The 233,416-nt window shown below is 38.8% G+C and overlaps 3 protein-coding genes across 3 annotated transcripts in view; 1 reads left to right on the plus strand and 2 right to left on the minus strand.

Moving 5' to 3' along the window:
- The window catches only part of Smim9 (small integral membrane protein 9), a 19,450-nt gene extending 15,461 nt beyond the window's left edge, over nucleotides 1–3,989 (minus strand). The window contains exon 1 of the mRNA XM_037199457.1: nucleotides 3,892–3,989. The gene's annotated coding sequence lies outside the window, so the exon portion shown is untranslated. The remainder of the gene's footprint in view (nucleotides 1–3,891) is intronic.
- Nucleotides 3,990–38,278: 34,289 nt separating this feature from the next.
- On the minus strand, nucleotides 38,279–196,486 carry F8 (coagulation factor VIII). The gene is given in 27 exon segments (XM_037199375.1): nucleotides 38,279–38,730; nucleotides 79,051–79,227; nucleotides 80,046–80,194; nucleotides 80,635–80,779; nucleotides 95,420–95,575; nucleotides 105,456–105,541; nucleotides 112,309–112,380; nucleotides 112,802–112,918; nucleotides 116,949–117,131; nucleotides 117,321–117,549; nucleotides 118,013–118,225; nucleotides 122,038–122,191; nucleotides 125,489–128,114; nucleotides 128,117–128,434; nucleotides 131,075–131,284; nucleotides 143,750–143,900; nucleotides 147,262–147,476; nucleotides 149,466–149,559; nucleotides 151,061–151,232; nucleotides 152,057–152,312; nucleotides 153,162–153,383; nucleotides 162,427–162,543; nucleotides 164,256–164,324; nucleotides 171,568–171,780; nucleotides 175,075–175,197; nucleotides 195,371–195,460; nucleotides 196,405–196,486. Coding segments are annotated over 26 exon segments (6,645 nt in total). The 5' UTR covers nucleotides 195,393–195,460; nucleotides 196,405–196,486; the 3' UTR covers nucleotides 38,279–38,574.
- Fundc2 (FUN14 domain containing 2) lies at nucleotides 196,310–218,289 on the plus strand. Its single transcript, XM_028888584.2, has 5 exons — nucleotides 196,310–196,509; nucleotides 200,179–200,329; nucleotides 211,174–211,249; nucleotides 213,370–213,501; nucleotides 217,837–218,289. Exons 1-5 carry the CDS (start codon nucleotides 196,425–196,427, stop codon nucleotides 217,912–217,914), a joined length of 522 nt encoding a protein of 173 aa, XP_028744417.1. The 5' UTR covers nucleotides 196,310–196,424; the 3' UTR covers nucleotides 217,915–218,289.
- Nucleotides 218,290–233,416: the final 15,127 nt, after the last annotated feature.

Genomic DNA, 233,416 nt, shown 5'->3' on the forward strand with positions numbered 1-233,416 from the left:
TAGCGCTATAGTAATAAAAACGGCTTGGTATTGACATAAAAACTGATGTGTGGACAAATGGAATGGAATTGAAGACCTTGATATTAATCCACACACCTATGAACACTTGATTTTTGACAAAGAAGTCAAAACTGCACAATGGAAAAAAGAAAGCATGTTCAACAAATGGTGCTGGCATAATAGGACATCAACATGTAGAAGACTGCAAATAGATCCATATCTATCACTATGCACAAAACTCAAGTCCAAGTGTATCAAAAACCTCAACATAAATCCAGCTACACTGAACCTGATAGAAGAGAAAGTAGGAAGAAGCCTTGAACACATTGACACAGGAGACCACTTCCTAAATATAACACCAGTAGCACAGACACTGAAAGCAACAATTAATCAGTGGGATATCCTGAAACTGAGAAGCTTCTGTAAGGCAAAGGACACACTGTAAATAAGATAAAACAATAGCCTACAGAATAGGAAAAGATCTTCACCAACCCCACATCTGACAGAGAGCTGATCTCCAATATATATATATATAAACTAGACAGCAAAATACCAAACAATCCAATTAAAAAGTGGGCTACAGAGCTAAACAGAGAATTCTCAACAGAAAAATCCCAAATGACTGAAAGACATTTAAGGAATTGCTCAACATCCTTAGTCATCAGGGAAATGCAAATCAAATCAACACTGAGATACCATCTTATACCTGTCAGAATGGCTAAGATAAAAAAAAAAAAACACCAAAGACAGCTTCAAACTGGGGGAGGGATGGTGTGGGAGAGCAGTGAACAAGATGTCTTGATAGAGGGAGACATTATGGGTTTAGGGAGAAACCTGGTGCTAGGGAAATTCCCAGGAATCCACAAGGAGATACTAGTGGAGAGGGTGCCTAAGCTAGCGTACCCTGGTAATCAGATTGGTGAACACCCTACTTGTCATCATAGAGCCTTCATCCAGTAACTGATGGAAGCAGATGCAGAGATCCACAGCCAAGAAACAGGTCGAGCTCCAGGTGTCCAGTTGAAGAGAGGGAAGAGGGATAATATGAGCTTAGCGGGGTCAAGATCATGATGGGGAAATCTACAGAGACAACTGAACCAAACTCATATGATCTCATGAACTTCAGATCAACAGCTATGGAACCTGCATGGGATTGGACTAGGTTCTCTGCATATGTGAGAAAGTTGTGTAGCTTCGTCTGTTTGAGGGGCCCCTGGCAGTGGGATCAGGATCTATCCCTGGGGTATGAGCTGGCTTTCTGGACCTCATTACCTATGGTGGGATGCCTTGCTCAGCCTTGATACAGGGAGGAGGGTTTTAGTCCTGCTTCAACTGAATGTATCAGGCTTTGCTGACTCTCCATGGGAGCCCCTACCATTTTGGATGAGGGTATAGGGAGTGGATAATAGGGGGAAGGTTGGGGGGAACAGGAGGAGGGATGAGAGGGGATCTGTGGTTGGTATGTAAAATGAATAAAAAAATTCTTAAATAAATAAAAAAAGAAGTTAAAAAGGTATACAGAATAGAGAAAATAAAAGCCCAGAGCCAAAAGTAGATGGTCTAATTTGAATTAAGAAAAGTTGGCTAGAAACAAGCCAAGCTAAGGCCGAGCATTCATCAGAAAGAATAAGCCTCCATGTGATCATTAGAGATGTGGTTGGTGGGTCCCCCAAAGAGGAAAGTGTTGTAGAATATTTTAAGGTGTGTAACTTTTGTTTATGTTGCATTTGTTTAACTCTGTGAAGCTGTGTTGCTGTGCCTGTCTAAAACACCTGATGATCTAATAAATAGCTGCATGGCCATTAGTGAGGCAGGAGAGAGAAATAGGTGGGGCTGGCAGGCAGAGAAAATATATAGAAGGAGAAATCTGGGAATGGGGAGGAAAGAGTGAGAGAACAAGGAGAGGAGGATGCCAGAGGCCAGCCACCCAGCTACACAACCAGCCATGATGGAGTAAGAAGGAAAGTAAAGGTATACAGGAATAGATAAAGGTAAAATCCCAGAGGCAAAAGGGTGGATGGGCTAATTTAAGAAAAGTTGGCTAGAAACAAGGCAAGCTAAGGCCAATCATTTATAATTAAGAATAAGTCTCCTTGTGTGATTTATTTGAGAGCTGGGTCACAAGCCTCCCCAAAAGAGCCTAAAGAGTAGAAAAAACAAACAACAGTAAAGAGTAAAAAAGAACAACCAACTACAAATTTTCTTCAACAACTTTATCAGATCTACTTAATCTAATTCACCATTCATTTTATTCTGTGTCCTTCTGAACTATGGCATAAACTCCATGAGTACAGAGGCTTTTTCCCTCTGTTTTGTTAGGCTTGTGAGGTAAGTGGTTTTATTTGTAGAGCCCCAGCCCAATAAATATTTTTGAGTAAATGAATGGCGTTTCTCATAATCATGAATGATTTAATAATCATTCACTTTTTACTTTTCATTTCTATATCCAACAGACAAAAGGCTGAAAAATCTTAATCCTTTCTTTCCCAACTAGTCAGCCTTGCTCTAGAAAACCTGTATTGGCCTTGGAAGGCAGCATTGCTGGCAAGAAAAGTCTTGATGAGGTCTAGATGACTTAACAGCTAATCTCACTCAAGATGTGAGGAAGAGCAGCTTCTCATTAACTCAGTAAGAAGTCAGTCATTGGGAGAACTGGAAGCTGTGCTGCTGTTTGTGCAAATATAACTCTTCATTTGCATGTTGTAACCATTTTGCAATCCTTTTTTTTTTTTTTTTTTTTTTTTTTTTTTTGCTATATAGCCAGGCTGTTCAAGTCATTTTTGAGTAAGCTGGGAGTAACCCATTTTTCATTCCCACTCCCCAGTGTTGCAACATTAGATCTATTCAATAAAAGGCTTCCCCAGAATGCAATTGTCTTGGCTACTCATTGCTGTGGATGTCTTTCTGTATGCTGTGAATGTGTTGCTCTGATTGATTGATAAATAAAATGCTGATTGGCCAGTAGCCAGGCAGGAAATATAGTATAGGCAGGATAAGCAGAGAGGAGAATTCTAGGAGGAGGAAGGCTGAGTTAGGAGATACTGTCAGCCACCACCACCATGAGAAGTAAGATGTAAAGTACCCATAAGCCATAAGCCACGTGGCAACTTATAGATTAATAGAAATGGGTTAATTTAAGACATACAAACTATATAGCAAGCAGCCTGCCCCAGCCATACAGCTTATAAGTAATATAAGTCTCTGTGTGTTTACTTGGGCCCTAGCAGGACTGGAGAAAACTCCAGCTTCAACTCTATTTTTTATTCTGAGTGAAGTGGAATGAGCTAGTAGTAGTGGAGTATAGAAAAGGTTGTGGGAACAACAGCACAGATGGTGGCAGTGGCAGCAGAGTAGTGACAGAAATTTAGAGAAGGAAGAGAATGACAGATGAATGATTAAAAGTCCTAATCATTGGAAAAGTTCCTGGGTGCTACCAAACCTTAAATGCGGAGAAGCTGGACACCCTAAGGCTGGGACTTGTAACATTAACTGCTTCTGTTGACTGCTATTGTCATCAGCTGCTTTTTAAAACTGAGAACTTATACTAGTTGCCAAGTTATGCAGAGCAGTAAAGCCTGAACACCTACAGCTGTAAGTTTCTGGTTTCTAAGACCAGGGGCCATAAGTCTGTGGTTCTCTTGACTTGGCAATACAATCCTCTGATGCGGGTACCTAGCCAATAGGGTTTTGACACTGAAGTGCTGAAGACTACTAACACTATAAAACTTTTTCCTCACATACCCACAATTTCTACCCAAGTAGAACAAAAGGACCCCAGTCACCTCATTGGTAACAAAATTTTGGACTTTCTTAAGATATTTATAACTGGTACATTTATTTACAGTTTTGATGAGGCTTAAAGAGAGGTAGGTCTGTTGTGAAGCCACTTACCTGAAAATTAACTAAGCACAAAGGTAGAAAATGAAGCAGTGGACTTGAACTTTGGTATTCAGAGGCTAAACACCTTCAGAAGAAGCTAAACAGTCATCCTCTTAAGACTCTGGAATTCCAACTAGAATCCCACCACTCTATGATATCATTAACCATCTTTAACATTCATGTAGGCTCTAGTTGGTAGTTAAATGCACAGACACCTTTTCCCCACCTATACATGAACATGTGTGTTGATACTTAAATGAATTCTCACAGTAACTATACTCATTTAGGTGTTAAAAAGTCCAAAATATTTTTTACTACATGGTATTTGCTAGACATTATAATAACGCACATAACAAACTTTAATGAATGAAGATTGTTTCATATTATTTAGAGAAATCATTTACTATTTCAGGATTAAGGATTAATAGCTGGGAAATACAGGAGACTTGGGAAAGGAAAGCGACTTTACCCTCATTTAGTTATGATTTACATCTCTTACTAGCTGATATCCAGGAATTTTTATATAACTGACCAGATCACCTGCAAGAATTATTGTAATCTCTTTTCTGAGATATATCACAAAGTTATTAAGCTGGTTAATAGACTATACCTTAAGTCCAATCTCCTTGTGAGCTGAGTAAATAATGATATTTATCTCAACTAGCACTCTTTTCACCAGCTGCTAATCTATATAATGTACCTCAAAGATTTCCTCTTTTAGGATATAATTCTTTGGAAAAGAAAAATAAATACACCAGCTGCTGTGGATATCGCTCTGTATAAATAAAACACTGATTGGCCAATAGCCAGGCAGGAAGTATAGGCAGGACAAAGAGAGAAGAGAATTTTGGGAACAGGAAGGCTGAGTCAGAAGATGCTGCCAGCCGCTGCCATGAGTTCCAACATGTAAGATACCGGTAAGCCACAAGCCATGTGGCAAGGTATAGATTTACAGAAATGGGTTAATTTAAGATAGAAGAACTAGATAACAAGAAGCCTGCCACGGCCATACAGTTTGTAAGCAATATAAGTAAGTCTCTGTGTGTTTACTTGGTTGGGTCTGGTGGGTGAGAGAGATTTGTCTTGACTGTGGACCAGGCAGCACTGGAGAAAACTTCAGCTACAAATGGTGCCCAACAGCTCGAGTTTCCACCTTAAAGCTGAGAATATTTAATAAACAGATCTAAACAGAGCCCAAACCAGGTTCCTGCTTCGTGTCTCATAAGGGCAGCTAGATGCTGCAACATGCAGATTTGAGCTACTATGGTGGGTTCCTGGCATGTGCGCTTGGCCTACAGTATGGAAGGAATGAGGTGTCTGCAAGCAGCATATTATGCTGCCTGGTGGATTAAGCCTTTGCTAATAAACCCCTCCCCCCAAAAAACAAAACAAAAAAAAACAACAAAAAGAAAGATGTTTCTGGGCTACACACTGCTTTGATAGAAGTGTAGACCCACTGTTTCTGAGACTTGATGGCTCCCAGAGCTGGCAGAAAATGTACCACCACCATGTTGGGAAGCTGAGGTGGGCAGAGTCAGCAGCCACAGTGCAGTTTCAGTCTTACAAATGCTTCAGTTTAAAGCAATAGGTTCACAATAAAACAGATTCAGTTGGAATAGTTTACAATGCATGTAAAAATGTACGTAGGCTTGAAAGAGAGAATATATATATATATATATTATATATATATATATATACAGTTATATAAAAAAGATAGTTTTAAAAAATAAAGTCTTAAGAGACAGTAAAATCAATATAAAAAATAAGCCACATAAAGATGGATATCACACAGAGAATCTGGATTATGCTGTCTTTGATATTCTTAACTGCAGAAAGACATTTGATTGTAAAGCTGTTGAGTTAAGCTAAAATGTATGTTTTAAAGGTACCTTGACTTCAAAATTTGGATCTAAGGATATGTTACTTTGGAAAGGAGGCTCTGCTTTTGTTTCCACAGAAAGTCAGAGGCTATGGATTTGTTCTAGATTAAGATACATCAGGTCTGGGGCCTGGAGAGATGGCTCAGAGGTTAAGAGTACCAACTGCTCTTCCAGAGGTCTTGAGTTCAGTTCCCAGCACCCACATGGTGGCTCACAACCATCTGTAATGAGATCTGGTGCCCTATTCTGTATACATAATAAATAAATAAATCTTTTTTTTTTTTTTTTTAAAAAAAAAGATACATCAGGTTTGACCAGCCAAGACCCCCTGAAAGGTCTCCGATGACACCATGGCACCGATGATCCAACATCCAGAACAGTTTCAAGGCAACTGGCTCAGACAACACAGCCTCACAGACTACTCCATAATCCTAAAATTTTCTTTGTGTCCCCATAAGATACAGCACCCCCTCTAGCAGGAAGTAGTAAGAGAAGCTACACTCAAATTCCCAAATATACCAAGCTGTCTTTAGAGATGGAATTGGCTCATTCCTTCTCTAAACTCAAACATATTGCTAAAAAAAAAAAAAAAGAAAAAAAAAATGTTGAGAGATCCTTTTGTCCTACATCAGAAGAGCCCTCTAGTGTGGGACAGAGAAAAACCAATATTTTTATTTAAATCAGGTTGACTATAAATGCGATCTCCTTCTAAAGAAGAAAAGGCGATATGATATAGATATGATAGGATGAAATGGTAGATTATTAAATCTATCTTTAAAGAGCAACTTGTTTAAAATGTTTTACATTGCTATCGATTTTAGTTTATTGATACAAATTTAAACTTAATTTTGTTATACTGTATATATATTTCTATTCTTGTTTGATGTATTATGTTTATGTAACTCATTTAGATTGTAATGGATAATTAAGAAATACAGATTAATAATTAGTCTTCTATGATAGTCAAACTTGTAGCATGTTAGTTAAGTTTTCTAGGTATATATAGATATATTTCAGAAAACTTCAAAGACCTACAGAATATGGCATTTAAAATGTTTTAAAAATTTAGACTTTCTGGACAGTGAGACATATCTGCTCCTGGCAGCACTGATTTACTTCAGAGAGGATGATGGGCATCAAAGACACTACATATGGAGTTTATCTTCGCCTGGGCAAAAATAGCCATTTGGTCAAGAAACTGTTCTTGCCTGGACTGCTTGATTGACTGGACATGCAAGACCCATAGAAAGGTGACCACTAAACTTTGCTTGACAAAATGGTCCTTCAGGTTCCTGCTTCACAGAGGAAACTGCCAGACATTCTACAGGACACAGAGAAAAGTGACTGAGAGACTCTAGGTCTGTGGGCTGAAGACTGGTGACCCAACTCTACAGAGGAACATTAGGTAACTGTCCAGGCTGCCAGCTGTCTCTGTCTACTCCTAAAAGTTGCTTGCATACTTTTCCCATTTCTCAGGTAATAGTATATCCTTCTGAGGTCTTTGGTGTAGTTGAAGACTAGATAATTATAATTTCCCTAGTTACGATAAAAGATAAGTTAGATATGAAACCTTAGACTCACAATATAGGATAGATAGGATATCTTCTTGAATTTTGCCAAATACAAATATACTAGATATTATAAATAGACTAGATATTGTAACTGTAATTCTTGCTTGATAATTGTTTTGTGATCTGTAATTTTACTATGTGAAAGTTAAAACCTTCCTTTTTGAAAAAAAAGAAAAGGGGAAGTGCTGTGGATATCACTCTGTATAAATAAAATACTGATTGGCCAGTAGCCAGGCAAGAAGTACAGGTGGGACAAGGAAAGTGGAGAATTCTGGGAAGTAGAAGGCTGAGTCAGAGAGATGCCGCCAGCCGCCACCATGAAAAGTGAGATGTAAGGTACTGGTAAGCCATGAGCCACGTGGCAACTTATAGACTAATAGATATGGGTTAATTTAAGATATAAGAACTAGATAGCAAGAAGCCTGAGCCATTAGGCCAAACAGTTTAAATAATATAAGAGTCTGTGTGTTTATTTTATAAGTGAGCTGTCAGACTGCCGGGGCTTGGTGGGAGCTGGAGAGAAGCTCTCCAACTACAATTGACTGTTCAGCTCTTTATTAGACCAATCAGGTGTCTTAGGCAGGCAAGGTGAAACAAGTGCAATACATCTTTATATAATTAAGTGAATACAGCAGAAACAAAAGTAACACACCTTTACACAGTTAAATATTCTGCAGCAAAAACAAATGCAACACATTTTTACATAGTTAAAATAAATTCTACAACAGGTGACCACTTAGCAGAGGTGACTTGTACTTATATTAATATTCTGATATCACTGTGTTGAAATTTCTAATGATTTTATCATTGACTGCAATTTTTAGGGAAATTTGATGGGGCAATGGAGCACAAACATGAACAGAGTAAATAAATGCAGTATACATGTTCTATTCCATTCTTTGTAACCATTTGTACATTGTGTTCAGAAAGCCCATGAATATAGGAGTTCAGAAAGATTCAAAGAAAGTATGGCACAAGAGACTACTTTGAACCAGGGCAATGGTATTCAGAGACAGTAAACAACTAAAGACACTGTGATTTCCTTTCTTATTTCTGCTACTTTCTTGTATTAACCAGCCATTCATCCTAAAACTAATGATGCAGAAGGAAAGAAAATATTGAGATAGTTAGTAGGTTTCATCACTAATCTAGTAAATACATTTTAACAATTTAATTTATTAGCAGAACTTTACTGTTCAAACTCATTGCAAAGTGTTACTTTCAAATGCAAATACAAGACCAATTAACTCATACATAAAACTACAGAACTATGCAAATTATGTTTTATACTTTGCACCTACAGGTCTTTCCTTTCATAACAGTGGAAAGGATGAATAAAGATAATTTAAAGTCTTTCAAGTCTTTATATTTCACTTGTTGACATGAGTATATTGCATCAATACTTTCTACCTTGTGTATGTGTGTGAATGTTCATGTTTGTGCAGTGCATGTGTGTGTGCTTGTGTATAGGTCATCGTGCAACCTTGAATGTCATTTCTCAGGGACCATCCACCTTAGTTTTTGAGACAGCATGTGCTGTTAGCCTGAAACTCACCAAATAGGGTAGGCTGGCTGGCCAGTAAGCTTCAGGGATCCTCCTATCCCTACCTCCCAAGCACAGGTTACAAGCCCTTGCCTCTATGTCCAACTTTTTGTTTTCAATGCAAATTCTGGGGATCAAACTCAGATGTTATGCTTGCAAGGCAAGTACTGTACCACTGAGCTATCCCTGCTACCCAATATTCTTGAACTTTTAGGTCAAAAGTTATTTCTTTACAGTACATTGAAGATATTTCACTGTAATCTGGCTTCCATTGTTGCCAATAAATTAGTCCGTTTTATCTTTTTTTTTTCAGAAGCTATCCTTCCTTCCTCTTTCTCTTTTCTTCTTTTCTAAATATCAACTTTGTAGTTGGTTGATTTACTCTTTTGGGTGTCTGCCACTCAGCTACCAAATAAATACACACATGGAGGCTTATTATTACTTATGACTTCCTGGCCTTAGTTTGGCTTTTTTTTGGTCAGCTTTTCTTAAATTATCCTGTCTATCTTTTGCCTGTGGACATTTATCTTTCTCTATTTTGTATATCTTTCTTTACTTCTTACTCTGTGGCTTGCTGTGTAGCTGGGTGGCCCCTGATATCCTCCTCCTTTTCTTGCTTCTTGATCTCTCTTGTTGCTTCTTCTATTTATTCTTTCTGCCTTCCAGCCCTGCCTATCCTTTCTCCTGCCTCACTACTGGCTGTTCAGCTCTTTATTAGGCCATCAGGTGTTTAGACAGGCACAGTAACACAGCTTCACAGAATTAAACAAATGCAGCATAAAAGAATGCAACACATCTTTTCATCATCAAAACAAATGTTCCATAGCATGAACAAATGTAACACATCTTAAATTAATATTCTACAACACAACTTCTCATGTCCCATCTCTCTATAGGCTCTTCTCACAGACACAAGCTCCACTTGTGATTTTATTTCCTCTAATAAATTATATCACACCTTGTTGCAGAATATTTGTTAATACTGCATGAAGGTGTGTCTATGTTTTGTCTCACCTGCCTAGGGGACCTGATTGGTTTAAAGAGCTGAATGACCAATAGCTAGGCAGGAGAGGATAGGCAGGATTTTCTGGGGGAGAGAGGAAGAGGAGATGAATCTGGGCACACAGGGGACACCAGAGAGACATGGAACAAGTCAGTTATACAGAATGGAAGAGAGGTAGAAAAAAACCACATGACAGAACATAGAAGCTATGAGAGCTAGTTGGGAATGAGCCTAAGCTAAGGCCAAGCTTTCATATTAATAAGAATTCTCTGTGTCATTATTGGGGAGCTGGAAGTCTGACAACAAAGACCAATTACATCGGTGCCCAACACACAGCATGTAAATCCACATAGGGCCTGAGAAAGCTGAAAAAAAAGTTCCGAACACAGTGTTGGATGCGGCTTACTGGTGACTGTAGTCTCTCGGGTAGGCTCTGCTGGCAGTGTACAGAGGCGTGCCTCTTTTAAGAGACCCCTTTAATATATATATAGCTGAGCTCTTCAGTAGCCTGTGCTACTGGGGTGGGAGACTAGATAGAAATGCCTGCCACCAGACACAACTGCTTCCCAGAGCTGGAACTGTTAGGTGCTGCTGGGATGGTTAGGTATGGCTTGGACAGTTAGGAGTGGCTCCTGCCATTACCTGAGGGCCCAAAGCAGGCAGAGCCAGCTGCCAGGGCCATGTGCTAAGCTGAGCCTTGCAGCATCTGGTGTGGCCATTTAATGTTTGTCTCCCATGGTCAGAGAACACTGCCAGGTCCAGATGGAGAAAACTTCTGAACAGGTATAGTATGCTTAAAAAGGTGCTTAAATGCTAAAGAAATAAAAGAAAATGGGCATTGACAGTCATAGAAAAATGGTTAAAAAATAAGTCTTTAGAAAAATGAATAAAGTAATATAAAAAGAATAATCCACATACAGGTGGGAAATACACAGTGCATCTGGATCCTATATTGTGTTTTGTTAACTTTGAAAATTTTAAATGCTAATGAGCAAAATACAACTGCTGAGATAGATTGAATTGTAGAAAAGGCTGCTGAATTGAACTAGCACATATATTTTAAGAATGTCTTAACTTCAGAATGGAAGTTAGGTAGTATGTTATGTTGGGGGGAGAGGTTATGCCTTTGTTTCCACAGGAAACAAAAACTATGGATTCCTTCAAAATGAATGATAATCAGATTTGCTTGGGGGGTGTGTTTAATATATTGTGCATTCTGGAGGCAGAGATCCGTCTGAGTCTCTGTGAGTTCAAAGCCATGCTGGAAACAGTCAGGCATGGTAACACATGCCTTTAATCCCAAGAAGTGATGGCAGGAAGCAGAAAGGTATGTAAAGTGTGAGGCCCAGGAACCACATGACTGCCTCGTCACTGCCTGGAAGTACCGCCCTCCAGGTCTTAAAGGCGTATGTCTCCAATACTGGCTGTATCCCTGAACACACAGAAATCTACCTAGCTCTTCTAACCACCACGCTCTTGCTATGGCTCTAATAGCTCTGACCCCAGGGCAACATTATTAACATAAAATTAAAATCACATTTCAGTACAAATAAAATATCACCAGCTCTCACTCAAGAAAATCCTGGGGAACTGTGGGATTGGTGGGTAGCTGCCCCACAGAATGGCGCCATGAACAGGGACTAAAGACGAGGGAAAATAATAATGGTGATATGAAGTTTTATGCAGAGTTTTTGGCAAAAGTGAGAGTATGGCTCTGCCAGTTGAAGTGTCCAGTCCAGTGTTGAAGTGAGTAAAGAAATTAATAAGGGCAGGGGGCTTTACCCTTGAGAGAAAAGGAAAAATGGACTGGAAGTGTATCTGATGTAGCAGTGCAAAAATCTCCTCTATCAAGATTTCTATCTTCTATCTCTTTCTCAGTTTCTATCTGTGAAAAAATGAACATAAGGTATAGTGTAGTAATATGGTGTAGAAAAAAATTTAAGATAAGTTAGGCAACTAGACAGTAAAACTCTTTAATTTTCTAACTTTGGGGGCTATGAATGCAAACTGGGAAAAATCTATCTTCTTTGAACTTTTAGGGCAGAAAAAAGCTCTTCTTTGAGCTTATTGGGCAGAAAAAAGATTCCTATGAAAGCTTTTTGGCCTAGGGACAGCTGAAATACTAAGTCCAAGCATCAGGAGAAAGTGATTTCTCCCTGAGGCAAAAATGTGGATATAAGAAGCCAAAAAGCTTCAGAAGTTTTAGGGAAAGTTGGTCTTTCTCTCTCGGGGGAAAAAAATCTTTCTCTTAAACTAAAATCTTTTCTTGGAAAATTTGGTAAAAAAAAATCTCTCTCTAAAAAGCTTTAATCTTTCTATCTTGGGAAAAACTTAATCGCTCTCTAAAAGGCCTTTTAGAGCTTTCTGGTTTCTTTCAGTAAAGTATGAAGGATAAGCATCACCTGAAGATGATGGGAATCACCTGTGATTAGCTCTAATGGAAAACAACAAACCTCTTAAGACAGCAAAACCTCTCTAAGTTCTTTCTTTCAAGCCAGAAAATTCCTCCCTTCAATGAGGGAGGCAGTGCTTAAGTTCCCAAAAACCTCTTCTAAGCTCTGTCTCTTCAAGCTAGTAAAAGACAGTGGTTCAGAGTCCCCTGAGGAAATGCTTGGGAGAGTAAAGGTGAAGAGCCACAAAGAGCCCAATAGGGCAGGAAACTGTTTATGGTGGGAAAAGCAAAAGGCCAAGCTTTTCAGTTGCAGCTGAGTTGAGGCATCAAGGGTTTTGTTTCTGAGTGAGCACTTGTTGGAATGAAATTGCCCTAATGCAAAGATCCCCTGAAGCAATGAGCTGAAACTCTCTCTGTTAAGTGTTATATCTTCACTTCCAACCAACAACTGAGAGGTGACTAGCCAGAATTCTCCTGCAGCTAGAACTTAGCCATAGACTCTGGAAAGTTGCAGGCACAGAGCTGCAAAGAGCCAAGGCAGATTCTTCCCTGTAGTGGGTAGCCATTCCAGCTTGGATCTGGAAGTTCCAACCCCCATTGAGACTCTGGCAACTGTCACGCCTACGAGGCGGGGCGAGGGGAGGTGCTGGAAACCTGAGAGCTGGATGGGCCAGCGCTCGCTCTGGGCATGCTCTCTGCGCCTGGACCCTGGACGATGGAGATTGACTGTGCAGAGTTCCAGAGAACACCGCTGGATTGCGATACACCTTCCCCAGACCCCCGCAACCTATCCATTCCTTCATTTGTAAGTCATCCACTAAATAAATCTTCCTTTTAACTACGTGGATTGGCCTTTATAATTTTATAATTTTCCCAAATACTTCCCTGACAGGAGGGGCTGCTGGGGAAAGCAATAAAGCTGAACTGTGTCTGAAGCAGTTGCACTTCAGAGTCAAGAATGCTGTCTGGGGATAGAGCCCAGCCAGGGCAGAACAGAACTATCCAGGAGTAAAGCTTTCTTTTCTGTCAGAGAAAGCATCTCTTTGAGAGAAGCTTTGTTTCAACTGACTCCCAGTGAGATGAGGGGGAGTGTAGCCCTAAGGGGTGATTGCCTCAGGCGATAAGCCCTGTCTGAGAATGCAGGGACAAAGGAACACAACTGACTGGGTGACTGGGCCAGGTGAAATGTAGGGAGATACACCTGTCCTAATGAGAGCTTAGAGATGGCAAAAACCTCCCTTGTTAAAAAAGCAGAAGCTTGATTTTCAGTCTGTATGCAAACAACACAGACCCTGAAAATAGACATGGACTAAAGCCCCTACCTTCAGAAACAGAAAAGCTGCCACTTGTGGCATTGGAAAATGATTCTGGGGCAGAGGGGATAAACTGAGACAAAACTGGGAACTGTCTGGGAGAAAGACTCTCTGAAGAAGACATGGAGAAGGGACAGATTCTTCCTTGGAAGGTACAAGGCCTGGGGAAAGCTGCTAGAGTTTGAGGCAGATTCAGGGGGAAAAAGAATATCTCCAAAGGCACTAGCAGAGGGATAGAGCCACAGCCTGAGATATCTGAAGCTCTGCATCTGGTGGGGAGGAAAAACCGAAATGACATAAATATCTATCAGTGGGAGAAAACATCTCTAAAGGAGCTATGGAAAAGCTCTGTTGTAAATGCTTTTCTTTTTCACTGAGTGGCTAAGGAAAAACACAAGCCCCAAGAAAAGTTGCTATCAGAAATGCCCACCTCAAATACATGCTAATGAGGCAGGTGTGGTTCTGATTCCGGGCTGGTGTGTTGGATGAAGGAGAGACACCTATTAAAGCTAGCTCAGAACAGAAATCTCCCAATCTCCTGTAATTGAAAACATAAAATGCTTGATTCAAACCTCCAGGGTGAAAACTCTGGTAAGAGGGCAGAAATCTCCCGATGTCCCGTAATTGAAAATGCAAAAAGTTTGGTTCAAACCTCCTGGGCAAAAACTTTGAAAGCAAGCCCTGTAAAAGAGTATGAGAAGTTGACTCCCAGACCCGAAAAGAACAATGGCAAATGAAGTCCATAAGCTAGCTAGTAACAGCGGACTGATATCAAGAAATGCATTCTGGGAAGGGTAGTTTTTCCACTAAAGATGGATATTTCAGACAGTGCCTGAAAAACTTTTCAGCTCCAAAAGATGTTCATAGTAAACTTAAAATACAGATTTTTAAGAGAATAAGACGAAGGAAAACTGTCTCAGAGTTGGTTGAATATTAGTTCCAAGGAAAAATTGTAAGAGTACAGAACTTGGAGCTTTGCTGTTTTTGGTTCCTTGAGGAAAATACCTTATTTTCCCTAATAGCTGTGCAAATAATTTTTGCTAAGAGCTTTATGATAGATAGTTCAAGGGGAATTTCACCCTTATCCTGAAGTGAAGTTTTTGTAGAGCAAACTGAAAGTTCCACTAAAACAGAAAAAATTGTCTGAATTATGACACAGAGAAGATGCTATGAATTTGAGTAAAGGGACAGCTTCTAACTAGAAGATTTGTCAACAATCCACTTGAAAACCATTTTAAAAAGCAAGGGAAAGCAGTGTGTATGCTGAACATTGTTGTTGTTAAAAAGAAATCTGGTAAATGGAGAATGGTGACAGACCTTAGAGCAATTAACAAAGTAATTCAGCCAATGGGCTCTCTACAATCTGGGATGCCTTTGCCTACTCTGTTACCAAAAGGATGGCCTCTCATAGTTATTGATTTAAAAGACTGTTTCTTTTCAATACCCTTACAAGAAAAAGACAGAGAAAGATTTGCTTTTACAGTACCTACTTATAATAATTCTCAACTGGTTAAAAGATTTCAATGGAGGGTCCTCCCACAGGGAATGTTGAATAGCCCAACTCTGTGCCAATATTTTGTACAACAGGCATTGGAAGTGATACGTAAAAAATTTCCTAAATCTATAATTTATCATTATATGGACGATATTTTACTAGCTGACTCAAATACAGATACTTTAGAAATAATATTTGAAGAAGTAAAGAAAATTTTGCCTTGCTGGGGATTACAAATTGCTCCTGAAAAGATACAAAGAGGAGATTCTATTAATTATTTAGGATATAAAATAGAGCTACAAAAAATTAGACCCCAAAAGGTGCAAATTCGGAGAGATAGACTACAGACTCTTAATGACTTTCAAAGATTATTTGGAGACATTTCTCATTTACAAACTATTGTTGGGGTAAAAAATGATGAACTGACTAATTTGTTCAAAACCTTAGAAGGTGACAAGGACTTTAATAGTCCAAGAGAATTATCACCTGAAGCTGAGAAAGAATTGGCCTTGGTAGAAAAGAAAGTGCATGAAGGACACATGGATCGTATTGATCCAAAGCTGGATTGCATTTTGGTTATTTTACCTTCTAGGCATTCTCCTACTGGAATATTAATGCAGAGGGAAGATATTATATTGGAATGGATATTTTTACCAAATAAACCAAATAAAAAATTAAAAACTTATGTGGAAAAAATCTCTGACTTGATTTACAAAGGAAAACTGAGACTTCGTCAATTAGCAGGCATAGACCCAGCAGAAATTGTCGTACCATTAACTAAGGAGGACATTGAAAAATTATGGTCAGAAAGTGAACCTTGGCAAAGAGCTTGCAGTAATTTTTTGGGAGAAATTAACAGCAAATATCCCAAAAGCAATAGAATTGATCTTATAAAGAGAGCTGATTGGATCTTGCCTCGAATTGTGCGGCAAAAACCCATATCTGGAGTTTGTACATTTTATACAGATGGCAACAAACTATATCCTTCATTATCCAGTCTGTGTATAATGCCAAAGTTCAGGGTTTATCTCAAGTCCTTATTCAAGTAGTCTTTGAGACTGGATCATCTCAGCTAGTCATCTCAAAATTGCTCTGAGCACCTTGTAGTTCAAAGCTGATCTGTGGATGATGTTTGTCAGCTTAATGATATTATTATTGTCCACGTGGAATTGTTGTTGTTGTGGGGCCCCATCTTCTTTCTGGAGACTTCAGTTGATGTTAGGCCTGGCCATGATTTCCTGCAGAAAACTGATAAGAGACTCGAACACAAAAACATATATATGCAGCTAGCCTTTTTTCTAGAATTAGTTAGTACACTATATGACCATTCATATCTTAACAAAGTTTAAAATGTATATATATCTATATATCTTTATATGTTAATCTTGTAAATTTTGATATAAAATTCATACTTTAAGAAAAGTTTAAAGAATCAGAATAGAATCAAAGAGTTGAGATTAGTAATAGAATAGTCCCTTAATTAATTTTGCTTTTATCCTGTACCATAGCAGAAGATGGCTCTTATTCTGGCATGATACAGGGAGTTTGCATTTTCCTTTTAACAACATGCTTGAGTTTAAAGAAGGAGAGAGCCATTCTCCAACTCCAAAGTCAGCTTTAAATTTTAATTGAACTGGGACTATTAGAAGACCAATAGTGTTAAATCTTTAGAGAAAAGCAGAAACAAACATTTAGGAAGACATAAAATTTTTTAGATAATATATACCCATACATCGTTTCATTCTGTTTCTTGGGATAGATGATTTGTCCCTTTTCTTCAGTTGTCTCATTTGTCCAGTGTTCTTCAAATTCCTTAACCTTCATTCTCCTAAAAGACAAAAACAAAAACCTTTCCCCAAGACTAATTTTGGGATGTTTCCTTTTGACAAGTTATTATCTGATTAAATGAAAAGGCATGTGTTATTGATACAAGTTAGTTTAAATTGGATGTTCATGCTGGTTGATGAACTATCACCTCTTCTAATTAAGAGGTCTCTCTTGTTCAAATCGAACCTTTATCAATTTTGATGGTACCCACAGCTTATCTTCTCCTGTAGAAACAAAAGCAAAACCTCGTCCCCAATGTAATACATACCCTGGTTTCCATTCTGAGGTCAGCACATCCTTAAAGTATATAGGCTGATTTAATTCTGTAGTTTTTTCTATTATCCAATGTCTCTCTGCAGCTGTTGTTCCTTTCTCATTGGCATTCAGAAAATTCAAAGTTAGAAGAGCATTATGCAGTCTATTTCTGGGGGTTTTTGTTACCCATTTCTGTTTATTTAGCATATCCTTTAGAGTTCTGTTTGATCTTTCTATAACTGCTTGACCTGTAGGATTATGTGGTATGCCTGTAATATGCTTTATATTGTAATAAGCAAAAAACTGTTTCATTTTAACAGAGACATATGATGGAGCATTGTCAGTTTTGATTTGTGCAGGTATACCCATGATGGCCATAACTTCTAGCAAATGAGTGATTACAGAATCAGCTTTTTCAGAACTCAAAGCAGTTGCCCATTGAAATCCTGAATAAGTATCGATAGTATGGTGTACATATTTCAATTTTCCAAATTCTGCAAAGTGAAACACGTCCATCTGTGAGATTTCATTTCTCTGAATACCCTTTGGGTTACATCCTGCTGGTAATGGCGTTTGGTTGTAGAAGGAACAAGTAGGACATTTCTTTACTATTTCTTTGGCTTGTTGCCAGGTTATGGAAAAATCCTTTTTTAAGCCTTTACTATTGACGTGATGTTTTTTATGAAATTCTGAGGCCTCCAGCACATTTCCTATCAATAATTTATCAATCTCATCATTGCCTTGTGCTAGAGGGCCTGGCAGACCAGTATGGGATCGAATGTGAGTTATATATAAAGGATGATTCCTTTTCCTGATTGTATCTTGTAATTGAATAAATAGTGAAGTTAATTCTGAAGCATCAGGGATAAATTCTGCAGTCTCAATATGTAACACCACTCTTTCAGCATACTGAGAGTCAGTTACTATGTTGAGAGGTTCTGAAAAATCCATTAATACCAACAAAATAGCATACAGTTCTGATTTTTGAACTGAATTATACCGACTTTGAACCACTTTACTTAAATTTTCTGATTTGTAACCTGCCTTTCCTTCTTTGTTGGCATCTGTATAAAATGTACGAACTCCAGATATGGGTTTTTGCCGCACAATTCGAGGCAAGATCCAATCAGCTCTCTTTATAAGATCAATTCTATTGCTTTTGGGATATTTGCTGTTAATTTCTCCCAAAAAATTACTGCAAGCTCTTTGCCAAGGTTCACTTTCTGTCCATAATTTTTCAATGTCCTTAGTTAATGGTACGACAATTTCTGCTGGGTCTATGCCTGCTAATTGACGAAGTCTCAATTTTCCTTTGTAAATCAAGTCAGAGATTGTTTCCACATAAGTTTTTAATTTTTTATTTGGTTTATTTGGTAAAAATATCCATTCCAATATAATATCTTCCCTCTGCATTAATATTCCAGTAGGAGAATGCCTAGAAGGTAAAATAACCAAAATGCAATCCAGCTTTGGATCAATACGATCCATGTGTCCTTCATGCACTTTCTTTTCTACCAAGGCCAATTCTTTCTCAGCTTCAGGTGATAATTCTCTTGGACTATTTAAGTCTTTGTCACCTTCTAAGGTTTTGAACAAATTAGTCAGTTCATCATTTTTTACCCCAACAATAGTTTGTAGATGAGAAATGTCTCCAAATAATCTTTGAAAGTCATTAAGAGTCTGTAGTCTATCTCTCCTAATTTGCACCTTTTGGGGTCTAATTTTTGTAGCTCTATTTTATATCCTAAATAATTAATAGAATCTCCTCTTTGTATCTTTTCAGGAGCAATTTGTAATCCCCAGCAAGGCAAAATTTTCTTTACTTCTTCAAACATTCTTTCTAAAGTATCTGCATTTGAGTCAGCTAGTAAAATATCATCCATATAATGATAAATTATAGATTTAGGAAATTTTTTACGTATCACTTCCAATGGCTGTTGTACAAAGTATTGCACAGAGTTGGGCTATTCATCATTCCCTGAGGGAGGACCCTCCATTGAAATCTTTTAACCGGTTGAGAATTATTATAAGTAGGTACTGTAAAAGCAAATCTTTCTCTGTCTTTTTCTTGTAAGGTATTGAAAAGAAACAGTCTTTTAAATCAATAACTATGAGAGGCCATCCTTTTGGTAACAGAGTAGGCAAAGGCATCCCAGATTGTAGAGAGCCCATTGGCTGAATTACTTTGTTAATTGCTCTTAGGTCTGTTACCATTCTCCATTTACCAGATTTCTTTTTAATAACAAATACAGGAGAATTCCAAGGGCTGGTTGATTCTTCAATATGCTGAGCATTTAACTGTTCTTCTACCAGCTCTTCTAAAGCCTGGAGTTTCTCTGTTGTTAAAGGCCATTGCTGGACCCATACAGGCTTGTCTGTGCCCTGTTCTTGTATAATATGGATGGCTGGTGACCACTCATTAGAACAATATCTTCTAATATTTCTCTCAGTAACATGTGCTAGTTTATGATATGTTTCTGAGATTGGAGGGATGTTAATCTGAGTATTCCATTGTTGCAACAAGTCTCGACCCCACAGGTTCATAGTTATGTTAGCCACATATGGTTTTAATTTTCCTCTCTGTCCTTCTGGACCTATACATTCGAGCCATCTTGCACTCTGTTTCACCTGAGATAATGTCCCAATTCCTAACAGTTGAACGTTTACCTCCTGAAGAGGCCAAGTTGGATGCCAAAATTCTGGTGCAATTATGGTAACGTCCGCACCTGTGTCTACCAGACCAGACAACAAAACACCATTTATTTTTATCGTTAATTTTGGTCTTTGTTCATTAATAGAAGTTTGCCAAAAATTTTTCTTTATGTTTTCTCCTGAATTTTCTATTCTCTCTGTTTCATCATCCTGACCTGCATGATTTATTCCAATAGGCATTTGGTTATTTAATCGCTCAGAGCAGGGATTTCCTCTATGGCTTCAGGAAAGGTTTGAACTGGATTTTCACTGGGGGCCTGTGAGAGGCCCCTCTGGGAGTTTCCCGAAGACTGAGGCAAAGGATTACCCTGTCTGTCCTTTGTTGATCTACATTCGTTGGTCCAGTGTTTTCCCTTACCACACCTTCTGCATACTCCAGAAGGAAGGGGCATTCTGTTGCCATTGTTCCTTGAAGAAACATTGTTTCTCGGAATGACCTGTCTACAGTCCCTTTTCAAATGTCCTTGCTTTCCACATCTAAAACATCTAACACTCCTCAAACCTTTTGAAATTACTTCTCCTACCCACGTATCATCATGCTCATCAGCCTCAACATTAATTGTTTCTCTAATCCAATCTTCCATAGATGCAGATCTTGCCCTTAATGGCCTGATTATTCTTTTGCATGCTGCATTTGCATTCTCAAAGCCCAAAGATTCAATTATTGCCTTACCAGCTTCTGAATCCGAGACCATTCTCTTTACTGCTGAAGCCAGTCTTTGTAAAAAATCTGTAAAAGACTCTTTTGGGCCTTGTATCACCTTTGTAAATGACTCAGATTTTTTTCCTGGTTCCTCAACTCTGTCCCATGCATTCAAGGCTGCTGTTCGACATAAAATTAGGGTTTGGACATCATATAAACATTGTGTTTTTACTGAAGCATATTGGCCTTCTCCAATAAGCTGATCCTGGCAAACTTGTATTCCTTTATCCCTCCATTGTTTTTCTATGTTTTTAGCCTCCTCCTTAAACCAGGTCAGAAATTGAAGTCTCTGGCTGGGTTCCAGAACACCTTGTGCAAGGTCCGCCAGTCCCGTGGTACAATCCTATTATATGTTGACCAAGAGTTTAACATTTGCTTTACATATGGGGAATGCATGCCATAAGATACTATTGCCTCCTTAAACCTTTTTAAATCCAACATTTCAATTGGAGCCCAAATATTTTGTGTAGCCATTTGATCAGGCATCTGCTGTACGGTTACAGGATAAATTAAGGGTGACTGTGTGAAAACAGGCTTTCTTTCTGCAACCTTATGATCCCGACTTGAAACAACTTCACTGTTAATTTCTTCTGTCTGAATTTTTACAGGGTTAACAAGTTCTTCTAAAGCTGTTATCCTGGCACTTAAATTGACTATCTTTTTAAATATTAAAATGTGGATTAGCATAGTGATAAGCTGCATAATTCCACCAATACTAATATTATATAGTTGTTCCATTGTCAGACTGCCTAAAATTTCGAACAAAAACCAATTTTCTTCCAATGTACACATAAAACCCATTTGTTTTTTAATGTGGAAAAAAATTCTCTTTTAGATAGTTTCCTTTAAAATATCTGATATGTTATGACTTACCAAATCTGCGTAGAACAGTAGAAATCCGAGGGGATTTTCAAAACAGCCACCTAGTGTCCCAGGTGTAAATCCAGAGAGAGAGAGAGAGAGAGAGAGAGAGAGAGAGAGAGAGAGAGAGAGAGAGAGGAAAGAGAGAGAGAGAGAAAACGCACAAGAAAGTGTAGCTGGCTAAAGCTTAAATCCAGCCACGTGTTCCCTCTTGTGCCGAGTCAAGGCTTGGGTCTGGCTTCCTTAAGCTCCAACCACGTGTGTTGGCTTTACAGGCAGGGCCCTGTTTGGCAGGGCAGGTCTGAGTTGTTTGTAGCACCGGCTTTAAGCAAGCTGCTCACAGACCTAGGCCCGGGCTAAGAAGCCGCAGCTCGGACTAGGTAGCCGACTGCCGCCTGCCGCCGCCTGCCGCCCTTGCGGGAAAGCGGACCTGCCGCCAAGCCAAGTGGTTTTTAATGGATTCTTGTCACGTTGGGCGCCAGATGTTGATGTAACCAACCATCTTATTAAATAAGAAACACAGAAACAATGTAAAAGAGAAAGCCGAGAGGTCAGAGCTCAGAGCTAAAATCTCACCCTTCCGCCTGTGGTGTCCCAGCTTCCCGAAAGAGAGCTATATCCTGTCTGTTCGTTTTTTTTTTTTTATAGTATGTTGTTCTGCCTTCTCATTGGTTGTAAACCCAAACACATGACTGCCTCGTCACTGTCTGAATGTACAGCCCCCTAGGTCTTAAAGGCATATGTCTCCAATGCTGGCTGTATCCCTGAACACACAGAGATCTATGGGATTAAAGGCGTGTGCCACCACCGCCACACTCTGTCTATGGCTCTAATAGCTCTGACCACCGGGCAACTTTATTTATTACCATACAATCAAAATCACATTTCAGTACAATTAGAATACCACCACAGGGAAGGGCTTTTGTTTTTGTCTTTCAGTAGAATAAAGGCTAAGGAATCTGAAGAACACTGGACAAATGAGACATCTGAAGAAAAAGGACAAATCATCTAGAAAAAATGCCCCAAGAAAAGGAGAAAATTGGCCTATTGGTATATCATCTATAAAATTTCATAAGTCTTCCTAAATGTTTGTTTCTGCTCTTCTCTACAGACACTTAACACAAATGGTCTTTTTGTAGTCCCAGTTCAATTAAAAATTAAAGCTGACTTTGAATTTGGAGAATGGCTCTCTCCTTCTCTAAACCCAAGCATGTTGTTAAAAGGAAAATGCAAAATCTCTGTATTATGCCAGAAGAAAGAGCCATCTTCTGATATGGGACAGAAGAAAACAAAAAAATTAAGGGACTATTCTATTGCTACTAATCTCAGTTGTTTGGTTCTATTTTGATTCTTTAAACTTTTCTTAAGTTATGAATGTTATATCAAAATTTATAAGATTAATATATATATTTTAAACTTTTGTTATTATATTAATGGTTATATAGAGTATGAACTCATTCTAGAAAAAAGGCTTCATTTAGCTGCCTATACATGTTTTTGTGTTTGAGTCTCCATCAATTTTCTGCAGGTAATCACAACTAGGCCTAACATTGAATTTGAAGTCTCCAGAAAGATGATGGGGCCCCACAACAATGATTCCACATGGACAATAATAATACCACTAAGCTGAAAAACATCACCCGCAGATCAGCTTTGGACTACAAACTGCTCAGAACAATTTTGATATGGCTAGCTGAGATGATCTAGTTTCACATACTACTTGAACAAGGACTTGAAATAAGCCCTGAACTTTGGTATTATGCAGAGACTGGACAACAAATGATATAGCTACCTTTCCTAGAACTTGACAATTAACACACAGTTTTTCTTTTCAGGATCCCCTAAAGATGCCCTTGCCCACAACTAGCAGGAAGCAATTTTAAGAACACGACACCTACATTCCCAAAGATGTGGTGTGAGGTGGGTGGTTTTTGGTCTTTCAAGGGGTTTCGGGTCTGGGATAATAATCATTGTTTAGGAGGGTTAGTTACAAGTTGTTGTTAATGGGTAGGAAAAGGGCTAAGCAAAGGAGATTAGATTTAAGGTTCTTGTTTGAAAAAAAGATATAGATAGAAATGATAAAATAGAGGGTAGATTATTGAATCTACTCTGAAAAGAAAAGAGAGAATATAGATGTGATCAAGATAAAAAGGTAGATTATTGAATCTACTTTTAAAAGACAACTACTAGTTTTAAATATTTTACATTGGATTGGATTTTTATTTATTGTATACAAATTATATATATTGAGATTGATATTGTTACAAAATGCTATATGTATATTTCTCATCTTGTTCAGGGTATTGTACTTATACAGTTCATTTAACAATGTAATGCAATTTGCTAATCCTTGAATGTTATTATTACCAACTATTAGGATATAAAGAAATGAAAGTTAGTAGTTAGACATTATAATAGAACTTGTAGTCATATTAGGTATTTTTTCAAGGTTGAGCCAAGATATTTTAGACAGGCAGATATTTTTCAAACCCTTTAGAGATCTACAGAATATGACATTTAAAATGCTTTAATAACTTAGAATTTTTTTCTTTTTTTATGACTATGAGACATGTTGGCTCCCTGCAAAAACAATCTACTTCAGAGAAGATATGGGCATTGAAGAAACTGCATATGGAGTTAACTTTCATTGTGGCAAAAGTTAGCCACTGGGCAACAAAGTGCCCTCACATCGACTGCTGACAAACAGGACAAAATGGACAGACAGGACACGAAACAAAGGACTACCGATTCTTGCCAAGACAAGTGTGGTTGTGGCTTTAGCAACAGATGTCCTCTGAGGCCAGACAATCTGGCACCATCGCTGAAGTGACCTTTGCAATCTGGAAAAGGTACAGTGCCCTTTTCTTCCAAGGCAGCTGAACAGGCAGTGGACCAATGGCTTCTGGTGTGCAGTGGAACAGTAGCTGAATCAGTTATTCTTGTAAGAGTAACTAGGTTAACAGAGTCAATCCTCTCAATGGTAGACTGGCATTTAATAAAAGAGATGAAGCCACCCACAAGCTGAGAAGAATGGGATGCAGAGAAGAATGGAATGGTGAGATGAAGCCTCCCACAAGCCAAGAAGAATGGACAGCCAAATTCCAAAAACATCAGCAATTTCCAGAATTTAAAATCCTGAATCATGACAGGACACTGGTGGAATTCAGGTGTATCTGGTACATTGACTACTCTCACCGAATGTGAGTTTGAACTGTTAACCTTGTGTACATCCTACTTTACAAATGAGTCTGTCAGATACACTAAACCTATAGGCTAAAGATGATGCCCCAACACTGCGGAGAAACCTCAGGTGACTGTCCAGGCAGCTGGCTGTTTCTGTCAACTCACATTATTTGGAAGCTGCTTGCTTGCACTTCCTGTTTTATTAGGTAATGTTATTCCTTCTTGGATCTCTGAGGGAGTTGAAGATTAGATAGTTACAGTTATAGTTAGTTGAAGATTACATAGTTATAGTTTTTCTTGTTAAGAAATTCAGAAAAGAGGCTCACTAAAGAGGTATAAAGTGTATACATTTGAAAGACATTATAAGATAGTTTTGGTAATACAAGTTACAATAAAAAGTGAATCAGCAGCCTGGGCTTCCAAGTGAGCTCCAGGAAAGGCGCAAAGCTACACAGAGAAACCCTGTCTCGAAAAACCAAAAAAAAAAAAGTGAATCAGATGCATTTTAGATTTTCCAAAATAGGATAAATAATGTAATATTTTCTCTGAGTTTGTCAAGTGCAAATGGACTAGACATTGTTGAGGTATTTATTGCTTGTATATATTGTATATAGTTATTGTACTTATTATATACAGTTTTTCTTATATTAGTTGTAACTTTTTTCTTTTTTCTTTTTATTAGAATAAAAAGGGGAAATGTGGTGGTATTTTATTTGTGTTGAAATGTGATTTTATTTGTATGTTAATAAATAAAGAATGCCTGGAGATCAGAGGCTATAGTGAGCCATAAACAGAAGTCAGGTGGTGGTAGCACATGCCCTTAATCTGATCATATGGCAGGCAGAGTATCTGTGTGATCAAGGACACAGCCAAGTGTGGTGATACATGCCTTTAATCCCAGTACCAACCATAGAGACCTGGGGGTCTGTATAGACAAATAGTGACAAAGAAGTGATGTGAGTGGGCTTAGAGCCAATGAAAAGGCAGAACAGGAAGGCAATAAAAGTCCTGGTTAGCCAGGAAGAAGCTCTCTGTAGGGAAGCTACTACATGGTGGTAAGCTAAGGCTAGTTGTGGCTATTCGCTATTTCTCTGATCTCTTCAGCTACTACCCCTATATTTGGCTCTGTGTTTCTTATTTAATACGACTATTTAGAAATTTGCCTACAACTATATATAACACCATTTATGTTAATTCAAATGGTTCTGTGAAGAGTTTGCTTTGAGATGTAAGATTGAGAGAATTGTAACTATGTATAGCAATATTAATGTTAACCTGTCAATGGTAATGATGAAGCTAAGGGATTCTTTAGGTTTGCAATTGCATTAAGACTTTTTCATTTAGAAAGGGCTTGATGCAGCTAAGGCTGCTGTAGTCACCTTGGACCCAATCCAAAAAAAGAAATGCCATCTTTATCATCCTCTACTCCCATATTGGAAGGTTTAACAGCTATGGAGATTGCTGTGAGCTCTTAATAAGGAGTTATTTTTATATATTAAGAAAGGGGAACCCATGGGAGCCCATTTTCAGGTTCCTCGTGGCTTTACCCAGCAGGTCTGCATAGAGAGGATGGGACTGTATCACGGGCCTGAGTGCAGGTGTCTGAGATGGTCTGCACTTGGCTGTGCTGGGGGGATGTCTTTTGCTCCACCCCTTGGCATTTCTATAAATACTTTAGGGCAGAGACAGTCAGGGCTCATTGGAATAAGTTCCAGGCCCTCTCAAGGCTATCCTGTATTTTCTATCTGTTTATCTCCACACTCTAAATCCTTCTATCTAATATTTCATGCTGCTCTCACTCAAGAAAACTCTGGGGAACTGTGGGGTTGGTGGGTAGATGCCCCACAGTGAGGACTCAGAAGCTTTCAGTCTGAATATTCATGAAAGCAGGATCGGCTGAGAAGTTAGCGGAGGTGAGGTTACCTGTAGCTTGTTTTGTTTCTCTCATCTTTCAGTGTTCACCCCAATATATGGCTCCAGGTTTGTTTTAATTAATAAGACCTTTTAAGATTGGTGTTATAGCAGAGACCTCCTGAGGATCTTGGCTACAGACATAAAGAAAAAAAAAGACTACAGGACAGGTGACATATATGGTGATTACTCTACTATAGGAACAGCTCTGAGACTGGATGAGACATGATAAATCTTGTTGGCTACAGAGCCCTCATGACTTCTTATAACATGCCATCATTTCATATGGCATAGATAGAAGTTTGGTTATGCAGTCCAAACAGACTTATAATGTTGACAGATGTCTTTTACCTGCTCAAACAGAACAAAGAAAAATCATCTTTAGCTGACTTGTGCACACTGCAAATTCCATACTTGTGCTAATATAGATATATGTTACCTTTAAAAGTTGATGTGTTTTCAGATAAATAGGACCAAACAACCATAAAGACAAGTTGTCCAGGTGATTTGGCCTCTCAGAACACCTCTGTTGCAGTTTCCTCAAAATTCTGCATCCAGAACAACTTCAAACATGCTACCTGAGATGGTCCAGCCTCACAGATTACTCCAGCCAAGGTTCCAGATAAGCTCTACACTTTCCCATCACACAGATACTATACAAAAGATAATACAGCTAGTTCTCCCAGGACTTGACCTTTATCTCATTTTTTTCAGGGTCCTCTAGAGATGCTGTCACCCCCAGACAACAGGAAGCAGTTTAGAGAACATGCTACCCACATTCCCAAGAGGTGGGGTGGGTGGTTTCTGGTCATTCAGTGGATGTTTGCCATTGGGGTTTTTTTTGGGGGGTGGTGGTTACAAATTGTTATTGGTAATGGTCAGGAAAAACACCTAAACAAATCAGGTTGGATTCAAGGAGCTCTTTCTGAAAAGAAAAAGGGGGATACATAAATGATAGAATTATTGAATCTACCTTTAATATTATTTTTGTTTTATCATACTGTATATATGTTTCTACTCTTGTTCAAGGTATTGTACCTACACAGCTCATTTTAAAATGTAGTGTAAAGTTCTAGTCCTTAAAGGCTATTATTACAAACTGTTTAGGAAAATAAAGAAATGTAAGTTAGTCATTAGTCATTTATAACAATCAAACTTATAGTCATCTTAGGTAAGTTTTCAAGGTCAGAGATATATTTTAAATAGATAGTCTTCAAACACTTCACAGACCTACAGAGTATGTCATTTATAATGTTTTAATAACAGAAGGCTTTTTATGACAGTGAGACACATCTGCTCCTGGTAAAAGAGGATGATGAACATTGAAGAACCTCCATATGGAGTTTGCTTTCATTGTGGCAAAGTTAACCACTGAACAAAGAAACTGCCCTTGCCTCAACTGCTGACAGTATGCTGTTCAAATTAGACAAGCAGGATGCAAAAGAAAATGACTGCCGAACCTTGCTAAGACAAGGTAGGAGAGTCCTTCAAAAATTCCCTGCCTCACAGAAAAGTCTATCAGACATTCTAGGCCTGCAGGCCAAAGATGTCCCAACATTGTAGAGGAACCTTGAATGACTGTCCAGGCAGCCAGTTGTCTCTGTCAATTCTATAGTTTTGGAAATTGTTTTCTCTGCATTTCCTGTTTACTCAGGTAATATTATATCCTTCTCGGGTCTTTGATGGGGTTGAAGACTAGATAATTATAGTTACAGATTTCATTGTGATCAAATTTGGAAAAGAGCCCATCTAGCCCAGCTCTCATCTGGCCCAGAGCTCCCATTCAGACCAGAGTTGAATGTCTGGGGTCATACCCAGGGAGGCCGGCCCCTAGGTCCCATCCCTGGGCACCAGCAGTTCCCAGGGAAGACCTGCCCAACTTGACCCCAGTTGCTGGTCATCAGGCGGGGGCCCCTCAGGAAGGTTCCCCTTCTCCAAGACCCCCCCCCCCCGCCAGACCCTGCCTGCCCCCACACACATCCACCCAAGACCCCCACCACTTCCTGAGACTTAGTGACCAGCCCCCAGCTCCCATCTGGCCCAGAGCTCCCATCTGACCCAGAGAGCTCCCATCCATCCCAAAGAGCTCCCACCAACCCAGAGAGCTCCCATCCAGTCCAGAGAGCTCTCATCAGGCCCAGAGAGCTCCCATCTAGCCCAGAGAGCTCCCACCTGGCCAAGAGAAAGAGAGAGCTCTCATTGGACAAAGAGCCATCATTGGACCAAGAGTAAACTCAGGAGACAGGGAATCTGCCAGCCCTGATTAGACCAGGAGTGGCTTTCTGAGAAGCAGAATCTGCCACCTCTCATTGGACCAAGAAAGGCTTCCTGAAACACCGAATCTGTAAGCTCTGACTGGACCAAGAGCGCTGATAAGACCAAGAATGAATCCACAAGGAGATGGGCAGACGTCAAGGCAGAAGTACATACAACAAAATAAAGAGCAATACAGCATCACCAGAACCTAGCCCGCCTCCAACAGCAAGACCTGAACATCACAAAGTGGAAGAAGCAGAAGAAAGCAACCTTAAGAATAACATCATGAAGATGCTAGAGGCTTTTAAAGAAGAAATAAAAAAATGAATTTGAGGAAAAGATAAACAAAAAAGCAGAGGAAATCAATAAAGAAAATGAAAAGTCAAACAAAAATGGGAAAAGTGCTATAAAAAACTAGAGGAAAGGACAAATAAAGTGGAAGAAAACAATAAATCCCTGAAAGAAAACCATGAAAAAACAATGAAACAGATGAGGGAAACAGTCCAAGACCTGAAAAGGGAAATAGAAACAATGAAGAAGACACAAACAGAGGGAATACTGGAAATAGAAAATCTGACAGAATGAACAAGAAACAGAGATGCAAGCATAACCAACAGAATACAAGAGATAGAGGAGAGGATCTCTGGTGTAGAGGATAAAATGGAGGAAATGGATTTGTCAGTCAAAGAAAATACCAACGCCAAAAAAATTATAACACAAAATGTCCAAGAAATCTGGGACACCATGAGAAGACCAAACCTAAGAATAATAGGGATAGAGGAAGGAGAAGAATACCAACTCAAAGGCACAGAAAATACATTCAATAAGATCACAGAAGAAAACTTTCCCAACCTAAAGAAGAAAATGCCTATGAAGATACAAGAAGCCTATAGAACACCAAAAAGAATAGATGCCCAAAAAAGTCCCCTCACCACATAATAATTAAACAACTAAACCTACAGAATAAAGAAAGAATGTTAACAGCAGCAAAGGAAAAAGGCCAAGTGATTATAAAGGCAGACCCATCAGAATAACACCCGATTTCTCAATGGAGACTTTGAAAGCCAGAAGGACCTGGACAGATGTAATGCAGACACTAAGAGACCATGGATGCCAGCCTAGACTAATACACTAGAATAATTTGAAAGCAAAACTTTCAATCATCATAGACAGAATGAACAAGACATTCCAAGACAAAGCCAGATTTAAACAATACTTATCCACAAACCTAGCCATACAGAAAGCACTAGGAGGAAAATTCCAACCTAAGGAAGTCAGATACACCCTTGAAAACACAGGCAATATATAACACCACAACAGTAAACCCCAAAGAAGAGAAGTACACATACACTACCACAAAAAAATAACAGGAATGAATAATCACTGGTCATTAATATCCCTTAATATCATTGGACTTAATTCATCTATAAAAAGACACAGGCTAACAGAATGGATACAAAAGCAGGACCCATCTTTCTGCTGCATACAAGAAACACATCTCAAATTCAAAGATAAACACTACCTAAGAATAAAAGGCTGGGAAAAATCTTTCCAATCAAATGGTCTTAAGAAGCAAGCGGGTGTAGCCATCCTAACTTCCAGCGAAATAGACTTTAAACTAAAATCAATCAAAAGACATCAAGAAGAGCATAGCATACTCATCATAGGAAAGATCCACCAAGATGAAGTTTCAATTCTGAACATTTATGCCCCAAACACAAGGGCACCCACATATGTAAAAGAAACATTACTAAAGCTTAAACCACATATAAAACCCCACACATTAATAGTGGGAGATTTCAACACTACACTTTCACCTCAGGGCAGATCTGCAAAATTGAAACTTAACAGAGAAATAAAGGATTTAACTGATGTCATGACCCAATTGGACTTAATCAACATCCACAGAACATTCCATCCTAACAAAAAAGAATATACCTTCTTCTCAGCACCCTATGGAACCTTCTCTAAAATCAACCACATACTTGGCCACAAAGCAAATCTCAACAGATACAAAACAATTGGAATAACCTCCTGCATTCTATCAGACTACCATGGTTTAAAGTTAGACTTCAACAACAACAAAAACTACAGAAAGCTTAATGCTCAACTGAATCACCAATGGGTTAAGGAAGAAATAAACAAAGAAATTAAAGACTTCCTAGAGATCAATGAAAATGAAGACACCACATACCCAAACTTATGGGATACTATGAAGGCAGTGTTAAGAGGGAAATTCATAGCACTAAATGCCCACATAAAGAAGTTGGAGAAATCTCACACTAGTGACTTAACAGCACACCCGAAAGCTCTAGAATAAGAAGAAGCAAAGTCACCTAGGAAAAATAGATGCCAGGAAATAATCAAATTGAGAGCTGAAATCAATAAAATAGAAACAAAGAGAACAATACAAAAAATTAATGAAACAAAGAGTTGGTTCTTTGAGAAAATCAACAAGATAGACAAGCCCTTATCCAAACTAACCAAAAGGCAGAGAGAGCATCCAAATTAACAAAATCAGAAATGAAAAGGTAGACATAACAACTAACACTGAGGAAATCCAGAAAATCATCAGGACATACTTCAAAAACATCTACTTCACAAAACCGGAAAATCTAAAAGAAATGGATAATTTTCTGAATGGGTACCTCATACCTAAGTTAAATCAAGACCAGATAAACCATATAAATTGTCCAATAACCCCTAAGGAAATAGAATCAGTCATTAAAAGTCTCCCAACCAAAATAAGCCCAGGGCCAGATGGTTTCAGCGCAGAATTCTACCAGATCTTCAAAGAAGAATTACTACCCATACTCTTTAAATTGTTCCACACAATAGAAACAGAAGGAACATTACCAAACTCCTTCTATGAAGCTACCATTACCCTGATTACTAAGCCAAACAAAGATGCAACAAAGAAAGAGAACTATAGACCGATCTCCCTCATTAACATTGATGTAAAAATACTCAATAAAATACCGGCAAACAGACACCAAGAACACATCAAAACAATTATCCACCATGATCAAGCAGGCTTCATCCCAGGGATGCAAGGGTGGTTCAACATACAAAATTCTGTCAATGTAATACACCATATAAACAAATTGAAAGAAAAAACAACATGATCATCTCACTAGACTCTGAAAAGGCATTTGACAAAATCCAACACCCCTTCATGATAAAGGTATTGGACAGATCAGGAATACAGGGAACATACCTAAACATAATAAAGGCAATTTACAGCAAGCCAACAGCCACAATCAAATTAAATGGAGAGAAAGTCAAAGTGATTCCACTGAAATCAGGAACAAGGCAAGGCTGTCTGCTCTCCCCATACTTATTCAATATAGTACTTGAAGTTCTAGCCAGAGCAATAAGACAACATAAGGAGATCAAAGGGATACAAATTGGAAAGGAAAAAGTCAAGCTTTCGCTATTTGCAGATGACATAATAGTATACATGAGTGACCCCAAAAATTCGACCAAAGAACTCATACAGCTTATAAACATCTTCAATAACATAGCAGGATACAAGATTAACTAAAAAAAAATCAGTAGCCCTCCTATATACAATTGACAAACAGGCTGAGAAGGAAATCAGAGATACATCACCCTTTACAATAGCCACAAATGATATAAAATACCTTGGGGTAACTCTAACTAAGCAAGTGAAGGACCTATATGACAAGAACTTTAAGTCCCTGAAAAAAGAAATTGAAGAAGTTGTCAGAAAATGGAAAGATCTCCCATGCTCATGGATAGGCAGGATTAACAGTAAAAATGGCGATCTTACCAAAAGCAATCTACAGATTCAATGCAATCCCCATCAAAATACCAACACAATTCTTCACAGACCTAAAAAGAACAATACTCAACTTCATATGGAAAAACAAAAAACCCAGGATAGCTAAAAGAAACCTGTACAATAAAACAACTTCTGGAGGCATCACAATCCCTGACTTCAAGCTCTACTATAGAGCTACAGTAATAAAAACAGCTTGGTATTGGCATAAAAACTGACATGTGGACCAATGGAATCGAATTGGAGAACCTGACATTAACCCACACACCTATGGACATATAATTTTTGACAAAGAAACAAAAAGTGTACAATGGAAAAAAGAAAGCATCTTCAACAAATGGTGCTGGCATAACTGGATATCAACGTGTAGAAGGCTGCAAATAGATCCATATCTGTCACCGGGCACAAAACTTAAGTCCAAGTGGATCAAAGACCTCAACATAAATCCAGCTACTCTGAACCTGCTAGAAGAGAAAGTAGGAAGTAGTCTTGAACGCATTGGCATAGGAGATAACTTCCTAAATATAACACCAGTAGCACAGACACTGAGCCAAACAAACAATCAATGGGACCTCTTGAAACTGAGAAGCATTTGTAGACCTAAGGACATGGTCAACAAGACAAAGTGACAGCCTACAGAATGGGAAAAGATCTTCACGAACCCCACATCTGACAGAGGGCTGATATCCAGAATATATAAAGAACTCAAGAAATTAGACATCAAAATGCCCAAGAGTCCAATTAAGAAATGGGCTATAGAGCTAAACAGAGAATTCTCAACAGAGGAAGCTCAAATGGCTGAAAGACACTTAAGGAATTGCTCAACATCCCTAATCATCAGGAAAATGCAAATCAAAATGACTCTGAGATACCGCCTTATACCTGTCAGAATGCCCAAGAACAAAACCACTGAAGACAGCTTATGCTGAAGAAGATGTGGAGCAAGGGGAACTCTCCTCCACTGTTGGGAATGCAACCTTGTACAGCCACTTTGGAAATCAATATGGAGCTTTCTTAGAAAATTGGGAATCAATCTCCCCCAAGACCCACCTATACCACTCTTGGGCATATACCCAAGGAATGCTCAATCATACCACAAGCGCACATGCTCAGTGATGTTCATAGCAGCATTATTTGTAATAGCCAGAATTTGGAAACAACCTAGATGCCCTTCAAGTGAAGAATGGATAAATAAAGTGTGGTACATATATACGATGGAGTACTACTCAGCAGAGAAAAACAATGACATCATGAGCTTTGTACGCAAATGGATGGATCTAGAAAGTGAGGTAACCCAGACTCAGAAAGATAAACATGGTAAGTACTCAATTATAGGTGGATACTAGATGTAAAACAAAGGATGACTAGACTGCTACTCACAACTCCAGGGAGGCTACCTGGAGGACCCTAAGAAAGACACAGATATCGCCCGACAGAGAAATGGATGAGATCTACATGAGCAAACTGGACGTGGGGGGGGTAATAAAGGTCAAGGGTCGAGGGAAAGAGAGCTTAGGGAAACGGGAGATCCCAGCTGGATCAAGAACAGAGAGGGAGAACAAGGAAAAAGAGACCATGATAAATGAAGACCATATGAGAATAGGAAGAAGCAGGGTGCTAGAGAGGTCCCCAGAAACCCACAAAGATACCTCCACAATAGACTACTGGCAATGTTTGAGAGACAGCCCAAACTGACCTACTCTGGTGATAGGATGGCCAAACACCCTAACTGTTGTGCTAGAAATCTCACCCAATGACTGATGGAAGCAGATGCCGAGAACCTTGGCCAGGCCCCAGGTGGAGCTCTGGCAGTCCAATCGGCAAGAAAGAGGAAGTATTATTGTATGAGCAAGAATTGCTGAGACCATGATTGGAAAAAGCACAGGGATAAATAGCCAAAATAGTGGAAACACATGAACTATGAACCAATAGCTGAGGAGCCCCCAACTGGATCAGGCCCTCTGGATAAGTGAGACAGTTGATTAGCTTGAACTGTTTGGGAGGCATCCAGACAGTGGGACTGGGTCCTGTCCTCAGTGCATGAGCTGGCTGTTTGGAACCTGGGGCCTATGCAGGGACACTTTGCTCAGCCTGGGTGAAGGGAGGAGGGGACTGGACCTGCCTTGACTGAAATCTACCAGGCTGAGCTGAATCCCCAGTGGAGTCCTTGCCCTGGATGAGATGGGAATGGGGGGTGGACTCGGGGAGGGTGGGGGGCGGGGGGGGAGGAGGAAGGACAGGGAATCTGTGGCTGATATGTAAAATTAAATTAAATTATAAAATAAAATAAAAAACAAATTTGGAAAAGAAACAAGAGATGTAAAGTGCATAAGGTTGAGAGAAATAAAAACTTAAGTTGTTTATCTATGAAAATATTTTTAGCTCTAAAAAGATTATATATATATATATTGGTTTTTCGAGACCAGGTTTCTCTGTGTATCTTTGTGCCTTTCCTGGAATTCACTCTGTAGCCTAGGCTGGCCTTGAACTCACAGAGATCTGTCTGGCTCTGCCTCCTGAGTGCTGGGATTAAAGGCATCCACCACCACCTTCCAGCTTAAAAAGATATTTTTTAGGATGGTAATACAAGTTATGATAGAAAGTGGTTTATGAATAAAACTTTGGACTCATCAAGATAGGATAGATAATAGAGTATTTTCTCCAAAGTTACCAAATACAAATGGACTGGACATTGTAAATGTAATTTTTACTTGATAATTGTTCTTATTATAGTTTTACTGTGCTAGTTAAACCCTTTCCTTTTTATTTAGACAAAAAGGGGGAACTGTTGAAGAATATTTGTGTACACTGTCAAGATGTGTCTTTGCCAAAGGCACCTTCTGATTGGTTTGTAAAAAGCTGAATGGCCAATATCTAGGCAGGGGACAATAGGTAAGATTTCTAGGGAGAGAAAGGAAGAAGAGGAGGAATCTAGGCATGCAGATTTCACCAGAGACTCTGAAGAAGTCAAGCATATGGTACAGAACAGAGGTAACCAAGCCATGTGGCAGAATTCAGATTAATAGAGACAGATAAATTTAAGTTATAAGAGCTAGTTGGAAGAAAGCCTAAGCTAAGGCCAAGCTTCCATAATTAATATTAATTCTCTGTGTTGTTATTAGGGAGCTGGCAGTCCCATAAAAGAAAGTCCGACAAGAAAGTTTTCTACAAACAAGTCTAAGATAAGTCCAAGCTTTCATATTAATAAGTCTCTGTGTCATTATTGGGCTGGTGGTTTGACAAAAAAGACTGATTATACCTTCTTATTCTGGGTTCAATTTAATTGGTGTTACAACAAACAAATTGGGTTGTCTAGTGTCCTCTCTACTATTGAATGTCTTTATTTGTTTTTACATATAATATTTTTACTAATTTTTGAGAATTTCACACATGCACCCAATGTCTTTTGATCATATTCATCCCACACTCCCCCAACTCCTCCCAGGGCCACCCTTACCCTCTTATCCCTTACAACTTCATGTCTTCTCTATTTTTAAAGTATCATTCATTGCTTGCATTTTTATTTCTAGTATAAAAACAATTCTCAAAGACATTCATTTGTATGCATCAATGTTTTATTTAACTCATGTCTGAAGACAAAACAATAGGTTTCAAGAGCATTTGAGAAATAGAGCTGCATCATCAATGGAAAAGACTGTCAAAATCAGATTATTAAGTTAGATATGAGTGGTTAGAATTTTATAGGAAATAAAACCATATCATCTGCATTTTGGTCAGTTGTGGATTATAACAAATGTGGCAACTGTGTTATAATTCCCAAAGAAGTCACAGAAGGGTCAAGCAGGATTACTAGAAAATGTACTAGGATGAAACAACCATATCCATTCTTTTGCCTTTTCTGTGACTGGGACACATTTTTTTCTCTCCAGTTTTCAAACCATCCTGGGCTGCAAACTTTAAATGCATCCTCTGACTGTTTGGTGGACTATAATTGCTACCATGATTTGTTTGTGCATAATAAAGTGTACAGGTAGAAGAACCAGTGAAACATTCCCAAGCTTCTGGAGAGAATGTGGCAATGCATACTGGAGTATTTACTAATTTTTAACAGTTGAGATTTCTCGTGATTCAATGACAAAGATATAGTATAAAAAGTTCTGTTATATTTTTGTTTTACCAGGAAATTAAGTGAAGGAAGGATTAAAACAAATGCATTAATAGAACTTTAAACTTTATAATTTTCCTATGGAAATATTAAAATATGTCTTTTAGAAGAGTATTATCATTAGAGCTGAGTAGCAGGCTATTATATATATGTATGTATATACTAAATTTTTATTATCCATTCATCTGTTGATTCTAATTCTTTGCTATAGTTAATAAGACAGGATAAACATAGAGATACATATATGTCTATGGTAGGGTATGGAGTTTTCTGGGCATATGTCCAGGAATGAAACAGCTGGGTCATATGGTAGCTCTGCTTTTATTTTTTTGAGAAATTTCCAAATTGATTTCCACAATGGTAATATTAATTACCACCAACAGCGAATAAAGTATGCCTTCTCTCCACATCCCCTCCAACATTTCTCATCAGATTTGTTGATAGCTATAATGACTAGGGTGAGGTGGTATCTCAAAATAGTTTGATTTGCATTTCCCTGATGGGTAGGGATATTGAACACTAAAAAATAGTTATTGACCAGTTGTGTTTCATTTTTTTTGAAAACTGTGCATTATGTTCATTTGCCTATTAGTTGATTAACAATTTTTATTGGTATTTAATTTCTGCAGTTCTTTGTAAATTCTGGATATTTATGTTTTCATGATGTGTAGCTGGTAAAGACTTTTCTCTTATTCTTTTGGCTGTATGTTAACTGCTGATTGTTTCTTTTTCTGTACAGAAACCTTTTATTTTCATGCAGTCCCATCTGTTGATACTTGGGGTTAGTTCTTATGCTGTTAGTGTTTGATTAAAAAGTTCTTGACTACTCTGATATGTTAATGGCTCTCCTCTGTGTTTTCTTCTAAAAGTTTCAGTGCTTCAGGTTCTAAATTAAGGTTTAAATGAAGGTAAAATTACAGGAACATGGATAGACTTCGAATGTATATTATTAAGTGAGGTCATACAATGTCAAAGAAAAAAATCTGCATATAGCTAATAATACATGTATATATGTAAACAAAATATACATTTGGGTACAATATAACATGAAGAAAAGAGAACAAGGAAGGCTAAATATAAGGGGGTCAAGAATGCAGCTAATGGGCATGAGTTATTTAAGAGGGTATAAGCTAATTGTTTTTCTAGTTCTGATTCTGTCACAAATTTTTTGTTTTGGTAGTGCATAAAATATATTTGATACTGAAATTATAAAACTTAGTGTGATTCTTCACAACTTCCATTATAAATGTTGACACTTAAGTTTTCGGAAAATGCAGAATTAATCATTTGGGAAGCATCAGAATAGAGTCATATATGACTGTATGGTTTTAAATAAAATGATGGTGGCATAATCAGTGTGGGGCAGTATGTATGTGGAAACCTGAGAGGGATGCTGGTCTTGAATTAGTGAGAGAACTTCCTTGTGGTTTGAAAAGAATAGCCCCCATAGGCTCATATGTTTGAATTCTTAGTCATCAGGGAGTGGAACTACAGAGGATTAGGAGGTGTGGCCTTGTTGGAGTATGTGTGGCCATGTTGGAGGAAGTGTGTCACTGAGGGTGGACGCTGAGGTTTAAAAAGCCCAGCCAGGGCCATTCTCTCTCTCTTCTTGCAGCCTGTGGATTCAGATGTAGAACTCTAAGCTGCTTCTCGAGTACCATATCTGCCTACATGCTACCATACTCTCTACCATGACAATAGACTAAACCTCTGAAATTATAAGCAAGCCCCAATTAAATGCTTTCTTTGATAAGAGTTGCCATGGTCATGGTGATTTTTCACAGCAACAACACACTGACTAAAGCAATCCTGGAGCTGAAGAAGGAGGCAAAGGGTAACAAGCAGAGGATGCAGAAGCCACCTCAGTACAGCTGCTGGGCCTCACATCCAAGAATCTCAAGCCTCAGGGCAATTTGGTGCTCCCAGACCTGGGGGTGAATTCGAAGGTATCGAGTGAGTAGTGGTGGGTCTAGAGAATTCACCGTTGGTGTGGATGAGTCCTGGTTCCCCTGAAAAACCTGAAAGAGGATAGACAGTATTTATTAACTGACTGACAAAAGTACCATTTATACCACCACATTCTTGCTAGAAGCCTCAACTTTAGTTTCTCCCTTTTCTGTCAGTCACTCATCCATGGCTCCTCTACCTAATGGCCCTTTCCCCTTTTTGCATCTGTCACAATGCTTATAACAACATATGAGTGACTTACTTCAATTTACTTTTAGCATTTTAAGATTGAACTCTGGGAGACTGTATGACTCCATGGGCCAAAAAGTTGTTTTGACTTGTAGAATTGAGATCAACCCACTTATCTGCTATGTAGGATTGCTCTAGCTATGCCTTACATCTGAAATATTCTCACCCATGTCAAAAAATCTCAATGAAACAAAATGCTTTTCCTAAGGTCATACACAATATCTGTGTGTCAGGTAATCTGGAGGTGGGAGTCAGGACTCAACTAGTTGACTCCAAAGTCACTGCATTTGTTATTGTAAGATGAATATATAGTAAACATTCAATAAATGGTAGGTACTGTTATTAGTCATATATACTGTTTTCATACTTTAGTAGCAATACAACAAAGTGTGTAATTTGACTAGAGAGTGTGCAGAACAGAGAAAGTTGGGAGTAGAGTCCAAGATTCAAGGTGTCTTGCCACATTGAGATTTTGGAGGTAGGTCCACTTGTAAGCCAGTCATTTGAGGAAACGAAACTGAATATTCAAAATGTGTGGTTCCAGGCAGCTATGAAACTCAGTAGGATTTGTGCAGTGTGTTTGTGTATTCCATGAACTTCATACAGTAGAGGACCAAATCAAAGTTTAAGAGTAATACAGAATCTTAGAGAAACATGAAGTGGTGACACTGTTGTAAGGAATACCTTTGCAAGCACAGACACAATGACATCTGTAAGATATACCCAGGTAGTTTGCATGGAGGGGAAGAGTAGGAACTAGGCCGTTGTCATGGGAAAACTGGTTAAACAACAAAGAAAGGACTCCTGTTTCCTGGGACTATTTAGATGACATTTACCTGCAATCATTCTGTGAACTATATCTTTGCAAATTTGGTGTGAGTTTCACTTCAGATTCCAAGTGGAAAGGGACTTTTCTCAGAAAACATGGTAGAAATAATTCTGGTTCTACAGAATTTAACTATAAGAACAAACAAAGTCTAAGGTATGTTCTTTACTTCATTTTCTTTTTAGGTTCCCATCCATGGTTTCCCATGGCTGCTTAATGGAATCACCTAGAGAGCTTCTTAAAACAATTGAGGCTTACTCTAGCTCTTACCCCAGAGATGCCAATTTAACTGATTCTCCTACTTTGGCACCCCTTTTGTGGTACCTAGAAAAATCTTCTCAATATGTAAGCCTAGAGGTACCACATTCCTGCTTAAAACCTATGATAGGGCTGGAGATGGCTTGGTGGTCGAGGGCACTAGCTGTTTTTCTAGAGGACCTGAGTTCAATTTCTATCACCTACATGACAGTACACAACTGTCTGTAACTCCAGTTCCAAAGAATCTGACACTCTCTTCTGGCCTCCTTGAGCACTGAATTTAAATGGTACAAAGACATACATGCAGGCCAAACACCCATACCTCCATCACCCTCCAAAACAAAACCTTCCATACCACTTAGAATAAGATCCAAACTCATTCTGATCTCCAAGCCTTGCAAGATATGGCCTGTGGCTACTGTTGGCTCTGATCTCACCTCCCACTGCTTTCCCCCCTGTTTTACATTGTAGACACATTTATCTTTTTTTAGTTACTGGACAGTGCCAACTCTTTTGTTGTTGTTAATATGAGAACCTTTGTATGTATGATTCTTTCTGCTCAGAAGAAGTCTTTTATCACACTGCTTCCTCATCTTTATCTATTGTTTTTATCCTTCATGTCTCAGTATAAATGCCATATCATTAGAAAACTTTGCCTCCTCTAAAATATGGCTCCTGTTTATTCTAAATCTGAAATTATTGTTTGTTTCATTTGTAATATGTGGAGGTTGTTGACAGAGACATCATCATCACATAGAATATGGAACCTAAAGCACATATAGAAAATTCATCTGAGACAAAACATCTCATCATTCATCATGGAGTGAAACTTGTTAAGACATAGGACCTTCTAAAGAGAGACAAAACAATCTATCCTGCAGGGAAACTTGTTAAGATCAGGAAGTAAACATCTCAATAGCATCAGGAAGTCACTGAAACTAACCAGATTTACTAGGCATCTGTTGGAGTATATAAGTAGAGACTGCTGAGAAGTCAATCTGTCTGGAAAATATTCAGGCCAAATGAACTACTTAGAAAGACTGCTTTCCAAACTGTTGAGCTGTCTACAAGCTGTGCAGTGTGCTCCTAGCTTCTAGCTTTCATGAGTTGTCATCCATGTTGGGGTGAGCTTTGATAATACAGCTGTCTTTTGGTCATTCCCGCTCTTGTAAGCTCTCACCCAGATTCCTGTGATTAATTCCAATAAAACTCACAGTTCATAAAGTTGGACTTCAGTGGTATCTTTGGTCTGTCATCAATTCACTATCTGGAATGAGTAGACATTGTTCATATCTCCTCAGGAATAGTGTCACACAACCATACAGCATGGCAAATATACTGTAAATATTTGTTGCATTAAAGTCTGTGTGCTTGATCAAACTTTTGAGAAACATTAAGGTTCCAGATTTGGGATTGTTTTTGGGTACAATTTTACAATATATTTGGAGGCGTTGTCTGTAACACAAACTGCTAAATAGTCTTATTAATTAAAAAAAAACACAGAGCCAGATACTGGGGTGAAAACTGAAAGATCAGAGAAAGAGAACAAATCACAGGCAACCTCACCTTGCCAACTACTCAGCCGATCCTATTTCCATGAATCCTCAGACTGAAAACCTCTGAGTCTTCACCCCTGAGGGTCTCAGTTGAACTGCTGTTTAGTTCCTGTCTCCTCACGCCTTATATACTATTCTCCACCCAGCCATGCCACTTCCTGGAACTAAAGGCATGTGTGCTTTCCAAGCAAAGGCATGAGATCTCAAGTGCTGGGATTAAACGTGTGTGCCACCACTGCCTCACTCTGTTCCCAGTGTGGCCTTGAACTCAGAGAGATCCAGATGGATCTCCGCCTCCCCAGTGATAGGATTAAGGGTGTGTGCCACCACTATCTGCTTTTTATGTCTAATCCAGTGGCTGGCTCTGTCCTGGGATCGCAAGATAAGTTTATTAGGGTACACAATATATCATCACCACATTAGTCATCTTTCATTAGATATAACTCTTATTATGTCCTCTTAAACTTTTATTTATAAAAATTACAAACCTAGAGGAATTAAAAGAATGACATAGTGAACATGCTTAAGACCTTCATCTAGAGTTACCAATTATTAGAATACAGATATTTATATTCTTTCTCCTGTTTATTTTTAAAATATTATTTTATTTAGTTATGTGCATGTGTGCATGTCTGTCTGTCTGTGCACTTAAGTGCAGATGTCCATAGAGGCCAGAGGCATTGGATTCCCTGGAAGTAGAATTATATGTGGTTGTGAACAGCCTGGAATTAGTTCTGGGAATTAAACTCAGATCCTCTGTAAGAGCAGTATGCACTCTTAACTGTTAATCCATCTTTCCAACTCCCTCCTTCTCTCTCTCTCTCTCTCTCTCTCTCTCTCTCTCTCTCTCTCTCTCTCTCTCTCCTCTCCCTCTCTCTATCCCCCTCTTTCTGTACGTACACATACACACACACACACACACACACACACACACACACACTTTTTTCTGCACAGTTTGGTAGACAATTATAAACATCATGGTATTTTTTCATACTAAACATTTCAGCCTGTAAAACCTAAGAAAGGGGTCATTTTTTGTACATATCATAGACTACCATTATTATGACCAACAAATGTAGCATTAATGTGATATTATCTGATATTTGAAAATTTCAGTTATCAAAATGGTATCCTACACAGTATTTATTTAGAATCTAATAAAAGATCATACATTGTATTTACTTGAATCATTTTAAATTTCCTTAAATATAAAGTAGGGAGATGAGAGGATGGCTCACTGGATAAAGCATCTGCTGCACAAATGTGAGGGCTGGAGTTCAGATCCCTTGCACTCAAGTAAATGTGAAATGGATATTTAACCCATCTATAATCCCAACTCCCAGGAGGCAGAGACAGGGTATCTCCAGAGCAAGTTGACTAGCTAGACTAGCCAGAATTGGTTAGGTTATCTCCAGGGAAAGCAAGAATCTCTTCCTCATAATAAAGTGGAGAACAATAAAGGAAGATATTTAATATAAATTTTGGTCTCTGTACACATACACTCCCACACATATGTTCACCCACACATGTGAGCATACACATATACACATAGGCAAAATTAAAAAGAAAATGCAAAATAAATTCATAGTCTTTGCTCTTTTTCATCCATTGTGACATTGACATCTTTAATAGCCCAGAATACTTGTGGTACAGCATGGTCTGAATTCTCATTAGATAAGTAGAACATGTGTCCTTTTTGCACTGCATCAAAGGACACTTAATGTGCCAGTCTGTCCCATTATTGATGACCCTAAGTTTGATCACTTTGTTAAGATTGAGTCCACTCAAACCTATTACAAAAGTTATTCTACTTTCTTAACAATCTGCTGGGTAAACTTTGAAACCATGTCAATGTTTTATTTCCCAACAAACCTTCACCCAGTGGTTTTTATTATCCATTCAATTTCTTTACAAGTATTAAATAGTATATGATGGTTCCAAATGAATTTATAATTTTGCTGAATCTTTTACACTTATTAACCAGTATTATTCTGTGTGGAACAGAAGCTCACTTTCTACTTTTATTTACTTTCTCCTTTTATTTATAGTAAAAAACTGTTACTATGGACTCATGTGTTCTTTCTTTATTATATGTATTACAATCTATTACCATCATTATTCTTTTTGGCTCCTTAGTTCTGGGATTATTGGCATGAGCCAATATACTCTGCCATTATCTTTTTGATGTTCAAATTTTCTCCAAGTTGGCTAACGGAAAGCTCTTCAAGTAAACTCCTATGTTCTTTTTTACATGGACCTCATTAGGCTTATATTCTGGCACATGGAGATGTTTCAAGATTTCCAGGCAGTTTCCTTGCTTCAGAAATTAGTCATTTCTCAAATAAGCCCAAACTCCCTTTACTGGGAAATGGTAGAAACCAACATCTGGACACGATGTGCTTACTGCTTTTATTGTATCAATGTTGCTAGGCTTTCTCAGTGGACAGTGCTATCATACATTTCTTTTAAAATTTTTGAGTTCTTATTGATACTAGAAGTTCACGTCTAGCATTTCTTATACTCATTATACTCACTCTAATGCTGTTAAAAGAAATTATCCCAAACCCGGTGCCTCAAAATGAATGTATTCTCTCAATGTTCTAGAGGCTCAAAGTCTGGATCCTGAAGGAGAGGCCTGAGAAACTGAATAAAACACAGTCACATTTAAAGCTTCTATCATATCTACTAACTTACCACTGGCCAAAAAGAGTTGTATGGCCATACCAACAGACAATGAGGTTTTCAGGGAAAGAAGGAATAAAAAGTTAAGAACAACACATGAATTCAATATACCTATGTGATATTTTCTGTGAAATTCATTACATTTTCTTCTTCTAACAATAAAGGATAATTTATGTTGGTAAGGGTGAACATTTGGGGTGGTTTACTAGATTTCTTAATCCAGGAGTACCCTCTACTAGTAACAAAATGAAGTGGAACTTCTTTAATAGCCAGGAAGAAAAGAGGTGTGTAGCTAGTGATTCAGTGTTTTTTGTTTCCACAGTTCACTTAATAATAATCTAAGCAGAATAATTTTGAATGAACAAGCCCCAGTTCCATTACCATGATTGAGGCTACAAATGCTACCAAGTTATGTCTTATCTTGAGCCTACAACCTGCCAAAGTATGTATAAAACAGAGGAGGGACTAAGGCTTGTACTATTACAGGATTCTTATTACTGATGTGTTCTCATGGCCTAGGGCCCACTGCAACCAGTCACAGCTGAGATAGGCATTTCATAGACCGAGACTATATGTCTTTTTGCATAGGAGTTATTTCAGAAGCTTCATTGAATATGAATTCCTGGGGATGGGTGGTAGTGGTGGTGGGGTCTTTAGAATCAGCCCAATCTTAGGTTTCACCAGCCTGTTCTAAGGCAAAGTACTGTTCTTATTACTCTGTCCTACCCACAGTGAATGATGTCATACTCTACAATGCTGCTCAACATTGGAGTACTATTGGTAAAGGTGGTCTTTTGGGCACAAAAGGGATGATAAGATGGGTGGCTCCTTAGAGTCTAACAGTGTCAATAACCTGTACAGTGTCACGGACAGTCTGAGCCTATATCACCTGCCTGCATCACATTCAGGCTGAAGCTCAAGTCCATTCTACTAATGTACATGTATCCTCTTGATACTAGACCCAGTCCATAAACTCCATCTGGAAATTCTGGCCTTCATGTAGGGTCTTCAGCATTGGGCTTCATCACAGTGGGTCTGAAAATAAGCTCCAATGTAAATGAATAAATCTTCCCCACCTACCTATTCCCAAATAACCAGTCAGAGGCTTAATATTAATTACAAACTGTTTGGTCTATGGCCCAGGCTTATTGCTAGCTAGCTCTGACATCCTAAATTAACCTATTTCTATTAATCTATATTTTGCCATGTGGCCATGGAATTAACAGTCTGCTGACATCTTGTTCCTTGGGTGGCTGGATGGCATCTGCCATGACTGCACCCTTCTGTAGATGTAACCAATCGTCTTATTAAAATAAGAAACACAGAGCCAACGTAAAAGAGAAAGCTGAGAGGTCAGAGCTCAGAGATAAAATCTTACCTCCTGCAGTGCTCCTAACTTCCCCGAGAGAGAGCTACTTCCTGTTTGTCTGTGTTTAAATAGTCTTTCTGTTCTGCCTTCTCATTGGTTGTAAACCCAACCACATGACTGCCTCATCACTGCCTGTAAGTACCGCCCTCCAGGTCTTAAAGGTGTATGTCTCCAATACTGGCTGTATCCCTGAACACACAGAAATCTACCTAGCTCTTCTAACCACCACGCTCTTGCTATGGCTCTAATAGCTCTGACCCCAGGGCAACTTTATTTATTAACATAAAATTAAAATCACATTTCAGTACAAATAAAATATCACCATACCCTTCTTCTCCCTGTCTCTCTCCTTGGATTTCCTGCCTAGCTCTATCTTGCCTTACCATAGGCCAAAACAGCTTTATTTATCAACCAATGGGAGCAACACATATTCACAGCATACAGAAAGACCATCCCACAGCACTCCAAGGCAAAGTTAAAAGCTGTGTTAGCTTTCATGCCCTTCTCCTCAGCAGGTGGAGTCTTGCTCCCTATTTGTTACCAGAGGTTGGGAAAGGGGGTTCAAAGAATGGTGGAATTGGTTTCTCTGATGCTGTCCTAACTCAGTTCTAGCATCTCAGAACATGGGTATTGGCCTGGTTGTAGGAGGTGTAAGGTGTTACTCAGCAGCAGATTTCACTCTCAGGCCAGGAATTAGATTGCAAGTTTAAGGCCTGAGCTTAAGTCTTCTCTCTTCCTCAACTCTCTCTAAGCTGTGCTGCTTAAAGTTAAGGGAGGCATGTCAGAGGCAACTCTTTCCTTCCTGCTTTCTTTAATATATCTTGATTTATTTTTTAATAGCAAAAGCAGACACTATAGTGTCTTTCATTTGCTTTCCTTATCTCATGTGAAAGTAATTTATATATGAATAACTATTCAACTTGGTGTGCCCAAGTGGAGATGGTTACTGAAACAGCTTACTCAGCCACCATCTTGCTTTGCCTTCCATTTTGATATGTAATGCTTTGTTATTATTCATTTAAAATATATATATATTGTTTTTCAAGACAAAGTTTCTCTGTGTATCTCTGACTGTCCTGGAGCTCTCTCTGTTGACCAGGCTGGCCTCAAATTCATTGAGATCCATCTGCCTTTGCTTCCTACATGCTGGGATTAGAGGCATGCACCACCACCCAGCTAAGTATTTTCTAATTTATGATTTTTGTGACATAAGAGTTATTAAAAGTTTCTTTATTGCTATGAAGATTTTACAGCTAACCTTATACTTCATATCTAACTTAATAATCAAATAATTAATATAGATGTAACCAACCGTCTTATTAAATAAGAAACACAGAAACAATGTAAAAGAGAAAGCCGAGAGGTCAGAGCTCAGAGCTAAAATCTCACCCTTCCTCCTGCTGTCCCAGCTTCGCGAAAGAGACCTACTTCCTGTCGGTTTGTTTTTTTATAGTATGTTGTTCTGCCTTCTCATTGGTTGTAAACCCAAACACATGACTGCCTCGTCACTGTCTGAATGTACAGCCCCCTAGGTCTTAAAGGCATATTTCTCCAATGCTGGCTATATCCCTGAACACACAGAGATCTTATGGGATTAAAGGCGTGTGCCACCACCGCCACACTCTGTCTATGGCTCTAATAGCTCTGACCACCGGGCAACTTTATTTATTAACATACAATCAAAATAATATTTCAGTATAATTAGATTACCACCACAAATTAACACACTTTAATTTTAAAATTCTCTGAAATTTGAGACTGCTTGGTGGGGAGGAGGAAGGAAGATCTTAAGTAACGTGGAATAGTGGAACACAGGTGATATGAATGAGAAAGTGGAATAATGGTGAGGGAGGTTTAAATGGGGAGAGGGATGGGAGAGTAGGTCACAGAAAGAGATAGGAGAGGGATAATTAACACTAAGGATGCTTTAAAAACTATATGAAAACCTACTATTTTACACATATTCATCTAAAAGAGTTATCTGGACTTATACTATAGAGAAGACAATGCTCCTACAGAAGCCATAGGTGGTGAAATAAAAATTTGAGTGCCAGGTTTGGGATACCTTCCTGTGATGGCTAATCTAGGTTGTCAACTTTACTACATACAGAACCAACTAAAATCCAAGTAGCTGGGCATACATGTGAATGAAATTTCTTTATTGGATCATTTGAGGTGGGAAGACTCACTCTAAATTTGGGGCACGCCTTCTGATGGCAACCTTTATAAAAGGACATGGAAGAAGGAATCTTTTGCTTTTTGCCTGCTTGCCTTCACTCTCACTAGAAAGTTCATCTGTTCTGCTGCTGAGGCATTTCTTCACTGATGTTAGAACCTACTTCTTCAGGATTCTAATGGAGACTAGAGACCAGGTGAGACACTCAGCCTCAGAGACCAAATGACTACTGGATTCTTGGACTTTGTGTCAGGAAATAGCCATTGTTGGACTAGTAAGACCACAATCTATAAGCCACTCTAATAAATCCACTTTTAATATATACACATTATATACATATATACATTCATTCTATCAGTTCTGTTCCTCTAGAGAATACTAATACAGCCACCTTGTTAATCAGGGATGTCTTGGAGACCCCCTAAACAATACAGTCTATTGTTATTGCTCTTGGTTGTCCACCAGAACTTGATGGTAAGTCCCTATTATTAAAGATACCACACATTTTGGTCATAAGCCTTGGAGAAATCAAGTAGGCACTGAACAGGAAGCTTCCTGCCTGCTGGTGTGCTTTCATAGTATCTGAAGTTGCTATGTATGCTACTGGGGAGAAAAAGTCTTACACAGCTATGAACCCCATGGGCTACAATAATGACTAGTATGATAAGATACACTCATGAGTGCAACAGTGGAATAAATGTCAGAAAGGTAACTTTCTGATTGGATTTAAGGCAGATTTAAGTAGGACTTATATGCCTGGAACTGTAAATCTGGCCAAGAATCCATTGTTGGAGTCACAGGCCCCAGGGGGTGAACCTACTACTATTATTTTGCTAAATAGACATAGTAGCAAACTACCTTCTAAATTCCAATCTCTGTGCCAATAGATTAGTGCAACATTGAGTGCACATCAGATAAACTTCTTTGTGCAGCAAATGGCAGTTAATGCAAAAACTCATAACTGATCAAACTGCAGGGAAGTATTTGTGGAGTGCTCAACCACATTAATATTACCCCATCCCCACCCTTGTCTAAGACTCAGGGACCATATTAGAAGAAGGGGCAGAAAGACTGTAGGGGAAGGTGGCTGAAACACTGTAACAGCCAGAGGTCATGGAAGACTGGAGCAAAATAGTGTTCTGGACATATCAGGACTGTTGCAGTCATGAACCTACAACAGCTGTAGTTGACTGGAAAAGATCTGTACAAGATCCAGCCAACACTTTAGATGGAGCAGGAGGGGATCACAAGCTCCCACCCAAAACTAAGTGTTAGTCCAAGGCAGCACCCTCGCCAGTGGCAGTGCTGGTGACAATGACAATGTCCTCAACAGAAGGACTTTGGCCGAATAAATGGAAGGATTATTATTGGGTATCAAGGCTAAAGGTGGAAAATCAGGTCTCCTAAGGCAGGTTTCTGTTTACCAGGAACCTCCCTTAATACTTCCCAAAGGTCAACTACCTCAGGAAAGGGTATCTAGTTTCTGACCAATCTCAACAGTTCAAAGATCCCCTACCCTGATAATGATCATATAAAATCTGCTTGCCTTTCTACTATTTTGCTTCTCTTTGTGCCCCACCCCCATGAAGTAGCCTTGGCAGTTTGATCCTTAACAACTTTTTTTTCTACCGATGGAGCCGTCTAGTTTGATGGTTTCACTGCACCCTCCCTTACATTTGGTGCTGAAATGCTGGAGAAGAACACTGAGTTCCTTTCAAAGGGCCTGGCCTCTTCTAACTGAACCAAATTGCTGATTTTGAACCTCCTGGGTGAAGATCACTTGCTTATGCTGGCTCCTGCAACTCACCATATTCAACTTCAAATTTTAAAGTTTACCTTTCCAGCTATTGTTCTCCTTCACCCACTCTACTCACTGATTTTTCCTTGACTCTCCTCAACACTCATGCCTCCTTGGAGTCGCCTTCTCTGTCTGTCTTTTTAATTGGCTTGTTAGAGCCTGCTGTCTTTCTGTCTCTCTGGAGCCCACTCAACTAAAGTATATTGGTGTCTCAAGCAGCTTCTCTTTTGTTCTACTGGGCACTCATCACATGGAAAGGGACTCCTTGTCCACTGCAATTCAGGACATCTTTTTGAAAAGTCTCTTCCCTTTGGGAATGCCCTTCCCTCCCCTTCCCTCCCCTCCCCTCCCTTCCCTTCCCTTCACTCTTTTTTGCCTTCACCTCTAGCAGCTTATACCTATTCCCATATCGATGGTCTTTATCTTCTCAGAAAAGTTGTAGGTCCAAATGGACTATTCCATGTACATATCCTTTTTCTATAGCTAATCTCTCCCACATAGAAAAGTACCTTGGTTCTTTCTCTGCTTATCTTTCTAACTTCAGCCAAGAGTTCAAGTGCCCTATCCAAATCTACAGCCTCACTTGGCATGACCTCTGTTATTTTTTTTCTCGACTCTTACCCATGAAGAAAATGAGAGGGACTGGACAGTTGCCCAAGCCCATATTCACCACATGTAAACTTCCTATCCCGTGGGAGCTGTGGCAGTTCCCTGGGCAGATCACCACTAGAATTATCGGGTAAATACTGAGAATCAGTGCATTGGCAGAATATCCCATAATAAAATGGTTATTTGCCTCTTAACTTGCTTCCAAAAGGACTCCCATAAGGTGGTTAATTTCAATAAACTGAGGTGGGTCACCCAGAGGACAGATGAAAATCCTGCTGAATTCTTCAACCAACTTACATGGACTCTTCTTCAATACACAAAACTAGATCCTAATTTGTGGTTGCATTCCTGCTGAACTCCTGATCTGGCTCCAAAGAGTAGCACCTAGCCCTAATGCTTCCTTTGTTTAGCCACACCTTTTGTTTCTCTTATGCCTTTTGTTTCTCTTATCACCCTATGTGAATCTTGTCTGAGAGTCAAGGATCAGAGAGGCTCCCAAGGATCAAAGAAAGGCCTATGCAAAACTTGGTTCAGGAAACTCAGAAAACTATGGTAACTGAGAAATCAAGTAATTTGCACTTGGCATTTTATCTCTGGGAGCTCCTTTCAGGTTGTTTTGAAGGTACAGAAAATAACTGGCTAAACTGTAAATAGAGAGTAAATAAAAATGCCCCAGGTGTAGGGAAAATGCTTCAGTCCTTCGAAGCTGGACCCCCCTGCAGCCACCAAAGGCTAAATTCATTCTTAAGTTGCCTCTGAGCCTTCTTTCCATGGATCTGCATGAACCCACATAACTGTGCCACGACTACAGCTATGTTTGGCACCAATGCGACAGAAGGACAAAGGATAGGCTGAAGGACAGAGGAGTCAACCACCTTAAGAACTGGAGGGAATTGCTCTCAGGGTAAGAGGACTCCAGGATTGGCAGGGCCATGGGAAACTTTCCATTTCAGGAGTAATGGTATATGCAGTTATTAAAATTCCTGTTACAAGGAACTAAAGTGAAAGTGAAGGAAAAACAGCTTACAGAGATATTGGTATTAATTTAATGGCATTGTCATTGGTTTCAGGCAACTCCTCACATTCAATTGAAACTGAAGGTATAGAAGCAAGTTATTAGAGCTCTGAGGAGAGCTCATCAGAAAAGAGAGCCTGTACCATTAAAAATTTGGTCCTTATGTAATTTAATATCAAGTGCTCTGGAGCCATTAAAGAGTGAGGAATCGCTGAAAGCTGTATTTGGAGTTGACCAGGAAAATAAAAGGAAAGACACTCAGGCTAGAAATTGTCAGTCAGAAGAGGAAAATGTTCCTCCACAGAGAGATAGAAATACTGTTTCAGAGGACAGTGAAAGTGAGGAAAGCCAGGACACTGGAGATGACTCTCCTTCTTCATCAGTTGAAACAGATTCAGAAATTTGAAAGGCTGAAAGGTTAACTGCATGTTTAAAAATACAAGAGCTCCTGAGACAAAAATTAAAAAAGGAAAAAGGAAAGTTCCCAGTAAAGGGAAAGTAAGAAAATCTTCCCAGTAGTAAAAGAGGAAGAAGAAAGAATTAAAAGAAAAAGTTTCACAATAGAAGAAAGGGAAATGTTCAATTATGGACCTATGGCTCCACCTTATGATGCATTCGAGGAATGGTTGCCTAGGGTCATAAGGACACCTCCACAGGTGTTCCCAGTTATTATGCACTGAATGTCTGCAAATAATCAACAGCTTCAAGGTTATATTCAGATTGATTGGAGACCTACAGAAATGAAAGATCTGAAAGGATTAAAAGAAACATGTAGCACATGGGATGCATTCACCCTACATAAGACAGATTTTAAATAACTGGGATACTCAGAATAGGATTATTCCACAAGATTGGAAGGACCTCATGGCAGCTATACTAGAGGCCAGTGCTCAATTACAATGGTTTACTTGGTGGACAGAGGAAGCAGCAGTCATGGAACAGACTAGAGGAATGAATATATTAGGAGAGTGTCCATATGCTAATTTACAAAGACAAATGAAGTTTGATGATGTTACTATAATGCAGTGTTGTCTAGAGGCTTTAAGGACCTGGGATAAGGTCAAGGAGCCAGGGAAAGATCCATATCCTTCAGAAAAATCACACAAAGTGCAGGAGAAGGCTACACTGATTTTTTTTTTTTTGCAAAGATTAACTTCAGCAGTGAATACAGCAATAGCTGATCCAGATGCTAGAAGGGTTCTAATTGAGTCTTTGGCTTTTGAGAACACTAATACTGAATGCCAAAAAGCCATAAGGCCCTTGAAGGCTCAGAGAGTGCCTTTAGAGGAATGGATTAAAGCTACTGCTGATATTGGATCCACAGAATATAATGCTAATATAGTTGGACAAGCTATAGCTAAAGGCTTTAAACCTCAGAATAGAAGATGTTTTACCTGTGGGAAACTGGGACATTTAAGGAAAGATTGTTATTGTTCTGTTACTTAAAAAGATACTTCTTTAGAGGATAATCATAAGAGAAAGCCTCAGTCCTCAGGAATTTGTAAGAGATGTGGTAAAGGTAAACATTGGACTAACGACTATAGATAAAAGAGAGATATGCATGGTAATCCTTTGCCTTTGGGAAACTGGCTGAAGGCATAGCTTGGGGCCAAGTAACAAACAACATGAGCTGCCAATTTTTTGTCAGCAATGGAATGGCTCATCAACAGAGCCATCAGGAGAACATAGGCTCAGCATTGGAGAGTTAATGCATGCTAAATTCAGGGAGCACTGCTTTAGAATTGGCAATGAGCAGACAACTAAGTTTGTCCCAAAAAAATCTTTGTTACAAGATAGCCACTGGGGTGTACAGTCCCCTTCCTCAAGGAATAGTAGAAATAATTTTTGGCACAAGCAGTCTAACATCTCAGGGACTTATTGTTCACACAGGAATTATAGATGAAGTCTTTAGGGAGAAATTAAAATCATGGCTTATATAAAAAGATGCAGATAAGGGCTGGAGATAGAATTGCTCAATTGTTGTTACTCCCATATTTAAAAGGCAAAGCAGCTCCAGTGAGCAGGACCGGAGGTTTTGGAAGTACTGGAAGAAAGGTAATTTTGCAAACAATCATTAATGATGAAAGACCGAAATTAAAAGTAAAACCAGATGGGATTGAGACGGAAGGATTACTGGATTCTGGTGATGTATCTATAATTTCACAAGAATTCTGGGATCCCAACTGGCCTCTACAAGAAGTACCCACTCAATTTGGTGGCATTGGAACCTTATCTCAGGTAAAACAGGGTATAGAGTGGATCAATTGTATAGGGCCTGAAGGACAGGTAGGAATGTTAAAGACTTATGTGGCTGATACAGCTGTGAATTTATGGGTAAGAGATTTGTTACAACAACGGGGAACTCAGATTAATATTCCTACAATTGCAGAAACAGCTCGGAAATTGGTATTTAAATTGATGTTTAAAGGGACCTCCGGAAAAACTATAAGGGAAGCTCACAGGCTATGCAGGTTGTACAAAGGCAAGATAGGACAGGAATTGGATATCCATATTTAGAATAGGGCCCCTGCGAATAGCCCAATTGCTCTGACTTTAAAATGGCTAACTAAGAAGCCTGTATGGGTAGAGCAGTGGCCCTTAACTAAAGAAAAATTGTAGGCACTTGAAGAACTTGTAAAAGAACAGTTAGATGCTAAGAACAATGAGGAAACTACTAGCCCTTGGAATTCTCCTGTATTTGTAATAAAAAAGAAGTCTAGAAAGTGGAGAATGTTAATTGACCTAAGAGCTATTAGTAAGATAATTCAACCCATGGGATCCTTACAGTCTGGGATTCTGTTACCTTCTTTATTACCTAAAAATTGGCCTATTATAGTTATTGATTTATGCGGTTGCTTCTTTACCATCCCTTTACAAGAATAGGATAGAGAAAAAATTGCTTTTACAATTCCTACTTATAATAATGCTCAACCAGTAAGGAGATATCATTGGAATGTCCTCCCATGGGGAATGCTAAATAGCCCAGTCTTATGTCAATATTTTGTAAATCAGCCACTGGAAGCAGTACATAAACAATTTCCTCAATCTATTATTTATCATTATATGGATGATATTTTATTGGCTGCTTCTGATACAGATACCTTAGGAAAAAATGTTTAATGTAGTACAGAAAAATTTACCCTGTTGGGAATTACAAATATTTCCTGAAAAAAATACAAAGAGGAGATTCTCTTAGCTATTTAGGCTATAAATTAAGCAAACTGACAATTCAGCCACAGAAGACACAGATGAGGAGAGATTGACTGCATACTCTCAATGATTTTCAAAAAGTATTGGGTGATAGTAACTGGTTATGGCCTACGATTGGATCCTCTACTCAAGAATTAACTAATTTGTTTCAAATTCTGCAAGGTGAATTAGATTTAAACAGTTAAAGACAGTTAACAGCTGAGGCCAAAAAAGAATTAGCCCTGGTATGCTGTGGGATGTTCTGTATGGCAAATGTGTTGCTCTGATTGGTTAGTAAATAAAACACTGATTGGCCAGTAGTCAGGCAGGAGGAAGTATAGGCGGGACAAGGAGGAGAAGAATTCTGGGAAGTAGAAGGCTGAGTCAGAGACACTGCCAGCCGCCACCATGACAAGACGCATGTGAAGATGCAGGTGGGCCACGAGCCATGTGGCAAGGTATAGATTTATAGAAATGGGTTAATTTAAGATATAAGAACAGTTAGCAAGAAGCCTGCCACGGCCATACAGTTTGTAAGCAATATAAGTCTCTGTTTACTTGGTTGGGTCTGAGTGGCTGTGGGACTGGCAGGTTAGAGAGATTTGTCATGACTGTGGGCCAGGCAGGAAAACTCTAGCTATACTGGTAGAACGAAAATTACAAAATGCCTGTGTGGATAGATTAGACCTTATAAAGAGGTGTATTTTAGTAATTTTACCTTCAAATCATTCCCCTACTGGACTCATTATGTAGAGAAAGGATTATATTTTGGAATGGATTTTCTTAGCTCACAGAGTAAAAAATTAAAAACCTATATAGAAATGGTTTCTGAATTAATCATAAAAGGAAGATTAAGACTTCATCAATTGTCAGGTAGGGATCCAGCTGAGATTGTGGTATCCTATACCAATACAGAAATTAGGCAATTGTGGGTGATTAATGATGATTGGTAAAGAGCTTGTAGTAATTTCCTACTATGGATATGTCCTATATGCTGTGAATGTGTTGCTCTGATTTGTTGATAAATACAATGCTAATTGGCCAGTAGCCAGGTAGGAAGTATAGGTGAAACAAACAAAAAAGAGAATTCTGGGAACAGGAAGGCTGAGTCAGGAGTCACCAGACAGATACAGAAGAAGTGAGATGTAAAAGTACTGGTAAGCCACTAGTCACGTAGCAACTTATAGACTAATAGAAATGGGTTAATTTAAGATATAAGAACAGATAGCAAGAAGCCTGCCACAGCCATACAGTTTATAAGCAATATAAGTCTCTGTGTGTTTACTTGGGTCCAATTGGCTGGCCACAGGGATGCAGGGGCTGAACAGAACAAGGAAAACTTTAGCTACAATTTCCTAGGAGAAATTAACAACCAATATTCAAAAAGTAAACGAATCCAGTTTATAAAAAGAACTGAATGGATTCTCCCCTGCATAATAAAAAGGGCACCTATTTCTGGGGCTCTTACATTCTATACTGATGCAAATAAACTAGGAACATCATCAGTAAGATTGTTCAAAGTCCATATGAATCAGTTCAGAAATTGGACCTGTATGCCATTCTGATGGTTTTATTAGACTTTAAGGAATCTTTCAACATAATTACTGATTCTCAAAATGCGGAAAGGGTTGTATTACATATAGAGACTGCTGAATTTATTCCTGATAATTCAGAACTAACTTTATAATTTGTACAACTACAACAGACAGTCCAAGGAAGTGATTGCCCACTTTACATTACCCATATTCGGTCTCATACTGGGTTGCCTGGGCCATGAGCAAAAGGAAATGTGGAAATTGATCAATTATTGATATGATCTGTGTTAGAAGCCTCAGAATTTCATAAGAAACATCATGGTATTAGTAGAGGCTTAAAGAAAAAAATTTCTATTACTTGACAACAAGCTAAGGAAATTATAAAAAACTGTCCTGCTTGTTCTTTTTATAATCAAGTCCCTTTACCTATAGGAACTAATCCTAAAGGTACAGAAAAGAATGAAATTTAAATGGATGTATTTCATTTAGTAGATTTTGGAAAATTAAAATATTTTTAATGATATCATTGACACTTATTCTGGATTCCAATTGGCATCTGCCTTAAGTTCTGCAAAGGCAGACTCTATAATTACACATTTATTAGAAGAAATGGCTATAATGGGCATACCAGCACAAATTAAGACTGATAATGCCCCAGCCTATGTTTCCAGTAAAATGAAACATTTTTTTTGTGCATGACAACATAAAACATGTTGCAGGGATACCATACAAACCTATAAGACAAGCAATTATTGAGAAATATAATAGCACCCTAAAAGAGATGCTTGCTAAATAGAAGGGGGACATGAGAACCCCCAGAGATAGACTGTATAATGCCTTATTAACTTTAAATTTTCTAAATGTTAATGATACAGAGACAACAGCATCAGAAAGACATTGGACAATAGTAAAATCTGCTGACTTAAATCAGTCTGTATACTACAAGGATGCCATGACTTCTGCTTGGCAAAAAGGGGAGGTGTTTCAATGGTGCTGGGGTTATGCTTATGTTTCCACCGGAGATAATACATTGTGGATTCTATCAAAATTGATAAAAATCTGTCATGAGCAAAAGACATCTCCAAGATGCTGCAGATGCAGGAATGCCTCTGCCAAAGTCAAGACACAGGAGACCTTTGCAATAAACAACTAATCCTCCCACCTGGTGACAGCTTAAGAGTTTGTATGACAAAGATTATATTTCACATGACTCACAAACCTCTAAATGCTACACTTATTTCTTGCCATGCTTTCCATGGTAATGATGCAGGTAAAAGGGATGAATCATAATTATTGGGCTTATATCCCTAATCCTCCAATTAACATAGTAGTAAGTTGGGGAGATAGGAATATTCCTGTAGTGGTTAATGAATCTTCTTGGCTACCTGGTCCTTATGACAACCGAAATTCTGGTCAGCCAATGGAGGAGGGTCAAGTGTTGACAATTACACCATTGGAGTACAAGGAATTCCTATTTGCAAATGGGAAATAGAATTCAATGCCAAAAATAACCTCTCAAGTATGGCTATCCATAGTCAATACTATCATAATAGGTTTTATATGCTTCATGCATCTGGTTTTAAAGGACAAGAGATTAGTGCTACTAGTTCCATAAATCTACTGTTCTGCAAGATGAGGGTTACCAACAAGGAATCTGACTGGGTACATTGGTAACAGTGTAAGAGTGAGAAACCTTGAGTGTTAATTAATATCTCTCAAGGAGTTGTCACTGATTGGAGCCCTTACAGCACCCCTCAAGGGAAATATTCTTACTCAGAGTTAAGATGGAAATGGTATAATATAAATGGAACTGTGGAAATCAGTGCTTCTATTAATGAACCTATTCGGTGGCATGGAGTTGGAATGGCAAGTCCTCTCCTGCTATTTGGCAATTCAATTCAGACTAACTTGTGGAAATTGGTAAGTGCCTTCCACCCTCTTAAGGTGTGGGAAGGAAAATTAAACATTAAGGATAAGTACACTCTGTCTTGTAGACTAAATCAAAGCCATCCTATACAAAGGCATGTGTACCACTGCCTTATTTGCTATTAAAGGGGCCTGTACAATGGCACCCAAATATTACAGCATTACTTGTGAACAGTGTACCCTTCATACCTGTGTTAATTCTAGTATGTTTTTAAATTTGACCTTTGAAAGTTTATATATTCTTAGAGCAAGGCCAGCAATCTGGATACCAATAAAATTGTCGATGCCATGGCAAGACTCTCCTGTGATAATCCAGAAGCTTGCTGACAGAATATTAAAAAGAACATGTTGGATGGTTGGACCAGTGGTTGCAGTTATTATGGGAATCATTGCACTGACAGCTATTGAAGGGTTGACAACACGCCCCCACGGTCGCATATGCCAGGCGGACACTTCCGCCTAGCCAGTTCCAGGTCAAGATAGCCATTTCTGGGTCAAGGTGTCTCGCGTGACCAGGATCCGTGACGTTTCATGGTGATGTAAACGCACAATGTGGCCATGTGATCTACGCACATGCGTGGAGTAGTGACGTGACCTGGCCACGCCCAGTCTTTAAAAAATGAGCGTCATGTTCCCAGTTCCTTCTTCTTCTCCACACATGTGTCTCTCCCACAGGCCTGCACACTCTCTGTCCCTTTATCTCTAATAAAACTCTTATTAGCGGATTCTGTCATGTTTCGTGACATTTCCTTGCAGGGTAAGAACACAACGCGGCCATATAACTAAGAGCTATAGCAGCAACAGATGGAGTAGCCCTTCATAAAGAAATCCACACCGCTGAATTCATTAGAGACTGGCATAGGCATTTAGAAGAACTTTGGACTGAACAAAACAAGATTGATAATGACATAGTAAATGAATTAGCTGAATTAAGGTAAGCTGTTGTACTGTTAGGGGATCAGTTAGAAATTTTGAAGGAGCAGATAAAATTAAAATGTGATTGGAATGTTTCTTGCTATTGAATCACACCCTTAAGATTTAATGAAATCAAGTATGATTGGGAAAAGGTTAGGATGCATTTGTTGGGTCACCCTAATTCTTCTCAAATGGTTTTTGATTTACAGAAAGAAATCAAAGAAACTTTTGCAAAAAAATTACCTGATATGACAGGAATGGATATTATAGAAAATCTAGCAGATACCATAGTCTCATTCAATCCTACAAATTACTTTAGTAGATTTCTTATCCTAGCAGGTGTTGCTCTTGTTTTAGCAATAGTAACTTTATTGGCTTTGACACGTGTTTTGGTATATGTGCGTAAGATTATAAGACAAATAGAAAGAAGGTTATATTTGCTGTTAAGGCTGCATAACCTTCAAGATAATTTATTTTTTTTTATATAAGAAGGGGGATCTGTGGCTGCATTCCTGCTAAGTTCCTGACCTGGCTCCAAAGAGTAGCACCTAGCCCTAATGCTTCCTTTGTTTAGCCACACCTTTTGTTTCTCTTATGCCTTTTGTTTCTCTTATCACCCTATGTGAATCTTGTCTGAGAGTCAAGGATCAGAGAGGCTCCCAAGGATCAAAGAAAGGCCTATGCAAAACTTGGTTCAGGAAACTCAGAAAACTATGGTAACTGAGAAATCAAGTAATTTGCACTTGGCATTTTATCTCTGGGAGCTCCTTTCAGGTTGCTTTGAAGGTACAGAAAATAACTGGCTAAACTGTAAATAGAGAGTAAATAAAAATGCCCCAGGTGTAGGGAAAATGCTTCAGTCCTTCGAAGCTGGACCCCCCCTGCAGCCACCAAAGGCTAAATTTATTCTTAAGGTGCCTCTGAGTCTTCTTTCCATGGATAGTTGTGAACCCACATAACTGTGCCATGACTACAGCAATGCTAATTCTCAGGACATGCTTGTCCTCAACTCTCATTTCTTCTTATACCAGAAAAAAATTAAGAGCCTAGCTGATGGCCCTAAACTCACTCAGAGAAATCTGTTGAATATAACATTTTAAAGGTGTTTAATGGAGGGGAGGACAGGAAAATATGGAAAAGGCTTCCTATGATGGACAGATAATAGCTTTGGCAGCAGCCTTGAGGCCATCTCTAAAGATAGGGCACCAAAAGACTCTACCTGGAGCTTGCTTCAAGTATGGCAACAATGGTCACTTGGCGAAGAACTGCACTTAACCTCACTGTGGGGCATTTACCCACCAACCCCACAGCTCCCTGGAGTTTTCTTGAGTGTGAGCAGCAGGAAATATTAGATAGAAGGATTTATTGCAGAGAATCTTGTGGAGATAAACAGAAAATAAAGGATAGCCTCGAGAGAGCCTGGAACTTATTCCAACAGCCTCGACTGTCTCTGCCCCAGGGTTTTTATAGAGATGCCAAGGGGTGGAGCAAAAGACCTCCTCCCCCAGCACAGCCAAGTGCAGACCATCTCAGACACCTGCACTCAGGCTGGTGGTTCTGATCATCCTCTATGCAGACATGCTGGGTAAAGCCACGAGGAACCCGAAAACGGGCTCCCACACCTCACCTGCTGCCAGGACCATGCTCAAACAATGGAAAGGCAGGGTAGACTGCCCCACTCTCCCTCAACAAGGTTGGTCAATTCTTCTAATTCTTCCTCTACAGGAAAATCTCTCAGATCTTCAGGAACTGACAGCTAAAGACCAACACTGTCTTAGGACCTATTCCCCAAACAAAACCACTGAGATTACTGTGGAGGAGTCCAGGTGACTGTCCAGGTAGCAGGTATGTCTCTGTTTTTTTAATAGATTCTTGAGAGCTACTTGGTCTATATTTCTGGCTACTGGGAAAACTTACCCTTTTCAGATCTCTGTGATGGATGTTGACAGCTGTCCTCACCAGCCCAGAGATAGAGGTCCTCTCCTCTTGTTCCCTCTGAGACCACCTGATTACTCAGTCCTTCCTCATTATAACTGGTTTCCCAACTCTGTTATTGGGCAGGGATATGGCTAAATTACTCTTTTCCTTTTCTTTTCATCCAAATCTTTCTGGAATTTTCCCTGTCCTTTCAGACCTTGAAGAGTCTCCTTGTGTATTGGTTGACACTAATACTTCACCTTATCCTCTTCCAGACACCCATGTTGACACAAAAGTATGCTGTGGGATGTTCTGTATGTCCTGTGGGAGCCTGTTCTCGGGTTCCTTGTGGCTTTACCCAGCAGGTCCGCATAGAGGATGATTAGGACCACGGGCCTGAGTGCAGGTGTCTGAGATGGTCTGCACTTGGCTGTGCTGAGGGATGGTCTGTATGTCAAGTTGCTCTGATTGGTCAATAAAAAAAAAAAACACTGATTGGCCCGTGGCTAGGCAGGAAGTATAGGCGGGACTAACAGAGAGGAGAAATAAAAGAACAGGAAGGCAGAAGGAGTCACTGCCAACCGCCACCCTGACAAGCAGCATGTGAAGATGCTGGTAAGCCACGAGCCGTGTGGCAGGGTATAGATTTGTGGAAATGGATTAATTTAAGCTATAAGAACAGTTAGTTAGAAGCCTGCCACGGCCATACAGTTTGTAAGCAATATAAGTCTCTGTGTTTACTTGGTTGGGTCTGAGTGGCTATGGGACTGGCGGGTGACAAAGATTTGTCCTGACTGTGGGCAAGGCAGGAAAACTCTAGCTACAGTATTGGTTGACACTAATACTTCACCTTATCCTCTTCCAGACACCCGTGTTGACACAAAAGTATGGAGCACCTCCTTTCCTTCAGTGGCTTCCCATCATATCTCCTATTAATATACTTCTCTACTTATTACTTTACTGTTCTAGACCTTAAGGATGCTTTCTTTACCTTTCCTTTACACCCAGATTAACATTACCTCTTTTCCTTTACCTGGGAAAAATGTGGTGATATTTTATCTGTGTCCCCCAATAAAATTTATCTGAGGATCAGAGGAATAAGAAAAGCCACAAGCCATCCTCACCTTACTGACCTTCAGCTTCCAAAGAGACCTACTTCCTGTATACCCATGCCTATATTCCTTTCTGTTCTACTAAGTCATTTCCTCTCTCTGCCCAGCTATATACTTCCTCTTCCTGCACAGCTCTGTCACTTCCTGTCTGTCTGTACAGACCTCCAGACCTTTATGGTTAACTAGTGTTGGAATTTAAGGTGTGTGCCACCACACCTGGCTCTGTTCCCACTGTGGCCTTGAACTCACAGAAATCCAGATGAATCTCTGCCTCCCCAGTGATAGGATTAAAGGCATGTACTAACATTGCCTGACTTCTATGTTTAATATAGTGGCTGGCTTTTTCCACTGATCCTCAGATAAATTTTATTGGGGAACACAGATAAAATACCTTGTGGCCTTTCCTATTCCTCTGATCTCTCAGGTTTTAACCTCAATATCTGCCTCTGGGTTTTTTTTTTTAATTAATAAGACCTTTAGCAATTCATCTACAATTGGTACTCCAAGGATTGTGGCAAGAATTCACTAAGAAGCCACTTCTGGGCTTACAGTCTCCCTGGCTCAGGCCCAAGTTGCACAGATCAGGCTGGAGCTGCATGAGGCCAGATCTCCACACCACATGGGCTGAGTCTCTTTGGCTTTTTCTTTCCTGGTGGGTGGTGGGTTCTTTTTGGATTCCCATCTTGGACTGCTACTACACTAGGCAGCTGCTTTGAAATTCCTTTGGACTCTTACTGTTTACACAGTTGGCAGACTTGGTAAGTCAATTAAGATATCTTAAAGGGAAAAATTAATTAAAAGAGGATTTTTTCCACATTAAAAATGGGAAACATTTTTACAATGGAAAGAATTTGGGCTCTGTTTGATAACACATTAGGCAGTCTGAAAATGGAACAATTAAATGAGAGGATAATTAAGGTTGATGGGATGTACATAACATCAGTTATGAATATTATTTGATCATTTTTATTTTATCATCAAAAAGGTTGGTCCATTTGAGTGCCAAGACAAAAGCTTTAGAAAAACCTATTAAAAATGAATTATAGAGAAATTCAGACCCAGACAGAAGAATTTAAAGGTGAATTTATCTCTGCATTGAATTATATGGTTACAGAAAAACAGCCTCAGTTTATCAGACAGCAAACATTAGTCTACCTAGTAACCTTACAGGACGTGCCAAATGCTCAAGGGTGTGAATGAGCTAAGTGGATTCCAGTGGAAATGTTAGATTTGAGGAGATTTAAAGAAGCTATAGTATCATATGGAATGCATTCTCCATTTGTAAGGCAGATGCTAAACTCATGGTCAACTTGTAATAGAATTATCCCTCAGGACTGAAAAGAATTGATTATAGCTGTCCTAGAGGCCAGTCCATAGTTACAGTGGAGAACCTGGTGGAAAGAAGAGGTTGAAACTATAGAACAATGAAGTAGGGAGAGAGGTATGGAAATTTCCTAGGATCAGCTTCTTGGAGAAGGCAATTATGCTGATATACAAAGACAAAGTTTATATGATATCCAAACCCTAATTCTAGGCCACATGGCAGCCATGAATGCATAGGACAGAATTGAGGAAGTAGGGGAAAAATTGAGTCATTTACAAAAGTTATACAGAGCCTGAAAGATACTTTCACAGATTTCTTACAAAGGCTGTCTTCAGAAGTAAATAGAATTATACCAAATTTAGAAACTAGACAGATAATAATTGAATCTTTGGTTTTGAGAATGCTAATCCAGCATGCAAAAGGGTAATTAGGCCATTAAAGGCAAGATCAGCAACCTTAGAGGATTGGATCAGGGACACAATTAATATTGAGTCTCACGACCATGATGATATGTGGATAGGAGAGGTGATTTCAAGAGTTTTGAAGAAAAATAATAATGTCAGATGCTTTAATTGCAGTAAACAAGGTCACCTAAAAAGGGACTGTAAACAGGACATTTCTAGAAACAATGTTTCTTCACAGAATAATGGCAACAGAACACCCTTCCCTTCTGGATTATACAGGAGTGGTAAAGGTAAACATTGGACTAACAAATGTAGATCAACAAGGGACAGACAAGGTAATCCTTTGCCTTTGCCACCGGGAAACTCCCTGAGGGCCCTCTTGCAGGCCCCAATGGCAAATTCAGTTCAGTTCTTTCCTGTCATCCTAGAAGAAACCCCATCTCAGAGTAATTAAATAACCAAATGCCTATTGGAATAAACCAGACTGTTCGGGGTGATAGTAAATCTCTGACAGAGAGAATAGGATATTCAGGAGAAACCATAAAGCAAAATTTTCGGCAAACTTCTATAAATGAACAAAGACCAAAATTAAAAATCTGAATAGATGATGTTCTCTTGGAAGGTCTTGTAGCCACAGGTGCAAATATCACAATAATTGCACTAGAATGTTGGCATCCAAATTGACCTCTTCAGGAGGTAAATGCTTAGCTGTTAGGGATTGGAACATTATCTCAAGTGAAACAGAGCACAAGATGGCTTGAATGTATAGGAACAGAAGAACAGAAAGGAAAATTGAAGCCATATGTGTCTCATATAGCTATGAATTTATGGGGCTGTGATCTATTACAACAATGGAATACCCAGATTAACATTCCTCCAACTTAGAAACAAACCATAAACTAACTCATGTTTCTGAGAGAAATATTAGGAGGTATTATAAAGAGCAGTCACAGCTGGGCTGTGGTGGTACACACCTTTAATCCCAGCACTTGGGAGGCAGAGGCGGGCGGATCTCTGTGATTTCAAGGACAGCCTGGTCTACAGAGTGAGTTCCAGGAAAGGAGCAAAGCTACACAGAGAAACCCTGTCTTAAAAAAAAAAAAAGAGCAGTCATTGGCTAACCAGATCATAAAAGAACAGGGCACAACAACTGCTGATCTTTCAAAGATATCAACAGCTCTACCTTTAAAATGGTTAACAGACAAGCCTGTATGGGTTCAGCAATGGCCTTTAACAACAGAGAAACTGCAGGCTTTAAATAAGCTGATACAAGAGCAGTGAAATGCTCAGCATATTGAAGAATCAATCAGCCCTTGGAATTCTGTATTTGTTATTAAAAAGAAATCTGGTAAATGGAGAATGGTAACAGACCTAAGAGCAATTAACAAAGTAATGCAGCGAATGAGCTCTCTACAATCTGGAACTCCTTTGATTACTCTGTTACCTAAAGGATGGCCTCTTATAGTTATCAATTTAAAGGACTGTTTCTTCTCAATATCCTTACAAGAAAAAGACAGAGAAAGATTTGCATTCACGGTGCCTACTTGTAATAATTCTCAACCAGTTAAAAGATTTCAATGGAGGGTTCTCCAACAGGGAATGTTAAATAGCCCAACCCTGTGCCAATATTTTGTACAACAGTCATTGGAAGCAATATGTAAACAATTTCTTAAATCCATAATTTATCATTACATGGACAATATTTTACTAGCTGATTCAAATGCAGATACTTTAGAAAGAATGTTTGAAGTAGTAAAAAAAATGCCTTGTTGGGGATTACAAATTCCTCCTGAAAAGATAAAAAGAGGAGATTCTAGTAATTATTTAGGATATAAAATAGATCTACAAAGTATTAGACCCCAAAAGGTACAAATTAGGAGAGATCAATTATGGACTCTTAATGACTTTCAAAAATTATTCGGAGATATTTCCTACCTACAGACTGTTGTTGGAGTAAAGAATGATGAATTGAGTAATTTGTTCAAAACCTTAGAATGTGAAAAGGACTTAAATAGTCCAAGAGAATTATCAGCTGGAGCTGAGAGAGAATTGGCCTTGGTGGAAAAGAAAGTACAGGAAGGACATGGGGATCATGTGGATCCAAAGCTTGACTGCATTTTGGTTATTTTACCCTCTAAGCATTCTCCTACAGGAATTTTAATGCAGAGGAGAGATATTATATTGGAATGGATATTGTTACCAAATAAACAGAGTAAAAAATTAAAAACTTGTGTGGAAAAGATCTCTGACTTGATTTTAAAAGGAAAATTGAGACATTGTCAATTAGCAGGAATAGACCCAGCAGAAATTGTAGTACCTTTAACTAAGGATGACATTGACAAATTATAGGAAGAAAGTGAACCTTGGCAAAGAGCTTATAGTAATTTTTTGGAGAGATTAACAGAAAATATCCCAAAAGTGATAGAATTCAACTAATAAAGAGAGCTGATTGGATTCTGCCTCAAATTGTATGGGAACACCCATATCTGTACATTTTATACAGATGCAAACAAACAAGGAAATGCAGGTTACAAGTCAGAAAATTTAAGTAAAGTGGTTCAAAGTCCTTATAAGTCAGTTCAAAAATTGGAATTGTATGCTATTCTGTTGGTATTAATGGATTTTTCAGAATCTCTCAACATAGTTACTGATTCTCCATATGCTCAAAGTGTGGTCTTACATATTGATACTGCAGAATTTATCCCTGATGAGTCAGAATTAACTTCACTATTTATCCAGTTACAAGATATAATCAGGAATAGGAAGCACCCATATATATATAAATCACATCTGATCCCATACAGGACTGCCAGGCCCTCTAGTACAAAGTAATGATGAGATTGATAGACTATTTATAGGAAATGTGCTGGAGGCCTCAGAATTTCATAAAAAAATCATGTCAATAGTAAGGGTTTAAAAAAAGATTTTTCCATAACCTGTAAACAAACCAAGGAAATCGTAAGGAAAGGTCCTACTTGTTCTTTTTACAATCAGACTCCACTACCAGCAGGATGTAACCCAAGGGGTACTCAGAGGAATGAAATCTGGCAGATGGATGTGTTTCACTTTGCAGAATTTGGAAAACTGAAATATGTACACCATACCATTGATACTTATTCAGGATTTTTTTTTTTTTTTGGTTTTTCGAGACAGGGTTTCTCTGTGTAGCTTTGCGCCTTTCCTGGAACTCACTTGGTAGCCCAGGCTGGCCTCGAACTCACAGAGATCCACCTGCCTCTGCCTCCCGAGTGCTGGGATTAAAGGCGTGCGCCACCACCGCCCGGCCTTATTCAGGATTTTAATGGGCAACTGCTCTGAGTTCTGAAAAAGCTGATTCTATAATCATGCATTTGCTAGAAGTTATGGCCATCATGGGTATACCTGCACAAATTAAAACTGACAATACTCCAGCATATGTCTCTGGTAAAATGAAACAGGTTTTTGCTCATTACAATATAAAGCATATTACAGGTATACCACATAATCCTACAGGCCAAGCATCCATAGAAAGATCAAACAGAACTCTAGAAGATATGCTAAATAAACAGAAAGGAGTAACAAAACCTCCCAGAAATAGATTACATAATGCTCTATTAGCTTTGAATTTTCTCAGTGCTAATGAGAAAGGAACAACAGCTCCAGAGAGACATTGGATAATAGAAGAAACTACAGAAGAAAATCAATCTATATACTTTAAAGATGTGCTGACCTCAGAATGGAAACCAGGATATGTGTTATGTTGGGGATGAGGTTTGGCTTTTGTTTCTACAGGAGTAGAAAAGCTATGGATATCATCAAAATTGATAAAGGTTCGATTTGAACAAGAGAGACCTTTAAATTAGAGGAGGTGATAGTTCATCAACCAGCCTGACCATCCAATTGAAATTAACTTATACCACTAACAAATGCTTTTCATTTAATCAGATATAAACTTGCCAAAAGGGAAACTTCCCAAAGTTAGGCTTGGGGAAAGGTTTTTGTGTTTGTCTTTCAGGAGAATAAAGGCTAAGGAATCTGAAGAACAATGGACAACTGAGACATCTGAATAAAAGGGACAAATCATCCAGAAAAATATCCCAAGAAAAAGAGTAAATCGGCCTACTGGTATATCACATATAAAATTTTGTAAGTTTTCCTAAATGTTTGTTTCTGCTCTTATCTCTCTTATCTACAGACACTTAACATAAATGGTTTTTATGTAGTCCCAGTTCAATTAAAAATTAAAGTTGGCTTTGGATTTGGAGAATGGCTCTGTCCTTCTTTAAACCAAATCATACTTTTTAAAAGAAAATGCAGTATCATGTCAGAAGAAAACCAAAATTAAGGTTTTATTTTGATCCTTTAAATTTTTCTTAAGGTATGAATGTTTTATCAAAGTTTATAAGATTTATATATATATATATATATTATTTATATTTATATCTTAAATTTTTGTTATGATATTAATGGTCATATAGAGTACTAATTCTAGATAAAAAGGCTTTATCTAGCTTCCTGTACATGTTTTCGTGTTTTAGTCTCTATCAGTTTTCTGCAAGGAATCATGACCAAGCCTAACAGTGAGTTTGAAGTCTCCAATAGGATGTGGGGCCCTGTAATGACAATTCCACATGGACAATAATAATACCACTAATCTGACAAACATCACCCAAAGTCAGCTTTTGACTACAAACTGCTCAGGACAATTTTGAAATGGCTAGCTGAGATGATATAGCCTCACAGACTACTGGAACAAAGACTTGAGATAAGCCCTGCATTTTTCCATTCTGCAGAGACTGGACAACAAATGATACAGCTACCTCTCCCAGGACTTGAGAGTTAACTCAAATTTTTTCTTTTCAGGATCCCTAATGATGCCTTTGCCCCCAAACAGCAGGAAGTAATTTTAAAAACATGATACCCACATACTCAAGAGGTGGGGTGGGTGGTTTTTGATCTTTCAATGGGTTTTGGATAATTGTCATTGTTTAGGGTGGTTGGTTACAAGTTGTTATTGTCAATGGTCAGGAAAAATGCTTAACAAAGGAGATTAGATTTAAGGTTCTTGTTTGAAAAAAAGAAAAAGAAAAAAGAGGCTATAGATAAGAGGTAGATTATTGAATCTTCTCTGAAAAAAAGATACAGAAATGATATAATAAGGGGTAGATTATTGAACTTACTCTGAAAAGAAAAAGGAGAGGATATAGATATGATATAGACAAAAAGGTAGATTATTGAATCTACTTTTAAAAGACAACTACTAGTTTTAAATATTTTATATAGGATTGGATTTTTGTATATTATATACAAATTATGTATATTGCTACAAATTTGAGATTATTTATATAGATATGATAAGATAAAAAGGTAGATTATTGAATCTACTTTTAGAAAGCAACTACTAGTTTTAAATATTTTACATTGAATTTTTGTATATTGATACAAATTTGAGATTGATTTTGAAAGAAAGTACTGTACATATATTTCTAATCTTGTTCAAGGTATTGTACCTATACAGTTCATTTAACAATGTAACACAAACTGCTAATCCTTGAAAGTTATTATTAACAACTAATTAGGATATAAAGAAATTCAGGTTAGTAGTTAGTCATTACAATCAAACTTGTAGTCCTATTAGGTATGTTGTCAAGGTCAAGCAGAGATATATTTTAGATAGGTCATCTTCAAACACTTCAGAGATCTGCAGAATATGGCATTTAAGATGTTTTAATGTAGACTTTTTTTCTTTTTTTATGATTATGAGATATGTCTGCTACTGGCAGCACCAATCTACTTCAGAAAAAGTGATGGACTTAAAGAAACCTCATGTGATTGTCCAGGCAGTTGGCTGTTTCTGTCATAACTCAGATTTTTTTGGAAGTCGCTTGTTTGCACTTCCTGTTTTACTAGGTAATATTATTTCCTTCTTGGGTCTCTAAGGAAGCTGAAGATTAGGTAGTTATATTTACAGTTTTCCTTGTTAAGAATTTCAGAAAAGAAACTCAGTAAGAGGTGTAGAGTATATAAATTTGAAAGACATTATAAGATAGTTTTCTGTTTGTAATAAAAGATAAAATAGAAAGTGAATTAGGTACATTTTGGACTCACCAAAATAGGATACATAATGGAATATTTTTGCTGAATTTATCAAATGCAAATGGACTAGACATTGTTGATGTACTTATTGTTTGTATATATTGTATATAGTTATTGTACTTATTGTATATCATTTTTCTTATATTAGTTATAATTTTTATATCAGATAAAAAAGGGGAAATGTGACGATATTTTATCTGTGTCACCCAATAAAGTTTATCATAGGAAAAAGCCAGCCACTATAAGTAAACATAGAAGTCAGGCAATGGTAGCACACACCTTTTATCCTATCATTTGGGAGGCAGGGATGTGTCTGGATTTCTGTGAGTTCAAGGCCACAGTGGGAACAGAGCCAGGCATGGTGGCACACACCTTAAATTCCAACACTAGTTAACCATAAAGGTCTGGAGGTCTGTATAGACAGGAAGTGACAGAGTTGGGCAGGAAGAAGAAATGGTGTAGCTGGGCAGAGAGAGGAAATGAGGTAGCAGAACAGAAAGGCATATAGGTGTGGGTATACAGGAAGTAGGTCTCTTTGGAAGTTGAGGGTCGGTAAGGTGAGGATGACTTGTGGCTTTTCCTATTCCTCTGATCTCTCAGGTTTGTTTGTTTGTTTTGTGTTTTTTTTTTAAATAAGACCTTTAGCAATTTATCTACAGACATGAGAAAGTGTCTCAGCTTACTTGGACTGTCCTTCCCCAGAAGTTCTGAGATATCCCCCATTTCTTCAGCCACGCTCTGGCTACTAATTTCTTTTCCTAGCAACTTAATCCAATTATGTAGATGACCTTCTACTATGCAGCCCCTTGCTGGCACTGTCATGTCAACATACTGCTCAACTTCTTATGATTCTAGGGAAGCAAAGGATACAGATTCTCCCACTAAAGCTCAACTCTCTGTCCTTCATGTCAAGTATCTAGGGTTTCTATTATCACCCAAACAGCTACAAACTCACTCTTGATGGAGGACAGAACTTGAAGTCCCTCACACTTCCAATCACCAAATAGATTCTCTTCTTCCTTGGCCTGGTGGGGTACCTTAGAACCTTGATCCCCAACTTGGGTCTTCTTGTTCACCCCCTATGTGAAGCAGCTAAGGGTCCCTTAATTGAGCCTCTAGGTCCTACTAAACCAGTCATGCCTGTTTTCTCTTGCTTCCAAGAGGTACTACTACAGGTCTCTGCTCTGGCTCTCCCTAACCTTGACTACCCTTTATCCTGTATACTACTGAAAATGGGGAATGGCTCTGGGGGTTTGGGGACAGAGAGAGGACCCACTTTTGTCCCTATTGTCTATATTTCCAAATAGCTAGATACAAACAGTTAGGGGACGGCAACCTTGCCTACAGGCAGTAGCAGCAACCTACCTATTGGCACAGGAGGCCTCTAAGCTCATCTTTGGTCACTCTGTCCTTTCACCAGACCAGCTCAAGGGTTTCCTATCACACACAAGACTCCATCTACTTTGTCCCATTCTAAGCTATAACTTTTTCACATTACCCTCCTAGAAAATCCTTATATCTCACTTGATTCCTGCTCTCATCTCAACCTTGCTACCCTCATTTCCAAGACCACAACCCTCTCATTCTTGCCTAGAATGTGAAACCCTTACCTATAAAAACCCACAACTTTCTCTTTCTCCCTTGACATGTCCTGACTATACTTGGTTCATAGGTGGAAGCTCATCTCTTACCTCCACTGGCTCCAGTCAAATGGGCTATGCCATAGTCTTCTCTGACAAAGTTGTAGAGTCTGTCTCTTTACCACTAGGCACCGCTTATTAGAAGACAGAGCTCATAGCCCTAACTAGAGCCTTTACTTTAGCATAAGATAAAACCATCAACATATACACAGATTCTAAATATGTGATCTACATCCTACACTATCATGCCTCCATTTGGCAGGAGAAGAGATTCCTTACTACCAAGAGTATATCTATTACCAGTGGGCCTCTAATCCTAAAGCTGCTAGAAGCTTCTTATTTTCCCAAGCAGGTGGCTGTTATTCACTGTTGAGGTCATCAGGTCCCTTTGAAATAGAGCTTTGGGAAATGCTTCCACTGAGAAGCCTGCTAATGAGGTCAGGTAACATCTCTATCTTCCTTCCCATATTCTCCTCTTGGCTCCTCCAAGCTTAACTCCTATCTACTCTGAGTCTCAATGACAGCTCCTCCAGGATATGGGCACCTGTTATGGGTACTCAGGGCTGGCTCCATCTACAGGAAAGGTACTTTATCCCTGATGCTTATGCAAAGCTGTTCCTGACAGTTATTCACAAATCCTTTCACAATGGGTCTTGATATCTCTACCACTTTCTTCAATCGCTCTTCTTCCATCTCAGCCTTTCTCCCCTCCTTTAGACTATCACCCAGGATTCTATACCTGCACTCAAACATCTACACAGAGGGCCTTTCAACCCCCTCTTCCCTTCAATCCACATAAATTCTGGGGTAATCTTCCAGGGAAGGACTGACAGATGTCACACATATGCCTCCTAACAAGAAACATAGGTATCTTCTTACTACACTTCATCAGGATAGGTAGACGTTTTCTCTACTATAGCTGAGACTGTAGAAGGGTTTGTTTCCATCTCAAATTTAGACTTTCTAGACATATACAATTGAATAACGGCCTACCATTCATCTCTAAAGTTACTGAGTTAGCCTCAAGGGCCTTAGGGGTACAGTGGCTCTTGTGGGCTGCAAGAATATATCATAGAGATTCAGCTGTGTATTAAAGCTATACCTTGACCTGCTAAGGGTCTCTTAAGAGGCAAGCCATTTATTATGAATATTTGGTGCTATCCAGCCTTTAATATTCTAGCTGTCTTCTACTATGAAATTCTTGTGTGGCCAAATATTTTCAGACCTGCTGAACTAGGTAACTTCCCTGCTGGAGCCAGTACTTGGATAAGGTCATGAAAGCAAAGACAAGCTGGCCGGAGATGCATAGCTTTGCGTCTTGTACAAATGAAGCTCAGACCATCCCCTTGACCCGAGGCCTAACGGCTCTCCAGAGCAACTGACTGAGAACAAAAGAGGTTGTTTTCTTTTTTAAAAAAGATTTATTTATTTATTATGTATACAGTGTTCTGTCTGCGTGCCAAATCTCATTACAGATGGTTGTGAGTCACCATGTGGTTGCTGGGAATTGAACTCAGGACCTCTGGAGGAGCAGCCAGTGCTCTTAACCGCTGAGCCATCTCTTCAGCTCCAAAGCTTTTTATATATCAAGGTGAGAGGTGGAATAACATTCCTGAGGAGGCAGAGAACCACCCAGGGAAAGAAAGGGCAGGCATTTTCTGTAGAAACAGACAGAACAGCATGGGAGAGAGAAGAGAAGACGACAGAGGTTCCATAGAGGGTAAGCAGGTCTCAGGTAGAGTTTTCTGAGTAGAGGGTAGTGGACATGGAGAATGAGGAAATAGAGGATGAAGATGAGGCTGGTAGCATAGAAGTTTAGTCATGAGCAGGACAATGAGCTAGGGAGCTGGATGGAACTGAAGCTATGGAAACAGGATTTCATCCCAGAAAAATAAAGTAGATGAGTATAGAGCTTGTTGTATCTAGAGTTATTTCTGCTTTAAATGCCTGATGAAGCTATAGCTGTATTGATAGGATTTTGTCTTAGAGGAATAAAGTTAACAGACATAAGAGCATAGTGTATGTAGATTTTTTTCCTCAGATATCCTATGCTGGATGTAGCTAAACCCCCAGATTCCTGGGTACTCCATAAGTGGCACCTCTGCATTCCCTGCTGTCCCCAGTCCTTAGGAAAGGTAGAAAGGGCTAATGGACCTACTAAGACTCATCTATCAAAGCTGTTTTCTGAGCTTCATCTTTCGTGAACTCAACTCCTACCTCTAGTCCTCACTTGCATTCATGTCATGCCCTGAACCCCCTCCTTTCTCAATCCATTTGAGTTAATGTATGGCAGCTCTTTTCTTCTAGGAAATTTACCTCCTCTGAAACCAACCCAACTTTATGACCATGTACTTTCTCTCATTATCTTAAGACACCTTCTTCAGGAACATGTTGACCATGTGTGGTGGTATTGTGTTCCCCAAAATATTGTGTACTCTAATAAATTTATCTGGGGTCAGAGAACAGACAGCCACTAGATACAAAGGCTAGAAAATGGTGACACTCACACCTTTAATCCTAGCATTCCAGAGATAGAAATCCCTCTGGATCTCTGTGAGTTCAAGGCCACATTGGAAATAGCCAAGCATGGTGACACACACCTTTAATCCCAGAAAGCCAGCCTTTAATCCCAGGGAGTGGTGGTAGAAAGCAGAAAGATATATAAGGCATGAGGACCAGAAACTAGAAGATTTTGGCTGGTTAAGCATTCAGGCTTTTGAGCAGTAATTCAGCTGAGACCCATTCCGGATGAGGACTCAGAGGCCTCCAGTCTGAGGAGACAAGACCAGCTGAGGATCCGGCGAGGTGAGATAGCTGTGGCTTGTTCTGTCTCTCTGATCTACCAGCATGGACCCCAATAACTCTCCTCAGGTTTGATTTTATTAATAAGAACTTTTAAGATTCATGCTACAACCATGTCCTTTCTCCGCCTTCTACTGATCTTATCACCTAAACCATTTTACCAGGACACAAATTTATGAAAAAAAACTTTGCCCTCAGGTCCTCAAACCACACTGAATGGGTACATATCTGGTCATCCTCACCATACTAATTACTGCTAAGCTTCAAGGGGTTGCAACTTGGACCCATCTGTCACAGCTCAAATGGCTCTGGATCCCTTTTCTGATAAGTATTCCTGTCAATCAAAGGATGCCTAAAACTTAAATTCTCATCCATTTCTCCATGTCTTTCTTGGGGTCCCGTTTTCCAGGTAGCCTCACTGGTGATGTGAGTAGCAGTCCAGTCATCCTTGTTCCACATCTAGCATCCTCCTATGAGTGAGTACATACCATATTTGTCTTTCTGAGTCTGGGTTACCTCACTCAGAATGATTTTTTCTAGATCCATCCATTTGCCTGCAAACCTCATGATGTCATTGTTTTTCTCTGCTGAGTAGTAAACATGAACAGCCTGGACATGAGTGGAAGCAATGAAGGGCAAGGGTCGATGGAAAGAGAGCGGGAGATCCTAGCTGGATCAAGAAAAGAGAGGGAGAACAAGGAATAGGAGACCATGGTAAATGAAGACCACATGAGAAAAGGAAGAAACAAAGAGCTAAAGAGGCCCACAGAAATCCACAAAGATACCCCCACAAAAAGACTGCTGGCAATGGTCGAGAGACAGCCGGGACTGACCTACTCTGGTGATGGGATGGCCAAACATCCTAATAGTTGTGCCATAAACCCCATGCAAGGACTGAGGAATCTGGATGCAGACATCCACGGCTAGGCCCCGGGTGGAGCGCTGGGAGTCTAATTAGTGAGAAAGAGGAGGGTTTATACGAGCGAGAATTGTTGAAACCAAGGTTGGAAAAGCACAGGGACAAATAACCAAATGAATGGAAACACATGAACTATGAACCAAAGGCTGAGGGGCCCCCAACTGGATCAGGCCCTCTGAATAGGTGAGACAATTGATTGGCTTGATCTGTTTGGGAGGCATCTAGGCAGTGGTACCAGGTCCTGGGCTTGTTGCATGAGTTAGCTGTTTGAAACCTGGGACTTATACAGGGACGCTTGGCTCAATCTGGGAGGAGGGGACTGGACCTGCCTTGACTGAGTCTATCAGGTCGATCCCAGTCCTCGGGGGAGACCTTGATCTGGAGGAGGTGGGAATGGGGGGTGGGCTGGGGGGAAAGGGAGGGGGTCAGGAAGGGAGAGAACAAGGGAATCTGTGGCTGTTATGTAGAACTGAATAGTATTGTAAAATTAAAAAAAAAAAACACTTAAATTTTCTCTCTTGCCTTCTATGCTTGAGGATTCCTAATATGGGTTCTTCCTACTCTTGCTTGTGTGTGTGTGGATCCTTTCTTCCTGGCCTCCTAGGCAGAACAACAAATGTAGAAATGTCAGATATATGCTGTTCAAACTAATAAAATCCTTGGTTTCTTCCTCTACTTGACTTCCAGCTGCTGCTTGGAGTTTCCTCTGTCTTTCAATTCCAGGCAGTCTATTTCTGTAAACTTGGTAATGATAACTCTACCCTTAATTACCATAATAATGCCAAATATCTTTGTTTTCTCCAAGACCAAACAAATCCAGCCTTCATGGATGACCCTCCTGGGATGGGTATCCAAATTGGAGGTGTAAGTACCATTATTATTATAAGCCAGCATGGGGCATATGGCCTCAACAACTCTGTTGTGGGCTGGCACAATGTATGGTCACCTTCACCATCTAAGATCCTTGGGATAAAAATGGGCCTAGGGGGTTGTGAGACAGATCTACATCTATATGGTAGGGTTTAGACCCTCTCAAAGAGGAATGGTAATATTTAGATCCCTTGAGGAAGCACCAGCCACCCCTATAGACAGTATAGTTGAGGTTATTAGACAATTTAAATCCACACTGCAGTGCAAGTTGTGTGAGATCTCCTTTTAGACTATTCTAAATGAGTCCCCAAATCTTCTCTGTACCTATGGAAGTAACAATGGGTCACTTTGTGTAACTTCTTGCTTCCTTTGCATTCCTCTATAATATTCCCTCATGATGGCTATCATTCTTATACATGTAACTCTAAACTCCATGCTCTGCAACCCTAAACCCATTTACTCTTCCTCATCACCACCAATACCTCTTTACTCTTTTGAGACACCAGGTTACCGACGCTTCAACAGCCATTCCAATTCTTGCCGTACAAACATCTCAATTTTGGGAACCATACTTGCCCTAGAGATAAGGTCTTGCTCTGTAACTTGGCTGGCCTGGAACTCACTATGTGGACCAGGCTGGCCTAGAACTCATAGAAATTCATCTGCCTCTGTCTCCCAAGTACTGGGATTAAAGGTGTGTACTACTATGCCTGGCAAATCTGACATCTCATCATGCTATTTTTTCCTGCTTATTTTGACCTTTAATGTTTCTATCTGCTTGCTTTTGAGTTTATCCTTTTATATTTTTCTTATGCCATTTAGGGAGTCTTATAACCTTTCCTATAATTGACTGGTTATTCTAGAAAATACAATATACATTAAATTATCAACATTTAATATTAATCAATACTTTTATCTCCAAATAATACTAGAATTTTATAATTCCTTATTCTATTTCCCTCTACTATGATATTTATGCTGCTGTTGTCATATGTTCTAAATAAACTATCAATCTATCATAAGTTGGATATCTCAAGTGGTCGTTATAGTAATGGAAAGCTGACATACCACAGCATGGTTAATTCTTGATTTAAAATATATTACAAACTACTACAGATAACATAAATTTATGGCATAGTAAGTGTAAGTAAATTGATTGCAACTCTGTGGGTTTGGTCCCACGTTTCAGCACCAACAATGTAAGTAAACTGGTTGCAACAGCTCTGGGGAAAAATGTCCCGACTACCTGGGGAGTCAGGCAACACCTTGAGCTGCTTAGGACAGCTCTGATGGCTGAAACTGCAAGGAGACAGTTTAGCCCTAGAGGGCAAGGTATCCCAGACACCTTGAGCTGCTCAGAACAACAGCTCTGCCCTGAAGGTGTCCTGGACACCTGGAGCTATTTAGCCCAGCTCTGATGGCTGGAACTGCAAAGAAGCAGCCCAACCCTGGAAGGGAAATTTTTCTGACTTCTCGGGGGAGTCAGGCCTGGAACTGCTTCAGCAGGTAAGGGTATCCTGACTCTTTGGGAAAGTCAAGGTATACCTGGTGTGATGGGGGATGTTCTCTCTGCAGGATATAGCAATCCTGCTCCTCTCCTGGAGAGCCTTTACAGCTGAGCTTTGCTCAGCCCCCACTTAAAGGGACTTCTTAGCAGAGCTCTGCTTCTCCAGCCTAAGAGTGCTGTGGATATCGTTCTATATAAATAAAACACTGATGGCCAGTGACCAGACAGGAAGTATAGGTGGGACAAGGAGAGAGGAGAATTGGGGAAACAGGAAGAAGGAAGGAGAGACACTGCAGCCACCACCAGGACAAGCAGCATGTAAAGACGCTGGTAAGCCACCAGCCACATGGCACGTTATAGATTTATAGAAATGGGTTAATTTAAGATATAAAAACAGTTAGCAAGAAGCCTGCCATGGCCATATAGTTTATAAGTGATATAAGCGTCTGAGTGATTATTTTATACGTGGATTGTGGGACTGTGGGGCTTGATGGAACCTGGAGAGAAGCCCTTCAGCAACAATTGGCGCCCAACGTGGGGCACGAACCCACGACCCTGAGATTAAGAGTCTCATGCTCTATCGACTGAGCTAGCCGTTGCTTCTTTTGCTTTACTCTACCAAAGGGGAAACCCCTGAAGAAATGTAGCAATCTCCTCTGGCTCTGGAGAAAGGTGTTACTTTTCAGCTCTCTCTTGCTGTGTGTGTCCACTGAGAAGATCTCAGCAAAGATCTTCTGTTCAGCTGCTCCTTGCTCTGCTCTTTCAGCTCTCCCTTGTTTTGTTCACTGCGGGATATCTCAGCAAGGATCTTCTCTACACCAGTGAATGATCTTCACACCCAAAACTCTTTTGAGAAAGAGATTTATTTGGGATGGAGGAGTCCAGGAGAGTAGTTGCCTCTACCAGGGTGGAGAGAACAGCCTTTTTTTCTAACTGACCAGGCAGGACGGTTTACACATGATGTCTTGGGGGTGGAGTCAACCAGGGGTTGACTTGGGGCCCAGGGTTCTACTGTCCTGCTCTGTGATTGGTTGGTTTCACAAGTCAGTTGGCCAGGGGCAGAGATGGCTCTGATCTGACTGAACCAAACTGTGTTTCTTTCTGCCCTGATCTGAGCCATCTTTCCCTAGTTCTGGGCTCCAGGGTCAGGGTGGGTTTCTTTAGCCAGCCCCTTTCCCCTACAGTAAGACCTTGTGTTATGCTTGTAATTGGTATGCTTTGCTGAATTATCTAGAAAATCCAGATCAAGCTTGAATAATATATGGACCACTAGAGTTAATAAGGTTTAGGAGTCTAGCCTTGCTAGTGAGCATAAGAACATCATTAAGCATTTGTCAATAAGCAAAAACAAAAATAAAAACAAAACCCAAACCACAACTCTGTCTTTAGCTTTGATTCTTGCCATCATTCTGTATGAGTAGCATGATGATCTGTACTTTGTTTTTTTCTTTGGAATTTTACTTCCTTACTTGGAGTCGCTGTATTCTCTCAGAATATCATTTACAGTGTTCTGTTAATGTACGTACTTAGTAAATTTTGTCCTGAGAGGGTGGTTATAAATCAGTCTGGTTCTATCTCTAAATGTCAAAAACTAAGACAGGTATTATGTCTTTCATTAGGCCAGGTCTCACTCTGTAACCCAAACTGGCCTTGAACTGAGTGACAGGATTATAGGCTTGAGTCACTATACCCACTGTGCCTTTCTTATGATAACATACCTTTATTTTGCCATTGTGTAAAATGTGAGTCCAGTGATGGCCATCTTGACTGCTGGAGAGAAGGAACTCTTTCACAAACATGCTGGTAAAGAGAGATTTCACTCCCTGTGTTATTATTGCAGTGACTTTCATTGTCTTTTGTAAGTCCACTTGCAACCATTCTTTTGGATCATTCACCTGAGGAAAAGATATTGGAATAATATCTCCTTTGTCACTATTTGCTTCCAGAAATCCACAACTCTCTTTTTAACCATATTACAGTACTTATGACCCTACATAATGGTTTGTCTGCCTCCTTTATTTGACTAAGAATCCTGAGGTCCAAATTTTTCATAATTCTTTTCTTTTTTAATCTTCTCGGGTCACCCACTTAATAGGGGCCTAATAAGTGCTGAATGAATCTAGGAACCATATCTACTAGAATACAATGTCTGGCAATGTAGTAGCCAAACTATTTAATTCAAAATAGTAATACTCTGGACTTTAAATTTGTTATATTTATTTGTTCTGGTGTGTGTGTGTGTGTGTGTGTGTGTGTGTGTGTGTGTGTGTGTGTGTATGTGTGTGTACTCATGGGCCATAGAGCCTGTGTGGGGGTCTGAGGACAACTTGAAGGAGTTGGTTTCTCTCCTTCCTCTATGTCGATTCCAAGGACTGAACTCAGGTCATCAGGTTTGGTGGCAAGCACCTTTACCTGCTGAGCCATCTCACCAGCTCTGGATTGAACTTTAGTTACCATGACGATTTCACAGATATTAACCTAGTACCAGATACAGAGATTCTTATTCCAGGTAGTTCATTAATGATCATTTCTTTCTTCAGTGAATGCAAAATCACATGGTATATCATCTAAATGCCTGTGGAGCATTGTTAACCTCCCTAAACATTCTTAGGAACAGTGAACAGAAATACCTATGAAAAACAAGGGCTTCGCCTATTTTCCCAGGCTCTATTGTCTACTTTTATTAGTTAAGTGGTAAATACATTGCTCTTACCTGAGGTCGCCAGGCATTAGTCCTTCCCTGGAGGTGAAGTCGTGCTTGTGAAGGAGACCAACTGGCAAACATATTGGTGAAGTAGGATGAGGCAGTAATTTGTGTATCTGATATTACTTTATTCTCCATTCCCAATGGTATGCTACAACCTCAAAGAAACAAAATTGCAGTGTTGCCACATGGGTAGGCTGCAGCCTAGGTTTCACTGGGCTGCCTTCAATCGTTTAGAGATACTGTTATCATAATTTTCAGGCATCAACTTCTACACAATTTCTGTTATTGCTAAAATGCTCAGATTTTCTGGTCAGTTCTGCTTAGCTATGCTTGATTTTTAATTTCCTTGTTGATAAAAGTATAGGAGATGACTGCTTCTGGAGAACCCTATGGTTAGTATAACTACAGTAACATACTCCTATTTTTTGTTGCTGTTTCAGGACTGTGCTGGGGTTTTGTTTGGTTTTTTTTTTATCACTGATAGTTCTTTATTCTGTGATAGAAATCCCTCCTCACACTCAGGATAACTAAAACAGTTATTCTATTTATGGTTGAGAAAGAAAAAGAAAATAATATGGGATGACTTGGCACTTACTGTTTAAATCACAGCCAATCAACTCCATTCGAAGAGTACTGCGGATGCTAGAATGAGTGGGGTGCAAACGGATATACCGAGCAATAATTGGAGGATTAAAACTATTGTGCTTAATCCCAGATGAATCCACATTGCCAAAGAAGACCTATTAGAAGAGATGATCAATATGTGGAAAGTAAATACAAAGCATAAAGAAAGTTGTTCTATTACATTTTCTTTATAAATTTGCCTTTGGCATTTTTTTTTCAATATGCTGACTAGAAAGATGGTATACCTGAAGTTTTTTTAAAATGCCCCAAGAAGAAGAGTGGAACAAGATAGTTTAGTGTGGTCTTGGTCAAATGAAATGTTTTTCTACCTTAGGTACCTCACAAAAATTGAGGAGGTCATTAGCACTTTGTAACTCCAGCATAGAGCCATCAGAAAGGCAGTGTTTGAATAATTACACTAGTAAGCTGGTGAAATAAGGGATACCTAACTCTTATTTCATAGGAACAATAATTTGGCAGACATTATAGACATCTTGGGATGCGTATGGGAGTCTGAGAAACACTACAGAAGCACCAAACCAAGTATAGATGTTTGATATCAGCCTGCTGCCTGTAATCCTGGCTATACATTCAGAAGAAGACTACCTTTTGTGGACTCAGATCCAACCCCATTCATGTGTAGTCTTAACACTAGCTCTATCCACCCAAGTACCTTGGAAGGGCCATTTTTTTATCAGTACCTCTAGTAACAGGTTGCTATGGTTTAGATGAGTTTTTTCTTAATGTTTTGTGTGTTGGAGGACTGATACTGAGTGTGGTGGTATTGAAGTGTTATGGTAAAGAGGATAAGAAGCTAGTCTGCTTAGTCTTAAATTATTCAATTTGATAAAGCAACAGTTGTGGTGGTAATCTAATTGTACTGAAATGTGATTTTGATTGTATGTTAATAAATAAAGTTGCCCGGGGGTCAGAGCTATTAGAGCCATAGACAGAGTGTGGCGGTGGTGGCACACGCCTTTAATCCCATAGATCTCTGTGTGTTCAGGGATACAGCCAGCATTGGAGACATATGCCTTTAAGACCTAGGGGGCTGTACATTCAGACAGTGACGAGGCAGTCACGTGTTTGGGTTTACAACCAATGAGAAGGCAGAACAAAATACTATAAATAGACGAACAGACAGGAAATAGGTCTCTTTGGGGAAGCTGGGACACCGCAGGCAGAAGGGTGAGATTTTAGCTCTGAGCTCTGACCTCTCGGCTTTCTCTTTTACATTGTTTCTGTGTTTCTTATTTAATAAGACGGTTAGTTACATCTACATCAGGGGAAATGTGGTGGTATTGTGTTCCCCAAAATATTGTGTACTCTAATAAATGTATCTGGGGTCAGAGAACAGACAGCCACTAGATACAAAGGCTAGAAAATGGTGGCACTCACACCTTTAATCCTAGCATTCCAGAGATAGAAATCCCTCTGGATCTCTGTGAGTTCAAGGCCACATTGGAAATAGCCAAGCATGGTGACACACACCTTTAATCCCAGGGAGTGGTGGTAGAAAGCAGAAAGATATATAAGGTGTGAGGACCAGAAACTAGAAGCATTTGGCTGGTTCAGCATTTGGCTGGTTAAGCATTCAGGCTTTTAAGCAGCAGTTCAGCTGAGAGCCATTGGGATGAGGACACAGAAGCTTCCAGTCTGAGGAAACAGGACCAGCTGAGGAATTGGCAAGGTGAGATAGCTGTGGCTTGTTCTGTCTCTCTGATCTACCAGCATTGACCCCAATAACTGGCCTCGGGTTTGAATTTGTTAATAAGAACTTTTAAGATTCCTGCTACAAACAGTCTTTGCCTGAGCTACTCACTTTTGAGTGTAAGAACCAAGAGATAATGACTCTATATCTTGTTTACACAAGTGACAACCACTATTTGACAGAACATTGGGAGGCATAAAGTGACAAATAATTTATTTACACCAGTAAATAATATCCTCAAATGTATTGAGTAATATCAGAAACACCATATCAGACCCTATCTAAAAAAAGAAAAGAAATTATGAAAATTTCACAGATAAATGGATGGAGTTGGAAGCAATCATTCTGAGTTGGATAACCTAGATAAAGCATGACAACCATCATATTTTTAAATTTGTGTATTTTAGCTTCAAATCAGATATGTGTATTCTATATGGAATACCCATGGAGGTCAGGAAATTAGTAAGGGGCTATAGAGGGGCTTTCAAGAGAGGGGAAGTAAAACTCACTAGTATATGGGGTTAAAGGGGAATAATGGAACAGGAAGGGTTAAATTTGGGTGGGAGTGGGTAAGGCAGATTAGGAGGAGGGACTATGAAGAAGTATAAATAACACTAAAGACATTTTGAATAAATCATATGAAAACCTGATACTGTAAAAGGTACTAAAATATACTTATATGGAGAGAGTTAAAACAGAATTACCTTATAAAGAGACAGCAATATTCCCACTAGGCAGCAGAGGCTAACAAAACAAAAGCCCTCTGACAGGAATGGGTTACATCTTTTGGATTTGTTGGCCAGTGAGTTTACATAGGCTCCCAAACATTACAGGCTTTTTTCCAATGCTATAAGTTACCCTGCAGAACTTTATGGTAAGGCCCTACTGCTGAAGACACCACACACTTCAGTCATAGAACATAGAAAAACAATGCTGTCACTGACATAAAAGATTTATCCATATTGGCTAGTTTTTATAGTGATGGAATGTTCTATACACAATTCCAGGCCAGAAAGGTAATCAACAACCTTACCCAGCTATGAACCCTGTGAACTACTATAATGACTGGTTTGGTACGATTTTTTTCACTGGTTTAATAGTGGCATAAATCTTATGAAAGTAATCAACCACTTTCTGCTTTGATCTAAGGCCTGTTCCAGGTGATAAAACCCATGCCTAGTAACATTGTTGTCAGGACAAGAACCTGTTACTAGTGAGGTCATAGGCCCTAGAAGAGAACCCAAATAAATAGTATGCTAAATGAAAAGTATTAAACCAACTCCTCATTACTTATTACTATATCCATAGATATAGTAATTTGTCAACCCTCATCAGAGAAGCCTCTCTTTAAAGTAGATGGTGATTAACACAAAGACCCACAACTGGCCAAGGTACAGAGAATAAGAGACTGAAAAATGCTCAGCCCTAAATGGAATATACATACATACATACATACATACATACATATATATCTATATATCTATATTTATGTTTATATCTATATATTTATATCTATATCTATATCTATATCTATCTATCTATCTATCTATCTATCTATCTATCTATCATTTATCTATTGTGCCCCTCCTCCCAAGCTCAGGGTGGAAGAAGAGGTAGAACAAGTATAAAAGCTGTAGGTGGTGGATGACTGCAAAGAAACAGTATCTTCTGGACACAGCAGGATCAGTTACACATATGAACTCTCAGTGGTTGTGTTAATCTGCACAAGACCTACACAAGTTCAAGTCAGACCAAATTTCATCATGGAGAGGGGAGGTGGGCATGAAGTCTCACTCATAGGCAGGGGACTATTTGTAATTGATAGCTGCTGGGAAATAATAACCTAATTTTTTTTAAAGTGTAGCTTAATCCAAAAGACTACCAAAACAACCTATTGCTATTGCCCTCGGTTGTCCCCAGAAGTGGAAGGTAAGTTGCTATTGCTGAATACAACATGCACATTCAGAAACAGGGTCCAGAGACCCCTAAGCTGGAACTGACCTGAATGTGTCCTCCATGAGGACTAGCTTTCATGGTACCAGAAGACACCATGCAAGCTTCCAAAGAAGGGAGGCAACCAAAAGTGCTACCCAGCTATTATGCCCATGAACTATTTCAGTGACCAAAATGACACAATAACTCTAAGGGTGCAGTAGTGGTATGTATACCTTAATGGTAATTAACAGCTCTCTAATTGGATTTAAGACCTTCTCAGCAAGAGGGATACCATATCCATACTGGAAACTAGCTAACTACTCAGTGCTACTGAAGTATGGTTATTGGAGCAAGAGAATCTATAACCACTACTTATTAAACCAGCATAATACCTAACAATTTTCTTATACCTACAGATAAGTGTAGTCTTCACCCCTCATCAAGGAAATTTCTCTATGTAACAGAGAAAACCACAATCAATCAAAATGATATATTGTGTACCCTGATAACCTTGCCTGAGGATCAGAGGACAGAGCCAGCAACCAGATTAGACATAGAGGTTAGGCCGTGATGACACACACCCTTAATCCTATCACTAGGAAGGCAGAGATACATCTGGATCTCTGTGAGTTCAAGGCCACACTGGAAACAGAGCCAGGCAGCGGTGGCATACACCTTTAATCCCAGTACTGGGAAGCACACAGGCCTTTAATCCCAGCAAATGATGTCTAGGCAGAGAAAGATATATAAGGTGTGAGGAAACAGGAACTCACTCTCTTTAAGCTGAGGATTTCATAGAGGTAAGAACTAGTTGCTGGCTGCTCTGCTTCTGTGATCTTTCAGCTTTCACCCTGATATCTGGCTCTGGGTTTGAACAACAAATGAAGGCAGTTTTAAGAGGCAAATTCATAGCACTAAGTACCTCCATCAAAAAAAATGGAGTGATTTAATATTAGTAAGTTAACAACACACCTGAATGCTCTAGAAAAGCAAGAAGAAATAATAAAAAGAGTAGACAGGAAGAAATAACCAAATTCAGGGCTGAAATCAATGAAATAGAAACAGCATCAGGCTCAGTGCCCTGTGGCCTGGGTGGGCAGAAGCCAGTAGGGTGCGGCACTACTACAATGAACAGGTATGAAGCAGAGAAATGATAGAGAAGTAGAATGATTCATGCACTGTGGAGAGAAGTGGAAATAAAGATACAATGGCAGTGAGGAACAGGCTGATATGGGTGGTTTACCTTGCAAAAAGGGGCTATGTGATGTCCCTGTATGTGCTGCCACTGAAGGCCATGTCTGGATCTGTGGATCTACTGCAGCTGGGGTCTGTTAATGTCTGTGGCTAGTGATGATGGAGGCCCGTGGTCTGGGCTGTCACCTCAGGCCATGTTGGTGTCAGAGGGTCCTGCTGCCTCCAGGGCCATACTGATTTGAGTGGCCTGTGCTGCCATTCAGGGCCATGGTAATGTCTTGACCCAAACTGCAACAGAGGGCCATGTCTGGGTCCTTGTCCCTATCACAGCAGCTGGGGTCTGTGTTGATGTTTGTGGCCTGTGTTACCACTGGGGGCCATGGGAGAGCTGCCCCATTGGCCTGGGCACCAGAGAACTGGTCCTGACCCTCACTGGATGCCTCAGTGGGAGAGTTGCCCTGCCTCCTGGGAGAACTGTCCCTGCTCCCTGCCTGAGTCCTGGTGGAGACCCAGACTGACCAATTCACCTACCACTCAGGCCCACATCCAGGGCTTTGAATTGGCCCAGCCTAACATCTACCCCATCTATGACCTGTAGCAGCATATGAAGGGACTGGTCCTGCACAGCAATACCTGCAGGATCTCTATGATTCACGGTAACAGCAGGATATCTGAGAGGAGTTTTGGTGTCTAGTATTGATGGTGAAGCAGAAGCCAGTGGCCTTGAACCAGATGAACAACTCATTACAATGGACATTTGCAAGTAAAGCTGTTTGGGCAAAAGGGTATACTGCATAACATATTGTAGTTCCCAAAATCACTACGACAAATGAATATGTGATGGAGAGGTGGGAAAGACAGAGGAGTGAAATGGATTTTGGTTTTGTTTTTCTCACTGACATGTTCCATTCATGTTTTAGACAGGGTTTCTCTGTGTAGCCTTGGCTGTCCTGGAACTTGCTCTGTAGGACCAGGTTGGCCTCAAATTCAGATATTTGCCTGCCTCTGCCTCAAGTGCTGGGATTAAAGGTGTGCAACACCACCACCTGGCTTTTCTAAAATCTATTTATTTATTTATATTTTCTCTGGGGAGTTACAAGGATGGAGGGTGGACATGGAAGGACTGGGAAATGAGTGGGTTGTGGTGCTTGATGTGAAACTTCCAAAGAATCAATAAAATTATGTTAATAAAAAAGAAACAACAAAACAATAGAAAGAATCAATGAAGTGAAAAGTTGTTTCTTTGAGAAAAATCAACAAAATCGGCAAACCTTAAGTCAAATTAGCCAAAAGGAGAGGGAAGATACAAATTAATAAAATTAGAGATGAAAATGGATACATCGTATCATTCAACAGGAAAATTCAGGGAATCACAAGGACATGCTTTAGAAATTTTTATTTCATCAGACTTGAAAACCTAAAAGAAATGTATTAATTTCTCAGTATATATGACTTACCAAAGTTAAATCAAGATGAAATATGCAATTTATACAGATCTATAACCCTTAGTGAAACAGAAACAGTCACTAAAAATCTCCCAACCAAAAAAGCCTAGGGCCAGATGGAGTCAGTGTAGAATTCTACCAGATCTTGATTTTTTTTTTCACACCAATTTTTTATATTCAAAATTAAGTTGTTACTAACTTAAAATTTAACAAAATACAGTATGTTGGGGGGAGGGGAGAACAAGGGAATCCGTGGCTGATATGTAAAATTAAATTTAATAAATAAATTTAAAAAATGAAAAAAATACAGTATGTTGTAGGCCTTACATGTGGCTAATTTATAGAGAGGGGTTTTTACTTTAAGAAATAAGCTCTTACTTGCTCCAATCTAAGCTTATCAGCATGTGTAAGCGGGGATGTCTACCAGATCTTGAAAGATGAATTAACACTAATACTCCTCAAATTTATTCTACAATATAGAAACTGAAGGGACATTTCCAAATTCTTCTTATAAAGCCAGTATTGCCCTGATACCTAAATCACACAAAAACTTCCCTGCAAAGAACATTTTAGAACAATATCCCTTATGAACACAGATGCAGAAATTCTCACTAAAATAATTGAAAACAGAATTCAAGAATACAACAAGAAGATTATTCACCATGAAAAAATAGGTTTCACCTGCAGATGTAGGGATGGCTCAGCATATATAAATCAATAAACAATCTATGACATAAACAGACTGAAAGACAAAAACCATATGATCATCTCATTGTTTGCAGAAAAGGCCTTTGATGAAATACAGCATTTCTTCATGATAAAAATACTCAACACAATAAAGGCAATTCAGAGCAAGCCCACACTCACAGTCAACCTCAACCTAAATGGAAAGAAACTCAAAGGTCTGAGCGGCTGCAGGACTGCAAGGGCTGCGGGAGCCAGGAAGGACCAGGAAAACTTCAGCTACACATTTCCACTAAAGTCAGGAACAAGACAAGGTTGTCCATTTTCTCCATACCTATTCAATATAGTATTTGAAGTCTTAGCTTGAGCAATAAGACAACTGAAGGAGATCAAGAGAATACAAATAGGAAAGGAAGAAGTAAAAATATGGCAGATCATATGATTTTATACATAAAAGACCTTAATGATTCTACCAAGAAACTTCTATAGCTGATAAACACTCTCCATAAAAGTACAAATATAAAATTAACACACAAAAATCCATAGTCCTTTTGCTGAATCCCCATTACCCTTTTGGAGGAAGGGGTAGGGGGTGGGTTGGGACAGGAGGCTGGCGGGGAGTGGGAGGACGGATGAGAGGGGGAGCTGTAGTTGGTGTGTAAAATGAATAAACACATTTTTAAATATAAAAAATCTATAGCCTTCCTGTACACAAATGATAAATATAATGATAAAGAAATTATGGAAACTATTTTTCACAGTAGCCTCAAAAAATATCACAAGATAACTCTAACCAAGCAAGTAAAAGATTTGTACAATAATAACTTTAAGATACTGAAGAATGAAACTGAAGATATCTGAAGATCGGAAGATGACCCATGCTAGTGGATGACTATTATGAACATGGCCATTTTATCAAAAGCAATCTACATTAAATGCAATCCTCATCAAAATTCTAACACTTATTCACTGAGATTGAAAAAAAAATCTTCAACTTCATATATAAACAAACAAACACCCAAGGATAGATAAAACAATTCTAAATAATAAAACAACTGCTGGAGGAAACTTCATGCCAGATTTCAAGTTGTATTACAGAGCTATAATAATAACAAAGCATAGTATTGACATAAAAGCAGATATGTTGATCAATGAAATAAAATAGAAGACCCAGACATAATTCCACACAACTATGGACACCCAATTTTTGACAAAGAAGCCAAAAAGTACACACTGGAGAACAGACAGAATCTTCAACAAATAGTGTTGGTCAAACTGGATGGCTGCATGCAGAAGCATGAAAATAGAAGATTCATATCTATCACCCTGCACACAACTAAATTCTAAATGGATCACACAGACTTCAACATAAAGGCCAGATACCCTGAATATGATAGAAGAGAAAGTGGAGAATAAGCTTGACTCAATGGCACAGAAAAGAACTTTCTGAACAGGACACCAATAACACAGACATTAAAACCAACAGTTAATATATGGAACCTCATAAAGCAGAAAGATTCTGTGCAGCAAAAGACACCATCAGAGAAGGGGAGGAAGCAGAGAGCTAGGGAGGCCCACGGAGATCCACAAAGATACCCCCACAAAAGACTGCTGGCAATGGTCGAGAGACGGCAAGAACTGACCTACTCTGGTGATGGGATGGCCAGATACCCTGTTAGTTGTGCCATAAACCCCATCCAAGGAAGGTCTGAGGAATCTGGATGCAGACATCCACGGCTGGGCCCCTGGTGGAGCACTGGGATTCTAATTAGTGAGAAAGAAGAGGGTTTATATGAGCGAGAATTGTTGAAGCCAAGGTTGGATAAAGCACAGGGACAAATAACCAAATGAATGGAAGCACAGGATCTATGAACCAAAGGCTGAGGGGCCCCCAACTGGATCAGGCCCCCTGAACGGGTGAGACAGTCATTTGGCTTGATCTGTTTGGGAGGCAGCTGTGTGTTGGTGCCGGGTCCTGGGCTCGTTGCATGAGTTGGCTGTTTGAATCCTGGGACCTATGCAGGGACGCTTGGCTCGGTCTGGGTGGGGGGGACTGGACCTGCCTGGACTGAGTCTACCAGGTCGATCCCGGTCCTCGGGGAGACCTTGATCTGGAGGAGGTGGGAATGAGGGGTGGGGTGGGGGGAGGGGGAGGGGGGCGAGAGTGGGAGAACAGGGGAATCTGTGGCTATTATGTTGAACTAAATGATGTTGTAAAATAAATTTACTAAAAAAAAAAAAAAAAAAAAAAGACACCATCATTCAGGCAAAGCAGCAGACTACAGCAAATTTCCTACAGAATGGGAGAAGTCCTTTATCAATGATACATTTGATAGAGTGTTATTATCTAAACTATATGAAAAATCCTGAATGCCAAGAAAGCAAATAACCCATTAAAAATGGGGTATAGAACTAAGCAGATTTCTTGAAAGAGAAAACCCAAATGGCTGAGAAACACTTAAAGAAATGTTCAACATCTTTAGCCATCAAGGAAATGTAACATAAAACTACTTTGAGATTTCATCTTGCACCAGTCGGAATGGCCAAGATCAATAAAGAAAATGGCAGTACATGCTAGTGAGATGTGGGGAAAGGTGAACACTTATTCATTGCTGGTGGAAATGTAAACTGGTACATCCACTACAGAAATCAGTGTGTAGAGGTCCCTCAAAAAGCCAAAAAACAGTCTACCTCAAGATTCAGCTATACCACTCCTGGGAACATACCCAAAGGTTTCTAAATTTTACTACAGAGATAGTTGCACATCCTTATTTATTGCTGCTCTATTTATAATAGCCAGAAATTGGAAACAGCCTAGATGTCCACCAACTGATGAGTGAAAATGAAGTATGTTTACACAATGGAATATTATTCAGCTGATAACTGATATTAAAGGCATTTTGAAAAACTGTATGGAAATGCACTACTGTAGGATTTTCCCAAAATATATACATATATGAAAAGAATCTAAATGGAGTCACCATATAATGGGGGAGATAATGCACAGACTAGACTGTAGTGATATATTATGTACCCTAATAAAATTTGCCTGAAGATTAGAGAACAGAAATGTGGTGATATTTTATTTGTGCATCCTAATAAAGCTTATCTGAGGATCAGAGGAAAAAGCCATCCACTATATTAAACATAGAGGTCAGGCAGTGGTAGCACATGCATTTAATCCTACCATTCGGGAGGCAGAGATTCATCCAGATCTCTGTGAGTTCAAGGCCACATTGGGAACAGCCAGGCGTGGTGACACATGCCTTTAATCCAAGCACTAGTTAAACATAGAGGTCTGGAGGTCTGTACAGACAGAAAGTGATGGAGCTGGGTGGAGAGAGGAAGAAAGATGGCAGGGCACAGAAAGGTATATGAGGCGTGAGTACACAGGAAGTAGCTCTCTTTAGACTGAAGACTTCCTAGAGGTAAGAACTTGTAGCTGGCTTGTTCTGCTTCTCTAATCTTTCAGCTTTCACCCCAATATCTGGATCTAAGTTTTCAATTAATAAGGCCATTTAGCAATTTGTGTTACACAGAACAAGCCACTAGATTAAACATAGAGGTCAGACAGTGGTGGCACACACCTTTAATCCTAGCACTCAGGAGGCAGAGATCTGTCTGGATCTCTGTGAGTTCAAAGCCACCCTGGACTATATGAGATTTACTAGTCTATGAGAGAAACAGAGCCAGGCTGTGGTGGCACACACCTTTAATCCCAGCACTAAGAAGGAAGTGATATGGTGGGCAGAGAAAGGTATATAAGACCTGAGGAGACACGAAATAAAGTCTTTCAGCTAGAGGCCTTTTCAGGCTGAGGAGTCCTAGAGGTAAGATGTGGCAGTAGCTAGTTCCTTTATCTCTCAGCACTTACCCCAATATCTGGTTCTGTTTTTTTATTATTATTATAAGACCTTTAAAATTTGAGCTACACTAGACACCTTATGCTAACAAGCAAAACTTCCAATGCCTGGAATCATTGAGTCATTGACCAGAGGGGTCCCATGGATACCCACCACCAAGCATCACAGGCTATTGCCAAGGTTATTGTTTTTTTTTCCCTACAACCTTATGGTGAGGCCCTGTTGCTGAGACATTTACTTATGTCACTGAACATGGAGAAGTTGAGCTGGTGACCAAATAGAAGGTTCATTCCTACTGACTAGTGTTCATGATGCTGGAACATACTTTGCACTCTACTGAAGAAGGAAAGTAATCATCAATATCACCCAGCTACATACCCTGTGACCTATAAGTGAGACTGTAAGATATATTGGTGCAATAGTGGCACAAATGTCACATTATTTAAAAATTATATCCAAGGCCCACTCCATGAAATGAAATGGAACCCATACCTAACACGCTAAAGTGGCCAAGAATCCCAAGACTAGACAGGTCATGGGTCTATGGGGAAAATTGAAGTGTGATCCTAATTAGTCTTAACAATAAAAACCCAGAGTCAGATATCGAGGGTGAAAGCTGAAAGATCAGAAAAGCAGAGCAGCAGCCACTAGAAACTTCTTACCTCTACAAATCCTCAGACTGAATGGGGGACTAAGATCCTGTCTCCACCCACCTTATAAACCTGTCTCTACCTCCTGATTATACTTGGATTAAAGGCATGCACTACCACTGCCTGGCTCTGTATCTCTAAGACTGGTTCAATCTCATGTAGCCCAGGGTGGCCTTGAACTCCTGATTTTCCTGATTCCTCCACCCAAGTGCTAGGATTAAAGGTGTGTGCCACCAGGACCAGGCCTCTATGGTTAACTAGTAGGGCGCTCCAGTCTCTGATCTCTAGGTAAGCTTTATTTGTCAGAACACAAACAAAATATCATACAACAGAAAACCTAATATTACTATTCTGCTAAAGGAACATAGCAACAAAATGACTCCTAATGACACACTGCTATACTCATAGATCAGTGCCTTGCTCAAGTCTCATCAGAGAAGCCTCTTCTTGTAGCAGATGGGAACTAACACAAATACACAACTAGACAATGTGCAAAGAGTGAAAGACTTTGGAGCATTCCTAAATGGGATGTCTTTATCAAACCCCTACTCTCAAGGCTCCAGGATCTACATGGAAGAGGAAGGGGAAAGATTGTAAGAGCCAGAGGTGATGGATGACTCCAAGGAAACAGTGTCTTCTAGACACACAGGACTGATGAACATATGAGCTCAAAGAGACTGTTATTGTAGCATGCACAAGACCTTCACAAGTTCAAGCCAGATGTGGTTCCATCACTGATAGGGAGAAGTTGACACAGGGTCCCAACTCTAACCAAGAAGCTATTTGCAATTGATATCTGCTGGCAAATGAAAAGTCAGTTTTCTCCTATGGATTGTCACTGGGTATATCAACTATACTCCAGGGCAGAGCCCATACTCAGGATAAGTTGGCCAACACAAAATGACCTCTATGTTTTTCGTGTGTGTATGTGTGTAAGTGTGTGTACTTTTTTTCATTTTTTTTGTCTTATTGGTTTTACTTTGCTTTGATTTTTTAGAGATAAGGTTTCTCTATGTAGCCCTGGTTGTCCTGGAACTTGCTCTGTAGTCCAGGCTGGCCTCAAACTCACAAAGATCTGCCTGCCTTTGCCTCCCAAGTGCTGGGATTAAAGGCATGTGCCACCACCATCCAGCTTTGTTTTGATTTTCATTTTTTTTTGTGTTTCTTTTTCAAAGAGAGGGAGAGATAGAGAGGGAATATAAAGTTGGGTAGGTAGGGAGGTACAGAGGATCTAAGAAGAGTTGGGGGAGGGAAAACACATGTTCAAAATATGTTGTATGACCCACAACTTCAGAGAGGCTAGCTAACAGGAAAGACCCTAGGAGGGACACATGGATGATCCTGTGAAGGAGAAGAGAATGAAATCTACATGAGTGGACTTGGGGGGGGGTAATGGCAGAGGGCAAGGAGTGGGGGATGAGAACATAGGGAAATGGGAGAGTCAAGCTGGAACAGGGACAGAGTGGGAGGGAAGGGAGGAAGATCCCATGATAGATGAGGACATCATGGGAATAGGAAGGGGCATGGTGCTGGGCAGGCTCTCAGGAATCCACAAGGTTGACCCGACCTTGGTATGCTGGCAGTGGTTCAGAGGGTGCCTGGACTGGTCTACTCTGGTGACCAGCCTAGCAAATAACCTAACTGTCATCATAGAGCCTTTGTCCAGTGACAGATGGAGGCAGATACAGAGATCCATGGCTAGACACCAGGCTGAGCTCTGGGAATCCAATTGATGAGAGAGAGGAGAGATACTGCAGGCGAGGGACATTGAGCTCATGATGGGAGAACGTGCAGAGATGACTGGCCACACTAGTGGAAGTCCATGAACTGTGGACTGGTGGCTGTGGAGCCCCCATGGGACTGGACTAGGCCCTCTGGATACGGAAGACGGTTGTTTGGCTCAAACTGTTTGGGGGGCACCCAGGCAGGGGGATCGGGATCTGTCCCTGGTCTATGGGCAGGCTTCTGGAATCCAGTGCCTGTGGTGTGACACCTTGCACAGCTTTGGTGCAGTGGGAAGGGGCTTGGACCTGCCTAGGCTCAATGTGCTAGGCTCTGCTGACTCCCCATGGGATACCTCAGTTTGGGGGATGTGGGGATGCGGGGTGGCTTGGGAAAGAGGGCTGGGGGGTGGGAGGAGGGAGGAGGAGGGGTCTGTGGATAGCATGTGGAGTAGAAAATTTCTTAATAAAGAAAAATGAAAAAAAATATGTTGTATGAAAAAATAAGGAGGTAAGTGCTCATAAAGTATTTGATAAAATTCAATTGTAATTACAAACAATATAGAAATAGAAGAATTTTTTTTTGAGATGAAGTCTCACTATGTAGCTCTAGCTGCTCTAGGGCTAGTTATGTAGACCAGTCTGGCCTTGAACCCACAGAAATCCAACTGCCTTTGTCTTCCAAGTGCTAGAACTAAAGGTGTGCACTATTATGCATGGCTAGAAGGAAACTATTTATACATGATGAACAGTATTTGTTTAAAACCAATGGGAAACATATTAAACATTGGATAAAGTTGCATTTCAAGAACAAAGTAGGCTTATTTGTGTGTATCTCTGTGTGTGAATCACAATACATTAGAGCAATTAATGTTTTCTGTTTACCAGGTCCTGTCAGCATCATGCATATCATCAATATAATAGGTACCACTGGGGTGTTTTTGTAGCATATCAAGAGCTATTTTGCATTTGTCAGTAAAACTCTGTAACTCTTCTCCTTAGCTCCTGTGTCATATCTACCTATAGCCTCAGCATATGGATAATATTATACTGTGAATATGAGGGAATGGGGCTTTGCATTGAATTAATAGTCATATAAGTGAAAATGGACAAAATGGGAGGGACACAGAAAGAGAGAATTGGGATACATTTCTGGTGCAGCTAATCAGGGATGTAAAATTAGAGAAGTATAGCCAACAATGTTAAGGATTTATGTCTGTTTAATTTCCTCAAGCTTACCTCTAGAGAAGAAATTCCCAAGGTTTTCCCATTCTTTCATATAAATGATCTTAATCTCCATTCACGGTTTTGGCTAATAAACTAAAGTCTTTCATGTACAGACCCCTAAGAAAATTCACAATCTCATAAAACAACATGTCTGTATTTATACCATGTATGAAAGTATTAAAACTTTGACTTTTTTGTTTGTATGTCCATAAACATTCATATTACCCATAGGAAGAAAATTCATTTTTGGGAGCTTGTAGACTGTACCATCTGCCAAAAGCTCTTTAAAGTTTTCCTGCCCTCTCATGAAAGAACTAATTACATACCATTAAAGTTCCAGTGGAATTCCCTCGATAACTCAGCCACTTCTTGCCATCGAGACTATACATGATGATAAACTGAGAGATGTAGAGGCTGGAAAATTTCTGACGGGCACCCTGAGTCTTGATGCCATGAATAATCATTGGTGTCAACAGATCTACCTACCAATTAAAACAATTTATTTTAATCTATTTTTAAAGTACATATTACACTCTGAAAACAATTAGTTATTGTTATTAATTATCCACTTAGGAAGACTCTAATTCTACAAATTACCTGGCATGGTCAGGGGAAGCAGGCACCAATGTTGAAATATGAACATGTATGTATTTAAAGCCATGGAACATAGGTAGGAATGAGTAGGAAAGGTACTTATTGAATTATCTATTTCCTGGCAAACCAGATCACTTTCAAATCATTGAGTCATTTCCTCCTCACACATATCCATGGGGCTGCACATATGAACCAGAATGGCCCAATGCTTTACCCAATACTTCTGTACCAGCCAAAACTAATTTCCTCCCTTTCTTAGACCAGCACTATCTCTGTAATACTATGAGGAATAAGTCATTACACTTCTTTCAAATGTTAATTGTAAAAATATTTTTCCTTCTTAGTCTTCCCTGACTCAGAAAAATTTAGTACTGCTTTATCTGTGTTTCTACTTCATGTTATATATAATAACTTCATTCTAGCAAATTATTGCACTACATTATAAAGGTGCTTTGCTTGTCTTCTTCTCTTATTGGTCTGAAATCCTTCTTATGTCTCTGTTTATATGTAAAGTGAAGATAATTTTTATCTCAAAAGATTAAAGAGGTAATAGGTATAATATGATGAATCCAGTAACTAACACATACTAAGCAACAAACAAATGTTCCCTCTATCTCTGGTATCTAACATGGTAGTATGTAAATGAAGATGCTTAGAAAATGCTTTGGAATGAAAGAGTGAATAATGGCAGAGTGGTAAGAAATGAAAAGTTCCCAAAGAAAGAGAACTGAATGATCAACAGAACAATCAGCCATGTATGCATGGCAAGAGATATAGGTTAATGGCTTCATAAGCAAGTCAGAGTTAACATTTTCATAGATGCTGTGGTGGTTTGAATAAGAATGGCCCCAATAGGCTCATATAATAGAAAGCTTAGTCATCAAGGAGTGGCACTATTAGGAGGTGTGGCCTTGTTGATATAGGTATGGCTTTGTTGGAGGAAGTGTATCAATGGAGGTGAGCTTTGGGGTTTCAAAAGCTCAACCAAGCTCCAGTGCCTCTCTCTTCCTGCTGCCTGTGGATCCAGATGTAGAATTCTCAGCTCCTCCTCCACCAACATGCCTGCCTGCTGTCATGCTTCCCCTCATGATCATAAAATACACTAAACTTCTGAAACTGTAAGAAAGCCCCAATTAAATGCTTTCCTTTATGAGTTGCAGTGGTCATGTTGTCTCTTCATAGCAATAGAACACTGACTAAGACAAAAGACATGACCAAATTGCTATGATCACACAACTTTTTGTTTAATGACACTATCTTCTTGAGTTGAATGTAAATGACATTTATATATCCATTCATTAAAAGAATATTTCTAGTGCTTACTCTGCACAAAACATTGTTTTTGGTATGGTGATAATTAATGCAGGAAAACAATGAAGTAGAATAGTGAGTCATAGAGTGATCCTATCTTTAGATGAGACATCCTTGCCTTCTCCCAAATTAGTATTTCTGATTGAAGACAGTCTACTTTTCTTCTAAGTACTATGGTATAATCAATAAAAATACCATATTCAAGAATCAACTTTTTTCCAGAATTGGTTATACTATGTCTTTATGTAGAGTATAAAAAGCTTTTGTTTACCACTTGCTAATATATCTTCTAGTGAGTCTAATAAAGTTTTGCCAGTCTACCAACATTCTATGATTGATGGATGCTAGCTTATCTACTTCTACTTTTTTGCTGCATCTCTTTTAAGCTATAACTGGTACCTTTTATATTTTTAACAGTTTAACACATAAAATGTCAACAACTTCACCTATGTAGGGAGACAGATATTTCAGTTTGACTATAATAGATATGTCTCTACTAGGAAGTGAGCAAGGTGTTGCAGTGGGATGTCTTTCTGTATGCTGTGAATATGTGATGCTATGATTGGTTGATAAATAAAGCTGCATTGGCCTATGGCAGGGCAGGATAAGGTTAGGTGGTACATTCAAACTGAAGATGAGATGAAGGGTAGAGTCAGGGGAGATACCAGCTGCTGCCAAATGAGCAACAAGATGCCAGCAGACTGGTAATGCCATGGCCACATGGCAACATACAGATTAATAGAATGGATTAAGTTATAAGCTAGCAAGAAGCCTGACCCATAGGCCATACAGTTTGTCGGTAATATAAGCCTCTGTGTAATTACTTGGGAATGAGCAGCTGAAGGACCAGGCAGGATACAAAACACTTCTGCCTACAAATGGTGCCCATACATGATGGCAAGAGTTCCACCTAAAACCTGAGAAAACTTAAAAGGAGATTCTAAAACTAAGCTAAGAACAGCTTCCTAGTTCATGTATCTCATTCCCGGCCATGTCCCCTAGTCTTGGCAGGCTTCAGCAGCAATATGCCAGGCTCCTGTGGTCTCTCACAGGCTACAATACCAAGAGGCTTCTCCCAGCCACTGCATTCTGGCTTGGGAGCACAGCTGCAGGCTTAAAAACATAGGTATATTTAATACTACTTCCCAGAATTGGGGAGGTAAGTGTGACTCATTGGTACCTGTGCCATGTTGAAAAACTGAGTAGGGCGGGGCCAGCAGCCAGGGCTGCTGCTGCTTCAGTCCTAACCATGCTACAGTTTAAAGCAATGATCAGAAAATGATTATAGATACATAAAGAGACAGTAAAAATAATATAAAAATTAAGCCACATAAAGATGAAAGTTACACAAAGAATCTGGATACTGCATATTATTATATTGTCTTTGGGATTTTTAACTGCAAAGAGACATTTGATTGTAGGGGCTACTCAGTTAAACCAATATGTATATTTTGAAGGTATCTTGACTCAAAATTTGTGTCTAAGGATATGTTGCTTTGGAAAAGATGTTCTGCTTTGGTTTCCACAGAAGTTACCTGCTGCCTCACTAGGGGCAGTGCTTCAAGGTCAAAGCTGGAACAGCTACCCACTACAGATGAGAACCTGTGGATTTCTTCCAGGCTAATATGGTTTGATCAACCAAGACCCTCTGAAAGGTCGATACAGCCTCACAGACTATTACAGCCAAGATTTAACTATAATTCTTAATTTTCTCAGGATCCCCATAAAATTGCCAGTGCCCCCAACCAGCAGGAAGTAGTATGAGAAACTACACCCAAATTGCCAAAACAGTGTACATAAATGTTTATTTTTATTTAAAGTATGTTGATTATAAATGCAATCTCTTTCTAAAGAAGAAAAGAGGATATAGATATGATAGGATAAAAGGGTAGATTATTGAATCTACTTTTAAAAAGTAACAACTCATTTGAAATATTTTACATTGCTATAGATTTTAGTTTACCGATACAAATTTATATTTTTGGTTGTGAGCCAATAGCCTTTAATGGCTGAGCCATCTCTCCAGGCCTATTGATACAAATTTAAAGTTAATTTTGTTATACTGTATGTATATTTCTCCTCTTGTTTAAGGTATTATGTTTATGCAATTCATTTAAAATTGTAAAATATGATTAAGAAATACAGATTAATAGTCATCTAGAATAATCAAACTTATAGTCATGTTAGTTAAGTTTTTAGGTAAACATAGATATATTTCAATTAGGTAGGTAATCTTTAAACACTTCAAAGACCTACAGAATATGGCATTTAAAATGTTTTAAGAACTTAGACTTTTCTGGACATTGAAACATGTCTGCTCCTGGCAGCATCAATCTAATTCAGAAAATATGATGGGCATTGAAGAAATTCATTATGGAGTTTGCTTTCTTTGTGGCAAAAGCAAGCCACTGGGCAAAAAAAAGTGCCCTTGACTTGACTGCTTGACAGGATGCTGTATAACTAGACATGCAGGACCCATAGGAAGGTGATCACTGAACTTTGCAAAATGAAATGGTCCTTCAGGTTCCTGCTTCACAGAAGAAACTACAGGACAAGGGGAGAATGGAAGAAGTGCCTGAGGAACTTTGCCAGAGTGGGCAGAACAGTCCTTAAAATTTCTTGCTTCACTGAAAGTTATGCCAGAGACTGTAGGCCTGTAGGCTGAAGGTAGATGCCCCAACATTACAGAGGAACTTTGGATGACTGTCCAGGCTGCCAGCTGTCCCTGTCATTTCTAGAATTATGGAAGTTGTTTGCCATGCACTTCCTGTTTACTCAGGTAATATTCTATCCTTCTAGGGTCTTTGATGAAGTTGAAGACTGTATAGTTATAATTTTCCTTGGTTATGATAAAAGATAAATTAGATATAAAACTTTAGAGTCACAAAAATAGAATAGATGATAGAATATTTCCTTCAATTTTGCCAAATACAAATATTGTAACTGTAATTCTTGCTTGACAACTGTTTTGTTATATATAATTTTTCTATGTTAAAGTTAAAACCTTCCTTTTGATTAGACAGAAAAGGGAAAGTGCTGTGGGATATCTTTCTGTATGCTGTAAATATGTGTGGTTTTCACTGGATAATAAATAAAGCTGTTTGGCCTATGGCAAGAAAGCTTACAGCCAGGTGGGAAATGCAAGCAGAGATACAGAGAGAAGAAGAGTTGAGTGGGGAGAGATGTCAGCCACTGCTGAAGGAGCAACAAGATTCTAGCAGACAGGTATTGCTATGGCCATGTGGTAACATATAGATTAATAGGAATGGGTTAATTTAAGATGAGTTAGCTAGCCAGAAGCTGAAGCCATTAGGCATACACTTAGAAATTAATATAAGGCTCTGAGGGATTATTTTATAAACATCTTCAGGACCACAGGGCCAGGCAGGGCCAGAGAAACTTCCCTCTACAAGGTGTAAATAAATTTCATAGTATACTATGTTTTCAGGCAACAAACATTGCAAATCTGACAGCTGCATAGCTCCAAGGGGGGTGCCAATTACCTGCTGCTGATTGTTTAGTACTTGTTGCCTAGTACTTTTCAAGCCAGTTCAAGCACTTGTGTACCTATGGGTCATATGTTTTTTTACATTTTAGGATGCCTATCTGAACTCCCCTCTTTGTAAACATCTCCCTAAACTCCCACTTTGCTTATCTGTTCTAAGTGGAACAGATGACATCAACTCCCTTAAGATATAGTATTCTGTATCTTAAGAAAGATTGAATGATAATACAATTAAAAGGGATTTGTAACTGGTTTAATTACCACAGTAACCATTGAGAAATGACTAGCAAGCTAGAGTGGACATTGTGCACATCATATAATATAATGGTTCACATTAGGGTACAAGAGCCCCGGCACAGATTTTTTTGTGAGTGTGACTTGTAATGCTATGTAACATCTCTGTGCTTTGGTGTTCTTAATTGAAATGATTAATACTAGCATCTAGTTCATAAGGGATAAGGATTTACTAGCTTGGTTTGTGTTGAACACATACTAAGGAAGTCTGTCTTAATATTTTAATCATGACTTTGCTAGAGTAGTAAAGAAAGTTCACAGATGTATTAAGTAATTGATATGAAATTGAGAAGAACAGGAAATACTTTGGGACAAAAAAGCTTGGCCAGTTAAAGTAATGGTCCAGATCTGGTAAATAGAAACTTAACAGAATATATCATTCAGAGTTCACTATTTCCTGTTTGTGGCTCTATAAGGGATCACAACTTGTGTCTGGGCAGAGAGGCTGAGTTGGTACTTCCAAGCTGTCCTCAGCTTCCATGTATCATGGGAAGAGACCCCCCGCCCTCAAAAAAAAAAAAAAAAAGATTTTACTTATCTGCCTTTGAAGGAGTCATGGGCCTGATTGATAATAGGATAATGGTATTATTTTGTGGGTATGTTTAGTTAAATAAAATGTCATATTAAGATGAACTTCATGGGCCAGAAATATGGATCATAAAGTAATGTACTTGCTGTGTAGGCATGAAGATCTGAGTTTGGATCCTTAGCACCCATTTAAAACCGAGATATAGAAACTGGTACAATGAAAACAATGTAGAGGTTCCTCAAAAAGTTAGAAATAGAACTTCCAGAACTATCACATGATCCAGTTATACCACTCTTGGGCATATATCCAAAGTTCTCCATTTTATACTATAGAGATGCCTACTGCTCATCCATGCTCATTGCTGCTCTACTTACTTACAATAGCGAGGAAATGGAAATGGCCTAGATATCCATCAGCTAACAAATGGATAAAAAATGTGGCACATTCACAAAATGGAACATTATATAGCTATTATAAAAATGAAATTATGACATACTGAAGCAAATGAATGTAGCTGGAAACAATCATTCCAAGTGAGGTAACCTAGACCAGACAAAAAGGCAGATGTTACTTGTTTTCTAACTTTTGAATGTTAGCTTTGAATTTGTAGAAATATGTGTTTCATTTGGGATATTCATAGAAGTTGGGAAGTTACTTAGGGGCCATGGAAGGGGGCTTTCATGGGAGGGGAGATAGAACACATTAGTAAAAGGGTTAAAAGGGAATTATGGAAAAGGAAGGGCTAAATTTGAGTGGGGATAGGAAGGACAGGGAAAAGAGGGTAAATAACACAAAAGGCCTTTGAAAAAAGTCATATGGAAACCTACTGTGATATTTTGAATAAGAATGTCCCCCATAGGCTCATATATTTGAATGCTTGGTCATTAAGGAGTGGCACTACTTGAGAGTCATTAGGAAGTATGGTCTTGTTGGAGTAGGTGTGGCTTTGTTGGAGGAAGTGGGGCTGGGCTTTGTGGTTTAAAAAACCCAAGCTAGGTCCAGTGTCATACTTTTCTTGCTATCTGTGGATACAGGTGTAGAACTCTCAGCTACTTCTTCAGCACCAGTATGCCTATATGTTGCCATGCTCCTCATCAAGATGACAATGGAATAAACCTCTGAAACTATAAGCAAGCTCCAATTAAACATTTTCCTTTTAAAGAGTTGCCATGGTCATGGTGTCTCTTCACAGCAACAGAACACTGACTAAGACACCTACTTACTACTATAGAAGATATACACACATGCAGGCAGAGAAAGAGGGAGAAAGGTAGAATAAGTGAGAGATGAACACAGAGAGGGGGAGTATTAAAATGGAATTATCCTACAATGGAGCAACAATGCCGCTACTGGATTCCAAAGATAACAAATAAAAAGCCCAGTGCTAGGAATGTGTTACTTATTTTGGAGATCTTAGTCAATAAGGTCACATAGATCCTCCCAAATTATAGGCTATTGACAATGCTATTGTTTACCCTCTAGAACTTGGTGGTAAAACCCAGTTGCTGAAGGACACCACACACTTGAGTCATGGAACATGGATAAAATCAAGCTGGCACTGATATGGAAGGCTCATCCATAGTGGCTAGTTTTCATAGTGCAAGAATTGTCTATGCACGCTGCCAGGGGAGAAAAGTAGTCAAAAATCTTATTCAACTATGAACTCTACAAGCTACAATAATGACTGATCTGGCAAGATATGCCCCCTGGTGTAATAATGGCACAAATGCTATTGAAGTGACTGACTACTTTCTGCTTGGATCTAAGACCTGCTCCATGACATGGAACCATATCTGGCACTGTTAAAGGGTCCGAGAACTTGTGATTTGATAAGTTATAGGCCCTAGGGGAGGACTCAATACTATTATTTTGCTAAGTGGACACAGTATTAAAATGACTCCTAATGACTTATTGCTATACTCATAGCTCAGAGTATTTCTCAACCCTCATCAGAGAACTTTCTCCTTGTAGTAGATGGCAATACAGAGACCTCTGTGGTGGTTTGAAAGAAAATGGCTCCAAAAGGGAGTGGCACTATTAGGAGGTGTGGCCTTGTTGGAGGAAGTATGTCACCGTGGGGTCGGGTTTGAGGTCTCTTTTGCTCAAGCTTCCCTCAGTGTGACATTCAGTTGACTTCCTGTTGGATGCAAGATGTAGGACCTATTCCTCCAGCACCATGTTTTCATGCACATTGCCATACGCCCTATCATGATGATAATGGACTGAACCTCTGAAATTGTAAGTGAGCCACCCCAATTATCTCTTTTCTTTGTAAGAGTTGCTATGGTCATGGTGTCTCTTCACAGCAATAAATACCCTAAGAAAACTTCCAACTGGTCAACATGCAAAGAATAAGAGACTGTGGAATACTCAGCCTTAAGTGGGACATACATATCAAACCCCTCCTGTAGCTCATGGAATTTTATGGAAGTTGGGGTGGAAAGATAGTAAGAGCCAGAGGTAGTTATTAACAACAAGGGGATAGTGTTTTACAAATATACAGGGTAGTTACACATATGAACTCAAAGCCATTGTGAACAAGCGCAAGACCTTCACAAGATCCAGCCAGAAAAAAATCCCAATATGGGAGGGGGGAATTGCGTGTAAAATCCCACCACTAGCTGATGAGCTTTTGGCATTAAATAACTGCTGGAAGAAGGAAAATCAGAAAATTTCATCTTTATTGGAATAATATCTAGTAGGTTGAGCACAAACAGGGAAGGCCCGACTCCCAAGACTAGCTGAATAAATACAAGCTAGACTTGAAATGGAAAAAAAAGAAGAAACCTCAAAAGTTGGGTGGAAAGTTAAGGGAGAGTGGAGAGGGTAGTTATGGAAGGAGATGGGGGCGTGGGTGAAGATGTTCAAAATACATTATATGAAATTCTCAAAGAATTAATAAAATATGGTTTAAAATAATGTGGAAAGTAACAGACAAACACAACTGACATTTACCCCTGGTCTCCACATGTGCTATGCATAGGTGCACATATGCATGTACACACATACATGCATACCACATATATACTCACACAAACATTAAAAATAAAAAGATAAATTTCATGTTCATTTTTTATATGGTTACTAGATCATGTAAAATAATACATGTGATTTTAATTTGTTGTGGTGGTATTGTGTTCCCCAATATGCTACAATTTGTGGTGCACATCATATTTCCATTGGTCAGGGCTGGTCTAGAGGAAATAGCAAAGTGAGACATCAAAAGACTGTATGCATTTTAAAAAGTTGAGCTAACCTGCCTCAAGTATTACTCCATCCTAGTTTCCCATATTGAACTACATTAAGTAGGTATTTCCTAATACCCAAGGGATATAAAATTCCTGAAAAAGACAGATTTAACTATACAAAAGAAGCTACAATTTAGTTGTTTTTAAGATGAACTACTGAGCTACCCTTTTTGTATAAAAATGCAGAGCATCAGAGGACTCAGGGGTACCTACTCAGTTGGAGATATATTCTCATAGAATACAGAATACATGGTCTTGAAAGATAGTAAATTCAATTATAGAAATCATTGTGATGTTATATTCCAAGTAGAAAGAAATGGGACACATTTGTATATTCAATTCCATTCCCAAGTGTCTTAGTTAAGGTTTTATTGCTGTGAAGAGACACCATGACTATGAAAACTCTTATAAAGGAAAATATTTAATTGGGACTGGCTTTCAGTTCAGAGGTTTAGTCCATTGTTGTCATGGCGAGAAGTATGGTGGCATGCAGGCAGACATGATGCTGGAGAAGTAACTGAGAGTTTGACATCTGTATCCAAAGGCAGCAGGAAGAGAATATCACACTGGGTGTGATTTGAGCATCTGAGACCTCAAAGCTCGCCCCCCTTGACACACTTCCTTCAATGAGGCCACACCTACTCCAACAAGACCACAACTCCTAATAGTGCCACTCTCTGTGAACCTATGGGGGTTATTTTATTCAAACTACCAGAACAAGCATTCATTTGTGAATATTTTTGCACAAATTAATAAGTCATTCTATTATATGGTCTCCTCATATGTTAACTGATGTTTTATAGAAGAGACTGCAGAATAAAAGGGTATGTATAACATTTTGAACTTGTTGAATGTTGATATATTTCTCATAATTTTCTGACCTTGATCCAAGAAAAGGGCTCCTTGGTACTCCAGGCATTGATTGATCCAGAATGATGAAGTCTGGCCAGGTTTGGAGCCCACTGTCCTTTGTCCAAAAAAGAAGAGAGAGATTATATTATTATATATACAAATGTATTTATCTTAAAAACTCTGGAACAATAGTATTATCTGGAGAAAGGTTAATATTAGTTGTGGAAGAGATAGAGAAATGCATAAAAGTTTTAAGTATGATAGCATTGATTACTATCTGAAGAACTTGTTTTTTGATGTTGTATATCCCATGTTCTATTTTTTTTTAGTGGCAGGACAGTAATGGGAAATGAACTTGGGCCCTTGCATGTGTTAAGCAAGTACTCTACCACTGAGGTATATATGCAATCTACAAGTGATACTATAATATTGCTTTATCATATAATGTACATTTATTATAGAAAAGTCAGAAAATTAAAAAATAGTAAAAATAAAATAAATAAAAAGCATAGACTTTCTGTCCAGAAACTCTTTAAATAATACTCAAACCTCCTTTTTTTTCTTTCTCCTTTAAAGTAGAGGTTTGACAAACTTTTTATGTCAATGGCTAGATAGCAAGTATTTTAAGAATGGCAGATTATTATTGGTGAGGATGTGGAGCAAGGGGAACACTCTTCCACTGTTGGTGGGAGTGCAAAATTGTACAGCCACTTTGGAAATCAGTATGGCGACTTCTCAGAAAATTGGGACTCAATCTACCTCAAGACTCAATGATACCACTCTTGTGCATATACCCAAGGGATGTTCAATCATACCACAAGGACACTTGCTCAACTATGTTCATAGCAGGATTATTTGTAATAGCCAGAACCTGGAAACTACCTAGATGGCCCTCAACCAAAGAATGGATAAAGAAAATGTGGTACATATACACAATGGAGTACTACTCAGCAGAGAAAAACAATGACATCATGAGGTTTGCAAGCAAATGGATAGAAATAGAAAATATCATCCTGAGTGAAGTAATCCAGACTCAGAAAGACAAACATGGTATGTACTCACTCATAAGTGGATAGTAGATGTAAAGCAAAGGATAATCAGACTACAACCCACAGTTCCAGAGAAGCTAGCTAACAAGGAAGATCCTAAGAGGAATGACTGGATCACCCTGGGAAGGGGAAATAGATGAAATCTCTTGAGTAAACTGGGTTTGATGCTGTGAATATATGTTGCTATGAGTGATTGATAAATAAAATGCTAATTGGCTAGTAGCCAGACAGGAAGGATAGTGTAGGCAGGACAGGGAGAGAGGAGAATTCTGGGAGGTGGAAGGCTGAGGAGAGAAATGCTGCCAGCCACTATGAGGAGAAGCATGATGTAAGATACCAGTAAGCCACAAGCCACATGGCAAGGTATAGATTTATAAAAATGGGTTAATTTAAGATATAAGAACCGAGCTCCCATCCTGCCCCCGACTTCCCTTCTGGACCAGAGGTGAGTATCCGGGCCCAACCCGGACCCCAACCCTGGGCACCAGCCACTCCGGGAAGACCTGCCCAACTTGGTCCCAGGTTCTGGGCACCGGGCAGGTCCCCTTCTAGCCCCACCGGGAGGGATCCCCTTTTCCAAGCCCCCCCCCCCCCGGCAGCCCCTGCAATCTCCACGCCCTGCCTCCACGCCCATCTGCCCGAGACTCCAGCCACTTCCTGAGACTTAGAGACCGGCCCCCAGCTCCCATCCTGCCCCCGACTTCCCTTCTGGACCAGAGACTTCCGGTCCAGATAAGAGCTTCCATCCTGCCCCAGAGTTCCCATTTGGACAAGAGAACTCCCATCTAGACAAGAGAGAGAGACTTCCTGAATCAGTCAGCTCTTTCTGAACCAAGTACACTGATAAGACCAAGAAGGAACCACAAGGAGATGGGCAGATGTCAAGGCAGAAGTACATACAACAAAATGAAGAGCAATACAGCATCACCAGAACCTAGCCTGTCTCCAACATCTAGACCTGAACATCAAAAACTGGAAGAAGCAGAAGAAAATAGCCTTATGAGTAACATCATGAAGAAGGTAGAGGAACTCAAGAAATTAGACATCAAGACGACCAACAGTCCAATTGAGAAATGGGCTTTAGAACTAAACAGAGAATTCTCAACAGAGGAAACTCAAATGGCTGAAAGACATTTAAGGAATTGCTCAACATCCCTAATCATCAGGGAAATGCAAATCAAAACAACTCTGAGATACCACCTTATGCCTGTCAGAATGGCTAAGATCAAAAACACTGAAGACACTTCATGCTGGAGAGGATGTGGAACTAGGGGAACTCTCCTCCACTGCTGGTGGGAATGCAAGCTTGTACAACCACTTTGAAATTCAATATGGCACTTTCTTAGAAAATTGGGAATCAATCTCCCCCAAGATCCAGCTTTACCACTCCTGGGCATATACCCAAGAAATGCTCAATCATACCACAAGAGCACTTGCTCAGCTATGTTCATATCAGCATTGTTTGTAATAGCCAAAACCTGGAAACAACCTAGATGCCCTTCAACTGAAGAATGGATAAATAAATTGTGGCACATATACACAATGGAATACTACTCAGCAGAGAAAAACAATGACATCATGAGGTTTGCAGGCAAATGGATGGATCTAGAAAAAATCATCCTGAGTGAGGTAACCCAGACTCAGAAAGACAAATATGGTATGTACTCACTCATAGGAAGATGCTAGATGTGGAACAAGGATGACTGGCCTGCTACTCACATCACCAGTGAGGCTACCCGGGAAACGGGACCCCAAGAAAGACACGGAGAAATGGATGAGATCTACATGAACAGCCTGGACATGAGTGGGAGCAATGAAGGGCGAGGGTCGAGGGAAAGACAGCGGGAGATCCTAGCTGGATCAAGAAAAGAGAGGGAGAACAAGGAATAGGAGACCATGGTAAATGAAGACCACATGAGAAAAGGAAGAAACAAAGAGCTAAAGAAGCCCACAGAAATCCACAAAGATACCCCCACAAAAAGACTGCTGGCAATGGTCGAGAGACAGCCGGGACTGACCTACTCTGGTGATGGGATGGTCAGACACCCTGATAGTTGTGCCATAAGCCCCATGCAAGGACTGAGGAATCTGGATGCAGACATCCACGGCTAGGCCCCAGGTGGAGCGCTGGGAGTCTAATTAGTGAGAAAGAGGAGGGCTTATATGAGTGAGAATTGTTGAAACCAAGGTTGGATAAAGCACAGGGACAAATAGCCAAACGAATGGAAACACATGAACTATGAACCAAAGGCTGAGGGGCCCCCAACTGGATCAGGCCCTCTGAATAGGTGAGACAGTCGATTGGCTTGATCTGTTTGGGAGGCATCTAGGCAGTGGTACCAGGTCCTGGACTCGTTGCATGAGTTAGCTGTTTGAAACCTGGGACTTATGCAGGGACACTTGGCTCAATCTGGGAGGAGGGGACTGGATCTGCTTGGACTGAGTCTATCAGGTCGATCCCAGTCCTTGGGGGAGGCTTTGCCCTGGAGGAGGTGGGAATGGGGGGTGGGCTGGGGGGAAGGGGAGGGGTTCAGGAAGGGAGAGAACAAGGGAATCTGTGGCTATTATGTAGAACTGAATAGTATTGTAAAATAAAATAAAATAAAATAAAATAAAACAAAATAAATTTTAAAAAAACTAAAAAAAAAAAAGATATAAGAACCAATAGCAAGCACCCTGCTATGGCCATACAGTTTATAAGATGAGTCTCTGTGTGTTTACTTGGGGGACGTGAATGGGAGAGATTTGTCCCGACAGCCGGCAGGTCAGGACACAAGAAAACTTGAGCTACAGGTTGAGGGGGTGTAATAGAGGGGATGGGAGGGGGGATGAGAACATGAGGGAATGGGATGGTCAAGCTGGAACAGGGACGGAGTGGGAGAGCAATGAAAGAGATACCTTGATAAAGGGAGACATTATGGGTTTAGGGAGAAACCTGGTGCTAGAGAAATTCCCTGGAATCCACAAGGATGACCTCAGCTTAGACTACTATCAATAGTAGAGAGGGTGCCTGTGCTGGCCTACCCTGGTGATCAGATTGGTGAATATCCTAACTGTCATCATAGAGCCTTCATCCAGTAACTGATGGAAGCAGATGTAGGGATCCACAGCAAAGCACCAGGCCAAGCTCCTGGAGTCCAGTTGAGGAGAGGGAGGATGGATTGTATGAGCAAGGGGAGGTCAAGATCATGATGGGGAAATCTACAAAGACAACTAAACCAAGCTCATGGGAACTCAGAAACTATAGGCCAACAACTGTGGAGCCTACAGGGGATCAGACTAGGCCCTCTGCATGTAGGAGACAGCTGTGTGGCTTGGTCTTGTAACATGAATTGCTAAATGGTCTTATTAATAAAAAAAAAACCCTGGAGCCAGATATTGGGATGAAAGCTGAAAGATCAGAGAAACAGAACAAGCCACAGCCAATGTCACCTTACCAACTGGTCAGCCTCAAGAGAGACTTCCTGTTTACTCACACCTTATATACATTTCTGTGTCCTGCCTTCTTCCTTCCTTCCTAGTGCTGGGATTAAAGTTGTGTGTCCTTCCCAAATACTTGGTAGCAAAGGCATGAGAGCTCAAATGCTGGGATTAAAGGCATGTGCCACCACACCTGGCTCTGTTTCCAGTGTGGCCTTGAACTCACAGAGATCCATGCCTCCCAAGTGATAGGATAAAGGGTGTGTGCCACCACTGTCTGGCCTCTATGTCTAATCTAGTGGCTGGCTCTGTCCTCTGATCCCCAGGTAAGTTTATTAGGGTACACAATATATTGGGGTACATAAAATATCACCACATGGTCTATTTGAGAGGCCCCTGGCAGTGGGATCAGGATCTATCCCTGGTGCGTGAGTTAGCTTTTTGGAGCCCATTCCCTATGGTGGGATGCCTTGTTCAGCCTTATGCAGAGGGGAGGGGTTTGGTCCTGCCTCAAATGACTGTACCAGGCTTTGCTGATGCCTCATGGGATGCCTTTCCCTTTCGGAGGAGGGGATGAGGGGTGGATCGAGGTGGGAGAGGACTGGGGGAAGAGTAGGAGGAGGGATGAGAGGGGGATCTGTGGTTGGTATGTAAAATGAATAAAAAATTTCTTAAAGAAATAAAAAAAGAAAGGCAGATTATATGGTCTCTGTTTTAGCTACATAACTGCCATTGTAGTTATAGATGCTATGTAAATGAGTGGGTATGACTGTGTTGCAAAATAAGATCTTTTAATGGATACTTCAATTTGAATTTTACAATTTTAACATGTCATGAAACTTTTTTAAAGTCATTTAAAAATGAAAAAGATGGACTAGTGAGATGCTTCTGTAACACAAATCTTAAAAAGTCTTATTAATAACAAATCCAGAGCCAGATATTGGGGTGATAGCTGAGAGATCAGAGAGACAGAGCAAGCCACAGCCAACTTCACCTCACCAACTCCTCAGCTAATCCTGTTTCCTTAAACTGGAAGCCTCTGAGTCCTCATCCAAATGGATCTCAGTTGAACTGCTGCTAAAAAGCCTAAAAGCTTAAAAAGCCTAAAGGCCTCTAGTTCCTGGTCCTCGTGCCTTATATGCCTTTCTGCTTTTTGCCATCACTCCCTGGGATTAAAGGCTTGTGTCTTTCCCAAGCAAGACATGAGATCTCAAGTCCTGGGATTAAAGGTGTGTGCCACCACACCTGGCTCTGTTTGTAGTGTGGCCTTGAACTCACCGAGATCCAGATGGATCTCTGCCTCTAGAATGCTAGGATTAAAGGCATGTGCTACCATTGCCTGACTTCTATGTTTAATATAGTGGCTGGCTTTTTCCTCTGATCCTCAGATAAGCTTTATTAGGATGCACAATATATTGGGGAACACAATATATCACCACATGTTTCAGTGAGTAAAATTGTTTGCCATTAAGGTTGATGACTTGAATTTGATCTACATATCAGGAGAGAAAAGACTCATGTAGACTGTCTTCTGACTTCTATATGTGCACACAGACATGTGCATGCACATACACGCATACATAAATAAGGGTAATAAATTTTTTAAATGGAAAAGTTAACTATTTGGGAAGAGGAAGCTGACTGGAAAGTGGGAAGAGGAGTATCAGAGGGTAAGAGAGGGCAGTGATTAGAATCAAAGTATATTATATTCAAATAGGAAAACAAAAATGTCACAATGAAATCTATACTTTTAGAAAATATACACTAAAAATGAAATATTATTCTTAACTCACATATGAAAATAGTTAATGGGCCTATAGACAATGATCTGCAAATTCTTATTCTAGAATAATGTGTGAGAATTTTCTATAGACTCTATTCAAGCTTTACTACCACTGTTCAGAAGAAAGTGTAGCTTCCTACTATGCACAGTAGAATGAACCCATGGGAGCAGTAGGGAGGATATTTCAGGAGTTAATGTCATTGCCCAGGTAAGAAATGAAAGTGCCTGAATTAAGATGGTCACAGTGGGAAATGGAAAGGGTACAGACTTGAGAGAAATCTACTGAGCAGAAGTAGGGAAAACATGGAGGAGGCTTAAGAGATGACTTAGCAGTTAAGAGCACTTGCTGCTCTTCCAGATGAGCCAGGTTCAATTCCCAGCACCCACAAGGCAGCTCACAACCACCTGTAACTCCATTTCCAGGGAATTCTATGCCATTATCTGGCCTCTGCGGGCACCAGGCATGCCAGTGGTGCACAGGTGTATATGCAGGGAAATTATATATATAATTTTAAAATAATGTAAAAAAGAGAGAAAAGCATGGAAGGAAGTAGATTGGTTACTTGAAACTCTCCAACAGAAATGAAAAAAATCAGCTCAGATTCTTATAGCAAGAATAACAATATTTACCATAGTGTCCAGAAGCTGTAATCTGAAAATCCCTGATGCTTCCAGAAGCCATTCCCAGGGGAATCTGACACCCTGAAATCAAACACAGATGCTAGAAATGACACAGAACCCATGAAAACAAGGATAAACTATAATATTTAGGTAGGTGGTAGTTCTTTTACTTGTTTAAAGTTATATCCCCAAACTCTTCCATGTGAAGTTTGTAAGTTATCTTTGGTTAATTGAATTAAAATTAAATCCCAAAATCTACTACTGTGAAATTGAAGACTGTTTAACCACCACTTTGTTAAATACCACAGATCCATATTCAAAGGGTCCAAAGCTTCTATCTCCTCTGAGGACTCTGATGGTTTCTACCAGCAACATTCATTTTAAATTTAATAATAATATAAGCTTGTATTTATTTCCTGATAAAGACAACCACTTCAAGCAGGAGGAAAGTTGTGCAGAAATAGACGGACTAGTTCGTGAGCTTCTACCCACAGTTACTCACACTTGTTGTATACTAGAAAAAGAGTGCTCATTCCAGCCTGTAAGTGCTTGCCAATAAGACATTCTACTCGCCAAATTCCAGCTCTGGATGGTAGCATTTCCACTGTCTCAAAAACTCCTTTTAAAATCAAAAGGAACAAAAATTATTTTTCATTAAAAATGAGTATGAAATACATTGGCTTATTTACAATATGTGTCATCACAATGAGCTACCAAATTCAGTTCCACCATTCTCAGATATCTCAAGTGCATCTTTGCTCTGAAAAATTCATGGGAGCACTTCACCAACTGGTCCACATCTCCAAGGCCCCTCTCTGCAATCACAGGAATGGCTTTCCCAATGTTGCATCCTGGCTGGAAAGTGCCTCCACTGGGATAAATGTCAACATGTCCTACTGGTTTCTGGATCTCAATACTTCAGCCAGGTGACCCTCTGGTGAATGTGTGTAAGACATCCACGAAATCTGCGTCATCAGGAGAAAGGCGACTGGGGACCTCTGTATACTCAAAGTTAGGCCTGGCTGGATCCAAGCCATTGATTCTGTTACCTTCTTGTTAGTCAGACTTCCTGCCACCCCAGCAGCGAGGGCTCTGAGGCTATACCCCAATAGGTTGACATTGTCCAGGGGGTAGTTAAATTCTTCCTCCATCCAGTTGATGAACCTGGCCACATCGTTTCCCACCAGCTTGGTGTAGCCAACAGACACTGGATAATGTTGCTGGGCCCGATATAGCCAGTCCACTACAATAATGTTGGAGTCAGGTTCTCTCTCGCACAGGGTGGCCACAAGTTTGGGCACCCAACTCTCATACATTCCTGTCACAATCCAGCCATAGATCACCACGAAGGTCTTGCTGCTGTGCTTGAAGTGGTAGTCAGACTCGATTCCTCCTCCTTCTCCCAGGAATTCTGCCCCTTCCAGCTGCCCTGCTCTCCCCCTTTAAAGGCTGACTTGCCCTGTGGAGCTCTACTGTGCTCCAGCCCTCTGGGGCCTCCTGCTCAATCCCTTGCTACTTGGATCGGCTCCCTCCTGCTAGCCCGCATCCCGCATTTCCTGCAGCAGAAGGATGCACTAGGAGATGGAGAGCAAAGCCCTGCTCCTGGTGGTCCTGAGAGTGTGGCTTCAGAGTTCGACTGCCTTCCATGGAGGGGTGGCTGCAGCAGACAAGGGAAGAGATTTTGCAGACATTGAAAGTAAATTTGCCCTAAGGACCCCTGAAGACACAGCTGAGGACACTTGTCATCTCATTCCTGGAGTAGCAGAATCTGAGTCTGACCTGATGTCGCAGATTTAGTGGATGTCTTACACACATTCACCAGAGGGTCACCTGGCTGAAGTACTGGGATCCAGAAACCAGTAGGACATGTTGACATTTATCCCAGTGGAGGCACTTTCCAGCCAGGATGCAACATTGGGAAAGTCATTCCTGTGATTGCAGAGAGGGGCCTTGGAGATGTGGACCAGTTGGTGAAGTGCTCCCATGAACACCCATCTTTCTCTTTGAAGAAAATTGGTGCTGCCATGAGCAGATGTGTCTCATTGTCCAGAAAGTCTAAGTTTTTAAAACATTTTAAATGCCATATTATGTAGGTTTTGAAGGGTTTGAAGATTACTTATCTATCTGAAATGTATGTATGTATACCTAGAAAACTAAACTAACATGACTGTAAGTTTGACTGTCATAGATGATTAACTATTAATCTGTATGTCTTAATTATTCATTACAATTTAAATGAGCTGCACAAACATAATACCTTAAACAAGAGTAGAAATATACATACAGCATAACAAAATTAACTTTAAATTTGTATCAATAAACTAAAATTTATACCAATGTAAAACATTTTAAACAAGTTGTTGCTCTTTAAAAGTAGATTCAATAATCTACCCTTTCATCCTATCATATCTATATCCTATATTTCTATATCAAAAAATCCTATATGTGTCTTTACTATTGGCCATATGTAACCTTTAAGGGGAAGAGAAATCATAGTAAGATCATCTTGGATCCACAGTACTAGGTAAAGGAATCTCAAGTTGTAGGAAGTTGGAGGGAGGAGAGAAGCTGGACAGATAGCTCAGTGGTTAAGAGTGCTAGTATTCTTGCAGAGGACTTGAGTTTGGTAGCCATTAACTATGTCAGGTGGCCCACAACTACCTGCAATTACAGTTCCAGGGGTTCTGATGACCTCTTCTGGTCTTCGTGGGCACCAGGCATGTATATGTGCATACCAACAGAGACACAGACACACACACACACACACACACACACACACACACACACACACACACACACATACACAGACATACACAAATATACTGTTTAAAAATAAAATTATATTTTGATCAACACTTTAATTTTTTTAGTATTCAATGTGATGTCATTAAATTCTTATATATATATATTTTCAATTTTATAATTAATTTAATTTTACATATCAGCCACAGATTCCCCTGCCCTCCCTCCTCCCACCCTACCGCCCTCCCCCCAACCCAACCTGCTGTGGGATGTTCTGTATGTCCTGCGGGAGCCCTTCTTGGGTTCTTTGTGGCGTTACCCAGCAGGTCCGTATAGAGGATGATTAGGACCATGGGCCTGAGTGCAGGTGTCTGAGATGGTCTGCACTTGGCTGTGCTGGGGGATGGTCTGTATGTCAAGTTGTTCTGATTGATCAATAAATAAAACCTGATCAGCTGTGGCTAGGCAGGAAGGATAGGCGGGACTAGCAGAGAGGAGAAATAAAAGGACAGGAAGGCAGAAGGACTGGCTGCCAGATGCCGCCAGCACAAGAAGCATGTGAAGATGCTGGTAAGCCACAAGCCACGTGGCAAGGTATAGATTTCTAGAAATGGGTTACTTTAAGATATAAGAAAAGTTAGCAAGAAGCCTGCCACGGCCATACAGTTTGTATGCAATATAAGTCTCTGTGTTTGCTTGGTTGGGTCTGAGCGGCTGTGGGACTGGTGGGTGACAAGGATTTGTCCTGACTGTGAGCAAGGCAGGAAGACTCTGGCAACACCAACCCCCCATTCCCATCTCCTCCAGGGCAAGAACTCCCATGGGGATTCAGCTCAGCCTGGTAGATTCAGTCGAGGCAGGTCCAGTTCCCTCCTCCCTTCACCCAGGCTGAGCAAAGTGCCCCTGCATAGGCCCCAGGCTCCAACCAGCCAGCTCATGCACTAAGGACAGGTCCCAGTCCCACTGCCTGGGTGCCTCCCAAACAGTTCAAGCTAATCAACTGTCTCACTTATCTGGAGGGCCTGATCCAGAAAGTGCTAGAGAGGTCCCCAGAAATCCACAAAGATACCTCCACAATAGACTACTGGCAATGGTCGAGAGAAAACCTGAACTGACCGACTCTGGTGATGGGATGGCCAAACACCCTAACTGTCATGATAGAACTCTCATCCAATGACTGATGGAAGCTGATGCAGAGATCTATGGCCAGGCCCCAGGTGGAGCTCTGGGAGTCCAATCAGCAAGAGAGAGGATGGATTGTATGAGCGAGAGATGTTGAGACCATGATTGGAAAAAGCACAGGGACAAATAGCCAAACTAGTGGAAACACATGAACTATGAACCAATAGCTGAGGAGCCCCCATGGATCAACACTTTAATTAGTGCCTCACCAATATATTGGTTACATACATAAACAAATCAGTCTTGATAACTACTAGAATTTGAGGGGAAAGTGATAAAAGATTCTTAGGAAAGTACTATATGGTACTTATTCATTTCTAGTAGTTTTTATATACCTAAAATTATCTTGTTCATTTGCTAATTTATTTCTCTCTGTGTACAGGATAAAATTACTTGAAAAAGTAAGGGATTGGGCTGGAGAGATGGCTCAGCACGTAAGCACACTGGCTGCTCTTCCAGAGGTCCTGAGTTCAATTCCCAGCAACCACATGGCATCTCACAACCATCTATAATGGGATCTGATGCCCTCTTCTGGAGTCCAGGCATACATGCAGACAGAGTACTCATATACATAAAGTACATAAATAAATCTTTTTCTTTAAAAAAAAGTAAGGGATTTCAGAAAGGAGCTTCTCTGCTTTGTTATTGATTCTATCGTCAGTACTAAGACCATTTAAAGTAAGCATTCAATACATACAGTAGGTAGAAAAAAAACTATCTCATACCTGGGTAGAGGTTGTACACTGCCATTTTGTACTCCTCTTTTTTCCGTAGAGTGAACACATGTCCACTGAAATGAATAGACTGGATGTTCTCATTGCTGCCCATGCTGAGAAGATACCAACGAATTCTTTGATCTTGAGCCATTACTAAGCCTGGTAGGGTATCCATCACATAACCATTGATTGCTGGAGAAGAACAAAGAGAAAATTATCAAAATGTATCACCAAAGTTTCCGTCCTTTTTATCAACAGAAAATCCTGATATCCATCAGGATTTCACTTCTCATTACTGTTCAAATCTCTGGCTCAAAGATCATTTGAAAAAGTACACACTATATTTCATAAAGAATAATATTTATGTATCGATTATGTTACCATGGAAACGATAATTATTTTTCAAAGTGGGGTCTTCTATCTGGATATTGCAGGGTTTCTTGCAGTTCCTTTCCACATTTTCAGTAAAGTACCAGCTCTTGGTCTCATCAAAGATAGTGAAAAACAGAGCAAATTCCTGTACTGACACTTGTCTTCCATGAGCAGGATTCAGTGTGTTCGTGTGGCAAATCAGAAGGGGTCCAATCAATCCTGAGTGCATATCTCTTTCCTAGAGTTCCCAGGAGGACATTAATTGTATTAGTGTAAGTTCTCTCTTATCAACTTGTATGCCAAAATAGCATTTATTCTCTGCAATGGATTCCAGAGTGATATTTCTAACACAGAAAAATGACATCACTTCCCTCACTTTAAAACTTCTCATTGTGCTTAGGATAAATAACAAAATTCTTAGCATAGAAGATCAAAACCAGGCTGAAAAATGGCTCAGTGGTTAAGAGCACTGGCTATTCTTCCAGAAGATCTGGGTTCTATTCCCAGCACTCACATGGCAGCTCACAACCATTTCTAACTCCAGTTCCAAGGACTCCAAAGCTTCCTTCTGACCTCCAGAAGCACCAAGCATGCACATGATGCACAGATATGCACACAGGCAAAACACCCATATCCATAAAAAAGATAAAAGCCATTTCTTTTAAGTGAGAATATGACTATCCCAATAAAGAGCCACTTACAAGATCAACATCAGAGAAATAAGCCCAGGCCTTGCAGTCAAACTCATCTTCTGTGGGTGCCATATGATGTTGTACTTTCCAAAAATAAATTTTTGTTTCATTAGGCTTGACAAAGTTTCTTCTAGGTTCTTCTCCTTGTCTCTGATTTTCCTTATAAGAAATAAGGCTAGAATAGAAGGAGTAGGGGCGAGAGGCCTGGTTTTTGAAAGTTACCTGAAGAGGAAAAAAAAACTCAGAAAGAAATTTTTTTATAATAATAAAATCCTAAAGAGTTATAAAGTTTTATATTTGTTTCCCTCTATCTTTTGGTCTTTATTCAATTTTTATTACCTTAGACTTTAAGAAGAAAGTTACGAGAAAAATTTAAATTCTAATTTTATAATATGAAAATTATGAAGGAGAAAATTTTTAAGCACTTAAAAGTAATTCAAAAGTAAACAGAAAATGTCACTATAACTTCAGAAGTGACTACTTAAGATTTGCCATAACAGATACCAAGATGGATGTGTATTATTTTTTAAAAATTTTATTTATTTTTAATCAGTTCTTTGAGATTTCCAAACAATGTATTTTGATTATATTTACCTCCACTTTTCTTCCAGATCAAACCCTACATCCCTACTCCCCAAATTTGTGTCTTCTTTTTTAAAAAATTTGCTTTTTAGATTTAAAAACCTATGCATATTTATCATAGAACACATACAAAGTAAAATAAATTCCAAGTCAGAAAGAAACGTATCTACAATCCCATAGCTTTAGATGCTTCTATAGCTTTACTATCAGCCAGCTGGGAAAATAAATGGAATAAAAAACTTTGATCTTTTTCTTAAAATGCACCAAAAATTACTCACAATTTTACAGGAGTTATTGAGAGATGGTTAAATAATTGAATATAAAAATGAATCTATAAAAGAAAATATTTAAAACTCTTCTGGGTAGAGAGAAATTTTTGTGAATATAAAAACAATGAAAATGTCAAAGAGGAAAGTTTTATGAGTTGCTATCTAAAAAAATTATTTTAAAAAAATCATATGAAGTTAAGAGACAGTAAACTTAGGAAAATACTTTCAATTAAAATTATCACTGGTCAGTATCTAATATGTAAGGTAATATTAATAAAATTATCTCCTCCCAAAAGACAAATTTATAAAGGACATTAACAGAGAATTCATAGTTCCTGTATAGTACAGTTCTAGAGTTCTATCCTAGGAAAAGGAAAACAATTATTTATAAATAGAAAAAAACAAAGTTGGGTGTGGTGGTTTGAATAGGAATGGCCCCTATAGACTCATGTGTCTGAGTGCTTGGCCCATAGCGAGTGGCACTATTAGGAGTTGTGGCCTTGCTGAAGGAAGTGTGTCACTGTGGAGGTGGGCACTGAGGTCTCATATGCTCAAGCTAGGGTTAGTGTCAGTCTCCTTCTGCTGCCTGCGGATCATGATGTAGCACCCACAGCTTCTTCGCCAGCACCATGTGTGCCTGTATACTGCCATGTTTCCCACCATGATGATAATGGACTAAACCTCTGAAACTGTAAGCCAGCCCCAATTAAATGTTTTCATTTATAAGAGTTGCTGTGTTTGTGGTTGTACAAGGTATAGTTAAATCATGTTAGGCATAATTATGATCTTGTTAAGTATATAACACATTTGCAGTTGTATGTGGGATAGTTATGTTTAGGCATTATGACCTGGTTATTGTTTTCATTTGGAAATTAATCATTACATAAGGAGATATGATTGTGTGTCAAGTTGACAAGGTGTGGACTTGTGATGGCTATTCTTGGTTGTTAACTTGAATATACCTAGAATGAACTACAAGTCCAAAAATGGAGGGCACACCTTTGATCTGGATCGTGAGGTGGGAGGATAACACACCTTTGATCCAGATCTTGAGGCTGGAAGGCATGCCTTTAATCTGGGTCACACCTTCTGCTAGAAGCCTATATAAGGACATGGAAGAAGGAATGTTTGGTTCTTTGTCTGCTTGCCCTCGCCTTGTCAGCACATTCATTCCTTCATTGGCATTGGAGCTTACCTCTTTGTGATTCCAGCATATACAGACCAGCTGAGACACTCAGCCTTGTAGGACTAAGCAACTACTAGATTCTTGGATTTTCCATTCACAGTTAACCATTGTTGGATTTGTTGGACTGCAGTTTTAAGTCATTCCAATAAATTCCCTTTATATATAAATTTATATATTCATTCCATAAGTTCTGTGACTCTAGAGAACCCTGACTAATACACTGGGTATGATGGCATTCACTTTTCATCATAATGTTCAAGAGGCAGAGACAGGAGGATCTCTGTGAGTCTGGGGCCAGACAAGTCTACCTAGTGAGTTTCAGGTCAGCCAAGGTGTGGTTGTTTGAATAAAAATGGCCACCATTGTGGTGGTAATCTAATTATACTGAAATGTGATTTTGATTGTATGTTAATAAATAAAGTTGCCCGGGGGTGGAACTATTAGGAGTTGTGGCCTTGTTGGGGTAGGTGTGGCTTTGTTGGAGGAAGTATGTCACTACAGGCTGGGCTTTGAGGTGTTAAAAGTCCATGCCAAGCTCAGTGTCTCTTTGCTTGTGGATTAGTATGTAGCTCTCAGCTAACTCTCCAGCACCATGCCTACCATGTCTGCTGCTATGTTTCCCACCATGATGATATAGAAATAAACCTGTATAAGAAAGCTCCCCCTCAGTTAAATGCTTTCTTTTTATAAAGGTTGCTTTGGTCATGGTGTCTCTTCACAGCAAGAAAACATTGACTAAGACACAAGGCTACATTGTGAGATACTGTCTCAAAGAAACAAAGAAAAGGAAAATGGAAATGATCTCAAAGGTTATTCAATGTACATGGTTAAGTAACCTATGGTCCCAACAATTCATGTAATAGAATATCATGTAGTCATTCTTTGTTGTTGTTTTGTTTTTTTGAGATAGAGCCTATGTTACCTTGGCTATCCTTAAATTCCCTACATAGACCAGGTTGAACTCAAACTCATAGAGATCCACCTGCCTCTGTCTCTGCCTCCTGAGTGTGGGAGTGAGAGTTGGGGGAGGGTTAAAGGCATATGCAACCATGCCCAGACACATAGTCCTTCTCTCTTACTTAGGAAGTGTTTGAATGATGTAAAATGTTTATTGCATAATACATAATTAAAAAGAGACAGAATTACATATATTACATATGGTATAATTTCTAATACATAAAGATAAAAATCAGGCAACAGATAAGGAATATACATTAAAATGATTATTATAGGATTATATTCAACTTCTTAACTTTTATGTACTTTAATTTTTTCAGATGGTAGAACACATTATTTTTCCCACTGGTGTATATTAGTTTTCCCATTGGTGTATATTCATTGTACATAGTACTGTGTTACACAAGGGTATTTTCATACATGTACATAATGCAGTTTGAACATATTCATCACACAGTCCTCTACCTTCTTCTTTTCCTCCTCTCTCTCATTAGTTATTTTTGTTCCTATAGACCAGGTGTGTTCAGCCTTTTCACACTATGACATGATATTATCTACTAACATTCACAATGAAGAATTGTACAACTGAATTTCAAAATAAATGCAAAAAAACCCTCCATAATGTTTTAAGTAAACTTGTGATTTTGTGCTAGGACACACATATCTATATTTGGTTGCATGTAGTTTTCAGGCTGTAGGTTGGACCTAGACTAGTGGTTCTCAACTTTTCTAATGCTTTGATCCTTTAATATAGTTCCTCATGCTGTGGTGAACCCCAATCATAAAATTATTTTTGTTGCTACTTCATAATTCTAATCTCGCCATGGTTATGAACTGTAATGTAAATATCTGTGTTTTCTGATAGTCTTAGGTGACCCTGTGAAAGCGTCATTATACTTCCCCAAGAGGTCTTGACCCACAGGTTGTGTACCTCTGGCCTAGCCTGTTTAACTTTCATACCATATGTACATATATTATTTTTATAATCAGAAGCAAACTAAATATATAGAATTTTTGTAATTCCATTGTCCTTAACTTACCATAATATTGTCTTCAACTTCTGCTCTTATATATGGTCCCAACAACCCCAAATGTTCATTTAGTTCTCCCCGGTACAAGGGTTGACTAAAGGAGCCATCAGTAAATTCTTGAAAAACTACTTTCTTGAACTGAGGTGCATTGCCACTTTGATCCCTGGAGAAAAAGCAAAAGAAAAGCAGTACTTTGATAGACCCACGAGGAAGGATGCCTCACACTTTTGCTTTCCCTGTATTTGAGATATGCTTAATAAAATTGATGATAGATGGTAAATGCAATGGTGTAGGGAGGAAAGAAAGAGATATGAAAGATAATTTTCAGGAGTGAAGGAGGTGGCTCAATTGGTAGAGTGCTTACCTAGCATGCCAGAAGCCCTGGGTTCCATTTCCGGTACAGCATAAACTGGGTATGGTGGCTGTAACTCCAGCACCCAGAAGGCTGAAGCAGAAGAATCACTACAAGCTTGATCTACACAGCAAATTTGAGAATAGCCTTAGGTACCTAAGTCCCTTTTACAAGAAAAAAAATAATCTTCAGGTTTCTAGTTTGAACAAGTAAGTGTATGATGATGCAGTTTTTCAAGATGGATAGTGCTTAAGGGGTAGGTTTTGGTTTTGGTTATATACAACACTATGTGTACTGAATTGGCAAATGCCAAATATTTAGAAGTCAGCAGTTCACAAAAATTTATGTCCTTATTTTATTAGATAGCTAAGAAATAATTTGCATGGTTGTAGTGGTTTGAAAGAAAATGGCCTCTAAAGGGAGTGGCACTATTAGGAAGTGTGGCCTTGTTGGAGTAGATGTGCCCTTATTGGAGAAAGTGTGTCACTGTTGGGGTGGGCTTTGAGATCTATGCTTAAGTTACATCCAGTGTTACAGTTCACTTCCTGATGCCTGCTGATCAAGATGTAGAACTGTCAGCTCCTTCTCCAGCACCTTGCTCGCCTATATGCTACTATGCTCCCTGCCATGATAATAGACTCAACTTCTGAAACTGTAAGCTAGCCTCAATTAAATGTTTTCCTTTATAAAGTTGCCATGGTCATGGTGCCTTTTCACAGCAATTGAAACTCTAGCCAAAATAATGGATAACCACTCCATCTCCTTTGAAATATTCTCTTAGGACTTTATTTACTTATTTATTTATTTGTTTGTTTACTTATTTATTTAAATTCCCTAAAAGCAGGGGTTTTTTGTCTATTTTGTCTACTGCTTCATTCCCAGTAGTTGGAACAGTATCTAATACAAGGCACATATTCACAATTTATTATGGAATGTTGAATAAATGTAGGCCTTAAAAACACCCCAAATATAAGAGATACAAGTTTCTATTCTTTGGATCTCTTTTAAAAATTTAAAAATAACAGCTTAAAATTCTGAACTGAAACATACACATAAATGTCTTTCATTGAGAAATGCAGACACCTCCCAGAAAACTATATATCCCTTTCTACTCATACCCTGCTATCTCCCCACTAAAGGTAACCATTCTTCTGATATTTATAATAATCTTATTTCTTTGCTTTTCTATAAATGTATCTCTTCTAACATACTTTCTTAAAAATTGTTCAGTTTTGCTTGTTTTTTTTAACTATATAAGGTGCAACAGTATACATATCCTTGTTTTTTCTTTCACTAAGCATTATAATTGAGACATTCATCTATGTTGTAGTTATAGCTTATGTATTCTCTGTTATTCACTGTTGTATTCCATAAGATTAACATACTCCAATTATGGGTTATTATTAAATTTGGGACTTGCAAATAGTCCTGCAAATGAACCTTCTGGTATATGTCTTTGGTGAACAAATACATGTATTTCCTTTGGTCACACATGCAGGAATTGAATTGCTGACAGGCATATTTTAGGCTTTGTAGATATTGCTACACTGCTTTCTAAATCAGCTGGTTTATTTTCCATTTTTAACAACAATAAAATGTGGGAGTTCCATTTGCTTCAAATCTTCAAAACACTTGACCACACTTTTACATTTCATTCATTCTGGTGATTGCACAATAGTGTCTCATTATGGTTTTATTTTACATTTCCATGATCAAGAAAGTGGTGTGTTTTTCCATTCTATAGTTAATATCCTCATTCTTTTTGGCATACTTTTTGATGCAAAACATCAAGTTCATAATTTTATTCTTTTTAATTATTTTTAAAGATTTTTTTTATATTTATGTACATATATGTCCATGTGTGTATGTTACATGCATATCAGTGTCCATGGAGGTCAGAAGAGGCTGTTAGAACTCCTGAAACTGGAGTCACAGGCAGTTGTGAACTGCCATTTGGGTCATAGGAACCAAACTCAGGTCCTCTGCAAAAGCAGCAAGTGCTCTTAAATGCTAAGCCATCTCTCCAGCTCCAAGTTCATAATTTTAAAGCAGTGAAATGGATATTACATTGGCTAATTCTTCATGTATCTTTAGTTAATCATTTTTATTTTCCCACCCTGAGATTAATAAATCCTGTTTTCTTTTTTCTTAGATGTTTGTGGCTTTATCTGTTCATCTAATGGCTTTGCTCCAAGTGCTTGTTGAGGTAGAATTTTTCCTTATTGACTCTGATGGAAGCATTTTGATGTATTCTGATGTAAGGAGTCAGTTCATTCAGGTCATTTTTCAGTTTTTGTGATAGCACTTCATTCTGTAAACTTCCATTTAGATTAACTGCAGGCTTATATCCATCTAGAAAGGCAAGTCTATTTTATTAAGGCTATATAATAGTTCTTCTGAACCAGCTCATAGAGATATAGAGACAGACAGTAATCAGTTTAGGTGGGGTGTGGAGAACTTAGTCCACCTCCATGAGACATCATCAAGTCTCAGCCTGATGGAGCAGCCTGTGATTTTCTTGTTATTATGTAGTGTTTTGTAATCTGATTTTATGCCCAGTCATCCTCACCTTTCCATTTCACTATATTTTTTTATCTTGTCTAATATTTGAGTAAATTTCAAAAATTTGTTTTATGAAAACATACTATAATGAACAAGATCCTCTGATGGATCAGATCTGAATATGAGGGAAATATTAGGAGTCAGGAATTACTTCAAAATTTGAGGTCTAAATAAATGAAATGAAGGAATGGCCATTAATAACATGATTAGGAGCTGGATAAATGGCTCAGCAATTTAGAATACTTGTTGTTCTTGCAGAGGACCCAAGTTTAAGTCTCTTCCCTAGCACAACCTCCTTTGGATCTACTAAAATTAAATGATTCATTTTTCTTTTGGATTTCCCATATTTTAGAAAACATCCCTACCTACATCTTCAACTTCTTTACCACACACTTCACTTCTCCCACTTTCAGAGATCTTTCAAAAAAAGATTCCTCTTGCAGCTCATAGGGTTGATGGATGATGGTGACTTAAAAAAAAAACATTTTGGCACCTAGTAATGTGAAAGGTCACAACAGCATAGAAAAAGCCCCAATAGATACAAACCTATTTTGTAGAACATGAGGAGATGTACTCATCCCATAGTCCCAGAGCCGCTCCACAGCTGCAATAAAATAGTGCCGTGTCTTCTGTTGAAAGCTGCGGGGATCCTGCTTTATATTTTCACCATAAATGTCAAAATCCTCATTTGTTTCAACAGTGATGGAATCATCATAGTCAGTTGCTTCTTGTTCTGACTCAAGAGCATTAAGTTCCCTTTGATGGCGTTTCAAGTGTGGTGGATTTTGAGAGCACAACCTTTGAATCTGACCTTGCTTTACCCAAGAGGTTTCTCTTTGGGGCCAATTTTGTTTCTCATTTCCCACTACTGAATGATTATTTTCATGAGGGTTCAGAGACAAAATCATGTCCCCTCTCTTAGTGGATGTAATTTCTGGTGACTTCTCTTTGGGTTTCCACTTATCTTTTGGCATCTGTGCAGCATGATGGTCCAGCAGTTTAGAGAGAATCTTTTCAGAGCTCTCTCTTGTTCCTTTCATTCTTTCCTCATGTCTATTTGCTTTATTGGATTTAATAGGCCCATGTGTTTTCTGAAGAAAGATCTCTTTCATGAGATCCAGGTGCCCAGGAGATTCATGGCTAGTTTTTGTAGGTAAAAGTTCTTTCTCATGAATGGAAACTTTCTTATATGTGCCTGAGTTTGTATTACTTGTCCCTGGTGAGGCAAATTTTCTTTGATCTATGATCATCTCCCATAGTAGGGTGGCTAAAAAAGAGTTATTTCTTTTGGTTTGTTTTAAGAAATGACTGCTTTCTTGAATTCTAGAACTTTTTGTCTTAAAGTTGTAAGTGTAGGATGATGCTAGAACATGAAAAAATTTGTCTTGGAATGGGATCCTCTTGAGATCTGTTGGTGGAAATGCTGATGTTTTTACAATATGTGATCTAGAACTATTTGTCTGAGTGATGCTTTTAATCATAGAAGAATCTGATAAGAGAGATCTAATAATGGACTTTTCCCCTTCCTTGCTGTGGTCTATCTGTATAATGATACTCTGTGCCAAAGAGTTCATGGTTTGAGGCCATTGAGTTGAGGCATTATTTACAATTTGCTGCTTGTCAAGCTCTGTTTCTTTTAGTGGGAGTCTGAATTGTCCCAAAGCTCGTTTACTACGTCGAGTAATATTATTCTTTTGGCTTGGATAGTTCTTTACCATTTCTCTGGTTTTATTTGTCAAACCTTCTGAATTTATTTCCCCATTCTCTTTTTTAAAGAAATGGGCCATGTGACTCTCTACTGTATTTGTTGAGTTGTTTATTGAGCTGATATCTTGAAGTATTGAAGTATTTCTAGTACCTAGAAAGAAAATGTCTTTCAGGGAGTTCTTAGAGCCAGTTGCTATGTGCACCTGAGGCAAAACTACTTTCTCTTTGATTGATGCTTCCTTCTCTATCTCTCCCTGAATATCTTTTTCTTGATTGTACATATTTTCTTGTACATTAGCCAAGGTGGTAAGAAATATGCTCATGTTGCTTGGAAAAACCCTGTGTTTAAGTCCTGTGTCCTTTGTGAATTCATCCTGTTCTACTATCACTTTATTCTTCTCTGACAAGAAAGTCTGATTTTTCACAGACTTTTCTAAAATTAAATATACTAATTGCTTTGGACTGGGCCCTTGCTTAGAGTTCAAGGAGTTGTTTCCATTGGTCTGTTTCATCCAATTTGCTGATTCTGGCAAGAAAAGCATTTTTAAAAATGGCATGATTGTATTTTCTGTATCTCGGGGAACAGGATCCTCATCTTTTTTAGGAAATATTTCTTTAGTTTTTGATGAGTCAGCTCTATTCAGCATATGGTTCAGTCTCAAATATGTAGTATTTTTGCCTGAAAGTGTGCCATCATGAATCAAAGATGTTAATTCTTGAATTTCACTATTGATTTTTAATACAGTATCCTGCAAGATTGCTGTAATATTCTCACTTGATGTTGGACTGTCAATGTGAGCTTTTCCATTAGTTGTTGAATGATTATATGTCTTGTTTGTTTTCATCAAAGAGATATTATCTTTGAATAAAGTATTATCTTTGTCTAACAAAGCAATTCCATAAAACCTCTTCTCTTTGAGTAATCTATCATTCTCCATTGATGATATATTATCTCTTAGTGAATTTTCTTGATTAGTCATTAAAGTTGCATCCAACAAGTTGGAATCACTATTTCTTTCACTAATGTTCAGAGGTACATGAGACCCAATAAGGGGACGTAATTTGTTACTAAATGCAGCGGTGCCTAATTTACTAATAAAGTGAACTGGCATATCTGGAGATCCTGAATAATCTATCTTTTCAGAAATTGCTGTCAAATTGTCTGACAGAATTGTTGTGGTCATTAGATTATTTGGCAAACCAGAAACTTGCAAATCAAGTTTCTTCCACTTTACTTCTATAGTTGTCTCCCAATTTTTATTTGATCTTAACTGGAGGCCTGACTCAGGGGTAAATACTATTTTGCCACTTTGATGGAGTTCTGGCCTGACTTGGACAACTTTAGATGGGCCTTCATTGTTGTATATTGCATCAAGTGAATGATCATCAGGAATAGCCTCATAGATGGCTTGTTGGTTATCTGATAAGGATAAGCTATGTGGAATAGGTTGACTCTGTTCCAAAGCATCAATAAGTCACTAGAGGAGACACTTTGTATTTTAAGCATCTCTGCTGTCTCTCCAAACTGAGGCTCAATCTTCTCTATATAATTTTTTAGAATTGTGGTGGCTTTGAATTTCTTTTTCCTAGTGTTAGGATGATTTGAATTCTGGAAAAAGCTCCTGGGTGCAATGACATTGTTGTCATTCACCAACTGTGTTGGAATATCTTCATATATTTCTCCATAATAATCACTAGTGCTCTTGTCACAACTAGAAACTTTCAGCAAGGCTGTCATACCTCTCTCCCGAAAGTCAGAATTATGACATCCCAAGACCCATAGACCTGAAAATGAGAAAGAATAAAACCATGGTTACTCAGAACCCAGGTTCTAGGGAAGTTCTGTATCAGGGGTTCTCTCTTATTCCTAGACAAATGAAGAAATGCTAGTCCAGACTATTACATCATAGGTTATTTGGTCAAATTCTCAACATCTAAAATAATTCCACTATGGTGGTAAAATTCATTATTGCATTGCTGCTACTGTACTATGGATGTTTCTGATCACAAGAAAGGGATATTGAGGACCATTGAGAGAGCTCAGTGGGTAAAAGTGCTTGCTTCCAAGCCTGATGACCTGAATGCAATCCTTAGAATCCACATAGTAAAAGGACAGAATTGAGTCCTGTGGTTGTCCTCTTACCTCTACACTTGTGCTATGGCATATGTGCCCAAACACATACACACACAGTAAAGTAATAAATGTAATAAAAATATTTGCAATGCTCAATTATGTAACATTTAACTATTTCTAATGTAGATATTCTCAAGAAGTGATTATAGAGTTTTTTCCCAACAAAATAGTGGAGTACTGATCAGTTATAGAAACCAGGACAAGGTTTTAATTCTGAGGTGGAGAAAAGTCCCAAGCTGATAATTCAGACTCAGGTCTAGAAAGAATGAGCCCAGAGTTGAGGACATTCAGAGTATAATACATTATGCTTTCACTCTCTATGGTGTGTGTTTATTTGTGCATGCATATGCCATGATGTATGTTTGTAGGTCACAGGACAACCTTGGGTGTTAATACATACCTTGCCTCCCACCTTGTTTGAGACAGGGTCTGCCTGTTTTCCTTTGCATAGGCCAGGCTAGATGGCCTGCAAGCTTCTGAGGATTCTCCTGTCTTGAATTCCTACCTTGTTGTAGGAGCACTGGGATTATGGACATATGCTACTATGCCTGGTTTTTTCCATGGGTTCTTTCTGGTGATCTATGACAAGTACTTTTATCACAGATCTATCTCCCTGGTCCAAAGTATCTATTATTTAAAATACTGGATTGATATGTAAGAACTAATAATAATGTTCTTTTTAATTTATATTTAGTCATATTTGTAATGCAAGAAGATGGCTGTATTACAAAAGTTCAGGCAATGTACTTTAACTAAAGACAAAAGTCTCTTCCTCTCTTCCCACTTCTCTCTTATTTTGAGACTGTGCCTGTGTAAGCCCTGGCTGATCTGAAACTCACTGTGTAAACCAGGCTGGCCTCAAACTCAGAAATATGACGCCCTCTGTCTCCTGAATGCAGATTTAAAGGAAGGCAGTAACATGCTCCACCCTTAACCAAAGTATCTCTGGATTAGGATTCTAAATCCATGTTAAAAAAAACTTGCATGTCTGTAATCTCAGAGGGTTGGGATGCAGAGACAAGCAGATCCCTAGTTAATCTATGAACTCCAAGTTCAATAAGATGCTGTGTCTCAAAAAACAAGGTGGAAATGAGAAGGAAAATCTTATTGGATCTGGAAGACTTATTCTTTGACTAAGAGTATTCATCTAATGGTGGTTTTGTAACTGGCTTGGAATAAACTTTGTGAACCAGATGCAAAAACTGAATATTATGAATATTATATGAAATGAAATAAATTTTATAAGTTAACTAAACTGGAAAACTAGGAGGGGAAACAGTAAAAACCAATAAAACAAACAAAAACAATATACATATAGATAACTATAACTCTATAAGGAGAAGAGGGTCAGAAAAAGTACTTTAAAGAGGTAGACAAGTATTTCTCAAAATTGATGAGACACCAAATTACATAATGAGGTATGAGAACACCACATAAAATAAACTAACCCCCCTCTCCTCTCTCTTTTTCTCTCTCCCTCTCTCCCTCCATCTCCAAGCATAGAAACATAATATTCAAACTATTGAAAATGAAAATAAGGAAAAATGCTTGAAGGTGTACAGATTAAAATAGGGAGCCTACAAAGGTATCAGTAAATGAGAACCAAAGATAGTGTTTTCTTAGAAGCCAGAAAAAAAACAGTATTTCAGGAGCAAAGTAACCAACCAACTTCATGGTTGGTACTGGAAGATCTACTAAGTCAAGTTTTAGAAATTATTAGCAAGCTAGAGCCCACTGCTACCATTTAGCAAACATACTTAAAATTATGACTCATGACAGATAAAGAAGTCTTTTTTATTTTTTTTATAGGAAAGGCTGCTTTGCTGCTTTTTTTGTTTGTTTTTCAATGTTAAGAATTAAATACAGTAACTTATGTGTAGTAGGCAAGCACTGTAACACTAAGCAACAATACTGAGTTGGTACTGTCATATATTACCAATGCCTACAGTGCCTGGCATATAGAAGATCCTTAATAAATGTTTTAAAAGAATGAATGAAATGTACATTTGAAAGTATTATACATAAAGATTATATACAAAGGTACATATAGCAGTATTATTTATACATACTAATTAAACTTAGAAGAAATATCTTAATTATGTTTATGTGGTTGTCTTTATTGTCAATATCTCAACCAAGTTCTAAGCTCTTTGTTCCTCATTGTAATACTTTCCAATCACCAAAGTAACAAATCAAAGTCACTTGAAATATTTACTACCTGTCCAAATACAAGGTAAAAGAACAATGAAACATTCACAGTTGTTAGTGAAATGATAATATAAATAGCGAACCTGGGTTTTCCATCGACATAAAGACAGTTTCTCCTGAGAATGGAAACAGGGTAAGTGTATCTTCATAGACCGTTTTGTGTTTGAAGGTATATCCAGAGAAGAAGATAGATAAGAAGTCTGTCTGTGCTCCAACACTGAGAATGTACCAGTATGCCACCTCATGCAAACAAACTGACAACTGCAAGCTACCAAAAACATAGCCATTGATGCCTACAAAAGAAATGGGGAACAAGAGATTCAGCTATATCTGGATTTATTATTTTGGATTATGATTGTTAGGATACAATTAGAAAATTATTACATGTTATGCTCATTACCTTACCACAGAAAAGAATTATCAATCAGGTAGATGGTTAATATTTAATCACCCAACTCCAATCCCAAAGTAAGGAAAGAGAGAGTCACATAAAGAGAGATTTGGATGTAAACTATGGAAAGTTTGATGAGGAACAAAGCATTTATAAAATCTCAAAGGATTTTCCTATAAATTATTAGTTGCATTGAAAAAAAGTAACTTATATAGATAAACTCAAAACAAATGATCAATGTTAGCATTGTATAAAGCTCCAGATTCAAAGAAACAAAAGACTAAATACTAAATACTAGGTCTCTGTATCATATGAAGAAAATGCAGTGGCAGTCACAACTAAAATATAGACACCAAAATGTATTATATCAGTGTGAAGTGTCCAGAATTTCATGATACTGGTTATCACAACACATATCTTTATTCAAAGGAAATATATGATGAGTTATTAAAAACAATAGGGGATGATACCTCCAACATATTCTCAAGTGGAAAATAATTAGTAAGAGTAGAGTGCCAACTCCAGAGAATTGGTCTCAGACCTCCACAAATGTACTGTGGAATCATCATGCCAGCACACATTCAATCTCCCCGTCTCTGTCACTTTCTTTCTTTCTTTTCTCTCATACACACATACACACAAAATAAAATTTAAAATGAATCATTTTTAAAGATTTTTATTTCTAACTATATTTGTGTGGGGGTGTATGTGTGCACAATGTGTACATGATTGCAGGTGCCTGAAGAGGATGTCAGATTCCCTGGAGCTGGAATTACAGGCAGTTGTGAGCTGCCCAATGTGGGTACTGGGACTCAAACTCTTGGGTCCTCTGAAAGCAGAACACCATCTTAACTATTGAGCAATTGTTTTTGTTAGCTTTAATTGTCAACCTGACAAAAATCTATAGTCATACAAGAGGAGAATCCTCAATTGAGGAATTGCCTAGATCAGGTTGGTTTGTGAGTGTGATGGCTATTCTTGCTTGTCAACTTGACTACATCTGGAATTAATTAAAACCCAGGAGGCTGGATACACCTGTAAGGGATTTTTTTCTTAAATTATTTGAAATGGAAAGACCCACTTTTAATCTAGATCTTCTAAGGTATCTTTTGAAATGTGAAGATCTACCTTTAATCTGGGCCACACCTTCTGTTGGCAGCCTATATAAAGGACATGGAAAAAGGAAGCTCTTCACTGGCATCAGAGTCTACTTCTTTGGGATTGTGGTATATACTGAAGACCAGATGAGACATCTAGCTTTATGGACTGAACAATCACTAGATTCTTAGATCTTCCCTTGGTAGACAGCCACTGTTTGACTAGCTGGACCACAGCCTGTAAGCCATTCTAATAAATCCCCTTTCTATTTAAAGATTCATTCAATAAGTTCTGTTCTTGTAGAGAACCCTGACTAATACAGTGGGCATATCTGTGAGGGATTGTTTTGATAATTAATTTATGTAAGAGGGTCCATTTCACTGTAGGCTGCATGATTCCTCAAGTAGGCAGTCCTAGGATATATAAAAGGCTAGCTATGCATGAGCCAGAGAGTGAGCCAGTGAGGGAGCCAGCAGTCAATGTTCCCCCTTGGCTTCTGTCTTCAGGTTCCTGCTTTGACTTCCAATCAGTGGTGGACTGTGGCCTGGAATGTAAGCCAAATAAACCCTATTCTCTCCAAGTTTCTTTTGGTCAGATTGTTTTATCATAGCCACAATATAAAACTAGAATAGCCATCTCTCCAGCTCCCTTAAATGCATTATTAATATAAGCAAATACATCAAACAAATACAAAGTTCAGAAACTGACACAGATATAAGTATAACTTAAATATATATGAAAAGGGCAGCATCTCAGAAAATAGGTAAAATAATGACCTAGTTGGTAAATTATTATGGAAAATACAACTGTCCATTTGGGAAAAAATACATTCCACATCATTTTACATCACTTATAAAAGTAGCTTTCACATGGATTAATACATGTCCTTTGTGAACTATGAACAACTGGAGGTGGGGGAATGTTACAACATTAGCCTGCTAGAGATAACAATATACTATAGAGTAGGAGTCTGAATCCACATAAACATATTTCTCCACAACTCTCAAATATATATATATATATATATTATATATATATATATATATATATATATGAGAGAGAGAGATTCATTTTATAATCCAAGAACCCTAATACACCAGTTTTACTTTTTTTAGACTCTATGTAACCATCTCTCTCTCTTGTTTTAAACATTGTCTCTATTAAAATAATATACTTTCACTGTCCAGACAGGTGCTTACCCTAATATTTGAAATGAGCTGTAGTAGGAAATAGAGAAGTGATGGATAGAAAAATAAAATCATAGATATCTAGTTTATACTACACTAAGGAAATAAATAAAATGCAATGTTATGTCAGGTGGGGAAAAAAATCAACAACAAAATTATGACCTTGGAGTGAAGAGGAAGAAAAAAATTATGTGTCATCTAAATTAAATACTATGAATCAGACTTTTGACAAAATAATCCATGTCTCTGAGTATATGAAAAATGTAAATGCAATTGAAGGGACTATAAAATGTGGTGATATATTGTTTGTGGTCTAATAAATAAAACTTGCCTGGATCAGAGGACAGAGCCAGCCACGGAGTTAGCCACAGAGGTCAGGCAATGGTGGTGCACACCTTTAACCCTAATCTCAGGAGACAGAGATCCATCTGGATTTCTGTGAGTTCAAAGCTACCCTGGACTACTCGAGATTGACTCAGTCTAGGAGAGAAACAGAGCAAGGCAGTGGTGGCATACACCTTTAATTCCAGCACTTGGGATCACACACCTTTAATCCTAGCACTAGGAAATTTGAGACAGGAAGTGATATGGCTGGGCAGAGAAAGAAATATAAGGTAGAGGAGGCGGGAACTCACACTTTTTTCAGGCAGAGGAGTTGGTGAGGCAATAGGTGGTAGCTGTGGCTGCTCTACTTCTCTGATTTTTCATCTTTCACCCTGATATCTGGCTCCAAGTTTTTATTATGAGACCATTTAGGATTCGTGCAACATCAAGCACCAAAAGTTTTAGAAGAAGGGAGAATAAAGTACTATGGCCTAGACTATAATAGGCAACTATTATCAGAAATTCAAATTAAATGTGAGGCACAGCTCAACTTGAAGCTAAGGACTGACATTAGGAGATAAGGGGCATAGAATTCTGATAGAAGGCACATAGTGGAAGGTGAGTATAACCTACAACATAACTTTTAAAGGTTCTGTTCTTAGGCAGCTTTTCCAAGATTTGGTTAGGAATTATAGTTACATTATATGAAATAGACAGGGTGATATGTGCTTATTCCATCCCATTGGGAATCAGGACTTCAAAATCATATATTTAAAATTTTAATATGGGGGAGTAGGTGGGGGGCAGGAGGGGAGAGAACAAGGTAATCCATGGCTGATATTAAAATTAAATTAAATTATAAAATAAAAAAATCTCAAAAAAATTTAATATGTAAGGTAGTCTTCAAAAGAACTATTAGTGTTACCTACTAGTACTGTATGACAGTCCCCTTTTACTCATACCCATTAGTAATAATGGTCTCCTACTTTTGCAATTTGATAGGTATGCCACGTTATCTATCTCACTGATAGAATCCTTTCCTAGTAGTATAGTAAGATTAAATTTGTACTATGTTTTAGCTATTCAGATATGCATTTATATATAAAAATACACATGAATAATTTATATGCTGAATTGTGTTCTCCCAATTTTCATGTTGATGCTTGAAATTCCAATACTTTCAAATGTGACTGTATTTGGAAATAGGTCTTTAAAGAGAAAATTAGTTCAAATAAGGTTATTAGTGTAGATCCTAAGTTCTTTATAAGAAGAGATAGATACAATACAGAAAGACAGGTACAGAAAGAAGATCATGCAAGGGTATAGGGACAAGACAACATCTAAAAGCTAAAGAGAGACTGAAGAAGAAGCTAAGTCTTCTGACACTTTGATCTCAGACAGTGAAGAGATAAATCTAACATTTTAGAAAGGTTAATACCATGTATGTAGTATATGATTATATAATAATAAGAAAATGTTTGGGTCCCCAGGAACTACCACCCAATTCTGCCCCAGTTGCTGGCCAGCAGAGAAAGCTCCTGTGGGAAGCCTCCCGCACTGAAACCCCCCATCGGACCCTGCAATCTACAAGTTCCATACCCTGCCCTGATACCCACCCGCCTATGATCCCAGTAACTTCCTGAGGCATAGAAACCAAACTGCCAGCTCTCACTGAACCAAGAGGTGAGTGACTCTACTCACACCCAGAGAGTCCTGCCCCTGGGACCCAGGCCTTGGGACACAGCCTGTCCCTGGGAACTCCTACTCAACTCTACCCCAGTTGCCAGCCAGCAGGAAAACTCCTACGGGAAGCCCCGCCCCCCCAAAAAAAACCCATTGGACCCTGCAATCTACAAGTTCCACACCCTGCCCCTATACCCACCCGCCTGTGACCCCAGTAACTTCCTGAGGCACGGAAACCAAACCACCACCTCTCATTGGAACAAGAGCTCACATTGGACCAAGAGTGGCTTTCCGAGATGTAAAATCTACCAACTCTCATTGGACCAAGAGAGGCTTCCTGAGACACAGAATCTGTTAGCTCTGACTGAATCAAAAGCCCTGATAAGACCAGGAGCAGCTCTGTGATTCAAAGAATCAACTAGCTTGGGTTAGGCCAAGAGCAGCTCCCTGAAATACAGAATCTCCCAGCTCTAATTAGATCAAGAGACCAGATTGGACCCAGAGAGGCCCCCTGAGACACAGACACAACAAGCACAGAGTGGACCAATAGCAACTCGCTCAGATACAGGCACTTCTTATACCTATTAGAGGAGGAGATGGGCAGACATCAAGGAAAAAATACATACAACAACAAAAAGAGCAATATGGTGTCACCAGAACTTAGCCCTCCTCCAACAGCAAGACCTGAACATCACAAGGTAGAAGAAGCAGAAAAAAAGCAACCTTAAAAATAGCTTCATGAGGATGCTCAAGGCCTTTCAAGAAAAAATAAAAAATAAAATTGAGGAAAAGACAAACAAAATATTGGAAGAAATTAATAAAGAAATTGAGGAAAAGACAAACAAAATTGGAAGAAATCAATAAATCCCTTAAAGAAAGCCAAGAAAATCATGAAAAAGCAATTAAACATGTGAAGGAAACAGTTCAAGACCTGAAAAGGGAAATAGAAACAATGAAGAAGACACAAACAGAGGGAATGCTGGAAATAGAAAATCTGAGTAAATGAACAGGAAACATAGATGCACACATAACCAACAGAATTCAAGAGATGGAAGAGAGAATCTCTGGTGTAGAGAATACAATAGAGGAAATAGTTTCATCAGTCAAGGAAAATACCAAAGCCAAAAAAGTCATAACACAAAATGTCTAGGAAATCTGGAACACCATTAAAAAGCCAAACCTAAGAATAATAGGGATAGAAGAAGGAGAAGAATACCAACTCAAAGGCACAGAAAATATATTCAACAAGATCATAGAAGAAAACTTCCCAACTTAAAGAAGGAAATACTTATGAAGATACAAGATTACAGAACACCAAATGGACTAGACCCCCCCAAAAGTCCCCTTGCCACATAATAATTAAACAACTAAACCTACAGAATAAAGAAAGAATATTAACAGCAGCAAAGGAAAAAGGCCAAGTGACTTATAAAGGCAGACCCATCAGAATAACACCTGACTTCTCAATAGAGACTTTGAAAGCCAGAAGGACCTGGACAGATGTAATGCAGACACTAAGAGACCATGGATGCCAGCCTAGACTAATATAACCAGCAAAACTTTCAATCACCATAGATGGAGTGAACAAGACATTCTAAGACAAAACCAGATTTAAACAATACCTATCTATAAATCTAGCCCTACAGAAAGCACTAGAAGGAAAATTCCAACCTAAGGAAGTCAGATACACCCATGAAAACACAGGCAAAAGATAACCCCACAGCAGGAAATCCCAAAGAAGGGAAATACACATACATTATCACCAAAAGATAACAGGAATGAATAACCACTGGTCATTAATATCCCTTAATATCAGTGGACCTAATTCACCTATAAAAAGACACAGGCTAACAGAATGGATATGAAAGCAGGATCCATCCTTCTGCTGCATACAAAAAAAAAAAAAAAAAAAAAAAAAAAAAAAAAAAAAAAAAAAAAAAAAACAAAAAAAAAAAACACTCAAATTCAAAGGTAGACACTACCTCAGAGTAAAAGGCTGGGGAAAGTGTTTCCAATCAAATGGTCTTAAGAAGCAAGCTGGTGTAGCTATCCTAATATCCAACAAAATAGAATGAAAATGAATCAAAAGAGACCAAGAAGGACATTACATACTCATCACAGGAAAGATCCACCAAGATAAAGTTTCAATTCTGAACATTTATGCCCCAAACACAAGGGCACCCACATATGTAAAAGTAAAACATTACTAACGTTTAAATCCCCACACATTAATAGTGGGAGACTTCAACACCCCACTCTCAACAATGGACAGATCTGCCAGATCAAACCTTAACAGTGAAATAAGGGGCTTAACTGATGTTATGGCTCAAATGGACTTAATGGATATCTACAGAACATTCCACCCTAACAAAAAAGAATATACCTTCTTCTCAGCACCCCATGGAACTTTCTCTAAAATCGAACACATACTTGATCACGAAGCAAATCTCAACAGATACAAAAGAATTGCAATAACCTCCTGTATTTTATCAGACCACCATGACGTAAAGTTAGAATTCAACAACAACACAAATTACAGTAAGCCTACAATCTCATAGAAACTGAGTAATGCCCAACTGAATCACCATTGGGTCAAGGAAGAAATAAAGAAATTAAAGCCTTCCTAGAGAGCAATGAAAATGAATGTACTACACACCCAAACTTATGGGACACTATGAAAGCAGTGCTAAGAGGAAAATTCATAGCACTAAATGCCCACATAAAGAAGTTGGAGAAATCTCACACTAGTGACTTAACAGCACACCTGAAAGCTCTAGAACAAAAAGAAGCAAAGTCACCCAGGAGGAATAGACACCAGGAAATAATCAAATTGAGAGCTGAAATCAATAAAATAGACAAAGAGAACAATACAAAGAATCAATGAAACAAAGAGTTGGTTATTTGAGAAAATCAACAAGATAGACAAGCCCTTATCCAGACTAACCAAAAAGCAGAGAGAGAACATCCAAATTAACAAAATCAGAAATGAAAAGGGGGACATAACAACAGACACTGAAGAAATCCAGAAAATGTTTAGGTCTTACTTCAAAAACCTGTACTCCATAAAATTGAAAAACCTAAAAGAAATGGACAATTTTCTGGATAGGTACCACATTCCTAAGTTAAATCAAGACCAGATAAACTATTTAAATAGACCAATAACTGTAGATGAAATTCTAAACGGTCTTTTTTTTTTAAATTTTACAATACTATTCAGTTCTACATAATAGCCACAGATTCCCTTGTTCTCTCCCTTCCTGCCCCCTCCCCTTCCCCCAGTCCACCCCCCCCATTCCCACCTCCTCCAGATCAAGGTCTCCCCCGAGGACTGGGATCGACCTGATAGACTCAGTCCAGGCAGGTCCAGTCCCCTCCTCCCAGATTGAGCCAAGCATCCCTGCATAAGTCCCAGGTTTCAAACAGCTAACTCATGCAACGAGTCCAGGACCTGGTACCACTGCCTAGATGCCTCCCAAACATATCAAGCCAATCGACTATCTCACCTATTCAGAGGGCCTGATCCAGTTGGGGGCCCCTCAGCCTTTGGTTCATAGTTCATGTGTTTCCATTCGCTAAACGGTCTTATTAAATAAGAAACACAAAGCCAAATAAAGACTTAAAAGCCCAAGAGATTCGAGCACTAGTGAAGAGCCAAGACCACCTTATCTTACCACTCGCTGCTGTCCTTCTTCTTCTGAGAGAGAGAGAGACCTTCTTCCTGTGTATCTTGAGTTTTATTGCTTTCCCGTTCTGCCTCCTCATTGGCTCTAAGCCCAGCCACATGACTTCCTTGTCACTGCCTGTCTATACATGCTTCCTGGTCTCTATGGTTGGTACTGGGATTAAAGACTCAAGGGTCACCATGCTTGGCTGTGTCCTTGAACACACAGAGACTCTGCCTGCCATGTGATCAGATTAAAGGCATGTGCTACCACCACCTGAATTCTGTTCCTGGCTTGCTAATAACCTCTGATCTCCAGGCAAACTTTATTAACATACAAATAAAATCACATTTCAGCACAATTAAAATATCACCAGAAATAATCCCTAAGGAAATAGAAACAGTCATTAAATGTCTCCTAACCAAAAAAAGCCAAGGACCAGATGGTTCTACCAGATCTTCAAAGAAAAGTTAATACTAATGCTCTTTAAATTGTTCCACACAATAGAAACAGAAGGAACATTACCAAACTGCTTTGATGAGGCCACAGTTACTCTGCTTCCCAAGCCAAACAAAAATACAACAAAGAAAGAGAATTACAGACCAATCTCCCTCATGAACATTGATGCAAAAATACTCAATAAAATATTGGCAAACAGATTCCAAGAACACATCAAAAAATTATCCACCATGATCAAGTATGCTTCACCTGAGATGCAAAGGTGGTTCAACATATGAAAATCTGTCAATGTAACCTACCATATAAACAAACTGAAAGAAAAAAAAACCACACGATCATTTCATTAGATGCTGAAAAGGCCTTTGACAAAATCCAACACCCCTTCATGATAAAGGTATTGGAGAGATCAGGAATACAGGGAACATACCTAAACATAATAAAGGCAATTTAGAGCAAGCTGACAGCCAACATCAAATTAAATGGAGAGAAACTCAAAGCAATTCCACTAAACTCAGGAACAAGGCAAGGCTGACTGCTCTCCCCATACTTATTCAATATAGTACTTGAAGTTCTAGCCAGAGCAATAAGACAACAAAAGGAGATCAAGGGAATACAAATTGGAAAGGAAGAAGTCAAACTTTCACTATTTACTGATGGTATGATAGTATACATAAGTGACCCCAAAAATTTGATCAAGGAACTCTTACAGCTGATAAACACCTTCAGTAATGTGGCAGAATACAAGATTAATTCAAAATACTCAGTAACCCTCCTATATACAAATGACAAATGGGCTGAGAAAGAAATCAGAGAAACATCACCCTTTACAATAGCCACAAATAATAGAAAATACCTTGGGGTAACTCTAACTAAGCAAGTGAAGGACCTGCATGACAAGAACTTTAAGTCTCTGAAGAAAGAAATCGAAGAAGATGTCAGAAAATGGAAAGATCTCCCATGCTCATGGATAGGCAGGATTAACATAGTAAAAATGGCAATCTTACCAAAAGCAATCTACAGATTCAATGTAATCCCCATCAAAATACCAATACAATTCTTCACAGACCTAAAAAGAACAATACTCAATTTCATATGGAAAAACAAAAAACCCAGGATAGCTAAAATAATTTTGTACAATAAAGCAACCTCTGGAGGCATCACAATCCCTGACTTCAAGCTCTACTATAGAGCTACAGTAGTAAAACCAGCTTGGTACTGGTGTAAAAACTGACATATAGACCAATGTAATCGAATTGAAGACCCTGACATTAATCTGCACATGTATGAATACCTAATTTTTGGCAAAGAAGCCAAAAGTATACAATGGAAAAAAGAAAGCATCTTCAACAAATGGTGCTGGCATAACTGGATGTCAGCATGTAGAAGATTGCAAATAGATCCATATCTGTCACCATGTATAAAACTTAAGTCCAAGTGGCTCAAAGACCTCAACATAAATCCAGTTACACTGAACCTTGTAGGAGAGAAAATAGGAAGTAGTCTTGAACGCATTGACACTGGAGATCACTTCCTAAATATAACACCAGCAGCACAGACACTGAGAGAAATAATTAATAAATGTGACCTCTTGAAACTGAGAAGCTTTTGTAGAGCAAAGGATATGGTCAACAAGACAAAGCGACAGCCTACAGAATGGGAAAAGATCTTCACTAACCCCACATCTGACAGAGGGCTGATATCCAGAATATATAAAGAACTCAAGAAACTAGACATCAAAATACCTAACGGTCCAATTAAAAAATGGGCCATAGAGCTAAACAGAGAATCCTCAACAGAAGAATCTCAATTGCTGAAATACATTTAAGGAATTTCTCAACATCCTTAGTCATCAGGGAAATGCAAATCAAAAGGACTCTGAGATACCATCTTACACCTGTCAGAATGGCTAAGATCAAAAACACCAAAGACAGCTTATGTTGGAGAGGATGTGGAGCAAGGGGAACTCTCCTACACTGTTGGTGGGAATGCAATCTTGTATAGCCACTTTGGAAATCGGTATGGTGGTTTCTCAGAAAATTGGGAATCAATCTCCCTCAACACCCAACTATACCACTCTTGGGCATATACCCAAGGAATGTTCAATCATACCACAAGGACAAATGCTCAACTATTGTCATAGCAGCACTATTTGTAATAGCCAGAACCTGGAAACAATCTAGATGCCCCTCAATTGAAGAATGGATAAAGAAAATGTGGTACATATACACAATGGAGTACTACTCAGCAGAGAAAAACAATGACATCATGAGGTTTGCAGGCAAATGATTGGAACTAGAAAATATCATCCTGAGTGAGGTAACCCAGACTCAGAAGTACAAAAATGGTATGTACTCACTTATAAGTGGATACTAGATGTAAACCAAAGGATAACCAGACTGCAACCCACAGCTCCAGGGAGAGTAGCTTGTAAGTAAGACCCTAGGATAGATACAGGGATCGCCCAGTAATGGAGAAATGGATAAGATCTACATGAGCAAACTGGGGTGAGGGTGCGTAATGGAGGGCAAGTGTCAGGGGAAAGAGAGCTTAGGGGAGTGAGAGGTCCGAGCTGGATCAGGAACATTGTGGGAGAACAACAAAGAGATACCATGATAAATGAAGACACCATGGGACTAAGAAAAACCACAGTGCTACGGAGGTCCCCAGGAATCCACAAGGCTGACTCCATAATAGACTACAGGCAATGGTCGAGAGGGTGCCTAAGCTGACCTACTCTGTTGATTGGATGGCTGAATACCCTAACTGACATCATAGAACCCTCATCCAGTGACTGATGGAACCAGATGCAGAGATCCATGGCTGGGTCCCAGGTGGAGCTCCAGGAGTCCAATCAACAAGAGAGAGGAGGGATGCTATGAGCAAGAGATATTGAGACCATGATTAGAAAAAGAACAGAGGGGGCTGGAGAGATGGCTCAGCGGTTAAGAGCACTGACTGCTCTTCCAGAAGTCCTGAGTTCAATTCCCAGCAACCACATGGTGGCTCACAACCATCTGTAATGAGATCTGGTGCCCTCTTCTGGCCTGCAGTCACATATGCTGTATACATAATAAATAATAAATAAATCTTAAAAAAAAATTAAAAAAAAAAAAGAACAGAGACAACTAGCCAAACTAGTGGAAACACATGAACTATAAACCAATAGCTGAGGAGCACCCATGACATTGGACTAGGCCCTCTGGATAAGTGAGACAGTTGTTTAGCTTGAACTGTTTAGGGGGCCCCCAGGGAGTGGAACCGGGACCTGTCCCTAGTGCATGAGCTGGCTGTTTGGAGCCTAGAGCCTATGGTGAGACACTGCACAGCCTTGGTGCAGGGAGGAGGAGCTTGACCTGCCTCAACTGAATGTATCAGGCTCTGCTGACTCCCCATGGGATTCCTTGCCTTGGAGGAGGTGGGAATGGGGGCGGTTAGGGGAGAAGGCTGGGAGGTGGGAGAAGGGGGGACAGGGGAATCCGTAGTTGATATGTAAAATGAATAGAAAATCTCTTAATAAAAAAAGAAAAAGAAAGTATTTTGAAATGAGTTATCTTGGTATGGAATAGTTGGTGAAAAGGAGTAATATAAGAGATAAAATACAAATTAAAAGGCCAGGGTAGCCAAATAAATATTGAAAGGAAAAGTGGTTAGTGGATTTTTAAAATATGCATTATATGGTCACAGTTATTTATTTACAGTTCATTCATAACAGATATTATTTAGACATCAGTTGGGGCTGTCAATTTCCCTTTACCAGATGTGCATTAAATATAAATGATTCTCTTTTTTGTTTTTGTTTTCCAAGACAGGGTTTCTCTGTGTATTCATAGCTGTCTTGGAACTCTGTAGACCAGGCTGGCCTGGAACTCAGAGACCTGTTTGCCTCTGCCTCCCGAGTGCTGTGATCAAAGGTGTGTGCCACCACCACCCAGCTATAAGTGATTCTTTACTTACTGTGCATGATGTTGGAGGTCTGGAACTCAGGGTCCTGGGGCTGTGTATCAGCTGCATTGGGGAGGAAGCGTTGCATGTTCTCTGTGATATACCAGCTTTGGTTCTCATCAAACAGAGAAAACAGGATGACATTTCTCTTGTCTGACATCATCTGTTAATAACATATATGAAAAGGGAAAAGGAAATGCCACTCATATTGTAGGTAGGAACTAGCTGTGCAGGATGGAGGGATGTCATATACTCATCCTTTGGCTCAATTCATTTCCTCTGAACAGTCACTATATGGCATGTCTTGGAAGAGAGATAGGCACTTTGAATGATGAATATATGTTTAAAACTAATGCAACCCAGGCAGGAAAGTAGCTGTATCTAGTAAATTTCATTCTTTCTGGACCCAAGATCATATACCGGTACAGTTTATAGCCTCATTTTCTCTATGTTTAATGTAGAGAAATATAGATCTTAAAGATAAGTCATCCAGGTTAAATAAAATCAAACCATTCCTAAGTTTCTATCTTGCAACTATCTTTCCATAAGCCTACCAGCTTATAGTAAACTAAAAATATAAAAAGGAATTCAGATATGACAGGATGAACAATGAATAATACTGATACCTTAAAGATTTTGTTCTAAAAAAATCAATATATTAGAATAGCACTTTGTATTGTGAGCCAAATTCATGAGTTTAACCTGCTAATTGAGTATAAGATTTAATGTCTAAATTTCATATGTGTAAATTTCATTTTGTATAACCCATAGTTGCAAAAGCTAAAACGCTGAAGAGAAAATTGGAGAACATCTATGTCAGTCATCTTCCAAAAGCTGGTGGGAAAAGTACAATTATGAAACATTCTTAGGACAGATATTTAATCATATCCAAATATTAAGTTCAAAGTCCTACTATTCTGGATTTGTATACCATATGTTATACCTTCACTTAAGTACTTTGATCATTAAACCTATGAAATGCCTTCAACTAGTAAGAATTTATATTACAGCCCAAGGAGACCAGCTCCAAGGGCTGCAGAACAGGGCTCAAAGAAAAAGCTGCAGCACAGTGAAACATAACTTTTTTTTTTATCTGAGGGGTATAGGAAGAAACATACATGCTCTGATGGTTGTAGCTGCAAGTTTCTGTCCCGCCCAGTCCCACAGCTGTTCAGTCTCAAGTAAACTGAGGCTTTATTAATTACAAACTGTTTGGTCTATGACTTGGGCTTATTGCTAGCTAGCTATTACATCTTAAGTTAACCCATTTCTATTAATCTATATTTTGCCCCACGGCCTTGGCATTACCAGTCTGCTGGCATCTTGTTGCTCCTTGGGCAGCTGGATCATGTCTGCCCCCACTCTGCCTTCCTCCTCCCTGTATCTTTCCTTGGATTTCCTGCCTGGCTATAACCTGTCTTGCCATCGGTCAGAGCAGCTTCTTTATTAACCAATGGTAGCAACACATATTCACAGCATACAGAAAGACCATCCATGGTAGATGGTAACTTTATTTCTGTGTTTGTTCTCTTTTTTCATCTAGGCTTCTCTGTCTATTTTCTTATGAAGTCTCTCTCTTTATTTTTTTTTTGTTTGTTTTTTCTTTTTTGAGACGGGGTTTCTCTGTGTAGTTTTGGTGCCTGTCCTGGATCTCACTCTGTAGACCAGATTGGCCTTGAACTCGCAGAGATCTGCCTGGCTCTGCCTCCCGAGTGCTGGGATTAAAGGCGTGCGCCACCACCACCCGCTCTCTCTCTCTTTATTTTTACAGCTCAGCTATATATATTTAAGAGAAACTTTTATGTTGAATATAGGAGTTACATTTTAAGGTCACAGTTCAGTAAATGATAAGAAACAGAGTCATCCCTATACTTACAAGTCGTAAATCTCAACTTCTTAATTGGCTGTAAAGTACAACTGCAGCAGCAAATATATCAGTCATTACATTATCTAACATTTTGTGATTAGCAGAAATGCCGGGCTTTCTAGAAGTGTTTACAGAAAGAGAGCTGTGTCATAAATGCTTTGGTAGGAACTCAGGTTTGCCTTAATATGAGCTCACTAGGACATTCTCCAATAGCACAGTGATAATAAAAGCATTTTTAAATCTTGAAATATATTTTCCTACCTTGTATGTAATTTCTGATTACCTAAGAACACCTGTAGCCCTCATTAGGGGCTAGAGTTAAGTTATTTTTTGTAACCTTGACTAGTCAGAATATATTTTTACAAATTGAGGTCAGGAATGGGTGAAAGGACTAAATCATTTGCTAGCTAGTAATAATAGGGCTGTGTTTGTATTTACAACCTAGCTAGGCAGTTCAGCTGTGTGACCTTGTGATAGCAAGGCACCTGGTCTAATCTAAAGCTCTTTTGAAGCTTTGTATAACCTAATGATGTACAGGAAACCTGTAACTGTAATTCTCAGCATAAAGATTGAAGGAATTTAGCTAGTCTGGACTCAACTTTTCTTTTTGGTTTGTTTTTTTGAGACAGGGTTTCTCTGTGTAACAGATGTGGCTGTCCTGAAACTCACTCTGTAGACCAAGTTGGCCTTAAACTCACAGATTCACCTCCTGAGTGTTGGGGTTAAGGCATGTGCCATTACTGGCCAGTTTAGATAATTTTCTAAAGCAGTGGAAATAGTGCTAACAATGATCAAAATAGTTTTATATTTTTCTCTATTTTATTCAACAAATATTTGCTCCTTACTAAATGTCACATAGTGTTGTAGATGTTACATATGTACTACTTTTGTTTTCTGACAGGGTTTTGCTCATATGAGAAGCTGGCCTAGAAGTTCCTATGTATTCCAGGCTGGGCCTGAACTCAAAATTCACCTAACTCAGCCTCCCTTTACTGAGATTGGAGGCATATGTCACCTACATGGCTAATTTTAAGGTGCTTTTTGATTCATTCATGATGAGATGTTAGGAGAGAAACATAGGCTATAGACATAAATTTGTAGGTTTAAAAAATTACAGAGGTTGGGAGAGTATTCAGTTGGTAGATGTTTTCCTAGCATGCACAAAACAAAGAGCCTGATCCCTAGTACTGCACAAACTTGGCATAAACTGACACACACTTGTATTCCAGTATTCAGAAAGTATAGGCAGGAGGACCAGAAGTCAACAACCATATTCAGCTACATAAGTAGTTCAAGGCCAGCTTGGGACACCTTAAACCCTGCCTCAAATAAAATTTGCCATCTAAATGTAGGTGGCAACTGGACAGGTAAAAATGGGCAAGATCCTTGAGGGGAAGCAAAATCCCAGATTGGGACTGAGTATTATAGAAAGAATCTAGTGTCCTGGCTTTTCTGTTTATCCAAAAGGCAAGTTTCTTAGAAAGCTCAATTTAATAAAAGCTAAGTGGAACTCAGCTTAATCACTTTTATTGGGTTATAGTTTCTACAGGTTATAGAGGTACCTATATTAAGAGAGTATAGGGAATATCTCTAAGTTCACAGGCATTTTATTTCACTTTTAGTTTCAAACTTAATACTTGGTAGGGGAAGATCTCACCTGGTTTCCTCTTTGATCTATAGATTCTTTGTAGCAGATGAGAAGAGGGCCAATGAGTCCTGAAGCTAGATCTCTCTCAGGGTTGATGAAACTTGAATAATAGCGGGTCAGGCATCGTGGATCCGATTTAGTTGGTCCATCTTCTACAGTAACTGTCCATTTATACTTGAATATCTCTCCTGGATGAATTGGCAAATCCTTCACATGTTTTATACCTACCCACACCCAAAATAGAAATAGATCAATTAGAGTATAGCAAGCTATATATTTAGTAATGTTGAATTAAGTTTGGCCTAAACCTGCCTCTATACGTGTTTCAACTTTGTGTTAAAGGTTTCTGTGCATAGAAACTACAACCTAACTTGTTATATAAACAATTTTAACTTGGAAGTATACTCTTGTAACAAGTAGCCAAGTCTTAGCAAATCATAACAGCTAAACCTCTAGCCCATTTAAGGCTGAAGCTGTGAAAACACCATATAAGACAACTGCTAGCAGCATTTAATCAGGTTATTTCTATGTCATTTTCTGTTCTCTGTCTGTAAATACAGTCTGTGGGTATGTGTGGTTAGGTGGAACATTCTGAATCATTTGTAGTCCAAAATTAATTAATGAATTATTACTTTTCTCAAGTAAATTCTGTCAAGTTAAATGTATCTAAAGTTCCCCTTTTAACAATAATTATGTTTTTATTTCAAGGGAACTACTAACCCATATGTGAAAATTTTCAGTAAACAGAAAGTAAAATGACACCTACTATAAACTGAAGATTCAAAAAATTATTTTATACAATAAAAATGGGCCCAGGAAATATTTTTTAAAAAACTTTTTATTGATTCTTTGTGGTTTTTACATCATGCATCTTGATCCCATTCATCTCCTCATCTCTTCGTATCTGCCCTCTGCCCTTGCAAACCCGCTACCCCAAAAAATATAAAATAAAATTTAAGAGAAAAGAAAAAAAAGAAAAACCTCATCATGGAAGCTGTACTATGACACAGTAAGCCACACAGTATACCCTTTAGTTCATATATCTTTTCTTGCAAGTGTTCATTGCAATGAGTCATTGGTCTGGCTTGAGACCTCTGGTCTCTGCTACACTATCTATACTGGGCTCTCACTGGGACTCCTCTGGGATATCCTGTTGTTGCCTGTGTTATGGAGATCCTGCAGCTTTGGGTCTGCAGGACTGGCCCCTTCACATACTCCAGCAGATCATAAATGGGGTGGATGTTGGGTTGGGCCCTGGTTCTGGGCCTGGGTGGTTGCAGGGTTGGTCAGCTCACCAGCTCTCCCTCATTCTCACCACTGGGGTGGGCTCTCCAGCACTGTCCTGGCTAGTTCACCATATGCAACAAGCAACAAGGGGCAGGGCAGGTTCACCTTCAGGCCTGGTTCACACACACCTATACCACCAAGGCCAGCTCTACTGTGTTGCCCAGTTGAGGTGCAGGGCATGCTATCCCAAGTGCTGCAGCTGGTGAGGGGCAGGGCCAGCTCTCCTGCTCTCACGACCTCAGGACCTGCTTTCCCACCTGCCACAGGCAACAAAGGGTAGGGAGGGTGAGGGTGAGGATGGGAGGGTTTGGGGAGGCAGGCATTTCTCCTTCACCTATGCCATGTTTTCTTAACATGTTAGTTTGAACAAATTTACCTCTTACTACAAATAACAGAAAAATAAGAATATTTGAATATTCTTGCGTATAGAAGAATCTATTTTATTTTAATAACAAAATGATTAGGATTATGGGCAAGAAAATAACCACAGCATATTACCTAGTTCTATGGTAAATAAATTGATAAAATGACCTTGACCTTGCATTACTAAAATGATACAAATACTATTTTTAGGTTTATTATCTTTAGAATCAATGTTTAGAAAAAGCAAAGAAGACTTATGTAAAATTATTGTAAAAATTGTGTGTCAGGTGGGTGGTGGTGGTGGTGTGGTGGTGGTGGTGGTGGTGGTGGTGGTGGTGGTGGTGGCGCACACCTTTAATCTCAGCACTCGGGAGGCAGAGGCAGGCAGATCTCTGAGAGTTCAAGGCCAGCCTGGTCTACAGAGCGAGTTCCAGGACAGGCTTCAAGGCTACACAGAGAAACCCTGTCTCAAACAACAACAAAAAAATTGTGTGTCAACAGCTGGAGTTGTACCTCAAGTGTATCTACATCAAGAAAGACCTATAAACTGAGATACTACTTACCTCTTGGCAATCTCCTTGAGTGTAGAGGGCTGACGTCAGTGATTCCATGAGGGTAAATGTTATATGGTCGGCTTGCTTGATTCTTAAATATAATCTGAAAATATAGGTGAGATATGAGATCAACTTCTAAGATGACTAGGATCAACAAGCAAACTGTAGCCTAGCTCCAGAAAATCAAAAGCTTCCTATATCCACATTACAGGAGTCTGAGCCCTTAATAAAACTCAATATATTCATTCTTTTCATGAAAAGGAAGATTAGGTAGCTGCTTAGTTTTGTTATGATCCTTTTAATTTGAATTACTTCAGTAAGTCTTGCCCACATCTCCTACACGAAGTGAAATTTGGATGTCTGCTAAGGACATTACTTTTCTTCAGCCTTTCTGTATTCTTGGCACTTAATTCCTCAACACTGGAGGAGGAGACAGTTGTTCAGGTTATAAGATTTATCACTTAATAAGTAGGTATAACAAGGAAGGCAATAAATAGCCTCAAGCAAGGGTGGCAGGTTATGGCGGTATTTTATTTGTACTGAAATGTGATTTTAATTGTATGTTAATAAATAAAGTTGCCCAGGGGTCAGAGCTATTAGAGCCATAGCAAGAGTGTGGCAGTGGTGGTGCAAGCCTTTAATCCCAGTGCTTGGTAGACAGAGCTAGGTAGATCTCTGTGTGTTCAGGGATACAGCCAGCATTGGAGACATACGCCTTTAAGACCTGGAGGGCTGTACTTACAGGCAGTGACGAGGCAGTCATGTGTTTGGGTTTACAACCAATGAGAAGGCAGAACAGAAAGACTATATTAAAGACAAGCACACAGGAAGTAGCCCTCTTTCGGAGAGGTAGGAGCACCACAGGAGCAAGGGTAAGGTTTTAGCTCTGAGCTCTGACCTCTTGGCTTTCTCTTTTACATTGGTTCTGTGTTTCTTATTTAATAAGACGGTTGGTTACACCTACAGCAGGTGACATTGTCTGATTACAAGAGCTTTAAAGAAGAATAAAAAAGAAAAAAACTGTAACATGGAAATAGTACTGAAGATGTCTGAAGATTACCTCTAGATCTGAGGGTATGATTTCTATTTTAAAAGTTAATGGAGGAAAAAGCAATTAATGAAGAAAGTTTTGGAAGTATATGTATGCATCAGTCTAAATAGTGAGTAGTTAAAAGAAGTTGAGAGTGTAATTGGTCACATTATATTTTTATTCCATATACTCATTAAATATGAGTATATTTTATTTGTGCAACATTCATAATTTTTAAAAGATTCTGTACATTGGAGATAAGACCAAATTTTGAAGGATCACAGAAACTCAAACCCTTCCAGATTAAAAAAAAAAGATTTATTTTATTTATGTATATGAGTGTTTTGCCTGTATGTATGTATGTGTACAACATGTATGCCTGGTACCCATGGAGGTAAGCAGAGGGCTTTGGATTCCCTAGAACTAGAGTTACAGACGGTTGTGAGCTGCCATGTGAGTGCTGAGAGCTAAACCCAGCTCTGCAAGAATAACAAGTGCTCTTAACTACTGTGCATCTCTCCAGCCTTGAAACTTCTCTTTTTCTAAAGCAATCTCTTATTTTCCCTTGACTTACCAACAAAGTGTCTCCAACTTCCCCATAAAGTAAAGGTCCCAAGATTCCTGATTCATGCTGGATAGTTTCACGAGTCTTAAAAGTTTCATCTGTGTATGCTATAAATCTGACTTTTTTGTATTTTCTACCAATCCGATGAGGACCATTGCTCAGATACTGGCTTTTATAATTTCTGTATGAGAGGCAAAAAGGTGAAGTGTAAGGATAAAAAATTTTAGATAGTCAAAAATCCAATTCTAATATGATTTCCTCAAAGCAAAGAGTGAGAGAAGTATAAGTAGTCTTAGGCTTACCTATGCTAACATCTAATGTTCTATGAATCTTCACAGATTGCACATGTACTAAAGACTTAGTCATCAGGATATGGAATTAGTGAGAGGTGATGGAACCTTTAGGAGTTAGAGCCTAGCGACAAGAACTTAGGTCATTGGGGGTATGCCCTTGAATGGATGATATTGGAACATCAGGCCCCGTTTATCTATTCTTTGTTCTGTGTATGGAACAGGCCCCTTGTACTGTGCACTTTTATTATGAATTTCTGCGCTGTCACAAACCCAAAGCCGTAGTCAAGCAACCATGGACTGAAAATTCTATGAGTCAAACCCATGAGTCAAAACAAACCTTTCCTACTTAAGAGTTGTTAATTTTGGTATTTTGCCACAGTGATGGAATGGTAGCTAGCAAACACCCTTACCATTTGATCCTATGACATATTAACTCTTTTTTTTCTTCTTTCTTTTCTTTTTTTTTTTCTGAGACAGGGTTTCTCTGTGTAGCTTTGCACCTTTCCTGGGACTCACTTGGTAGCCCAGGCTGGCCTTGAACTCACAGAGATCTGCCTGGCTCTGCCTCCCGAGTGCTGGGATTAAAGGCGTGTGCCACCACCACCCGGCGACATATTAACTCTTAAATATGGCTTAAGTATTTGTCAGTTTGAATAAGTAAGAAGAATTTGAGCATAGGGGAGGGTAGTACCAAGAGTCCAAAGGTGTTTACCCATCATTAGAGATGAGAACTGAAGGAGCATAATCCCAGTCTTCTTCCTCAGCAGAAATATAATGTATCCAAGTTTTAGGGTACTTCTTGGCAACCGAGCGAATTTGGATAAAAGGAGAATTATCATCATCCAGTATGAACATGTCCATTTCTGAATCAAGATCATCATCATAATCTTCCATTTCCTCATTATTTTTCTTTTGCCATTGGGGTTCCTCAGGGCAGCTATCTACTTTGACATAAGCTTCCATGCCATCTGCAGTCAGACAACCCAAACAATGTCAGAAGATTGCTTCTCTCCTTCCTCCCTCTCTCTCTTCCTCTTTCTCTTTTGCCCCTCTGCCATGTGTATCATTTTCCTTTACTGTAACACAGAAAGAAAGCACCTATCAAATGACAATATCTTGATAATGTGTTTCTTGGTCTCTTGAACTGTGTGAGATAATAACTTTGTTTATTATAAATTACCCTATTTCTGATATTCTGTTCCGGCAATATAATAGGCCAAGCCTTAAATGGACATAACTAAGACAGAGTTATTAGGTTAATTAGGTTGAAAAAGAATACACAAGAAGAAAATGGAAGTAAAAGGATTATCTGATATGAATCTGCACAACTACTACCCAAAACATCATGTGACCAGGAATTGATACTGTAGGCACATTTGTTCACAGGATCTTTGCTCCTTTGCAAAACCTCCATCAAAATAGTCCTTGAAAACATCATGTGACACCTCATTTACCTATATTTCTCATGGAAACATCTCTTCCCAGAGTACTGAAGCCTAGTTAATGGGGTCAGGTTGAGAAACCAATAACATACTTTCCTTCATTTTTCCTATCTCATTCATTCCTAAACTATGTCTCCTCCTTCTGTCACAGATATTTAACTAAAAGCCCACAATACTATTGTATTAACAATAAAGTCCTTATATACTCAAGATAAAAATCTTTACATTAGAAGATTTCAGTTGAAGTCTAACATAATCTTAACTCTATAACAGCATTTCTGCAACACATTGTATTGTACACTGCCCAGGAAATTTCATTAATATTAGAATAAAATATTTTATAATATTCATTTTTAAGATCCAAAATAGTAGTACCATGCTTATGGGAAGAGATATGACAAAATAGCAGGAACTGTCCAAGATCTATCAAGAGTATTTGAGCAGTAAGGAAAGTTATAGGTGATATTTCCAAGGAAGCCTGACGGTGGTTCCTCACGAGAAACGTGTGACCTTCGAGGAATATTGAGTGTACTTCAGGGGTGGTGCCCATTCCAATCACATGCCAGTAGACTGATTTCCTATGGCATCCAATTAGACCTGTAAAATGGGAATGAGACAGCTATGGCAAAGAAATAGGGAACTTGAAACTGAAAGTACTTGCTAGAGTAGGATAGACAAAATGACCCTACAAATTTTACTGCTACCTTAACTTATAAACAAAGTTGCCATGTGGAATGAGTTAGTTTATTTTCAGGACCAAACATTTGTTCATAATAACAAATGAATGTCAAAGAATAGTTTCCATGAATAAAGGTGGTTGCTGCTAAAAACAAAACAAAACAACAACAACAAAACAAAGTTGCCAAGGAAGTTAGTTAGGGCACTACTAAACCAACAGCTTTAGTATATATTCAGTGGTTGCTAGAGTCTTCCATAGTTGATAATATTTTCTATTATTCCCCAAAGCTGATTCATCATTTGGCTCTAAATTCTAGCTTGAAAATAATCTTTCCCTTAGATCTCTTTTAAAGATACTATCCTACTCTATTGTCCATTTAATTCCTCTTCTTTTATATATGAACAACTTCTTCCAGGAAAAGCTTCAAGCATCTTATCATTGCACTCCAAATTGTCACAATGATCATTTTGTGTGGCGTTCTGTTTTTGTTTATACTAATAGTGATTTTAATTCTGAATACTAATATCTTTTATTTATTATCATTTCTGTTTTTATTGTTTTTTAAAGTCAGTTTAAAATGTATTCTCTTTTTTGATTTTACTTTATTGGAGATTTTGTCTATCTACTTGCCATTGTTTGTATTTTGACAATCGTATTTCTAATTTTATGAACACCTACTTGTTCAAATTTTTTTCTCCTTTGGAATTATTTTATTATCTTTGCATATGGCTTTCATGTTTCTAGTTCCTCTTAAATATCTGTTCATCCTGAAAGTCCATTCATTTAAGCAAAAGGAAAGGGACTTAATTTTTGAGTGACATAAAGAGGATTCAGTTGCTATATTTAAACAAACAAACAAAACAGAGGCTAGAATTTAGTGGGCTTTTTACTTAAATGCAGAACTCTCTGAGAGCTGGAGAAGAGTTATGGTTTTGCTACCCCAATCCCTATGCCCTAAGCCCCAGGGCACATTCTGTGCTCTTTCCCCTCCCACCTCAGCCCCAGCAGCCAGCAGGTAAGAATCCTGTGGGCAGGCCACTCTACCACCACTGCCACCCACTGTACTCTGTAACCAACAAGACCCACTCTGTTGCCGAAACCCACCAAACCCATCATACTACTCCTGGCCAACCACCCCCCACAAAATCAGCAGCCCCTAGAGGCACAAGCACCACCTCCACCATTTGGAAGAAGAGCCCTTAGAGGCACAAGCATTACCTGCACCATTTGGAAGAAGAGCCCTTAGAGGCACAAGCACCATCTGCACCAAGTGGAAGAAGAGCAGCCTCCCTGTGAACAGCCCTCTCCAGCAACATCAGCAGATCCTACAGGCACAAGCACCACCCACACCAGCTGGAAGAATAGGCACAGGCAAAACCTACACCAGTTGGAAGAACAGACTCCATAGGCATAGGCACAACCCACACCAGTTAGAAGAACAGACCCCATAGGCACAAGTAATGCCCTCACCAGCCAGAAGAACTGGTCAATATGCTAGATCTAGGCACCCAATCCCCCACAAACCTCAGCTGAGACAACCCTATTCAACCTGAATACCAGCCAATCACCAGAACCCTTGGCCATTCAGGCCAAAAGACAATAAAGCAAACAGACAATAAAGGACCCAAAGACCCATCCAACAAAGATACCACAAGAATCAACACCTACTCATATAATTATCCTAAACCCAGATGGCAGTGTAAGTATACATTTAACAACATAAAGAGTAATATGGCACCATTAGGATCTAATGATTCTGCAACAAGACCTGAATATCCTAATGCAGATGAAGCAGAATAAAACAAGCTTAAAAACAACTTTATGAAAATGACAGAGGCTGTTATAGAGGAAATGAAGAATTCTCTTAAAGAAATCAAGGAAAAGACAAAAAAGTTGAAGAAATCAATAAATCCCTTTAAGAAAAACAAGGAAAAAAAAAACAATCAAACAGGTGAACGAAACAGTTCAAGACTTGAAAATTGAAATAGAGGCAATAAAGAAAATACAAACCAAGGGAATTATGGAAATGGAAAATCTGGGTAAATGAACAGGAAATATAGATGTGAACATAACCAACAGAATACAAGAGATGGAAGAGTGACTTTCAGGCATTGAAAACATGATAGAAGAAAGAGATTCATTGGTTAAAGAAAATATTAAATCCAGCAAATTCTTAACACAAAACATCCAGGAAATCTGGGACACAATGAAAAGACCAAACCTAAGGATAATAGGGATAGAAGAAGAATTCCAGCTCAAAGGCACAGGAAATATATTCAACAAAATCATAGAAGAAAACTTTCCCAACCTAAAGAAGAAAATACCTATGGGGATACAAGGAGATTACAGAACACCGAAAGACTGGACCAAAAAAAAAAAAAGTCCCCTTGATGCATAATAATCATAATCAAACCACTAAACATACAGAATAAAGAAAAAATATTAAGAGCTGCAAAAAAAAGGCCAAGTAACATATAAAGGCAGACCCATCAGAATAACACCTGACTTCTCAATGGAGACTCTGAAAGCCAGAAGAAGGTACTAGACAGATATTTTGCAGACATTAAGAGACTATGGATGCCAGCCCAGACTACTATACCCAGCAAAACTTTCAATAACCATAGACGGAGAAAACAAGATATTCCATGACAAAACCAGATTTAAACCACACCTATCCACAAATCCAGCCCTACAGAAAGTACTGGAAGGAAAACTCCAACCCAAGGAAGTTAGCTGCATCCACTAAAACACAGGCATAGATAATCTCACATCAGCAAATTCCAAAGAAGGGAAACACACACTACCAACAACAACAACATAAAAAAATAACAGGAATTAACAATCACTGGTCATTAAAATCCCTTAATATCCCTTAATATCAATGCACTCCATTCGCCTATAAAAAGACATAGGCTAACAGAATAGATAAGAAAACAGGATCCTGGGATGGGGATTTAGCTCAGTGGCAGAGTGCCTACCTAGCAAGCACAAGACCTAAGAAACAAGCTGGTGTAGCTATCCTAATATCTAGAGAAAAAGGATGTTTCAAAAGAGAAGTCTTGTGGCAATGCCTCAGTGGTCCAGGTAACTACCAGAACTCGGAAATCTGCGACGGAGACTAAGGCAGCAGAGACGAAACACATAGATGTACATACAGGAAATAATAAAGAAAAAGTCAGTAAAGCCAAGAAGAACAAAAGAAAGGTGGATGCTGAAGCCCATCCGTCAGATGAGCCTGTGAACGGGAACCAGTGACAAAAAAAAGAAAAAAAAAAGATGGAAAGCAAATCCAAAAATAGTACCAAGGTGCTAAAGGATGACAGAAAGACGGAGGAGACTAAGGGGGACAATAAAAAGCAAAATACTTTCATTAAAAAAGGTGCAAAGAAGAAACCTCAAAAAGGTAAATCAAGTAAGAAAGGCAGCAGACCTGCTCTGGAGACGCAGAGGAGACTGCTCCAGCAGAGCCTCCTTCCATGGAGCTGGCTCAGGAGGAGGTCTCTTCCGGTCCTGCGCTCACTCAGGTGGTGGTCACCCCTACAGGCTCTACTCAGCCCAGGCTTCCTTCTCCCATGGATATTGCTCAGACTGGGCCTGCTCAGATGGAGCTGCCTTCTCCCCTGGGGCCTCCTCAGAGGGAGCCGCCTTCTCCCACGGAGCCTCCAAAGATGGAGCAGCCTCTTCCCATGGAGCTTACTCAGATGGAACAGCCTCCTCCCATGGAGCCTGATCAGATGGAGCCTCCTCCTCCCATGGAGCCTGCTCAGAGGGAGCCGCCTCCTCCCATGGAGCCTGATCAAGATGGAGCCGCCTCCTCCCATGGAGCCTGATCAGATGGGGCCACCTCCTCCCATGGAGTCTCAGCGGGGACATTGTCAGAAGAAGCTGCTTTGTCCTTTGGACCATGCTCAGGTGGAGGTTGCTCAGACAGGGCCTCCTCACATGGGATCTGTTCAGAAGGAGCCTCCTGCTGTCATGGAGCCACCTCTTCAAGTGAAACCAGTCACCAAAAGGTCTTCTCCCCGAAAAGAGAGTACCAAGGAGAGGTCGGGCATGCGGAGTGAGGTGGTGCGGCAGGAGCAAGTCCTTATTGAAGTTGGCTTAGTGCCTGTTAAGAGATAGCCAGCTTCTGAAGGAAAGCAGACGCACGCAGGATCTTCCAAAGGGAAACTCAAGAAGAGACGAGACACCCAAGGACCAAGAAATTGGCTCTGATGGGGAAAGAAATAAAATGGCCCCTATCAAGAAAGTGGGAACAGAGGAAGCTGGCAAGAGTCTAGCTACACTTGCTGCTCCCAAGGAATCTACCAGTGTCTTATCCTCAGAACAAAACTCAAATGGGTCAGGTGGTGAAACGTTACATGCTAAGTGTCAGACTGGTTCAGCTGGGCTTTGTGAAATGGAAGTGGACACTGAGCAGAACCCAGACAGTGTCCCTGTGAAAGCCTCAGCACCCGAACCGACGTCACCATTGCCTCCTGTCCCATCACCAACCATAACGGCCTCGCTTCCTATCACTTTGGCTGAAAACGAGTCACCGGACATTGATGAAGATGAAGGCATCCACAGCCATGATGGAAGTGACCTGAGTGATAATATGTCCGAGGGAAGTGATGATTCTGGGCTGCATGGGACTCAGCCAGTGCCACAAGAAGTAAGTTCAAAAAGTGGGAAGGAGGGGTTGGCAGTTAAAATAACCGAGGGAGAGTTTGTTTGTATTTTCTGTGATCAGTCTTTCAGAAAGGAAAAGGATTACAGCAAGCACCTCAATCGCCATCTGGTTAATGTATACTTCCTTGAAAAAGCAGCCGAGGGGCAGGAGTAGTGAGCCGGCCAGTGGAGGGCGGCTCGTCACAGTTTGTAAGTAATGCCTCACTTTTAGTTTAAGGCAGTACACACACACAAGCTCGCTTTAATTAGTGTGCTGATTTTTAAGTGACATTATTTCCTTAGGACTGTATGTGTTACCTAGTGACTTGCAAAAACCTTAGCAAATCCTAGGGAGTTAATGTAAGAAAACAGATACTTAATCTGTTAGCTTGTGCAGTGCAGTGAAGAAAGTCGGGATGGTAGGTGACGTTCTCCGGGGTGTCTACCTGTGTGGAACCGGTCGGGTGTTCTGCCCTTTTCACTTCACTTGCTATTTTTAGTTCCTTGTTTAGGCTGATAAAAATTGGCGTAGCAAATTACTTGAAGAATTTGCTTGCTTTATATAAGTAAAGTTAGCACTTTAAGGTTTCTTTAGAGATGAGAAAAGACATTTAAATTGAAGAAAAATTCTTTCAACAGTGGACATTGTATCTGTCCAGGTAACTGCTTCCTGACTTATGGTCGATATTTTGTGCTTCTATGTTAATCATTATGAAAAGTGATTTTTGGTGGGTTTTTAAATTTTTTTTTTTTTATTTTGGTGCTTTACTGGCTTAAGATGTTGCACATGGTTTACAGGCTTCAGATTTTGACAGTTGATGAAAGATACAAGCATTAATGTTTTGGTGAAAAGCTTGGTGAAATTCTGAGTGAAGTTTTAGTTAAAGTTGGTTGAACTTGGGATTGACTGGGAGGCCAAAGATTTAAAAAGCAGAAGATTCTCTCAAGACACAAGTTGTGTGATAATAGTGTGTTTTGTGTGTGTGAATGAGAATTTGTAAATGTTGAATTCTAGGCTCCAACAATCATTGTCAGTGCAGATCAAGCTGCAAGTATTTGTGTTTTAAAACTTAAATTATAAAGCTAGTTACGTCTTTCTAATAATTAGTTTTAATGTTTATGAGCATATTTTACCTACATTACCTTTCAGGATGTTGAGAAAGATGCATCACAAGCACAGGCTGGAGGCTGGGGGCTAGATGGTTTTGAGGAAGAGGTCTTGGTGGACTCTTTCATAGAGCAAAGGGAAGCAATGCCTTCTGGGAATTGAGCTAAGTTTTAATCTAGTCTTTAAGATTAGAAGTCAAAAACAAAAATATTAAGGAAATGAAAACCTAATTGATCTTTGAAGCATTGTTATGTGGAATTGAGTGGGACTTTTGAGGCCTTTCTTCCAGAAAACAAGGACTTGGTTGTCAGGCCTATATTAGGCTTAAACCTTGGTGCCATGTATTTGTACTTAAATCATTTCAATGGAAAGTGTCTTAGTGATTGGAACTTCTAGTGCAGTTTGGAGTTCTTCCATTTGAAAAATGTGATATTTACATGGGATTGTTTGAATCTTGTTTTTTAGTCCCTCCCCATCACCACCCTCATAGTCTGAAGGTAGATTTTTCTCTTGATAAAGGAACAAAAAAGGTGAACATCTTGTTTGTAAATTGGTATCTAGTAACTAGTGGTAAACTTGAAATGGTAGAATTCTTTAAAGCCTAATTCTAAGTAGCCTTAGGAAAATGTATCTTAATTATTTTTGAACCTGTATTCACCTTGTTTTTTTCAAATATCTTAAGTTATATTTTCTTTTTCAAAAAGAAAAAAGAAACCCAGCTGTAGTCAGAAGACAGTAGGAGAAAAAAGGGTGGCACTGAACTCAGAAGAAAGGCTTTTAATGTGGAAGGAGTAACGATGAGGGCAAATGTAATATGACTCAAAAGTATCTCTTGAACATACAAGTGGCAGTTGAGTAGAAATCTGTCATGTTGGATAATAGGGGCTGTGAGTGTTCATTTTCATTGTCAAGTTAACCAAGTTTGGAATCACCTATGAGATACAGTTTGGGGCATATCCGTAAGGACATTTCCAGAGAAGTTGAACTGAGACCAGCTCTGAAATTGGGTGGCACCATCCTATGGCCTAAGGTCCAAGGATAAATAAAAAGGAAAAAAGGAGAAAGCAGCTGGGTGTAAGCATTCATCTACCCTTGCTTCTTGACTGTGGGAGCAATATGACCAACTTTGTTAAATTCCTGCCATATTGGGTTGATTATATGCCCTCAGACCAATGATTCTCTGTTGGGAGCCCTACGGTCTAGTTTTGGACCAGTATATGAGTGCTTGTCCAACAGGTCCAGATGAGGTAAAAGCCCACAGGGACAGTCTTACTCAGCAAGGACCAGTGGACTTCAGGATACTGCAGGATACTGCTGGGACCACAAGGCCTGTATTCTCTCTTCTCTCTCTCGTGATATTGATGATTCTCTTGGTGGATTTAGTGTCATTTTGTCAATCTTGCATGGAACAGATGTGATCATTCCTGGAAACCCAATTTTTCTCCAATATTTTTCCCTAAAATTCTTTGGGAGCTGATGTTTCTCAGGTTTCTTGTCTGGGGAAGCCAGCTGTCTGAAAGAGCCTGGGAGCTGTTCTGATTCAGAGCTGACAGGATCGGAGGCAGATCACCCCTATTTCTGTAAATATGTTTTGAATGATATTGTTGTTCTTGAAAATGTGTGCCTATGTCAATTACCTTTTAGTTTTGTAAAGACAGGATGTACCCAACTCGATATTTGGCCAAACCAGCAACATGATAACTGTTGTTTTGGGTTTAAAGATGTTTTGATGTTAAAGTTGGGAAAAACACATTTGACATATTTGTTTTTGCTGGGGGTTAATGGAGGATGGAAAAAAACATGTTTGTTATTATGGAAAAGCATGCTTGTTTTTGATGTATAAATAAAGATGGCTGGAGCTAAAAAAAAAAAGTAAAAATAAAAAAAATAAATAACAGGAATTAACAATCACTGGTCATTAAAATCCCTTAATATCAATGCACTCCATTCGCCTATAAAAAGACATAGGCTAACAGAATAGATAAGAAAACAGGATCCTGGGTTGGGGATTTAGCTCAGTGGCAGAGCGCCTACCTAGCAAGCACAAGTCCTGGGTTCAGTCCTCAGCTCCAGAAAAGAAAACAGGATCCATCCTTCTGCTGCATACAAGAAACAGACTTCAATTTCAAAGACAGACATTACCTCAGAGTAAAGAGTTGGGAAAAGATATTTCAATCAAATAGACCTAAAAAACAAGCTTGTATAGCTATCCTAATATCTAATATATATATAGACTAAAATTAAAATTAATCAAAAGAGATGGAGAAGGACATTTTATATTCATCACATGAAAAAAATCATCAAGATGAAGTCTTAATTCTGAACATTTATGCCCCAAATACCAGGGCACCCATATTTGTAAAACAAACATTACTAAAGCTTAAATCACACATCTAACCCCACACATTAATACTGGGAGACTTCAACACCCCACTCTCAACAATGGACAGGTCTGCCAGACAGAAATTTAACAGAGAAATAAGGGAACTAAGAGATGTTATGACTCAAATGGACTTAAAAGACACGTATAGAACATTTCACCCAAACACAAAAGAATATACCTTCTTCTCAGCACCGCATGGAACCTTCTCTAAAACAGACCACATGCTCAGTCACAAAGCAAATCTCAACAGATACAAAAAAATTGGAATAACCCCCTTAATCTTATTGGACCACCATGACTTGAACTTAGAATTCAACAACACTAATTATAGAAAGTCTACAAAAACATGGAAACTGCAAAATGTTCAACTGAATCACCACTGGTTCAAGGAAGATAAAGAAAGAAATTAAAGACTTTCTATAATTCAATGAAAATGAATGCACAACATACCCAAACTTACGGGACACTATGAAAGCAGTGCTAAGAGGAAAATTCATAGCACTAAACACCCACATAAAGAAGTTGGAAAAATCTCACACTAGTGACTGAACAGCACACCTGAAAGCTCTAGAACAAAAAGAAGCAAAGTCACCCAGGAGGATTAGACACCAGGAAATAATCAAATTGAGAGCTGAAATCAATAAAAGAGAGACAAAGAGAACAATACAAAGAATCAATGAAACAAAGAGTTTGTTATTTGAGTAAATAAACAAGATAGACAAGCCCTTATCCAGACTAACCAAAAAGCAGAGAGAGAACATCCAAATTAACAAAATCAGAAATGAAAAGGGGGACATAACAACAGACAACATGTACATACCTGGCAGAGATCTGTTTACATAGCCATTTATTGTGTGCATTTTAGGCCAGGCTCCATTAGATGTAGAATCCATAGCCTGTGTGAAGGAGTCTTTTGTTTCTGAATGCCAGCTCTTCCCTGGTGAGAGAGGGGGTGGGAGGAAATAAGGCCAACTGAACTGTTTCATGAATTACACTCCCCTTTTTCTTCTTTCTTTTCCTCCTTTGTGACACAGACTATTCACACTCTGAATTTTTGTCAGCAGAGTAGACACAAACTCAGAGTCACTGAGAAGGAAATTACATTTTTTTCCAAACCAATTCTTTCTCCCTATATTTGTTCATAATAAAAGTGGGGAAGAATAATGGCAAATGATAACTAGGAGAAGGAAGAATACTGGTTAGTTTGAGCCACAAGAATTTCATTTTGCAAGTTAGATGGTAGATTTAAAAGGATTGTCAGTCTTTGCCCTATCATAAATTGCTTCATCTCATTTTGTAGCAAGGAGACCCCAGGAACTTGAAGGCTTCCCAACCTCTTCTTCAAAACTAACAAAAGCTGAAGCACTAAAACTATTATTTTAGGCAAAAAAGGGGAAATGTGGTGATATATTGCTTACCCTAATAAACTTTGCCTGAAGATCAGAGAACAGAACAAGCCACTAGATTAAACATAGATGTCTGACAGTGGTGGCACACACCTTTAATCCTAGCACTTGGGAGGCAGAGATCCATCTGGATCTCTGTGAGTTCAAAGCTACCCTGGACTATATGAGATTGACTCAGTCTAGGAAAGAAACAGAGCCAGGCAGTGGTGGCCTACACCTTTAATCCAAGTACTTGAGATCTCATGCCTTTGCTTAGGAAGCACACACGCCTTTAATCCCAGGGAATGATGGCTGAGTGGAGAAAGGTATATAAGGTGTGAGGAGACAAGAACTAGAGGCTCTTTCAGGCTGAGGAGTTGGTGAGGTAAGAGGTGGTGGTTATGGCCTGCTCTGCTTCTCTGATCTTCAGGTAAATTTTATTAGGGTAAACAATATATCACCACAACTGAAAATTGCTTGGACTACTTTACTAAAAATAGAATGTGAAACACAAAAAGACATAGACTAGTCAGGATAAAGATGACACAGCCTCTAATAAGAAGATAACAGTGCAAGTGGATAAAAGGGGAGAGGATTATATATCTATTCTGCTACACAATGTTCTAAATTACTTAAGTGAAATCAATTAGTCCCTATAACAATCCTATGAAAAATACTATTATTTCAATTTTAGATGTGAGAAAATAAAGCAGAGAAAAGTATGTAATTTGCCCAATGTTGTGCACTTAGCAATAGATAATTATTAAAAGAAGATATTTAGGGGCTAACAAGAATTCTTAGTGGGTAATGGTGCCAGCCACCAAGCCAGGTGACCTGACTGGAACCCACATGGGAAAAGGAAAGAACTGATTTCCACAAGTTGTCCTTTGACCTCCATATAAGCACCATAGCATGGATACTCCTCCTCTCCCCAAAGTCATATAAATAAATAATTAAAACTTAACAAAAGATTTTGAAAGAAGATATTTAAAAAGTAGAGCCAAAAGTATTTATTACCTAAACCAAGCTGCTCTATCTTTTTACTTCATATATGCAATTGGAACTTAGGTTGCATTTTTGTCTTAGAGTCATTCTCATCCTCCATTTCCTTCACTCTTGAACAGTAATACAGTTTGTGGTCTTCCTATAATCAACATCACCTTTTCTGAACATATATAGCCCACATTCTCCAACATGGGAAAATATACTTGTTACATATTTGACTTCTTTTAGGAATTCAAATATCTGATTGAAGCTCACTAACCTTCATCAAACACAGCAAAAAGTAGTACAAATTGGTGCAACATTGGTGTTCTTTCTTTGGAAAGACTTCCTGAAAAAGAAGTGACAGCATTTGTCTTCCATTTAAAATGCCATTGTAGAAAATTGCCACAAGGAGGAGCCATTTCTTCACAAACCATTTGAGCATGTAAAAAAAAAAAAAAAAAAAAAAAAAAAAAAAAAAAAAAAAAAAAAGAATCCTTTGCCTAATGTCAACTCTGCTGTGATGTTCTTTGGTGTAAAGTCCTTTAAATTGATGTTTCTAGAATGAAAAACATGGCTATTGAATAAAAAAAGAAAATAAAAGGAAAAGAAAGGACATGATTGTTCCTTATGTATGTTGGAGGAGAAAGTTTATATGTGGGAGAACATAGTCAGAGGCAGGGACACCTGGGAGAGTCCAGAATGGACATGACCAAACTGAGCTGAGCCATGTGGTATAGGGCGGGGGGGGGGGGGGGGGGGGGAGGGGAAGGCAGAGGAGAGAGTGGAACCAAGTGCATCAGCCAGGAAGCCAAAGGTCCAAAAGGTAAGGATAACCAAAATGTCTGGATTATATAGGGAAGAACCTCTGGCAGGAAAGTTCAGAGCAAAGGGCGGTGTATGCAAGCCATACCCTGTAACAGGTAGAGACTGAGGGATACTGGGAGAACCTGGATGCCAGGTCCAGTTTGATATGTTAAAAAGGTACCTCAGCCATTTGAATTGGGTTTGAAACTTAACAGTTATTTATGCAAGTTTCAAATTTCTTCCAAATCATTACTTTTGCAAAATTAAAAAAAAAACTATTGTTAGAAAATGGAATTTAAAATACAAAAATACAAGCCCAAATAAAACACATAGATAGATAGATGATAGATAGATAGACAGACAGACAGACAAATAGACAAATAGATTTCACAGCAGAAATTACAAAACAGTAAGCATTGTTAATGAGATGTGTATCTGGGCAATTAATATAGGAATCTTCTCTTGCTCTTGTAACTTTTATACTTATGTAATTGCAAATGAGTAAAAGTTATAGGTAAAAAAACAACAAAACTCACACTTTAAAGATCTATCAATATAGTTTTTTAATTGTGCATATGTTTGTGCATGTGTGTGTATGTGTGCGTGCGCGCGAGTGTGTGTGTGTGTGTGTGTGTGTGTGTGTGTATGTATGTGTGTGCACATTTGTATGTGGGTACAGATATGTTGCTGTGCCTGGCTCTCTCCCCCATTCTCTTAACAGTATATTTCACAAAGCAAAAGTTATTTATTTTGACACAGCTCAGTTTATACACTCACATTTTTTCAATTTGTTGGCAGTTTCATACACGTATATAATGAATTAGTCATTTTTACCCACCACTCCCCTATCTCATCCTCTGTCTGCTACTGATACCTTTCTTTCCAACAATTCCCCCCTCCCACTTTCATGTTTTCTTTTTGCTGTGACTTTTAATGGCTTTTTGGAGTCAGTTTTTGATCCCCTCTCTTTTCCCAAATAACTAGACTTTCTGTTATGTTTCTTAAAATTTTAAGGTATTGCATTTTACATTTTAAAACTTTAATCTGTTTTGAGTTAATATTTGTATAAGGAGTATGATTTAGGTTGTGATTCATTTTTGCATATGAATGTCCAGTTATTATAACACCATTTGTAGAAGAAATTACCCTTTCTCCATTGATTGTATTTTACACCAAATCAGTTTTTTTGTGGATCTACTGGCCTATCTATCCTGTTTCATTAACTTTTGAGGAATGTGTAATAATAGTTCAGCTGTATAGTAAGTTATAAATTAGGGTAGTGATTAATAAACTCTATTCTTTTGTAAAATATGTTTGACTAATTTAGCAACTGACAGTCTAGAAATTTTAGACTAAACCTGTGTATATCAACAAAAGTTATACTTGAAATCTGACTTGTATTACATTAAATGTGTACATTGGTGAGAACAGATATCTTTACTATGTTGAATTTTGTAGCCCACTGTTACAGTTTGCTTTCTATTGCTGTGATAAACACCATGACCAAAAGTAAGTTAGGGAGTTCAGCTTACAGTTGTAGTCCATCACTGAAGAAAGTCAGGGAAGGAATTCAAGGTAGGAACCTTGAGGCAGGAACTGAAGCAGGCCTTATGAAAGAACACTGCTTACTGGCTTGCTCCCCATACTTTATCCAGCCTGCTTTCTCATAGCACCCAGGACCACCTGCCAGTGGTGATACCACTCACAATAGGCTGGGTCCTTTCATATCAATCATTAAGAAAATGCCCTACAAGCCAACCTTATGGAAGCATTTTCTTAACTGAGGTTCCCTCTCTCATATGACTGTTCATGTCAAGCTGACAAAAAAACTAATCAGTATAGCCATGAGTATAGTGTGTTTCTCCACTTAAGTCTTTGATTTCTTTCACCTGCATTTTGTAGTTTTAATTTACAGGCAATTGTACATGTTTTGTTAAAAAAAAGTTTTAAATATTTGTGTGTAATTGTGTTCTTTTATAAATTGTTTCTAATTATTCTTTGACAGTATGTTAAGTACAACTAATTTTTATATGTTGATCTTGAGTCCTGCAATCCTCCTAGACTTAGTTATTTATAGTTTTATTTAAAAGTTCTCAGGGATTTTTATACATAATCAATTATGTTTTATGTAAATAGGGACAATAATACTGCTATGTTTTTTAATCTTATGTTATCATAGGCAAGACTGCCAGTGCTGTATCAAATAAAAATAGTTAAGAGAATCTTGTTCCAAGTCTTAATAGTGTGAAAGCATTTAGTTTTTAATCACTGAGAGATTAACTCTAGGGTGTTATTGATCTTTTAGAATTTTATTTTTGAGACAAGGCTCATGTATCTCAGGATGGCCTTGAATTTTTTATGTAACAAGGATGCTGTCAATTCCTGATTTGCCTGCCTCCAACTCCTAAATACTGAGCTTCTAGACATATACTACCACTCCTGGTTTAACCTGGAGGGTTTTGTTTTGTTTTGCTTTAAGATATCAGATTGAGAAGTACCTTTCTATTGCTAGTTGAGGGGTTTTCTTTCCTTCCCTTCTCCCCTCCCTTCCTCCCTTTTTTTTTTAACCATAACTCATTGCTTGTTCTAGTTAACTTCTGTGATTAGCTCTGCCATAACCATTCACACACATGGTTTTGTTTGAATATCTGTTTTTCTGTTCTTTTGTGCTTATATTTAGAAATTATTAGATTATATGGTAATTCTGTTTGTAAAAATTTGAGGAAGCACCAAACCATCTTCTGAAGCAATGTTAGGGTTAAAATTCTCATATCCTCAACATTTACTACTTTTCTTATTTTTTAAAGATTTCATTTTTTAATTATGCATACTTGTGTGTCTATGTGTAATGCAGGTACCCACAGAGTCCAGAAAAGGGCACTGGATCCCTCCAGAGCTGGAGATTTCAGGGATTTGTGAGCTGCTTGACATATGTTCTGGGAACTCCTGAGTCATCTCTCCAGACTTTATCTTATTTTAAAAACGACAGATCCATATTAGTGGATGTGGAGTGCTGTGGATACTGCTCTGTATAAATAAAATGCTGATTGGCCAGTAGCCAGGCAGAAAGTATAGGCGGGACAAGCAGAGAATTCTGGGAACAGGAAGGCTGAGGCAGGAGATGCTGCCAGCCGCTGCCATGAGTAACAACATGTAAGATACTGGTAAGCCATGAGCCATGTGACAAGATATAAATTTATAGAAATGGGTTAATTTAAGATAGAAGAACTAGATAACAAGAAGCCTGCCACGGCCATATAGTTTATATAGAATATAAGTCTCTGTGTGTTTATTTGGTTGGGTCTGAGCAGCTGTGGGACTGGCAGGTGAGAGAAATTTGTCCTGACCGGGGGCCAGGCAGGACTGGAGAAAACTCCAGCAACAGTGAAGTGATCTCTTATTTTTATTTTTATTTGCTTTTCCTTAATGGCTAATAGTACTAGTGTCTTTTGTGCACTTACTGGCCATTTCTATATTTTCTGTTTCTTTTATTTATTTTTGTTGTGATGGGGATGTGAACTAGAGCCTTTCACATGTTAGGTAAAGGTTCTACCACTGAGCTAAATATCCAGGGACTATTTGCACATTTTATTTGGATACATATCCTTACAGATCTTTTACCCACTTTAAAACTGAGTTGTCCTTTTATTATTGACTTTAAGATTTCCTTGCATAGTCCAATTATAACTCACTTATCAAATATGATTTGCAAATAATTTCTCCCATTCTAAGCATTATTTTTGTTATTTTCTTGATACACCTTAAAGCTCAAAAGCTTGGTGGATTATTTAAAAAATGATTGCTAAACCTACAGTTATAAAATTTTGACTCTTGTGTTTTCTTTTAATTTTGTATGTTATAGTATATCTTTGATCCATTTTGAGTTAAATTTTGTATGTAATATGAGGAAAAGCCCAATTTCATTACTTGTTTTTCATGGGTATAGCCAAGTCTTCCAACATCATGAAGAAGCTAGTGCCTACCAAATCAAATGACCATACATTTATGCGTTTATTTTTGAACTCTCATTTCTATTGCACAGATCTTTATATCTGTACTTATGGCAGTACTACTCTTTCTTGATTGTGTGTTCATAGTATTCCAATTTTCTTTATATCCATATTTGTTTAGTATGTCTTTTTTCCATCCTTATGCTTGTAACCTATGCTATTGTTTTTGAAATGTATTTCTTGTAACAAAATATAAAAGTAGTCCTTGCTTTTTATATACAGTGTGATATTTTCTGGTTTTAGTATATTTAGATAATTTACATCTAATATAATTATTTATGTTTAGTTACAAATATATCATCTTTTTATATTTTTTCTTGTAGTTTTGTTCCTCTCTCTCCTTTTATGCTTTATTTTAATGTCTTAATTTCTCTATTTTAACTTTATTATATATATTCATATAATATCTTATTGGTTTTTTTCTAAGTATCAAAAATGCATATTTAAGTTTTCAGTCTTTTAGATAAGTATATGCCAGTTGGAGACAAATTCAAATTCTTTTGCATACCTTTATGGGTATGAGATCTTTCCTTTTTTCTTTATTTTTTGTGGTAAATATATACACAATTGAGTTTTATTCAGTAACAAAGAAAGAGAATAAAATTCTGTCATCAGCAAGAAGATGGATGCCACTGGAAATAAGCCAGACTCAGAAATGCAAATATTGCATGTTTTCTGTCTTTTGTGTCACATATATATGTGTGTGTATATATATATATCACAATAATAATCATATACATATATGAAAGCAGAAGCAAAACTATCTGTGGGAGGAAAGGGAACTAGCAGGAGGAGATGGTGAAGGGAGAACGTATAGGGGTCTTTCTTTCTCATCCTTTTATTTTGTAGTTTTCTGAGCTAGAAAGCTCAGATATCTCTTTTTGGTTCCTTAACCAGAAGATGTCAACTGTTACATCTGTACCAGATCCTCTTCCTTTGATTTTAGCTCCTGTAGGCTTCTGTTGCCAGTCATTGTCTCTGCCATGGATATAGCTGGCGCTGGGGCATGAAAGAATGGAGGAAAGGAGTGGAAACTGTTATTTCTCCCTACCCTCTGAGCACTAACAGATACATTTCCAATTCCCAGAGGCACAGCATTCATTCCAAGTTTCAAGCCATGCTTTAATACAGGTTAGAGAATCCTACAAGGGAGAAAAAGGTTACCTCCCTATCATTACTGGTCCTTTGAATTCTGGTGGTTTTCCTTATCTACAGGTTGTTTTACTTACTTTTAAAAATTTCAAAGAACTAGGTTGTAATTTTTGTCAAGTTTTTTTTTGTTTTTTGTTTGTTTGTTTGTTTTTTTGTCAAATCACTGAATTTAGTCAAGGATAAAGAGTAAAATGTGAGCCAGACAGTGGTGGTGCATGCCTTTAATCCCAGCATTTGGGAGGCAGAGCCAGGTGGATCTCTGTGAGTTTGAGGCCAGTCTGGTCTACAAAGCAAGATCCAGGACAGGCATCAAAACTACACAGAGATACCTTGTCTCGAAACCCCAACCCCAAAAAAGGAGTAAAATGGGTTCACTCATGTTATCCAGAACTAGACCTCTAGTGATAATTTAAATCTGTCAAAAACTATTTGCTTATAAACTTACTTGTATGTTATATATGTTACAATCTTTACATCACACAAATAACACATTATGGGTCTTTGCTTTGTTATTAATTGTAGCTATGAAACTGAACTCAATATAAGAGAGATCAAGTTTCTAAATAAAGTAATTATAAACTTTAGTCTTCTTCCCCTCCTCTGAAACACATTCATTATTATTCAGAAATGGTGTGTTCCTAGATTCTTTGTCTATCCTCCATAACATAACAGAATGAGTATGTATGACATAACAGAATGAAACAGAATTAGAAATGTAATACATCTTCCAATGGACTCTTTCTTGAGACCATATAAAATGTCTGGATCCCTTGTATTGCTTATGCTAAAGATATCATGTGGAGATGATCTCAGTTTAAGTATAGATGTAAGACATACGAAAGACATTTTTTCAAGCATAGATGTAAAACATATGAAATACTTTTGAGGTGATCTCAGCTCTGAAAACTTTTTTGACTAAAACTGACGTATCCATACACAAGACAACTCCAAATTCCATGGCACTAAAGAAAACTATCAGAAAGAACATATTATTATTGCTCCACAAAATTATGGAGTTATTGAGCAATAGATAACTAGAACAAAGAAGTTCCAATGAAGCTGACTTTCCACACAAAATAATTAAAATCAAATTATAATGTTTATTTCTTTATAAGAATATGTTATTAAATTATAAATTAAATAACAGATGAACAGGATTAAGATTATCTTTAGAATAACAAGTTATGAGTAAATGCATATTTTCTTATATTTATGTATACCTTTGGTTTACAAAATAAGCACCTGAACCAATCAATATATCACTGATCTCACACACACACAAATATGCTTGTCTCCATGAAACTTAAGAAAATTCCACGTTTTCAAAAAGCAAAAGAATGAAAAAACACTGCTGAGATAGCACACAGATTTCAGGCGGAATATAGAAATTATTTATAAACAGAAACCTAATTGCAGATCTTAGATGTTCTTAAGCTAGAGTTCACTGTATTACATAGAACAAATATTATTGCTTAAAAAACTGGATTATTCTCTTTTCTATGAATATAATTCCAGGGAAAAGAAGCCCTTTTCAGAGAAATGAATTCAAAAGCTCACAGTTACCAACAGATTCTGTTTTGTCCTTCTCTGTTTCATATCAATTCCATTCTTTCATATAGTTACCTTCTTTACATACTAGCAGAGCTCCAATGAGGCCTGAATTCAAATCTTTCACCAGATCCACATGAGAAAGATATGAATAGGTGAGACATGGAGGGTCAGAGGCCATTGGACCATTCTCTTTCAGGACCTGCCAAACATAGGTATGACTTTCACCAGGAAAAACTTTATCGTCTTCCTTCTCCCTTTGGCTTGTCTGATCTTCATATTCAGCTCCTAAAGGAAGAAGGTATAAAACTGTCTTTTTTGTGTCTACTGTCAACTCAGAAACATGTTAAGCTCCAATTTGTTATGGATTCTACACAATAAGTAGACTTCCAAGATGTTGAAAGCTCTCACCATAAAGAAATGATAAAATGTTCAAGGAGATAGATATGTATGTTCAAGTTGTTTTAAATATTGCATAATATGTGTCTATATTAAACATCATATATTATACCATTACTATGTACTATATGTATATGATAAAATAACAAGTTTTAAAGCACAGTGTATCAAAATATTACACTGTACCTCCAAAACATATGCAACTTGTTGTGGAATATTAGTTTAAGATGTTACATTCATTTATGCTGTGGAATATTTGTTTAATGATGCAAAGATGTGTTGCATTCATTTATGTTGTATTTGTTTCACTCTGTGAAGCTGTGTTACTTTGTCTCCTTAAAATGCCTGATTGGTCTAATAAAGAGCTGAATGGCCAATAGCTAGGCAGGAAAGAGGGATAGGTGAGGCTGCCAGGAAGAGAGAATAAATAGGAGAATGGGAAGAGTGAGGAGTGAAAAAAGTAGGAGAGGAGGACACCACGGTCCAACTATACAGCCACACCGATAGCCATGAAGTAAAAAGGAAAGCAAGATATATAGAATGAAGAGAGATAAAAGCCCAGAGGCAAAATGTAGTTAAAGGAAATGGGATCATTTAAGTTAGAAAAGCTGGCTAGAAACAAGGCAAGCTAAGGCTGGGTATTCATAAGTAAGAATAAGTCTCTGTGTATTTATTTGGGAACTGGGTGGTGGGCTCCCAAAAAGTTAAAACAAAACAAAACAAAACAAAACAGAACAGAACAAAAAACACCAACTACAGCATCTATTATGTGTCAATAAAAATTCTCTTTATATTAAAAAAAAAAAGTATTAGGATCTGACTTTGATGTCTCAAACTACTGTTTAAAAAAGGGAAGCTCAGCCAGGCAGTTGTAATACATGCTTTTAATAGCAGCACTCAGTAAGCAGAGGCAGGAGGATATCTGAGTTCAAGGCCAGTCTGGTCTACAGAGCAACTTCCAAAACAGCCAAGGCTCATAGAGAAATCCTGTCTCAAAAAACAAAACAAAACAAAAAAGGTAGGCTGTCACAACCCACAACCACTGTGAATTCATATATGCAACAGCCTTCCTTGTTATCCACTACCTCTGGCTCTTGCAAGCTTTTTGTTCTTTTTTTGTTCTGAAATGATCCCTGAGCATTGGGTAAAGGGGATGTTTATAGATGAGCATCCCATAGTCTCTCATCCTCTGCACCTTGACCAGTATGGGCCTCTGTGTTAGTAGATATCTACTAAATGAAGAAGCTTCACAAAAGATGCACCAATCTATGGGTATATTAATAAGTCATTAGGAGTAGGTTTAATACTATGTTTATTTAGCAGAATAGTGGTGGATTCTCTCCTAAGGACTATGACCTCTTTAGCACACACATGCACCCACATGAACATGCATGCTCATGCGCACACACACATACACACACACACACACACAAAACTTTTTATAACTTCATTTGAAATATTAAAAAGGAGCAGCTATAAATGGGGAGAAACCTTTTATCTTACAGAGGTGCTTGATTACCAATCCTAACATAAGTAATGAAAATTATGTTCTTGTTGAGACCTCTAGATTCTGTTAACCAGTAATATTGCCGCCATTCTTGCATCTTTAGCCTAATTCAACTCAGTTCAATAACAAATATGCCCTGGACACATATATTAAAAATATCTGTTTTAGTTTTTTGAGATGATAATTATATCATTCCCCTCTTCCCTTTCCTTCCTCCAAATCCTCCTATATATCCTTCCTTGCTATTTTTCAAATTCATGGCCTCCTTTTTCATGAATGTTATTACATACTAGGATGTGATAGAGAGGTTTTAAAAATCAGGTTTTTATTTAGAGGGACAACACTCTATTTGATGAATGACATAGAAATAATATACTGGCAAAAAATTAATTAATGGTTCTGGAGGAGGTTCATCAGATAAGAGTGCTTACTGTTCTTGCAGAAGACCTGGGTTCAGTTTTCAACACCCATATAGTAGCTTACTACTACAAATAACTCCAGATCCAAAGGATCCAATACCCTTTTCTGACCTCTGTGGGTTCCCATGTACACATGGTATACACGCATACACTCAGGTGCACAAGTATAAACAAAATAAATATTTTTAAATTTTCACTCATTTAACTTAAATATTTACTGAGTTTTTGTTCTTTATTAAGCTCATCTACAAGCTGAGAATATAAACAAGTTTATATTGTGGAGCACAGAGATTTTACATGTATATAGAAAAACTATTTCTTGTTTTTGTTGGCAACTAGCAGGCTCCTTCCATGAGGTTTATGCACTTGGGAGTTTCTACACTAATATAGGGAAACATTCAGAAGCATACAAATATTTGTCTTTAAAGAGTCTCTTGAAATTTCATCTCTCATTAGGCATTACCAAAGGGTAGGAAGTTTCTTGATTATTTGGCCATATTAGTCTGAAAACTCTCAAGTTAAGGCCTTTCCATTTCAGAATGACAACTTAAAGAGTATATAATATAGAACATATGCATCAATAATTTATTGATGATTTCCTTGATTTGTAAATGCTACAGACTATCTTGACAATACTGGAGTCAACTGGCATTCCATTCACTGTTAGGTTAAACAGAAGCTAGCTGGAGTGGGGGCCAGGGACCAATACATTATTTTAATGATCTCATCTTGATCTTCTGCTAAATGGCTCTTAGCAACATGAAAAGTTCTTTCCTAGTTGTGGACCTGTTTCCACCACTGGCAAGCACATGGCCTTGAACCCAGTCCGTATAAGTAATTACTGCTGCTATTGTTATTAAATTCCAATACATTTATATGCAAGAGAATTGATACAATTCCAAGTGTGATATTGTTATGGTTTAGACATGTCCCTCAAAGTTTCTTGTGCTGGATACTTGGTCCCAATGTAATAGTATTGTGGCATTTAAGAAGGAAAGGTTAATTTTTGCTCACTGTTTCAGATGTTTTACATCTATCATCATTTCTTATACTATATGACATGGAGCTGTCACAATAGCTGATGCTCTTAGAACTCAGAACTATTAATTATATAATCATCTTACCTTGTAAGCTGTTAAGCTAAGTGTTTTATTTTATAGAAATTCAAAGTGGAGTAACATGCCCTTATTACCAATAATATGCTTCTCAGCTTTCTACAACTAGAAAGACAGAACAATAGGAGAGAATTTGACTTACCCTCAGAAGCTTTCCAGTAGGAAACACCAACAGCATGAAGACTGACAGGATGAGAAGCCATGTTTTTAAGTGTAATAACCACAGTGTCATGAACCTCAGTCCAAATGGTAGGACCCAGCAGACCTGTTAAAATGAGATGTCCCTCAAAAGTTACTTGAAGGATAACATACCAGAAAGCCTGTCATTATAAAAGTGAAGGTTAAAGTCACAGAAAAGCATGTTACTTTAAAACTGATGAATAGTAGTTATGCTTTGCACTAACCCTAGTTCAGCCTCAGGGTTGTTCTGAGAAAATATTTCTAAGTCATTCAGTGTTTCATTAATTCAACTATCTAGAACAACATTAAAAGCAAATAAAACAAATGCCAAAGTCTTGATGCAAAAATAAACTTGGCATAGTTGAATAATATGGGTGAAATAATGTGAATGGCCAGCAGAAAAATAATAAATAAGATTATAGATATATACAGGGAACATAATATGTAGGACCTTATGGGAGAGAGAGAGGGAGGGAGGGAGGGTAGGAGGGAGGGAAGGAACAGAGGGAGGAAAAACAAAGAGAGATCATAGGTGATTCTTATGATTGAATTTAGATTATGACGGATAGTTCATAACATGGAAATCAAGAGGAAATTAAGAGTTGTAGTCTGTGGATATTTTTATAAGATGCCTATAAATGATTTATTGAATGAACTGGAGTCAGTGGCATGAAAATATGAAATAGCTTTGTTTTCCTAGATGACCACAGTTTTTTAAGCTGCATTCTGTGGAATTTTTCTTTCTTGTACTTTGATCAAGCCTAGTCATCTTCAAATTCCTAGTCATCTTCAAATATTAACAGATGCTAATGTTTTTAGAAGTTAAAAATTTCAGTACCTTTTAATGACAAACTTTTATGTCCTCTGAATCTATTTTTTATTATCCATTTTATTTTATGTGTGTGTGTGTGTGTGTGTGTGTGTGTGTGTGTGTGTTTTGCTTGCATGCCTATGTGCACCACATGTGTGCTTGGTGCCCAAGGAAGTCAGGAAAAGGTTTTGGATCTAGAAGTGTAGTTCCAGATGGTTGTAAACCACCATGTAGGTACTGGGAATGGAACCCAGGTCCTCTGCAAGAGCAACAAGTGCTCTTAACTTCTGAGCAATCTCTCCTGACCTTCTGAGCCATCTCTCCAGCCCGATGTCCTCTGAATCTTAAAGCTCCCTTTATTCTACTGCTATGTTTTGAACAGCTCAAAAACAACTTCAGGAAGTAAAAGTACTTTTGTTGTCAGTGTCACACATTTCCTGACTTCTTTTCTTAATCCTCCTCAAGTGGCCTCCCTCCCATCTTGGAGTAGAGAACATACCAAAAATGTTTTTCAAAGAAATCCTCAAAAGTAAATCTTATACATTCCTAGCCTTCTTTCATATAGGCTACAGAGGGGTCATGGGCCAGGGGTTGAAGAACCAGTTTATGGCTACTACATGAAAAAAAAAAAAAACCTTAATCAAGCCTCAGCACTCTCTTTAAATATGAAAGTATTTGTCTCCTACAATTCTCAGCAACAATTCTAAGACAGGTAATGGTGGTTTTGCTCAGTAGGCGAGCACTTGCTTAACATGTACAAGGTCCTCAGTTGAATCCCTAGCATTGATAAAAACATTGTTAATGCAATAAATATCTTATGATCTTGTTACATGCTTATTTGGCATCTAAGTGGAGATAAAGAGTTGATTGTAGATGTAACCAACCATCTTATTAAATAAGAAACACAGAACCAATGCAAAGAAGAAAGCCAAGAGGTCAGAGCTAAGAGCTAAAACCTTACCCTTCCTCCTGTGGTGGTCCTACCTCTCCGAACCAGAGCTACTTCCTGTGTTAAAGTCTTTATATAGAGTTTCTGTTCTGCCTTCTCATTAGTTGTAAACCCAATCACATGACCACCTCGTCATGGCCTGTCTGTATGATTGGTATTGAGATTAAAGGCATGTATATCCAATACTGGCTGTATCCCTGAACACACAGAGACTTACTTAGCTCTGCCTACCAAGTGCTGGGATTACAAGCGTATGCCACCACTGCCCTGCTTTCCTATGGCTTGCTAATAGCTCTGACCCCTGGGGCAACTTTATTTATTAACATACAAATAATATTTTAATACAAATAAAATATCACCATAGTTGATATTTAGTAAAAATTAAATATAGAAGTGGAATTATTAAAAAATAGATGAAAATTTAAAGCTTTAAAACTATAGAAGATAAAACTAGATTGAAGAGAGAAAGAAAAGGAAATAATCCAAGTCCAAGCTTGTAGAAGCCAAGCAGAGGAGACAGAAAGTCCAGCCAGTTTAAGGACACATAATTAAAGAATATAACCTTTGGTAACCACCCTCTGTTAGGGATCTTTGCTAGAAAGTGAGGTACTTAGTATCATAATTAGCATTCAATATTGTTTTCATTACCCATCCAGGGTGGCCTGGGCTTGGCAATGTTGAAAAGGTGGTCCATGTACTCTACAAACACAGTCTTTTTGTACATGATGGAGGTGTTGAATGGAAAAGTTGATGGCATTCTAGGAAGAAATCTGGATGAAGAAAAGAAAAGGTCATTCATTTTGAAGGACTTTATTTGATCCCGCTTCAAAAATCAGCTGGAAGTATTTTCCTTCATCTCACTTTCCTCTATTATCTACAAGAAAAGTAGAACTTGCACATATCCAGAACTTGCTTCCTTCACTTCCCTATAGTTGTTGATATAGATGTTGCCCTGCCTCTTCACAATAATTTCCTGTATGCAAAAGAAAGAATAAAAATGAGGAAAATGCAGACAGTAACCTTTATATGTTTGTTTCAAAAGCTGTAAAATCAAGATCATCTTTTGTTCAAGCATTTACTTCATCAAGCAGGACCTTAATCCACCCAAAGCTATAAAAATCATATAAAGATGAACAAAAACTATCAGTGTTTTAACTATGTCAGTTGGAAGTGTTTTTTGTCTAGTTTGGTTTGGACAATTTACTGTAAGCTATAAATGCATAGAAACACTAATCCTTAAGCTGAAAACTTAAATGCAGCAACTGTATTATACACAAAGCTTGGGAGCAAGGTTATAAAACCTCTTTCATAAAGGGGCTGGAGAGATGACTCAGCAGTTAAGAGCACTTGTTGCTTTGGCGGAGAACCCAGGTTCAACTCCCAGAATCCATAAGGCCACTCTAAACTGTCTATAACTCAAGTTCCAGGGGATCCAACACCCTCTTCTAGCTTCTGTGTACATGTGGTGCACATACATACACATTCAGGCAAAACACTCATACAGAAAATAAAAATAAAAGATTTTTTAAAAAGACCTCCTTCATGAGACATACAGATACCTAAACCATGGAGACACAATGGTGACCATGGGAAAACTCATCTGGGCATATAACATTGTAGAACCACTCAGCAGGTCCCTGAGTTTATACCCCAAAGGTGTAAAAATCAATGTGGATGACAGATGTGATGGATGAAGATATGATGTCTGAACTCTTTTAGCAAAACATAGAACTATGTTCGTCTGCCTATAGAACAAATTCTGCCCTGCCCTGCCACACATGTGTGTGCAAGTCCTCTGCAGTTACATACCACAGGAACCATAAGGGATGAAAAACAGAAAGGAGAAAGCCTAACACAGAGACACACCAGAGAGAAGGCTGTACCCTCTTAGAGGGAGGCTCTGTGCCTCCTAGTGTGTAAATGTAGACGTAAAAGTTGGAAGTTGTAGCTGAAAGAATGAAGTAGATTTCCTCCTAAGAAAGGTAACTCTGGAAGGAATCTCTCAATGGTGGCCAGCTTTGGTTCCATTCACACAAAGAAAAACCTGTTAGAACAATCCAGTCACAGAGGAAGACTTTAACAGTCTTCTATAGGATCTAGCAGTTAAATAACTGAACTAATACTTTGTTTTTAGAGATCTCTGTCAAGGACTCTGACCAAACAGGGCAAGGTAGAGCTGACCTTATCCCTACCACATTCTGCTGGCCTACTCTTCCACTTAGCCCTGAATTTTACTCCATTCCAGGGTTTCCAAGATATCTGAGAGCCAGTTGACTGGCTCTGCCAACTGAAGGCCTTGACAAAAGACATTCTATACTGGCTGTGAGCCAAGGGTCAGGGGTTGATAAGGAAGCTCTTCCAGTAAATAGTATTTCCTTACAGAGAAATGCATGGGGGAACTGCATGGTCAGAGGGTTAAGACAACTATAAAAACAGGGGGCCAGGGGCCCCTCTAATCCTCTTTTGCCTCATCACACTCGTGGCCTTGCAGGAGATACCTGATGATGACCAATTTCTGGGGAGAGGCATGTCCCTGGGCTTATATAGATGGGTCCACATCATACACTAGTATAAGATAAAAGTTGACAACACATTTGTTGGTGGCATTGATATACAGTGGTAGAGTAAAACATGCCCCCAATGTGTGAAACTTTAACCAATGCTACTAATTGTTCAATATATTAAAAAGATAAATTGCACCCGGCGGTAGTGGTACACTCCTTTAATCCCAGCACTCAGGAGGCAGAGCTAGGTGGATCTCTGTGAGCTCGAGGCCAGCCTAGTCTACAGAGTGAGATCCAGGACAGGCACCAAAACTATACATAGAAACCTTGTCTCAAAAAAAAAAAAAAAAACAAAAGAAAAAAAGATAAATTGCACAAGGTTCAGTTATATACAGACTATGCCTGTTATATCAGATTGTGTTCAGCAACAAATGTCTTGTTTTTTTGTCAGTAGCCTAGTAAGGGGTAGAAGAACAGTGACAAAGATTTCTGGTATAGAGACATATTAGTGAGTGTAAAGAAGAAAGATCTTCATACCACATGTTAATTCTATCAGAAAATTTCCACTGTTGAAGAAACACAAAACAACATAGATAAAATGTCTCACAATCCATGCTAATTTGTTTCCTCTTAACTTTTGAGGATGTTGTTTGTGTTTCCCTTGGAATTTGATATATAAATTCTGCCAAATGTACTTGGCAATAATTATCCCTGACATGAATTGTTCTTTCAATTTTTTATCTAAAACCAGTTGGAAAAACCATTATATTTTCTGGCACTTGCTTAGAAGAAGCTGAGCAGCTGCAGGAACAGATAATGTAAATTTGAATTTCCTTAGCTGTTTATTTTAAACCTTGGCAGAGTCTGTCAGGAAGTGTTTAGAGTCAGCTTATTCTGTTGTCAAAATAATCTAGATTATAAAATGTTAACATTAAAACAAAAATTCTGTTTTTTTCTGGTAAATCCATGTGACTTCCTGCTAATGAATTATTTACTTCATTAAATCCATTTTTAGTGTGTGTGGTATAACTTGTGCTCGTGTGTGTGTGTGTGTGTGTGTGTGTGTGTGTGTGTGTGTGTGTGAATATGGAGGTCAGATGTTGATGTTAGGTGTCTTCTATTTCTTTCCACCTTATTTTTATCTTTATGTGTCTGTGTAAGTATACACCACATGAGTGCAGGTACCTACAAAAGCCATAAGATGGCTTTGAATCCTGTAGACTTGGAGCCACAGGTGGTTGTGAGCCATCATATGAGTGCTGGGAATTGAATTTGGGTTCTGTGAAAGAGCAGAAACAGCTCAACCACTGGGCCATCTCTTAGGATTCCACCTTACTTTTTTTTTGAGACTTAACCTGGAGCTCATGGATTCAGGTAAGTTCACTGATAGAGTAAGCTCCAGGGATTTGCCTATCTCTGCTTCCCCAGTGTTAGAATCTTTTTGTGGGTGCTGGTGATCTGACCTTAGTTCTTCATGCTTGTAAAGCAAGCACTTTACTGTTTGAGTCATTTCCCAAGCCTCCTAAATAAAATTTTATACCAAAAGTATTATTCATTGTGCCAAGCCACTAGACGTTATAATACAAAGCACTTCGCGATGTATAATCATCTCAATATTAATTGTTAACAAGACCAAACAGATAAGTGGACAACTTTTCAATGAGACACCAGGTACCTTATCCTCTGGGCTGCTACTCAGGGTACTCAACAGCAGGATATATAAACTACAGAATGAACTTTTATCCCTTTTTCACACCATACACACACAAAAAAAAACCACAAGTGAATCAAAGACCTTAATGTAGGAATTAAAAATATAAACTGCTTAGAAGAAAATGAAGCCAAAGATATGGCAACTATTTCTTACATATGATATCAAAAATATATGTAACTAAGGTAAAAAAAATTTGAACTTGAAAGAATACTATTAGAACTCCTATTCATCGATGGCCCAGTTGCAGGCCAGCAGGAAGATTCCTGAGGCAGGCATCTCTACCAACACACCCCAGTGGACCCTGCAACCTACAAGACCCACTCCCTACTTCAAGGCCACCTTCAAATCCACCCATTCCCCTGAGCCCTCGGTGGGTCCCTGTGACAGAATCTACCAGCTCTGATTGGGCCAAAAGTTCCAGGCCAGCAGGGAAGACACCTGTGGGTGGGCCTCCCCACCAACACCCCCTCATCAGACCCTGTAATGTATAAGATCCACCCCTACTCTAAACCCACTCATCCCCCTGACACTTCAGTGGCTCCCTCAGACACAGAATCTTTCAGCTCTGATTGGACCAAGAATTACAGGCCAGCAGGGAAGACTCCTACAGGCAGGCCTACCCACAAACACCCCATTGGACCCTACAATCTACAAGAACCTTTCCCTACACCAAACCCACACATCCCCCTGATACTTTAGTAGCTCCCTGAGACACAACGTCTGCTAGATCTGATTGGACCAAAGAGCAGCTCCTTGAGACACAGAATCCACCAGTTCCAATTAGACTAAGAGCTACGATTGAACCAAGAGTGGCCCCCTGAGACACAGACACAGCAATCACATACTGGACCAAGAGCAGCTCACTCAAACAAAGCACCTCTTGTACCTATTGGAAGAAGAGATGGGTAGATGCCAGTGCAAAAATACAACAACATCAAGAGCAATATGGCCCCACCAGAACCTAGTGGTTCTACAACAGCAAGACCTGAACATCACAATGGAGAAGAAACAGAAGAAAGCAACCTTAAAAATAACTTTATGAAGATGATAGAGGCCTTTAAAGAGGAAATGAAAAAAATCTCTTTGAAATTGAGGAAAAGACAAACAAAAAATGGAAGAAATCAATAAATCCCTTAAAGAAAGCCAAGAAAACCAAGAAAAATCAATTAAACAGGTGAAGGAAACAGTTCAAGACCTGAAAATTGAAATAGAAACAATGATGAAGACACAAATTGAGGGAATGCTGGAAATAAAAAATCTGAGTAAAAGAACAGGAAATACAGATGCGAGCATAACCAACAGAATACAAGAGATGGAAGAGAGAATCTCTGGCATGGAGGATATGATAGATGAAATAGATTCATCAGTCAAAGAAAATCCCAAAGCCAAAAAGTCATAACACAAAACGTTCAGGAAATCTGGGACACCATGAAAAGGCCAAATCTAAAAATAATAGGGATAGAAGAAGAATAACAACTCCAAGGTACAAAAAATATATTCAACAAAATTATGTAAGAAAACTTTCCCAACTTAAAGAAGGAAATACCTATGAAGATACAAGAAGTTTACAGAATACCAAATAAACTAGACCCCCCCCAAAAGTCCCCTCACCACATAATAATCAAACCATTAAACATACAGACTAAAGAAAGAATATTAAGAGCAGCAAAGGAAAAAGGCCAAGTGACTTATAAAGGCAGACCCATTAGAAAAACACCCAACTTCTCAATGGAGACTCTGAAAGACAGAAGATCCTGGACAGATGTTATGCAGACACTAAGAGATCACGGATGCCAGCTCAGACTACTATACTAAGCAAAATTTTCAATCACCAAAGACTGAGTGCACAAGACATTCCAAGACAAAACCAGATTTAAACAATACCTATCCACAAATCCAGCCCTACAGAAAGCACTAGAAGGAAAACTCCAACCTAAGGAAGTTAGATGCACTCACAAAAACACAGGCAATAGATAACCCCACAGTAGCAAATCCCAAAGAAGAGAAAAAACACATACACTACCACCAAAAGTTAACAGGAAGTACCAATCACTGGTCATTAATATCCCTTAATGTCAATGCACTCAATTTGCCTATAAAATGACACATGCTAATAGAATGGATACAAAAACAGGATCCATCCTTCTGCTATATACAAGAAACACACCTCAACTTCAAAGACAGACACTACTTTACTTCAGAGTAAAGTGCTATAAAAAGACTTTCCAATCAAATGTAATTAAGAAACAAGCTGGTGTAGCTATCCTAATATCTAACAAAATAGACTTCAAAATAAAATCAATCAAAGAGATCAGGAAGGACATTACATATTCATCACAGGAAAAATCCACCAAGATGAAGTCTCAATTCTGAACATTTATGTCCCAAATTCAAGGGCATCCACATATGTAAAAGAAACAATATTAAAGCTTAAAATGCACATAAAACCCCACACACTAATAGTGGGAGACTTCAACACCCTATTCTCACCAATAGACAGGTCTGTCAGACAGAAACTTAACAGAGAAATAAGGGAGCTAACAGACATTATGGCTCAAATGTATTTAATAGATATCTTCAGTACATTCTACCCGAACACAAAAGAATATACCCTTTTCTCAACACCCCATAGAACATTCTCTAAAACCAACTACATACTTGGTCACAAAGCAAATCTCAACAGATAAAAAAAATGGAATAACCTCATGTATTTCATCAGACTACCACGGCTAAAAGTTAGATTTCAACAACAATAAAAATTATAAAATGCCTACAGTCTCATGGAAACTGAATAATACTCAACTGACTCACCAATGGGTCAAGGAAGAAATAAAGAAAGAAATTAAGGACTTCCTAGAATTCAATAAAAATGAATGTACAACATACCCAAACTTAGAGGACACTATGAAAGCAGCACTAAGAGGAAAATTCATAGCACTGAATGCCACATAAAGAAGTTGGAGAAATCCCACACTAGTGACTTAACAGTATACCTGAAATCTCTAGAACAAGAAGAAGCAAACTCATCCAGGAGGAATAGACACCAGGTAAAAATCAAAATGAGAGCTGAAATCAATAAAATAGAAACAATGAGAACAAAACAAAGAATCAATGAAACAAAGAGTTGGTTATTTGAGAAAATCAACAAGATAGACAAACCTATTGGTGAAATTATTAAGGCCACTCCACATAGTAAAAAGGGAGGTTTATTTTGTGGGTAACTTACAAGTGAATGGATAGTTTACAGAGTCTGGGAAAGGCATGGTGCTGTCCAGCAGTGTTCTCTGGAGAACTCTGCTCGGCCTAGACCTCCAAGCGTCCAGGGTTCAGGAACTAAGAGAGCCGGCACACCCAGATCTCGGGTCTTCAGGGTCCTCTCTTGGCCCCACTTTGGGCATGACAGTTACCAAAGCCTCAATGAGGGTTGGAACTTCCAGATCAAAGCTGGAATGGCTACCCACTACACAAACCTCTATGCAAACTCTGCAAAAGGCAGAGAGAGAGAACATCCAAATTAACAAAATCAGAAATGAAAAGGGAGACAACAGCCAATAAGGAAATCCAGAGAATCATCAGGTCATTACTTCAAAAACCTCTACTCCACAAAAATGGAAAATCTAAAAGAAATGGACAATTTTCTGGATAGGTAACAGAAAGCAAAATTAAATCAATATCAGATAAACAACTTAAGTAGACTTACAACCCCTAAGAAAATAGAAATAGTCATTAAAAGTCTCTCAACCAGGGGCTGGAGCATGGCTCAGAGGTTAAGAGCACTGACTGCTCTTCCAGAGGTCCTGAGTTCGGTTCCCAGCAACCACATGGTGGCTCGCAACCATCTGTGGTGAGATCTGGTGCCCTCTTCTGGCCTGCAGTCATACATGCTGTGTACATAATAAATAAAGTCTCTCAACCAAAAAAAAAAAAAAAAAAAAAAAAAAAAAAAGAAAGAAAAGCCAGGACCAGATGGTTTCAACGAAGAATTTTACCAGAATTACAAAGAAGAACTAACACTAATACTCTTCAAATTGTTCCACACAATAAAAACAGAAGGGACTTTGCCAAACTCTTTGAGGCTATAGTTAACCCTGATACCCAAACCACACAAAGATGGAACAAAGAGAATTACAGACCAATCTCCCTCATGAACATTGATACAAAAATATTCAATAAAATACTGGCAAACTAAATCCAAGAACACATCAAAAAACAAACATGATCAAGTAGGCTTCATCCCAGAGATGCAGGAATGGTTCAACATAAGAAGATCTGTCAGTGTAATCCACCATATAAACAAACTGAAAGAAAAAAACCATATGATCATCTCATTAGATGCTCAAAAAGCATTTGACAAAATCCAACACTCCTTCATGATAAAGGTCTTGGAGAGATCAGGGATACAAAGAAAATACCTACACATAATAAAGGCAATTTATAGCAAGCCGACAGCCAGCATCAAATTAAATGAAGAGAAAATCAAAGTGATTCCACTAAAATTAGGAACAAGACAAGCTCTCCACTCTCCCCATATCTATTCAATATAGTACTCAAAGTTCTAGCTACAGCAATAAGACAACAAAAGGAGATCAAGGGGATACAAATTGGAAAGGAAAAAGTCAAACTTTTGCTATTTGTAGACGATATGATAGTATACATAAATGGCCCCAAAAATTCTACCAGGGAATGCCTATAGCTGATAAACACCTTCAGTAATGTGGAAAAATACAAGCTTAACTGAAAAAAAATCAGTAGCTCTCCTATATACAAATGATAAATGGGATGAGAAAGGAATCAGAGAAACATCACCCCTTACAATAGCCACAAATAATATAATATACCTTGGGGTAACTCTAACTAAGCAGGTAAAAGACCTGTATTACAAGAACTTTAAGTCTCTGAAGAAAGAAAATATTAGAAAATGGAAAGATCTCCCATGCTCATGGATAGGTAGGATTAACATAGTAAAAATGGCAATCTTACCAAAAGCAACCTACAGATTCAATGCAATCCCCATCAAAATCCCAACACAACTCTTCACAGACCTGGAAAGAACAATATTCAACTTCATATGGAAAAACAAAAAATCCAGCATAACTAAAACAATCCTGTACAATAAAGCAACTTCTAGAGGTATCAACATCCTTGATCTCAAGCTCTATTACAGAGCTATAGTAATAAAAACAGCTTGGTAGTGGTAGTGGCATAAAAACTGACATGTGGACCAATGGAATCGAATTGAAGACCCTGACATTAATCTGCACACCTATGAATACCTGATTTTTGACAAAGAAGCCAAAACTATACAATGGAAAACAGAAAGCACCCTCAACAAATGGTGCTGATGTAACTGGATGTCAACATACAGAAGATTGAAAATAGATCCATATCTATTGCCATGCCCAAAATTCTAGTCCAAATGGATCAAAGAACTCAACATAAATCCAGTTACACTGAACTTGAAAGAAGATAAAGTAGGAAGTAGCCTTGAACACACTGACACAGGAGACCACTTCCTAAATATAACACCAGTAGCATAGACACTGAGAGCAACAATTAATAAATGGGACCTCCTGAAACTGAGAAGCTTCTGTAAGGTAAAGGTCACAGTAAAATGAGACAAAATGACAGCCTACAGAATGGGAAAAGATTTTCACCAACTACACATCTGACAGAGGGCTGATCTCCAAAATATATAAAGAACTCAAAAAATATAGACAGCAAAACACTGAACAATCCAATTTAAAAAATGGGCTGCAGAGCTAAACAGAGAATTGTTAATGGAAGAATCTCAAATGGCAGAAAGACATTTAAGGAATTGCTCAGCATCCTTAGTCATCAGGGAAATGCAAATCAAAATGACTTTGAGATACCATCTTACACCTGTCAGAATGGCTATGATCAAAAACACTGATGGCAGCTTATGATGGAGAGGATGTGGAATAAGGGGAACACGCTTCCACTGTTGGTGGGAGTGCGAAGATGTATAGTCATTTTGGAAATCAGTATGGCGGTTTCTCAGAAAATTGGGAATCAATCTACCTCAAGACTCAACGATACCACTCTTGGGCATATACCCAAGGAATGATCAATCATACCACAAGGACACATGCTCAACTATGTTCATAGCAGCATTATTTGTAATAGCCAGAACCTGGAAACAACCTACATGGCCCTCAACTGAAGAATGGATAAAGAAATGGATAAAGAAAATGTGGTGCATATATACAATGGAGTACTACTCAGCAGTAAAAAACAATGACATCATGAAATTTTCAGGCAAATGGATGGAATGAGAAAATATGATCCTGAGTGAGGAAACCCAGACTCAGAAAGACAAAGATGGTATGCACTCACTCATAAGTGGATACTAGATGTAAAGCAAAGGATAACCAAACTACATCCCACAGCTCCAGAGAAGCTAGGTAACAAGAGGACCCTAAGAGGGATGCATGGATCACCCTGGGAAGGGGAAATAGATGAGGTCTCCTGAGTAAACTGGGGGTGAAATGGGATAATAGATGATAGGGAATGGGGAATGAGAACATAAGGGAATGGGATGGTCGAGCTGGAACAGAAATGGAGTGGGAGAGCAATGAAAGAGATACCTTGATAGAGGGAGACATCATGGGGATAGGGAAAAACCTGGTGCTAGGGAAATTCCCAGGAATCCGTAAGGATGACCCCAGCTTAGACTACTATCAATAGTGGAGAGGGTGCCTGAGCTGGCTTACCCAGGTAATCAGATCGCTGAATACTCTGTCATCATAGAGCCTTCATCCAGCAACTGATGAGTGATCCCAGACATTGGATACTGAGTTATTTATACAGCTGGAATTTGTTTTTGCTTTGATATGATTGTGATGGTGCCCTGGTTCTTCCCCTCTTGTTTTTGCTTTGATATGATTGTGATGGTGCCCTGGTTCTACTCCCTCTTGAAGTAAGAAAGTATTTAATTATTTTTTGACTTTACAGGAGACCACAGTTGAGAGACTGTGAAGTAAAAAACTTTGCATGTAAAAAGAGACTTTGGATTTTTTTTAAAGAGGCTGAATTTTAAAGTGTTTGAATTTGTAAAGACTGTGGGACTTTTAAAGTTGTAAAATGTTTTATATTGTGATACTGATATTTGTGGTGGTTTGAATGAAAATGGCCCCCTTAGGCCCATAGGGAATGGTACTATTAGGAGGCATGGCCTTTTGGGAGTAGGTGTGGCCTTGTTGGAGGAAGTGTGTCACTTGGGGTGAGCTTTGAATTCTAAGATGCTCAGGACAGTCCTTGTGGCTCACTTTCTTTTCCTTCTGCATACAGATCCAGATGTAGAACTCTCAGCTACCTCTTTAGGGCCATGTCTGCCTACATGCCACCATGGCTCCTGCAATAATGGACTAAACCTCTGAACTGTAAGCCAGCCCCAATTAAATGTCTCCTTATAAGAAAAAAAAAAGAATACTATTAGTACTGTGAAAAGATTACCCACAGCATGGAATAACATTCACATAATATAAATCTTATAAAGTTCTAATATCAAGACTATATAAAGAACTTCTAAATCTCAGTATCAAAAAGACAATACAGCCGGGCGGTGGTGGCGCACGCCTTTAATCCCAGCACTCGGGAGGCAGAGCCAGGCGGATCTCTGTGAGTTCGAGGCCAGCCTGGGCTACCAAGTGAGCTCCAGGAAAGGCACAAAACTACTCAGAGAAACCCTGTCTCGAAAAACCAAAAAAAAAAAAAGACAATACAAGCTGGAAGGTGATGGCACATGCCTTTAATCCCAGCACTCAGGAGGCAGAGCCAGGTGGATCTCTGTGAGTTTGAGGCCAGCCTGGTCTACAGAGTGAGTTCCAGGACAGCCAGAGCTACACAGAGAAACCCTGCCTTGAAAAACAAAAACAAAGCAAAACAAAAAAGACAATACAGGATCTGGGGAGATAGCTCAGCAGTTAAAAGTACTACTACTAGATCCCAGGCTTGATTCCCAGCACCACATGGCAGCTCACAACCATCTGTAATGCCAGCTCCAGGAGATCTGATGCCTTTTCTGCCTTCTTCAGGCACCAGCAACACACATGGTGCACAGATATACATGCACTTTTACCAATAGCTCTTTTAGGTTCTCTTCATGGTGCCAAGCCTCAATTTCTCTGCATCACTCCTTTAATCCTGGACCTCCTACTGCTAGTGAGGCTGCATCTTCACTAATGGCCTCTCCTGGCACTCACAGTGCTAAGCCTCAGCTGCTCTCCATCCCTTTATGCCTTCAAAACCAGTACCACCTGTGTGACTTTTGCTCTACCAAGTTCAGCTGTCAGCATGAGGTACAGCTTGGTTGCCTCTAGAGCACAGATTCTGTGTGCTGACTGTCAGGAGACACTTCCCAGATTTTACCTCAATGATGCTGGTCTCTTCCAAATCCCCACTAATTTCTCAGCTCCAGCTAACCAGTATCAATTTCTCAGTAACACAAAGGTTTCACTTTAATGGTGATGGTCTCTTGTTAATCATGGCTGACTATTCAGTCCTAGCTGACCAAAACCACAAATTCTTAATTCAAGATATGCAACAGCCCCGACAGAGTCTTTATGTGACTCTCAAACTTCCTTCTGGAACTTCACAAGCCAGGACTCCATTCTCTGCATTTCTCTTAACATCCCCATCTTCCATACTCCCATAGAACAGTTCACCAAGGTCTGAACACTCAGCAGCTTTTCCAGGCCAAAGTTCCAAAGTCCTTCCACAATCCTCCCCAAAATAACATGGTCAGGCTTGTCACAGCCATACACCACAATTCTGGTATCAATTTGTCTTAGTGTTACTATTGCTATGATGAAACACCATAACCAAAAACAACCTGGGGAAGAAACAATTTATTTGGCTTACAGTTCCACATCATTGTTCATCACTGAAAGAAGTCAGTGCAGGAACTCAAGAGAGGAACTTGAAGTCAGGAGCTGATGCAGAAGCCATGGAGGACTGCTGCATAGTGGCTTGCCCTTTATGGCTTGCTCAGCAGCCTTCTTATAGAACCTGGAGCCACCAGATCAGTGACAGCACCACCCACAATGGGCTGGGTTCTCCCCCATCAATCAATAATTAAGAAAATGCTCCACAGGCCTGCCCACAGCCCAGACTTTATGGAGATATATTCTCAATTGAGGTTCCCTCCTCTCAGATGACTAAAGCTTGTTTCAAGTTGACATAAAACTAGCCAGCACAAGGTCAGAAATCAATGTAACAGAAAATAAGCAGGGGAACAATCCAATTAACAATAGTCTCAAAAATTACCCCAGATGGGGGCTGAAGAGATGGCTCATCAGTTAAGAGCACTGGCTCCTCTTAAAGAGGACCCAGGTTTGGTTCCCAAATCACATGTGGTGGCTCACAACTGACTAGAATTCCAGTCCTAGGGGATCCCTCTTCTGACCTCTGTGGGTATTAGGCACTCAAGTGGTGGATTGACGTACACACGGGCAAAACACTCATACACATAAAATGAATAAAACCATAAATTTGTTTTAAAAATTACCCTGGTATCAATCTAACTAAGGAAGTGAAAGACTTTTACAGCAAAATTTTAAAACACTGAAGAAATTAAAGAAGACATTAGAAGACAGAAAGACATCCCATGCTCAAGGATTGGAAGAATTTGTATTATGAAAATGACTATCCTATCAAAAATAATGTACATATTCAATGCAATCCAATAAGCATTGCAGCTTTCTTCTTCATAGAAATATAAAGATAACTATCTTAAGTTCATATGAAAACAAAAAGGGTCCCAATAATCAAAGAATCTCAAGCAAAAAGAATACTTACTGTAGGAGCTACTACTATAGATGATTACAAGTTATACTACAGAGACATGGTAAGAAAAACAGCATAGTATTGGCACAAAAAAGACAGGCAGATCAATAGAATTGAATAGAAGGTCCCAATATAAGTCCATGATCCTAAAGCCACCTGATTTTTGGCAAATGGGACAAAAAAAAATATGCACAAGAGAAAAGATAGCATCTTTAACAAATGGTGCTAGACAAGCTGGATATCTACATATAGAAGAAAGAAACAAAATCCTTATCTCCCACCCTATACAAAATAAACTCCAAATAGCTCAAAGACCTCAATATTACATATGAAACTGAAATTGCTAGAGGGAAAAGTAGGGAGCACACTTCAAGATATAAGAATAGGTAAGGGCTTTCTGAATAAAACATTTCTGATTGCTTAGGAAATAAGGCCAATAATCAACAAATGGGACCTGTACATCAAAGGAAACCATCTATCAAGTAAAGAGACAGCCTATAGAACAGAAGAAAATCTTTGCCAGCTATACATTGGACAGATCATTTTAGAATATACAAAGAATTAAAACAAATAAAAAAAACAATAAACAAACACTCCAAAGGAGAGAAGCATCCAAGTCCTACCCAGCTATGACACCTATAGACCACAACAGTGACCAGCATGGAAACCATAATCCTAAGGATGCAGTAGTGGCATACTTACCTTGGTGGTAACCAACAGTTATTTGATTGGGCTTAAGACCCACTCAACAAGAGGGAAAACATGCCTGCTACTAGAAACCTAGCTAACTACTCAGTGCTAGTGAAGTCATGGGTATTGGAGGATAATTTGCATCAACTACTTTACTAATCCAATCAGCAAAATCCCTAATGACAATCTAAACATTTTTTCTTATACCCACTGATAACTGTAGTCTTCACCTCTCATCAAGGAAACTTCTCTTCATAACAAATGGAGACCATAACAGAAAATCACAATCAATCAAAGTGCTGAGTCCCAGTGGATATCTATAGAATACTCATACACCTAAGGCTCAGGGAACATTTTGGGAAAGGAAGTGGAAAGACTGTAAAACCCAGAGATCTGGGGCTTTGCTGTGAGATTGTATCTCCTAGGAATATCAGAAGCTACACTCCAATGGTCTTAACAACATAACTGTCCAGATATGAACTAAACAAGGATGATATACCAATAGACCTGCTAAAGTGGACTGGGAAAATCCCAAGAGGTCTCAACCCTACACAAAGAACTACAGGCAACCAAGGAATGATGAAAGAAGTAGAAACAGTCTACCCTGGGAAAGAGCACACCAATTGCTACCAATACCAAATGGTCAGCCCTGAAAAATACATATGAGTAACATTATACAGACTAAGAAGATTATATTTAGGAATATATACACACACACGCATATACATATATCCAAGCAATAACAATTAATGGAAAAGGAGACCGTGAGTTTGAAAGAGAGCAATATAGTGGAGGATTTGGAGGGAGGAAAGGAAAGGAAGAAATGTAATTACATTAGAATCTCAAAAAAAAGTAAAACAAAAAAGGTGAAAGAAAGAATGAAAGAGAAAAAAACTCATTTTTTAAAACTCTGGAACTGAACGGAAAGTTCTCACTAGAAGAAATACAAAAGCTAATAAACACTTTTAAAGTGTTTATCATCATTAGCAATTAGAGAAATTCAAAATAAAGCTATGGTGAGATTCTCTCTCATCCCAACTAGAATGCCTACCATAAAAAAATGTCCAATGACAACAAATTCTGGTGAAAATGTGGGGTAAGAGGAACTTTTACCCATGGACTATAAACTGATTCAGCCACCTTGGAAGTCAGTGTGGAAGTTCTCAAAAAGCTACAAATAGAACTACTATATGAACCAGATATATCACTCCTGGGTATATGCTCAAAAGACTCCATATTCTACTACAAAGATATCTGCATACCCATGTCCACTGGTGCTTTATTCATAATAGCAAGGGAATGGAATTAGCCTAGCTATCCATAAACTAATGAATGGATAATGAAAATGCAGTGCATATACACAATGGAATCCTAATTATCTATAAAGAAAAATGAGCCAGATAGTGGTGGTGCACACCTTTAATCCTAGAACTCAAGAGGCAGAGGCAGATGGATCTCTGTGAGTTCAAGGCCAGTCTACAAAGTGAGTTCCAGGACAACCAGAAGATATGTCTCAAAAAAACAAAAAAAAAGGAAGGAAAGAATGAAGGAAGGAAGGAAAAAAGAAAGAGAGAGAAAAAGAAAGAAAGAAAACAAAACCATGAAAGTCACAGGTAAATGGGTGGAGCTGGAAACCATCATTCTGAATGAGGTAACCCAGACACAGAAAGACAAATGCCACATGTTCCTTCTTATTTGTGGATTCTAGCTCTGAATCTTAAGGATTGATTGTGTAACTTAGAATAACTGTAGAAGCCAGGAATAAACAAAGGGACTGTTAGTGGAGGGGGAAGAAGGAACTCTAGAAATGGGGATAGCAGGATACAGTGGGAAAGGAAAAACTGAGGGGGCTTAACTGGGGAAGGGGAAGAAGAGAAACAGAGGGAAAGGAAAGAAGGAAGGAGGGATAAATAACACTAAGGATGTTTGGAAAAAGCCATAATGAAATTTATTACTTTATAATCTTATTTAAAAATGCACATACAATCAGGCAGTGATGATGCATTTAATTCCGGCACTTGGAAGGCAGGAGCAAGTGGATCTCTGAGTTTGAGGCCAGCCTGGTCTACAGAGTGAGTTCTAGGACAACTACGGCTGTTACACAGAGAAACCCTGTCTCAAAGAAAAAAAATCAAAAAGAAAAAAAAGTACATACAATACATATGCTCTCTCTCTCTCTCTCTCTCTCTCTCTCTCTCTCTCTCTCTCTCTCTCACACACACACACACACACACACACACACACACACATACACACACAACCTTTTAATGCAGTTACCCTACACAGTGAAATAATATTTCCTGGGAGCTATAGTCTATCTAATAAAAACCCATGTGTTAGTTGGTCAGGCAAAGGATATCTCCTTTCAAGCTGTTGGGAGGGGTCCAAGATACACCCCAAAACAATATAGGCTATTGTCATTGCTCTTGTCTACCTGCCAAAATATGAAGATAACATCCTATTGTTGAATACATCACACACTTTGGTCATGTACACACTATGTAGTCAAACCTGGACTGAACTCTTGATTTTTCTGCTCTCATATTCCTGTCTCTGTTTAAAACTTTATAGTACACATTTAAAGAAACACAATGAAAGCCTAGTGTGGTGGTACATGCCCTTAATCCCAGCACTTAGAAGGCAGAACTCTGTGAGTTCAAGGCCAGCCTGGTATACAAAGTGAGTTCCATGACAGTCAATACAACAAAGTGAGACCCTGTTTCAAAGCAAAACAAAAAAATTACAAAATAAGCCAGGTGGTGGTGGCCCCCACCTTTAATCCCAGCACTCGGGAGGCAGAGGCAGGTGGATCTCTGTGAGTTCAAGGCCAGCCTGGTCTACAAAGTGTGTTCCAGGACAGCCAGGGCTATTACACAGAGAAACCTTGCCTGGAAAAACAAAACAACAACAAAACAAAACAACCACAGTGAAATGTAAAATAAGTAATTTCAGCATTCAACTTGATAAGAAAAAGAATAACAAAGTGATCCAAATAAAATTAGAAAGAATTGATTAATAAAATTAAAAAGCAGAAACTGAAGTAATAGAAAGAAATTGACAAATCAACCCAAAAGATATTTACTGACAAAAACCAATAAAATCAGGAAATGTCCTGTAAGTATTATTTTTAAAAGGAGGGAGAGAAAAAGAGAGAAGGACGTAGAGGGAAGGAAAGATCAAGAATGACAAAGGAGATATAAGTACAGACAGTACTTTAGCAAAATCAGAGACTAGTATATAATTCAGTTTCAATACTTTATCAAATCAAGGTGTAACAGATTTAAGAAGAGGAAAAACTGAAATAAGTCAATGATCACTATAATACTGAGGAGCTCATTTAATGGTCTAATCTCATCAGATAAACTAGAATCCCTTCCTAAAGATGAAAAGCTTCTAATGCCATGACAAATATCATATAAAAAGTCTATCATATGCATACTCCTGAGAATTTCACTGTTCCAGTTCTTTCTATGGAAGGTTAGGTTAGGCCAAAGGAAATTCTACTTTCTCTCCCATGCTCCTTGCCTCTTCACTCTCCTTGTCTCTAAATCACAGTGGCAGCATGCAACAAAGAATCAATGAGCAAACAACAAAAATCAATGAAAAGCTTAAGTCCATGAGAAGGAATGGCAAGCAGCATGATGCAAATAATCAGACTGCATGCACACATTACCTGCAAATGTTTGAAGGACTTAACTATCAGCTATCCACCCTTGCCTAGTGTCTGCACCTTCTTCTAGTTGAAGTCATATCCTCACAATGTTACACTCAACAGAGCATTTTTACCTTGTGTCCGTATGCAGCACATTAAGCAGGTCACTCTGCCTATAGTTCCAGTATAGTTCCACTGCACCCAGGTAATATCTTCTGGTGGCACTAGAGCAGAAATAGAAAAGGCTCAGAAAGGAGCAAGTGAAAAGTGCTATTTGCATGGCTTTTATTACTAGAAAATGTTCAACTAGAGAAGTGAAAAATTAACTCCTGTAAAATATCTTTAGCTCTCAAGAAGAAAAAAAATGTAAAATTTTTAAGATTTAGTGAAAACTCCTAAATATTTTGCAGAGGATTTTATGGAAGTTTATCTTCTAAGAGTGACAGTAGCATTAGCACTAAGCAGAACTGAAAGGATTGCTTCCTTTTTGACAGTAGGAAACAGGCACAGGAAAACCTGGAACAGGAAAAGGGTGGCTGAGCTAAGGCTTAACCCATTCCCCTCTGAGAGCATCCTCCCAAGTTTGAATACTTGAGAAAGCAACAGAATGCTGAAGAAGAGGTTTCAATTGTACTCAGATTCCTAGACTGTTCTAAACGTCTCTTCCTCAGTACCAGCAGCAAAGAAACTATAGATGGTGAAGATTCCGGAATCTGAATGAAATGTATAAACTTCTCTGTAGCAGCCCCCTTTGGGATACACCCATATACATAATATAAAAATAATTCTCTTTAAATATATATAAGCTTGAAAGAGGGGCAAGAAGCAGCCATTATAATACAAGTGTACTTTATTAATGTACCTAGAATGCTTTAAAAATGTGTAAGATATGTTTTCCAGTGCTGAAACAGCGTTGGAACGAGTGCCGGAATTATGTAAGCTCACTGCTTACGTAAATATGCATAATCTGAAATAAATGAATAAAACAAAAATAAACCCTGTCATCCCTAAGGCGAAAAGGCTTTCTGCTGGATAGTAAGCATTCCTCTGCGCGTGCGTGGGACTGCAGCTGAGATTGGTGAAGCAGCTGCTCCGGGACAGGAAAGCTGTTTCATTGTGCTAGGCCCGCCCTCTTTTTCCGCCAGGGGACTGGAAATACATGCCTCACCTGCCAGAAGCCAGCTGCGGATGACTAATGCCTGTCCTTGGTCTCGCGATCTGCAGCTGTGTCCTCGCGATACTAGTTCCCCCAAAATGGCCGCGACCAGTCAAGGTAAAGGCGGGAGCGCGCGTGGAGGGGCCAGGGTGGAATCACCTTCCTGGCTTAGGATGAGGGATGGCCGAGGGCCTGCAGCATTCTTTCTGCCGCGGGGAGCCTCAGTAGCGCCCGGACAGGATGGCTCGGAGACTTTTCCGGTGGGTGCTCTGGGGCCTGGCCAAGGTCATGCTCAGGGTAGTAGCAGAGCTGTCCTGAGATGTTATCTCTGCTCAGCTCCTCCAGCCAGCTAGCCCCTCCCCTACCGAGGTATCCTATAGAGATTCAGTTCCTGTTCTCAAGCGATTTGGCTTCCTGATACAAGCGTGTTTGTCGCTTAGGATGTGCCTCTCAAATTCCTGGCAGTCCTCATTTTCGTTGGTGCTTTCCTAATTGTATTATTGATGTTTTTGAAAATAGTAGAAGGTATAGGATGGTACCTTTAGTCGGCCTACTCAAGAGAAAACTCCAGTGGAGCACTTCATTTAAGTTATGCTTCTTACTCTAAATTTGGTTATTGTTAAATCAGTCAGTTCATTAACCAGCGCATCTGATGCAATTGCTAAAGAGAGTACCTAGGAATTTTTGAGAAGTCTTGAGGTTTACATGAATTGTAGTGCTTATAGTAATTATCATTGTTTTCCTGGGCCCATAGACAAGACTTGTAAATTTTGTTTAGCAGTGTTTAGTGAGCGACTGATGAAATTGAGTGGGCTAGAGGGCATTCTTATTTTTATACACCCCACCCCACCCACCAACAGAGAATTTTGTGTAGACCAGTCTGGCTTCAAACTCAGCAATCCTCCTGTCTCACTCAGGCTCAGTGTTGGCATTACAGGCACATGGCACTACAACCAACTTAAATCCCATTTTTAACTGGAGCCATCTACTGAGTGAATGGGCTTGATAAAATTACATTAAAAAATCTTTTGTTTTCAGCGATATTTTCTAAAACATAGTGGTGATATGTTACTGTTATGTTACATAGATTGTTTTATTGTGTATGATGTAAGATAGACCCTTTCTTTAGAAAAAAATGAATACTGCTTCTAACACAACTGAGAAGACTTGCTTTCTACTGTAGAATTACCTTGGTGTACCTTGTTAGAAAAAATCATATAATAGTATGTATAAATCTATTTCTAGGCTTTTGTCTTCAATTAATATTTTTGTGTATACTTTGGTCAATGTAACACCTTATTGAATATTGTAGCTTTATAAATCTTTAAATTAAGTGGCTCTATGTCATACTGTAGTTTTGTAAGTTTTGAATGCACTTAAACTTTCTCCCTAAGATTATTGTGGCCATGTATCATATAGAAGATTGTATTTTCCCACATGGCCTGTTTTAAGTAGGACTTTGATATTCCCCTCCCAGTAAGAATTGGAGTCTATATTCCTTATTCCTGAATCTGGATGGGAACTACTCTAGCCCAGTTTGATGGTAGTAAAACTGTATGACTTCCGAGGCTAGGATTTAAAATGATGACACAGTTTTTTTTTTTTCCAGGTCCTTGATCTTTCCTCCACTTAAGAGGAACCTAACTACAATGGTATTAAGGAAGCCCACTCTAGCCTCTTAGAAAAGTAGTCTGTACATGTGACTATAGACTTCTCAGATTATTCCAGACCCTGCCCCTATAAGTTTTCTAGCTAAAGCCTCAGATATCACAGAATAATAAAGAAGTCTTAATGCTGTGATTAAATTTCACATGCAAATAACTGGAGACCATAGACAAAATAGCTTTGTTTCATGATGTTTGGGGGGCAGTTTGTTGTATAGCGATTGTAACTGGAACACTATTATTGGTCCTTTGCCTATCTATATAAATTTTAGGATCCTTAACCCAGTGGTTCTCAACCTTCCTAATGCTGTGACCCTTTAATACAGTTGCTCATGTTGTGGTGACCCCCAACCATAAAATTATTTTCATTGCTACTTTATAACTATAATTTTGCTACTGTTATGAATCATAATGTAAATATCTAATATGCAGGATATCTGATGTGTAACTTTCCCCAAAGGGATTGAGAACATCTGCCTTAACCTGTAATGGACATATTTTTTTCTTTTGCTAAGGACTATATTATAAAGAAAACGAACATCTTTTTTTTTTTTTAATTTGAAAGACTCATTTATTTATTTTGTATGCAGCATGTATGACTACAGGTCAGAAGAGGGCACCAGATCTCATTATGGATGGTTGTGAGCCACCATGTGGTTGCTGGGAATTGAACTCAGGACCTCTGGAAGAACAGTCAGTGCTCTTAACCTCTGAACCATCTCTCCAGCCCGAAAACGAACATCTTAATATTGAAACTCAGGCAGGAATGTAGCTCATAGGCTTGGCTTTCTTAATCTACATAAATTTAGGAGGGGGAGGGTATTCCATAGTTTACCATTTTTTATTTTGCCTGCTGATAATTTGGAAATCACTTGTTTAATTTAATGTATATTTTAAGTTTTACAAGCTACTTTAGGTATTGTTTTATACAATAACATTCATTTGTATATCAACCTGAGTACTCGTTCAAGTACTCTTCATTCCCCTGTTCATTTCTAGAGTTCCACTTGGCATTTATTTTATTTATTTATTTATTTTTTGAGACAGGGTTTCTCTGTGTAGCTGTGGAGCCTGTCCTGGAACTCGCTCTGTAGACCAGGCTGGTCTTGAACTCACAGAGATCTGCCTGCCTCTGCCTCCTGAGTGCTGGGATTAAAGGTGTGTTCCACCACCACCCAGCCCATTTGGCATTTCTTGCTTGAGTCACATCAACATGCCTCTTGAATGTTACTTCTCTCCTATTCCAGTAATCTTCTTGGACTCCAATTTATATATATATATATATTTTATATATATATATATATATATATATATATATATAAAACCTTCTGAACATTTTTGCTTAATTTAATATCTTGGATCATCTCTGATTTTGCCTCTATTTTCTAAATGACAATTCTTGGCTTTTTCTTTTGTTTATACACAGTCTTGGATAGTAAGTTTTTGATAGTAAGTTGTCTCAATGCAGTATGTTTCCAGGGAAGGACTAGACAGAGTAGGTAAACCCAAGATGATCTTTGTACAAACAAGGGGATTAGACTTTTTGTTGGCTTGTTTTCCTTTCCTGGTCTAAGCATTACATTCCAAAGCTTTGTTTCCTGTTTACAAAGTGGGATTAATAAGTGGTACCTACCTTTTTCTTTGCACTTGATTAGTTTGTTATTAAACATGTTGTCTAGTAAATTAGTAAGCTCTTAGTCAAATGTTGTTTGCTTTATTCACTGGAGATCTGTATAATACAGAAAATTGGTTTGTAGGTGGCTCCTAAAGAGATAAATTAAAAATATTTATATTTAGAATGCTTTTATCCAATAGTACTTGCTTTTTCTAGGTCAGTTTAATTCTGTTTAAATTTGAGAGGAAAAACAATAGAAGTCCAATAATTTATTTTAGTCAGATTTTCCAAAATTCTAACTATTTAAAATAGAATATTTGTGTATTCTGTATTCCTTAAAAATCTCTTAATCTAGTTAAGAATGGTGGTAATTTATTATAAAAGTAAATATTTTCTTATTTTAGTTCTTTTTTAGTTTTTTATTAGTATATATTAATCATAAGCAATGGTGGATTTTATTATGACTTTTCATACATCTTTTCATTGCATATCTTAATTCTCTTATAGGAAGCTTTGATGGAAAACTTGAGGCACTGGATCTTGCAGAGTTAACTAAAAAGCAACCATGGTGGCGTAAGCTGTTTGGGCAGGAATCTGGGCCATCAGCTGAAAAGTATAGTGTAGCAACTCAGCTGTTAATTGGAGGTGTTACTGGATGGTAAGTGGTGTTAAAAATTTTCAGTTCTTTTGTGCCTGATTTAGTAGCGTAGTTACAGAAGCTGTCTAATTAGTTAAAACACAGTGACTTCACTGAAATTGATAAACACATGTAGTGAACCATCAAATTAAAGGACTATTGGTATTTATGCGTGCTACTGTCAGACCCAAAGGACACTCCAATTCCCAAAACTCCAAAAGATGGTCCAAATATACAGAAATGAACTTGACCTGAACTATAGGAGGATTTCTGGTGGCTAGATAAAGGCTAGCATTCCTCAGGAACTTGTGAAGTTGGTTCTCTTCTGCCAAAAGGAGTCATTTCCCTTACTTCTGACAAAAGAGACATATGGCTGTCCAATTAACATATACTAGGGGCACCTATCAACATATCAAGGTCCATGCTAGCCCCCAGGGTCCCTCAGTCCTTTACTCTCAAGTACTTGTTGTATATATTTCCAAACCCTCACACCTATCTCTTGGCCTTTCCCTTCCTCCAACTACTCACCCTTCTTATAATCTGGCTATTCTAACTATTCTCTGATCTTGCTGTTCTTACTATGCTCTCTTTATTCTCTATCCCCTGCTATTCTCCTCTCTCTAGATAGCCTTAGCCATGTCCAGTCTGCTGGCCATATTTAATTTAATCTACTCCTCTTTCTGCTCTAGACTCTTCCAAATGCCTCTGGCTCTTCTTTCTCTCATATCTACAATAAATACTGTCCCCTTAACCATACCATGGAATGGTTCTGTCTGGTGCCAAAACCCTTGCATGCAGGTACTTGGTACAAGTCAGGCACTATTTTAAGTTTATATATAGATATCTCATTTCCTTTTTAAAAATGACTCTGAACTTAGTACTTTTAATATCTATGCTTTTTGTAGAAACTGAGGCTCAGAATGTTTATCTAGAATCTAGATTTTAGATCAAGGCTACACAGTCAGCAAGTGGTAGATTAAGAAGCTATCCACTTATATTATCTGTGTCAGATGTTAGTGTGTCAGTTTTCATTTTTTGATATGTTTATCATGATAGTAGCCAGTTTAGTGAGTGGATAACCAATCCATCAATCTCAGAAACTCCATTTGAAAAATCTTACTGTAATACAAATACACAGAACAGTGTCTATATGGAATAGTTGGAGAACAAACTCCCATTTAACAACCACTGAGGCTAAAAAATACATCTAGTATCCCCCAGAACTCTAAAAGTTGTTGGGGAGTTGTTTCTTTGCCTTTATGATTTTAATAATTTATTGTAGTTTTGAATTTTGAATAAACACAATTACTATGAATTCTTTTGGTTCTTGCATTTTTGATGTTTCCTATATTCAACCATATCATATGAAGCTGTAATTTCTTACTGTCATTTGTATTTAGAATTCCATTATATGAATATAATATAGGATATTTTTGCCCAGTTGATGTCTGATATTGACCTTTTTCAATTTTTGAATAATGCAGACAATGCTGATATGAAATTTTTTTTGCGTGTGACAGGGTTTCTCTGTATAGTCCTCATTGTCCTGGAACTAGCTTGGTAGACCACACTGTCCTTGAACTCAGAGATCTGCCTGCCTGTGCCTCCAGAGTGCTGAAATTAAAGTGCCACCACCACTTGGCAAAATAAAATTCTTATACAAGTTTCCTATTGAGCATGGGTACATATTTCTTTGGTGTATGTACCTAGTAGTTGTTAAGTCTTTTTTTGTTTTTGTTTTGTTTTTTTTGTTTTGTGTTTTGAGACAGGGTTTCTCTGTGTAGCTTTGCGCCTTTCCTGGAACTCACTCTGTAGCCCAGGCTGGCCTCAAACTCACAGAGATCCGCCTGGCTCTGCCTCCTGAGTGCTGGGATTAAAGGCGTGCACCGCCGCCACTGCCGCCGCTGCCACCACCACCACCACCGCCCAGCTTAGTAGTTGCTAAGTCATTGGGTGTATATATCTTCAACTTGATGAGGTGTCAGACTGCTGCCCAAAAGTGGCTACACTTGTCAACAAGGACCAAGTGTATCTGTTGCACTACATCCTTGACCATGTTTTTTGTTGCCATCCTGGTAACTTCTTGCCAGCCTTTAAAGATAGTGGTGTTCTCATTGTGATCTTTGCATTTTCCCAAATAGGGGTAAAACTGAAAAGTTTTACATGTATTTATTTACCACTTAGATTTGTCTTTTATTAAATTCTGTGTTTTCCCCCTGTGAAATTGTCAATTTTTTATAGTATTGAGTTTTAAGAGGCTTTTTTGTGTGTTTTGGTTTTGTTTTGTTTTGCAATGGGATCTATGGCTCAGCATGGCCCAGAACTTGTGATGCTCTTTCCTCTATCTCCCAAGTGGTATGGTATACCACCAAACTTGTAGTATGCCTCAGCCATACTATTTATTGGCACTTAAACAAGTAAATGAAAGCAGATGCTTATACAGAAATTTTCACACAAATGTTCCTAGTTTTATTTATTTATTTACCTAAAGTAGAAACAATATAAACAATACATGAAAAGGGAATGGAACAGGGTGTGCTTTAATCCCATGTCTTTATACTTGTATTAAAAATCAATTTACCATCTGTGCATTAAATTGATCTGTCTTTTGGCCAACATAAAGCTTAGTGGGTAAAGGCACTTACCATCAAGCCTGAGAACCTGAGTTCAATTGCAGGGACCCACATTGTAGAAGGACAGATCTGACTTACACAAGTTGTCCTTTGACTTCCACATGTATGCCATGACAAGTTACACATGTATACACATATGCATATGATACACCCCCTAAATAAAATACTTAAAAAATAAAAATCATTTAAAAATTGATTTGTCTTGGTGCCAGTATTGTATTATTCTGATCACTATCACTTTATTTTCTTTGATTTTTTTCAGCTTTGTAGGTTATATACAATCTATTGATATGAGATCAATATATCACAATATATAATCAACATAGATTTTTAAATATCTATAAGTATTTCATATTTTGATGTTATTGCAGGTTAAAATTTTCATTTCCTGTTATTTATTACTTGTATGTGGAAATGCGATTTCCTAAAGTCATTTATTGGGTTGCAGAGTTTGAGAATCCTCAAGACATTCTTGTGTTTGATAATATTCTAGGATGATGGTTCTCAACCTGTGGGTCATGACCCCTTTGGGAATAGGATAACACTTTGTAAATTTTTTAATTTTAATTTTTCTATTAATTAAATATATTCATTTTATTTTACATACTGACTACAGTTTCCCCTCTCTCTTATCCCATTCCCTCCACTCCTCCATCTCCAGTAGAACGACCCTTTTATAGGGGTTGCCTAAGACCATTGTGAAACATAGACATTTACATTATGATTCGTAGAAGTAGCAAAATTACAGGTATGAAGTAGCAATGAAAATAATTTTATGGTTGGGGGTCAGCACAACATGAGGAACTGTGTTAAAGAATCACAGCATCAGGAAGGTTGAGAACCACTGCTCTGGGATGACTCATAGAACTCAGAGCTGTTCTACTCAGGGTTACAACTTCATAACAAAATCAGGCAAGAAAAGAAGCACACAGCACAGTAGCCAGCAGAAACACATGAATGAATTTCCCACTTGTCTTTTCTGGAGTCTTTTATTTAAAGTAGGTTTCATGTACATAGCATATAGACAGATTTTACTCTTATTTCTTTTTCTTTATTAATTTTCTACTCACTCTACATACCACCCACATATCCCACATATCCCTCCTCCTCCCTCCTCCCACTCTCCAGCCCTCCCTCCCAAGCCACCCCACATCCCCACATCCCCCAAATCGAGGTCTCCAATGGGGAGTCAGCAGAGTGGCACACTGAGCCTAAGCAGGTCCAAGCCCCTCACCAGTGCACCAAGGCTGTGCAGGACATCACACCACAGGCACCAGGCTTGCAAAAGCCTGCCCATGCACCAGGGATGGATCCTGATCCCCCTGCCTGAGTGCCCCCCAAACAGTTTGAACCAAACAACCGTCTTCCATATCCAGAGGGCCTAGTCCAGTCCCATGGGGGCTCCACAGCCACTAGTCTACAGTTCATGGGCTTCCACTAGTGTGGCTGGTCATCTCTGCACGTCTTATCATCATGATCTCCACGTCTTATCATCATGATCTCCACATCCCCTGCCTGCAGAATCCCTTCTCTTTCTCATCAATTGGATTCAGCCTGGTGCCTGACTGTGGATCTCTGTATCTGCCTCCATCAGTCACTGCACAAAGGCTCTATGATGATGGTTAGAGTATTCACTATACTGGTCACTAGAGTAGACCAGTCCTGGTACCCTCTAGACCACTGCCAGCACTCCAAGGTGGGATCATCCTTGTGGATTCCTGAGAGCCTCCCCAGCACCCTGCTCTTCCTATTCCCATGATGTCCTCATCTGTCATGGTATCTCCCTCCCTGCCCTCCCACTCTGTCCCTGTTCCAGCTCAACCCTCCCATTTCCCTATGTTCTCATGCCGCACTCCTTGCCCACCACCCCACCCCGCCCCACTCCCAGTCTGCTCATGTAGATCTCCTCCGCTTCTCCTTCGATGGGCCATCCATATGTCCCTGTTAGCTAGCCTCTCTGGAGCTGTGGGTTGCAGTCTGGCCATCCCTTCCCTCACATCTAGTGTCCACTTATGAGTGAGTACATACTATGTGTGCCCTTCTGAGTCTAGGTTACCTCACTCAGGATGATATTTTCTAGTTCCATCCATTTGTCTGCAAATTTCATGATGACATTGTTTTTTTTTTTACTGCTGAGTAGTACTCCATTGTGTATATGTGCCACATTTTCTTTATCCATTCTTCAGTTGACGGGCATCTAGGTTGTTTCCAGGTTCTTGCTATTACAAATAATGCTGATATGAACATGGTTGAGCATCTGTCCTTGTGGTATGATTAAGCATTCCTTGGGTATATGCTCAAGAGCGATATAGCTGGGTCTTGAGGAAGACTTATTCTTAATTTTCTGAGAAACCACCATACTGATTTCCAGAGTGGCTGTACAAGATTGCATTCCCACCAACAGTGTAGGAGTGTTCCCCTTGCTCCACATCCTCTCCAACATAAGCTGTCTTCAGTGTTTTTTATCTTAGCCATTCTGAAAGGTGTAAGATGGTATCTCAGAGTTGTTTTGATTTGCATTTCCCTGATGACTAAGGATGTTGAGCAGTTCCTTAAATGTATTTCAGCCATTTGAGAATCTTCTATTGAGAATTCTCTGTTAAGCTCTGTAGCGCATATTTTAATTGGATTGTTCAGTATTTGAAGTCTAGCTTTTTGAGTTCTTTATATATTTTGGAGATCAGCTCTCTGTCAGATGTGGGGTGGTGAAGATCTTTTCCCATTCTGTAGGCTGTCGCTTTGTCTTATTGACTGTGTCCTTTGCTCTACAAAAGCTTCTCAGTTTCAAGAGGTCCCATTTATTTAATTGTTGCTCTCACTGTCTGTGCTACTGGTATAATATTTAGGAAGTGGTCTCCAGTGCCAACTCATTCAAGACTACTTCCTACTTTCTCTTCTATCAAGTTCAGTGGATTTATGTTGAGTTCTTTGATCCACTTGGACTTGAGTTTTGTGCATGGCAACAGATATGGATCTATTTGCAGTCTTCTGCATGTTGACATCCAGTTATGCCAGCACCATTTGTTAAAGATGCTTTCTTTTTTCCATGGTACAGTTTTGGCTTCTTTGTCAAAAATCAGGTGTTCATAGGTGTATGGATTAATGTCAGGGTCTTCAATTCGATTCCATTGGTCCACATGTCGGTTTTTATGCCAGTACCAAGCTATTTATTTTTATTACTATATCTCTATAGTAGAGCTTGAAGTCAGGAATCATGATGCCTCCAGAGATTGCTTTATTATACAGGATTCTTTTAGCTATCCTATGTTTTTTGTTTTTCCATATAAAGTTAAGTATTGTTCTTTCCAAGTCTGTGAAGAATTGTTTTGGGATTTTGATGGGGATTACATTGAATCTGTAGATTGCTTTTTGGTAAGATTGCCATTTTTACTATGTTAATCCTGCCTATCCATGTGCATGGGAAATCTTTCCATTTTCTGATATCTTCTTCGATTTCTTTCTTTAGAAACTTAAAGTTTTGTCATGCAGGTCCTTCACTTCTTAGTTAGAGTTACCCCAAGGTACATTATATTATTTGTGGCTATTGTAAAGGGTGATGTTTCTCTGATTTCTTTCTCATCCCATTTATCATTTGTATATAGGAGAGCTGCTGATTTTTTGAGTTAATCTTGTATGTTGCCACCTTACTGAAGGAGTTTATCAGCTGTAGGAGTTCCCTGGTAGAATTTTTGGGGTCACTTATGTATACTATCATATCATCTGCAAATAGTGAAAGTTTGATTTCTTCCTTTCCAATTTGTATCTGCTTGATCTCCTTTTGTCATCTTATTGCTCTAGCTATAACTTCAAGTACTATGTTGAATAAGTATGGGGAGAGTGGACAGCCTTGTCTTGTTCCTGATTTTAGTGGAATTGCTTTGAGTTTCTCTCCATTTAATTTGATTGTGGCTGTTGGCTTGTTCTTTGTATTCCTGATCTCTCCAACCTTTATCATGAAGGGGTGTTGGGTTTTGTCAAAGGCTTTTTGAGCATCTAATGAGATGATCATGTGTTTTTTTTTTCTTTTAGTTTGTTTATATGGTGTATTACATTGGCAGATTTTCGTATGTTGAACCACCCTTGCATCTCTGGAATGAAGCTTACTTGATCATGATGGATGATTTTTTTTATGTGTTCTTGGAAACTGTTTGCCAGTATTTTATTGAATATTTTTGCATTAATATTCATGAGGGAGATTGGTCTGTAATTCTCTTTCCTTGTTGCGTCTTTGTGTGGTTTGGGTATCAGGGTAACTGTAGCCTCATAAAAAGAGTTTGGTAATGTTCCTTCTGTTTCTGTTGTGTGGAACAATTTGAAGAGTATTGCTATTAGCTCTTCTTTGAAAATCTGGTAGAATTCTGCACTGAAACCATCTGGTCCTGGGCTTTTTTTGGTTGTGTGACTTTTAATGACTGTTTCTATTTCCTTAGGGGTTATTGGACTATTCAAATAGTTTATCTGGTCTTGATTGAACTTTGGTATGTGGTACCTATCCAGAAAATCATCCATTTCTTTCAGATTTTCTAAATTTGTGGAGTAGAGGTTTTTGAAGTATGATCTGAGGATTCTCTGGATTTCCTCATTGTCTGTTGTTATGTCTCCTTTTTCATTTCTGATTTTGTTAATTTGGATGCTCTCTCTCTCTCTGCTTTTTGGTTAATTTGGATAAGGGCTTGTCTATCTTGTTGATTTTCTCAAAGAACCAACTCTTTGTTTTATTGATTCTTTTATTGTTCTCTTTGTTTCTATTTTATTGATTTCAGCCCTCAATTTGATTATTTCCTGGAGTCTATTCCTCCTGGGTGACTTTGCTTCTTCTTGTTCTAGAGCTTTCAGTTGTGCTGTTAAGTCACTAGTGTGAGATTTCTCCAACTTCTTTATGTGGGTATTTAGTGCTATGAATTTTCCTCTTAGCACTGCTTTCATAGTGCCATAAGTTTGGGTATGTTGTACATTCATTTTCATTGAATTCTAGGAAAACTTTAATTTCTTTCTTTATTTCTTCTTTGACCTATTGGTGATTCAATTGGGCATTATTCAGTTCCCATGAGTTTGTAGGCTTTCTGTAATTTTTGTTGTTGTTGAAATCTAACTTTAAGCCATGGTGGTCCGATAAGATACAGGAGATTATTTTATTGTATCTGTTGTGATTTGTTTTGTGACCAAGCATGTGGTCAATTTTGGATAAGGTTCCTTGGGGTGCTGAGAAGAAGGTATATTCTTTTGTGTTAGGGTTGAATGTTCTGTAGATCTCTATTATGTCCATTTGAGTCATAATGTCTGTTAGTTCCCTTATTTCTCTGTTAAGTTTCTGTCTGGTAGATCTGTTCATTGGTGAGAGTGGGGTGTTGAAGTCTCCCACTACTAGTGTATGGGTTTGATGTGCAACTTAAGCTTTAGTAATGTTTCTTTTACAAATGTAGGTGCCCCAGTATTTGGGTCATAAATATTCAGAATTGAGACTTATCTCGTCAGAATTTACCTGTGATAAATATGTAATGTCCTTCCAGATCTCTTTTGATTGATTTTAGTTTGAAGTCTATTTTATTAGATATTAGGATAACTACACCAGTTTGCTTCTTAAATCCATTTGATTGGAAAGTCTTTTCCCACCCTTTTATTCTGAGGTAATGTCTGTCTTTGAAGTTGAGATATGTTTCTTGTATGCAGCAGAAAGATGGGTCCTGTTTTCATATCCATTCTGTTAGCCTGTGTCTTTTTATAGGTGAATTGAGACCATTGATATTAATGGATATTAATGAGCAGTGATTGTTAATTCCTGTTATGTTTTGGTGGTAGTGTTGTATGTTTTCCTTCTTTGGTGTTTGTTGGTGTGGAACTATCTATTGCCTGTGTTTTCATGGGAGTCTCTAACTTCCTTAGGTTGGATTTTTCTTTCTAGTACTTTCTGTAGGGCTGGATTGTTTAAATCTGGTTTTATCATGGAATACTTTGTTTACTTTGTCTATGTTGATTGAGAGTTTTTCTGGGTATAATAGTCTTTGTTGGCATCCATGGTCCCTTAATGTCTGTTTAAGGTCTGTCTAGGACCTTCTGTCTATTAGAGTCTCCATTGAGAAGTCAGGTCTTATTCTTAAGGTTCTGCCTTTATATGTTACTTGGCCTTTTTCCTTTGCAGCTCTTAATATTTTTTCTTTATTCTGTATGTTTAGTGCTTTGATTATTATGTGGCAAGGGGACTTTTTTTGGGGGGCGGGGGAATCCAGTCTATTTGGTGTTCTGTAACCTTCTTGTATCTTTATAGACATTTCCTTCTTTAGGTTGGGAAAGTTTTCTTCTATGATTTTTATTGAATATATTTTCTGTGCCTTTGAATTGGTATTCTCCTTCTTCTATCCCTATTATTCTTAGATTTGGTCTTTTCATGTTGTCCCAAATTTCCTGGTCATTTTTGTTCATGACTTTGTTTCCTTTAGAGTTTTCTTTGACTGATGATTCTATTTCCTCTATCATATCTTCAACGCCACAGATCCGCCCTTCCATCTCTTGCATTCTGTTGGTTATGCTTACATCTGTAGTTCCTGTTCATTTACTCAGATTTTTCACTTCCAGCTTTCCCTCAGTTTGTGTCTTCTTTATTGTCTCGATTTCAGTTGTTAAATCTTGAACTGTTTCCCTCACTTGTTTAATTGCTTTCTCTTGGCTTTCTTTAAGGGATTTACTGATTTCTTCCCATTTTTTGTTTGACTTTTCCTTGAATTTTTTAAGGAAATTTTTCATTTCCTCTTTAAAGATCTCTATCATCTTCTTAAGGTTATTTTTAAGGTTGATTTCTTTTGTTTCTTCTGTGTTGGGATGTTCAGGTCTTGCTGATGTAAGTTCTGATGGAGCCATATAGGTTTTTATGTTGTTGACTGTATTTTTGCACTGGTGTCTACCCATTTCTTTCTCTACTTGGTGCAAGCAGTGTCTGTGTCTGAGGGAGCCTCTCTTGGTCTGATTGATACTCTTGGTCCAGTGGGAGCTCTTGGTCTAATCGGAGCTGATGGACTCTTTGTCTCAGGGAGCAGGTCTTAGTCCAATCTGGTGCTTGTAGGCTCTGTCTCAGGGAACACTTGCAGTCTCAGGTGGTGGGGATTGGAGGAGGTGGGACTTGTGGGTTACAGGGTGTGATGGAGGATGGTAGTAGTCTGACCTGTGTGCAGGAGGCCTGCCTATTGGTTGAGACTGGAACTGCAATGGGTGGCGGTGTGGGGGCACAGGGTTGTGCCCCTGCGCCCAAAGCCTAGGGGCTGGGGTGTTTGGATATGAGTATAAAGACTCACCTCTTGGTTCAATTGGGTGCTGGCAGGCTCTGTCTCAGGGAACAGTTGCCTGATTTTACTCTGTTAAAGCACCCACTTTTATTTGTGTTCTATGGATTTGAACTTAAGTCCTCATGTGTATACAGCAAGGATTTTATTCACTAAACTATCTTTTCAGCCTGAATCTTTTAAAAGTCCAGTTTGAAATCTCTTCCTTTTGAATAGTATTTAGACTATTTGCATGTAATTTTTTTTGAGACAGTATCTCTCTACATAGCCCTGGCTGTCTGGAACTCTCTATGTAGACTAGGCTGGCCTCAAACTCATAGAGATCCACCTGCCTCTGCCTTTTGAGTGCTGGGATCAAAGATGTGCCTCACTATGCCCAGCTTGCATATATGTTTTTAATTGATGAGCTTCATATGGTGGTACATGCATGCATTCTTAGTATATGTGAAGGGTGCAGTAAAGAAACTATTGAAATGGCCACTCCATGGTTGGGGGTGGAGGAGATTTTTATTGTGGATAAGCAAGAGAAAGAACATCTAGAGCCATTTATCTGAAAACGTCTAGCTCCAAGAGAAAAAGATGAGAGAATAGTGGAGATGGCAAGGAGAGACTGTAGATCAGTAGGAATAGTTAAAACAGGGGAAACAACATGGCCCATATAGAGAACAAAGGGGTGTATAGGAGGAGGGAAAACTTGTTAACTGAAACAGCCTGGGGGTTTAGGGTAGAGGGGGAGGTGAGATGGGCGGGGATGCTAGTGTGGACTTTGAAATGTATAATGGGTAATTATGAATAGGAACTGTAGGAGTCTGGAGGCTAGCATGGCCTTCTATTTCTATAGATGGTAGGAAGGAGCTAGATCATCTCAAAGTAAGTAGAATATGAGCATTGTCAGAAGTTTCAGTTTGTGTGCATCTGATAGCCTGTCACTTTGTCTAATATTGGTTTGGTTTCACAGGTGCACTGGTTTCATATTCCAGAAAGTTGGAAAATTGGCTGCAACAGCTGTAGGGGGTGGATTCTTTCTACTTCAGGTTTGTCTATTAAGTTTCCTAGTTTGGAAATTCTACTTGCCCATTAACATATTGTGAGAAATTGTAGCCTTGACTGTAATGCCCTAATATAGTCTATACATTTGTTTTTGTGTACTATTTTGAATGCTACTAACCATTGAGTGAAATCTTAATCATTAGTGTCCTTTTATTTCACATTTATAAGGGTAAGAGCCACTATGTGGGTGCTGAGAATTGAACCTGGATCCTCAGGAAGAGGAGCCAGTTCTCTTAACCACTGAGCTATCTCTCCAGCCCAGATGTTTTTCTTTTTCTTGATTTCTATAAGAACTTCATTGATTATGACTGACAATGTTTTACTTATGATATATACATATTTTCTCCATTTTATTTGGTAACTAATTCAAGAAAAGACTCTTATAGTTAGAAGGTTTCTTGGTCCTGCCAAGCCCCTACAGTCCCGCAGCCCACTTATAAAATAATCACTCAGAAGCTTGTATTAATTGTAACTGCTGGGCCATTAGCTTAGGCTTATTACTGACTAGCTCTTACACTTAAATTAACCCATAATTCTTATCTATGTTTAGCCACGTGGCTTGGTACCTTTTCTCAGTTCTGCCTTGTCATCTTGCTTCCTCTGTGTCTGGCTGGTGACTCCTGATTCTGTTCTTCCTTTTCCCAGAATCCTCTTTGTCTGCTTGCCCTGCCTATACATCCTGCCTGGCAGGTCTCTGAGGGAGTTGAAGATTAGATAGTTGTAGTTACAGTTTTCCTTGTTAACAATTTCAGAAAAGAAACTCACTAAGAGGTTTAAAGTGTATAAATTTGAAAGACATCATAAGATAGTTTTCTGTTGGTAATATAAGTTAGGATAGAAAGTGAATTAGATATATTTTGGACTCACCAAAATATGATAGATAATGGAATATTTTTGCTGAAATTGTCAAATGCAAATGGACTAGACATTGTTGATGTATTTATTGCTTGTATATATTGTATCTAGTTATTGTGCTTATTGTATATGGTTTTTCTTATATTAGTTACAACTTTTTTTAATAGACAAAAAAGGGGAAATGTGGTGATGTATTATGTCGTCCCAATATACTGTGTCCCCCAATAAAATTTATCTGAGGATCAGAGGGAAAAGCCAGCCACTATAAGTAAACATAGAAGTCAAGCAGTGGTAGCACACACCTTTAATCCTATCACTTGGGAGGCAGGGATCTGTCTGGATCTCTGAGTTCAAGGCCACACTGGAGAACAAAACCAAGCATGGTAACACACACCTTTTAATCCCAGCACTAACCATAAAGGCCTGGAGGTCTGTAGAGACAGACAGGAAGTGACAGAGCTGGGCAGGAAGAGGAAGTGATGTGGCTGGGCTGAGAGAGCCAATGAGAGGACAGAACAGAAAGGCATATAGGCGTGGATATACAGGAAGTAGCTCTCTTTGGAAGCTGTGGAGTTGGTGAGGTGAGGTTAGCTGTGGCTTTCCCTATTCTGATCTCTCAGATTTTCACTCCTGTATCTGGCTCCATGTTTTTTATTTAATAAGACCATTTAGCAATTCACTTACAGACTCTAGATAGAAAGATGGAGAGTTTCAATTTTAGATATAACATCAAAATTTTAATAGGAAAAAAATCGATATTGATGGAGGGTTGATTGATGGGCTATAGTCATTCTCTTTATTAGTTGGATAATCCTAATTTATCAGAAACAACATACTTAAATCAATTTCATTTTATTCACAATTCCTTGAAAAATTGTTTATTTTTTTAATTTAAAATTTTTATTTTTGAAAAATTGAACTTAGTACATTGACTTTTATTTTACCATCTTATTTTATAATCATACTTAAAACTTTGTAAAGAAAAGTTCAGCATATACATTAAAGGATTGCCAGCAATTGAGGACAGTTGTTTATTTCCATTACCAAGCATGGAACCTTGAATATAATATGGACATTTTGCCTGAAGATCATTAAAACAAACAAACAAATAAAAAAACAAATAGCAAATGTCTCCAAAAACAGAAAGTTAGAAGAATTTTGATTACCTACTTCATGATTTATCTTGACAAAAAAAATACCAAAGACTGAAATAGTTTCTCATTTCTTTTTATCACTGTTAAAATTGTAGCTGGCAAACCATACTGGGTACATCAAAGTTGACTGGCAACGAGTAGAGAAAGACATGAAGAAAGCCAAAGAGCAGTTGAAGATTCGTAAGAATAACCAAATACCAACTGAGGTTAAGAGCAAAGCTGAGGAGGTAAGACTTGCCTTGTTCAGATTTAGTATATCATAAGTACAAGCAGTTTTGTATACAAAATGGGATACATAATTGTCTCAGCAGTATAAAAAGTTTTATGATTACAAAGACTTGGAGCAGTGAGACAAAAACTTATTCTGTATGTCAATCTTAGAATATCGTTAATGTAGAAACAATTTGTAGGGGGAAAAGTCTTAAATCCCTGTCTCAACTTCTTGAGTGCTAGCATAATAATCATGGGCTACCTCACCCAACTCATGAAGGCATTTTTTTATTAAGAAATTTTTTATTTATTTTACATACCAACCACAGATCCCCTTCTCATCCTCCCTCCAGCTCCTCCACAGCCCTCTTCCCCAACCCACCCTCCATCCCCTCCTCTGAAAAGGTAAGGCCTCCCATGGGGAGTCTGGTACATTCAGTTAAGGCAGGTCCAAGCTCTTTCCCCTGCATCAAGGCTATGCAAGGTGTCCCACCATAGGTAATGGGCTCCAAAAAGCCAGCTCATGCACCAGGGATAAATCTGATTCCACTGCCAGGGCTCCTTGAACAGACCAAGCTACACAACTGTCTCACTTAGGCAGAGGGCCTAGTCCAGTCTCATGCAGGTTTCACAGCTGTTGGTCTAAAGTTCATGAGTTCCCACTAGCTTGGATCGGTTGTCTCTTTAGGTTTCCCTATCATGATCTTAATGCCCTTTGCTCATACAATCTTTCTTCCCTCTCTTCGATTGAACTCTTGGAGCTCTGCCTGATGCTTGGCTGTAGATCTCTGCATCTGCTTCCATCAGTTACTGGATGAAGGCTCTATGATGACAGTTAGGGTATTATTCACTGGTCTGATTACTGGGTAGGCCAGCTCAGGCACCCTCTCCACTATTGATAGTAGTTTAAGCTGGGGTCATCCTTATGGATTCCTGGGAATTTCCCTAGCACCAGGTTTCTCCCTATCCCCATGATGTCTCCCTCTATCAATGTATCTCTTTCATTGCTCTCCCACTCCATTCCTGTTCCAGCTCGACCATTCCATTCCCTTATGTTCTCATCCCCCATCCCCTACCATCTATTATCCCCCTTCACCCCCAGTTTACTCAGGAGATCTCATCTATTTCCCCTTCCCAGGGTGATCCATGCATCCCTCTTAGGGTCCTCCTTGTTACCTAGCTTCTTTGGAGCTATGGGTTATAAATCTGGTTATCCTTTGCTTTACATCTAGTATCCACTTATGAGTGAGTACATACCATCTTTGTCTTTCTGAGTCTGGGTTACATCACTCAGGATGATATTTTCTCATTCTATCAATTTGCCTGTAAATTTCATGATGTCATTGTTTTTCTCTGCTGAGTATACTTCATTGTATATATGTACCACATTTTCTTTATCCATTCTTCAGTTGAAGGGCATCTAGGTTGTTTCTAGGTTCTGGCTATTATGAGTAATGCTGCTATGAACATAGTTGAGCAAGTGTCCTTGTGGTATGATTGATGGGAGAATGTTTTTCTGTATGCTGTGAATATGTATTGCTCTGATTGGTTGATAAATAAAGCCATTTGGCCTATGGCAAGACAGCTTAGAGGCAGGTGGGAAATTCAAAGAGAAAGACAGGAAGAAGGTGGGGAGACACACCAGTTAGCTGCCAAAGGAGCAACATGTAATGGGACGCAGGTAAAGCTATAGAACATGTGGTGATACATAAATCGTTATGGGCTAATTTAAGTGTAAGAGCTAGTCAGTAATAAGCCTGAGCTAATGACCAAGCAGTTATAATTAATATAAGCCTCTGTGTGTTTACTTGGGGGACACGGGTGGGAGAGATTTGTCCTGGCTGACAGCCAGGCGGGACACAGGAAAACTTTCAGCTACATATAATTGAGCTTTCCTTGGGTATATGCCCAAGAGTGATATACCTTCGTCTTGAGGAAGATTGATTCTCAATTTTCTGAGAAACTGAAGAAGGCATTTTTTGTTAAAAAAGATTTTACCTTATTTTTTTATGTGGTGTTTTGCCTACATGTATATCTATACACCATGTATGTACCTGGTACTTGAAGGGACAAGAAGAAGGTATCAGGTCCGCTGGAACTGGAGTTACAGATAGTTGTGAACTGCCATGTGGGTGCTGGGAATTGAACCCAGGTCCTCTGGAAGAAGAGCTGGTGTTCTTAACTAAATTGTGTCTCCAGCCTCTTGTAAAGCTTTGTAATTGAAATATTTGGTCACCTTTGTCAGTGAATGAGAATACAAAGGAAATGAAGGTAGTAGTTGTGTTAACTATTTTCTTTTTTTTCCTTTGGTGTTTTGAGACAGGGGTTCTCTGTGTAACATCCCTGGCTATTCTAGAACTTGCTCTGTAGACCAGGTTGATCCTAAACTCACAGAGATCCACCTATCTCTGCTTCCCAAGTGCTGGGATTAAAGGCATGCACCATCACCACCTGGCATGTTAACTAGTTCTTATAGGAACAAGGGGTACCATCGTGGGTGGGGTGTACTGCCAATGTGAACATTTTGAGTTACATTTTATCTCTATGCCTGCTTATCTTTGAAATAGCCAAACTCTGTTTGTTCTGCACATGACTAATAGAAATGCTTAAATAATGGGTTGGTAGACTTTTTCTGAAGATAGCCAGATGGTAAATATTTTTAGTTTTTGAGTTATGGTCTCTGTCACAATAATCAGACTTCCTCATACAGAGTGAAAATAGCCATAGATGATATGTGGCCTCTATGCACATGAATGTTGCACTCATATATACGTATTTCCCCAGATACACATAAAAAATGTAAGTAATTTTCCTCTGGTAGTACTTTGTTTAAAGAAATGTGGGAGTCATGGAAAGTTAAAGGCTGCAGTGGAGGTGAGGCAAGGAGACATAATGTCCTAGATTCCTTTTTGTTTCTAGGATAAAATATTCTGACCAAAAGCAATTTAAAGGAGGAAAAGGCTTATTCAGCCTACAGTTCCAGGTTCAGGCCATTGTTGAGGGAAAGTCAAGGCAGGAGCTTGGGCAGCTAATCACATTAATCCTAAACCGAGAGCAGAGAGAAACAAATGTATCTTTGCTGCCTGCTTGCTATCTCACACAGCATTACCTCTGACTAAGAAACTTAATTCACAGCCAGAGACCATGTGGCAAGAACCACATAAAATGCTGTTTGCTGGTTGGCAGATGGGCTTTTGCTCAGCTAGCTTTCTTGTACAGTTCAGGATCACCTGCCTAGGTAACAGTGCTGCCCACAGTATGATGGGCCCTCCTACATCAACTAACAATCAAGACAGTCCCCTACACACATGCCCAGATCAATATGATCTAGGTCAGTGTTTCTCAATGTTCCTAATGCTGCGACCCTTTAATACAATTCCTCGTGTTGTATTGTCGTGGTGACCCCCAACAATAGAATTATTTTTGTTGCTGCTTCATAACTAATTTTGCTACTGTTATGAATCTTAATGTAAATATCTGTGTTTTCTTATGGTGTTGGATGACTCATAACCCAGAGATTGAGAACTGCTGATCTAGGCAATTTTTCAATTGAGATTCTCTTCTCAGATAATTGTAGGTTGTGTCAAGTTGACAGTTAAAGCTAACCAGGATCTCTAAATACAGTGGTAGTAAAGACTCTGTGGATTTTGCATAATGGTGCAAGGAGGATGGACAGTGATGGAAATGTAATGGTGCAAATGGTTTACTTAGTTGGAAAATGAAGACACTGTTCTTAAGTTTAAGAAATAACTTGGCCAGGTCTGGGGATATGGCTTAGTTGGTAAAGCGATTGCCATGCAAGTCTAAAGACCACAGTTTTGGATCCCCAGCACTCATGTACATGCCAGGTGAGTATGGTGGCCTCTCTTTAGTCCCAGGGCTATTGCAAAAATCACCAGAGCAAGCTGACTAGCCACACTAGACCAAATGGTAGTCTCTAGGTCCAGCAAGAGAGACTGCCTCAATATATAAGGTGGGAGTGAACTAGGAAGACACCTTTCAATCTTGGCCCTCAACATGTATGTGCACATGTGTTATTTGCTATATATGCATGTGCACACACATACCACATAATGCAAAAATAAAAAGAAATGATTAAGCCAGAATGTAAGGTATAATATTTCACATTTACTTTGTAAGGGAAATGGTCAGGAGAGATAATAAGTTGATAAAAGAGCCATACAGGGTGCTTATCCATGTATGCACCAAACCTTAGATGAATAGAAACTTTTGTAGGAAGGTGGCAGCTTTGGAAAATAAGGAAATAAGACTATACATACAGTCATTAGTAATGGAAATGGTCAACATCCTTAGCAAAATAACTCATTGTATCAAAATCTTCTGTTTTTCAGGTTGTGTCATTTGTAAAGAAGAATGTTCTAGTGACTGGAGGATTTTTTGGAGGCTTTCTGCTTGGCATGGCATCCTAAGAAATACAACTTCATTTTATTTTTTTTCTTGCCAGCAGCTTCTACACTCAAACATAGGATAATCTACACTCCTCTTCCTCCCCTCCTCCCATGGCTTCCTCTCTGTTGTAGCAAATCTGAATGGCTTCCATAGGCTTCTTCTGGTACAAGGTTAATATAGGCCTTCTCATGAACTTGACATGTTGGAAAAGACAATAGATGTTAATTCTCCCAGTATACTCCTCACTACTTGGTCAATGAGTAGCTTAATAAGAATGTTCCCTTTCCTCTATGTAAGATCCTTTTCCTAACTTGATTTGGAAAAGCAGCATGTAATTACTTTAGTATGTGTTACATGGAAAGGAACCAAATACATTTGCCTTTAAGCATGAAAAATTTTGGTATCTTGGTATGTGCTTTCTTTTTCAGTTGATTTTAGATTATACAAAGAGGTTGTTTTTTGTTGTTGTTGTTGTTTTGTTTTGTTTTTATTTTTTTCGAGACAGGTTCTCTCTGTGTAGCCCTGGCTGTCTTGGATCTTGCTCTGTAGACCAGGCTGGCTTCAAACTCACAGAGAGATCCGCCTATCTCTGCCTCCCAAGTGCTGGGATTAAAGGCGTGTGCCACCACCGCCCAGCAAGAGAGGTTTTTATACTTGCTGTAATTATCCTGCCAAAATGACAGTATAAATACTATAACTAAAAAGATTGAATATGAAATGAACTTCTGATAAAGATGTATGAAGTAATATAGGTAGTAATTTGATAAGTGGGTCTTTATGGAAACCAACTGCTAGAAATTCATTATTGGATGGTCAGATGAGTCATTTTTTGGTATTAAGATCCAGTCCAGAAATGTTTTCCACCATTACCACATACTGCATCTCATGTCATGGCTGTTTTCAAGTGATTTAGGTGGGAAAAGGAAGAAACTGTTAAATATTTATTTCATAGAAAGGTTTCTGTGCTTTGAAATTTGAAATATTCTTCACATTTGTTAAAATATTAGGGGTAGCAGTATTCCTCTATGGAAATACTGTTTCTTTATCCAGTTAGTATGAAATATAACAAACATATAAGCCAGAATTTTAAAGAGATGTTCCAGGCATTCAGAATTTAGAAAGACAATGATAGTTTATGTGAAATAAATTATTTCCATCAAATGCAGTCTCCATCAGAATTATTCTTTAAAATAAAAGTCTGCATGCACTTCAGATTTTGCTATAATGCCTATTACCATGATCTCAACTCCAATTAGGAAATCATCTTCCAAAAGCTAAGTCTCATGTCATCTTCATTGTACCCACAGGGCCTACCACTTAATAGATTTCAAGTGTTTATTGAGAATATTTATTTGTATTAAGAAAACTCTTCCCTGTTAAAGATTAGGTTTACCCCAAATGAATTCTTAGATATGTAGATGATCCTATGTGCAATAGTGTGTTTTTAAGGTCATATATTAAAGATAATTACTTTTTGACATACCTTAACAGTGACGTATTGAATTTTAAAATTGAAATTACCACTGGATGTGTAAAGCTATTTAGGATTCACCTATTTGTATTTCCTCATTACATTTTGGTATTATTTAAGCCAATGTTACTTATTCTACTTGTAATATATATTGATAACTGTGAGATATCATCTGTTTTATAGTTCTCTGTATCATTCTTGGAGTTGTGCCATTTATGGTGATTCTGGCTGTAGCCATGTTGCTCTCCCTATGTCTTACCCACATCAATGGTATGGTGACAGCAAAAGCTATTGCAGTGCCCCTTTGGATATGTGGTGGGGAATGGTCATTGACTACTTCTTTGGATTGGTAGCTAACTTCTGGCCCATCTGCTTTCTTTGTGATTATTTGTGATTATAATCAAGATTATCAGGTTGGAGTTCCTTTGAAAGGTGTAATAGGTAATAGTCTAGAGTCAGATTCTACCCTCATTGTCTGAAATAAGATCTATAGGTCACCGGGTGGTGGGCGCACATGCCTTTAATCTCAGCAGTTAGGAGGCAGAGCCAAGCGGATCTCTGTGAGTTCAAGGCCAGCCTGGTCTACAGAGCGAGATCCAGGACAGGCACCAAAACTACACAGAGAAACCCTGTCTCGAAAAACAAACAAACAAACAAATAAAAATCTATAGGTCTGTCTTGAAGTTTGGTCAGGGTCCATGTGGTCACTTGTATTTGTGTAGAGCTGGTATAGAAGGTGATTAGTCACAATGTGCACATGTCAAGTTCCAGTTTAGCTCAGTGGTCACTTAAGTAGCCTAAAGCACTTTGGGGAACCTTTATTGACGCCTCATTGTGTCAGCATCTTTGCTTCATCTTAAATAGGAGATTACTGGGGATATAGCTCAGTGATAGAGCATGTGTGAGGCCCTGGGTTCAATTCCCAGTATTGCAAGAAAAGAAGAGCTAAGCAGGCCTGACTTTAAATGGTAGATTAAGATTTCTGGAAAAAGCAGCTGTCTTTCCATGCACAACCTAAATGATAACAGGTTAGGCAGTTACACCGTTAAATGTATTTGTTTTCATTTGATTAGCAAGACCTATTTGGAAAGACACATGATTTGTTTCAAGTGCCCAGAGTCAAATAACATGATAGCCTCTTTACCAGAGGTGATGGAATTGATTTTCTTTGATGGAGAGGTTGATCACTGTCAATATATAAGGCACTGAGAAGCTTGGTGTTTGACAATGTGTTGGTATTTTTGTTTCCCCTACTGGCAGAAATGCAGGAACAGTGCATTCCATCAGTACCCTATAGCCCCTGGTTTGCTTCTGATCCCCCACAGGGGCACTATGGCTCTGCCCTGCATCCTTACTACTCTGGACAACCATTTGACCAAGGGTGCCTCCCACAAGGGACAGGGTAGGATGAGGATGCTGCTGCAGTTATAATGTTTATGATATTCTCCATCAGATAGAAGGCCAGCGGGGAGAGGCAGAGGCACTCTTTTTTCTGGCATGCCTGTGTAGGCTCAATAGATAAATTTCAACATTTCCACTCTACCCAAGGCTCTGTGAAACCTTTTTTTTTTAAACCAGGAACCCACATGCCTACCTGTATAAGAGCAGCCCACTCATTGCTATAAGTGTCATCATTCTGATAACATGCTAACAAGACTTCCCCCATATGAACCTTTATTTGCCTTGACCTCTCACCCCTATAGACACTGGTAAACAGTTTGAGCTTTTTGACTCCCCCATATGACCCATCACTTGGGCCAGAGCCCATGCTTCTGGATCTTCGAGGTTAATGTCTCATGAATTGTGGCAGGCCATACATAATTCGAGTGGAAGAATCTAATGGTTCAGCAAAGAATAAGCTGTATGATTCTAGGTACTGTAGTTTTTAACGTGTATGCTTGTGATTTTTTGAAGGCAGAGGTTCTCTGTAGTTAATTATTAAGAATGTCTTCTTTATTCTTTCATATTTGCCAGAAAGGTGGACATAACTAAGGGTTAAGCTCTTATTTGAAAGCTGTATTTTTATAGTTGGAAAAATACTACAAATCTCTTCCTGGAAAAGTGATATGCAAATGAATTTGAAATTTTTGTGTACCATTAGTGTTTGTTTCATCTGAGAGGAAAGCTCTTATCTAGCCATCCTTGCATGGAAATGAATCTGCTGCCTAAATTAGCAGTTTCCTTTCTTTTTTGTCATGAGAAGTTGATTTTGTGAAATAGAGTATTTAAAATAGGTTCTTTGTTCAGTTAATCAGATAACCATGAGCCATTGGAGAAAACTTTTAGTTCTGAACCTGATTTCCCAGAAACCATGCTGTGTGGTTCAGATCTATGATGTTTTTATCCTTAGGAAATGGAGAATTTGAAGAAAAGCTAGGCTTCTTCCTTCGTTCTTTCCCTCCTTTCCCTCCTCCCACTCCTTTCTGTTCCCAATGCCTCTTTTCACATTTTTGCTGTATCAAAACTATCTACTTTTTCCAATATTAAAATGTTAAGAAATGATGTGATTACTAAGGGCAGCAATTCTCATCCTTGTTTACACAAGGGAATCACCTTTGGAATTTTAAATGTTGATTTGTGGCTCTTATACTAAGGGTTTTGACTTCACTGGTCTAGGATGCCATTGTGGTAGGTTGAGGCTTCACACATCTCAGATTTTCTTGATGAGCAGTGAAGATAGAGAACAATGAAGGAGTTGGAAGTAGGTGCTAATAAAATTACAATTCTGTTAACAAGTGAATACTTTTTAAATTTTATTTTAAAATTAACTTGAGATGATTTCTGGATACTGAACACAAATATAATACCACAATTTACTGATTACATTGTAAGGAAGAAAGGTGTATTATAACAAAATGGAAAAGGGGATTTTTGCCATCAGTATATGCTGAAATTACTGAATAAAAGGCTGTAGAGTAATGGAATGTTCACTTGCTGCCCAAATGTCACCCTACAATTGATTTACCCATTGCTATTGAAAAGTAGCATCCTTGCTAAGGTCTGTCAATCACCAACCAAGTGATTAAACTTAGAATCACTAATAGCTACTTGGAGGGTTTTGTATTTCTAAAATGAGAGGTGAGACCATAGTTGTCACAAGAGTTCTTCCCCGAAGACCATGTTTCAGTGTTAGTCTTGGTCAGTGTTACATAAAAAATACTCATTTTTCTGTGTGCCATAATAGCTAAAGAGAATAAGATTTAAGTCAATGTCTTTCAGTAGATCTGTTGACTTAAACTAAGAAAGGATAGTTTAAAGAAAGGAACAAATACTTGGAAGCTTTTGAAACTCAAAATAAGGCAGTATACTTTAGGAGAGAGAGACATATAAAATGTTTTAAAGTAAACATAACTAATAAAACAGAAAAAGCAATTATTTGATTTTGTGAGTCATATGTAAGTCCTAAACAATCACTGTCAAATGTTATTTTAAGTGCAATTTAGATTCATAGGTGATATACACATTATAATTGTAAAGTGCTTTATTAAAATGGTTTTACTATTAATGAGAGTTCACTTAAATTACTTCATGGGAATTTAGAATTGTTACCTTCCTTTGTGGACCAAATATCTCTCAGATAGCATATTTCCAGAAAGTCTCTTTGGAGGAAAATCACTCAAAGAAATGCTTGTCTACAAAAGAGGTTCAGTTTCGTTACAAGATAATACTACAAAGAATTGTATCTCATATTAACATATGAAAAACTAAACTCTGGCAGGAAACTAACCATTTACATGTGTCTAGACTAGCATTCTTCAAGTATTTAATCACAGAAGAAGCCTTTTTGTTTCATTTTTACAGTGATTCCTAGGAATGCTTTAGAAAAAAATGTTGCTTTGAAGAAAAGAATTGAATTGGGGAGGGTCTGTGGAGGGGAGGGTGTGGTGGTTTGAAAGAAAATGGCCTCCAAAGAAGTGACACTGTTAGGTGTGGCATTGTTGGAGGAAGTATGCCACCGTGGGGGTGGGCTTTGAGGTTTCTTAAAGGATACTGCCCAGTGTGTCAGTTGACTTCCTGTTGCCTGCAAGATGTAGCATTCGGCTTCTCTGCCGCCTCTCTGTCTCTAAAGAAAAGAAGGGAAAAAAAGATGTAGCATTCAGCTCCAGCACCATGTCTGCCTGCAGGCCTCCATGCTGGCCACCATAATGATAGTGGACTGAACCTCTGAAACTAAGCAAGCCATTCCAATTAAATGTTTTCTTTATAAGAGTTGTCATGGTCATGGTGTCTCTTTACAGCTTAAAAAATCCTAACTAAGACAGGGTTAGGCAGAATTCACCAGGCTGTACCATTGTGGGATGAGAACTTCCAAATGTGCACCATGGTAGGCAGACACTCCTGACTTGAGATTAAAGTCTGGCAGCTTAATACAAGCCTCCCCTGGTGATGAACAGTTACTGAACAGTTGTGGGCCAATGAGCCATCCTATATTTCTTCAAAGTGATGAACCCTAAATTAGGGAAGGAATGCTCTTCAGAGATTTAAAATCCCGAGCCCCCAAGAAGAGACTGGATTTTTTGTCTTCCCAAGGCCTCACTCTGCTTTGCAAAGGTCCTTTTTCTGTGTGTCTGTTGTATGTATGTGTTCCCTCACTCACAACAAAAGCCTTTCTTCAACTGCTGATTCTCTCTGTGGTGGTTGTGATTTTCCTGCTGCCACCTGTTGCCCTTGAGATTTTTCATGCCTTTCAATTCTTTCAGTGGCAGAGAAAATGAACTCAATCAAGACCCCTAGATTGTATCAGTGGTATGCACATGACTGCAGTCATATCACACAGACACTTAAAAGAAAAAAAAGATTTATTATCAAATAATGGTATTTGGACATCAAGGACCTACCAGAATTTTCTTGCTCACATTCTTACAAAGGCATCTTTTTCCTTTTTTTTTTTTTAGACAGGTCATACATAGTCTAGGCTACTCTCTATGTAGCTGAGGATAGCCTTGAACTCCGATCTTCCTGACTTCACCTGAGTGCTGGGATTACAGGTTTGTATCATTATGCCAGGTTTATGAAGTGCTGCAGGTCAAACCCTGGGCCTTGTACACATTAACCAAGTACTCTACCAACTGAGCTACATCCTCAGCTCCAAAAGGCATTTTTCTTTTTGGGGGGTGAGGGACAAGTAGAACTAACATCTATTTGAGGAAAGCAAATGGATTTAAAATAGTTACCAGCTATCAACAGGTTTCCTTTGGCAGTTTTGTTTCAATATTATCTGGATCTACTACAATAGGTTTTGGTTATAAGGAAATAAAGAATAGATTAATCACCTAAAATTCTTACTTCCTTTGCTGCCTGCCTGACTGTTCTATAACAGTTTCCTCTGAGATTGAAACATTCCATCCTGCAGGGAAGCTCCTTAAGCAGGAAGTTAAACAACTCAAAATAGCTTCAGGAAGTCCCTAAAATTGACCAGATTCACTAGGCTCCTCCCTCCCAGAGCAAGAAATAAAACTACAAAGACGACACTCAGACTAGCCAAACTACAAAGAAGATCCTAAGACCAGACCAGCTTCCTGGAAGAATCAGAAACCAGCTGGACTACCTGGAAGAGGTTTAAATCAAATGAGTCACTTGAGATACTCAAGCTGTTAAACTGCCTGCAGGCTGTGCAGTGTGCTCCAGATTCCCAGATTTGTGAGCTGTCACCTGTGCTGGCGTGGGCTTTGTAGATGCAGCTGCCTTTGAGTTGTTTCTGCTCCTTATTTACAATTAACTCCAATAAAACTCATTGGTTCTCCAAGTTGGACTTTGGTGGTATCTGTACTTTGGTCTACTGTACTTTGGTCATGGGCTACTTATGTTGAGTAGATATGTATGTTGCATCTCACCAGGAAAAGTTTTGTCACACAGTGCTGACTGTAAGGCTTTCTTTCCCAAGATGGTCTTGCTGAAGACACCACCTGGGTGGGACCTGGCCCCTTCAGAATAAATAGAAATGGAACATTCTACATGTGTCAGAAGTCATCTGACTATTAGCAGAGCAGCTTGACTACAACACTGTTTTCCTAACAAAGTCCCCTTGTTCATATCCTTATGACCAGAAGTACCCCCATAATTTTTTTTTGCTTACAGCAGTTTCTTTTCACACAATGCTCCCTCACCCAACTAAGACCACCCTATAAAACCCCAACTCCCTTTTTTGTAGGGTTGCTCTCTCTTCACTTGGAGACAACTTGGCAGTTCATGCCTTGAATAAAACTTTAGTTTCAGTGCAGCTCTGATAGTTTGGTTCTCATTAGGCCTCACACTGACTTGCAATGGAAGTGTTTCTTCCATTCCTTCATGATTAAATTTGGGATCACTGAACATTAGAAGACTGTGTAGGCTAACTGTAGGGTAAAAAGTCCGTGCTCATGTCTGGGTTTTGAAAACCCACCAATCCCTGAATTTGAAGTCCCACAATCCCCACCTTGGAAATCTAAAACCGCCCCCAAGAAACCCTATATAAAGTCTGTCTCCCGTTTACTTCTTTGCTGCTTCTCTCCTAAGCAGAAGGCACCACCCTCTTGTATCTTTCCCAATAAATGTGTGAGGTTTGTTGTGTGGAGTGACTTTGTAGTTGGCTCCCAACTGCCAAGATGCCTTTTCCTTCAGAGAGAGTTGTAACACTTGAACTGGGGAAAAAGTTTCCCCTCAGAGTAACAGGCCAGTGAAAATTCACCCTGCCCCTCTCTGCTCCCATGACTCTGTTAATGGCCAAGCAATACTTCTAACCACACTGTACTTTCCCACTAGTTCACTGTGCATGCTTCAAAGGCCCTTCAAAAGGCTGCCCCTCTACCCAGCCCATTGTTGTCTGTTTCCCATTAGAGGCAGCTGCCATTCTGTGTCTCTCCCCTATAAATCTCTTGTGTGAGGTTTGTTGCATGGTATGACTTTGTGGTATTCCTTGGCTCCCAACTGCCAAGATGCCCTTGCCAGGGAAAACTTTCACTATGTGCTTTTCCTATCACTGAGAAAATATTAAGTATCCGCGGCTAGGCATTGTGGTGGGGATGCAAAAGAACAATGTTCCTACTGGCATTTGGAAGGAAACTGAATTATTGGTATTGAGTTAGGTTAAAAGAAACTTTAAAATAATGTAGCATGTAATCTATGAAAGGTAATATGATTCTAATGCTGGGGGCCTCATGCAACTTAGGTTTTATCACGGACACTACTGATCTTGTTAAATAGCTAGTTATGTATTATCAGGCTTGAAGTTTATTGAGGATGGCTTCTTCCATAATCAGCAGTTTGTAAAACCAGAAACTGAAACTGTGGGACTTTGATTACTGATCCAAAGAATGGGATCTGAGTACCTTTGGCTGTGGGTAGATTATATTCTGAACTGTTGGGAAGGTCATAAGATTACTATGTAGCCAGGGGCCTTCTGGTAAAGAACAAAGCTATAACATTGTTCCCTCATTCTTACAAGTTAATCCAAATGAATTATCAGTTACCTAAACAGGAAAACACCGCTGAGAAAGCTGCCTGTTCTAGAAATTTAGAAAATAGTATACAATAAGGGCTGGAGAGACTGCTCAGGGGTTAAAGCAATGGATGCTCTTCCAGAGCTTCATCTCCCAGCACCCACATGGCAGCTCACAACTGTCTGTAACTCCACTTCCAGGAGATCCAAGACATGGTATACAAACACACATGTAGGCAGAATACCTATTCACATAAAGGTTAAAAAACAAAAGAAAATAGTATACAAGCTACCTCTATTGGTCAGAGACCATTATCCACTTACTCTTCAGAGTATTTCATGTTATTCTGTAATAAACTCAATGCTCTGTATCTCATTGTGGGAGCCGTTCTTGGGTTCCTCATGGCTTTACCCAACATGTCCAGCATGTCCGCATAGAGGATGATTAGACCACAGGCCTGAGTGCAGGTGTCTGAGATGGTCTGCACTTGGCTGTGCTGGGGGAGGAGGTCTTTTGCTCCACCCCTTGGCGTCTCTATAAAAACCCTGGGGCAGAGACAGTCAGGGCCTATTGGAAAAGGTTCCAGGCCCTCTCGAGGCTATCCTTTATTTTCTATCTGTTTATCTCCACAATATTCTCTGCAATAAATCCTTCTATCTAATATTTCCTGCTGCTCACACTCAAGAAAACTCTGGGGAACTGTGGGGTTGGTGGGTAAATGCCCCACAGAATGGCGCCATGAACAAGGACTAAAGAAAAAAGAAAGGGGACTAAAGAAAAAATGGGGGACTAAGACAAATGAACAGGGACTAAAGATAAAGGAAAATAATAGTTTTATTACAGAGTTTTCGGCGAAAGTGCTGAGTCAGCCCTGCCAGTGGAAAGGCATGCCAGTGTTATGGAAAATATATATTATTGAGGGGCAGGGGTTTTATCCTCAAGAGAAAAGGAAAGCAGACTGGAAGGATGTCCAATGCTGCAGCACAAAATTCTCTTCTGTCAAAATTTCCTCTTCTATCCCTTTCTCAATTTCAATATGTGAAAAATAAGTATAAGATATAGGGTATATAGTGTAGGAAAAACTTAGAAGTGTAAGAGCGTGTAGAAAAAAATAAGGCAACTGGACAGAAAAACTCTTCAATTTTCTAACTTTTGGGGCTATGAATGCAAACTGGGGGAAAAATCTTTCTTTGGGCTTTACGAGTAGTAAAAAAAGCTCTTCTTTGAGCTTATGAGGAAGAAAAAGTTTCCTATGGAAGCTTTTGACATGGGGACAGCTGAAATGCTAAGTCCAAGTGGCAGGAGAAAGTGTTTTCTCCCTGAGGCAAAAATGGAGGTGTAAAAAGCCAAAAAGTTTAAAGTTCAGAAGTTTTGGGAAAAGTTCGTCTTTCTCTCTTGGGGGAAAAAATCTTTCTCTTAAACTAAAAAGCTTTTCTTGGAAAAAAAAATAGGAGGGGGGAGAATCTCTTTTAAAAGCCTTAATCTTTCTTCCTTAAAAAAATTAAACTAAATCCTTTAACTTTCTCTCTCAGAAGGACAAAAATTAGAATCACCAGAAGATATTAGTATGGGGACCACCTGTGATTAGTTCTAAGGGAAAACAACAAACTTAAGACAGCAAAACCTCTCTAAGTTCTTTCAAGCTTTAAGAATCCTCCCTGCAGTGCAGGAGGCAGGGACAAGTTCCTAAAAACCTCTTCTGAGCTCTGTCTCAAGCTAGTAAAAGTGGATGAGTCAGTACCCTGAAGGAAATGCTTAGGAGAGTGTGGGTAAAGAGCTACAGAAAGCCCAAAATGGCAGGAAACTTTACTGGGAAAAGCAAAAAAGCCAAGCTTTTCAGTTACAGCCAAGCTGAGGCATCAAGGGTTTTGTTTCTGAGTGAGCCCTTTCAGAATGAAAAGGTGCTCCTAATCATCCTAATGCAAAGATCCGCTGAAGCAATGCAAACTCTGTTAGCATTGTATCCTCACTTCTGACCAAAAACCCAGAGGCAACTGGCCAGCATCTCTGAGTTGAAATGCATTTCGGGGATACTATGGTTCCTGCAGTTGTAAACTTCCTGGAGCACAGAGCTGAGGCAGGAAGGTGCAGGACCCAGGGGAAGATTGCTAATGACTAAAGCTAAAGCTGGTGGGAACAGCACAGTTGTCCACTTTCCTACAAGTCCCAGGTTTATAGGTCTACAGCTGCAAAAAGAAATCTGAGAAAAGCTTTCCTATCAGAGTAAGGACCTTTCTGGGAAAACAGTAAAGCTGAACTGTGTCTGAAGCAGTTGTGTTGCTGAGTCAGAATGCTGTCTGGGGAAATAGCCCAGCCAGGGCAGAACAGAACTATCCAGGAGTAAAGCTTTCTTTTCTGTCAAAGAAAGCACCTCTTTGAGAAAAGCTTTGTTTCAACTGACTCCCAGTGAGATGAGGGGCTGTAGCCCTGAGGGGTGATTGCCTCTGGCATAAGCTCTGTCCTTGAGCACCCAGACAAGCAAATGCAACCCACTGGGGGACTGGGTCAGGTGAAAGGCCTGAGGGAAAAACACCTGTCCTAATTCGAGCTTAGATATGGCAAAAAACCTCCCTTGCAAAGCTTGATTTATGAACACAAACTCCACAGACCCCAAAACCAGAAACGGACAAAAAACCTCTACCTTCAGTAGCAAGGAAAGCTGCCACAGTAGTGTCAGAAACGGTTTCTGGGGTAGAGGGGATAAATTGAGACCGAACTGAGAACTGTCTGGGAGAAAGACTCTGAAGAAACACAGAAGGGACAGATTCCTCCCCAGAAAATGCATGACCTGAAAAAGCTGCTAGAATTTGAGGCAGATTCCGGGGGAGAAAAAAAAAACCCTACCTCCAAAGGCAGAGGTACAGAGCTTCAGACAGATAGCTGAAGCTCTGCATCTGGGGGGGTGGGACAAGCAAAATGAGAATAAAATCAGTGGGAGAAAATCTCTCTGAAGGAGCTATGGAAAAGCTGTTGTAAATGTTTTTGCTTTTCACTGACTGGCTAAGGCAAACACAAGCCCTGAGGAAAGTTGCTATCACAAATGCCAGCCTCAATGCCGGCTAACAAGGCAGGTGCAGTTCTGATTCGGGGGCCAGTGTCTGATGAAGGAGAGACACCTGTTGAAGCCAGCTGAGGAGAGACTAGGAATCTCCCAATGTCCCATAGCTGAAAATGTAAAATGCTTGTTCAAATCTCCCATTGCAAAAGCAAAAAACTTTGTTCAAACCTCCCGGGCAAGAATTTGTAAGCAAGTCTGGTAAAAGAAATCCAGTTGACTCTCAGACCCAAAAAGAACTATGGGAAATGACTGATATAAGGGAAATGATATAAGGGACTGATATTATTATAGACTGATATAAGGGAAATGCATTCTGGGAAAGGTAGTTTTTCCACTAAAGATGGTGACATTGCCCTGAAACATTTTTGTCAGCTCGAAAATACATTCATGGTAAACTTAAAATACAGCTTTTAAAAGAATAAGGAGGAAAATTGTCTAAGGGTTTAAGTGTCAGTCCCAATGAAAAATTTAAAGGATACAGAACTAGGTGCTTTGTGGTTTGGGGCTCCATTGGTAAAATGCCTTATTTACCCTAATAGCTGTGCAAAGTTTTTACGGTAGTTGGATGACAAAAAGCTACCTATAAGAGCAAACAAGCCACTTTAAAATCCTTAAGAAAGCAGTTTATACACTGAACGTTGTCTTAGATATGAAGAAACTTATGTGAAATTAAAAATTCTTTATCTCTTGAACAAACTGCCTACAATGAGTGATTCCTTTGCAAATCTAATTAAGGGTATAAGAAACAGGCATTAATAAAAGAAATGATTGCTTTATAGACTGGAACAAGCTTCAGAAAACCTAGCTGTCTTACAAAAGAGTTGCTTCACCTGAAAGTTCCTTTATAAGAAATCAATGCTAAATATCACAGCTGCTAATAACATTAGGAGTTAAAGCTAAAGAAATGAAAATACTAAATCCTGAAAGTGCTTTTTCTCAAAGTAAGCTAATGAAGGATACGTTTCATGAAAGAACATCTATGCTCTTGACTCCTTTGAATAGTAACAGTTTTGATGAAAATATTGGAACTAACAACAATCTAGTAAAAATGTGACAACAAATTCAAGACTATTCACAAAGAAAGATGCCATGCTTTGTGGGCCATTAGAGCTCATTCCAATCTTCCCGGTCCTTTAGCTGAGGGTAATGCAATGGCTGAGCATTATCCCAAGTGGAAATGGCTCAACAGTCACATGCTCTTCATCAAAATAGCAAAAGCTTAAGAAAGCAATTCAGTCTTACCAAAGAGCAGGTCGTCAAATAGTTAAACGATGTGGGGTATGTCCAAAATATTTTCCTGTATCTCACTTAGGGGTAAACCCTCGAGGTCTTCTTCCCAATCATCTATGGCAAATGGATGTTACGCATATGGCAGAATTTGGCAAATTAAGATATGTACATGTGACCATTGACACTTATTCAGGATTTTTAATGGCCAGTGCACAATCTGGGGAAGCTACAAAACATTTAATTATGCACTGCTTGAAGTGTTTTTCGTATATGGGTTTACCAAAAATTATTAAAACTGATAATGGTTCTGGATTTAGTAGTAAGGCATTTCAACAATTTTGTACCCAATGGGAAATCGTACATAAAACAGGTATTCCTTATAATCCTCAGGGACAAGGTATTGTAGAAAGGGCTCATAGCAGTCTTAAAGTACAACTTCAAAAAATAAAAATAAAAAAGGAAAAATTTTATCCTCAATCCCCACATAATACATTAAATCATGCTCTTTTTGTTCTGAGCTTTTTGAATATGGATGTCTATGAACAGTCTGCTGCAGATAGATTTTGGCACATTGGCACCCAAGTGACTTTTGCTCAAGTGAAATGGAAAGATCCCTGCTCGGGATTATAAAAGGGTCCCAATCCTATTTTAATATGGGGTCGAGGACATGTTTGTGTTTTTTCACAAGAGGAGAATGAAGCTTAGTGGTTACCGGAACATTTGGTAAGGAGCATGGAACTAAGGGTCAGCTCCAATGACATTCCTATAAAGGAACCAGAATGAAAGTGGCTCGATTAGTGTTTCTGAGGTTTTGTCACTGGTTAATGCAAACAGTGAGGAAATAAGAGTTTGGAGCTAGGCTGCTTTTGGCTTTACTAGCTCCTTTAGAAAGATACTTTATATCACCTAATAGCTGTGCAGTATTTGGCAAAGAGCTTTACAGCAGCGAAATACGGTAATTTCACCCTCAGCATGAAGTAAAGTTTTTCCCGTAGAATAAACCAAAAGTACTTAGGGGAGCTATTATGAATTTGGGTGAAGGGACAGCCTCTAAAAACTGTCTACCGCTGACAGTGCATCTCTGCCGGTTCCGAAATGGCTGAGAGAACTGGCAACTTTGGAGTGTGGCTTCATCCTGGGAAGGTTATAGTCCCCTAGCAACAACTATCACAATTCTATAACCAGGACACTCACTAAATCCCAGTGCTTTATAACAAAGCTGACTATAAACTCTAAACTTTAGAAATGATATACATACTTCCTGTCTAGTTAAGAGAATCTTTCTAATAGAGATAGTGATAATAATTAAGAGTAAGTAGAGGCCGGGCGGTGGTGGCGCACGCCTTTAATCCCAGCACTTGGGAGGCAGAGGCAGGCGGATCTCTGTGAGTTCGAGGCCAGCCTGGGCTACCAAGTGTGTTCCAGGAAAGGAGCAAAACTACATAGAGAAACCCTGTCTCGAAAAACCAAAAAAAAAAAAAAGAGTAAATAGAAAAAGATGAAAATGAGATATGTAAATTTGTAAAAATTCTGTCTTGTTAGATTTCTGTGCTAAGAAATCTTTAGGTGTTTGCTAAGTTAAATATATGCTAATGGTAGCCCTATATAAGTTTGTAAAATAGATCTATAAAGTTCCTTTAAGAATATAAGCTTGCAAGAAGTATCTAAGGTAGTCTTGAGACATGTAGTAATATGCTTGTAAGAAGTAAAGATACTAGTTGTAAATGTAAGTTTAAATAAGAAATAAGATAAGAAGTATATAAGTAGTAATAAGAAATATATTTGCTAAAGTAGTCCTATAGTTTCCTTAAGGAGTATACATAAGTAGATGTTAATATGTTATATGTGAGTTTGTAAAATGTAAATGTTGAATATGAGTCTAAATGCTTTGCAAGGCAAAAAATGTTATATGTGAGTTTGTAAAGTGTAAATGTGAAGTGTGAGTCTATTTTTAATGTATATGGTTGAAAGAACCTGAGACATAGAAGGAAGTGTCCTAGTAGACTGCAAAGTAGTCAGCCTGAGCGGTTTTCAAAAACTCCATAAGCTGCTAAGAAGCTAAAAATGGCGGATGCCAGAACCAGCACAACAAGGAATCTGCAGCTGAGATCCGTGAAAAATCACACAACACAGAAAAACCTGAGCTAACATAAAAAACGGTGCAGTTTAGAATAGTACTGTACCTAAAAAGGTCTCTGGCTTGAGAATAAAAGTTCAGAGATGCTTGTTTGAACAAAAATTGTTAACTGCAAAAAGTTTTGGTTGTAAAACGTCTCTTCATATTTGGAAGTGAAAGTCTGATACCAGAATTTACTTTTTTGAACTTTTTGAAAAAACTACAGAAA

The sequence above is a fragment of the Peromyscus leucopus genome, chromosome X (assembly GCF_004664715.2).
Source record: "Peromyscus leucopus breed LL Stock chromosome X, UCI_PerLeu_2.1, whole genome shotgun sequence".
Lineage (NCBI taxonomy): Eukaryota > Metazoa > Chordata > Mammalia > Rodentia > Cricetidae > Peromyscus > Peromyscus leucopus.

What these genes read in the sequence shown, in the direction of transcription:
- Fundc2 (XM_028888584.2), top strand. Translation starts at nt 196,425, where the DNA reads ATGACTAATGCCTGTCCTTGGTCTCGCGATCTGCAGCTGTGTCCTCGC. An exon ending in AATGGCCGCGACCAGTCAAG is followed by an intron (nt 196,510 to 200,178) that starts GTAAAGGCGGGA and finishes ATTCTCTTATAG; the next exon opens with GAAGCTTTGATGGAAAACTT. An exon ending in ATTGGAGGTGTTACTGGATG is followed by an intron (nt 200,330 to 211,173) that starts GTAAGTGGTGTT and finishes TTGGTTTCACAG; the next exon opens with GTGCACTGGTTTCATATTCC.